The sequence below is a fragment of the Lepidochelys kempii genome, chromosome 13 (assembly GCF_965140265.1).
Source record: "Lepidochelys kempii isolate rLepKem1 chromosome 13, rLepKem1.hap2, whole genome shotgun sequence".
NCBI classification, from domain to species: domain Eukaryota; kingdom Metazoa; phylum Chordata; order Testudines; family Cheloniidae; genus Lepidochelys; species Lepidochelys kempii.
In genome coordinates this window covers 15,627,298-15,870,953 of record NC_133268.1, presented here as the reverse complement: position 1 = coordinate 15,870,953, position 243,656 = coordinate 15,627,298, and the positions used below count along the sequence as shown (strand labels likewise).

General features: G+C 41.2%; 6 protein-coding genes across 21 annotated transcripts in view; 3 read left to right on the top strand and 3 right to left on the bottom strand.

Annotated features, from left to right (window-relative positions):
* Positions 1 to 16,726: 16,726 nt before the first annotated feature.
* On the top strand, positions 16,727 to 49,111 carry PARD6B (par-6 family cell polarity regulator beta). Its single transcript, XM_073309416.1, has 3 exons — positions 16,727 to 16,989; positions 28,760 to 28,982; positions 44,132 to 49,111. Exons 1-3 carry the CDS (start codon positions 16,924 to 16,926, stop codon positions 44,956 to 44,958), a joined length of 1,116 nt encoding a protein of 371 aa, XP_073165517.1. The 5' UTR covers positions 16,727 to 16,923; the 3' UTR covers positions 44,959 to 49,111.
* Positions 49,112 to 57,305: 8,194 nt separating this feature from the next.
* Positions 57,306 to 145,401, top strand: BCAS4 (breast carcinoma amplified sequence 4). 3 transcript variants are annotated; one of them, XM_073309417.1, is made up of 8 exons: positions 57,328 to 58,204; positions 69,169 to 69,240; positions 79,191 to 79,292; positions 81,165 to 81,299; positions 97,708 to 97,757; positions 117,269 to 117,346; positions 140,021 to 140,064; positions 145,226 to 145,401. In XM_073309417.1, exons 1-8 carry the CDS (start codon positions 58,073 to 58,075, stop codon positions 145,303 to 145,305), a joined length of 693 nt encoding a protein of 230 aa, XP_073165518.1. In that variant the 5' UTR covers positions 57,328 to 58,072; the 3' UTR covers positions 145,306 to 145,401. The 3 variants fall into 3 exon arrangements, with proteins under 3 accessions (XP_073165520.1, XP_073165518.1, XP_073165519.1); XM_073309419.1 differs by lacking the exon at positions 79,191 to 79,292 and having other exon boundaries at positions 57,306 to 58,204; XM_073309418.1 differs by lacking the exons at positions 97,708 to 97,757; positions 140,021 to 140,064 and adding an exon at positions 135,069 to 135,150 and having other exon boundaries at positions 57,448 to 58,204; positions 145,226 to 145,396.
* On the bottom strand, positions 125,425 to 170,036 carry ADNP (activity dependent neuroprotector homeobox). Of its 9 annotated transcripts, none has more exons than XM_073309408.1 (6): positions 169,666 to 170,036; positions 155,683 to 155,841; positions 153,142 to 153,213; positions 133,363 to 133,475; positions 131,766 to 131,858; positions 125,425 to 129,264 (listed from the first exon to the last, which is right to left on the bottom strand). In XM_073309408.1, exons 2-6 carry the CDS (start codon positions 155,717 to 155,719, stop codon positions 126,124 to 126,126), a joined length of 3,456 nt encoding a protein of 1,151 aa, XP_073165509.1. In that variant the 5' UTR covers positions 155,720 to 155,841; positions 169,666 to 170,036; the 3' UTR covers positions 125,425 to 126,123. The 9 variants fall into 9 exon arrangements, with proteins under 9 accessions (XP_073165509.1, XP_073165513.1, XP_073165507.1 ...); XM_073309412.1 differs by having other exon boundaries at positions 155,683 to 155,838; XM_073309406.1 differs by having other exon boundaries at positions 169,670 to 170,036.
* Positions 170,037 to 183,144: 13,108 nt separating this feature from the next.
* On the bottom strand, positions 183,145 to 201,159 carry DPM1 (dolichyl-phosphate mannosyltransferase subunit 1, catalytic). Of its 4 annotated transcripts, none has more exons than XM_073309396.1 (9): positions 200,930 to 201,156; positions 199,711 to 199,810; positions 197,238 to 197,271; positions 194,865 to 194,941; positions 194,724 to 194,749; positions 193,073 to 193,168; positions 190,632 to 190,700; positions 190,248 to 190,362; positions 183,145 to 185,055 (listed from the first exon to the last, which is right to left on the bottom strand). In XM_073309396.1, exons 1-9 carry the CDS (start codon positions 201,046 to 201,048, stop codon positions 184,951 to 184,953), a joined length of 741 nt encoding a protein of 246 aa, XP_073165497.1. In that variant the 5' UTR covers positions 201,049 to 201,156; the 3' UTR covers positions 183,145 to 184,950. The 4 variants fall into 4 exon arrangements, with proteins under 4 accessions (XP_073165497.1, XP_073165495.1, XP_073165496.1 ...); XM_073309394.1 differs by lacking the exon at positions 183,145 to 185,055 and adding an exon at positions 185,062 to 185,647 and having other exon boundaries at positions 200,930 to 201,159; XM_073309395.1 differs by lacking the exon at positions 183,145 to 185,055 and adding an exon at positions 185,062 to 185,647 and having other exon boundaries at positions 200,950 to 201,036.
* MOCS3 (molybdenum cofactor synthesis 3) lies at positions 200,942 to 202,915 on the top strand. The gene has a single exon (XM_073309393.1). The coding sequence runs from the start codon at positions 201,284 to 201,286 to the stop codon at positions 202,658 to 202,660; it is 1,377 nt and encodes a 458-aa protein (XP_073165494.1). The 5' UTR covers positions 200,942 to 201,283; the 3' UTR covers positions 202,661 to 202,915.
* A 25,667-nt stretch (positions 202,916 to 228,582) lies between these two features.
* Positions 228,583 to 243,656, bottom strand: part of KCNG1 (potassium voltage-gated channel modifier subfamily G member 1) — a 16,362-nt gene continuing 1,288 nt past the window's right edge. For 2 of the 3 annotated variants that reach the window (XM_073309392.1, XM_073309391.1), the window contains exons 2-3: positions 235,493 to 236,297; positions 231,009 to 234,953 (exon numbers count right to left, since the gene is read on the bottom strand). In XM_073309392.1, coding sequence (XP_073165493.1) covers positions 234,183 to 234,953; positions 235,493 to 236,251 — 1,530 coding nt within the window. In that variant the 5' untranslated portion in view covers positions 236,252 to 236,297 and the 3' untranslated portion in view covers positions 231,009 to 234,182. Of the gene's footprint in view, positions 230,967 to 231,008; positions 234,954 to 235,492; positions 236,298 to 243,656 lie in introns of those variants that run through there. The other variant, XR_012154680.1, reaches the window with a different exon arrangement.

The window sequence follows — 243,656 nt, the reverse complement described above, 5'->3', positions numbered from 1 at the left end:
CTGGCGGACTCCCTGCCCGCCCGCACCCCGTTCCTGCCCCTCTTCCCACCTCGCCTTCTCCCCGGCCCCTGCCTTTCACTGCCCATTTCCTTCTTCTCCCAACTTTTCTTCCCCTTTCTCCCCCCATCCTTAGCCACTACCTCTCCCACCTCCTTCTCCCCTGTCCCTAGTCTCACACTCTTCCCCTCTCCTTGGCCCACCCCACTCCTTTCCCTCAGTTTTAATCCCCCCTTCTGAAAGGGTGCTGAACCTGGTTTGCCCTGCACTACCCTTGCAGCTAGCGCATGTTTGGGGCAGGTTCCACTGCACCCATTCCCTATACCAGGGGCCACATGCGGCTCTTCAGAAGTTAATTTGCAGCTCCTTGTATAGGCACCGACTCCGGGGCTGGAGCCAACTTTCCCATGTGCCGGAGGGTGCTCACTGCTCAACCCTTGGCTCTGCCACAGGCCCTGCCCCCACTCCACCCCTTCCTGCCCCCTCCCCTGAGCCTGCAGTGCCCTCACTCCTTCCCCCCCCCCCCCGCCCCAAGCCTCCTGCATGCCAGGAAAGTGCTGAGGTGTAAGGAGGGAGTGTGAGGCGCTGATCCGCAGGGCTGCCGGTGGGTGGGAGGCACTGGGAGCAGGGTGGGTGAGCTGATGCGGGGGCTGCTGATGTATTACTGTGGCTCTTTGGCAACGTACGTTGGTAAATTCTGGCTTCTTCTCAGGCTCAGGTTGGCCACTCCTGGCCTATACCCATTGTCAGTAACAGGCACCTTTGCTTCTGCAGACAGGCCAGTTTCCTTCTGCAGACAGGCCAGTTTTGCTCAGTTTTCACTCTTTCTTGTCTTTTGTCATGTCACACTTTCATAGCTCTCATAGAGACTTCGCCGGTTAAAAGCCTGCATTTATAACATACAATACCAACAGCATATCTCCCATCCCCATCCCTTTCTCCCCAGACCACTCCCACACAAACACACACCCCTTTTCTTTTTAACAAAACCCTATAAATAACAGATCCAAACACACAAACCAATATTTCCCTCTTTGCAGGTCGCCTCCCAATCTAAATCCAGGCTTTGGAGCTGCAATTTTGCTTTCACCTTGGTTTTCTGCACCATTTTTACAATGAAGCCAAGTAACAGGCCTTTCACTGTCACCACAGAAGTCTGGTCCTGGTCCTGTGAGATAACTGAGTTGCCTTTCATGGGAGATGTGGCTGCTCAGTACCTGCCAAGTTTGGGCCTTCTCGATTTGTTCAGCCCTGCTGGTGGGCTCAGCACCATTCAGAACAAACAGGAGATGTTTCATCCTGTCTCCCAGAGTTTAAAACCTTAAAAAAATAAAAATCCACCAAGGAAGACTCTCAAAGCACCTAGTGAGGACAGGCCCAGTAAAAAGAACCTAGTAGGACAACGTTATTTGTTTTCTTACAAGCTTCCCTGAGGAGAAGATTAATACTCTCTTCATGTCAATCTTTATGGCAGAGAGATGTGTGTTTTGAGGAAGGAATTGAAATAGGAGAGGGGTGGTTCTTCTTGTGAAGTTGGCTATGGAGGGCATTTCAGGCACAAGGAAATGCATGAGGGAAGCCATGGAAATAAGAGTGGGAAGAGAAAGCAGAAAGGCAGGAGGTTCTGGTTGAGAAAAGAGCTCAAGGGCTGAAGGGGTATGGAAAGTAGGAGGAAGATATTTGTGCTGAAATGTAGGCAGAAGGGGAGATGGTACCAAATCTTAAACATAAAGACAGGGATCCTGACTTTCAGATCCAGGAAGGTAGTTAAGCACATCCAGAACTACATGAAAAATCCCACTTGCTTATGTACCTTCCTGAATCGGAGCCTTTGTATGCTCATGTCTTTTCTTGGGAGTTGGACTATATGGAAAGGGATGAGTTGGAGCAGAGGGAAGGTCAGGATATCTTTTGAAAGCCCAAGGGGGCTGCAACAATGGCTGAACTCCCATAAACCAAATGTGTCTTAAAAGTGACCTGCAGGGGAAAATGGGATTGTGTTTTGTATGAGATAGATATAGATACATATGGAGAAAAAGAGAGAATTTATTGTGGTTACAAAGTGGTTAGTAAATAGTAAAAGTTTATTACAGTGTAAAAATGTGTATTCCCACATTTAAATTCACTTGTTTCAAAATGGGTATGACCTTTGATGTATATTTATAAATTACACTGAGAAATAAACTCTTCACAGATCTGAACTAAAAATTTATAATCCATGGTTTTATGTAGTCTTTTTAAAAGTTATTAGCTTCCTTGGCTTATGATTTAAATAACAAGCAGATAAATTATTAAACAATCTTAATTATAAGGTTAGTTATTGTACAATGAAACAATTGTTTTTATAGACATAGGCTAATGCTATCATTACAAAGTAAAATTATATTTAACATCAATCATAATAACTACTCACATAATCCAAATATGTTTAACATTCATTCTGAATAGATTACATGTATGATTTCATCCTAGTAAATCTATTTGAAAATACCAGATGTACAAGTAATGTGCATATTGCCCTCTACTGGATATTTTTTGAATTCCCTGTACAATTCAATGTAATACATTATTGGAGGCTGAGGGGGACATTGTTTAAGTAATGTTAAACAGACCTGCCAAATTTAATCTGGAGGGAGACTCCTTTGTTTTGCATTAATTTAAAGGGAGTTTAAAAGCATATCCCTCTTATGCAGAAGGATTTTTCTTTGTGTTTGCAGTGAGACATTACAAATCTCAGACCTATGGCTTATATGAGATTTATTATGTTCCATCCTTAATCTTGTGTGAAAGCTCATATATCACATATGCACTGTAATACCTTAGACACATAAGACTGTGTTAAGGATACAGGGTCAGATTCTGAACTCAGTTACACCAACGACATTTGAGTTTTGCAGCGTCTTCAATGTGACGGAAATTTAATGGAACCATTATTTTTCTTAATATGTATATTATTAATGGATCCTGGGGGCCATAAAATGTCAGTGAAAGTGTATGAAGAATTTGCAGATGGACACAGTAACCCACACTATTTCCTTTTGAGCTGAACAGTGGAGCCTTGAATCCATATTTCATTGACAACATACTCTGGATCCCTTGGAACCAGTACTGAGGACAGTGTCTACTGGAGCTTGCGTATATCTTGTGTATACCTTGGCAGCAGCCATGTCACTTTGTGTTGTGATACTATTAGAATACACATGCTGTGCTGGGTCAGTACTTGGATAGACCTCAAACAAATAACTGAGGCTACATCTACACTGCCAGTGGGGGTGTAATTTGCAGCTTCTGTAGACATAGCCAGGCTAGCTTTAATATCTAGCTCACTAAAAATAGGAGTGAGGACGCAGCAGCATTGGCTTAAGTGCAGGTTAGCAATGCGCATATGTAACCAGGGGGCCAGGTGGGCTTTGACAACCCATGGTAACACTTCCCTATTGCTATTTGCAGCAAGCTAACTAGGGCCATGTCTACACTACACATCTGTGTAGACAAAAATGACGTTGACACCCAAAAGTCAACATGTTAAAAATCACGATTTTGTGTTCACACTTGCTCCCTCTGTCAGCAGATCGCATTCACAGTGGGGACACCACTATCAACAGTGTGAGCAATGCACTGTGGGTACCTATCCCACAGTTCTTCTGTCACTAGGAGTTATGGGACGACGGAGCAGAACACAGCACATCTTGGTACAGTGCTAAATGTCCCGTGATGCATTGCTTTCTGTCCCAGCACTCCATGGGCTTCTGGCTTTCTTTCACGGCATTTTTTCAATGGCCCTTCTTTGCTGTGCACCCCGGCATATCTGTGAGAAGGGATTGATCCTGCACGGCTCTCCTATGCTCTGTTAACTGTCATGAAGACATCGCGGATGGTAGTGTAGTTTATTGTGAAGTTCCTAACTGAAGAAGACTTGCAGGCGCCTGACGTTCTGCATGACATGGATAGGAGCAACTTGAGATTGCTTTGGGCATTCACAGAGCAGGTGCACAGGGTAGACTGTCGCTTTGGGGTTCAGGAAACAAGCGCTGAAAGGTGGGATCTTACCGTCACGCAGGTGTGGACTGATGAGCAGTGACTACAGAACTTGCGAACTTGCGGAAAGCCACCTTCCTGTAACTGTGTGTGGAGCTTGCCTCAGACCTGCGGCACAAGGACACCAGAATGAGAGCTGCCCTCTCAGTAGAGAAGCGTGTGGCAATTGCTGTGTGGAAGCTGGCAACTCCAGACTACTACCAGTCGGTCGCAAATCAATCTGGAGTGGGGAAGTCGACTGTTGTGGCTGCGTCAATGCAAGTGTGCAGGGCAATAAATCGCATCCTGCTACAAAGGACTCTGGGAAATGTGTGTGAAATAGTGGATGGCTTTGCAGAAATGGGTTTCCCTAACTGTGATGGGGCGATAGATGACACACATATTCCAATTTTGGCACCAGACCACCTTGCGACAGAGTACATCAATAGGAAGGGGTACTTCTCCATGGTGCAGGCACTTGTGGATCACCATGGGCATTTCACTGACATCAAAGCAGGTGGTCTGGGAAGGTGCATGATGCACACATCTTCAGGAACACTGGCCTGTATAGAAAGCTGCAAGGGGGGACTTTCTTTCCTAACCAGAAGATTACAGTGTGGGGTGTTGAAATGCCAATAATGATCCTGGGGGACCGTGTGTATCCCTTACAGCCCTGGCTCATGAAACCTTACACGAGACACCTGGACAGCACTAAGGAGCAGTTCAACAACAGGCTCAGTAGGAGCCAGATGACAATTGAATGTGCCTTTGGCAGATTAAAGGTGCGCTGGTGATGCCCTTATGGCAGGTTGGACCTCACTGAGGATAATATTCCTATGGTCTTAGCCGCCTGCTGTACGTTGCATAATCTCTGTGAAGCTAAGGGTGAAAGGTTTGCTCAGGAGTGGAGTGCTGAGGCAGACCACTTGGTTACTGATTTTGAGCAGCCAGATACCAGGGCTGTCAGAGGAGCCCAGAAGGGAGCTATTCCAATCAGGGACGCTTTGAGGCAGCACTTTGACAATGACCACCAGTAACATATATCTCTGTCTGAGTTGGTTCAATGTTACATTACATGTAGCTTTCCTAGGGGGCAATGGTGACATTTGTGGCCTTATATTCCTGTAATAAAGTGATTTAAATGCCTGGGCATGTATTGGCGGTGCCTGCAATCTCACCTTGTAGAAAAAAATTAAAGATGATTTACCATTATAAAAGTTTGCTTTTATTGCACAGGAAATAGCACACACAAACACACAGATGCTTGGTGGGAAAGGAAGAACCAGTAAAGGGCAGACTTTCACAGCTGTGTGTAGGTCCAGCTGTCATTGTGAAAGTTGTCTGAGGGGGTGAAGTGAAGCGGAAACCGAGAAGTCCCAGAAGGTGGAAAGGAATGTGTGGGCGGAGTTGGGGGGGGGGTGTTGACTGGATTTAGAATGGCCGGAGACCAGTCAAGAGATTCGTCTCCCTACCCACCTCTATCATCGGCGTTTTAAGATTGCCCAAAGTAAAAACTAACAAGGAAGTGCAGGAGTAAAACTCAGGTATGTTTATTAGACTAACAACAGTTCAACAAGGTAAGAAAACTGGGTATACTTTAAGGGACTCCCAAAACAGGTAAGTAAAACAAACTGGTAAAAGTGACATTATAACTATACTGACTGTGTCCAAAAGGGTTTACTCCCTCCCCAAGACGGATGTCAGGTAAGGGATATGAAGGACTTAAAAGGTCTCTACCATTTCTTACAGCTTATCTGGAGCATCCTGACCTCATGGCACAAAGCGGGTCTGGAACTGACCAGATGACTCGGCAGGGTGAGAAGTGGACCCCAGGCAACTGATAAGTGGTAACTGTGATTTTTCTTCCTTCTTCCCTGCAGCATCATGGGTGCAAGTAAGATCTGGATGAGATCTTCTGCATGCAAGTATGTTAAACCCTCCCACAACCCTAAGGCACGGTGCTCTGGCATACACACCTGAGTACAGCACTCTGCCACTTAGACGGGCAGCACCCTCCCTCAGACATGCTAGCCCTTATATGCCCTACTGTTACTGGACAGATTGCATGTCACATGGTTGCCCAGTTTCCGGCCTTTTGGCAAAAAAGGGCGGGAAACTAACCCTGAGGAGGAGGAAGAAAGGCAGCAAAGATGGATTCCTAGTTGTTGTTGTTGTCAGGAATTCAAAATGGTGTATGGATATTAACAACAAAAACAGAAATATGGAAATTCTCCCCCTACAAGGGGGCATGGAAAAGAGTTCTGAATGTGCTGCAGTGGAGGTCGAGCACTGATCTCCTCAGTCTGCAGCATTATTAAGGACTTCAGCATCTGCGTTTGCTCCTCCATGACTTTAAGCATCCACTTAGTAGCATCCTTAACAAATGCGTGATTCTCTTTTCTGTCCTGCCGTTCGGCTTCCCAGCACTCCTTTCACAACCTTTTTTCTGCATTGCAGCACTGCAGGACCTCCTGGAACATATCTTCTTTGCTGCGTCTTGGGCGCTTTCTTATCTGGTGGAGACGCTCAGCCGGGGTGCGTGGGGTGTTCCTGAAGGCTACATCTGGTGAAACACAGGGGACAATGCACAGAAGTGGGATTGTTAAATTCACGCACTGCATTGAAACATTTCTGTTAAATACACCTTTTGCAACATTGCCATCACTTTCTCACTGACCCTAGCAAGGCACACATCTCTGCGAACACTCAAAGCCTGGTGAGTGTTGGCGGCGGTGGGGGCGCTCTACATGGGGAAAAGAGCACACACTTTTTGAAAGGGTTGTGGCGCAGCACTCTGCGGAACAAATTCTAAAATTCTCCCACACTTTTCCACAGGCAGGGGTAATTCTAGCAGACATCTCACTGCTAAGGGTAAGCAGGGAAACACGGATACATCTACTCCATGCTTGTGGCTTCCACCCTGTTCCCTATGCTGCTCGCCTATGTGCCACTTTGGTCCCTGCACAAGTGATTGCTGAATGGCGTGGGAAAGTTTCCTACAGTGGGGGAAGGAACAAAGCTGCTCTGCCACGGAACCCTTGGCAGAGGATTGCCCAGTACTCCCAGGAAACTTTCCTGGAGATCTCTCTCGATCTCGGCGTGCATCAACACCCTGTTCTGCCGCACCAATTAGCTACACAGGGAAATGTCCACCTCACAGAAACACAGCCAGCCTCCCACATTTCTATACCCCAAACCCACCTTTGCACTAGACAAGCCACAGCCACTTACCAGGAGTTTCATCTCCTGCTTCTTGTTCGCTTGAGAGCAACTGCTGAGACTGGCTAGACACCTCTGGAGTGGAGAACAGTTCCTGGCTGCCTGCCCCATCAGGTGACCCCGCTGGGAGCTGCACATCCTTATCTAACTCCACCTCTTGATCAATAACTTTGTCCTCCGGGTTAGGTCCTCTTTCTGCTGCCTCCGTGCGCGCTGAAGTATCCATAGGGCTCTTGGCGATGGAGGTGGGGTCGCCACCAAGGATAGCATCCAGCTCCTTATAGAACTGGCTGGTCTTAGGTAAAGCAACTGAGCGACAGTTTGCCTCCCTCGCCTTATGGTACTCCTGCCTCAGCTCCTTTATCTTTGCTCTGCACTGCAGTGTGTCCCAATCATAGCCCTTTTCGCACAAGCTTCAAGAAATCTCCCCATCGGTATCCCAATTCCTATGGCTCAAGCGCAGCTGGGACTGCACAGCCTCCTCTCCCCATATACTGAGCAGATCCAACATAGAATATCAGGGTTGGAAGGGACCTCAGGAGGTCATCTAGTCTAACCCCCTGCTCAAAAGCAGGGCTCATCCCCAATTAAATCATCCCAGCCAGGACTTTGTCAAGCCTGACCTTAAAAACTTCTAAGGAAGGAGATTCCACCACCTCCCTAGGCAACGCATTCCAGTGTTTCACCACCCTCCTAGTGAAAAAGTTTTTCCTAATATCCAACCTAAACCTCCCCCACTGCAACTTGAGACCATTACTCCTTGTCCTGTCCTCTTCCACCACTGAGAATAGTCTAGAACCATCCTCTCTGGAACCACCTTTCAGGTAGTTGAAAGCAGCTATCAAATCCCCCCTCTTTCTTCTCTTCCGCAGACTAAACAATCCCAGTTCCCTCAGCCTCTCCTCATGAGTCATGTGTTCCAGACCCCTAATCATTTTTGTTGCCCTTCGCTGGACTCTTTCCAATTTATCCACATCCTTCTTGTAGTGTGGGGCCCAAAACTGGACACAGTACTCCAGATGAGGCCTCACCAATGTCGAATAGAGGGGGACGATCACGTCCCTCGATCTGCTCACTATGCCCCTACTTATACATCCCAAAATGCCATTGGCCTTCTTGGCAACAAGGGCACACTGCTGACTCATATCCAGCTTCTCGTCCACTGTCACCCCTAGGTCCTTTTCCGCAGAACTGCTGCCCAGCTATTCGGTCCCTAGTCTGTAGCTGTGCATTGGGTTCTTCCGTCCTAAGTGCAGGACCCTGCACTTATCCTTATTGAACCTCATCAGATTTCTTTTGGCCCCATCCTCCAATTTGTCTAGGTCCCTCTGTATCCTATCCCTGCCCTCCAGCGTATCTACCACTCCTCCCAGTTTAGTATCATCCGCAAATTTGCTGAGAGTGCAATCCACACCATCGTCCAGATCATTTATGAAGATATTGAACAAAACCGGCCCCAGGACCGACCCCTGGGGCACTCCACTTGACACCGGCTGCCAACTAGACATGGAGCCATTGATCACTACCCGTTGAGCCTGACAATCTAGCCAACTTTCTACCCACCTTATAGTGCATTCATCCAGCCCATACTTCTTTAACTTGCTGACAAGAATACTGTGGGAGACAGTGTCAAAAGCTTTGCTAAAGTCAAGATACAATACATCCACTGCTTTCCCTTCATCCACAGAACCAGTAATCTCATCATAGAAGGCGATCATCATAGAACAGCTCTGCAGTGGTCCAAGCGGGAGAGTGTTTGCTGCGTTAACCCGCCATGGTCATCTGGGAAGATGCAATGAGACCTCTCCAGGCCAAGCAAACAGGAAATGGAATTTCAAAAATTCCCAGGGCTTCTAAGGGGGAGGGAGAGAGGATGGATGGTTGTTTACCTGGCTGCAGGGCAGTGGATTCAAACTGCTGACCAGAGCGGTCAGGATGGGCATTGTGGGACACCTCCTGGAGGCCAATTAAAGCAATGAAATGAAGCGTGGTGTCTACACTTGCACTTTGTCGACCAAAATATAGAGGAAAAAGATGTAAATCTTTCATGAGGGTGGATGTATTCTGTTGCCAAAACCGGGCCTTTTTCCCAACAAAAGTTGCCTAGCAGTGTGTATGCACTCACTGTTTGGGTCGACAACCGGCAGTTTTGGTGACAAAAATTGGTAGTGTAGACAAGGCCTAGGTTAAAACTAGTGCAGGTACATCTACACAAGCTGTAAATTACACCATCAGTTGCAGTGTGGACACAGTCTGAGAGTTGCAAGAAGTGTTGATGACTCAGTAGCTAACAGTCTTTCCTCTGGATTAATGCTGTTCTATAGAAGAGTCAAAAAGGCTCTCCTGGAGTGAGTATTATTATTTATATACTGCTATCAATGTGCAAGGTGCTTTTCCCCATCAGGTACGAAGAAAAAGTCATCAAACAACTTACTGTGGAGTTTTCAGTCTAAATTCTGTCGCTGGGAATGAGACAAACTGAAGTTCTGACCAATGAACAGACTACACTAGCACTACTGCGGGTGGACCTGCAGCAATGGGAAATGGTAAGAGAAAAAGTCTTGTACAGATACAGCCTTAATCCCCCTGGGTCTCAATTTTTCCACCTGTAAAATTGGGATAATAGTACACACCCACCTGTGAGGATTAAGTAATTAATGTTTGTAAAGTACTCTGAAGATGGAAAGGATTAAATATTATCTACTGTTTTCTTCAAGCCAATTTAGAAATAAAAAGAAATAATAAATCATTAAGCTATAAACATAGCTGGGACGAGAGCACTGTGATTAGCACTACTTTGTTCAGTTAATTACTTTCCTTTTAAACAAATCCAGAGTTGTTTTATGCAAGGGGGAGTCCAAGGTTAAAAAGGATAAAAACCGTTTTTAAAAAAGACAAATCGGATTACTTAGTTGCAACACCCCCCAATAGAACAAATCAATAAATTAGGGCCATCGCTCAGTTTTAGGCTCATAATAAAGATGCATCCAAAACAAGCACACATAGATGCAAAAGCCTGTATTCTAGCCAACAGCAGCCCGTGCCCAGGAATAATCACAGAAGTATGTTTCGGACCCACCACTGCCAGGCCAGACACACACTCACATAAACATGTGCATCACATCTGTCCTATAGGCCCTACCACAAAACGGCTGTTCTCAATTCTCCCTCCTGAGTCCTCTGACAAATACATATGTGCAAGAATTTGACTTGGGCCCCAATCCTGCAAACAGTTCTGCATGTGCTTAATCTTAACTCAATGTGACTGCTCATGTGATTAAATTTAAGCATGTGTGCAAGTATTTGCAAAATCAAGGTCATAATTCATACAGCATCATAAGCAGATATTTATTCATTAGCTGGCATGATGTCAAGACAATTTTACACTTTTAAAAAGCTGGACAAAATCAATGTTACAAAAAAAATCACCTCACTGGCAAATTAGCATATTTTATTACAGAAAATAACACATATATAAAACATTATAAATCACTGAATAAACATTTACTAATCAATTAATCTTCACAACATCCCAAGTAGGTAGATAAATATTGTTATCCTCATATTATAGTGAGGGTAGCCAAAGCAGAGATTAAATGATTTGCTGGAGTGGAGACCATACAGTGAGTCAGTGGTAGAACCAGGATTGGAATTCTTGTGTCCCATCCCTCTGGTCCAGGGGTGGGCAAACTTTTTGGCCCAAGGGCCACATCGGGGTGCGAAACTGTATGGAGGACCAGGTAAGGAAGACTGTGCCTCCCCAAACAGCTTGGTCCCTGCCCCTTCCCACTTCCTGCCCCCGACTGCCCCCCTCAGAATCCCCCCCTCCTTGTCCCTTGACTGCCCCCTTCCAGGTCCCCCCACCCCTAACTGCCCCCTGGGAGCCCACCCCCTACCCCCGTCCCCTGACCGCCCCTCCCCTGAACGTCCGCCCCATCCAACTGCCCCCTGACTGCCCCCCCAGGATCCCCTGCTCCATATCCAACCCCCCAGCCCCTTTACCATGCTGCTCAGAGCAGCATGTCTGGAGCTGTGCCACCCAGCCAGAGCCAGACACGCTGCCCTGCACGAGCGTGCAGCCCCGCCACCCAGAGCGCTGCCAGCACAGCAGCATGGCTGCAGGGGAGGGGGAACAGCAGGGGAGGGGCTGGGGGCTAGCCTCCCCGGCAGAGAGCTCAGGGGTCGGGCAGGATGGTCCCGTGGGCAGGATGTGGCCCATGGGCCATAGTTTGCGCACCTCTGCTCTGGTCACTCCTCCAAACTATGCCATCTTTCCATACGTGAGATAATAGGCGTTCTTAAGAAAAGTAGACAAGACAGATAATGTACAATACCGGCTTACTGAACCAATGAATAGTTTTAAATACATCATCTTTGGATCCATACATTTCTTCTTCTATATTTTATAAACAAGCTGGTAAATTCCCTTTTCAATTTTTTACAGATATGGAAATACATTTGTTAAGCCTTCCCAGTTACCTATAGAAAAACACTGTAAAAACCTAATTGGCAGAGGAGTAGTGCTCATGAGTTGACGGAGTAAGGTCATTTAGGGATTAGCTATGCACAGAAGTTGTACTGCTTTAAATATAGAGATATAGTTATATCTGTACAACCTTCAAGTGTGGACACAATTATACTTATTTCTGTACAGAAAGACAATAAGGTATTCTAGTATAAGATACCTTTATACCCCTATAGCTGCATCCCCACCAGGAGTTGTATTGGTATAACTATTTTGGTAAAAAAAATCACACCCCTTAACTGAAAAAATCTGTATAAAAACCATGTAAAGCAGCCTGGGCTTGCAGGTCTGATGCAGGAAAAGCCTTCCACAGCAGCTGGCACTGCATGATCGGAACTTTAACTTTTAGCTTTGATGGAAAACTGTTTGGATCTGATTTAGGACATTAAGAAATGTGATTTATCATCTCAGCCCATTCCACAGCAAATATTTGCCCTTGTTATTTGCTTTAATATTATTATTATTAGCACATAAACCAAATCATCAGGCAATTGGGGTTAATTGGCAGGCTTTGCTTAGGACAAACCCAGTGTGGCATATTATTATTTATATATTACCACAGGTGTGCCTGATACTTTACATATATAAAATAAAACAAAGTCCTTGCCCTAAAGAATCTAATGTGTGGTATATAGGTTTATATATCATGGACAGCATCAGGAATGTTATGGAAGGAATGAAGTGCATGTACAGGACTATGAGTGGACCTTGAGCTAGAGCTATACATTTTTCACATTCATGAACATTAAATGCCATAGAAAATGTGTTGTTTATCTGTATGATCACTGTACTATGTGTGCAAGAGGGAAGCAATCTGGTCACACAAGCTTATGTAGCGTTCTGACAAAGCTGCATTTATCTGAGGCAGAGAGAAAGAGAGTGTTAAATTCCTTTTATTTTTTTCTCTGTAAGAGTAATGAATAACTACATTGCATTTTTGGAAGGGAGAAGCTTCAGTACGAAGTAGGGTGAATGGGTGATGTGTCAAATAAAAGCTGTTAATGATGCCAAACATGATGGTTTACAAACTTCAAATCCTTTTATGAAAAGAAAGTGTAAGAACCTATGTTATGACCTTCCTATGTCTATCTTTCTCTTTTCTATACAACTCCCACTGATATTTTTTTCCACTTATTTGCTAATATTGAACAAAACTACCATTGGTTTCAATGGGTTCCTGATTAAACCAAATCTATCTAATCTACTGGGCCCTATTCTGATCTGACACTTTAAATGAAGAGTAACTTAATTGAAATGTAAAAACAGTGCCAGCCCTGGTCTACAATAGAACATTTTACCACTTCTGAACCACACTGTTGTCAACAAAACCAACGAGGAGACCGGTGGCACCTTAAAGACTAACAGATTTATTTGGGCATAAGCTTTCATGGGTAAAACCCCCCACTTCAGATGCAATCACCAACATGGTGCTAAATACAGGCCTAGTTCTACACTACAAACATTTGCTGTTATTGTAATGTCAGTTAAGAGGATGATTATTTATGAGATTTCTATTCGAGCTAAAGCCATAGTGTAACTGCAGTTTTAATGGCATAAAAGTGTTTTTGCTGGTATGGCTTATTTCACTTGGGGAATCAATATAAACTATACCAGTAAAAGCATTTCTTTTCTGGTATAAACTGTGTATTGTAGTTACACAAGGAAAGTTTGCCAGTACAACTATACCAATATAGCTATATCAGCAAATCTTTTCTAATGTAGACCTGGCCTATAAGTGTGATCAGAATCAAGATCTACATATAGTATAGATGCAGTGCCAATCACCACAGTAACTAAGCATTGAGTGTATGAGCCAAACCTTCCTCCTGCCCTTCAATCTGAATTTTATCCCTCAATGCAACCTTTCAGCTACTGGGTGTGTGGAATAACACACTATTTAAAAAGTAGTAACTCGTGGGATGAGAAAGCTACATTATGGGGGAATACTTGATGGTATTGGAGTTCTGACCTTGGTGGTAAATGTGGGTGAGAGGGAGTTAAAAAACAACGAAAAATTAACAACCATTTCTTCCGGCTATAAATAGGTCAGTAGAAACTAAACATTCCTTTCTTTGGGGGCAGTGAATAGTTTGAGTAAGTCTGAATCACAGGTTTTATGGAATTTGTGACTAAAATAGCTCTGTAATCTTGTGCTCCGCCTGGCATGGAAGTCCTTCCCCTCTCCTTACCTTTATCTGAAATCAAACTGTTCCTCACATTCCTTCCTTACACAACACTAGTTCATTGTGATGCAAGCTAGCTAGTGATTAATACCTTTTTATGAGGTTGGTTCCAGTGACTTGAGATTATATCACCATGGCTGTCTCAGAAAGCATGAGACCACACCCCATTGTGAGGAACTCCAACGACTCCTGGAATGCAAGAGAAGAAAAAAAAAGTCCTTAAAAGAATCCTAATAAATATGTAGCAATAATATCACCTGCATGGTTGTTTCAAGTGCTGGGACCTTCCTCCAGGCTTTTTCACATCAGAAGAAGGCCAATTCAATTGCTCTGCAAATCCTTGGGAAGGCTGTGTTCTCCTCTGCACCTTCCCACCATGGTCTGGCAGAGCTGAGCAACTTGCTTGTAGAAGATGGCAGGCTTAGAAAAACAAGTTGAGCCGCTGCCCATCTCTAGTTTTTGGTAATTAGTAAACTGATAGAATTAGAGGTTTGATTCCACCCTGCTCACACAATGTAATTTCACTGACTTCTATTTACATCAATGTGAGAAAAGAAAAAGGCTCCAGACATAGATAAGAACTAGCAAGTCATGTAAGCATTCTCTTTTGCCAGTGTAAAGAAAACATAGACCAGAGAAGGCATAAGACTTGAACTGGATACCAACTGATTTGCTGGCAAATACTCACTGGACAACAACCTCTGTCTGTACTAATCAGCACTTGTCTGGCTGAGTTGAACCAGAGTGAGAGTTGCAGTTTCTTTGCCTTTGGTAGGGCTGGACTTGGACCTACATGATCTACTACATGCAAAATTGCGCTGGTTTAACTAAAGGTGTGATTTTGAACTGATTTAGTTAAATTAGTGCAACTTTGTGTGTGGATGCTCTTTTATTGGTTTAATCCTGATTTATATCCAAATATAAATACAAACCAGGAGTAAACCAATATATAGCCATCACACTTACAAAGTTCATTCTATTACTGGTTTTAATAGAATTCCCCCTTTTAAGTATAGGGAATATTGCTGGATCTGGTAATATCTCTAAAACCAAATGAACTTTTTAAATGTGCCCAGTGAGTTGCACCAGTTACACTAAATAATTTTAAACCAATTTAAATCAAACTGGTGCAACTTCTTTGAGTATACAAAGCTTTAGAACTTGCATGACGCTGAGATGTTTGAGAGATGGATCAGTCTGTGAGTTGGTTCCTTTTCTGGGCCTGCCGCTGACAGAGAAGATAGGTTTCAGAGTAGCAGCTGTGTTAGTCTGTATTCGCAAAAAGGAGTACTTGTGGCACTTTAGAGACTAACAAATTTATTAGGGCATAAGCATCCGTGAGCTACAGCTCACTGCATCCGATGAAGTGAGCTGTAGCTCATGAAAGGTTATGCTCAGATAAATTTGTTAGTCTCTAAGGTGACAGAGAAGAGTGGCCCATAAATTCCAAATATGTAGCTCTGTTCTGTAATAATGACTATAAACTAATCTCATGCTCCATGGCTTCAGCTGGTTGCCTGAAGGGGATGAGAAGGATTTTTTCCTCCCAATGTACAATTATAATCTGGGAGAGGAAGGATACTGGTTGGGGTAGATCAGTGATCATCTGAGGTGGTATCAGGAATTGTGTTTTAGATGCCTGGCTGGTTTGCCCCGCTCACATGCTCAGGTGATCCTCAGATTTGGGGCTCGGAAGAAATTTACCCCCGGTCACATTGGCAGGGATCTTGGGAGTTCTTCACCTTCCTCTGCAGCATGGGGCATGGATCACTTCCCAGGATCATCTTGGCATGTCTCACCTAATCAATTCCCAGCATTGGATGGGCCTCTCAGGGCATTGGCAGCAGTCTGTCCTCTGCCTGTGGCACAAGACAGTCTATTTTTCTGAGGACTGAAAGGCTTTAGTTTGACTGAAGTAATTGGGCCCAACAGGGCTATCTGAGAGAAATTTGATGGCTTCTGATGTGCAGGATTTAATGGTTATGATTTAATGGTCCTTTCTGGACATAAACTCCAGAAAACTATGTGCAGGAATCCCTAAAAGTGAAGGGCCTCACAAAGCTGATTATGTTTATTTGTAGTTGAAGCCAATCCTGATCTTTGGTGCGATACTACCGCCCTTATTTCCTTGAACACAGTCTCACAGCACCAAGAGGAGGCGTATTCTGTCCCCGTCCACATATTCCCAGCCTCACAGGGGTACTTTCACCCCCCCCCCCCCATGATCCCACTATAGGTGATGCACTGTGGCCCTCATAATCCCAGAATTGTGGGGATGAGTGCTTCTTTAATCCCCGTACCGGGTGGGGTACTATGCCCCCACAATCCCAGTACCGGGTGGGGTACTATGCCCCCCACAATCCCAGCACCGGAGGTTACTGTGCCCCCCACAATCCCAGCACCGGGGGGTTATTGTGCTCCCTGCAATCTAAGCACCGGGAGTTACTGTGCCCCCCACAATCCCAGCACTGGCAGTTACTGCGCCGCTGCAATGCCAGGATTAATCGGGCGGTGTGCCGAGTCCCCCACACAATCCCAGTTCTGAGCGTGGGTCTTTACCCACAATAACCTCAGTAGCAGGAGGGGACTGACACCTCCCAACCCCCGCCTCGCGTGCGCCCTCCACTTTGGAAAGCAGGCGAGCGGGGCTCACGTTGGACGCACGCGCACTGGCTGCAGGTGCGCCAACGCGCTCTTTCCCTCTCGTTCGCCGGGCGACAGGTGCGCATGCGCGCTCGCTGCAGGTGCACCGAGACTCCCCCTCCCTTTTGTGAGTGTCAGGCGCGCATGCGCTACCTGCCCCTAGCCCTCTCCTGGGAGCGGCAGGTGCTAGGCGCAGCTAGGCGTTCTGTGGGGCGGCTCTTCCCCCGGCCTGGGTGCGTGTGAGGAGGCGGCTCGGCGGCAGGTTGTGGCTGGGCTCGGAGCTGCCCGGGTTCTCCCCCTTCCCCACAGCGCGCCCGGGGACACGGACCGTCTGGCGGAATGAACCGGACCCACCGCAGCGCTGGGGGTAGCCGGGGCCTGTGCACCATGGAAGTGAAGAGCAAGGTGGGTAGCGGGCCTAGGGCGACGATCCGTGAGGGGCCGCAGAGGGCGGACCGACCCTTTGGAGGGCGAGACCCCAGGAGAAGGGGCAGGGCGGGGGCGTCCGCTCCGTGAGGGGCCGCCGGGGGCAGGGCGAGCCCCAGTGGAGGCTGTGGGGGGGGGGCGTCCGCTCCGTGAGGGGCCGCCGGGGGCAGGGCGAGCCCCAGTGGAGGCTGTGGGGGGGGGCGTCCGCTCCGTGAGGGGCCGCCGGGGGCAGGGCGAGCCCCAGTGGAGGCTGTGGGGGGGGCGTCCGCTCCGTGAGGGGCCGCCGGGGGCAGGGCGAGCCCCAGTGGAGGCTGTGGGGGGGGGGGCGTCCGCTCCGTGAGGGGCCGCCGGGGGCAGGGCGAGCCCCAGTGGAGGCTGTGGGGGGGGGCGTCCGCTCCGTGAGGGGCCGCCGGGGGCAGGGCGAGCCCCAGTGGAGGCTGTGGGGGGGGGGCGTCCGCTCCGTGAGGGGCCGCCGGGGGCAGGGCGAGCCCCAGTGGAGGCTGTGGGGGGGGGCGTCCGCTCCGTGAGGGGCCGCCGGGGGCAGGGCGAGCCCCAGTGGAGGCTGTGGGGGGGGGCGTCCGCTCCGTGAGGGGCCGCCGGGGGCAGGGCGAGCCCTAGCCCCAGTGAAAATTGGGGCCCCAGCAGGAGGGGATCGTTGAGGAAGGGGGCCATCTGGGCTCAGGGAATCTCTTGTGGGAGCACACCCAGGGCTGCCTGTGAGTTGTCCCGGCATGGGGCTGGGCTGGTTCTGCACTGGGTGGATACTGTATGGGGTGAGGGGGAGCTGGGAGAGCTGCTGACTCACCTGCAGATGGCACCTTGCCAGGGTGGGGAGTGTGTCTGCAAGGAAGATCCAGGTTGCCTAAGGGTAGAGGGGTGCATCTCCATGTTTTCAAGGGATCTAGGGCTGTTCCTTTTGCTTGGTCCCTGTGCCATGGCCTAGGAGCAAGATGTGGTATTAGTCAAACAGCTATCACCATAGGGGTGACACTAGTAATAATTAATGCTGGGTATTGTCCCTGTAGCCTTCTCTCAGCACTAGCCCCCTTGTCAGATCACTCTTCACTTTTTCCCCCCCTCTATCCCCAACAGGGTTGTAGATGATTATCCACTGCAAAACTTGATATTCTTTAACAAAAGTTACAGTAGGACTTTACTAATTGGGCAGGCACACTGCTTTCCCTACAAAAAGAAAAGGAGTACTTGTGGCACCTTAGAGACTAACCAATTTATTAGAGCATAAGCTTTCGTGAGCTACAGCTCACTTCATCAGATGCATATCGTGGAAACTGCAGCAGACTTTATATATACACAGAGAATATGAACCAATACCTCCTCCCACCCCACTGTCCTGCTGTAAAACAAGACTGAAAAGGTTCCCCCTGAAACTGAATGCAGACTAACAGAATGCAAACTATATAAAAAAAACAAATGGAGACTATATAAGAAAGTTACTAGGAAAAAAAGGTGCTCAAAAATCAGTTTAGCTAACATGTTTTGAAATGCCCCTGATACTATGCTTTTTGACTAGACTAGGATAAGTGTATTTTTAAATACATGCTAGCTAACATGTTAACATGATTTAAGGATCTTGTGTGAACAGAACAAAAATAAGTTGCCTTCCTAACATGTTTTTTGGGGGGAAAAAAAATCTTTTATCCTAGTCTATACAAGATCCTAATTTAGATGCAGTACAACAGCTCTGGAATCTTATCTGCTCATATAACCCACAATTGTCAAGGTGTTGAACTGTGTCTAAACGGGGTGTTAAGGAGTGTTTCATGTCATTTTAACTAAATTGACTTAGAGACAAGGTGGATGAGGTAATATCTTTTATTGGACCAGTTTTCAGAGTAACAGCTGTGTTAGTCTGTATTCGTAAAAAGAAAGGGAGGACTTGTGGCACCTTAGAGACTAACCAATTTATTTGAGCATAAGCTTTCGTGAGCTACAGCTCACTTCATCGGATGCAACATTAAATGACATTAAATCCCAGTGTGAATGCTGTTGTTCAGAATTAATATGGCTGTAATTTGGTTTAGTTTAATTCATGCTGATCTAAAAAGCATATTTTCCCCTTGTCTAGGCAAGGCTTAAGAGTGCACATACACTGAGGAAACTTGTGTGTTTCTCCACTAGTGGAAGCTGTAATGCAGACTGGTTATAAACATTTTTACCAGTGTGAAGCCTAATCCTTAAATCCTGCGTCCTGTCTATTCTATAGATTCCATTTTAGTTTACAATAACTGGTAGCTTTAGTGTGGACAGGGAATATGCATTTTTAAGGGTTGTGACATGGTGGTAAAAATATACCAGTATCTTCTGCTGTAGGTTGTATTGGTGCTAGAGCAAGTGAGGAACCATGGGAGAATTTCAGAAGATTTGTGTGAACAGAAGCTAAAGGATGGTGGCACCTGCTGACCATGACTCCAAGTAGTAGTTAAGCATGAGTGAAACTATAGTTGCTCTGAAGTTTTATTCTAACTCTCTTCATTGTAAATAGCTAAAGCAACACATGAGTATATATTTAAAAACAAACCCTATTTCATCCCAGACTTCTAGGTCTCAAAAATCCCCAGACAAATGTGGGTGTTCGAAAACAGGCTGAAAGTATATCATGGAACCAGAGATTTTTATAGGTTCATGCCTGTTTGATATCAACATAGATAGAAGAGGCTGTAAGTTCTTAGTGAGAAGGACAGTCTTTTTTGTAAAGTGTTTGTACAAGCTAGCATAGTGGGATGGTTCCTGGACCATGATTGGAGCGCCTTTATGCTACTGCAGTAGAAATGCTTTGATTCAGCACATCTTTTGTCATAATGATCATCTTCCCTGGTTGGGGTTGAGGAGAGAGATATACTTATGGTAAAGCTTTACTCTTTACCACACCCTGGAATTCTTTGCAACAAATGTTGTAGGTAGGTCTTTTTTTTAAAGACTGGATAATTTTATCACTAAGATATGTTTGTAGTTTGTATTTGCTGAAATAAGGGTAACAACTTATATCCCAAATCATGATATTTAAATTGCTGTTTAGGTCATGGGGACATTTCCCCCTTTAATACAGAGCTGCACAATAAGCAGTGTATTGAGGTTCCTCTTCCTAGAGGCATGGGGTTCAATCTGGTATGACAAATTCTGTGTCAAACTGGTTCTAGTATTCTAGACACATGGATAGGTATGTCTGCATTACTTCAGATCATTACTCCAAGAAGTTATCAAGTAATAGAGGCAGGATGCTACAGCCAGCACAAGACCAGTCAGCATTAGTCTGTTCTCTGTAACAATGCATGCTGAAAATCAGGGTTATCTTTTCTCAAAACAGTAACTATCAGTGTAGATCTGACAATTTCCTAGCATAGAGAAGAGATTTGTGCTTTTTGAAGTGCTACAGGGCACATCTTCACTGGCAATGTTAAAGTGCTGCCATGGCAGCGCTTTAACTTGGCTTGTGTAGTCATGGGAGAGCGCTCTTCCTCTTAAAAAAAAACCCACCTCCATGAGGGGCATAGCTACCAGTGCTGGGGGCGCAGTCTATACTGGCATGTTACAGCACTGAAACTCGCAGCGCTCAGGGGTGTGTTTTTTCACACCCCTGAGCGAGAAAGTTGCAGCACTGTAAAGTGCCAGTGTAGACCAGCCCACTGTTGGATAAATATTCTACTCTATTCTGAAATCCACCTCTTCAAGCACTCTCTGCTGTCTGAATAATCCCCCATAACTTTCTTGTTCTGTGTTTTGCATAGTGCAGCTTGTCTCTTTAAGAGTAAATACGTGATGTACAATTGCAAAAATTATGTTTTGGGAAAGAACACAAACTACAATGAAAGTAGAATATTTGTTTTGAAGTGGAAACAACAAGCACTACATTGGAAAAAATATGGGCCAGATTGAGACTCTCACTTGCATGATTGCAGTACCTGCACAAGCATGCAGACACAATAAATATGCTTGTAGCATATGCATGAAACTGTGCAATTATTTCTGAAAAGCTGGCCCTGTTACAATATTGTAACTTCAAACATGCTGTCCTTTTTAGCTCATGTCAAATTTTATTTGATGTCTGTCACATTAAACTACAGCACTACTGGAAAATTATAAGTAATATACAAAAAGTTGCAATATACATATGTGGGAAATTCCTTGGATGTTGCATATTTCAAGTTCTTGGGGAAACAGTTAATGGGAACAAAGGAGAAGTTCTTTTATTGATGTCATAATAAAGCACACTGCTCTTGACTAAAGGGAGTTCCTCCTGCAGGTTTTATTTACTTATGCACAGGTGTGACTGAAATCAGTATGTGAGTCATTCATTCTACCTTATTGTTGACTAATGTTACAGTACTTAGAGTATCTATAGAAGAGTATTTGCAGTGAATCCTTTATTTAAAAATCTTTAGGGGAGGGAGGAGTGTTGGAGTTCAGAAGGTATAGAATTCTTAATTTGTGTGCTAACTGGATGACTTGGTGTCATTACTAATGAGCAAACGATAGGGTCCTTGTCTCTACTGGGTTTTCAGACTCCCAAGTTGAATGCAAATAAAACTTCTGATATTATTTTTGAAAGTAATATGAGGAAGACACAGAATTGGTCACAACAATAGCAAAGGCCCCATTTCCTAATTGGCACATTAGACCTAAACTATGCAACATGAACCCAAGAAATGTGGTGCTGTCTCTTTAATCCTTCCCTGATCCACTCAAACTGTTTTATACAATTTATTACATTTATGGCTCCCAAAATCTTAAATTGTACAATTCTTGCTTTGCTAAGTGACTGTATTATAGAAATTGCTGGAAACTTTTGGGTGTCATCTCATTGTGATGTTCATTTTAAGGGATATTTATTTTGATCTATTTGACAGCTTTCAAACTATTTGGAATATAGCAGTCAGTTTGGACTCCCTATCTTGATTATGAAAAATCCAGTTCAACCTCATGTTCATTACTGATCAGCTACAGAATATACAAAAATATTTCCAACAATCAACTAATGACTAGGCAGGTGGCAAATTGATGACTTATTACACCTACAAATTGTATACCCAGACTATGCAAAAACAGGCTAGTTTTATTGCTGACTTTTTCTCCCCTGCATCCCCTGAACCTGCCTTCTTGTTTCATGTAAGGGATTATGTTAGCTATCACATTTTAAAAACATACCTTTTTCCTCGTGTATACTTCAGTCTCTGCCCCCAAAGCTTACATTCACTCATACAGTCTGAACAGTGCTTAGCACAGTGGGGCACTTTGCTGGTTATGGTCTCTAGGTACTGTTGTAATATAAATAGTATAATGTAGGAGGGAGAGAAGTCTTGAAGTTTGGGGAACTGAGTAAGGGACAGTCTGCTTTGAAACAGGACTACTGCAAAGTGCATTAGTGAACTGTTAACGCACATCAGTAGGGTCCATACAGGAGGAGTGGCGCAAGCTGGTACAAGGTAGATTCACTATCAGTAGAGCTGCACTGTAGAGCAGTGGTTCTCAACCAGGGGTCTGCAAGCAGGTTTCAGGGGGTCTGCCAAGCAGGGCCAGTGTTAGACTTGCTGAGGCCCAGGCCAGAAAGCTGAAGCCCAGGACCCTGAGCCCTTCCACCTGGGACTGAAGCCGAAGCCTGAGCAACTTCGCTTCACGGGTGTCCCTGTGGCCTGGGGCCCCAGACAGTTGTCCTGATTGCTAGCCCCTAATGCCATTCCTGGCGTTATGCAGAAAACTAGTTGTTTTGGCAAAGGTGTGCTATGGAGTTTTTATAGCATGTTGTGGGGGGGAGACTCAGAAAGAAAAAGGTTGAGAACTACTGCTGTAAAGCATTTCTGTCATTAGGGCTGAACTGGTGGTGAAATAAAAATCTGAATCTTGCTAGCGTGAACAGGCCTATGAAGTTTTTGAGGAATGGGGTTGTATCCCCTCTTTGCCTCTCCTTTTTAGGTAGGAGCAGAAGGGACTTAAAATTAGGGAGGGCAGAAATATGAATTCATTTCCTTCATGCCAACAACCCTTGAAAGTAACTAACTTCACCCTGGCACCCCACCACAATATCTGCCACTGCATCCAAAACCAGAATCATTAACTATATGATTAACTTGATGGTTCTGCTTTAATAATATTGATACGTGTCCTCTGCTCTGATTTTAGTATTGCCCTTTTCAGATGAATGGGTCGGTTCATACCTCTGAGGTATTATTTCAAGGTTGCATACAGACTTGCAGCATACAGTCACTGCATGGTTTTAAGTTTTCTTCATATATTGATGAGTTTCTTCTCAACCATTAGGATGAAATGGAGTTTTTTAAAGCTAAAGCTTGGTCTTAGACTGGTAATGGGTTGCTGGCCTTTTTGTGACTGTATTGGGTCCTGAAAGCAAAATCTTGGATACCAGCAAAATTTTTTAAACCTAGATTAAGATGAGACAAAACCAGTTTCAATAATACAGATAAATGGTGTGAAAAATCTCACTCTGTAATAGCTTTGAAATTTTAAGTTTTGCCTTCAAGTACAGAAGTTTAAGAAACATGAGTTGGCAGTATCTAACGTTTTTGTTGCTTAGATTCTTATACATATATAAAATCGGATGTCATATTCTGGAGTGACCCAGATCCTAAATGACTGATGCTTTTAATTGCTCATCTTAGCTATTCATATATAGTTGCCAGTCAGTCTTTCAGATTGTTTGGTGTCATCTCAGGGTACATCTACACTACAGTGGCACATCTATGGCACTGCAGCTGTAGCATGGACACTTCCTATATCAAGGGAAGGGTTTTTTTTTGTTGGTGTAGGAAAATCACCTCTGACAGATGGTAGCTAGGTTGTCATAAATATAAAGGGAAGGGTAAACCCCTTTGAAATCCCTCCTGGCCAGGGGAAAGCTTCTCTCACCTGTAAAGGGTTAAGAAGCTAAAGGTAACCTCGCTGGCACCTGACCAAAATGACCAATGAGGAGACAAGATACTTTCAAAAGCTGGGAGGAGGGAGAGAAACAAAGGGTCTGTGTGTCTGTCTATATGCTGATCTTTACCGGGGATAGACCAGGGATGGAGTCTTAGAACTTTTAGTAAGTAATCTAGCTAGGTATGTGTTAGGTTATGATTTCTTTAAATGGCTGAGAAAAGAATTGTGCTGAATAGAATAACTATTTCTGTCTGTGTATCTTTTTTGTAACTTAAGGTTTTGCCTAGAGGGGTTCTCTATGTTTTGAAGCTAATTACCCTGTAAGATATCTACCATCCTGATTTTACAGGGGGGATTTCTTTATTTCTATTTACTCCTATTTTTATTAAAAGTCGTCTTGTAAGAAAACTGAATGCTTTTTCATTGTTCTCAGATCCAAGGGTTTGGGTCTGTGGTCACCTATGCAAATTGGTGAGGCTTTTTATCCAACATTTCCCAGGAAATGGGGGGTGCAAGTGTTGGGAGGATTGTTCATTGTTCTTAAGATCCAAGGGTCTGGGTCTGTAGTCACCTAGGCAAATTGGTGAGACTTTTTACCAAACCTTGTCCAGGAAGTGGGGTGCAAGGTTTTGGGAAGTATTTTGGGGGGAAGGACGCGTCCAAACAGCTCTTCCCCAGTAACCAGTATTAGTTTGGTGGAGGTAGCGGCCAGTCCAAGGACAACGGGTGGAATATTTTGTACCTTGGGGAAGTTTTGACCTAAGCTGGTAAAGATAAGCTTAGGAGGTTTTTCATGCAGGTCCCCACATCTGTACCCTAGAGTTCAGAGTGGGGGAGGAACCTAGACATAGGTAAATGGAAGAATTCTTCTGTCAACTAGCTGCATCTAGAATCATAGGACTGGAAGGGACCACAAGAGGTCATCTAGTCCAGTCCCCTGCATCCATGGCAGGACTAAGTATTCTGTAGACCGGGGTGGCCAACATGTGGCTCTGGAGCTACATGCAGCTCTTCAGAAGTTAATATGCAGCTCCTTGTATAGGCACCAACTCTGGGGCTGGAGCTACAGGTGCCAACTTTCCAGTGTGCCAGAGGGTGCTCACTACTCAACCCCTGACTCTGCCACAGGCCGTGCTCCCACTCCACCCCTTCCCGCCCCCTCCCCTGAGCCTGCAGTGGCCTTGCTCCTCTCTTCGTCACCCCTAGCTCCCAAGCCTCCTGCATGCCACAAAATAGGTGACTGAGAGGTGTGGGAAGGGAGTGGGAAGTGCTGATCAGCAGGGCTGCTGGTGCATGGGAGGCACTGGGAGTGGGGTTGGGGAGCTGATGGTGGGCTGCTGACGTATTATTGTGGCTCTTTGGCAATGTACATTGGTAAATTCTGGCTCCTTCAGAGGCTCAGGTTGGCCGCCCTGATCTAGACCATCCCTGAAAGGTTTGTCTAACCTGCTCTTAAAAATCTCCAATGATGAAGATTCCACAACCTCCCTAGGCAATTTATTCCAGTGCTTAACCATCCTGACAGGAATTTTGTGGTAATGTCCATCCTGAACCTCCCTTACTGCAATTTAAGCCTATTGCTTCTTATCCTATCCTCAGACGTTAAGAATTTTTCTCCTCCTTGTAGCAACCTTTTATGTACTTGAAAACAGTTATCACGTTCCCTCTCCATCTTCTCTTTTCCAAACTAAACAAGCCCAAATTTTTCAATCTTCCTTCATAGGTCATGTTTTCTAGATCTTTAATCATTTGTTGCTTTTCTGTGGACTTTCTCCAATTTGTCCATCTTTCCTGAAATGTGGCTCCCAGAACTGGACACACTACTGCAGTTGAGACCTAATCAGCGTGGAGTAGAGCAGAAGAATTACTACTTATGTCTTGCTTACACCACTCCTGCTAATACATCCCAGAATGATATTCGCCTTTTTTTTTGCAATAGTGTTACACTGTTGACTCATATTTAGCTTGTAGTCCACTATGACCCCCAGATCCCTTTCCGCATTACTCCTTCCTAGTCAGTCATTTCCCATTTTGTATGTATGCAACTGGTTGTTCCTTCCTAAGTGGAATACTTTGCATTTGTCCTTATTGAATTTCATCCTATTTACTTCAGACCATTTCTCCAGTTTGTCCAGATCATTTTGAATTTTAATCCTATTCTCCAAAGCACTTGCAACCCTTCCCAGCTTGGCATCATCCTCAAACTTTATAAGTGTACTCTATGCCATTATCTAAAATATTGATGAAGATATTGAACAGAACTGGACCCAGAACTGATCCCTGCAGGACCCCCCTTGTTATGCCCTTCCAGCATGACTGTGAACCACTGATAACTATTCTCTGGGAATGGTTTTCCAACCAGTTATGTCCCCACTAGTAACTCCATCTAGGTTGCATTTCCCTAGTTTATGAGATGGTCATGGGAGACAGTACCAAAAGCTTTACTAAAGTCAAGATATACCATGTCTACCACTTCCCCCCCCCCCATCCACAAGGCTTGTTACCCTGTGTGACAAAGTTCCTCCTCTGCCTTAGTGGGTCCTGCGCTTATTGACGGATTTGCTCGCCTCAGAGGTTCACAGCAGCCCTCAGTTTGGCCACTTTCATGGCTCAAATCTGCTGTTCGCTCAGTTAGCCTCATCACTGGCGAGCATGTGGAAAGGAAGAACAATCCCCACAGTCTCTGCTGATCCACCTAGTGGATCGGGGAACAGGCTGGAGACCTTCCCCTCTAGTGAAACCCACAGTCCGGTTCAACTCCTCCGGTATCGAGTTGGGGGAATGGAGGGAACCTGGGCCCTGTGGATTGCAGCTGTCTACAGTGGCTCCTGTAACAGCTGCGTGACAGCTACAACTCCCTGGGCTACTTCCCTATGGCCTCCTCCCAACACCTTCTTTATTCTTACCAGAGGACCTTCCTCCTGATGTCTGATAATGCTTGTACTTCTCACTCTCAGCTTCTTATGCCTCTTGCTCCCAGCTCCTTGCATGTGTGCTGCAAACTGAAGTGAGAGCCTTTTTAAACCCAGGTGCTCTGATTAGCCTGCCTGTCTTAATTGATTCTGGCAGCTTCTTGATTGGTTGCAGGTGTTCTAATCAGCCAGTCTGCCTTAATTGTTTCCAGAAATTTCCTGATTGTTCTGGAACCTTCCCTGTTACCTTACCCAGGGAAAAGGGACCTAATTAACCTGTGACTAATATATCTGCCTTGGGGGGGTGGCGTGTCCTGCGGAGAGCCCCCCCAGGCCAGGTCGTGATCTGTGTCCCTTTGTGTCTAGTCTGGAATTGGTTCCTGCCCAATAAAACACATTGGACCCCCCCCCCCCCCAATCACTCTCCTGTCATCTGGCCTGACGCTGTCACAGAAAGTTTTGACAAGTTTTGTTCTTGATAAATCCACCCTGACTGTTCATAGAATATCTAGTCCAACCCCCTGCTCAAAGCAGAACCAATCCCCAACTAAATCATCCCAGCCGGGGCTTTGTCAAGCCTGACCTTAAAAACTTCAAAGGAAGGAGATTCCACAACCTCCCTAGGTAACACATTCCAGTGCTTCACCACCCTCTTAGTGAAAAAGTTTTTCCTAATATCCAACCTAAACCTCCCCCACTGCAACTTGAGACCATTACTCCTCGTTCTGTCATCTGCTACCATTGAGAACAGTCTAGATCCATCCTCTTTGGAACGCCCTTTCAGGTAGTTGAAAGCAGCTATCAAATCCCCCCCTCATTCTTCTCTTCTGCAGACTAAACAATCCCAGTTCCCTCAGCCTCTCCTCATAAGTCATGTGTTCCAGTCCCCTGATCATTTTTGTTGCCCTCCGCTGGATGTTTTCCAATTTTTCCACATCCTTCTTGTAGTGTGGGGCCCAAAACTGGACACAGTACTCCAGATGAGGGCTCACCAATGTTGAAGAGAGGGGAACGATCACGTCCCTCGATCGGCTAGCAATGCCCCTACTTATACAGCCCAAAATGCCATTTGGACTGTTAATCACCTTATGTTCTAGATGTTTGCAATTGATTGTTTAATTATTTGCTCCATTATCTTTCCTGGTACAGAAGTTAAGCTGATTGGTCTGTAATTCCCTGGGTTGTCCTTATTTCCCTTTTTGTAGATTCTCACTATATTTGCCCTTTTCCAGTCTTCTGGAAGCTCTCCAGTCTTCCATTAATTTTCCAAGATAATCGCTAATGGCTCAGTTATCTCCTCAGTCAGCTCCTTGAGTATTCTAGGTTGCATTTCATCAGGCTCTGACTTGAAAACATTTAACTTGTCTAAGTAATTTTTAACTTGTTCTTTTCCTATTTTAGCCTCTGATCTTACCTCATTTTCACTGGCATTCACTGTTAGACGTGCAATCACTACCAACTTAATGTACAGTTGGGGCATATGTTTATATAGCTACATCGCACAGGGTGCAGAATTTTTCAGAGCCCTGAGCAGTGTAGCTAGGTTGATCTGATTTTTTAGGTGTAGAGCAGGCTTTAACTTTACATGTGGTTATTTGGGCTCTGAGTGAAATATAACAGTAAAAACAAAAATATTTGCACAGAATCAAAAGTAAACACATTCTGATCAAGACTTCGCATTGGAGCAGATTACTTCAAGACAGAAATAATTGTATACATATTCTGAACTATGTGGCATGGCCTCTGATATTAGTACATCTAAAAGGTCACCTTTTCACTCAAATCTTTAGAACCTTTTGGCTATGCAATAAGTTTATCATATTTATCATATTTTTGTAAATTAAATTTTTGATCTGGTGAGCACTTACTGTAACTTTCAAGTTGTCCTGTTGTCTTGGGGTACATGGTGATTTCTGTCTTACTAAAATCAGATGTCTGTCTTGTAGTTTGGAGCTGAATTTCGACGGTTTTCTCTGGAAAGATCCAAACCTGGAAAGTTTGAGGAGTTCTATGGATTATTGCAGCATGTGCACAAGATCCCCAATGTTGAAGTTTTAGTTGGGTATATAGACATTCATGGAGATCTGCTGCCTATCAACAATGATGACAATTATCATAAAGCAGTTTCCACAGCCAATCCTCTGCTCAGGATTTTTATTCAAAGAAAAGGTAAGTTCACTAATTTTGTGCGTTGGTCGTGTCTACTATGTATAAAGCAGTATCCATGCACACGGTCACATATTTGCACTAGTCTAATTTTTTTTTTAAAAGTCCCAATTAGACATTATCCTGTTTCTCCATGTTGACATGTACTGACTTCTTACTGATCTTCACTGGGAACTCCCAACTATCCTTTGCAGCAAGCTGTTTGGAAACATATTGTGCACCATTGCTGTAGGGCTTGAGATTCCCCTCTGTCCTATACCTCTGCTACTAAGCTACTTTTCTCTTTTTTCTTTTTACATTTGGGAATGTCTGTAATACATTGATTTAAACCCCATTCGCTCCATCAAAAATCCATCCTCACTTCAGTAGAAATACTGCTTTTATATGAAGTCTTCATTTATGAACATATTCAATGCTTAGTTTACTCAAATTGGATAGAAACATTAAAGCTGAATCAGCATTCTCCAGTGAACTTTTTGTATATTGTTTAAAGGCAGTTGCTCATGTCTCCCTTTGTTTCCACTGAAAGCTTAACAGTATCATGCATTCGTCAGGAAAACAGGTGGCCTGGTCACACGTTAACCAACATGAGGTTAAGTTCAAATGAAGGCAAGGCAGTTTGTAGTTTTAACACTATTAGCAGGTCGAGGTAAACATTGCATTCCTGCTAGTGTTTACCTCAACTTGTGAACAGGTGAAAACTAGAGACTGCCTTGTCTTCACTGGAATTTTATGATGTGGTAAGAGAACACTTTTTCTCCTACTGTGGACACACCCTAGCAGGGTGGTGATTATTTTTACTTCTTTCTAATTTGTTAGCTTTATAAAGAGTTCATTATACTATGGCTGTGCTAGAATAAAAGTTAAATTTCCCCAGAGATGAATATTGTCTAGGTTAAGTATAACATTATCACCTAGATTAAGAGACAGTAGCTCACTCCTGTCTGCATCCTGAAGTTCCTTTCATAACAGATTAACAGGTATTGTTGATGTGTTGGAAGGGGTAAAAGGGAATTCAAAGGCTGAACTAACATGGCTTTAATTCAGTCAAGATATATGGGAGTCTGTCTGCAAGAGAAACCTGACCTAGGGGTGAAACAAATGTGAAGGCCAGCTGGGCATATCTTTTTGCCCTCTTCCACAATATAAGAACACAGGGTACTCAATGAAACAAAAGATACAGGGAAATACTGGGTTTTTTAATACTACTTTACTTAACTTGTAGAACTCACTGTCACAGAATATTAAAGCAGCAAAGTGAAAATAATAAATTTGACATCTAAAGGTGAAGAGAGACTTAGGAAATCACTTAATTCTTCCTCGCTAATGTAAGCTTGTTCACTGCAGCACTTTCTGGCATTTGTGTCCTGCAGTATGGGGCTTTCTTTTTTTACCTGTGGATGACTATTCCATAGCATAATAAAGGTAGCCTGCAGTTACACTGGCTATAAGATTTTACAGGTGTAATCAATCTTCATGCTTCAGGACATAGACTAATAGGCAGCTAATGTCATGAACAAATTACCCCACAACAAAGCTGGACTGTGTGATTCTAATCACTTCCATTATGTGACCAGCTGCAAGTGTAATACTACTTTGCTTCAGCTTAATGCTTCCCTGTAGAGGTAGATACAGGGTGGCTGAGAGAGAGATTCTGAGGATAGACAAAAGCAGTAACAGTCCTAATGCTCACCATTGCTTTTTAAAACGAGAACTGTTTAGTCACTAGTTTGCAGAAAAACCATCTAATTGTTTCTGGCACCCCATTAATCCTCTATGCAATTAATTTTGGTCCTGCTTGATAACTGGTGGAATGAAAGAAGAGCTGGGTCTGAAGAATGTCTCTAGATGTTTTCCCATGCTTCCAGTCTTTTAAAACACCTGTAGAAGTTTTCCCAATTGAGTTTTGAAATGCCTCTAATCAATATTTAGATCTCCATTCTTTTCATAAATGTTAAATACTAATGTTAGGTTCAATGTGACCTTTTTTATTTATTTTTTTTAATCTCATTAAATTACAGTTTTCCCCCCAGTATTGTGGTACTCTTATCAAATGTCTTCAGATGGTTCTGTTTATCTCTGGAAACTTGATGCTTGAAGGATAATTTTACCAATAAGTCCATTCCTTTGGAAGCATATCAGAGGGCTTGTCAACAAATTGTGCAATTCCAGGTGTTGAAGAATATCGGGTTGAAACTAAGTTTCAACAGTTGAACACTTTCTTTTTTTTAAATGATACATCACATACACATAAAATTAGTATAACCAGTGAGTTTGAGACCATTAAAACAGGAAGTTTTTATACCAAGTTGACATTCACCTTTACATCTTTGTTGTTAACACCTTGTTCTTTGGCGTTCTGCCAAAATATTTGTCACTGTAACTATAAACTGATTAGCTTGATGTCGGTACAAAGGTGTCTTTATACTCAAGGATATTGTTTTAGAAAATTTGTTCGGGGATCTAGAAGAGGTTAAACAGAATCTTGCTGCCTGGCAGAGTTATGGGAATTAATTTTCTTGAAGCTTTCCCTACTTCTCCAAATTATGTAACTCTAATTTTCTACCTTAAATTTTGTGCTATTTTAGAATCTTTAGACAACATCCAAAGCTAATTAGTATCCCAAAAAACCCTAATGGTTTGTATAGTCTGTTGATCTGGAAATGTGGTAGCATTCTGACTTGTAAGTTCATGAATACTGTTTTGTGTGTGTGTGTGTCCCGCACTGTGCATCATTGAGCTTTAAGAAATGGATTTTAAAAAGTAAAACACCAGCTCAGTAATAGAGATTTCTGAGAGAGTTACATTTACTGTGTTTTGAGGTTTTCTTTTGGTGGGGGAGGGGGCTGTTTTGTGTTGTAGGATAGGGTACTCTTGAAGTTCAGATCTTTTCTAACAGAGGCAGTTTCCAAAATCTTAATTTTCTTTTAAATGGCCCTTTCTTGCATTTTCAGGCATGTGTTCAAATGGAGGTGTCTTCTGTGGTATTCTTTAAGTTCTAGTTGCAAAAATGAGTTTAAGAAACCTGCTTTTGTAACTGGCGTTTAGGTTCCTATGGTGACTTCAATAAGTCTGACTTAAACTGGGGGAAAAAAATCTTAGTTCTGCTAAACTCTATTTGCAAACCCCATTATGTCAAGATTACAGATCTTAAAACAATTAATGTTGCAAGTACACAATTTGCATGCAAGTTGCAGCTTAAATGTAAAATCAGAAAATGCAAAAGTTAACGTTAACTTGGTTCTGTGGTGTACATTTTACAAGGAAAGAATGAACAAAGGAGTGCATACTACAGTTGTGCTATGTTACTGTTAGAGTCCTAACTCTTGCATTTTCTGTTTAATGTATACTGTACATTCTTGAATGTTGCAATACATGCTTCTTATGTACTGTAGCATTTAATTTCAGAAAGGGGAACTATACAAAAATGAGGAGGTTAGTTAAACAGAAATTAAAAGATACAGCACCAAAAGTAAAATCCCTGCAAGCTGCATGGAAACTTTTTAAAAACACCATAATAGAGGCTCAACTTAAATGTATACCCCAAATTAAAAAACATAGTAAGAGAACCAAAAAAGAGCCACCATGGCTAAACAACAAAGTAAAAGAAGCAGTGAGAGGCAAAAAGGCATCCTTTAAAAAGTGGAAGTTAAATGCTAGTGAGGAAAATTGAAAGGAGCATAAATTCTGGTGAATGAAGTGTAAAAATAATTAGGAGGGCCAAAAAAGAATTTGAAGAACAGCTAGCCAAAGACTTAAAAAGTAATAGCAAAGTTTTTTTTAAGTACATCAGAAGCAGGAAGCCTGCTAAACAACCAGTGGGGCCACTGGACGATCGAGATGCTAAAGGAGCACTGAAGGATAAGGCCATTGCGGAGAAACTAAATGAATTTTTTTGCATTGGTCTTAACGGTTGAGGATGTGAGGGAGATTCCCAAACCTGAGGCATTCTTTTTAGGTGACAAATCTGAGGAACTGTCCCAGATTGAGGTGTCGTCAGAGGAGGTTTTGGAACAAATTGATAAACTAAGTAATAAGACACCAGGACCAGATGGTATTCACCCAAGAGTTCTGAAGGAAGTCACATATGAAACGGCAGGACTACTAACTGTCGTCTGTAACCTATCATTTAAATCAGCTTCTGTACCAAATGACTGGAGGATAGCTAATGTGACACCAGTTTTTAACAAGGGCTCCAGAGGTGACTCTGGCAATTACTTCAGTACTGGGCAAACTGGTTGAAACTATAGTAAAGGATAAAATTGTCAGACACATAGATGAACATAATTTGTTGGGGAATAGTCAATATGGTTTTTGTAAAGGGAAATCATGCCTCCCCAATGTACTAGAATTCTTTGAGGGGGTCGACAAGCATGTGGACAAGGGGGATCCAGTGGATATAGTGTATTTAGATGTTCAGAAAGCCTTTGACAAGGTCCCTCACCAAAGGCTCTTAAGCAAAGTAAGCAGTCATGGAATAAGAGGGAAGGTTCTCTCATGGATTGGTAACTGGTTAAAAGATAAGAAACAAAGGGTAGGAATAAATGGTCAGTTCTCAGAATGGAGAGAGGTAAATAGTGGTGTCCCCCAGGGGTCTGTACCGGGCCCAGTCCTATTCAACATATTATAAATGATCTGGACAAAGGGGTAAATAGTGAAGCTGCAAAATTTGCAGATGATGCAAAACTACTCAAGATAGTTAAATCCCAGGCAGATTGCGAAGAGCTACAAAAGGATCTCTCAAAACTGGGTGACTGGGCAACAAAATGGCAGATGGAATTCAATGTTGATAAATGCAAAGTAATGCACAGTGGAAAACATAATCCCAACTATACATATAAAATGATGGGGTCTAAATTAAGTGTTACCACTCAAGAAAGATCTTGGAGTCATTGTGGATAGTTCTCTGAAAACATCTACTCAATATGCAGCAGCAGTCTAAGTGAACAGAATGTTGGGAATCATTCAGAAAGGGATAGATAATAAGACCGAAAGTATCATATTGCCTCTATATAAATCCATGGGTCACTTCTTGAATACTGTGTGCAGATGTGGTCACCCCATCTCAGAAAAGATATACTGGACTTGGGAAAAGGTTCAGAAAAGGGCAACAAAAATAATTAGAGGTATGGAACGGCTGTCATATGAGCAGAGATTAATAAGACGGACTTTTCAGCTTTGAAAAGAAACTACTAAGGGGGGATATGATAGAGGTCTATAAAATCATGACTGGTGTGGAGAAAGTAAATAAGGAAGTGTTGTTTACTCCTCATAACACAAGGACTAGGGGCCACCAAATGAAATTAATAGGCATCAGGTTTAAAACAAACAAAAGGAATTTTCACATAACATACAGTCAACCTGTGAAACTCCTTGCCAGAGGATGTTGTGAAGGCCAAGACTATAACAGGGTTCACGAATTTATCTAGTTTTTTTTTTTAGAGGATAGGTCCATCAATGGCTATTATCCAGGATGGGAGGGATGGTGTCCCTAGCCTCTGTTTGCCAGAAGCTGGGAATGGGTGACGGGGGATGGATCACTTGATGATGACCTGTTCTGTTCATTCCCTCTGGGGCACCTGGCATTGGCCATTGTTGGCAGACAGGATACTAGGCTAAATGGACCTTTGGTCTGACCCAATATGGCCGTTCTTATGTTCTTATCTACCCCTCAGTTTTTAATGAAAAAACAAACAAACATAACCCTGAAGTCCACAATCAACAGTTACGCTAAGGCTAAGCAATATAATTCTCAGCCTGTCTTATTTTCACACCTAAAGGGCACTGGTAAGCCAAAGACTAGCTGATGCCTGTTAATACTGGGTAACACTCCATGGTCTGATAGCTGGATGTGCAATTTCTCCCCTGAGGCTTCTTAAAGCTAATTTTCTTCAGTCTCAAGAACAAAGTTTATTTCTGTAGTTTTAACTTCAAAACAGCTCATCATAAATGGCTCAGATTTTCCTAGAAAATTTACCTTTTGATGAGACAAAGTAAGGAAAACTGTTTCAGCTGAAGAGATTTCCTTTGGAAAGTGATGAGCATCTGGAAACAGAGTTGTAACTGACAGCATTTTACTCTCAACCATATTTACTACCAATGCTATAATAAACAGGTGATTTTTCCACATCTTTTTTATTAAAATACCAAGTTACAACTACTTCGACAGTAAAAGTTACCAGGCTATTTTAAAAGGAAAACATGAGCATTGGAGTGAGAACTGCATAAAATGAGCACTCTAGATATGTTATCAGCAATCCAAATTTTATCATTAATAAGTAATGAAGCAAAAATACAGTGCATGTGCAACTCACCTCTGATGCTTGCTTTAAAATGGGTCTACTCTACAGAAAATAGAATAAATATTATGAAAACTGAAGTCTGTGTTTAGGTTTGACAGAGGAGGGGCCCATTCAAACAGTATACATCCTGACAGATTTACATAGCGCATTCAGTGACTCTTAAAAAAAAAAAAAATCCTCCACTAATTGACCTTTTGAGCAACAGTGAGTTAAACCTTCTTGCATACCCAGTAGTAAACTCATGAAGGGTGGTGGCACTGCCTCACCTCTGCAAGGGTGGACTTTCCAAGGGGCAGAGGAACTCGTGGGGAGACGCATACTGCCTTTCACCAGCTTAGCTGAATTTGGCCTTGATTGTACAATCTTAAAACTAGACTTCTAAAATCTTAGGTATTTAGATAATTTCTAAATTTCTATTTATATGTAACAGTAAGCCCTGTAAATATTTCTACATCATTACAAGGCCTTTTCTGCATAAACAATCAGTGAGAGAGGCAGAAATTAAAGATCCCATGACTAAAACTAAATCCCTTGCCTCAGCTAACATTTTCTTAATAAAACAGGTTCTAATGTCCAAGGCTGTGTAACCTATTGTTTATACCTACAATAGTTTCTCCCTTTACCTACAGTAATTGTGCAGCTATCACTTAAATCAGTATCAGTTGAAAATCAACACGTGAACTTTCAGCCTAAAATTAAACTCCAGAAAAATCGCATTTATAATCACAGATTTTTAACTAGAAGGGTTACAAATTCTCTGACCTGTTTTGAGAGCTTTTCATAGTTTGTGTTTCTTTCAGTAGTTAAATTTCACATTCAGCTTACAGTACCTTTGGTGCTGTAGCGAATTCTTGTGGTGCTATGTGGTGCTCTTGTTTGGATTAACCATCTCTGGAAAAAGATAGACACTTCTCCAGGTATTTATTCTAGGGGTATGATTTTTTTAAAAAATGGTCTTAATTGATGTCAAAGCTTCAGAAAAAATACATGGTGATATTTAAAAGTTTACAAACTTCTGGTTTACAACCATGTATGCAGAGTGGATAAAATCTATTTTAAAAAATGTTTAAATGATTTTCTTTTTAAAAATAAACCTGTTTTAAAATGAAATTTGAATTTAATACAAAATATAAGGCCTAAACTTATTGTAATCTCTTTCATTTAAATAAAAATAAATATGCGGAATCCATGAGCCTGTATCAAAAACCAAGTGAATTAAAGGCTGTGTTTCTATATAAAGATCTTTTCCTATGTAAAGAAAGATTATTCTAACTTTTGAGGTCAAGCTTTGTAAATATGGCATGATAGGTCAGCTGAAGTAACTTGTCTTAGGGTACATCTAAACTAGAAACACTACAGTGGCACAGCCGTAGTACTACAACTGAGCCTCTGTAGCACTGTGTAGTAGAGACACTTACTACAGCAACAGAAGTAGTTCTTAGAGGTGTAGCTAGGGTCAACAGAAGTTTTCCATTGACCTAGCAAAGTCTACACATTGGGGTTTAAGTTGGCTTAACTACGTCGCACAGGGAGTGCAATTTTTGGTAGCCCTGAGCATTGTAGTTAAGCCAACTTAACTTTGTAGGGTAGACGATCCCTTTAGGAGACTCTCATTTTTAAGAGACTTAGATGAGTAGGAACTTAAACTCTAGTCACTTTCACTTACACATATTTGATATTCCTGGGGGACTTCTGCATAACTGTGTTATACCAATAAAATAAAAACCAGCAGGATCTTATTAAAGGGAAAAAGGCAAAATACCACGTTTATTGTGAATACAGAAAGAATCATAGTAAGCAGTTAGTTCTAGTTATAACATTCCATTCAATCTCCTATTTATTCACACATTCACACACACACATTCACACACACACACACGTTCTGTAAGGTTGTTATCATAGTTACCAGCCTTAGAGTTGCTCATGCCAAGCCACTGGCCAGGTGGCCTGGACATGAGGAGGGAGCAGGGCCTTGTCAGATGCTCATCTGATGCTCCTGGAAGTTGGTTTGCAGAATCAGACCCCAAAGTTCTCACTTTTTAGAGACTATTTTTATAGGAATTTCTTCCTATGCCAGTCTATGGGAATTGCTTCATCATGCTGTTGCTGAATCAATCGCAGATAGCACATTCCTGACGGCTCCAAGATGTTATCTTGTTCTTTGGTTCTCCCATTCTTGAGGCTGTTGGGTGGATTCCAGTCTGCCCTCCGGGGGGTCCTCTGGTTAATTCCACTTGACGCCTTCTTCAGCCGATGGACACTGGATTCTTAGGCTGGCACCTCCCTGATCATTCACTTATTATCCACACCAAGCATCCATCCACATACATCCTCTATCTCTATTTTAATCACAATTGTTAATACAACAAAAGGGCGGGGAGTCTCTGGGTGCTGTTTCTGTTCTTAGAGTATTGCTTTGAGTCTCTCTCTCTGTGAATTGCTTTGAGAACAGACTCTGTCTTAGAATGTACTAACACAGTTAGCAGCTTGCAAGTTTCACACATAGAGGGAGAGAAACAGTACCAAAAACCAAGAGACCTCTTAATTAGTAATACCCTGGAATTTGAACTATGGGGAATCAAACTCATTTGTGATTTTAATACAGAACGTCTTTAATATGATCCAACAACTGCGCATGCGCAGAATTCATGGCCCCCCACGGATTTCTTTGCTTCTCCACAGAAAAATGACTTCTGATGGGGGGAAGCAAAGGAAAGCTGCAAAAGCGGTCACACGGCCCTCCCTGTGGCGCAGGCAGGTCGGTTCAGGCGCCTGGGGCAGCCGGTAGAGACATAAACTACTGCATGGACAGGAGGGGCAGTCATGCGTTTGAGGCAGAGAGAGACACTCTGTCCTCTCCTGCTATTGCGGCATGCTTGGCATGAAGGGGCGTGGCTTTGGGGTGTTTCTGGGGAGGTAGGTGTGTCCCCTCAGGTAGAGCAGAATGTAGCAGCCTGCCTGACTTTTTTTGGAGATGGTAGCCCATATAAATTGTGAGTTTGAGTCCCCAGCCCTCGCTTACTCTTCAGTTGCCTATGATGTAACACTGAGCATATGGCTGCATATATTTGTTGACTAATAACCGAAGTAAAGGGTCAATACTCGTTACATTACTATTAAACAGAGCGTGTTTGGGGGATTTTCTCCAGTGCTCCCCACACCCATTCTTCACCCATTGTATTGTAGTTTAAATAAATTACCAAAATAATTGAAACCAGTGTGATTATATTGCATTATTTTAACAAATAAAATATGCAGAATTTTAAAATATTGTGCATAGAATTTTTTATTTTTTGGTGCAGAATTCCTCCAGGAGTAATTTGAAAGTTTTCCCAGGCAGACCTGAAATCAGTTTAATTCAGTTAATCAGTTTAAATCATTTTGTATTAAATGTGAAACGTTTTGATAAGAGGTGTTTAGGAATCCAAAACACTTAAGGTTGTTTTGTTTAATAATAAAAACTGCTTATTGTTTTGTTTTAATTTAATTCCATTTACTATCCTAATGCAGCTTGACAATCATGAGCAAAAGTTAATTATCTAGTAAATAAGTAATGTATTAACCATTTTCTAACCTACTAAAATATGCAATTGAGAATCTAAAAACATTAAGCTATATAATTGCTTAAATATATGTAGTTATAGAACTCCTTCCTAAATAGCAAAAAGATATACCAAATTTAATGTAAGTCAACATGTTTTTTAATGGTTATATCAACAGAGTGCACTTTTTTTTTTAGAAAATAACTGAAGCAGAAATGGAGGCCTATGGAAGTTCTTGCCTCTACTGTCCTGGAAGGTAGTCGTTCTAGTGGACGTTACCTGGTTCAGGAAAGAGGCCAAGCTTGTTGCTCTGTCCTTTCTCCCTATTTAACTTTCACCAAGATACAGTGCTATTTAGAACATGCCCAGTCTCCTTCCGAAGGACCTGTCAGTTTTGTGTGTGATGTTTGCTGGCCTCTTAATTTAATGGGGACCTTTCTATTCAAGAAAACTGGCAACCTAACGTGTAGGCTCTCCATAAGGATTGGGAGCACCTAAGTTTGTAATAATCTGATGATTCAGAGCTTGCTAGTTTTTTAGATGATCAAGGCTCATGCTCCCTGAGTGACCAATGTCCAGAAGGATAAGTAAAATTGATTATAGATTTTTTTTGTAACATTCAGAATGATTACTTAAGGCCAGAATTTTCAAAACCTTAAGACCACAATTGCTGTGATTGTGTGCAAATGGCCACTTTTAATCAATTGTTCAAGTATGTAAATTCACAGTATTGTGAGCCCAAACCCTAAAAATCCAAACCTTGATTTTACCCCCTTTCCTTTTTTGGGCTGAAAATAGTCAGCATTTTATCCATTATTTACTGATTTTCAACTAACACATGCTCGTATTCCAGATGAATATTGTTGATTTTATGCTACAGCTGTTTGACGTTATAAAGCTGAAGATCTCTGTGTAGCTCACAAGGTTCTCTTTCCCCAGTAGAAGTTGGTCCAGTAAAAGATACTGCTTTACCTACCTTATCTCTCTAATATCCTGGAGCCAACAGAGCTACAATAATGCTGCAAATGAGTTTATAACATTTTATTTAATGAAAACTTAAAATTCTTGATTCCTAGGACTGCGCAATACCAAATTGAGTTCTCAAGGATGTCTGATATGGTGGATGGACAAATTGGACTGAGACTGACAAGCCCATCTTAACTTTGATCTCTGTGGACCTTCCCATCACCTCTCTGTCCCTGTTGAATGTGTAATCATTGGCTTACACATTCAGTTTAAAGTTACACGCTTTGCACCTTGCACCCTGAACTTAAAAGTGCAGTTGTGGACTTTGAATGTACTGTCCCTAGATTACATTTTCCAATATATAACACATTTAATTTTCCAATATATAACACATTTAATTTTCCTAACTTTGCATCAATTTTTTGCATAATTTTTTTCTTACTCTGAGCAGAAGAAATTAAGTATCCACAGCAATCTGAACTCTGCCATGTTGCATATTTATTATTTAAGGTGCATATACAATGCTTAATTTGTGCCAGGGCTGAGCCCCAGCACCTCTAGACTTGGCAGTTCATAGCCCCAACACCTCTGGGCTTGTTGCATCAGTTATAAATATATTAAAAAAAAAAAAAATGCTTGAGCCTCAGCACCTCTTTCATGACAAATTAAGCACTGTGCATATTTAACATAGTAATTTGAAGTATTGGAAGTGACTCCATAGTTAGTGTTGCTTTTGAGGTTTGTATTTACAGTGAACTAAAATCATCTTTCACATTTGAGCAGTTGAATTTAGTCACCAAATTTCATGCAAACTCTTCAGGAAGCAAATGGATTTTCTGTAACTTTTTTTGTCAAAGGTTACAACAAAGATTTAGCACAGGGAACACTTAAAAATGAGCCCTTATTGATATACAACCTAAGTTTTTTAAAAATTTGGCCCCAATTCTTGCTTTTTTTTTTTTTTTTTCGTTCTCTAAGTAAAGAACCACAATAGCTCCAAACTTCTCTAACAGGCTGCTTTTTAAATTTTAAATAAAACAAAGTGAATCTTGTTATAACCTAACTAAACTCCCTGAAATGTAGCCAATGGAATTATTCCACTGAATGCATCCGAGGAAGTGAGCTGTAGCTCACGAAAGCTTATGCTCAAATAAATTTGTTAGTCTAAGGTGCCACAAGTCCTCCTTTTCTTTTTGCGAATACAGACTAACACGGCTGCTACTCTGAAACCTGGAATTGTCAAGTTCTTCTAGTTCCTTCCCATTTTTTACACTTCCCAGTTTTTTTTCTTGCTGTGTTAGCTGTGTTGCTTTAACTCTTACCACTCCTGATCTTGGGAAGTTGGGGAGGCAGTGAGGGGGGGAGGGAGAGGAAGAGGCCATAGCATGGGAGGACACTCCCCAGAGCATTGCTGATTTAAATTCTTGGCATACCTCAAGCAGCAGCACCACAAAAATATTTTCTTTGCACTTGAAGCAGTGGCATATGTGGGACTATCCATGGTGGTCCTACCATAGCTCCCTCAGCTCTTCAGGGAGCAATAGCATGGAGGCTGGCATTGGCAGGGTTGAGTAAGTGGTGATCAGAGGGGTGAGTGGATATTTTGGGGAGACACCATGGCCTTCCCAGTGGGAGTTATATAGGAGTCCAGATAAAGGCAAGAAGTAGTATTGGATGTAGTATGGAAGTATTGATTTAACTAGAGACTTCCTTAGATTTGTAGTGTCTCGATTGATTGAAAATGCTCTTGAGCAGCCTTAATGTAAATTAGTTTTCTTTGTGTAGTATAAAATAGTGCATGTTTAAGGGGGTATATTAGTTACCATAGCAGCTAACTTTAAATTTCCTAGCTCTCTTGTTCACTTAAATTCTCAACCTTACATTGCATTGACCAGTTATTGTTAAATATTTAACATTTATATTACCTTGACTCTATATGAAGCCATGGTATACCAGATAATCAACTGGTAAGATTTATATATTTCTTTTCCCTTGTCTAAAACATGCACTGTTAAATTTCATTGCATTATTTCACAAAACTATAGGCCACAGATTTACTGTGTCTCCAATAGGCCTGCAGTAGAGGGCTTTAAATGGGATGCATAGTATTTATGGGTAACCAAGAGGATACTTCAGGTCTTGTCTCACTTAATTTAAAGGCATTTTGTCGATAATTTTTGAATGTGCAAAGCTTGTGACATTGTAAACCATTTTGTTTAGTACACTGAAGGTCCATCTGTGCCTTTGATATTTCTTTGTCTGGGGCACTTAGTATTTTCCAACTGTTACATTCCAGAACCCCTTTTTTCAGACCATCATTATTATGTTTTGTATTTCCCGCTTTCAAACAACCACTTTAATGTTTACATTTTTTAGTATTTAAATTTGAAAGAAATTAGTTAGGTTAACTATTTAGAATTTGCCATCTTGGTTACTGAACTCGGTATTTAGATTTCCAAAGCACATTGTAGTATCTTGCACTACTGTGGTTCCTTTGCAGCTATTAATGTTCTAAGTAAACACAATCAGTACAGTTCACTTTTTAAGGGGTGAGGAAGATGTTTGCTAGTTTACTCTGACATGTTTTTCTGGTACGTGTATCTTATGAATCCCATATATGGAGCATTGCAGTGCACTACATATTTTTTTAGTTCATCCAATTTACTTTCAAAGTCCCATGCAGAAACTTCATAAAGTTTGCTCAAATTTTACCGAAATTATGGAAATACTCTTTTCATGTACCGTTTGGATTAATATTTATCCTTTGAACCCTTCTGAGTATATGGCATAATTGATAATTAGGGCACCAACAGCGTGTACAAAGAAATTCTAGCTCCCTGGATCAAAGGGCTAGTTAGTCCCAGAAGGTCATATGCTAAGTGGAAAAGCAATGTAGTGGTGTCAGTTTTTCTATAAAGGGAATACAATGTTTGTATTTAAGATGAGGCAAAACTATAGCATAACATTGAAGAAGTCCTAATGTTAATTCAAGTAAGCCTAGTGAAATAAGATTGTTGTGAAATATCAAAACATTTATTGAGAATTATGCTGCGCAAAGATATAACCATAGAAGTTGTCTTTGAAATGCATATTTAGCAACGTTTAAAGTTGGAGGAAAATGGGTGAGGCAATATGTTTCACTTCATTCACCTTGTGTGTCTAATATCCTGGGACCAACATGGCTATAAGAACACTGCATTTGTATTTCTGAACTAACAAGTAATTTTAGAGTGTTCTATAGCTAGCTAATTTTCTTTTCCATAAAAAACAGTTGGTGCATCTTATGCTTTGTAGGCTTCCCCCATCCAAAAAACCAACAAGAACAACAAACAAAAAGAAAAGGAGTACTTGTGGCACCTTAGAGACTAACCAATTTATTTGAGCATAAGCTTTCATAAGTTGCATCCAATGAAGTGAGCTGTAGCTCATGAAAGCTTATGCTCAAATAAATTGGTTAGTCTCTAAGGTGCCACAAGTACTCTGGGAAAAAAACAAAAAAAACCTCTTGAGCAAATATAAACTATTCAGACACTTTTGTCACTCCAAATTATGGAAAAACAACTAGGAGTCCTTGTGGTACCTTAGAGATTAAGTCGTTGTTTTTACTGATACAGACTAACACGGCTACCCCTCTGAAACCAAATTATGGAAGTTATAGTATTGGCTACATCACTTGCCTTAAGTATTTCCTGCTGTGCAGGGTCTGTTTTTAGTTTATTACCAGCGATTTTTACCTACACCATGTAGGAGCAGGGGACAATATTGTGTGGAATGAACTAAACTTTCTGGAGATTGAATCCAGGTCAATTGGCTAACATCCAGATACTTGACAATAAAAGGGAAAGCAGCCAGTGAACCCTTTTCATGCTTTCTGTTCCACTGAACTGAAACTTAGGGGGAAGGGAGAAATTTTAATAAATTGAATCACTTTCTGTATAAGAATTTTGGGTGTGTGTGTGTGTGTGTGTGTGTGTGGAGAGAGAGAGAGAGAGAGACTCTGACTATTTTTGATAAACATCTTGTTTTAAAACAGCTGGATTCTCATTCTTGCCTCCTCCAATACACTATTAATTTTGCTTAATTTTTTTGAAATACTTACAATAGCTTTTTTCTTTGGTGATTGTAAAGTGAAGTGACTTTAAATCAAGATAGTTTATTTTGTTAATGTTAGAAATAATTACCTCCCTGACAGAGAAAATTGTTGCTGGTACAGAATGCTGAGAACTTTTTACTAGACATTTTGCACCTTGTCAGCCTAAAACTTTCTTTACTGACAGCCATGCTATGCAGAACAGAGTGGTTCACACTGTACTAATTACCAACATATGCTGTCTTTTTACAGAAGATGCAGACTACAGTGCCTTTGGTACAGATACTATGACAAGGAAGAAAAATGTCTTATCAAATGTGTTGCGTCCGGATAACCACAGAAAGAAACCACATATTGTCATTAGCATGCCGCAAGACTTCAGACCAGTGTCATCTATTATTGATGTGGACATTCTCCCAGAAACCCATCGCAGGGTGCGACTTTACAAATATGGAACTGACAAACCACTTGGATTCTATATACGGGATGGCTCTAGTGTCAGAGTAACACCACATGGATTGGAGAAAGTACCTGGGATTTTCATATCCAGGCTTGTTCCTGGAGGCCTGGCTCAAAGCACAGGCTTACTGGCAGTTAATGATGAAGTACTGGAGGTAAATGGCATAGAAGTCTCAGGGAAGAGCCTTGATCAAGTTACAGACATGATGATTGCAAATAGCCGTAACCTGATCATTACAGTGAGACCAGCAAATCAGAGAAACAATGTTGTTAGGAACAGTAGGACTTCTGGGAGCTCAGGTCAATCTACTGATACTAGTCTTCCAGGTTACACACCACATAGTGTGCAGAACTTCCATCCAGAAGAAGATGACAGTGATGAAGAAGACATCATTATTGAGGATAATGGTGAGCCACAGCAGATTCTAAAAGCTGTCCCTACCAGTGAGAGTCTGGAATCATTAACACAAATTGAACTCCTTCATGAGTCAACACAAAATGGTTTCATTCCTTTTAGTGAAGTAAACTTATGCCATTCAGCAGGCAACATTAACATGGAGTATGAAATACACGATCCAGACAAAAAGTCCTTAGAAGATGGGACAATTATAACATTATGAAACTGCCTCAATGGTGTATTTTACATTAACTGAAGATGCCATACAACTTTTAATTTTGCTTGATGTATAATGCAATTTATACCTCTCAACCTACCAGTCTTTAAGACCTGCAAACAAATGTAAGGAAAAACAGTACATGCAGGAAACTTAAAATTATGTGGGCTGATTAATGTCAGTTTTATAATTCTGTAATTCCATGTAAATATTTTGTAAGGATAGAAGGTAGATGACCCTGGCTGTGATGGGATGGCGGTAAAATGAAGGATAGTTGAGAGGTATTGACCGCATGTTTACTTCCAGAGGTACTTATACTACTGGTTTTAAAGAGTAAATTTCCATTACCATGTGAGGTGGATCAGATAGTGAAGCTGCATGTCTAATCTGAATTTATGGTCATGTGAGTTTACCCCTTAATGACACAATTAACAATGATCTTAAAATTCTAATGTGAAAGTCTTACTACTCCTCCTCTTGTACCTTGAGGACCAGTTCTCTTCTCTTCTCTTAGTTTACAGTATTGTATAAGGTTGTTGTTTTATGCTAGGCTTAGACACTAATTGTAGTAAATTACATTAGATAAATGTCTAAAGAAATCAAATACAAAATTAATAGGATGAAAATAACATTTTACCTGATTACCATTTCATGCTCCAAAAATGGTCACGTTAAAAGATATAAAGATTCTTACAAATGGGAGGAGAGTTATTTGAAGTTGATGATAATGAACAGTTCTGTCTTAACTATAAAAAAAAAAATTATCCAGCACAACTTATATCACTTGATTTTTTTAAAAAAATCCACAACTTTAGGCTTTGTAAAACTAACTTGCAAACTTATGCTGTTACCACTTCAGAATTTATAATGAACTAAATTATAAATGCTGGGTTTTTTTTAATATACCACCCTTGGTAGGGTATCTTCTTTGAATATTACAAAACTGCTATAGGCAAAAAACAAAAATATTGAAAACTAAAATCCTGATGCTACAAACTCTTAAGCAGGAGTGTAAATTGACTCTCATGAATAGCTGAATAGTTCATTGACTTCAGTAGAACTACTCATGTGGTTTGCTTGCAGCATCAAGGGCTAAAATTGTGTTTGTATTTAAGAAATAAATTTAAGACATAAAATTGTCTTCAAAACAAAATTAGTTCACTGCTAATAATGAAAATCTATTAACTTTTAATACATTAACACAGTTAACTTTTTATACATACAAGCTAAAATTTTGAAAAATAGCCTTCTAAAGGTGGAATTTTCAGGTGTTCCAAAGTTCCTTCATACTGCAAGCCCAGATAGAAATAGCCTGGTTAAAGTATTTCAGCCTTCCTGACTTGTGAAAATTCAGTCTAATGGAAAGTGGTGTTAGCCCAGGCTACATTTGCAATTTCCTTATCAATTTTGTATTTATCTCAGTAAGGATGTAGCTTCTTAGTAGAACAAATTTCTGTAAGATGTGAAATTTACAGTTAGGAAACGAACCTCTTGAGGTTCTTTCCAGCCCTTATTTCTATGATTTCTAAAGAAAAAAAACAAAACATGCACTTAACAGTTTGACTTTAAATGGGAATAAAAGTAAGAATTAGCAACAGGTACTCCTGCAGAAATTCTCCACCAAAAAAATAAAAATTCTGCATATTTTACTTATCAAAATAACATACTATCATGCCAGTTTCAGTTATTTTGGTAATTTATTTCAAAATACTTGTCAGCAAGTATGTCTAACAATATAGACAACAAAAAAGGGTTCAGGAAATGTTTTTTTGACAGATTCCTTACCATGAGTATTAATACAGAACTTTGAGTAATTGATTTAAAGTACAATATGAAAGTGTATTTCAATGCCCCCAGGCCTCTGCACTGTTGCTGAGGGATGTCAGGGGTAATGGAGGAGCTATGGCAAGGGAGTAATTGCTGGGAAGGAGTCTGGGAACAAACCTGGAGGGTTGTTAAGTGTGGGTGGGAGAAGTATGGAACAGATTGTTTTGCAGGGAGGGGGGCGTGATTGTTAGGGAGTTGGGGAGTCTCCCTCATGCAGATGCTGGCTGACTCCTCGCCTCTCCCATTTAATCAGACACATCTGCCCGGGTGTGTCCCTGCACCCCGATTCCCCATTCAGTCAGGCATATCTGCACATCCCCGTGTGTCCTGGCACCCTCCATCAGCCCGGCCTAGCTCACCTGTCTCCATGTGTCCCTACATGCCCACTCCCCCATCCGGCCTTGCATCCCCACTCCCCATTCAGCCAGGCATAGCTGCCCTGTCTCCTTGTGTCCTGTCACCCTCGCTCAGCCACCCCGCATCCGCATGTGGCCCTGCATCCCCACTTCCATTCAGCCCCTGGTTCAGTGCGGTCACCCCACTAGCTCCACTCCTCCTCCCTCTCCCCTATCCCATGCCTCTTCACATGGCCCTGCCAGCAGGAGCCTGTGAGGAAAACAGTTTCCCTCTCCATGGCTGGCTGCTCTAGCCTGTGAGCCTGCTGCCCTCTCCTTTTGCCACCTGGTGAGTGAAAGGTGTAATTGCAGCTTCCCTTTGCCTCCCTGTTAAAATCTGCTGGGGACATCAAGTGCAGAATTCCCCCAGGAGTAAACATATTCTTTTTTTAAACTTATTTTTTATCCATGCTGCTCCCTTTTTATTTAGGGCATGTGTCTTACTTTAAAATTGGGTTTGGTTTTTATTCCTTCAGCAATGGGACGACTTTCCTGTATCGTGTTAGTGTGCATTCACATGCCTTTTTATTTACTTGAATGTATTGTGAATAATCAAAGTGGTAAAATGCACTTGGATTAAGAGAAGAGAATGAGATCCACGGATACAGATGAAGATAAACTAGTACCACACTTTTTTTTATGTAGAGGTGTAACGCTTTCGTTCAGTGGAATTGTTTTATGGATCTAATATGGTACATTAGTAGTGTTGCAGCTTGGATGTAGAATAAGCTATTAACTTACACATGAGCCTGGCACCTGAAAACAAGTTACAAGATACTAATTTATTGCTTAAACACAAACACTTCAAGGTAGTATGCTGCTAAACTTTTGTCCATTACCTAATTTTGAAGGTTTTTTTACTCATAGCATATGCATTTTGGGTATATATGCTGATAATAACTTAAATCTTAAAAAGGGCATATAGTATGTAAGTGCTCATGAATTTCCATCATGAAGGATTAACAAAAGTTTTTGTAATTAAAATGACAGACTGCACAATATGCAGTTGCATAACACTGCAGTTACCATAAGAGAGATTTTCTAAATATCTTCTATCTGCATCATACCACTCGACAAATTATTACTAAACATTTTAAAAATCACTATTCCAGGATAATCAACTTTTGAAATAAATGGTTACATTTAACTTTATATATAAAATGGTACTCGGTTCAGTATATTATTTTTAAAAGATGATACATATATTAGCCTTTTATACACTACCTCTTAAAGTTAGTTTTTTTAACAGTTAACATCTTTCAAAATTTCTCCCTGTGGGGAGAAGAAAATTCAAGGCTTGACTATTTTGTACTGATTTTAACTGTAAAATCTAAAATTATGCATGACTTAAAATATCAAGCTGCTGTCAATGCACATTCTTTATGTATTCAGTATCCTAATGCACATAAATTATATTTTAATCCAGATTTTATAAACTAATTTATATCCAAATTATTGCAAAATGCATTGGAATACCAAAATTCCTTTGAATAGTGTTTATATGGATGTGTACATGCACAATAAAAGCAATCTGTCCCTCTTCTCTGCTGGCAGTCTGAAAACAGATTAACCTTTTAAGTGCACCTTATGAGAAGAGAGCAAATGTTGCTGGAATTAAGGTACATTCACTTTGGATCTCTGTTATGGTATCAGTAAAAGTCAAGCTTAACTGTGAATCATGTTCTTCCACAGCCTCAATAAATTTAGGACAATGTCCTCGTGAGCTGTCTGCAACATGTACTTTTGTGAATATTCTGTATTTTCTAATTAAATTTTACTTGCAACTTGATTTTTACGCAAATGAAAATTTGTTTAAAATGTCAAATATCAGTATTTTTCTTACAACTTTAATGTATAATGTACATTGATATCTCACTAAATGAACTTTGATTTTACAAAATCAAACTAGCTTTAGCTGTATATTAGTCTTATATTTTTACAGACTGGAATAATAAATAGATATAGAAATATATATAATTGCTTTTTTAATTACTTTGGCAAGTCAGAGAATCAAGAGAATTTGTATTGTTCTAAAACATGAAAACATGGATACATTTCAGGCACAGTTCTCAAAGGACTCTTACTGTGTACATGCTTTTCTTTACCACCAGAATATCAAGTACTTCTATAACCCTGTTAGGATGGAGAAAACTGACCAAGGTGCAAGAAGATGTCCACATTCACTTGTTCCCTCACCTGGGCTGCTATTCCCCTCACACCTGTACAGCCCTTTAATGTGAAGACAGGGTTTCACAAGCATAACTGATGGTGAAATTTGGCTGATGGTATCTATTATTATTGATGTACAGGCTGGAAAAAACGCAATTTAACTCTTGGATTCCAGATCAAGTTTGTAGACCTGGTAGTGGGAAAATACATTTCTTTACTTGGCATGGGACCTGTCTATGCAGACCCCCTTTGTTTCCAAGAGCCGTGCTAACCCAACTGCCTGGAACAAGAATTATGATGAAGACATTAAGCTTAGAATTCACTACATACCTAAATTAACCTTATTTTTTAAGCTTCAGAATGTTGCAATTCCTATGTACCTGAAAATTTTGGAGAATGTTTGAATTGTCAAAGTGATGGGTTTGGAGATTTTTGGGGGATGGGGTCTCTAGAGGAGGAGGTTTTTCTCATTATTGGCTGTTTATGTTTAATTGTAATTGGGATGAGTTATTTTCTGAACACCACTGAAGACACAATAACTAAGATAAGGCTTTGCGGTGTGGCTGTTCTCACGTGAGCTAGGCTAACCTGGGTGCTAGTCTCCTGGGCTAACTAGTGATGACATTTTAGATTCTTGTCAGAGGCACTTGCCAGGAGAGAAAAACATCCACTCCCCCAGAATGTGATAGATAGAAGCAGCTGAATTGTACACAGACATATAGCAGAACTGACTAAACAAAAATTGTACTTTTTCCAATAGTGGAATCTCATTTAGTTTGAGAAGGGAAGGTAAAAGCATGTGTCTCATCACTAAAGCCACTTCTAGGGTGGAACACAGCTGTTGAGTACATAGCAACACTGTGCAACAGTTAAGAAAAGAGGGGCAGGGGAAGTATCCAACCAAAACTGCAGAGGGAATTTAAGCCTCTATGCTTATAAAACAGTACAAGGATATTTCCAATGACAGTGGTCAATATCTCTTTTATATATATGCTGAGATTAGTCTCTCAGGCCCCTGTTTTCCTAGACCATACAGCCATCCATCTACAAAGAGCCCTTAACTGTTATGATGCCCAAATCTACATCCTTCTGATGACTCCATGTGGATGTGAAGATTCTGCACCTACAGTGGATTTTACATCTTGCATGACAAACTTCCATTCAAGGGAAAAGTGCCATGTATTGTATCATCAATATCCATTACTACTTATTCTTTCCTCCAAATAGCAATTGAACTCACCCATGCTTAGCGTGAGATGACATGATCACACTGAGATACAGGATTCAAAGTTTTATATGGTAACTCCGCAGATATGCAAACTTATTAGGATTTTCAGAACTTGCCAGTGTTGGCCTAATTCTATTCCTATTTGAAGTCAATGGAAGATCTATTAACTTCAGTCGGAGATATTTGTGTTAGCCTATAATTATTAGCATAAAGAAATACATTATGTAATAAAGATGTTATGTTCTTGGCTAGTAGTTGGATTAGATTAATAACCAGGTATATGAGGTAGCATAGTTGAGTGCTTGATATGCTAGCCAAGACCTCAGAACTCTAATCCCTTATTGTGCAGCCCTGGGCAAGTAATTTATTTTGACAGGTTTCAGAGTGGTAGCAGTGTTAGTCTGTATCAGCAAAAACAACAAGGAGTCCTTGTGGCACCTTAGAGACGAACAAATTTATTTGGGCATAAACTTTTGTGGGCTAGAACCCACTTCATCGGGTGCATGGAGTGAAAATATAGAAACAGGTATAAATACATGAAAGGATGGGGGGGTTCCTTTACCAAGTGTTCTGTTACTTTCTTTATTGGGCCTGTCTTGTAGTAGGTGACTTCTCAGTACCCTTCTGGCTCTGTCAATTTGTTTCTTCACTTCACCAGGTGGGTATTACAGTTTTAAGAACGCTTGATAGAGATTCTGTAGGTGTTTGTCTCTGTCTGAGGGATCGGAGCAAATGCAGTTGTATCTTAGAACTTGGCTGTAGACAACGGATTGTGTGATACGGTCTGGATGAAAGCTGGAGGCATGTAGGTAAGTATAGCGGTCAGTAGGTTTCTGGTATAGAGTGGGGTTTACAAAGAAAGTAACAGAACGCCACTAGCTGTCACTTACAGCCCCCAACTAAAACCTCTCCAGCGCATCATCAAAGATCTACAACCTATCCTGAAGGATGATCCCTCACTTTCACAGACCTTGGGAGACAGGCCAGTCCTCGCTTACAGACAGTCCCCCAACCTGAAGCAAATACTCACCAGCAACTACGCACCACACAACAAAACACCAACCTGGAAACCAAACCCTGCTACAACCCCCAGTGCCAACTCTGTCCACATATCTATTCAAGGGACACCATCATAGGACCTAACAACATCAGCCACACCATCAATGGCTCATTCACCTGAACATCTACCAATGTGATATGTGCCAGCAATGCCCCTCTGCCATTTACATTGGCCAAACCGGACAGTCTTTACGCAAAAGAATAAATGGACACAAATCTGACATCAGGAATCATAACATTCAAAAACCGGTAGGAGAACACTTCAATCTCTCTGGTCATTCAGTAACAGACCTAAAAGTGGCAATTCTTCAACCAAAAAACTTCAAAAACAGACTCCAAGGTGAAGCTGCAGAACTGGCATTAAGAACTGGCATTAATTTGCAAACTGGATACCATCAGATTAGGCCTGAATAGAGACTGGGAGTGGTTGAGTCATTACAAAACCTAAACTTAATTTCCCCAATACTAATTTCTCCCTACTGTTACTGACACCTTTTTGTCAACTGTCTGTAATGGGGCCACTCTCTTACCACTTCAAAAGTTATTTTTCTTCCCTTGGTATCCTGCTGTTAATTGATTTATCTCGTTAGACTGACCTCAAACTTGGTAAAGCAACCCCCCAACCTTTCATGTATTTATACCTGCTCCTGTATTTTCACTCCATACATCCGATAAAGTGGCTTCTAGCCCACAAAAGCTTATGCCCCAATAAATTTGTTAGTCTCTAAGGTGCCACAAGGACTCCTCGTTGTTTTTGCTAATTTATTTTGTGAAATGGGAGATAAAAATCTGTCTCACAGGGGGTTGAGCAGAGATTGTACAGTGTTTTGGAAATGTGAAGTGCTGAGATTTAGAAAAGTGGTGTATTATCTCATTAGCCTAATATAGTTATAACATACTACATTAGAAACTTTACTTATACCATATAACCTCCAGATCCTATGCAGTTACCTCAATGCCTGAAGAACAAGGAAATAGCATATATTTCTTCAGGAGCTTGGATAATGACTAATGCCTGGAGCATGTTCTACATAACCGTAAGTACAAAGCTTATATAACAGTGTATACACTGCACCCATGTTTGATTTCCACATGAAAACACTTGCTGTCCTTTCCCTTGCACTGTGTAATGACATTTTCTTTTGAACACCCAGCTGCTGCTATGAAAACTGTTTTGTTTTGCTTCATTTACATAGTCACAAACTTCTGACTCATATGCAAACAACTGAAATTCCTCTCCTCTCCAGTCACTTTGAGAATAGGGTGTGTGGGAAGGAGCTGGGGATGGTAGGTGAAAATGGAGAGAAAAGAAAAGGCCGTAGTACCAGCAAATAGAGGGATGTTGCCTCACAGAAAATAGAGGGCCATATCAATCAAAGGTTTTTACCTAGGAGGCAAATCTTGTGTAGCCACCAGGCAGAAATGCCAAGCAAAGCTAAATCTGCAGGTGTCCTTTCAGATCTCCAGAGAGGCTGGCCAGTTGTGGGGGCATGAGAGAAATTAAGCGAACAGAAGGTAAATGTGGAACCGTGAAAGAAGTGAGACAGAAACAGAATAGTGGAAAGGATGATAATGGGGGACACAATGGACCCATTAGGGCTGACACTGAGAAACTACCGAATCTATTATTGACCATTCCTGTCCCTACTGTCCTAATAAAACCTGCACACCTATATCCTTTCCTTCAGCTGGGGATCACAAAGCGCTTGACTATCCAACCTTACTATATCTCTGCAAATTATATACTAACCATTGCACAGGCAGGTAGACTGATCTGATTTGTCCAAGGTCACACAATGAGTGCATGGGAGAGTTGATACTAGAACCAAGTAGTTCTAACTCCTAGTCCCCTGTTCTAGACATTAGACTACATTTCTTCCTTCTCTTCCATGATGTAAGGTAAAAATGCAAAGGATCCAAGCAAATAACCTTTTGCATGTTTAAATGTAATTTAGTTTCTAAAAGTCTAGTGCTAAAACTATTAAAGACTAATTTGGACTTATTCTGTAAGGGAGGAAAAATCTCATCCAGTTGTATTCTTAAAATTCTGCCATCTTTTTTCAAACTAACAATTGAAACTTTTTTGAAACTAACAATTTTTCAGGTAGTCATTGCATGAGACCAATGTATGATCGAAAACAACAGATGGTTTAGGTCCCATATGCAAAATAAAATTATGCTAAGTCAGTTACTGAACTAAAATGACACTGCACTTCTGCTGCATAGGGTTCTTCTTTCTAGGATTTGATCATGCTTTATAGACACTAAAAATATTACTCGTGATAGCGATGGTAGAAGTATATCCCAGTTTTACAGAATGGGAAATTGAGACACAGGGAGGTTGTGACTTGCCCAAAATCTTAAAGCCAGTCAGTAATGTACATGGGAACAGAACTCAGATCTCCTGGCTCCCAGGGGGTTCACATGGTTATTTTAAGGGGGTTGTGGTATTGCTACCCTTATTTCTGTGCTGCCTTCAAAGCCAGACAGCCGAATAGCAACGGCTGTTAACGGGGCGCCCAGCTCTGAAGACAGTGTCCCACCAGCAGCAGTGCAGAACTAAGGGTAGCAGTACTGCCCCCCGCAACTCCTTTTTGGGTCAGGGCCCCTAAAATTACAACACCATGACATTTCAGATTTAAATAGCTGAAATCATGAAATTTGTTTTTTAAAATCCTATGACCATGAAATTGACCAAAATGGACCATGAATTTAGGAGGACCCTACATATGGTGAACTTGAAGTACAATGCAGAGATGAATTCTGGGGGTGGGGGTATTCTCCCCTTGGTACTAAGTTTGACATTTGGATTTTTAAATATTGTAAAAGCATACAAAGCAATGTGGATGGTCACTTATTGTATGCTTCTAATCTAAATTAGTGGTGATCCCTGGTTGCCAGAATGGTTGGTTAGTGTGCTGACTCAGTCAATATTTCTTCTTATATGCATAAAACTGAACTTAAAGCTAGGCCAGTTAGGTGTTGTTTTCTTTCATTAAAAGTAAAGTTCCTGGAAGTTATAAATGAAGATCTGTTAGGTAAACTGATTAGATGATCTTATCAATGCATGACTGTTTCCTACAGTTGACTGTCAAGTGTGTTTGTTCAGTGTGGCTTCAATTTCCCTTGGGGGACTACTCCACAATCTAATAGATGTCACTATTAATAACCTTTTTCTTATACTCGGCCTAACTGTTTTTCTTTTTAATTTCCTTCCTATTTTCCCTCTAAGCACTTCCTCCTCCTCCTCCTATCTTATATATGCGCCTATGACACAAAGCTACTTAAAGACTGAATCTGTGAGATTCACAGGAGAGGGGGAAAAAAGGTATTTCCTTCGGTGTTTTTTAAAGCTTCTCACTTAACAGTTCCAAATCTCAGCCAAAGTTGACAGAATCAGGCTTGGACAAGTACACGCACAAGTAACTGCTGCCCATAGTTTCCCCATTTCACAGAGCTGCTGCCTTTATAAAAGGGATCTTTTCTTGTTTTTTGTGTGTGTGTGTGTGTGCAACAATGCAAGTTAACTGCAGGCTTAAAAGAAATTCTCTTATACTGGTCCTCACTGTGATGTAAGAGTGAAGAATGGGTGCTTTGGGACTTAAAACACAGGTCTGAGACTCAGGAGATATGGGTTCTAGTTTGGTTCTATCATTGACTTTCTGTGACCTTTGACAACTCACTTACCTATGAAGTGCCTCAGTTTCCCTATCTGTATATTTAGCTTAATATTGCTCTACTTTGGAGGGTTTTATTAGGCAGCCCACCTGCATACGCTGTCTGCACAATCTTTTGAGATCCTGGAAGGGATCATACTATAAATGTGTGTTAGTGTTCAATTTAGTTTCCTGTTATATTGCTTTATGCCAGTTTATAGTGTGTGCATGTTAAATTTGATCAGACAGTATATCTGTAGGGGGTCATGGAATTCATAGCCTTATGTTGGCATTTTAATAATTACACCTCACAAAGTGTTACAAATATTAACTGAATGCTGATAGTACTCCTCTGTGGTAGACAACATCCCCTTTTCTCAGGTGAGGAAACTGAAACAACAGGTTAAGGAGCAGCTGTAAAGAAGGGCTGCTTTTGAAAATGACTTGCTTAAGGGCATGCAGAGATGGTGGTGGGGCAGGGATTAGAGTGTGGACTATTTTAACTCCTCCGTACTCCAGGCCACATTATACTATTAAAAAGCAGAGATACTATTAGAAAAATAGGATTACATTTTGAAGAAAAATACTAGGAAGGAAATGGTGTTTGTGCCTTGTGCTAACACAAGAAATACTGTAAAAAGAAGAGTACTTGTGGCACCTTAGAGACTAACAAATGTATTTGAGTGTGAGCTACAGCTCGCTTCATCGGATGCATCCGATGAAGTGAGCTGTAGCTCACACTCAAATACATTTGTTAGTCTCTAAGGTGCCATAAGTACTCCTTTTCTTTTTACGGATACAGACTAAAAGGGCTGCTATTCTGAAATGAGAAATACTGTGTTAGTTATCCACATTCCACTAGAGCAAGAAATTCTGCAACAAAGTTATGTGGCAACTTCTTTAGTCTTAAGAATCAAATTACTTTGAAGAAAGCAGTTTAACTCTTATCAGAAGAAGGGTTTTCTGTATGATGCCCAATTAAATGTCTTGTTCTATGAGTCATGGGTTGGATAGCCTTGCAAAGAAGTAGTGGATTTTCACCTTCTCCCCGGCAAACACCATTAGAGCTGGCTGAACGTTTTCTATTGAAATATTTTTGACAAAAAATTATTCTTTCTACACAACAGAAATGTTAATGAAATGTCCCTTGCTGGGGGGGGGGGTTGGTTGCTAAAACAGCCTTTAACACATATTTTATACCTCTCCATACTCTAATCATCTTTAACATAAAGCCAGCCAGCCTATACCTTAGATGTATCAGGTATGTTGAGTCTGGTCTTTCCAGATGTGTGCGTCGTCTTAACTGGAAAGTTGGGAGTGAATCTTTAGGAAGGCTGTCCTGTCTCCTGCGGGGTTGCTACGCCTTGGAGTTAAAGAAGGGTGAATCCTCCCCCACACTCAAACTGGCTGAGCCCAGGGCCTTCCCCTAGCTCAAAAAGAAAAGGAGTACTTGTGGCACCTTAGAGACTAACCAATTTATTTGAGCATGAGCTTTCATGAGCTACAGCTCACTTCATCAGATGTTTACCGTGGAAACTGCAGCAGACTTTATATACACACAGAAATCATGAAACAATACCTCCTCCCACCCCACTGTCCTGCTGGTAATAGCTTATCTAAAGTGATCATCAGGTGGGCCATTTCCAGCACAAATCCAGGTTTTCTCACCCTCCACCCCCCCACACAAATTCACTCTCCTGCTGGTGCTAGCCCATCCAAAGTGACAACTCTTTACATAATCAAGTCGGGCTATTTCCTGCATAGATCAAGGTTTTCTCACATCCCCCCCACCCCCATACACACACAAACTCCTAGCTCAGTTTTCCTGAAGTTGTAATTTCACTGCTTCTCCAGCCCGCGGCCGCAGCGCCTTCTCCCAGGTGGACGAGCGCTGAATGTCTAACGTAACCAGGCAAGGAGAAGAGCCAACCTCCCTCCGCTGCCGCGTCATGCTTTTACACGGCAACAGATCTGCCAGCGGGGCAGCCCCAGCTCCGAAAGCGGCTGGTCCCCGCTCTCCCTCCGAACGAGCCGGGCTCGGAGACGCTCGGCTCCAGGGCAAGGCCCATTCTTGCTGTAGCAACGGGCGGGGCAGATGCCCCCGGGTCTGTTGCAGGGGACTGGGTGATAGCTAGGGGCGGGCTGGGCACCGGGGGCTCCCCGGCGGGGTGGGGGGAGCTCCCCTTTATAGGAACAATTAACCAAGGTTTCCAACCCCCAGCCTGGGGGTGGGGGGGGAGCGCTCCCGGGGCTGCAGCAGGAGGGCGGCGGCGGCAAAGCACCACCCCACCCCCTGTGCCGGAGGCTGCCGCGTGGGCGGCCCCCCTCAGCCACGCGCGGCTGCACGGAACGAGCTGCCCCGCCACGGGAGAGGGGCGGGCGTCGGCTGCGGCTGCTGCCGCCAGGGCTGCCCTAGGAGCAGAGCCGCGGCCCAGCCGGGGGGTCCCCACCGAGCCCCCGCGCGGGGCGGGAAGCGCCCCCCAGCGGCCGGCAAGGCGGGAGGGCGGCGCGTTCGCGTTCGCCGGGGCCCAGCTCCAGGCCTGAGGGCAGTCGGCCTCCTGCCCCCGGGGGCAGCGCAGCGCAGCCGGCGGCCCCCGTTCCCGCTTCGCCCCGCTAGGTGGCGCCCCGAGCTCGGTTGCCGGGCGCCAGAGCGGCCGCAGCGGGAGGCTGCCCCGTTAGCTCGGCTGTAGCTGCCGGGCGCATCCGGGCAGCCGGGCTGGGGGAAGCGCTCGGGCGGCGCTCGCTGGGCAGCCGCCGGGCCTGGGCCGGGAGGAGCCGGGGCTGCCATGAGCGCAGGCGGGGGCCGGGAGGAGGGAGCCGCCGCGATGCTGCAGCTGCTCCGCGAGCAACCGGAGCCCCAGGCGGAGGAGAGCGGGGCTGAGCGCTTCGCCCTCTGCCTGCCCCCTGGGGAGGAGGAGGTAGGCGCGGGCCGGCCGGTCTCAGCGGGGCGCGGAGGCAGTGGGGGCGTTAGCTTGCGGGGGTCCCTGGCAGCCTGGGGGCACTAGGGGGCTGGGTAGCGTGTGTGGGGCGTGGGGGGGGAAGGTTCCCCTGGTGCTCGGGGAGGATGTTGCGGGCACGTCCCTGCCTTTTCTTTGCCCCCCACTTTCAGCGGAGGGAGGGGAATAGCTCGCTCTGCGGCAGGCGTGGGAGGAGCGGAGGTGACTGAGGGTCGCTCCCCTCTGACCTGTAGCTCGCTCCCGCCCGATAGCGGGTGTGGATGTGATAAGGGGTGACTCTCTTCTGTGCCTTGGCGCCGGACCTTGTCCCCAGGCCAGGCAAGATGGTTAAACTTGTCCCCTGACGTGGGAAAATTCCCCCTGGATCATTGCTGCTCCTCCTATGCCAGCTCCTCTTCCTCGCCCCTTTGTTGGCAGTACAGTTCCCTGCTTATTTATTATCTAGGTCAGAGGTAGTGGTGTGGAGCCAGGTGATTCTTTAGGCTGCTCTAATTGTTCAAACGCTTCCCAAGCCAGAAAGTGTAGTATCCCCTGTCACCTCCCCTGTGTGCGTTTGTTTCAACCCCTGCCTTCCCCTCCCCTCCTCCTGCTCATCCCCTTTCATCTCCCCATGTGTTTTTCTCTGTACTGTGCATTTAACCAGGCTACTTAGCTGAGCCCACAGCTTTGAGATCTTTCCCCCCTGTACCTACTCAAGGTGTAAATCCATGCAGTTTCCCTGTCACCAAGATCCCCAAAGAATTTCCACACTCATTGTACCATTGAGACCAGTTATCAGATCCAGAATTTGATTAGCTGAATTCTTCAAAGCTGTTTAAGTGGACCAGGGGCAAGCATATTTTTAATAATACAACCTATAAACAAGAGTGGAGGGAATTTTGCCTAAAATGCAAAATGAGAAGTTCTGAAACTTGACTAGCTATCCACTTTTGGTGTTTTGTGCTATCAGACTCAGATTTAGAGCCATTTGTTATAGAAATAAGTTTTATTGCAGTGTTACTTAGAGTGTAAACTCTTTGGAGCAGGAACTCCATCTTTATCTGTCTTGCAACATAAGTAAATATATACATAATATAATAAATATAAACATAAACAACATAAGTAATACATAATAATATGTAAGACTAGAACAGGGGTTCTCAAATGTCATTGCGCCGTGATCCCCTTCTGACAACAAAAATTGTTACATGACCCCAGGAGGGGGAACTGAAGCCTGAGCCTGCCCAAGCCCTGCCACCCTGGGGGGAGGGGGCAGGGTGTCAAAGCCAAAGCCCCACTGCTCTGGGGGAGAAGGAGCCAAAGCCTAAGGGCTTCAGCCTCTGGCAGGGGCCTATAATCTGGGCCCCACTGCCCAAGGCTGAAGCCCTTAGGCTTCAGCCCAGACAGTGGGGCTCAGGCTTTGGCCTCGGTCCCTGGCCCCAGCAAGTCTAAACCAGCCCTGGTGACCCCATTAAAACAGGGTTGTGACCCACTTTGGGGTCCCAATCCACACTCTGAGAACCGCTGGACTATAATATTCACTATCCCACATTGAAATTGGCTACATCTTCCAAGTTGCAGCTGAGCACCCAGCCTGTTTGATCCTATAGGAATATTAAAAAACAACATATGAACTTTGTTATTTGTAACTTTCCGTCCTGCCTCTCCATGTGAAATTAACCACTTTTTTTAACACTGTTCTCTGTTTGCTCTTGCACACCCTTGTATCCTGTTCAATATAGATGATATGACAGAATAATCCAATCTCTATTTACAAATTAACTATGGCATGTGTGGGATATTCTTAAATGTTTCTTTCCAGGGGGCCTGCCCTTGCTAGCTCAGCTCTATGCTCTATCATCATCAGCAGCAAGAATTGAATTTAAACTTAAAACACCCAGTAAACACCAGCAACCATCTAAAACTCATGCTACTACTTATTAAAAAAATTAGAAGGAAAAGTTAATGTACAACATATGCAATCTTCTTCATGGAGAAGATATCTTTAAATTATGTTCATTGACTGGTCATGATAATTGAAACATCTGAGGCTGGATGAAGAACGAACCTATAGAAGCATGACAAAGGCATTGTGGAGTCCAGAAGAACATTTAACAAACTCAAAGTTACATCACAGTCTAAGTTGTGACTGCTAGGCCCATGCTCCATGGGAGTAAATAACTTTATCTGGTCCAAATATATCCTCTAGAGTTGCAAGAGACTCTGATTTATTTTTTGTTTTGATCTAAAGATATCTATTTGTCTCATTTACAAAATTCCGTGCTCTTGTTTCCTGTTATGTTTTGAATGTTTCCCCTCTCCCTCTCTACTGTTTTCTTCTTGTAATATCCTGAACCTGACATTGGAGGGCATCTTACTGAAGAATCAGTTAATTTCAAGAAATATTGGAATGTTTCTGTGTGCACTTGCAGTATTTTTTAGAGATGTGTAGTTCTTCAGTTCAATTATTTTGAAGAGTCATCTGTTTCATTTGGTCTCCATTAACTTCCCAGGGAGTCCTTCAGGTTCTGACAAAGGAAGTTTAACTTTTGAGTGGGAGATAAGAACTTGGAGGAAAACCTTGTAGAAGAAACTTGATATTGTTTCTTAATATTCCCTATTGTAAATTAATATTAGTGATATTGCCTGCTGTAACAAATTAACATGGCACTTTACTTACATTCCCTGCCCTGAAATGGTTACAGGCTAAGATACACCAGATCCAGGACAGCAGTTTGTGTAAAGGAGGGAGTGGTTACTGGTGTGGAGAGTAAGGAAGGTAGGTTTCCTGAAGAGGAGTGTTTTAAAGAAGAGATAGAGAGGACTCTTGAAGCACAAGAACTAGAAAATGGCGCAGGGATGAATAGGGGCATAATGTTGAACCTGGGAGTAAATGAATGATGCTAAGGCAGGTCTGAGATTATATAGGACTTTGAAGGAGAGGAGGAGGAGTTTGAACTTGGTGTGGTGAGAAACAGGAAGCCAGTGCAGGGGTTCACAGGGGAGTGGTAAGAGAGGAAAGTGGCTTTAAATAGGTGGGAGAAGGGCAGAGAAGAGAGAACCAAGTTGCAGAAAATGTGGCAGGCCTTGTGTTGTGGTCAGTGGTTTTGCATGAAGGAATAAACAGAAAGGAAAACTCTCAAGGCCAGACCCCACATGTATTTTTTTCATCTTAAGTTGAGAAGTGAAATAGTGATTGTTTTCATTTCACTTTTATTTCTTTACAACAAAAAGCATTGAGAACTTCAGAGGTCTTTATTAATTAAACACTTCAAGTTAAATATGACTGCAGTCCCAAAAGGGGACAGAGGCGGACTAATGCCAACCTGAACTGGTGCTCTTGGTGCCTTAAAGGATCAAATGCCACCCTGTGTTGTTTTCATAGCTCTGAAATTTTCTGAGTGGGTTTTCTCTCAGACCCTTAATGCTGAGATGCTTCAGGTGTCTGTCATATAAATGTGATAATTTCTGTAATCACCTGAAAGGAGCTTGTTGCAGTCTGCTCAGTAAGTGCTTAATTACAGGTGATTGAAAACGAGTGTGATTTATGCTGCAGTTTGTTATAGGCCCCTCTGAGCCTTTACAGAAAGTGCAGTAAATACATAATTAGGGGCTCAGTCTACTTTTCCCTGTTTTCACAATTGCTATGAAACAGTTGAACACATGCAGCTGAGTCCAGTGTAAAAACAGGATGTTGGCTTTGTCTAAGCCTGCTTTGCCATCCCATTGGGGTATTTTAAAAAGACAGTGTCAAGTAATCTCTTAGAGTTTTTATCTCTTCTCTTTTTTTTATTTTTATTATGCCCTCATATGGAGTGCACAATGGTAACTAATGCTTCCAACAGTAAAGCATTAAATAATGTCAGTCTGGCTGGAATTGGCTTAAGCTATTTTTTAATGAACATAAACATCACTCCTGTCCTGTATCCTTTCTTATTCCAGTCCTTGTGACCAAAGACTGCCGATCATGGGAGGGTTAGTGATGTTGACAAATGCCCTCTCCTTGTGTGCCTGGTAGACTTTGGGCTGGTCTACATGACCTCTTAAGTCGATGTAATTTACGTTGCTCAGGGGGTGGGAAAAGACACCACCCTGAGCAACGTAAATTCCATTGACTTAAGCGCTGTCCAAACCATGCTAGGTCGGCGGGAGACGCTTTCCCGCCGACATAGCTTCTGTTTCTCGCAGAGGTGGAGTCATTCTTCAACAGATGCGCTACAGCGGTGCAGAGGCGCCTGTGTAGCACGGTAGTGTAGACATGCCCTTAGTCAAAGCAGGACAGGAGCCAAATGCAGTTTCAGTCCATGGATGCAGCTTCCACTGAAGTTGGTGGAATGACACATACTTTGCTTTCGCTGTGTCTCAGTTGCTAGTGTGTTAATCATTACTGCTTATACTGTAAAATGTACTGTTTGCAAAAAGGCTAGAAATTGTGTGGCCCCATCATTCCTGGTAAGCTATAACTTGATGCATGCTGGGAAAAATAGCTGAGTGTGACTTTTTTGAATCCCTTACAGGGCTTCAGTACAAGAAACAAAAATTCTCAGGAATTAAACGCACACACATATCCACATGCTAAACGTGTCCTTTAGTAGTGTGAGCTCACGGGGAACAGTTGTAGTCTTTATTTGAAGAAAGTAAATTGTGTTTTTTTCCCCCAGCAGTGGTCTTCTCCAGTGCTATCATGTACAGTGCCTGCCAAGGGGGAACATTTCTCCCCTCTCTTCTGGAATAGGGAGTAGGGACTCAGGTTCCACCTCATTGTGGTAAAAGTTATAAGTATGCTAGGGAATTGCACTTACCTTCTGATGGACATGATGGGCCAGATCATCAGCAGGTGTAAATTGACATAGCTCCCCTGACATAATTATGCCAGTTTACAACAGCTGAAAATCTGTTCTGGTAAGTCTTAGAGAGATAAGATGGGTGGGGTAATATTTTTTATTGGACCAATTTCTGTTGGGGTGAGAAACAAGCTTTCAAGCCACACACAGAGCTCTTTTTCAGGGCTACACTGCATACTGATAAGTCTTGTTAAGTTGGAATCTTCACCATGATTCTTCAAAGAGTCCACAGGGCTGTGACGACTCTTGGAGAGTCTCCTCCTATCGAAAAGGGAAGGAGACAGAGGGTGTAGTATATTAATATTTTTAATCTCTGTCTGCAGCTGGACAGAAGATCCTTCTGATTGAGACAACTACCATTTAGACATTTAGGGCCAGGTTTTAGCATTCTGTGGGCAAAACTTGTATGTGCAAATAGCGTGATAGCCTATGCTATCAGAGACTTCACACACAGTTCAGGAAATCTAGGCCTTGATGCGTGACTATAATTAAATGGCTACTTGATGTTACGTGACTGTGTCACAGATTTACAAGTAGTAACTATAAGCGCACACTCGGTAATTGCTCAAACAGATGATTTATCTATTTGCATGTGCAATTGTCATCCACAACCATGCAAATCACATTAGGAAATAAAGTGTACAAATCTGCAAGTGCATTTCTGAGACTTCCTGCCCATATTTATGTGTGCATGTAGATAGGGCCATGTGATATTAATGGGAGTTATGCACTTAAATCTTTCCTACTGTGCTTTGAAAATGCAGGGTGCCTCTCTCATGAATCAAGTTATTAGCTTATGAGGAGAGAGAGCTTTTGCTGCTGGCAGTGCTGCAAGGCTGTGGAATGGTAAAGCTCCATTCTGTAATCTTGTATATCTTCCTCAAAATTCCCTCCTGAATTTGGATTCCATGATCTTTATTACTGGTGGCACTTTCTCAAGTGGATAAAAAACAGCTTGGTTTCCAGACACCAGGTGAAGCCTGTAAGTGCTGAGACTTAGAAAATTTCTGCCCTGACTTGTAAACTGAGCAAATCTGATCATTAAATAAATTGGTGAGGAAAAAGTATTTAGAGCATTCAAGATGCTGTTGTTATTGTATTATTTTATATATTATATGTTTATATTGCAGTAATACCTAGAGGCCTTGATCAGAATCAGGACCCCTTTGTCCTAGGTGCTGTACAAGCACAGAAGACGACATCGTTTCAGGCCCAAAGTAAAGTGTTTGCCACCTAAGAAGGCAAGCAATATACAGAGGGTGAAGGAGGGATGCAATCAAACATACGGGCTTATGTGTACATTTGCTTTTTATATATAAATACGTAAATATTGTTTGTCTCCAACTGCCTCTAGATGTCATTAGCCAGCTGGCTACTTGTCTCCTTTGTACAGGCACTCTTCTGACTGTTGCTGAGGCTTTCTAAAGATAGCCAAATTTCCTTCCATTCTTCCTTCCTGTTACAGTGCTTGGTCTATGAAGGAGGTGGAAACTCTAGGGACAAGGTTAAGCATATCAAAGACCTATAAAAAAAATGGGGATATTTGCATCTCATTTATTGTGGCCTTTAAACTTTAGCCTTCCCTTCAAAGCAGTAACATCTTAAGAATAAAGCAATTGTAGAACCTACAAGATGCATCTAACAAAAGAAACACGTGATCTTATTAGTAGCACGAGTCCTGCTTGTTTTCCCTGGCCTTGCTTGCCAAATGCTTATCTTCTGTTGTCATGCAATCTGGTCTTCTTCCTGTTGAAGTCCTTGGCAAAACTTCCACTGATGCCAATGGGAGGGGAATCAGAGCCCTTAGAAAGTAAGCTAAAGTAGGGATTCTGTCTCTCCTTTGCCAGGCCTGTTTATGGTGTTGTATGAGCAATACACTTATTTCATAGAATTGTGGAAACGTAAGGCTGGAAGAGACCTAACAAGTCATTATGTCCAGCCTATGCTGAGGCAGGACCAGATAAACCTAGATCATGCCTGACGGATGTTTGTCCAACCTGTTCTTAAAAACCTACAATGATGAGGATTCCGCAACCTCCCTTGAAAGTCTATTCCAGAACTTAACTATCCCTACAGTTAGAAAGTTTTTCCTAATATCTAACCTAAATCTCCCTTGCTGCAGATTAAGCCCATTACTTCTTGTCCTACCTTCAATTGTTCTCCATGTCTACTGATCACAGTCTTCTTTATAATAGCCCTTAACATATCTGAAGATTGTTATCAGGTCCTCTCTCAGTTGTCTTTTCTCAGACTAAACATGCTCAGGTTTTTTTTTTTTTAAACCTTGCCTCATTGGTTAGTGAAATAAAACTAATAAGTTTTTGGCGGAACTTCATATACAATATCTGACCAAGAATCCACACCACTCAGTAAATGGTACATATATATTTCCTGTGCAAACACACACTGCATCCAGTCCCCCCTCTGGTAATATTGCCATGGCTGAGTTCTTTTGCCAAAGCTTTGGTCTCACCAGCTAGGTAGATGTATGAGTCTTAGATTCCTTTCATAAACTTGAGCAGGTGCCTGAGATGTCTCCTGCTGGTTTAGTACCACAGACTCACTGCGTGCTCTAAGGCAAGTCATTCTGCTACTCTGTGGCTCAGTTTAACCATCTGTAAAATGGAGGTGGTGTTTGAAGCTTAGTTTCTTAATGTTTGCAAAGAGTGAAATGTCACTGAGGTGCAAAATATTAGCACTATTAATACGTGTGTTTGCAGGTTAAATTGATCTTGTTCCATTTGTGCAGTTTATTGTGGTGTTGCTGCTCTTGTGAAAACAGATGTCCGGTAACGGATTATGTCCTGCCTCCATGTGTTTGGTGCCTTGTTCTGCTCCTCCCCTCCACCCATTTTGTGATTTCATGGTTTTCCCTTCCTGGCCTCTGAGTGTTGCTCTCCTGAACTTTCCCCCTCCTACTCCTCCTTAGCTGCAGTTGCTGCCCTTGCATTCCATCCAGACTGCGTTCTCTTTCCTTAGCCACTGATCTGCTCCTGCCTTCTGTAGTAATCTTGCTGTAGCTGCGTAAAGACATCTCATTAGTTCACGGGTTCTCAGATGGGGGGGGGGAGGGTCGGGTCATGACACCCTATCCTTTCCTTGTTGCTAAATTGGAGGGGTCCTGCTATAGAATAGGTTGAGAAATACTGCAATAGTATTTATTTGCTTTATTAATTATGTCTTTTGCAATAGTGCCTAGGAGCCCCAGTCATGGGAAGTGAATTTACCTTACACACTTTTAGTTTTTAGTGTGAATGGGGTCAAAATCTTTAATCCAGAGTGTGTTGTAATTTTCTGCTGCTAAGATTATACAGTTGACCTTTTCTCTTTGGCTCATCCACATGTGCAACGAGCGAGCTGGTGCTGCCTAAATATCATCCTCACTACATAAGAAGCAAGTTTCCTATCCATGTCTGGATATCACTCAAACTATTCATTCACAAGTATTTTAAACAATGTGAATCTTTGTTCACTGGGGTGAAATGCAGATACCCCCTTCCTTCCCAACCCTTGGGGTTTAGGAGGCGATAGAATCCAGTCCCTACAACCTGCAAGAAGGCTGTAGTCTGGAATAGTGTCCACAGTTTACAAGGAGGGTTGTTCCACTGAATGCATGTAGTCCTGTGGTCTCTCCTTGGGCTACTTCCAGTGGCAGCCCTTCCCCGAGTACTGAGAATGCAGAGTTGATGTTTGTGCAGTGCTTGTCTTTCCTTTCTTCCTCTCCCCCACGCTTCTGGCATTAGGCTTTCCCCCTTCCTTCCATGTAATCTTATCACTGTTGGTGCAGGACTTGTCTCCTCTGCAACTCCTGACATCTGGAACAGACTCCCTGCCTCACTGTGCTGCTGTGACTGTTTCACTATCAATCTCAACTGCAAATTGCTTTTATGCTTCTGAAGTCCTTTGACCCTTTGCTGGGATATTGAGTCTAACTATGTGAAGTATTTCGATTGTATTGTTTGTACAAATGACACTTTGCAAAGTAAAACTGGATGATGAATTGCATGGCATGGAACCCACCTTCAGTCCATTCAAAACATAACCTCCAAGATCATCTTCCTTGCCTATTTCCTTGACCACATCACACCCTTTCATTGGCACCTGCTCCTCCACTGTATCAAGTTCAAGCTACTGTATTTTATTCTATTAATAAAAACAAAGTTTGTACTCCACCAAGCTGTGCATAAGCCCTCACTAAGAAACGTCATTGTTATTACCCCATCCCTCCTCCTCCAACCCCCTCTCTTCCATCTTGTACCTTTCCTTTATTATGTAACATCTGATATTAGCATGTAAGCTCCCTGGGACAGGGATTTTCTTATCTGTATTGGGAGGCACTGGTACCCTGCTGAGTGCTGTATTGATATCTACCCAATCTAAAGCGCATTTTGGCAACTTAGATTCATCTTCTTTTATCCAGGCAAAATAATAGTAAATTTAGGATAAAAGCTGAAGAAATCATTGTTAGTATGAGTTGGAATGATGAAGGACCTTACTTAGACACCTTTACTCTTGTTTCTCTCTTTAGTTGGCTTTCTCAATGAACATTTAAGCAAACTAACCTTAACAAATGGGATAATTTCCCTTTGATCTGTAAAACTTTCTTCAGTTGCAGTATTTTCATGCTGTGGATTGTGTGGGGAGAGCTGAGGCCAAGTTAGAAATCACGTGTTCACTGCATGTCCCAGTCAGAGGCAGAAGGTTGGATCCAGGATTCAAAAACTGATTAAAGTTGAGGGACAAATTATACTGTAAATATACCTTTTCTGTTTACAATCTCTCTATTTTTAATATCCCAATGATTTAATTTATTTTTGAAAATATGACCAGAATGAATTTTCAGGCTATGGATAGTTCTGTCTGCCTTATAGGTCACACCACTTTACTGAGATCTTCTATTATCACAGCTTTTTACTGCCAGATTTCCTATAAATAGCAACAATTCGGCAGGTTTCCTGTCTCTCTGCAGACAGAGGGTATGTTGAAGGTCTTTGCTTCAGACAGCCACACGTGCAACTCTTCTGTTGAGATCTGCAGTATTTCTGAATTTTTGCTTCATCCTTGATAAATTTATGAGAAAACAGTAAAGCGACCCTCCCGAAAAATTTATTCCAAGAATTTTTGGCTTTTCTTCAAGTGAGTTGTGCATTAATATATTCAAAGTGTTTTTTTCTAGGTATGTTGTAGGTCTTTTAATGGATTTAAAAAAAAATTCTGTCAGTAAAAATAACATGGGCTATAACAGGTGTTTTGAGTTTTAAATCACACTTTGGTATTATTTGTATCCAAGTGTTAGTGGTGGTTTTGGAATGGAATGATTTATTCTCTCTTTGAAACACAGGCAGAGCTTTTAAACAGTAAGGGCTGTTCCTGCAACGAGCCATCTCTGGGTGAACTGCCATTAAAATCAAGTGGGGTGATACAGAGAACTTATTGCAGGTTCAGGACCTTAAAACACCTATTACATGTGCAATGGAGACATCTTAGATAGTGGTGTACCCAGAAGATGCCAGGCTTGGAAGAGAATCTGGCTGATTGCAGTGTTGCCAGCTCTTATGTCATTATCTCAAGTCTTTTTATTTTTGGAGCTTTTCATGAAGCCCCAGTTCCTGGAATCTTGTTATATAAGAGATCTTACTTTTTTTTTTATAAATGAAAGTCAAGGTAAGTATCAGGCCCTCCTGACTGAGGAAGTAAGTTTTTGAAAACATGAAACCCAAAAGCTCAAAAAGTGGATTATAAAAAGAACCTAAAATTATTTAAAATCTCATGATTTTTAGAACAATCCCATGATTTTGGGCACCCAACTCATGATTTTTGAACTCTTGGATTTGGCTATACTGTGGTTGCTTGAAAATTCCTCAGGTTGACCTAGATTCTGTATTTCCGAGCAGGAAAGAACGATGTACCATATCTTATGGATAACCTGAAATCAAAACACTTCCTTCCATTCCCAGACTTAGCTTTTGACAAATAAACATACTTTTGATCAAAACAGGATTTGGCTCACATTGTTGTTCATTCTGAGAAGGCTGCGCTGCCTTTAATTCACAGAAGCAACTAAATACATACGTATGTACATATAATATATTTGTTTTTCAGGTAAAAGAAGTGGAAGAAACCATAGAAGAGATGTTAATACGGCTGGATGAGTTCTGTGGCATGACTGATGTGGTATGTGTTTAGCTTATAACTCTGATTCATCCCTACTGACACTATTATCAGCTCTCTCCAGTAGGTTTCTGAGGAGGCCATGTTGGTAGTGATTTGAAACCATGCAGTTCAAACAGGGCAGCAGTCAGCAGTGGGGAGGGGAAAAAAACACACACAAGTATTTCCTGAGGCAGCCATCTTGATAACTCTTCCATCCCCTGAGATGGTTTTATTACACAAAGCAGTGACGGTTGAGCCACAAGGTGGCAGTCTCGTGCATTAATATTTAAGACCCTAGAATGGAGCACTATATTTAACTTTCACAAGCTCCATACAGTTCACTGTACAGGCATCTAGGAGATCTCCTGATCTGCTGTTCTTTGTACACGTGAAAGCACAACACGCATAACTTTTACTTTTTGCTTTTTTTTTTTTTAGTCCTTTCCCCAGCTTGGTTAGTATCATGCTATATTTTCCCCTCTAGATATAGTAAAATAAACCCTAATGACATACCGGAGAATTGAATGGGTTTTTTTCAGAAGACTTTATTTCTCTTGGGAAGCTTCCCTTTATTTAAGAGGAGTTTTATGGAAAATTCTTCAAAGACTCCATGCTCTAGTAGTGTCTCAATATTTGGATCACTTCCAGGGCGTGGTACCAGGCTGGCTCATGTGGGCATCATTTATTTAATATTATTACTTTTTGCATTGTGGTAGCAGCTAGAGGCCCTGGAGGCCTGGTTTTGTGCTAGGTGCTGCACAGACATAACAAAACCAATCCCTGCTCCAAAGAGCTTGCCGTCCACGTGTAAGGTGAGAGACAACAGGGATGGGTGCAACAGACAAACTGGGGGAGCGCAAAGTAACACAGGGGTGATTATGCTTGTGTGATGAGCAGCAGTTGTACCATACAAGCTCCCCAGTGATTGTCAGTCCCTAATCATTTGTGATGAACTTGAGAACAGCAGGAGAATGGATGAGATACAGTTGGACCAAGGAACGATATTGCTTTGCTGCTCTGTGGTCTCCTACACAGAGAGATCCAGCTGCATGCAGGCTAATTGGAGGTGGTGTTCACGATAAAGAAAATGTCATTTTTCAGACAACTTTACCTCTTCCTTCCTCCCCCTAATGTGGAAGAGTTCAAACTGGCTAGGGCAATCCAAAGCTACAGCGTGCGTCTTCCTTACACATTAGAGGGTAGGACACTATTTCAGGGGTTCTCTTACAGTTTCATAGTGTGGACCATGTCTGAATAGAGGGATTGTCTTCCTTCCTGTTCCCTAATATGCATACCATCTCCCCATCTGTTAGCAGCCACACACATTCCTCCTCCCTACTCACTTGCACTACTGCATACATCCCTGTGGCAATTACATCAGTTGTTTACATGGGAAAGCGATATTGAGTAAGTATTAAATGTACCTGCTGGTGTTTTTATATCAAATGAAATGAAGGACAACCAAAGAAATAGTCCATCTCTCATCTGGATTTGTCCTATGGGGGATTTTCATTAAAGCTTCTGTAAGCATTGGGTCCTTCTGCCTGTTGGTCAGGAGCACACCTGACGCTGTTGGCTGCATCCTGTAGGAAATCATAGCTTCCTCAGGTGAGGGGTCTGTGAGCTTTCAGAGCTCCCATGAGACTTTCTGTCTTTCCAACCTCCTCTACAGCAAACACTAACCTAGTTTCCATGTTTCATCTTTGCTTTACTCATGAAAACATTTTTCCACAACCTGCAGGCTATGAATAATTAGCTTGTATACAGATGATTGACCTTATCTGGGAATATCAAAGAGCACTTCATGTGCTGGTTTTGTGCCTTGCAATGCAGTACCTGCAGTGACAGGTTCCTTGCAACTGCACATTAAACGGTGTCTGAGAATCTGATATCATGTAATCTTTGGATTGACTCCAATTTTTGTATTTAACAATAATTTGGCCTTTTGACATGCCAACAAGAGGCAAGGGGAATTTTTTGTGTGTTTCAATCAGGTGTTCCATAAAGCATTTACATAAGGGTAATTTTTTTTTCTGCTTTGAGCATGCTGCTTGTCCTCACCAGTAAGTGCTCTTGACACACAGGTTCTAATAGTAAAGTAGTACGAGGCGTGGATCCAGCCATAGGAAGACGTAGTGTATGAGAGCTTCCATGTTCGGACCACAGATGGTGTACCTTGGGAGGTATAGTACTTTAACCAAGAAAATGGAACTCTTCTGTTTATCTGTAGAACAGGTAACATGGGCAGAGCAGCGTTCTCATAACAACATTTTTGGTGGCCTGAGAGTGTGGCCAGTCTCTCTATCCTTGCCTCCTGTGGCCCTTCAGCGAGAACCTGCCTCAGGGATGGTGGGTCGGGAACTCGCCGGACACCTGTGGAGTCCCAGGCTCCCGGTGCCCTGGCCAAGCAGGAGCGGGAGAGCTGCCCTGGGGAGCATCCCAACAACCAAATACCATCGCCGCCTCCGGCGCTGTGCACACTAGCCCCACGTGTCTCCAGAGGTGCTACCTGGAGCCCCCGAGGAGGCTGCGTGGTACAGGGCACCGATCCCTGCTGGCAGTGACAGCACAAACACCAATGCAGCACATCTCGCTGCCCTTGGTAACAGCTATTTAAGAGCAACAGCTGGGTGCTGCAGGGAGAGGCTGCCACTTTGTGGCCCCCCCCGCTCCCCCACCAATCTCCACCCATGCTTCGGAGGCTGTCGTGGCAGCAAAAACAATCTGCTGGTGGCCGCAGTTGAGAAACGCACGTTTCATTGTTCTTCAGCTCTGCCTTGAACACATCGCGGTGGAGGGTTAGACAGTGTTTGGCCTCCCTCGGAGACTGCCAGCATGGGTGCCAATTGTGGAGCTGTTTTTTCAAATGTAGCACATGGACTTGGACCTAGCAAATTAATTTCACAAAAGCCACTAATTTCACAGCAAGCCAAGTATAATTAACAAGTTCTGAGCTGGTCCAGATTTGAATTAGTGAAATGTTGATATCCTATAAACAATCTAATTCTACTCTTTTCATTTTCTTCTTCTCATTGCTGGGGTCTTTATACTTGCTGCTCTTCTCTCCTCTTAAAAACAACCCCTCTGCCCCACTACCTACTAGCTTAGTCAGATGTGAAAATTCACAACTTTGCTCTGATTTCTAATCCGTGAAGGGAATGCATGGACATCTGGACATCTCTGCTGGTGTAATCTCTTGTAATGGGATATTTCCCATCAAGTAGAATATCTATTACGGTCCTCCAGAGCTGGATAATCTTTCCTAGAAATAAAGTACAGACACTGAGATGTCAGCACATGGGAGGCTCTGAAAGCAGAATACCCCAAAAGGGATGTGAGATGTTATAGCTGTATCTTTTCTCTATTTTATTGCACCCACTTGTCTTTTTAGACCAGTGATACTCAGACTGAGGCTCAGGAGCTACAAGTGGCTCTTCAGTGTGTCTTCTGCAGCACGTGATATTAAAACACTGTGTGATATAATTATTAACCAGTCTAAACTATTAACCAATCAGGATGCTTTTACTATGTTATTAACCAATGGTAGAACACTTGGTCAGTCATTTTGCTGTGAGAATAATATATGTAAGTATATATAAAAAAAATAAATGAAACGAATTCACACGACTGTGGCTCTTTTGGGTAATGATGATTGCTAATTTGGCTGCGGAACCACTGAGATCTGAGTATCACTGGTTTAGACAGCTCTGTGCTGTGTTTAACCCTTCGTACATGACAATGGCCACATAAAGTGTTATATTAAAAAATAAAGTGAATAAATCATGAATGGCATGATGCACTTGAAGATTTTTGGATCAGGCTTAGGCTTAGAGGAGATTTCAGTGCTGTCTTAGCTTATGTGCTACTGAAGGTAGTTTTGTCCCTCATTGGGTACAAATCCTGAGTTCTTCACAGAGCTCTTCTTGCAGACAGCTTTGCATTTTGTTCAAATTTCATTTGACTTTGTTCTCCACCCCACCCATTTCTAAGGATGCAGACTCCCGTCGTTAATTCTTTTGTCTTTCTCATTGTGTGCATTGGTTCAGTATTGCATTACAGTCCACAGCAAACATTATCTTTAGGTGTATTTGTCTAACTGTATACCAGATCCATCTAGCTAATAAATATCAAGAGTTCTATAATATGTTTTCAGTTGAGGTAAGAGGTTTTGTTTATTGTGTGTAATCTCTGAGGATCTTGGCTTCTGTTTTTCAATAAATGACACCACAGTAAAGCATGTGCTAAAATTCTATAACTAAAGATTCGTAAGACAGAAATCTTATTTTGCCATTTCAATTGTGTTTTCATTGTTGAATTGTGATGAATTTGTTTTTTAATGAGCATATTAGGCACACAACTGTGCACTCACAATTTGTGTCTAAAGTGCTCAGGCCATTACCATGATGTTACCCAAAATTTTGTGAGATCGTGTGCAATTGGCTAATTGTGCATAGCTGCACACAATCACCTGGTTTAGCAGCACAGCAGTGGTAACTCTGCATGCAAATTAGGTGTGTGATTCAAAGACTCTAGGCATGAATTTGAGGTAGGCTTGAATTCCAGCTAGAATCTTGCTGGCATGGTGTTGGTTTTTAACCTATAAAACCTAGATGTTTTGGAACCTTGTTATGTGACAGATTCCCCGCTCCAACAACATCCTGCCGTCTCCCCCCCCCCCCCCCCGCCCTACTGCCATATTTGAAATGTCAGGCTGGAATGTCCTTGATCTAAAAGAAAGGAAGTCCATTCTTTCTGTGTTTCTTTGTTAGGGTGGGGGCAACTTCTTTCAGAACTCACTCCCCTCATTGATCTTTCCAAACCTGCATTTGCTAACCTTTGCGGCAACATTTCCAAGCCCACCTTTGCTCTCTGTTTTTTCCAGCAATTTGGGAGAAAGTAAACTGAGGGCTGAAGTGGCTATGTTTATGGACAGTCCGTTTTGTGTTATTTTGTGTGTTTTAACCCACGGGTTGGGTGCCCAGAGCAGAGGACGGCAACCTACAGATATATCTTCTAATTTCAAATAAATACATCTCTGGGATTACCAGATTTTGGACATATTCTTTGACTTCCAGTTACTGTTCCAGCCACACACATGGATTCTGTTGTGTTGAATATCACTTCGTTTATTAACTCTAAGTTTGTTTAAAAATATTAATATATCAAAAATCTATCCATGTTTAATTGGCACCATTTAAATTCCAGTGTGTGCTTTGGTTCTAAGGTTCTGCCATTGGCACCGTTCTTATTTAACTGATGCTGCTAGAACTCTACTGCATGTTTTGGTTCTAAGGGTTTGACCTTGATACATAAGGCTCTTCCCTTCAAGGATGCCATTTGATGTGCAGCATTAGGTTTTGCTGTGTCTGGATATCTGTCCTACTTGGAGCTTGCATGCCATTTCTGGCTTGTGTTTTAGGTCTCCGTTATTACTCGGTTTACTCTCTATGTTAGGCTTTTGCTCTCAGTCTGTTCCCTCCCTGAGATTAGTCTTGCTGACTCGAATCGTTGTTAAACAAAGCTCAAAATGTTTTAATCTTCCAAGTTAACATAGCAAAGCTCAGTAATGGGAATGCAGATTTTCCCCAGGGACCATTGTGCTCTGGTACTTGTGCTGAGCACCCAGTTTAATCTTCAATAAGGTAAAGTATAACAAATTGCATGAAGGGGAAATTAATCTTGTTTTATCATGTGGAATTTCCAAACCACTCATGCTTTCTCTGGTTGGAAAAAGGTTACTATACCAAGAGAAGTACTTCCCTTCTTTGTTATGGGCTGACTCCTCTTGAACTCTTCTGTCGCTGTGGTTCTGCAGACTGCTGCAGAATGACTCTTCTTGAATCATATTTGCATATCATTTCCTTTCATCACTGACTGCTTGCTGGAAAATTTGCTCTCCTGCATCTTGTACTAGTGGTTTGTTTTTGCCCTCAGAGACAATTTAGATTTTATTCCATGGCTGCTTTGACCTTGCTGTAGCGATAATTTTTACCCTCACTGTACATGGTCTGAATAACTTCTTAGTTGTTTTGGCTACCTCCCCAAACTGTGTTTGTGTGTATTGTAGTTATCTAGTGGTAGGCTCTCTGAGTGGTTTCTCCCCAGCTCCTTTTTAACCAACACTGGAAAGCACTGTTTGCTGCCTTATCTTGGATAATACGAGGGTCAAGCAAATTAAATGACTTACCCCAAACTTGTCACCAATCAGTGTTTTGTAAATATTGTGTAGCAGAGTGTTCTATCTGCCCCTGGCCTAAAGGGCACTAACCAAACGATTCCCAGGCTCCTCTGTATTAACTGTCTCATTCTGTATTTTTGTTTAACAGAAATACCTTTCTTTTAAAAAGGGAAATGAGAGAATCTGGTTCCCTTTTGAGGGGATCTCACTGTCTGAGCTGGTTTTCTGTCAGATATAATGTGCACAATATGTTGTTCTTATCCAAGTGTGTACATATGGGTGCGTGTGTGGATGCATACCATCATACCAGACCAAATGGTAAGACATCGCACGCATAAGTGTTTATCCATACAAGGAAACGTCTTGATTTTAATTTGTCCACGTTACAAGTTGTGCCAGTATAACTATTTTGTTAAATCACACCCTTCACCAAAATAGTTACACTTAAAAGTTTTTCCAGTGTCCATCACCTCAGAAAGCACTGTGTAAGTTCCTTTCCTGTAGGCACGTTTAAATTGGGTTCTCAAGGAAAAGGGAAAATCTCAAAATGCACAGCAAACCCAGGGTCTGCCAGCACAGCTTCATTCCCTTTTCACCTCAGCTGAAAGACCCCAATTCCAATCTAGTCAGTTCCAATAAAACCTTGTTTGCCAGTGGTCTGAAAAGGGCCTGGGGGAGGAAAATATCCTCAGCCTCTGGGACAAAACGGCTGCCAGAAAATGCCTCTGGGGAAGGCTTCCCTGAGCTCCCAGAGCGAGGCAATTATAATTCTTGGCAGAGCCGTGACAGCCCACGGGTTATGTAAACCCTCCTCTGCTCCATCCCACTTAGGCCCAACAAGATTCCTTATATAAGTAGATCCAGACGCCCTCTTTGTTCCTTTGGTTCACGTGTTGCCACTGTGCGCCATTTATCTAATCTCATTGTTTGCTTGGGTGCTTTGCTGTTTTGTTTTTGTTAAATTAAGGCCTGAAGTTAACTGGAATTTCTTTAACACTCATATTCACTTAAAAGAAGCCACTTCTTTGCTGGATAGAAGTTAAAGCCTGTTGGAGAGAGTCCCATCAGGAGCCCTCTTCCACAGCACTGTTTCCTTTTGAATGAATGGCTTTGCAGCAGTTGTTTGGGGTGTCACTTGTTGTGTAAGGGCCCCTTATTTTTTGGTTCCTTTGCTGCTACCTTTGATGCTTCCATTGTTAATAATTTAGGAGGGGAGAAGTCAGCAGAAGCAGAGAAGCACTAATTACAGCCTCTTCACTGCTACTGTACAGTCTTTCTGGAAGTGCTTGCAATCTTTTTTATGGCAGAACCCGTTAGCACACAGAGAGGGGCAGGTTTGCTCGGATACTTTAAAATGAAACAAGCATCATACTTTTAAGAATATGCTGCTGCCTATACAAACCTCCACACTCTACTGGCTCAATCCAGCAGTCCTTACTTAGGCAAAACTCCCACTGATGACAGTTCGAGGTGCGGGGGGGCTCTGCCTGAGTAAGGATGCAGGGTCAGGTCCCTAATCTGCATAATAATAAAAGTGATTTGGCGCAGTGTACAATTTTGTAGAGTCATGTTCTAATATACTAGTCAGAAGTCATCATACATTAGATCTTAGAAGTGGAGAGCAGTAGGAATAGCTAAAGGAGTACTTGTGGCACCTTAGAGACTAACCAATTTATTTGAGCATGAGCTTTCGTGAGCTACAGCTCACTGCATCCGATGAAGTGAGCTGTAGCTCACGAAAGCTCATGCTCAAATAAATTGGTTAGTCTCTAAGGTGCCACAAGTACTCCTTTTCTTTTTGCAAAGACAGACTAACACGGCTGTTACTCTGAAACCTGTAGGAATAGCTGTTTCTCAATTCCTTCCTTATCCCTCACTTTATTTTGTATTCTCTGTTCTGCTTGCGGGCCCAAAATTGGAGGACAGGTATGGTATCTGACTAGTTCTCAATAAGCTAATCGCTTAAGGCTGTTTATATACCACTAACTTCACAGAACTCCAAATAAGGATCAGACATTTATATAGATGACGCCTCCAAAAAACTTGAAAATGGTTAGGCCGCTGGTGTGCTGATATCACTGCTGATCATGATGGCCAATATGACGTCGTTTTCTTGTACTCCCCATCTCTCTGTATCCAGTTGCTGTCTCTTATCTTTCATACTTAGACAGTAAGGTCTTTGTAACCAGGGTCTGTCTCTTGCGTTTGTACAGCACCTAGCACAATGGGGTCCTGATCTCTGGCTGAGTCTCCTCAGCCCTACAGTAATACAAATAATGTTAATACAAACACCCACAGTTCCCATTAGATAATATAAAAATGTATGTAAGGGGTATAAACCCTCCTGCTTCAGGGCACAAATTACCACTAACTTGACAGGAGTTAGGAAGGAACTTCCTCTGTGCAGATTATGCCATCATTGTGCATGATGGATATTCTCACTTCTTTAAAACATCTGATACAGCTAGTGTGACTAGATGTCCCGTTTTTAAAGGGACGGTCCCGGTTTTTGGGACTTTTTCTTATATAGGTGCCTATTACCCCCTACTCCCTGTCCCGTTTTATCGCAGTTGCTATCTGGTAACCCTAGATATAGCCCACTGTTACAGACAAAATACTGTACTAGATGGACCACAGGTCTGATTCAGGATGACAGTTCCTACATTTCTGTGCTTTGTGCCTGTCTACAGCACAAATCGAACAATGTTAGTTAAGTGTAAACTGTCTCTGCCTTTCTTATTGGATTTGATGACAGCTACGGTATGGTCTACACTAGAAAATTAGGTCAGTTTACGTTTGTCAGGGGTGTGACAAATCCACCCCCCTGAGCGGTTTAGATAAACTGACCTAACTCCCTGTGTACACAGCGCTAGGTCAGTGGAAGACCTACCGCCTCTCAGGAAGGTGGATTACCTACACCAGTTGGAGAACTCCTCCTGTCAGCGTAGGTAGTGTCTGCACTGAAGCAATGCAGTGGCACAGTGTTTTAATTGTACACAAGCTCTAAAAATCAACCTTTTTTTTTTTTCCCCATCGGCTACCAGGGCTGATAGCTGTAGGCTAAACTACAGGCTATCCTTATCAAAAACTGTTTGAAATTGTATTCCTCCCAATATGAATCAATTCCTCTCTGATCAAATCAAAGTCAGGGGATGGAAGGAAAATAAATAAATTTTTAACCATTGTTAGTTGTATTGACAGCAGAACTGCTGAACGGAAAATGAAAAGCTCTTTTGAGAAAAGATTTGTGGGGAAGTAGTTTGGGTCTAGTTGTTAGACTGGGAGGAGGCAAGGGCTTGCACTCAGGATCATGGGTTCTACTCCTGGCTCTTCCACTGACTCCCTGAATGACTTAGGAAAGTCATATAACTTCAGTTTCCTCATTTGTATCCTGGGTAGAACACTAGCTGTTTCAATGGGGTGTTTTGTAATTTGCCTAATTAATCACAGAATCATAGAAATGTTGGGCTGGAACAATCGCCAATCAAGCCCAGCACCCTGCGGAGAACCAGGACCAAATAAACCTAGAGTTCCAGACTATCCCTGACAGGTGTTTGTCCAACCTATTCTTAAAAACCTCCCTTGGAAGCCTATTCTAAAACTTAACTACCCTTAGAGGTAGAAAGTTTTTCCTAATATCTAACCTAAATCTCCCTTGCTGCAGATTAAGCCCATTATGTCTTGGCCTACTAATGCTTGTGCTTTGAAACGGTCAGGTGAAAGTTGCTGTTGAGGTGCTGTGTATTTATCACGATGATGCTTTCTGCTGTGAGATACTTTGTTTTCTGTGCAGATTAGAAGCGATACATCCCAGATCCTGGACGAGACCATTCCACTCATTAAAGCCAAGGTGGTAGAAATGAACAACATCTATGCCAAAGTTGATAAATTAGAGGTTTGTTACATTGAATTTTGCGTTCCTGGGGGGGGAAATGTGCTTCTGAGGTTGCCCTCTCTCTGGATTTGTGCAGAGTGCTCACATATTTGCAACTAATTTTGTTCCCTTTGGCTGTATGTTTTTTGTTTGCTTGTTTGTTTTAAAACAGTGGGACTCTTGCCTAAAATATAGCACTTGTGTAAGTGCTTGTGGGATTGGGGCCTTAAAGAATAATTTATTTTTCTGATTCACCAACTCCGAGTATTAGATTTAAGGTATTCATAATGATCAGGGTCTTGGTGACTTGTAGGGAGATTTATGCCACGGTGTTTACTGTTTTAAAAAAAAGAAAGTCAGGTCTCATGTCCATCAGTTTCAGCTTGTTGATAATAGTCTTGTGTAACTGTGTAAAAGGTATCTCTGTGCTCCCCTCTTCAGCAGCATTTTAGTGTTTGCTGTATCCTGAATGAGGGAAGCCAGTACGACTCACTAAAATGATGTCCTCACCATATTTAGTAAGCAGTATATTAAAATTACAGTGTCAGCTCAGGGCAAGGTTGCCTCTGGGATGAATATAATTAAAACATGACAAGATAAATCACATAATGTTTAATATCACTTTTAACTGACTCGGAGAAGTGGAAGAAGCTAAATGTTCATGGCATCAATTCCAGGTGGGCATTTCTCAAGCTTTGAGCTCAGCCCCTTTACAAAGTAGCAAAATAACTCTCCCTGTCCCTGATACCGATCTGTTGAATAAGGTGGTGTCGTTTGTACAAGATTTATTTTCAGACTAGAGCTACTCTTCAAAGCCTTGATTCAGCAAAGTACAAAGTGGGTTCTGTAGAAAGATAAAGTAAGAGAGTACCTGCTGCAGAGAGCTCACAATTAAGACAGTCCTATAAACTCTGCCTTGTAGCAATTTGTGTGTACATGGGAGAGTATTACAGTGGAATCTGGGTTTTAGTGATCACTCTATTGTGAACATTTGGATTCATGGATCAGTTTTTTTCCAAAAGCCAGTTCCAGTGTGTGTCTGAAGCTTGTGCTGACCAGTGAGGGGCATTCAGCTGAAAGGATCATATGGGAAGTGATGTATTATTTTATTTGATGTTTACAAAGGTAGAAAAGAATTTCGCACCTTTGAGTGTCACTCGGCTGCAGGTAAAAAAAAAAAAAAGTTAGTGGGAGCTATTTTTATCCTGGCTGCCCTGACTTGGCATTCTAGGATGTCTAGCGGGACTCGTGCCGTCCTTGCGAGATGGAGACTCCGTTTCTCTGCTTGTGATTGATTTGGCGTGTCACTGTTCTGTGGATCTGAACCTGGTGATCGTTCAGCTAGAACACTCCAGTGTCCAACTCTTCTTACAACAGGGCTCAACAAGAAGTCAGAGGATGTCATAGGCCAGAAGTTCAGAGACCTCTGTCTAGTCATTAAGACTAATAATAATTTTGCTTCTGCTGTTTTCTACCCACAACCAATTATGAGTGCAAATGAGTTTAGTCTTCTAGCCACCCAGTTTTTAGGTGTAAGCAAATAGTGTAGTTGGATGTCTGTGGTCAGATTTTCAGCCAGTGTGCAAGTGCTCATCTAGTCTGTGTGCAAACAAGGAGCAAAATTGTGCATTTGAGGTGTATTGAAAAAAATGGCACTAAATCATTTGCCCCCGTGAGTAATTACTCATCTTACTGGTTATAGGTGGAAAATTAGAGTCCAGGTTTGAAAATGCATCCCGTTTGCGACTCCTATTAATAATAGTGCATTCTGGTATCTTGCTGAAGCCATTGATTTGACTCTGGATCAGTAGCCAGGATAGTATTGAAAACCAGTGTGCAGATGCTGGTAATTCTCATTAGATTTTTTTCTGTCCCCCCCCCCCCCCCCCACAGGCATTTGTTAAAATGGTTGGACGCCATGTCTCTTTTCTAGAAGAACAAGTGCTTCAAGCTGAGGGGAACCACAACACTGTGTCTCACGCTGTTCGCAAACTACTTCAGTCTGCAGCTATACCTTCTTTTAAAAATGTAAGTGTTTGAAAGCTATTTATAGCACATGGGGAAAGTGATGTAACAAATACTCCTCCCTCCTACTACCAGCATGGGCCTAGACAATAGGCTTGATATTTCTGGGAAGTGTTGTAAACATTACACTGGATAATTGATTGTAACTAACCAGTGCAAGAGAAGAATATTATTTCTTGTAGTGAAAGTGAGTAGCTAAGAAGTCCTTTTCTAAGCTGTTATGTGGTGTTGCTGTGAGTTAAATAGCTTTTGTGTTAAATCTGAGAGATGTCCACATTTGGTGGGGGGATGAATGGAACAATTCCCCTGTGTGTGTGCGCACACACATATATTGTTTGTAGAATCCGTACATCATCTTGGGATGAAAGATGCTCTATAAGCATCTTGTGTTGAAATTACATCCTCTCCATAGACTTGTCATCTTCTGTGAACCAGCACTACAGGGGGATGAGGCACATGCTCTTTGCCGGTGGATTTCAGTGATATTTACTGACAACAGAGGAATGTTGAGACTCAGGACGCTGGATTTCCTTTCCAGGTTCTGGAAGGAATTGTGCTGTAGTGGGCACCCTCTTCTCTCCTCCCCTCCAAACCTGTCTCTGGGCCAGTGCTGTCTTGTTCCTCTCTTTTCCTCTTCCCCCTCCAGCTCCTCATCCCAGTCTCCTCCCCTAGCTAATTCCAGTCTTCATCCTTCTCCCCCAGCTCGTTATCCAATTCTCACTTCCCACCCCGCACCACCGCCACCACTCTAGCGCCCAGTCTCTTTCCCCTGGGTCTATATCACAGTCTCCTTGCCCAGCTAGTTCCAGTCTCCATCCTCTCTGGCTCCTCATTTGATCTGTCCTCCCATGCCCCGCACGCTCTCAGTCCCTCCCTATCCCAGTTCCCTCCCTCCAGCATCCAGTCTCCTTGTCAGCCTGTCCCAGTATCCCCTGCCCTCCCAGTCTTCCTCCATCAGGCTCCTTGTCCTAATCTGCTCAATCTACCTCTCCTTGTGGTCCAGTTTGTATCCTCAGCAGAAAGGCTGCTTCCTCCTCCTTTTCCATGCTGCCTGTGTGTCAGCCAGGTCAGCACTGAGAGCACAAGAGGGACAATCTGCCGGCTTTCAGTTTCTGGGCTCAGTGCCGCAGCAGCCCCTGGCAGCTGCAGTAACAGGGAAAGTCCTGCTTACCCCCTGCCATGTTGGGATGGAGCATGCCCAATCGTGCTGTGGGAATGGCATGTACCCAGTCCGGTCAGCACATAGGAGCTCTCAGGGGACAGAGCATGCCAAATTCTAACGACTGAACTGTGATTGTTCAGAGGATTATAACTTGATCAGATTCTCACGGGAACATCCCTGACACCAGCATGACCCCCCAGCCAAATTTCAAATCCCTCCTCCAAAGCATGGAGGCACAAGAGCTTCTCAATGGTTCTAAGCATTTTTTTTTTAACATGGGCAAAGCAACATCTTTTGCTTTGATTTCATTTGCTGAAATGGCCAAACCGTTTTTGCTATTATTTTCCACACAAAAAATAATTTCAGCCTGATGCAGATAACCAGCCTGGAAAATTTCTGTCCGAATGGTTAAAATTTGGTAAAGTTTTAAGCAACTGGCAACAGGTTCTTATAATGGGAAGTGTTGGGCAACCTTAACTATAGGTGACGCTATCAGCTCCACCTATAACAATAATAATGATGATGATGATATTAGTGGTAGGGAAACATGAACTTTCAGCACAATATACATAGCTGGGAAAACATTGAGGTTCTCTCTTTCTGCATCCAGAAGTCGAACTGGGCTGGGTCATGGCGAACTTGTTCTTTTATCTGGGCACATTTTAAAAAAATGAAAGCATACACTAAATGAAAAGTCCCTAGCTCTCTTGTGGTTGCAAAGACTTTCAAAATATGAAGTGAGTGTAACTGATATAGTGATACCTGCTTGAGTTTGCAGACAGCGTGGAACAACAGCTTTGAGAACCGCCCGGTTTATTTCAGATGGGTTGTTAACTCTGAATCCTAATGTCAGTAATTGACATCTGTATAAAATAAATAACTTTGATTGAAGCATGCAGGAAAGGATAGGGACCGTCTTACTATGAAGATGAGCTGTCAGTGGAGTCTTGTTTTGGTGTCTCAAGTGGGAATTTCAGAGAGTACCACTTTTTTTTCCATTTCGACCCTTGTCTGAAACGCAAGGCTCCAAACTGCCACTTCCCTTTTCCTGCACTTCGGCAGCTTCCCGTATCACCCCCCACCTTCCAATGGTTCATCACTCCCTCTCCTTCATTCTGAAAGATCCCATTGCAGTGCCTCAGCAAATTTGGCAGTTCTCTGTGCTGGGGGGCCTGTTGCCACTAAATGACAACTGTGCATGGTCTGGGATTACCACCTCCCCCTTCCCCCCCATGCCCACACTGAGTGAGACTTGAATCTTGAGCAGCTAAGGCACAAGAGGGGAGCATCCTGAGTGGCTGAATCCTGTGATGAGACTTTCAAGGATAGCAAAGGTGGGATCCTGCAACGTGGGTGGGTGTCACAGGCAGGTTTAACATGTTTGGCTGGTTCTGAAATGGCAGGCTGCCTAGACTTTGACCCAGGAAGAAAAAGAGCGGGAGTTGCACTGACTACATTTCTCTAAAATGAAATCAGGCTTTTCCTCTTTCTCTGGGCTGGAATAGACGGTGCTTTCCACCTATTGTTTCCCTGCTTTTAAATTAAATATACACACTGAAAAGTGCAAGGAAAATCTCATTCTCGTTCTTTGTTACTATATCCCAACGTGCAGCTGCAGAAACAGAGTTTTGGTTCCTCCATGCATACTATTAGTTTAGGCTCTCCCATCCAGGACTGGTACCATTCGCTGCATGGCAACTTGTTAAGTTGTTGGTCTTTTGCATCTGTGGTTCTGCATTTTGGGCATTGAGTGGTTAGTTTCATAGTTGTCTATTCAGGGCCTTGTTGAGCAAAGTGTAAAATCTGTGGTAGAAATGGGCACTGATACAGTTCTCTCCTCATGTTAGGAACATGTAGGGGGTTGTTGGAGAGGAAGGGCAGCATGGCTAGCCAGGAAATGGATGGAGACTTGCTGACGTATTCTGCGCCCGCCCTCCCCCCGAAATGTGATAGAACTTCTTAATTTCATGCATATTATTGTCAGCACTTTACAATGTAACTTGCACTGCACCAGGGTGATGCTAGTAACTGTGGGAAAACAGAGCTTCTGTATAGGTAGTAGGAGAGTGGGAGATAGAGATTCCTCTCCATTTTTATAGGGATTTTATGGGCCCCATCACCATATTATTTGAGCCCTTCACAAATATTAATGAATTTATCCTCTCAGCATCAGTGTTGCATAGAGAGGTCTCACTTTCCCTATTTCATAGGCTAGGAACTGATGCATAGAGAGGTTAAGTAATTTTCCCAAGAATATACTGGCACAGCTGGAAATTGAGCCCAGGTGTTTGGCGTTCCAGTCTAGTGCCTTAAGCATAAGATTATCCTCCTCCTTCAGGAACAGGAACCTGTGTCTGGGTTGGAGCTGGAGGATGAAAGTAACAGCTGGGAGATAAGAATTTGTACCCAAGTTCTTTATAGGTGGGAAGTATGGGCAATCTGGGTTCTTGCCTGTATGGCATGTAAGAACTCTTCAGGTGTGTCGCTCTGGCCCCGCTCAACCGTAAAGCATCTGTATCACCATAATGACAGATTTCAGAGTAACAGCCGTGTTAGTCTGTATTCGCAAAAAGAAAAGGAGTACTTGTGGCACCTTAGAGACTAACCAATTTATTTGAGCATGAGCTTTCGTGAGCTACAGCTCACTTCATCGGATGCATACCGTGGAAACTACAGCAGACTTTATATACACACAGAGATCATGGTATTGTTTCATGATCTCTGTGTGTATATAAAGTCTGCTGCAGTTTCCACGGTATGCATCCGATGAAGTGAGCTGTAGCTCACGAAAGCTCATGCTCAAATAAATTGGTTAGTTTCTAAGGTGCCACAAGTACTCCTTCTATCACCATAAGCTGAAAAGCTCTACAAGGACAGAGCTCTGGTCATACGGTTAGGAGCAGTAGGTGTTTGACTGCATACTAGTTTTTGTTACTGTTTTACAGGATTTATTATAATCCTTCCCTCTAAGTAGGATGAATATAGAAGCTGCTTCTTTATTTTTGCTTTATGAACCTTCAGAAAAACAATCTGAAGCCATTTGTTTGTGACCCTAAGTATTTGTATGGAGTATTGAAATCCTATTGAATTTTCAGAATTGCTAAAGCAGAGATCAGTTGTTCCTTGCAGACTTCTGTAGCTTCAGAGCTTTTTATTACTCTAAATTTCAGTCCTATATGTGCAGGTTCTTCTCAGTGAATAGCAGTATAGTATCTCCGATGGCTATGTCAAAAATGGAGTTAAATTTGCTCCATTTTCTTTTCTTCTTCTATCATGTTATCTGGGTGTATATGTGCAATATCTCTCTCTCTCACAGTGTAGGAAATAGTTTTGCTAGTGATTTCAGAGAGTGTTAAAACACTCCCAAAATTTTGAGCACTCTTATCTGAACAGTACTCTTAGTTCTTTGTGTTTTCCATTCCTTTTTTTTCCCTGCTTCTTTAAACTGTCCATTACGTATAATTTTCAATAGTTCTCCATTTAGCAATTTATAGAACATATCTTGCAGGCAACCGTGTAAACAATTTTACACCAATTGTAAATATGCATTGCTGTACAAAACTGACAGATTACAAAATATAATGTCACACCGAAAGAGATCACTCGGAAATTGCAAAGCAAAAGAAATGCCTTCTCCTGTGAAGTCCATATACTCTGCAGAAGAAAAATAGAGTTTGGGCTGTAAGGGAGAAGCTGGCTGGTTTTTGATACATTTCATACCTTTTATCTAAAGATTTCACCTGTGCCCTTGGCTGAATGGGGCTCTTCCACCATCCAGAGGAGACTGGAGAATTGTATTTTAGAAAATATCAGAGTTCTGGTTATAAAGAATCAATACCATCTCTTTCTTTCAGTGGATCAAAACCCTGTATTGCCAACTCTCACACTTTTATCAAGGATCTCGTGGTATTTGATGTCTTTCTAAAAGCCCTTGCTCCTGAATTCATGTGATTATGTGAGAATTACTTTTTTTTTTTTGATGAAAGCTGTAAGTTTTGAGACTTTATGGTTGTAGAGAAAAGTTTGAAATTGTTACCCTAAAGGTCCCCAAACCTCAGTAGTCAAATATAAAGAAGCCAACACTTACTATTTTTTAAAATCTTAGGTTTTTAAGCCAATATTATTCTGGGGGGCCTGACTCATTATTTTTGAATGTTTGGGGTTGGCAATACTGAAAACCCTCTCCAGCCTGTGATTCCATTAGTATCTGGCCTGCCAGAGCAATACTGTGGAAATTCAAAACCACACTACAGCCGCTAGAGCTTTGATACCAAATATATTCCTTCTCTCACAACCAAAACCACATTCAGCATGTGGAAACAAGGATAAAAGTAATTTTGCAAATATATTGAAGGAAAGAAAAAGCCATTGGCTACAATATTTGCATTTGATGCAATTCCTTATCACTCTGACTTTAAAAAACCAAAACTCACCTTTTTAAAGGGAAACTTCAGTTCAGATTCAGCTTAATTGTAAAACAATTAAGAACATAAGAATAGCTATTCTGGATCAGACCAGTGGTCCATCCAGTCCAGTATCCTGTCTTCCGGGAGTCGCCAATGCCAGATGCTTCAGAGGGAATGAACAAAACACGGCAATTTATTGAGCGATCCATTCTCTTCCATCCATGCCCAGCTTCTAGCAGTCTGAGGGTTAGGGCTAATAGCCATTGGTGGACCTACCCTCCATGAACATATCTAATTCTTTTTTTAACCCAGTTATTCTTTTGGCCTTCACAATATCCCCTGTTCTCTGTAAGATCTAAAACCAATAGAAATGTTTCCATGACTTTTTATTAAATTCATGGAGATAATTGCTTTTTAAAAAAAACAGTAAATGCTCTCTTGTGTCCAAATATTGCAGCATTGGGAATCTGAAAGTGAAACCAACTATATATTTTTTAAAAGTTAAATGAATTTGATCAATGTGTATAGTCAAAGCTGAGACAAATGCAGAAAAGGAAAAAAGCATAAAATATTAGAAAGTATATTGGATTTTAAAACTTCTTTCAATAGAATTGTGTGTTGTGTTAAGACCTACTAAACTCCAGTGTCTAACATTTTAAATAAATAAAGCTCTTGTTAAAGATCTGAGGCCGCCAGCCCTTTAGGGTGTGAGATCTCTCCATTAACATCCCAGAGGTCCTCAGGTAAAACCTGGGAAGACTGGAGTTGACATTCATAATATTTCTAAAGTTAAAAAAAATAATTAAGAACTCCTTTCAAGATTTTATTATCCATCATAAAGAAGCAAAACAGGCACAAACCCATTTAAAAATAATCCTTTACAGGTCTCAGAGTAGCAGCCGTGTTAGTTTGTATCTGCAAAAAGAAAAGGAGGACTTCTGGCACCTTAGAGACTAACAAATTTATTTGAGCATAAGCTTTTGTGAGCTACAGCTCACTTCATCGGATGCATCATGAAAGCTCACGAAAGCTTATGCTGAAATAAATTTGTTAGTCTCTAAGGTGCCACAAGTCCTCCTTCCCTTTACAGGTCATCTTTCGTAATATACGGTTATGTTAATGACATTGTAAGCAAACATGTTTACCTGATTTAGTTGATAGTGTCCCTTTAAAATATAGAGAGAGGAACATTCCCACTTTTCCTTTCTTCTCACTTACTCATAACTCCATGCCTACAACATCATTAGTATTTCGCTTTGCATTCCATTTGCAGGAATGAATGCTCTTTCATTTTCTTTGTAATAACAGCTTTCAAGTTAATATTAAAGATACATTTATGCCAATTGTCAGGAGCATGATAATTATTGACGATGCTTTCCTTCTATGAATTATCAGAATTTCTTATTAGACTGGGTAGGATAAAATAGGCAGTTTCCTTTCCATTAAAATTGTAATGTTAGCTCTTGAGCAGCAGCTGCTTAACTTAGTCTTCATTCATCTGCTTCAACTGATGGCTAACCAACTTTTTTCTGATGCCTAAGGGAGAGAATGGTTTTCTAAATGCCATTGTTGGAAAAGTGGCTCGGGGGATTGATAATGGGAGATGAAGCTTACTTTGTGCTACATCATTAGGTCAAGCTCAGCCCACCTTGCTAGTGCGTACAAGTCATTGCCACTGCAATTATTTAAGTGTCTAAGATAGAGATCCCAGGGATACAGTTCTTTTTGTGGTTGCCTGTGTGACGTGGGTTGGTGGGCTCAGTCCAGATTCTGGCTGGCAAGTATCCACAAAGGTAGTTACCAGTGGCAGTAATATGCTCCTTTGAACAGAAAGGCCACTGCTCAAATGGATCAGGAGATTGAACTCTTCTGTCTGTCAAGGAGAGTTTTCTCCCCATGTCAGGGTTGAAGTTCTGATTGATTTCCTGGGGAATTAATATTAACAAAAACAAGGTTATAAACTGCCTGAATAAGTAGCCCTTCCCCTTTCAGTTGCTCACATTTCACCCCCTTGGTACTTGTTATGTCATAATCTCTGTAGATCACCTTTAAAATGTAACTGGATGGTGTGTATTTAATATATGTCAGGATCACATTTTCCAGTGTCCTTTCCCCTCATACTAGACTCACAGGAGGTATGGTTTAAGTTAAGACTGGGAGTCAAGAGGCTTGTGTTCTACCCCTGCTTTTGCCACTGACTCTCTGTGTATCCTGGGGTAAGACACTTCACTTCTTGTGCCCTGGTTTAATTTCTGAAGATAATGATCCGGATCTCCTGGGATATTGCAAGGCATAATTATTTGTCTGTAAAGGGCTGAGAGATCCTTGGGTGGAAAGGGCAAAGTATTTATTAATCTTTTTCCTTCATTTGTATTACATAGCACAGGGGAAAGGGGCACAGAGAGAGCAAGTAAGGCCAAGATTTTCTAAACTAGAACCCTAAAGTTAAGCTCCTGTGTCCATATTTAGGTAGCTGCCCGACTTTCAAAAATGCTAAGCACCTGTCAGCTCTTACTGAACCCACTGGAGGTGTTGGGTGCTCAGCACTTTTGAAAATCAGACAGATGCCTAAATATGGATTTAGAAATTTAGCTTTAGGCTCCTAGTTCTGAAAATCTTAACCTAAAGGCCTAGACAGTTACTGCAGCAAAATGCAGGCACTGAAATATAATGAATAAATAAAAACTGGTAAAAAAATTCTTAGTCTAGGTGAATGCTGTCTAGGTTAGCACCCTGCTCTGCTCTGTATATGTGTATTACCTAAGAAAGTCCTGAACTTCTGGCTACATATATAGCTTTTATGAGACTGATTAAAACAAATAAACAAGTATGATCTGTACCAGAAGGTGGAAACCCCACTTCTGCACTTACTGAGTTCTGAAGGTGCTCTGTATCAGTTAATCTATTGGTGTTTATTGTTGAGCTTTAAATAGGCTTCACAGTGAGTGGTTCACTAGGCTTTGATGATGATTTTTTGTGGGTTTATAAATTCCACTTAGAACATTGCTCTGTGTAGAATTAAATTGAATTAGCTGCTGCTGCAGAGAAGAGACATAGCTGGTTCCAGGGAAAGTAAGAGGTGGATATTCCCCCTTGCCTTGGGTTCCTATTGGCTGCTGCTGTGAGGAATGCAGCAAGCAGTGGCTACTGCTGCACTATTGACTAAGCATCTGCGTGTTATACATTTCAGCTGTGCACATGCGTGCCTTCTGGGGGAAATAGAAGGTGGTGCCTTGAACTATATCTGATTCCTCTTCTCCTATCAGTTACGTTTCCTCTCTTCATCTGGGGATCTAACCTCTATTTCTATTGTTAAATAGGCTAGCTACTCTCTACGTTCTAAAACTACAGGTATAAAATACTCCCTTAGCTCTTGCTTCTCTAATGGTTAGGCCCTGACTCATGAAACCTGTGCTGCCCTACTTACTTAAAAAAACCCAAACAAACAAACCCAACCAAAACCGGACTGCTGTGTCTTCAGTTTGAGCTCCCTCAGAGCAGAGAGCAGCATGTTGAGAAGAGGTGCCGTTAAGTTAGGCTATGGCTACGCTACAGAGCTTGCAGGGCTGCTTGTGCAGATGCCGTAAGCTGACAGGAGAGAGCTCTTCCGTCTACTTAATTATGCCAACCCCCGCAAGCGGCGATAGCTATGTTGTTGGGAGAAGCTCTCCCGCTGACATAGCACTGTCCACACTGGTGCTTAGGTCAGTGCAACTTATTTCGCTTAGGGGGTGACTTATTGACCCCCCTGAGTAACATAACTTACACTATACTAATTTATTTGAGCATGAGCTTTCGTGAGCTACAGCTCACTTCATCGGATGCATACCGTGGAAACTGCAGAAGACATTATATACACACAGAGACCATGAAACAATACCTCCTCCCACCCCACTGTCCTGCTGGTAATAGCTTATCTAAAGTGATCATCAAGTTGGGCCATTTCCAGCACAAATCCAGGTTTTCTCACCCTCCACCCCCACACACACAAACTCACTCTCCTGCTGGTAATAGCCCATCCAAAGTGACAACTCTCTTCACAATGTGTATGATAATCAAGTTGGGCCATTTCCTGCACAAATCCAGGTTCTCTCACTCCCTCACCCCCCTCCAAAAACCACACACACAAACTCACTCTCCTGCTGGTAATAGCTCATCCAAAGTGACCATTCTCCCTACAATGTGCATGATAATCAAGGTGGGCCATTTCCAGCACAAATTCATGTTTTCTCACCCCCCCACCCCCATACACACACAAACTCACTCTCCTGCTGGTAATAGCTCATCCAAAGTGACCACTCTCCCTACAATGTGCATAGTAATCAAGGTGGGCCATTTCCAGCACAAATCCAGGCTTTCTCACCCTCCCTCTCTTTCCGGGACACACACACACACACACTCTCACTCTCACTCTCCTGCTGGCAACAGCTCATCCAAACTGACCACTATCCAAGTTTAACCAGAATGTCTGGGGGGAGGGGGAGGTGTAGGAAAAAACAAGGGGAAATAGGCTACCTTGCAAGTACTCCTTTTCTTTTTGCGAATACAGACTAACACGGCTGTAACTCTGAAACCTTACACTATACTGACATCAGCTAGAGTGTGTACATATTCATTACCTGTCGTAGTAATCAACAGAATCCCATTTTAGTTATTCCCAGAAATAATTATGGGTATTTTTGCTGTACTAGAAATGGGATGTGTATATCCACTATTTGGGTTATTTCATTTTCCTTCATTAATTTCCACTTTTTTCCCTGGAGCCAGCTAGTAAAGTCCTGTTGATATGCATAAACGTGCTGCAAATCGCACCTGAGATTTTTCATCCCAACATATTGTGTTATAGTTCACTGAGAGAACTTTCTTGCTAGTGGTGAACTTGTATGGAAACTTTGCTTTACCATATTTCTGTGGCTTATTTTCTTCCCAGCATGGAATATTCCACAAGCTCCTGTTACATTTTATAATGGAGTTTTCTCAGAGAACTGTGCATAGAAATTGGGGTCTCTATCTTACAAAGGCATAATTTTAAGTGTGCCCAATTGATGTATTTGCATAAATTTGAATGGGCACAAAATTTTCACTTTTGAATAGATTCTATATCTTTAGATATTTCTAGATTATTATTATTAATAATTTTATTTTATTAATACTCTAGGGCCTAAAGGCCCCAACCAAGATAGGGGCCCTATTTTGTTAGACACTGTATTTATTAACCCATAGTAAGGGATAGTCCCTGCCCCAAAGAGCATACAATATAAATAGACCAAAGAGACAAAAGATGAGAGAAGAGAAGTGTTATCCACCATGCAGATGAGGAATTGAGGCACAGAAAGATTTAGCGATTTGCCCCAGGTCACAAAAAAATCTATGGCAAAGCCTGGAATTAAACATGTATATCCTAAATCTCAGTCTAGTACGTTAGCTTCAAGATTCTCCTTTGATGAGGCTTGTTGTCTGCTTGGCCCAATATATTGCACTTTTCATCTGAGGATCTCTTACATTTTACAAACAATAAACAAGCTAAATACAGGAGCTGGGTGAAATAGGTGAATGTTCTACCCATTTTATAAATGAACTGAGATTAAGCCCTAGAAAACACTGAGTTAGTGGCAAAGCTGAGAATAAAATTGGGGAATCCTAACTCTCAATATTCCATTTACAATAGTTTCTATATTCAGACTTGGCATGATGCATTGAAGTAATGTTGAAATGGAACTTCTAGTTTTATGTAACTATCCTAAAGGCGTAGTTTGACTTCTGTAGTTGCGTGGGGGGGCAGCTCCAGTCAGGCAAATGGCGCCGTGTGTGGGGTTGGAAGTGGAGGGCAAATTCCGCACCTGCCTGAGACTTGCAGTTTGGGTGGGCAATGCCCGCCTGCCCCTTCCAAATTACACCCATGCCTATAATATCATTCTAAAGTAATGTGCAAACAGAAGTGACTTCCTTTGTAAATCAGTTTATTTTCCATGGCCACTTGCTGGAAGTGTGGTTTTTGTTTTTGTTTTGTTAGGAAGAATCATATGTGAGGGAAGCCTGAGAAAATAACTCTCACCCTGCGTAAACACTTTCAAATGAAAGTAACTTTAAGCATATGTATAGCTGGGACAGTGAAGTTACTCGTAAGGTCTTATTATTTTCAGTATCAGGCCCTAAATTTGAGCTCTCACAGTAGTAATTGATTTGGATATTTTTATAGTTAAATATCATAAACATAAGATATAGTGGATAGTCAGAGGGCATAGTTGTAATTAAGTACTGTACAAATCATGTGTAGGCTGGTCCCCATAAAGAATGTAACTGAAATCCATAATTAATGCTGTGTGATTATCGTCTTATGTTTGCTAATAATGTTACCCTCCAAAATGATTATTGGATTTATAAAGCATACTCTCTCAAAAATGGGCGTATCACAAGACCAAAAAGACAAACAATGATAGATATAACAAAACACAGACAACACTGAGTTCAGCCACTTCCAGGGTTTCTTGTACTTTAGGCTAAGGAGGGCAGCTATGGCAATAGAAGGATAATATAATCTCAGCACAGGTATGTTCTGGAGAATGTGGATTCTATAGTTTTGCTCCTAGTAAAGCTGGGCTCTTTCTTTACCCTGTGGCATGATCTGGTTTATGGAGTTTTACAACCTTCCTGTCTCCCCCCCCCCTACCTCACACACATGTTCAATTAACTCCCCACACACTATTTCCTCCATTTCCCAGTGGCTTAGCGCTGCCACTTAGACATTCTGACTTTTCTTGGGCACACACCACCTTCTAAAGGCATTTTGTCAGTTTATTTCTGATGTCACTGGCTCTCAGTGGGAGACTCTGGTGTAGACAAACAGACTCCTTTTCAGGTCCAGTCATCTCCTCTGTTGCTGAATTACTTGAATAATTGCTCCTGGTTTTCTGTATTTGTTCACACCTCCATCACTTTTAATTTTTGTTCAGGACCCAGATTTGGAAAATTATTGTGTTCTTGTGTGTGAATGTAAGATTATATATATATAATCTGTGTGTGTGTATTTTAAAGGAAAAAGATACAAAAGTGCATGGATAGATAAGTAAACAAACAGGAAATCCATTTAAAAATTGATTTTACAATATTGTGGTGTCTGCCTTCTGAAGAGGAGTATCATGTGGTGGTGAAACTTTCCTGCAGAAGTTGTTTAAAGAAAAACCAAAAAACCAGCCCCCCCCCACCCCCCCAGTATACATGTACACACTATTTGAATGCTGTTCTTTTCAGTAATTGGTATGTGTTTGTTGCAGTTTAGATCCTAACAGTGGCTTTCCACCTTGTGTTCCATAGAGATTGTTTCTTTGAGTCAGTTTGTCTGGTAAAGGCTATAGGCTTGTTAAGAATGAAACATGAAATTACTCTAAAAGCAAAGAAAGATTATAGGTAAGTGAATGGTTTAGTTTACCTTATAACCTGGGCCAAAATCATCCTTGTTGTAACTCCTTTAATATCAGTAGAGTTATACCTGGGATGAATTTGGCCCATTGTACTTCTGAAAATAGGTCTTTTCTCTTTGTAATATGAAAAATATCCCGATTGGCTTTTCTCATTTCTCCTAGAATCAAAATTGTCTCCTGCTGAACAATCAATTTGCGTACTAAATTTTCAAAATTATGAAAGGGGTAACAAAATCAATGAGACTCCGCCCCCCCACCCCCATTACTGGCAGAGGGGTTCAGAAAAATATGCCAGTCAAAAATTAGGAAGAGGACAATAAAGAGGAGACTGAAATAAGACGACTTCTCTCCAGATCATAAACACCTGGAATCCCCCAACAGTGAGGGTGATTGAAATGGTGGAAACTCTAAACGAGTTCAAGAGACACCAAATTTATTTGTGGAGAAGAAAGGTTATTGAGTGATCTGGTGTAGAAATAGGAAGCCTCTTCTACTTCCAAAAATGTCCTTACCTTTTAGCAATTGTAACATGAATAACATTCTGAAATTGTCCTCTTCTCTTTTTAGTCATTAGCATAGGCTGGCTTTTGCTTCCTTATTTTGGTGAGTACTATGTTGTTTTGTTTGCAAGATGTTATTTTGATTAACTTTTCCAGTAGTTCAGAGTAAGATCACAGATAAATGACATTTTATCAACATCTCATTTTGTGGTGGATAATATTTGGAATTATCATGTCTGTGGAACACCACAGAAATTAAGTTACTTTGCAGTCTTATGGAGACCAGTAGGGTCCTGAGGACTGGTAATGGGATATAGAGCTTTTCAGCCATAGGTCACGGGTTCAAGTTCCCTGCTGTGACTTTGTCACTACTGTCACAGTTTCAAGATAATGGCTATATCCTATATTTCCTCCTCCTTGGTCCCTTGAGAGCACCCACTTAAAGGTTTCTGGTTCCTAGCCATCACCTCTGCTGAGTGGAGACCCCCATCTCACTTCCTTGTGACTGGGGGTTTTAAGTCTTTACAGCTCCCTTTTCTACCCTGTGATATTCCCAGCAAGCCAGTCTGCTGAAAAGGTCTGTGCCTGTGCTTTGCTCTCTTGCCAAAGGCTATGACCAACGTGTTGCCAGCAGTTACAATTATCACACAGCTCTCTCTAAGCAAGCACATTTTTTCTGAAGGTAAAAAGCATTAACACAGAGAAAGCATATAAAACCAAAAGAACCTACAAGCATGCTAAAAAGCTTACCACCCATTTCCCTCAACTCCAACACAGGGCTATGGTAGGTGCCAGTCCTTCAAACCCCACAGTTGGGTTTTCCCTGTGGTTAGAAGCCCATATCAGGAACCAGAACAAAGGCCCCCAGTCAGTTTAAGCTTGGGCTGTTTATCCAAAAATCCCTTTTCTGTCTTTTTTGGTTTCTGGAGAACCTGTTCTGAATCAAAACATATAAGCCTCCCCAGGAAGTGTTAACTCTCTGGAAGTGCTATAACCTGAGTGATTTGCCTTAATCATCCCCTTTTATTTTCAGAGTGCATATAATCCCTGCCCACAATGATACATAAACCATTTATACTCTTAATACAATATGGTCTCCCATAGATTTTGCAGGAAGCTGCCCTGTCTGTCACAATTACCAACCAGGGGAGCGTGTGGGACATAGGCGCTGACATATCAGCTGTTCCATGGCGGGCAGGAGGCACTGGGAGGGAGGAGCAGGCACAGGGTGTGTTTGGGGGAGAGGGTGGAACTGGGCAGGAAGAGGCGTGGTGGAGTGAGGGTGAGAAGAGGTGGGGCAGAGGTGGGGGTGGGAGCAGAGCGGGGCGGGGAGGGGGTTGAGCACCCCCAGGGCCCTGGAGGAAGCCCTCTGGTGTGGGAGCCAGGGTTGGGGTCCAGTGGTCATTTGGTGATCTGCATGAAAGGAGCTTGTTGGGTCATAATCCAGTTTCCAGTGGATGAGCATCCACATCACAGAAACCACCACCATATATTGTGCTCGTTGTCCTCCTCGTTGGCAGCCAGCCACAGCAGAGAGGCATGTTTTAGAGGTGATCTCTTCGGGTCAGGGTTATGGCCCATTGATAAGGGGAAGTTTACCCTGCTGCTGCCCATAATGCACCTGGCCTGCTGATGGAGAACTTCAGACTCCAGAACTGTCAGTCTAGAACTTTCATGAGCCGCTCTTTAGTATAGACAGATTTTAGAAGGAGTCAGAGTGTTTCGAAGGATTTTGTTGCTGGTAAAACATTTTGAGAATCTCTCCATGTGGCAGATAACTTTAGGAATGTTTACTCCTTGATGAGCTCTGTATCTGATCTATCATTTTTCTATAGAGCCTATCACTGTGTCACCTAACTGCCTAAGTGTTTTAGCAGGAGATCACCCTTGCAGAGTGTTGATGATACTACACTCCATTTAGGTTTTGAAGGCCACATAAAGTATGCTAAGCGTCAAAGGACATTTTTTGTTGAGATTAAAACAAGATTCACTGTTACCCTAATACCTTCCACGTCCTTGCCCAGGCTACAGAGAGCAAGGTCCCCAAGCACCTTGATGTGCCATAGGGATAAGAAGTTTGACTGATATATTTCTTAAAAAAGAAAACAGTTTCCCTTTGTAGGAGTTGAAAAATTATTTAAAGTCTCCAGGCACCCAGAGACGAGGAATGTTGTGTCTGTTGGAATCTGCTCTTGGCTGGGAATTATGGCCATTTTCTGTGGTCTGCAAGCAGTTCTGCCTATGATGTAATGTTGTTGCAGGAAAGGTGCTTGCTCTGCTTCAGCCTGTAGGAGTCGTAATGCCTAGCAGTTCTCTCCCCCGCCTCCAACGTGCGCACATACATACGCTCTCTCTCTCCCAGAAAGTTGCCCTTCCCCCACCCCTTTTCACAGTGCTTCTCCCTGAGGCAAATTTCTTGCTGTCTGGAGTATCAAGCATGCACGGGTGCTTTCCTTTTTCTTTCTCCTCTTTTGAATTTTCCTGTGTAGTTATTATAAAGCAGCAATAGCTGAAAAGACAGTTTCACCCTGGTTCTTTTCTCCAGTTATGTGTCTGCGTGTGTGTGTAAAATAAATAAATGAACCCCACAGCTTATAGATGAGAAGCCAAGCTTGGGTTTTTTTAAGTGCCTTTCCTCAACATTCATCATTTTTTCTTGTGGTAGAGATACAACATAAGCAGATGGCAAATATTAACATACAATACAGTGCCTGCTAGAAGTGATTTAACAATGCTCTAGGTTTCTGTGCCTTTCAGTTAGTTAAGTCGTGTTTACAAGTTAATGAATTTGTTCCACTTGAAATATTTGATGGTATGTACAGAGGTTCAGTGGTAAAGGGATCCTTTAGGAGTAATCGAGGAATGTTGTGTGTTTCTAGGCATTGTGGTTATGGGTGACGTATTTTTTTCTTCGAATTTTAGCATTTTCACGATGGTGCTGAAAAGAGGATCAGAATGAGCAGTCTTATTAGGTAATAATACACAGCTTTTCTTTAACCTCAGTGATGTTGCTTGTAGGACCTTATGAACCTGGAAGTGATACCATGGATAATTGCAACCCCATCCTATGCTATAGAGTTTGCTCTTATATTTGTATTGGATCTCCATAAGCCTTAGGCAAGGATTTGAAGAACAAATGCAAATTTGGGTAGCAAATTGGACAACATACTGTTTTTTTTGAGTAGCCCGTTTTCTTGTTTTGGAACTATGAATGCAAAATATTAAATAGGCTGTCTCATATAAGTTAACTTGCATTTTGCAGCAAAGGTGCTTGGAAGGGCGTGATATAACTCAATATATTCTAGACCCTGTGTAAGGTTTCTTGCTAACATGCTCCCTGCTATGTACTTAGCACAAAAATCTAAGCCTTCTTCTGCAGTTGTACTCATGCTGGGAAACAAAAAAAATCTGTTTATATCTGGAAGCTGAGGGTCGTGTAATGTAGAAAGAAGACTAGCTGCAAGCTATGGCGCAAACCTTGTGCGATTAATATTTTACACGGAATTCTCCAGTCATGCAGTAATCATGTAAATGAGCTTGCACTTGGAATATGCAATGTAGTTGTAGCTGTGTCAGTCCCAGGATATTAGAGAGACCTGAAGAAGAGTTCTGTGTGGCTCAAAAGCTTGTGTCTCTCACCCACAGAAATTGGTCCAATAAAAGATATTACCTCACCCACCTTGTCTCTACTTGGAATATGGAGTCTATCAAAACTACTGAAGCTGCAATTGCAGACAGTCCTCTTAAACAGTCCATTGGCTGACAACCTGTAAGCCTCACTGAATTTAAAGAGTTAATGCCATTCACTATTATTTGACCACTTGGGACCAAAAAAAAAGTTTTTAGAAGGATTTAATTGATGGCTCTGGTATAAGCCCTTTCTATGTGTAGGATTCTCAAACTGTAGGTTTGTCTTTTCATAGGGCTCTTTTTTAAAAAATGCATTGATCAGTTTAATAATACCTTTATTCAATAAGAAGTGAAAATGCACGGAATCTGTTTCCCATTTGAAGAGGTACAATACCTAGCTCATCATTGACTTCACACAGGATGCCATACCAGACAAAGCTAAGTAGCTTAAGATGTGCCTGTGTATATCTTTCATAACTTAAATTTGACAATGATTTACCATATCCTTAAATAAGGCTTCCCTCAGCAGAAACAAACAGTGAATAAGCAATAAGACAGTCCAGTGTGAGTGACAATAGTAAGCTTGCATGGCGTTGAGGTCTGAGGTCCAATGACTTTAACTACCTGAGAAGCACTATAATTAATCTGCAATATGTTTCCTGGAGTGTCATGGATACTCTTATTACCTGGAATTTATATGCAGAAATCAGACTCGTTAACCTATGTGTTTTACCAGGCATTATAGATGTCTTACATCATTGGGAACCAATCAGAAAGCTCTCTCTAGGGCAGAGTTTTAAAAGCCATTTCATAATATATTTATATTCAGTGCATATACACTTTTTTTTTTTTTGTAACATTCATTTTGCCGCAGAGTCCAAGTGTCAATGTGGTCTGAAAATGCATGAAAAATAATTTATTCGCCCTGGGTTTTTAATTCAGTTGTGTACCTAAGTGCTCTAGGAAGCATAGCTGGTACACTTGGGGGGGAAAAGTTATTGTGTAGTGATTGTATTTCTGTAATAGCAGTATTGCTGCAAGATCATCTTTGGTGGTGGTTAATCCCTCTTCGCCACATTGCTCCTTTTCAGAGGCACCCTAACCTGCAAATATTTCTAAAGCTGATTCTGAAACAGTCTGGTTTGCCAACAACAAAAATACCAAGACAGTCTCCAGAAAAAGAGAGGAGTGAGTGTGTGTGTGTGTGTATTTGTGCGTGCGCGCAGTCCTCTAGCCAATAGAAATAAAGGATTCTTCCTGGCCTGCCTGGAAAATTCTAGTCCTTTCTCTCTGGTTTAGCTGATTGCAGTTGCTGTGTCTCTGGCAGTTGCTGTTACATAGCGTTTCAGTGCAGTTTACCCAGTAGAGCTCAGCCTGCAGGAGTCGCCGCGATTACTGCAGCTTCTCTTCTAGCTGCCCATCCCCCAACCATACTGCAGTGCCAGTTCCATTGGGGGGGGGGGTGTGGGTGTGTGTGTGTGTTTTCTTTCACATAGGCATACACAGACTATTTTTATCCTTCATTAGCAGGCAGAACTTTGCCATATTGAATAGGAACTTTCAGGCACTATTCACTAATATTGAATGTTCCAAAAAAGTCTAGTTAACACCTCCCCAATCCCCAGGTTTTGTGTAACTCTTTCATTGCCAGAGTGCACCTTCCATCCTGTAAGCATATGGATGTGTTTGGAGCTTTTTAACCATGGTAATTTTCAGGCCACATTAATGACCCTTTGGTATCAGTTTTTATCAGGCAATACCTGTATTTCTTTTTGTAGCAACGCCTCTGTGATGGGACCACCCATCTCATTGCAGCTGGGCAGGCATGAGTACCTAAGCACTGCATCTGGGCCTCTGCTCCACAGTTAACAGGCTACGTTCCCGAATGGATGGGATATGGGGGCCTGGCTGGAGAATGAGTGGTGAGAACTGGCTCCATTAGTCTGTTACTATTGCAAAGAGGTACCTCTAAAGTCTCCCTGCCACAGGAGGGGTCTGGAGGAGGGTTTCATCTTTATGCCAGCTGATTCCAGCAGGGCCAGAGATCCAGGTGCTCAAAACCTGCCACATCTCCCCTCAGGCTACCATGGGACAGGCCACAGCCACTGACTTGAAGTTTACATTTGTGCCAAATCTCAACTCACTTTATTTCCTGCCACTAGAAGCTCATACACAGTTTACTGTCTGCTCTTGCCTCGGCGCACTCTCTCTCTCTCTCAATCTGAGTACTGCTCTCACAGAACCTCCCTCCCATTGACCATCAGTGTTCAGAGTATTGTTGGATGTTTTCCCAGGCTGAATCTTATTTTTCACATTTTGACCTATAATTTCTGATCAGTGTGGGGGCTTGATCCTGCAAGGTGCATGAGTGACCCCTACCCTCATTGCCTTTGGTGGGAATTGAGGGCACCTATGCCCCTTTATGTTATTTCTTAGCCAATGCTGTTTTTTGGCAGCCTCTCCCAGTTTAGTATAATTATTAATATTTTTGGAACCCTGATCATCAGAAATTCATATGAAAACCAAAAATGTTCCTAAGAAATCCTGATTTTTTACAAAGTTCTGGCATGTCCCTGGGGCTGGAATCAAATCCTGGTACAATCTGTACACAGTTTTTTTTAAAAGTATGTTTTTGAACTAGTTTTTAAGTTGTACTATGCACATGTGGTCTTGTGCTGTAGCATGCCTTAATATAACATTACTAAAAATAAACTCTGTACACTTCCTCTTTTCTTAGTTTATCAAGAGAAAAATTAGGTTATATATAAGCATGACATAATCTACTCATCTGTCTGAATACTGTATATCTTCTTAAATGTACCAGAATACTATTTTGGGGTGTTTGCAAGGAGCATCTATTTTACTTTTACACATACACACATTCTTCACAGATGGCCGCTAGAAAATGTAGATGGTAAATTGACAGGCAGGACACAATCCATATTTTCCATATTCTGTGAAATGTCACAGGAGCTCCCTTCACTTTACTAATAAAATCATAGCATTTTATACTAACGGCTTTTCCAAAGTGCTTTATGAATGTGGATGAGCATCACTGTTCCCATTTTACAGCTGGCAAACTTGAGACACAGAGAAGTGAAGGGTCTTGCTCAAGGTCATAAAGTGAATCCCTGGCAGAGCCAGAACTAGAACCCAGGAATCCTGTCTTGTTATGCTGGGCCCTGTCCACGGGGCTACACTTACTTATTAGCGAGCTGATCCAACTCCCATTAAGTCAGTGTGAGTCTTTCCATATTTAACATGAGTTTTATTATTTTGTTTAGCTTTTCATTGTGACGCTGCTCCAGAATGAATAAGGGGGAAGAGGCTAAGGGGGCTTCCACAGGTTTCATATGTGAGAGGCTCCAAATGTTTAAATGCAGACAAGAAAGTGTAGCTGAGTGACTTTGCCTGTAATTGGAGCCTATTGCTATACTGATATGCCTGATACGATTCACTTTACTCTCGCCCATGCTTTGTGATGTCGACTAGGCTGACCATCCCATCCCCATGTTCTCCCTCTCCCCACTAAAAAGCCAATAAGCCCCATTTTGCCATGACCCCACCTGCATTGAGAATCCTGGCAAGAGGATTTTTGCCTTGTAAAATGACTATAATTATAACACTTCTTAATGAACCAAAAGATGCTGACCCTTTTGAGTATGGGGTAAAGCGTTACAGAAAAGGGAACAAGACAGGCTGAAAAATGAATCCTTTACTCAGTATTTGTGTGATATAGTGCTTAGGAGCCATGGACCAGGCCTCCATTGTGCTAGGCTCTGTACAAATGCAGAACAAAAAGATGACCCCCTGCAAAACATAGTCTACAAGCACAAATGGGAACAGTAGAGGAGGATAGCTACTGACTGATGTAGCATCACAGCTGTGGGTGTTGCTTTAGAGAAAGTTGGAATGACAGTGTCCTTGCTCTGAAGTGCTTACAATAAAAATGTAGAAGAGGAAGAGACAGCAACACAGGGGTAGTTGTAGAGGAGCGTGAAGCAATATGATCATGATGTCACTGAGGAGAGTAATGCATGTGCCTTGAGGGTTGCAAATCAGGATGGTGACAGGTGGAAAACAGGGTTTTTTTAAACTAAGAATTGCATCCTTTCATCTGTAGCTCACGAAAGCTTATGCTCTAATAAATTGGTTAGTCTCTAAGGTGCCACAAGTCCTCCTTTTCTTTTTGCGAATACAGACTAACACGGCTGTTACTCTGAATCCTTTCCTTTGTGTGTCATTTATTTACTTTGTAAACTCTTTAAAGACAGGGACCCGTCTTGACTATGTATAAAACACCTGTCACACTTTCGGGCACTGTATAAATAATGCTAGAAAGCAATGTATTCACAGTGTGTTTGGAAGGGGTATTAAACCTTGTGCTTCAGAGTTTACACTAATCTCTATAAGAGACCAGTTTCATGTCTGCCTGCTGTCTGGGATGCTTACACATTCCTCTGAAGCATCTTGTTCTGGCCACAGTTAGAGACCAGATACTGAGGTCTGATCCAGTCTGGCAGTTCCTATGTTCACAAAGCAGAGTGCACATCTTACAGCTTGAATGCTTTCAGAAGTTTGGATCTTCTTATTTTTTGTGAAGGAGGGGGAGGGTACATGGAAAACATCCATGGGGAAGTTTTTTTCAAGCATAATTGTAATCTGTAGCTCACTTTTATGCTACTTTTATATGTAACTCTCAAAGCATTTAGCAAAAGAGGGTCAGCATCGTTGTCTATATTTTACAGGTGGGGAAACTGAGGCACGGGAATGTGACTTGTCCACATTCACACAGTAATTCAGTGGCAGAGCTGTGAGTAGAACCCAGATCAACTGACTGAGTCCAGTGCTTGAATGTGGGAAGCAAAGGAAGCTTATACAAAGTATTGAGCAGGTGGCCTTCTAGAGCAGGGGTGGGCAAACTTTTTGGCCCAAGGGCCACATTGGGGTTGCAAAACTTTATGGAGGGCCAGGTAGGGAAGGCTGTGCCTCCCCGAACAGCCTGGACCCTGCCCCCTATCCGTCCCCTCCCAGTTTCCGCCCCCTGACTGCCCCCCTCAGAACTCCCCCACCTATCCAACACCTCCCTCCCCCCCCGCTCCTTGTCCCCTGACTGCCCCCCTCCCGGGACCCCACCCCCTATCCAACCCCCCTGCTCTCAGTCTCCCGTGTGTCCCAACCCCTATCCAGACCCCCACGCCCTGACTGCCCCCCAGGACCCCACCCCCTATCCACCCCCCCTGCTCCCCATACCCTGACGCCCCCCCGAACCTCTGCCCCATCCAAATGCCCCCTGTCTGCCCCCTGGGACTCCTGGCTCCTTATCCAACCCCTCCCCGCCCCCTTACCATGCTGCTCAGAGCGGCAGGAGCTCGCAGTCACTCCGCCGCCCTGCCTGGTAGGAGCAGCGGGCCAGAGCGGCAGGTGCAGCGTGCTGAGGCTGCGGGGGAGGAGGACAGCAGGGGAGGAGCCTGGGGCTAGCCTCCCCGGATGCGAGCTATGGGGCTGGCAGGACGGTCCTGTGGGCTAGATGTGGCCCACGGGCCGTAGTTTGCCCACCTCTGTTCTAGAGAGATTACAAAAGGTTAGAGTTATGTACAGACTTGAAAGTGAAGCTATATTAGAATCTATTACTTTGGCTTAAAGTCCAAATGCTCAATCATTTGTCTTCCTTGCTCCCACTAAAGGAGAAATGAGGTTGGTTGTTCCTTGTTTCAGTATATCTGTGGGCATGTGGTCCTAAGTGAGCATGTAAGCCAGGTGTCGTCTTCTGCATAACTCTTTAGGCATATGGGCCTTCTGCTTCTTTCAAATGCAAAGCTGTGGGTCTGTAACTCAAACAAGGTTATCAGAAAAATTGCCCTGATGTAATAAACGTTGCTTTGCTTTTCATCTCCCATGTCTTGAGTATATGTATAAAAAAGTGTGCTCCGTTGGTGCAAATGATAGACTTCATTGGAGGTCAGAGGTAAGGGTGCGTAGTCTCTGGTCACAGTTCTGCAAATCCACCCATGAAATGTTCATTATGCCAAGATAAAAAATGCAAGCACAACCCCATTTTATCCCATAATCCAGGGACCGTCTGGATTGACAGCTGCTCATCTTTGAATTTCTATGGCTGCAAATATTAGACAAAGCCACCTGTTGTCACGCCTGTTTTCAAACCTCTTGGCTGGCTACTCATTACATTCAAGCTTATTGTTCTTACCATGCACATCTCTGCTCCTGCCTATACCTCAGCGCTCAGACCTTCCTTCATGCATTAACTTAAGCCATGCTCCTGCTGAAACATCTCTTCATTCCTCATTGTGGTCTTTGCAGTTTGCCCCATAGCTGTGATAGTGTCTGTTTCCTCATTCAGAGCTTTGAACTCACTTTTCCTGCTGTGCCTCTTAACCTATAGTTTTCCTCTGAAACTTCACTACAGAAATATAAGAAGCCACCTACGATGTCACCAGATCTATTCCCTCTTTCTCTTCACCCTGCAAGGGTTGTATCCCCTTCCTTTTATTTGCCTTTGTGCTTTCTGTGTTAGTCTTTCATTGTTTCCTCAGTCTGAATTGTAAGTGTCTGGGGGTAGGGAACCTCCTCTTTATATTTACCTGCAAAGTGCTGTGTGTGCCTGTAGCACCCTAAAAAAATAATTTGAAAGAGGCATGAGTTCTGATTCTAATCTTGGCTCTGCCACTGACTTGCTTGTGTCTGGGATAAGCCGCTTAACCCTTTTGCCTCAGTTTCCTCAGCTGTGAAATGGGGGCTGTAGTACTTACCTACCTGCAGAGGTGGTGTTGGGATCAATCTTCAAAGTGCTTTGCAGATATTAACTCATGAAAAGGCAGATCCATGTCCTTGGTTAAATTCCTTTTGTGCTGCTCCAGAAGCACAAAGGAGAGTAAAGTTTCCTTACTCAGGCAGCTCAGGACTCTCTCCCACATGCTAGGAGACATTCCGAGCCATGTCTTCAGGGGAGGGGGGAGCTGGAGCCTTCCACACACAAGCCCTATGGTGCCACTAGCCTCTATCAGGGAGAAAGGTACTGGGCATAGTTGAGGAGCCAGCTCCATAACTGTGACATGAAAATTACTGTCCGAGCAAACTTAAGGAGAAGTGTTTCTAGATATGGTGCTGCTGCATTTAGGACCCCTTTGTACGCTTCTCAAAGGAGCCATATTAACTGAATTCCTTGGCATATACTAGCAGTTTGTCTGATGAAAGATGGTAGGTCTCAAAGCTTTAGATGGGCTGCAGACAAGACTCACTGTCTCAGGATTCCATTTGTGGGGTTTTTCTTGTTTTGTTTGGTTTTTTTTAAAGTGAGAGACTGTCCCTGGGAGGTTGCAGAATCTTGGTATTGGTGTGTTTGGTGTTGAGAATAATGTGTTGTGGGTAGAGGGGACAGCTGAGAGAAAAATCAAATTATTTCAGGCAGGGTGGAAGATCATGAGAATTCCTGTTATCCAGAACCTGTCAGTGGTGAAGTGTGTGTGTGAGAGACCATGGAAATCTGGACAACAGAAGTATTCCCCTACTTTAAAAAAAAAAAAAAAAAAAATCCGGTGTGTTGAAGACAAATTTAGATGTGCTGAAGATTCATACCATAGAGTCCTTGTTGCTTTATGAAGGCAATTGGACCGAATGTCTTTAGGTTCCCTCAGACTCTGACCTGTAGTCAGGTACTTACTGACCCTCTGAGTCACACACAACAATCTTCAGAAGTTTGAGAGCTGAGGCATGCCTGCTGAGGCTTGAGCTCTGTGGGGAAGGAGGGCTCAGGGCCCTCCTCCCCACTAGACAGAAGCAGAGGTGATGAGTGTGTGGGGTCATATGCCCTCAGATTTTTGCCAGGGTTTGCTGACCCTCACTCTCAGCAGGCACCGGTCATCTCTGGTAGAAGCTCCTAGCCTCACCACCCTACTGCAGGGCAGAAGCCCTGAGCTGCTCTCTCCCCAGTCTGGTATGAGGAGAAAGGAGAGGGTGTTGGAGATGCTGTGAGTCGCACTTTAAAGAGCCACATGTAGCTTGTGAGCCATGATTTGGCTACCCCTGTGCTATAGCAATGCCTATTGTCATCCAGCCACTGGTCTAATATTCAATACGACAGCAACCAGAACCAGATGCTTCAGGGGAAGGTGCAAACAGCCCTATGGAGGATAATTACAAAATCTCTCTCCATAAGGAAATTGTATTTCAATGTTATCTAAATGAAATATTTTAGTGGTCTGAATTAAAAATTTTCACTTGTGTGGGAAATTTAGAAATTTCAGCATTTCATTCCAATTCAAAACAATTGTTTAAAAAAATTAGCATTTCCTGTGGAACAAAAACTCCCGTTTTTGACCAGCTCTACTCAGAGTTGTACTCCATTAAATACATGTGAAAACGATCAAGTGCTGGGAATAATTAGTCCTACCAAATATCACTTACCCATCCCTCCTTAGTGCTGACCCTGTCCTCTTACCAGACTATCAGATTCCTCTTTTTCCTAATTGGGTCACCTCCAGTCCCTCATGTCCTTGGAGTTCAAACCTCTGTGGTGCACGTGTCTCTGGGGGTGGATCTAAGTTACGCAACTTCAGCTACGTGAATAATGTAGCTGAAGTCGATGTACTTAGATCTGCTTACTGTGGTGTCTTCTCTGCAGTAAGTCGATGGCTGACGCTCTTCTGTCGACTCTGCCTGTGCCTCTTGCCCTGGTGGAGTGCCAGAATGGACAGGAGTGCACTCAGCGGTCCATTTATCGCATCTAGATGCAATAAATCGACCCCTGCTGGATTGATTGCTGCCCGTCAATCCAGCGGGTAAAGTATACAAACCTTTAGTGTAATAGGCAGGAGCAAAACCTTCAATGGGGACTGAGGGGAAGGTGCATTATTGCTAGTTTAGGTGGGTGGGCTCACAGCAGATGAAAAGTAAATGGATTCAGGAGCTCTGGGAACATGAGCAGAGCTGCAGGCCGAGGCAGCAGCAGGATCTAGTATGGATCTGCATTAGGGACAAGATATTTATTACTACTACTTTTTTAGTTTTGAAATTGTTGTGTGGGTCAGGAACTTTAAGTCTGAGGGATAATTGACTCAATATAGTTCCTGACAGGTTTCAGAGTAGCAGCTGGGTTAGTCTGTATTCGCAAAAAGAAAAGGAGTACTTGTGGCACCTTAGAGACTAACAAATTTATTTGAGTATAAGCTTTCGTGAGCTACTTCAAAAACAGACTCCAATGAGAGACTGCTGAATTGGAATTAATTTGCAAACTGGATACAATTAACTTAGGCTTGAATAGAGACTGGGAGTGGATGGGTCATTACACAAAGTAAAACTATTTCCCCATGTTTATTCCACCCCCCACCGTTCCTCAGACATTCTTGTCAACTGCTGGAAATGGCCCACCTTGATTATCACTACAAAAGGTCCCCCGCTCCCCGCTCTCCCGCTGGTAATATCTCACCTTAAGTGATCACTCTCGTTACAGTGTGTATGGTAACACCCATTGTTTCATGTTCTCTGTGTATATAAATCTCCCCACTGTATTTTCCACTGAATGCATCCGATGAACTGAGCTGTAGCTCACGAAAGCTTATGCTCAAATAAATTTGTTAGTCTCTAAGGTGCCACAAGTACTCCTTTTCTTTTTGCGAATATAGTTCCTGTTAATACATCTGAGTTGAGGCACAAAATCCTGAAATTGGCTAGGCTCACAGGGAACCTACTTTGCAAGAGTCCAGATCTGGGGGTCGTGGTTGATAGTTTTCTTTCTTGGTTCAGAGAAAGAAAACTGTCTGGTGGCTGCAAGGCTTTGGTTTGAGTTTCACTTGTGTACTGGGAAACTCGGTTCCACTGGGGAGGAGCTTACATGGTTAATTTCCATTCCCTGTATGAGGTATGTTCTTCCTCCCTCTTTGCTCAGGGCCTACCTGTTCTTTCAGCCTTTGGAAGTAGTTACCATTATGTGACACTGATAAATAGCCATACTGCAAGTTACTTATGAAAACCAATAGTTTGGAATTGGACAGGAAGGCCTTATAGTAACAGCAGATCCCTGGTCTGTGCGTGGGGAAAGAGTGAGTTATTGGGTGGAAGGAAAATAACTTTTGTCCACACCAATACTGCATGGTATTTTCTATAGCACCCACCATAAATGTGATGTTGCTATGCAGTAACTAATACAGGCTGGCTTACGTTTACTATGTGCAGTGTGGCTTTGGAACGTGCCCGCACTCCTCCCCCCTCCCCCTTTGATGAAAAGTAAAGTCTGAGTGATTGTGGATTAAGCTGCCCTGAGGGGATGGTTTCCTGAGCAGAACACACAACCAACAAGTGCTCACCTTGTGACTGAGTTATACTGTTCTAGTGCTGAGTTGCAGTTGTCAAGAATAATACTACTGTATTCACATCTGTGGGTCACACTCATGTTACTTTCACGTTTCCTTTAGCTCTCTAGGACAGTATTTGGGGTACATTTCTCAAGTAGAGGCCCCAGTGCTTCAAAAACACAGAACCACAGAGCTCCTCTCCCTAGATAACTTGGCCTCCTGATAAGGTTTAACTTACTGAAGTCTCTAAAGCTGCCACCAGAGGTTTTAATCCTTCAGGCATGATTCTACATGCCATTCCTTTGAATTTTCCTGTAAGTACAGAATGCTGCATGTGCTTCACTTTGCAAAAGGTTGCCTCAAATTCTAATGGTTTTGTTTCAAATCATAAATATCCTGTCTAGTTTTATCAAGGCCCATGTTTCCTGCTACAGAATGTTGAGTTCCCCTTATTTTTTTATCCTTCACTTCCTCAGCTAATCACTGTTTATGGGATCTTTCAACTGAAAGGTGTAAGTTACAGTTCCCTAAATTGAGAGTGGAGTGGGGGGTGGATCCCACTTCAGATCTGTCTACAGGTGGATCGAGTAGTTTCTTCACTTCCAGTGTTCCCCTTCAGGAACTCCGGAGCAACTCTGTCTCTCTCTCTTTTCTTTACGTGTATCACACATGATAACTAGTTTCAGAGGAACAGCCGTGTTAGTCTGTATTCGCAAAAAGAAAAGGAAAATTTCTGTGTGTATATAAAGTCTGCTGCAGTTTCCACGGTAAACATCTGATGAAGTGAGCTGTAGCTCACGAAAGCTCATGCTCAAATAAATTGGTTAGTCTCTAAGGTGCCACAAGTACTCCTTTTCTTTTTGCGAATACAGACTAACACGGCTGTTCCTCTGGTACATAGTCTTAAATTTTCAGTTTTGAGATTTGGTGTGGAGGGATTTGTTTTAAGTGCTCTCAGTACTGGTGAAAGGTGTCAGACTGAGAGGCTGAAATCCTCTGTCAACAATTCTCATACAGTACAGGCAGAAACAGTACAAGCTACTGTCCTACCCCATGCCCTGTCTAAGAAAGCACTAATAGAAGTGACAAGGAGTTAGTTACTTATGAAGTGCTATAGGTCTGCATAGAACTGTAGAAACCTTGCCTTGAGGACCTTATAGTCTAGATTAGACATAAACAGAATTCATTCGTCTGGCTGACTTGGTCTTTGGCTCGCTGCTTATACTCACTGACAGGGCCAGCGCCACTTGTGGTATCTTTTGTGGCATGGATGCCATCCCGCAGGGAATTGGACTGAAGGCTCCTATTTTGAAAGACATCAAACCACCATGATACAACAACATCCTTTGCACTTTACTAATTTGCCCCAGATGTGAACCAAGTGATCTAGGGCAAAAGAATCCTGTTACTTGAACCTTTTTCCCTTTTGATTTCTCCTGTAGTTTTGGATATTCAGATTCTCCCAGGGTTTTTTTCTTGGCATGGAGCTATTGCTTTTCCTTTGGGTTTCACTGTAGCTTGACCACAGAAGAGCCATATCATCCCTTGAGTGCGTGACATGAATAGAGATTCCTCATATCCTGGTATCTGTGTTACCTCCGTATCTTACTTGTACAGTTGTTCAAGATCCTTTCCTGTGAACTGCTCCTCCTGAAGCACTGTCCTCTGGATAGTTATCTTTGTCTCAGCAGTTGGCATGGATTCAGCAGCTGCGCCAGAAGATTCTGAACAGACTAGAGCAATCCTTTTTTAACATCATCTGAGACCTAGAGGGGAGCCTTAATGAAAGTTAATTGCAGGTATATTTGAAACAGACATTAAATTTTTTTTAATTATTTAAAATAATTTTAGTTATTCACAGCATGATTACACAACATGTAGTCAGCCAGAAGAATTCATTGCATCAGGAGATCATAAGAAACATAGATTAATAGGGATTAGGATGGGATGGGATAACTTTATGTAGTTGTAGTTTAGCATGGTAAGGGGAAGACAGGTATACAGATCTTTATACTTCAAGGCATCAGATGATCACTGCAGGGGTTAGGAAGGAATTCTTCTCTCACTCTAGTGTACAGCATTGTATAACTAACTTGCTATATCATAAATTATTATTATTAATAATAATCTTTCTTTTAAGTATCTAGTATTGGCCACTGTTGGATACTGAACTAAGTTGGCCAATGATGTGATCTGGTATGGCAAATCCTCTGTTCAGGCCCTTTGTCAGTTTCATTACTTAAGTTTCACTGCTGTCATTTATGGTAGTATTGTTGCTTTTAAGAGGTTTTAAATCAGTGTTATCAGCCACTGGCAGTGATTTCTCTGAAGTGAAGGGCAGATGATTTTACTTTGAAAAGCCAGAGTGTTTTCTGTCTCCTTTTATTTCCGACTTTTATCCACGTTCTCTGTAAAACCACCAAAACTCTCAACTTTCCACTACGACTGCATTCTTCATCTACTGCTTTCACATCTCTGCACTGTTACTGCACCTTGTCACTGGCAACTGTTTCCAAGGGCTACCTGGCTTGCTGGTTTAGTGTCTGCCTGGCCTTGTGCAGAGCTGGAACTGATGACCAGCTGCTTCTGCTGTCACTATTTATTTTTTCTAATACTACTACTTTTATATTTCATTTTTTGCAACTTTCTGTTGTGTTAAAGATGCCTATCCCTCCTTCCCCCTCAGGTCCGTATACACACAGGTGCTCTAAAACAACATGATCATTGATGTGAGTGGCTTACTGGTCCAGTATTCCTATAACCACCCTCCTCCAGCCTGTGTACATTAGTGGCTTAGAGCAGGGGTCTCCAAACTTTTTGAATCGCGCACCTCCAGGGCCAGCTCTGGGGAGGCAAAAAAAAAGCTGCCGCCGGCCTGCCGCCAAAGACGGAGCAGGGAGAGCCGAGCTGCCGCCGGCCTGCTGCCAAAGAATCCAAGGTCCAGGAGCGCTCCTCCTGCCGGGCACCCCCACAGCTGGTCTTGCGCACCCCACTTTGGAGATCACTGGCTTAGAGGGCAGTTCACTGAGAATGTGCTGCCACTTATCCCAGATGTGCAAACCAGGGGAGTGTCAGCAGAACCATCCCAACTCATCTCATCTGCTGTGGTGAAGAGGAGGGATTGGCATCTTAGGAAGAGAGTACCTAGGCCATAGTGGGCTTTATAAATCAATACAACACACTGAATTGCCCCAAGAAGCAGATAGAGAGTCAGGGTACTCTGGGGAATTATGTAGTAAGTTCCCCATACTCCACACTGCTAAACAAGCACACAGCTACCTTCAGAGAGCTACTGCAATTAACTGTAAGTAAACAGATTAATCAAGAGCATGCTAGTTGTGAAATGATCTCATCTAACCAACAGTCTATATCTTTGAATTGAGGGCCTGACGTTGTGAGTTGCTAAGAGCACTCAATCCCATGGAGGATAGTTTCTTAATTTCCCTTTGGGTATGTCTACACTGCACACTAAACCCACCTCTGACTCAGCTTATTCCCCAAGCTGCCCTTCCATCCACATGCACACACACTAGTTTGATTCAGGTCAGCAAGCATTCAGGACCCAGTCCTAGAACCCTGGTAAGGGGGTGGGTCAGAGCCCAAGTCCCTCTGTGACTTGGGTCCAAGCCCTGTCATTCTGCAATGTGGCTGCAGCTCAAGCTGTAGACCCAACTCGGAAAATCTCTTTAGTGCAGCATCACTATGTTAGCATGGCTGAGGCACCTGGGTTCAGCAATTGTAAATTCAGGTTCACAGTGCAGTGTGGATGCTCAAGCATGGGCTTGGAAACACTGCGTCCACAAGCCTTTGTCCCACAGACCTGGGTTTACTACACATTATAGACATACCCTGAGAGACCTTGTTTTTTGGGGTGGGGTTAAGGTCTTCACCATGGCAGAGAAGCAAGTGTGGTCTCCTGCGTGTTACCTTGCAGAATGGGTAGCTCATCTTATTCTTACGTTATCTGAATTAAGTTACTTTTTCAGCCAGACAGTTTCTTCTCTACTTGGACATTTTCTGCAATGTTACTACCTCTGTTTGCAATTCCTTTCTGTTAACTTTCCCCCACACCTCTCTCTGTTTTCTGCTGCTGAGCATAAATTAGGGTGCTCTCCAAAGACATAAGCATAGGGGACTCCAGGTAGATTTAACTTTCCTCACTGTATAAGAGTGGCAGTTTGCACCCTTAATTAGTTCTAGTGTAAGATTTTTAAAAGCCTAAGACCCATTGCCTTTCAAAGAGATTTAGGCACCCAATTCCCATTGATTTCTGAGAGTTAAATACTTTGAAAAAATGGATACAAGTGCTTAAGATACTCTGGAGAATGGGACTTTAACATCTAAATCACATTGGTGCTTTTGAAAAATTTATCCCTGGTCAATTTTGTTGTCTTGAACTGGTTAGAATGTGAATGTAAATCTGTTTAAGAAACCAAACAATTTTTAAAAAGCAGAGTAGATACTATTGTCATGATATGAGCAACATCCATGAAGTCAGACGGCTATGGTATTGTCTTAGACTCTGAGCAATTTGGGGCAGCAGCTGTCTATTATTGGGCTCTGCACTGTCCCTAGTAGTATGGGCCCAACTTGGTTGTAGCCTTTAGGTGTTAACTGCAGTACATTTATCTGTGACTCACCACTTAATGGTGATTATAAAGTAGACTCTAGATGATTTTTCCCAGTTAGACTGATTATGTCTAAATGCATCTTTCCTCCTACCCCATTGCCTTTCTGGTGGATGACCTCACTACCCCTTCCCTCACTCTAGCCTCTAATCAAAGCATCTCCCTTGCCCCACACTGAATCCTAATCCTCATAATACTGAATTGTCCCTAACTCTTCTAAACTCCAGCTTTCCTTTCTATGCAGTCTCCTAAACTGTCCAAGCCCTCAACATCTCCTGTCCTGAGTACTGCAGCTTCCCCTCTGACCTTCACCACCCCCATTGCTTTCCTCTGGTCTATCGAAACTGCAGCTACTAAGGTGATATTCCTTGACCAATTTCTTTAACCACACCCATATGTGCCTTTTTTTCCTCTGGATCCCTGTTTTCTACTGAATCAAGTTTAAGCTTCCCACCCTCACTGTCAGGGCCCCTCCCTCCTCATTTCTCTGATATCCTTGGCCAAAAAAGAGAACTCTTATGAAAAGTGTCAGGGAATCTTTAGCATTTATGCAAAGCACTGTTTTATAAGGGCTTGGTCAAAAGGCAACCACATGCAGTAATTCCTAAGGAAGTAATTTTATCTACTTTTTAAGCACTAAGAGCTGAACCTGTCCTGCTGGGATGCTAAATTTTGCACATCTGAGTTTAGACCAGTTAGCTAATCCCCATGGCATCTACTAGAAGAGGGGTGCACAACTGATTGAAAAACAGCATTTGGAGTAGTTGTCAGTGGTTCACAGTCAAACTGGAAGGGCAGATTAAGTGGCAACCCGCAGGGATCTGTCCTGGATCTGGTTCTATTCAATATTGTTAAATGTTTTTGGTAATGGCATAGACTTAGAAAGTTTGCAGACAATACCAAGCTGAAAGGGGTTGGCAAGCACTTTGGAGGACAAGATTACAATTCAAAATGATCTTGACAAACTGGAGAAATGGTCTAAAAATAAATAGAATGAAATTCAATAAAGGCAAATGCAAAATACTACACTTAGGAACTAAGTAACTTTTCCACTTGCTACAGCACTGTGTCCATTCTGGACACCACACTTTGGGAAAGATGTGGACAAACTGGAGAAAGTGTAGAGGAGATCAACAAAAATGACTGAAGGTCTAGAAACCATGAACTGCAAGGAAAGATAGAAAATAACGAAGTAACTTTTCCACTTGCTACAGCACTGTGTCCATTCTGGACACCACACTTTGGGAAAGATGTGGACAAACTGGAGAAAGTGTAGAGGAGATCAACAAAAATGACTGAAGGTCTAGAAACCATGAACTGCAAGGAAAATAGAAAAAATTGTGTTTAATCTGGAGAAGAAGACAGAGGTGGGATATAAGTCTTCAAATATGTAAAAGACTTATAAACAGGAGGCTGATAAATTGTTCTCCTTATCCACTAAGGACTGGACAAGAAGTAATGTGCTTAAATTGCAGTAAGGGAGATTTATGTTACAATTAAGTTTTTCCTAATGTCTAAGGATAGTTAAGCACTGAAACAAATTACCTAGGGAGGTTGTGAAATCTCCATCATTGGAGGTTTTTAAGAACAGGTTAGACAAACAACTCTCAGGGATGGGTCTAGATCAGTGATACTCAGGCCTCAGTCATTCAGCAGCCAAATTAGCAATCAACATTACCCGAAAGAGCCAAAGTAGCATGAATTTGTTGTTTCATTTACTATAGTACTATATATACATATTTTAAGAGTATGACGGGGGAAATCTATATATCTATCTCACAGCAAAATGACAGACCAAGTCTTATTATTTTAACATAGTAAAAGCATCCTGATTGGTTAGTAACTTAGATTGATAAATAATTAACTCATGCAGTGTTTTAATATGTGCTGCAAAGAGCTGCAGGAGACACATTAAAGAGGCACATGCAGCTCATGAACCTCCATCTAAGTTTCACTGGTCTAGATATGATTTAGTCCTGTCTCAGTGCAGGGGACTGGACTAGATGACTTCTCAAGGTCCCTTCCAGTCCTACATCTCCGTGATTCTAAATACGCAGCACTGAAAAAATGTTCACAGCAGGCTTTTAGTTGCAGGCAAAAGAGCTTAACATGTAAAGAGAAAAAGAAGCAGGGGAAGTGGTCTAGATTGAAGTAGGATTACTAGAGAGAGAACAACCCCCAGGAGTGAATAGTTACAAGACCAGACCTATGAGGAAGCCTGCTGGATGAGTGGACAGAAGGTAAGTTGGTGTAAGTGGAGTAAGTGCATGGATGGGTTGGGTTGGGACTTCAATTTGGTAGTAGGTAAGGAACATGCAAAGAAGGTAATATAAGAATATATATGGGAATATAATTCCCATAATATAAGAACTAGGGGCCACCAAATGAAATTAATGGGCAGCAGGTTTAAAACAAATAAAAGGAAGTTCTTCACACAGTGCACACTCAACCTGTGGAACTCCTTGCCTGAGGAGGTTGTGAAGGCTAGGACTATAACAGGGTTTAAAAGAGAACTGGATAAATTCATGGAGGCTAAGTCCATTAATGGCTATTAGCCAGGATGGGTAAGGAATGGTATCCCTAGCCTCTGTTTATCAGAGGGTGGAGATGGATGGCAGGAGAGAGATCACTGATCATTACCTGTTAGGTTCACTCCCTCTGGGGCACCTGGCATTGGCCACTGTCGGTAGACAGGATACTGGGCTGGATGGACCTTTGGTCTGACCCAGTATGATCTTATGAGGTGATATGGTATAGCTACCACAGCTTTTTAGAGCCTTGGAAGTTAGTCTGGATGGCAAGAGAGGGAATTTCAATAGTCAAGATAATACCACAGTTCTCTACTGCTGCTTAACTATTGCTGCATATTAGTTCCAGATGCTTTTGACTATTTTTGAATGGCTTGTTTGGCACAACAATGAAAAGAGGAATAATGAAAATACAAATCACTGCAAGAGAATAGCTTTGTATAAAGGAGCAAATTCACTAAAAATGGCAATTTGGGGAAGATAGGAACCCTGCATGCGGTTTTAAGACCAGGAGACTCTACGTGAAATAAATTGCATTAATGGCACATTAACTCCTAACACTGAGACATGAAGGCTAGGAAATTTGACTAAAAACTGCACGGACGATGATTTGCCCAAATCACCAGAAAAAGAATAAAGTCTCCAAGTCTTAAGAGCTTTCTAATGCTGGGCATCAGTGTCCACCATGATCTGGAATGGAATGTGAAGTGAGAATTCCTAGCGGCAGAGCCTAAAAGGATTGTCTTAAAGGTTTGAGATTCAATGTGGTGATAGAAAATGACCTGTATCCTGATGCACTTTCTGTTTCAGTACTCAAAGTAACAAAAGATGATGCAGGATCAAATTCAAATGTGGTTTAGTAGGGTAGAGCTGCACTGGCCTGGGTCAGCTGACTGGGGCTCATGGGACTAAAAAATTGCACTGTAGATGTTTGGACTTGGGCTGGAGCCTAAGCTCTGAGGTGCCTCTTTGAGACCCGGCTCCAAGCCCTAGCCCAGAAGCCTACACTGCAATTTTATATCACTGTGAGCCTGCGTCAGCTGACCTGTGCTCTGAGACTCAGTGCTGAGTTGTTTATCACCACCTAGACATACCCAAGATGTACAACTTCACTGGGAGCTGCATCAGCTCAGGCCATGCCTTCTCATTTTTCCCTGATCAAGGGGGACAGACACTCCTGGAAACCACTTAAGTTCTAGTCTTTCCCCAGCCATTGTGTGTTGGAGGGGGAATGTTCTCCCCTTGTTTGGTACATAATATATACTCTGAGGTATGTGAGAGATCATGTTGACAAATTGCAGCATCCCACATATGCCCAGGTAAACATATTACCAATTAAATTCTTTTCAGTGGTAAAGTTAATTTTTCTCCCATTTTCTCATTTCAGAAGCACACTCCCTCAGCACAGCATACATATGACCTGCCTAAACTCTACAGAACTGAAGATTATTTTCCTACGAACTACGTAGGTACAAAGTATCAAAGCCACTAGTAGCTGACTTCATCTTATAAGCAGCTTTTTGGGGAGATGTTGCTTGAAATTTTTTCATGATTCATGCTTTGTCCTGACGAATAACATCTCGAGAATTCTGCTAAGAGCTAAACGTATAGCAGTGATGGGGTAAGAGTAGCTTACGGATTTATTATATATACAGTTAGCTCCCTTATTTTAAGGGGAGCCTAAACGGTATGCATGGGGAAGAAATGTACGTATAGTTCAGAATAGATTTGTTCATAATGGTTTTAAGCATGGAGGTGTTTATGCTATTGCTGAAAAAAATATATAAAAACTCATTTTGTTTGCAGTGACATTTTGGAAACCAATTTGTTTACATATTTGAACATAAGGTTGCAGATTGCAGTGTGGATAGCATATTAAAACTATTTCATGTTATGGGATTTTCCTTCCACGTTTGATATAATTGTTAATTATAGATATTAACCACAGTTTTTAGGTGATATTTCGTATCAATAGCCTCCCACTGTTTTGAATTTACAAGATAAATCTCAAACCTCTAAAATCAATGTGGTACAATTTTGGAAATTCAGTAAGTTACACATGGCTGAGACTTTCATTGAAAATAGGATCAGCTTCAAAAGCTGTTGTGTAATGTAACTTGAATGGTGTAAATAAATTTCTGCAAAGCTACTATGGACCCTTTGATGTGAAGTTTTATCATGAAGCTTCTACTAAGCTAGGGCCAAAGGTTTGCCATCTTCTCACAAAGTTTTGTTTTTCTTCCCACCCAACATAAGTCTATTGAAACAAAATATAAGCATTTGGCTAGGAAGAGGATTTGTGACTAGTGTATGCTAGAAGAGGTCAAATTTAGGCTAGCCAGGTATATAGAAAGTCTCACAGTTGCAGAAAGGGGGGAGGACAAGGAATGTATCAAATCAGATGTCACTTCTGATTATTTGCAAGTTACTTATCTGTAAGGTGCAGTACATGTGAAGAAATAATGCAATACAGGCATCTAGGTATAGCAACTTTATCAGATCTGGTATATGAACACAACTATTAGTGAAATACTAAAGATGGAAGGTACAATTGTATGTAAATATGGACTTATATTCTAAGTGAAGCTACATGCATCTGACCATCAATGCCTCTGCTTTTGGGTGGCAGTAGGTGTTTAAGTCACCTCACTGCTCCATATTGGTTAGTGGGAACTAGTGATGAGATGTTACAGTACTGCAGCACATATCCAAAAGGAATGTGTGTCATGCAATCAAAGCCTGTTGTAGAGGATGTATCAAGTTCTTACACTGGTACTACCAAGAAGCAGAGTACCATATTTGTAATAGGGCTGTCAAGCAATTAAAAAAAACACAATTAATCAGGCTGTTACATAATAGAATACCATTTATTTAAATATCTTTGGATGTTCTCTACATTTTGATATATATTCATTTCAGTTATAACAATACAAAGTGTACAGTGCTTACTTTATATTTCTTTCTTACAAATATTTGTACTGTAAAAAACTAGATAGTATTTTTCAATTCACCTAATACAAGTACTGTAGTGTAATCTCTATCATGAAAGTTGAACTTACAAATGTAGAATTATGTACAGAAACTTTAGAGCCTACAAGTCCACTCAGTGCTACTTGTTGTTCAGCCTGTTGCTCAGATAAACAAGTTTGTTTACATTTACAGGAGATAATGGTGCCTTGCTGCTGCTTTACAATGTCACCTGAAAGTGAGAATTTGCTGATGGTTCTGCTCAATAACGGACCGAAGCATGTTCATTTTCATCATGAGTCAGATGCCACCAGCAGAAGGTTGATTTTCTTTTTTGGGGGTTCAGGTTCTGTAGTTTCTGCATTGGAATGTTTAACAAATTTAATTAACACATTTTTTACCGAGTTTCATCAGCATAAAAGCATGTCCTCTGGAATGGTGGCCAAAGCATGAAGGAGCATACAAATGTTTAGGAGATCTGGCACATAAATACATTGCAGTGCCAGCTATAGAAGTGCCATGCAAATGCCTGTTCTCACTTTCAGGTGACACTGTAAATAAGAAGCGGGCAACATTATCTCCTGCAAATGTAAACAAACTTGTTTGTTAGCGACTGGCTGAACAAGAAGTAGGATTGAGTGCACTTGGAGGCACTAAAGTTTTACATTGTTTTGTTTTTGAGTGCAGTATGTAACAGAAAAAGATTGCACTACAGTACTTGTACGAGGTGAACTGAAAAATACCCTTTTTTAACATTTTTACAGTGCAAGTATTTGTAATCAAAATAATAAGATAAAGTGAACACTGTACACTTTGGTATTCTGTGTTGTAACTGAAATTTATATTTGAACATGCAGAAAAACATTTAATAAATTTGAATTGATATTCTATTGCCTAACAGTGCGATTAAGCACGATTAATCAAGAGCCCTAAGTAACAAGACTGCTTTTGACAGGCTTTTATCCAAACATCAATGTTCAATACACCCCAAAGCCTGTCACTTTTTTAAAATTGAGGTATCAGCTTTGACTAAGTTTGGTCTAATAGTTCTTTGAAATATTAGCATTATAAAATGCCTGTTGTAGCCTTTGACATACCTAAATGTTGAAACACTGGTCTAGTTAGGGTATGAAAAAATTCACATTACCGTAAACGTATTGCCTATTAAATCTGATAACAAGGAGTAATTTTTTTAGATGCTTGCTACAAGAAGATATTCAGATACCTATGCTCTGTTTCAAAGATGAGTTAAAGGGTCAAACAATTTAATTCACAATTAGAGTATTACAGTTACACACTAATTGTATGAGCTAAGTCCCAACATCCACAATATACAAAATTATGTTCCAAATGCCAATCATAGCTGTATTTACTGCTGTAATAGCAAAAGCCTGACTTGAAATAAGATACCGGATCGCTAGAGTTTAGCCTATTTTATAGGCCATCATAGGTAACATCTTTTGTAGAGAGAAGACGGTAGAAGTTCAAGTTTTCACATAGTTTTTCATTTTAGCGCACACTTGTTAATAAGATTATGTTGGCAGGTCATAAAGACCTCTTTCAGGAAATGTCCTGTCACCCACCGTAAGGGCCTGTGATTTGTGGATTAAGCCAAATTGCACAAAGGCCCTCTTAGTGGGCAATAAGTGACCCACACACAGGGAGTTAGTAGAGAATAGTTATTGTACTTTAAGTTCACACGCTAGTTTATTCTGCACTAAAAGACAAGCCCAAAATCTGAAGATAAGTAATTATTTCTCACCTACCCACCCCTGTAGTGACTGCATCCTTATGTAGTGCCTCCTGTCAAGTAACAGCTTAATATTAAGGCTGCTCTAGTCCTATTTTCATCAGGCCAAATCCTTGTCTCCTACTCTCCAATCAAGGGCAAGCTTTCCACTAATATAATGGGACTAAGATTTGGTCCTTCTACTTTAAAGGGAAACATTCAATTTACCAAACATCATTTAGTAGTTTCAAGTACTGCATGTGCCTTAAGTTTGCCACTCTCTTTAAAAAGAAAATAATCACTCTCCTACTGTTTTTTTGTTTAAAAAAAAAACAACCTGCCCAGCTGCTGTATGCAAGACCTGTATGAACTGGGAAAACAGTCACCGTTCATCCTGTCCAGTTAGCACTTTAGTCTGTTTAAGCTATCAAGTGTACACTAAATAAATGAGAGATTTCTCTCTAATCTGTTAGAAGATTTGGATGTTACAAATAAATAGTAGGTAAAATATTTAAAATAACTTTCCAATGACCTCTGGTATATGCTGCCCTTTGAACAAGAGTAGGGCTCTAGAATACTTCCATGCCCAAAGTTCAACTTTCTGCAGTTGCAAGTGAGTTTTGCTTTAGCCATGCTACCCTACTATATACACCATCAGCAAGTCAGTACAGTTTCCAGCATGAACAAGCAAATACTGGGGTGAATGGGTGGGTGTTATGGTACATCACATTGCTAGGAAGCTATTATGCATACTATAGCAATTCCTCTCAAAGTTAATTTAGCACAAATGAAATCTTAAATCTCCAAATATGCACCTATAACCTCACTGGTCTATGATTAAGTGAAAAGCCAAGAATCACAATGAATGTGAGCATTAAATCTTGTCTAAGCTTTCAGTGGTATTAATAGCCTGTTAAAGAAGTTAAACTTCAGTTCATACATTTCTGAAACAGCATATTAAAAAAAGTGTTCAGTTTGCACTTGTGAAACTAGAGAGGTACTTAAAAAGTTTAATGCACAACATTCAAAGGAACAAAATGTATGAAGACTGGCAAATGTGCCATTAATGGAAGACACTTAAGTGTAGCCCAGTAGCCCACACTTCTCTGCTGGAAAAGAATGGTTCAGTTCCGGTCAACAAACTTTCATCCAAACCCCACTCCAGGGAGAGGGAGTTAAAAAACTAACTTTTATAGCCCCTCTTCAATACATTTTTAATGTGGGCTCAATGTAGATCAGTGCCCCATGTAGAGATCTTCAAAAAAAATGAGAGATATTACACACATACATGAACACAAATACAAGTGGAATATTAAGGGGCCATACAAATTGCTAGTGGCCCCAAAGTCACTGGTTTCTATTTCATTACTAATTATTCAACCACAAATAGGACAAGTACTGGTCAAAAGTAAACTTAGGAGTTGTACCTGCTCTTACTAGATTCCAAGTTATGCAGCCTTGTATCAGACATCTTCTGTTTGCACTCATTAACATACTACATCAGCGCAGACATTTCGTAAAATTGCATCTAAACAGTGAGTTGTTTTAGGGGAAAAATATATGTAACCTGTTTAAGAATCAAAACCAGAAATCGTTAGGTTGACCCTTTGGAGAAGTGTCTTAGTGATCTTTCCAAACCCCACTGGTGGGGATAAAGCTTGGGCAGATTCATGGACAGATTGAGGTGGTACTAAGATAGTCACGGAGCTGTCTCTTCCCCTTTCCTTCCTGGGATCCCAGTCGGCAGAGTTCACTTTCAAGTGTCAGCCTCCCAACATGGCTGCTCTGCAAGCAAAGCTGTAATGTTAGTAAGTAACATTCTGCCACACTGTGACAGCATTTTTTATTTTTTTTAAATATAATTTGCTAGCTCCAGTAGAATTAACTTACGTCCATTTTGAACATTGCTCTCTAATATTAATTTTATTGGTCCATTCCCCCTGCCTGTAGATTTCTCAAAGATGAGTAAAACCTTGTAAAGAACAAAAATCTTGAAATCAGCTTCAGCTGTCTCCTAATGTCTTAAGAGTTGCCTTTAGGTTTCCCCCTCCTCTCTGACCGGTCAAACAAATACAATTTTTTACAGAGCATTGGAATGACAATCATTAAGAGGTAAGTATCATAATGTCCCGCTCTCTGCTAAAGCTAACAAATCATTACTATACCTTTTGATAAGTCAAGTCATACAGTTTTGAATAAAGTGGTTTTATCTAATCACTACAAACAGTTAGCTATACTACAGAATTGCAAATGGAGCCATTCTAAATATTTCATATTTATAGTCACCCTTGGATGGCTAGAAATGGCAACTCAGATGAGGAGGCTGCCTCCGATCTTCAAGCCTGCTACCTATAAATTCTTATTTAAATGGACATCAGCTTAGACTCACACATTAAAGATGAATCAGTTAAAGTGACTGCATCACTCAGGGCTGGTCTACACTACCGCGTGGCGTCAATCTAAGACACGCAACTTCAGCTACATGAATAGCATAGCTGAAGTTGACATACTTAGATCTACTTACAGTGCTACGTGAACAGCTGACGCTCTCCCGTCGGCTCTGCTTGCACTCCTCGTTCTGGTGGAGTACCCAAGTTGACAGGAGAGCGCTCAGCGGTCGATTTATCACATCTATACGAGACGCGATAAATTGACCCCTGCTGGATCGATCGCTGCCCGCTGATGCGGCGGGCAGTGTAGAAAGCCCTCAGTGTGGTGAATACGTTCAGAAGATACGTATCGTAGAACCTGTCTGAAACCAACTGAAGAGAATATGAAACTCAAAAGAGGTACGGTCAACCTGTTTAAAAATAAACAAAATATCCAGTCTACTAATCATCTTTAAAAATATCTATCCTGCCTGTTTGTTCCTGCTGGAGCCAATGGGAACAAACTTAACAGCAGCCTCTTGTGCACAGTGGTACCTTGGAAGGGAAAGAGAAAATGAGAAAACCTGCACCACCCATTATCCAATCAAAAGTCTTTGCTTTGAAACAGTCATCACTTCCACTTCTATTGATCGACCAGTCATCCATGTGAAAGCTCACTCTGTGAAGCTAAGAGGATGTCTACATAGCAATAAAAATACAGCTGACTCAGGGTTGTGGTGCTTGGGCTGTAGGGTTACAAAACTGCAGTGCAGACACCTGGGCACCAGGTCCCAGAGCCAAACTTCAGCCCAACCATCTATACTGTAATGGTATACTTCTGCAAGCCTGGGTCAGCTGACCCTATGTTAGCCACAGGTGTTTTATTGTAGTGTAGACATCCCCTAAGAAGTCAGTGTGACCAAAAATTGGGGAAGGGGTATAATACATTTTCAATACATAGACCATATTAATAAATTTCAGCGTAGGCTTGCATGGCTCACTTATTTGTTACACCAGTCCTTTTCTAGACCTACCTGTTTATTATGTAGATATACTCAAATTTCTGCCCAAGATGGTTTCAAACATCAGATCCATTTCGTAATGGGGATTTAAAAATATTTCCTTTAGTTACACTACTGTGAAAAGCTTCCGCACAGAAAAACTGTGGATAGGTTAAGCTATTAGTAAAACAGTGATGACTTTTGTTTCCTAGGCACATCATATCATACCCTAACTAACTTCCATCTGCTATCTATCACTGGTTGTAAAGTCTGCCAATATATCCTGATCATACCCTTTCTGGGTTAACATATAAAACCCTGAAAAGGTACAAGAAATTCAAAACCACAATATTTTAGGATGTATACTTTCAGCAAATCAAGCTTTCATTTGCTCTGATATGCAAACGTCTTGCTCTAAGCACATCTGGATTTTTCAAGGAAAGATTACATGAATGCATTCTGAGGACAAGAGGCAAATCTTTGTTACAGTATGTTCTTGCCATACTACTGGAAGACTGGTTTGACCCCCACCAATCAAAATGACTAACATTAACTACTAAACTGTGCCATTTGTATATGGGATTTATTCAGTTTCTGAAAAACTAAACAATTGCATTTTTCCAAGGGAGTATTCCATATGACACAAAAATCTGTGTTTTAAGTAGTCAGTACCTTCCCCACTACCCACACTTACAAATATATAAAAAGCTTGAAAGATTCTAGGTAGAAAAGATTCTTCCAGTATGCTTGAACTTTAACTTAATTGATTACTAAGAACAAGAAATGAAAAAAACATGACTATGGTGGTGCCTTTAGATCCTGAAGCTTATGGAACTAGTGAAGCAATACGAGTCTATTTATATGCTCCTGTTCCTAGTAATAAGTAAAGGAGGAAGGTGAAAGCTATTAACTTACTGGTTAAGTTGATCTTAAATAGAAAATGTTTTAAATTTTCCCATAAGCAATCAGTAGATCTGAAACAACAGCACCACACAAACTTGCCATAGCAAATCCCCAGAGCTTCTTTCTACAGGGGTCCATGTAATGAAGCACAATTTAACAAACAGCGATATGGCACTAGTAATAAAGCAAATGTTTACATTAAGCACAATACAGCAATTTATTTAGATGCTTAAATGAAGAATACAAAGGGAAATAAAGATCACAAAATTATACATACTACAACAGTGTGTCATATATTAGATGGTATAAATGAATACAACACCTTGTTGGTGTTAACTAAAGATAAAACTAAATATCCAAAATGCAGCATTTTTATTTCTGTATGCTGCTTCAACACAATACACTTTTATACAGATCTAAAAGGTGTCAAAATTAGTAGCTGCAAACTTGTTTCTTGCATGTGATTTTTTCTTTTTTAGCTTAAAAGATTTCAGAAAATGGCTCTGAAATACATTTGTCATCAGTTGTAATGTCAAGGATATTCAGAACAAGAAAATTCTATAATACAATAGAGTCCAGATATAATTTTTTATGTTGCTGGCCTCAGTTTTGAGATTGTACAAGGTTATGTGCAAAAACTAAGTTTGTCAAAATTCATACTATAGCAGTTTCAAGCTTTTGCTAGGTAAACTAGATACAGCATTTATTACACAGCAGGGCAACACTAAAAAAGAGAAACAAATCTATGATGGGTACACAAGAACAATTTCATAAGCTTCACTTGAATAGGTCTAAAAGACTGTACAAATATACATTTCAACTATTCAGAATGATACATGAAAAAAAATCAATTTCCCCATAGTCTACTATACACATTGAACTGGTAGCTCATGTTGGCCCTATACTACCATGTGAAAAAGGGTAATGTTTAAAAAGACATACAACTGAACATATCGAAGAGTGAAATAAATGTTGAAAATGCAGATAAAGAAAACCTCTGCTTTTCTTTGTGTGCATTCTGGAGCCACCAGCTTATCTGTTTTCACATTAAGTTACTGTGCTCATCACAGTAGGTATTCTCAAGCAAATTTAGCCAACAGCATACTTAGGAATAACCACTGGAATAATAGTGGCCACATCAACCACTAGCCAGATGACCTAGCACTCAAAAGGCAGTACCAGTTAGAATTAAGCTCAGCAGTCATATTGAAATGAAAGTATTTAGACAGTTGTAGATTGAAGCATATTTACTCATGCTTCTGAATTGAGCAGCTTATGCTTGCTGGCTACTCAACTCTACACCAGTTAAGCTGCTATGCATTGGTTCTGCTACACCATCAGTCACATTGTCAAACTGATCTCCATCTTCGCTGTCAATTGTGCTATTCTGCCATTCCATCTGCTGATTTGACAAACTCTCCTCAATTTCTGATGCATTTTTCCATTGTGACTGGTCCTTAGACCAAAACTCTTCTACTTTTCCATAGGAACTAGTCTTCCATTTTGATTGCTCCTCATCACTTTCAGATGCAACCCCTTTTATTTCTGCAGCTGGTTTACTACTACCAGCATCTTCACTCTGGGATGATTCATCTGTCCAAACTTCTGGTTTCACCTCTGATGTATTGTCTTCAAAGTCAGAAACTTGCTGAGAGCCAGGTCCACTTTCAGACTGCGAAGCTCCATCTTTCCATTCAGCAGCATCATCTTGATCTTCTTGATCACCTTCACTATCTGAGGCATCACCTACCAGTTTAATTGGTTCCTTGGCAGAGTGAATCTCTTCATATTTTGAGCCTTCCTCCTGTTTTTGGTCTGATTTCTCTGGAGACTGTAAGGGATTTTCATCAGCTGTCTCCTTGGATATGCTGTCTTCAGGATTCTCTATTATGCTATCAATAGAGGTTTTACGACCAACATCTGAAATTGGTTGACCAAATGGACTATTGCTTTCATTAGATTCCTCTTCTATATTTTCGTAACTGTCTGAAGAACTTTCCTCATCTTTTTCTAGGTTTATTTTTTTATCAACAGTTTTACTAGCATTGACTCTGGAATTCTTTTCATCATGATTTTCAAACAGCCATTCAGCATCAAAATCCATTTCGTGTTTAACTTTGTTTAATTCTTTCATGTTAAAACCAAGTAGCACACCAGGCTTGTACTTTTCACAATCTCTAACACATTTCTTTCTTTTGTTGCTAAAATGTGAAGCAATATCTGATTTCCATAGCCATAAACTGGCAGCCAACTTTTCAATTTCTCTCCTACTGGGATACGGTTGCTTATTGAAATATTTTGTAAGAAATGTTTTTCTGGCTTCATAAGAATCATCTTCATGACCTTTAGGGTCTAAAGCTAAAACTACAGGTTCTTCAGGCTTCTCTTCAAAGGCAGATGGTGAGTCATCATCATCCATTTTTCTTTTCTTCATCAGAGAGAATTCCATGTGTTCATAAGTACGTTTCACAGGTGCTACAGCTGGAGACTGATTTAGTCGAGATGGCGCATTAGCTTTGTCTTGGCCATTTTGGGTCTTCCCAACCCCTCTGCAATGAACAAGGTGTAGCGTTATAGTTGAAGCAGTCATATTACTGGTATACACACCAAGACAATGAATGCATTTATATGTTAGCTTTTTCTCAACTGGATGAACTGTTTGAATAACTTGATGCCTCTCCCTTAAGTGATGTGCGAGTGCATCAGATATAGGTCCTTTTAGGATTGAAAAGCAGAGAGGGCAGAGTGTTTTACCCACATCTTTTTTGTAGGGGACTGCTGCTTGAGGAGAACTTTTCACAGGTATATCTGCCTTCTCCTGGATTTTCGGCTGTGGTTTTGGAGGAACAGGAGGAGTATTCTGAGCATGATAAGCTACAGATTCAGCAGGGGCATCTCTCAGATTGTAGGTGGTTACAAGTAGATGTATATTAGTGTGACTACCCTGCTGCAATGTCAAATCAAAGGTTAAAGTGGAATCAGTTTTAGGTCCCATTTCTTCATCAACATGAACCATTCGCATATGAGCAGCCATCTTTTCAACATCATTGAAAGTTGAACGGCAGTATGGACAAGACAGTCCATGGATTAACATATGATTAAGCAACGTATCAGTGGGTAAATAGCGATTACAGTATAAACATTTGCTAGTGAAATTGTGTATTTTCATTATATAGTTAGCTACTGCAGGCACCTTTTCAGCCTTGTGCTCCTTTTCAAAGTGAACACTGTACACGTTTTCAGGAAACAGCTCATTACAGATTGTACAAATTTTCCATTTTTGTGTCGATGAAGTATTGACAGCAGAAGGACCTGTAGCAGCCACAGGAGGCTTTGAGCCAGACTGACCTAATACTCTTGATGCTGCCTGAGACTGAGATAATGACGTTTGTTTCAACTGGGCTGATGAAAGAGAAGATGAATTGGCAGACTGAAGAGAGTACCTTGCTGGAGTCTGAGATCTCTGCTCCCCTCCAAGGGTATAAGGCCTTCCATTTCCACTAGGTGAAAACTGTTTCATTGTTTGAGACTGTTGTGGAATAGAAACTGGTGCATTACCACTTAAGTTTAGCCTTCCCCCCGGCTGTCCAACGTAACTTGGTGGTACTGATTTGACTCCATAATTGTTCTGTTGTAGGTGAACATTTGACATCATATTCACTCCTGCGGAATTTAATGTAGGCTTTGGTATAGTAAGTCGATTCATCATCTGCTGTGATGGAAGAGATCGGACATTCCCAGGGGAAAGGGGACCCATCCTTTGAGGCAGTCCCATAGGCTTTTTATCCTGTGGTTTGGGAGCTATTAGCATCAAAGGTTTGGATCTTGGAACCACTACATTAGTGTGCCCTATCATTGCTGTAACCTGATATCCTATACGTTCATGGTCTTCAATAACATGCTGTACTAAAGCTTCATATGACTTCGGCATAAAAAGGCATCGTTTGCAGTGAATACTACCCTCCTCTCGGGTACTGGAACTTAAGGGAACTGCACCGTTGAGTGACTTTTCACCTGCCTTTGCTACGTAAGGTGCAGCAACATGCTGAAAATGTTCCCTGTAAATGTGCTTTCTAACTATTTCATATAGAGGATCTCGGTAAGTGCACTTCTTACAATAATAAACAGCTTGTTCTACACTGTCAGCCTGCTTAGGTTTAAGGCTATCATGTTTGTTTTTATCTTTAAAAGTGCTGATGCCTCCACTCGGTGTATTGGCATTTGGAGCATGAAATATTTTAATGTGCGTTTCCAAAGTCTTTTTGTCTGCATTGAAAGTACAGTAGGGACAATTAAGAAGAATCCTATTTTCAAAATCTTCACTATGAACATTCCGGAAGTGACTTTTATAGGCTGAAAAGAACTTCGACGAAAATGGACATGCACTGCAGCAAAAGGGTTTTGTCCGATAGTCCTTAAAACAAAGAACAAAACAAAAACTAGATATCAAAAAACACATTTTTTTTAACAAGACATTTTGCACTAGCAACATGGACAATGTGGAATTTCAGCTCATCTCAGAGACCATTACAATGGGTCAGACCAGCTTCAAATCTGCCATTAATTTGGCATTCACATTTTTTGGCCTATAAATCAGGTAATTAGAAGTTTAATTACCAGACTGCACATGTAAAATGAAAAGTGCCAATTTAGAGGTCACTTTGAAATCATAGCCCAGTGTGTCATGTTTATGGTTAATTCATAAAGATATCACTCTTTCTTAGTAAGGGAATGGAAACAATGCTGCCTGTCAGGTTGCATGGAACAGAGACTTTACCAGCATCTTTTGCCAGAAGATGTGAGCTTGGCTGTTAAAAACTGTAATGTACTATTAGTTGGCAAGCTCACAGAATGAGGCTTTCAGGCCAAAAAAGGTCACTTCAGATCAAAGTATTTCACAAAATGATATTTTTAGATATTTCAATGTGCTTTAATCCAGTCATTAGCAACAATTAACAATTTTCTTTTAATACTGTCCTTAAAAGCTTTCTAAATTGGTGCAGTATTTTGAAATAGGTATTTTTAACTGCCACTTCTAGTGTCATAGCCACACAAGCCTAGTGCCTCTTTTTGTATTATAGTATCTTACTCACTTTTGAGAATGGAGCAGAACTGAGCAGTTTAGCTCCTCAGTCCTGTTGCTTCCACACAGATTAAAGCAACATTAATCAGGGCACAATTGAAACAATGTAACATAGGCGGTGGGGGATGAACATGCAAACTATGATGCAGAAGTTATTTTGCAAATTTGGAATGAAGCAGAAGGAATACTCTTCATGAAACATAAATCAGATCCCAAAAGGCATTATTTAACTGTAATGTTTAATTTAGATAATATAATCATCCTATCAGCGATACTTGAGAAGTAGAGCTACAAGCAACCAACTTTTTCTACTGACCAAAGCTAAATTGTAAATTTTTCAAAACTCACCATGGATCAGGGGGAAAAAAAAAAAAGAAAAAAAACAAGGCTTTTGAAAAATTCTACTCTTTTATATAATACCACCTAGCTCTTTCATAGTGCTTTTCATAGACCCCTTGCTCCCTCTAAATTGTAGCAGCTTTGAAAGGGTTTCTGATGCAGTGTCAACTGTTACACTTCAAACTGAAATTAAACTGTATGTGATTCGTGTCTATCTTTGAAGTCAGCCTGGCATTTCAAAATAATTTAACATTAAATATAAAACATGACCAATTGAAATAACTATGAACAACATTCATAGCTATACAAGTGAAGTTATGCAAGTGAAGCTTCAAGGTGCAAGTGCATCCCCTGAAGTTAAGGAATGAATTATTCTCCCCCTCTGTACAAGTGAGTAGTGAGCTATGTGTATTTCTGGCCACCTTCTGAAGCCTCACATATTGGCCATTGCTGGAAACAGGCCACAGAATTAAGAGTTGTCTGCTTTGATGTGACAAATCTTTTTGTTGAATTTATTAGAAGCAGGAAGAACATACTGATGCACATCAGGCGCATAGCAATAAAGGAAGTCTGGTTTTACAAATACCAGACCAGTGATCCATCAAATATAAGCATCCTGTTTCCAGAGGTGAGCAATACCTGATACTTATACCACCTGATTTCATAAGTGAAATGTTCACCTGTCAGTTTCACTGCTTATTTTATTAAATATTATACTAAAAGTAGAGGCTATCATAGAACCAAAGTGAAGGGCTTCTGTTAAATTTGTTTAGTCAGTGGAATAAGACAGAAGTCACTATCACAGTTACATTTCTTTTCCTCCATTTCTCCTAGCTCAGTTCAAACCTCCTTAGCTTTACAGTCAATTCAGAAACATCTAGAAAAGAATAAATAAGATATCCAACAACACTGCCACTCCATTCTGCTGTATTTAACTGTGTGCCTAAACTGAACAGGCTCTGACACAGATGGGTTATCACCAAGTCCTCAGAGATGTAGCAGACAGCTGAAAGCTATGACTGGATAAAGCAGCAGTTGGATTTATTCTACTTAATATTTTTCTGAATTCATCATGAAAACAGATGGCGGAACTGAATTAGGGAGAGGTGAAGCAAATCTTGTAGAAACAGTCTGTACAAATAGTTATACTTTTAACTAGAGGGATGGTGAGTTTGTGCTGAGCTGGAAAACAAGGATGGCAACTTTTTTTTCTTCTTCTTCTTAAACTAAAGAATAGAACAGGTGCTTAAAATTTCTCAACAGTGAAGTTCCTCATTCAAATAACTGGCCCTTAGCATGTTTAACCCAATCAAGACTAGGATTATTACTTGTACAACAAAAGCATCCTTCTAATAATCCTTTAAGTAGATTATAAAAGCCACCATTAAAACTGGTAAAATACAACAAAAGAAATTGGTATAATTGTGCAAAACACCATTTGAAAGTTACTGCCTTCAGGATCTGAGGTGAGATTCTGTGGAACCATTACTAACCTGATTTTTTGTAAGCGAGGGATCCCACAATCCTACATCTTCCCATGTAGTGTTTTTCAAATAAAAGTCATTAGGTTCAAACTGCTTAAAATCCTGGAAAAGGGTGGATGGGAAGACAGAGAAACATCAAAAACAAAAACTGATTGCTCCCCATTAATTACTCATGAAGACACCCACACAGCCCTGTGTCCACCAAGAACTACCCACAAGTAGTACAAGAGATTAACCAAGGGAAAATTTCCCCTCATGAAAATTGTAAAAATGCATCTTATACATTTATTTCAACTAAAGTTTCCCTTGACCAAAAAAGGTGGGTTCCCAAAGAATTAGCAGTTCCAAATAAGCAATTCTGAAAAGTACAGGCTCAAAGACACTAAATAACCGAGGGCCAAGATTTTCAAAAATAAAATCCTGAAGTCAGTCCAAGTCCGACTTTCAAGATTTTCAAAAGTGTTCAGCACCTGACAGCTCCCACTGAGATCAATGTTGAGTATTTTTTAAAATCAGATGCGTGTTTAAAGATGGACAACCGCTTCTATTTTTAAAAATTTTGGCATAGGGACTTAGGTGAAGTTCTTAAAAGCACCTTAAATCCCAAGTTTTGAAAGCACCTAAGGTACTCTTAATCCCAAAGTGTGACTGAAAGCCAATGGGACTCAGGCCTAAATCACTTTTGAAATTTGGATTCAAACTCCTTTGGAAATTTTACCCTGAAGCCCATTATTCAACCCATACTTATTCAAAGTAACTGACCCCAAACAAAAAGGGATGAATACTCATTTTATCTGGAACAACAACATGAAGAAGAGGAGCTAGTTTAAAACTAGAACAAAACGCAGAAGGCTACTACCTATAGGGTGCTGAAGAGCCATAGAGCAGATGAGTGGAAAGGTGATCATACAGGGTATTCATTTCAGGAAAAAGGTTTTTGATAAGCAATATCTTAAAGTTTGTCAGTAAGATGAATAGCAGAATATCTCTTAAATATCAACTTAAGCCATTATAGAAGGCAGTCCTTAACATGGTAACCCATTGTTCTGCACTGAAATACCTGTAAAAATCTCAGTTCATCTCTTGGCCCCTAGGACAGCAGGCTCTAAGGCCTTGTCTAGGCTAGGATTTAAAGGTGTCATTTTACTACAACAGCTAGCACCTGCTAACACATTTTAAAAGTCTAGCACAGACAAAGCCCACTGCCTTCAACACATGCCAAACCAGACAGTTAAAGCCTAAACACGTTAGCTAACACTACACCTTTACATCCCAGTTTAGATGAGGCTTAAAAGTGTGTGACTTGCTTCAGCAGCAACTCCTAGTAACCATTTAAGAATGACTCTTCTAGATGGCAGTAATTCTGTAACAGAACCCCACATAACTCATTCTCATCTGGAGGTCACAACCCCTGAGGTAAAGTGAAGGGCTAAAACTGAAGGTCCTTAAAGGTCTATCAGAAACGTATAGGGACCCCGAAAAAAATCTGATGTGGTGGTAGCTAATACAATGTTTTTATGAAATCTCTATAATAAATATTTCAGCAGAAAATTGAATCCAAGTGCCTCAATTCAAACCAGAAAGCTAAGTCAGATGTCATACTTACTTCTATATGTTCTTTACAGTATTCCAAACCAATATCACTAAGTATTTTTTTCACAGTTTTCCGGGCTTTTCTTAAACTGCCAAGGTTGTTGACAGGAAGTTGGAACATAGTTTCTATTGAAAAAGAAAGTAATAAGGGGAAAAGAAGTTTAAGTCAAAATATGTTTGGTCTCATGAAGAGCTGCATTTTTAATTCTCAGTAATATATTCTTACTTCACCCACATCACGGAACATAAAGAGCTGTCACCATTTCTTAAGAAAAACTAGTACATTTTCTCTCCGGTTTGTTCTTAAAATGAGGTGGGCTGTGAAAACTAGATGTTGTCAAACTTTAAAGGGAACACTCAACAGAAGAGTTGATGCAATGACTGCTGAAAAGAAAAAAGTCGAACCAAGCAGCACCTGGGGACAACTTTAAAAAATATTTCCATTTAGTGTAAAATTTACCTACTGTGTCAAAGCTCTTACAAATTCAGTCCACTCTTTTGTGCATATGGATACTAGCTCATCTGGAAGTTGAGAAATCAGGGCTCCAAAGAATTTTGTTTTTTTGAGAGACTTCTTTTAAATCAACCTATAGCAGGTTTCTTAGCTATATATCCAACAGCAGGAAAGTGAACTGGTTACATGTTCAATGACATTTCGCTCAAGATTTTGGGTAGCCCACGCTGTGCTCTTAGATACACTTAACATTTTTAAAATAACCCTATCACATCACCACCACATTGTGATACGGAGTCAGGGAAAGAACCTCTGTTCTCACAGAGAAGTTTCTGGTGCAGAACATTGAGCACATTGGGTTCAGTGCTACTCCATTTTCCATAAAGAAAAGGAGTACTTGTGGCACCTTAGAGACTAACCAATTTATTTGAGCATGAGCTTTCGTGAGCTACAGCTCACTTCATCGGATGCATGCCGTGGAAACTGCAGCAGGCTTTATTTATACACAGAGAATATGAAAAAATACCTCCTCTCACCCCACTGTCCTGCTGGTAATAGCTTATCTAAAGTGATCATCAGGTGGGCCATTTCCAGCACAAATCCAGGTTTTTTCACCCTCCACCCCCCCACACAAATTCACTCTCCTGCTGGTGATAGCCCATCCAAAGTGACAACTCTTTACACAATGTGCATGATAATAAAGTTTGGCCATTTCCTGCACAAATCCAGGTTCTCTCACCCCCTCACCCCCCTCCCAAAAACCACACACACAAACTCACTCTCCTGCTGGTAATAGCTCATCCAAAGTGACCATTCTCCCTACAATGTGCATAATTAAGGTGGGCCATTTCCAGCACAAATCCAGGTTTTCTCATATCCCCCCCACCCCCATACACACACAAACTCACTCTCCTGCTGGTAATAACTCATCCAAACTGACCACTCTCCAAGTTTAAATCCAAGTTAAACCAGAACATCGGGGGGGGGGGGGGGGGAAGGAAAAAACAAGAGGAAATAGGCTACCTTGCATAATGACTTAGCCACTCCCAGTCTCTATTTAAGCCTAAATTAATAGTATCCAATTTGCAAATGAATTCCAATTCAGCAGTTTCTCGCTGGAGTCTGGATTTGAAGTTTTTTTGTTTTAAGACAGCGACCTTCATGTCTGTGATTGTGTGACCAGAGAGATTGAAGTGTTCTCCGACTGGTTTATGAATGTTATAATTCTTGACATCTGATTTGTGTCCATTTATTCTTTTACGTAGAGACTGTCCAGTTTGACCAACGTACATGGCAGAGGGGCATTGCTGGCACATGATGGCATATATCACATTGGTGGATGTGCAGGTATACGAGCCTCTGATAGTGTGGCTGATGTTATTAGGCCCTGTGATGGTGTCCCCTGAATAGATATGTTTTTCTGAATAGAGTATTTTTTCGTATTTTTTCATATTCTCTGTGTATAAATAAAGCCTGCTGCAGTTTCCACGGCATGCATCCGATGAAGTGAGCTGTAGCTCACGAAAGCTCATGCTCAAATAAATTGGTTAGTCTCTAAGGTGCCACAAGTACTCCTTTTCTTTTTGCGAATACAGACTAACACGGCTGTTACTCTGAAACCTCCATTTTCCATATATCTGGATTTGATTTGAGTGGTTGACAAGCAATTAAAGATATCAGTAAAGACTGTAGTCAGCAGACTTCTTTACCATTAAAATGTGCACTGAAGACTTTACTTAGAGTCCATTTCAGGGTTCTATGTTTCTCTTTCAACAATTGCTGAGATCACCAATCACCTAGAGTAATGTAGTTTGAGGCAATCAAACACTGAGGGGGAGACAGAGCACCCTACACTGAGGTTGTCACAGGTAAATAAGGGAGAAACTATTTGTAAATTAATTCTAACTCCATTGTCTGTTACTGACTGGGAAAGTTTATGAACTGATTTTCAGATCAACTGTAAAGGAAAGGCTAAATTTGGTACTTTTGAAGCTACAGAGATTCCTGAATTCCCTAACAACCAGAATTAAGAGCTCATCCAACCCACAAGGCAACAGTTAGATCCACAGCCTCAGCAGGTTTGTGGATACTGGAATCCTCAGTTTATGTGTTGTTCCTATCACTGTAACAGCAAAGGACTGCACAACCATTAAGTCATATCCTGAAGTACAACAATGGGGCATTTGCACTGGAGGATGGTAGTGGTACAAGTGGTAGAAATCTGAAAAATGTCTCTTTTCTTCAGACATTATAGATACCTTTTCTGGGTACTAGAGATTAAAGGAAGTGTATCCTCACCCTTTTCTTTTTTTCAAGAAAAGTGAATTTCATTTTTTTTAAGAACTAAGGAATTATCAGAGGCGAAGAGCTTGTTTCAGTGAACTGTAACAGTAATGTTTGTTGTGACTGGAATACTTTAGAGGGCTAGCAGGTTTCACTGTTGGTAGCTATTATCTAGATATGCTGTGTGATTAAGTGGAAAACAATTCAATAAAATATTATTTTGTTTGAATGATACACATTTCTGCTCTTGTAAACTAATAACCCCATCACAGGGCCAAAATCTATCCCAGCTCCACTAAAAAAAAGTAGTGTCATTTTTAACCATGTCACTTGGCTTTTGATACATCTGTAGATACAGTTTTAACTCTTGCTCATCTTTACTTAAGTGTCATCTCTGGAATTTGAGATGATTAATAAGTAAGGCTAAGTTTTTGTCATGCATATTTTTAGTAAAAAATTCATGGAAGTCCGTGACCTGTCCCTAACATTTACTAAAAATACCAGTGACAAAATGGGTAGCCTGGGCAGCTGGGGATGTGCTGGAAGGAGGGCTGGGAGCTCCAAGGTCCTCCTCAGCTGGCAGTTCCAAACTGCATGGGTTCCCACTGCTGCCCACAGGGGACCAGTGGGGATTCCCCCTGTTGCCAGGTCCTGCCTGCTGCCCCCGGGGGTGTGTGGGGGGGCACGGCAAGGGAGCAGCATCGGGAAGCTGCGGGGCTCCCCACTGCCACCCACAGAGGCCGGGCAGCTGCCTGCCTCCACAGGTGGCAGGGACCCTGCAGCTCCCCACCAGTGCTGGCTGAGGTCATGGAGATCTTTCGAAGTTATGGATTCCGTGATGAAATCGCAGCCTTATTAATAAGACATCTACAAAAATACTATTTAAAAAATAGGTTCTCTTTTAATTCTATCATAAGATCAGTACCAATTTCTATTAAGTTATAACAAGACTGACAATGACATTTTCGTAAACTACAAATGTGTGTGGACTGTGATTACAGAACTATAGTTAGGTATCTGACAAACCCTCTTCCCCCCAAACCCTCACCACACACTCCTTCCAAAGTTTGCTTCTTTTGACTATCTACATACTGGCCTTTTCAGAAAAATGTCCTGGTATTTACACTGGTGCACCAGCTGTTAAATCAAAGTCCAGACAGCCTCTAGCATCTTGCCTACACTAGGGCTCCCACTGTTAACAACACTGCTGGTGGAGCTGAATTTGGCATTAGCAACGGTGTGAAGTTTTTCAGAAAATAAACCTAGAATAGACAAGGTTTCCAAATATATAAGTGCTAGTGCAGGTCACTGAAATCAATTTCACAAGCTGCAAACATTACTGGCAGCAAGTGCTGCTAGCCAATAACTGCCTCATTCTTAATTAATTCAAAAATGGCTCCCAAAAAAAAGCTGTGGATTGTCACAATATGGAAGTTTCCTATTAATACAATTTACAGATTATGTGGGAACCAGACCCAATTTGCAGAAAACTCTATGGTAAAATTTCAAAAGTGTCTAAACCATGGGAAGTGGAAACATTTTCATTCAAAAACTAATATAAATAACCCACTATATTAAAAGGTAAAAAAGCAAGGACATTTAGTGTAAAGATAGGTTTCAGAGTAGCAGCTGTGTTAGTCTGTATCTGCAAAAAGAAAAAGAGGACTTGTGGCACCTTAGAGACTAACAAATTTATTTGAGCATAAGCTTTCGTGAGCTACAGCTCACTTCATCAGATGCATTCAGTGGAAAATACAGTGGGGAGATTTATATACACAGAACATGAAACAATGGGTGTTACCATACACACTGTAAGGAGAGTGATCAGGTAAGGTGAGTTATTACCAGCAGGAGAGCGGGGTGGGGGTGGGGGTGGGGGGGACACACACATTTGTAGTGATAATCAAGGTGGGCCATTTCCAGCAGTTGACAAGAACGTCTGAAGAACCTATCCTTGCAACAAAGCCCGTTGCAAACTGTGTCCACAAACTATTCAGGGGACACCATCATAGGGCCTAATCACATCAGCCACACTATCAGAGATTCGTTCACCTGCACATCTACCAATGTGATATATGCCATCATGTGCCAGCAATGCCCCTCTGCCATGTACATTGGCCAAACTGGACAGTCTCTACATAAAAGAATAAATGGTCGCAAATCAGACATCAAGAATTATAACATTCAAAAACCAGTCGGAGAACACTTTAATCTCTTTGGTCACTCGATTACAGACCTAAAAGTGGCAATTCTTCAACAAAAATCTTCAAAAATAGACTTCAACGAGAGAATGCTGAATTGGAATTAATTTGCAAACTGGATACAATTAACTTAGGCTTGAATAAAGACTGGGAGTGGATGGGTCATTACACAAAGTAAAACTATTTCCCCATGTTTATCCCCCCCCCGTCAACTGCTGGAAATGGCCCACCTTGATATCCCCCCCCGCTGGTAATAGCTCACCTTACCTGATCACTCTCCTTACAGTGTGTATGGTAACACCCATTGTTTCATGTTCTCTGTGTATATAAATCTCCCCACTGTATTTTCCACTGAATGCATCTGATGAAGTGAGCTGTAGCTCACAAAAGCTTATGCTCAAATAAATTTGTTAGTCTCTAAGGTGCCACAAGTCCTCCTTTTCTTTTAGTGTAAAGATGTTTGCCTGTCTATAAATATTTCTACTGTGTTTAAAGTGTTTCAGGGATGACAGAGTTAACTCACTTGTAAAGAGTATTAGCAACAATGGAATGACAAGGACAGAATGAAAACATAATACTAATGGTCTATTTTCAAACCACAAACAAGGAAATTCAAAGATATTTCAATAGACTTTTGTATTTAATTTCCTCTAAGTAACACGTTTAAAGAAAACCCTAGTAATAATACTACCACAAACATCACGACTTGTTTGACATAGATACTGTGTAAATTCAAGTGGATCAACTGAATGCTATACAAGTTAAAATTACTGATGTAGCTTTAGAAGATTTAAATTTGAATGAGACTGAAGTACTAAAACAATTTCACTAAAGTACTTATGTATGCACAGCTACTTTTCAGAAGGTACATTTATTTTTAAAAAACAACACTAAAACTTCACCCTTACATAGCACTTTAATTTTAAGATCTCAAAACACTTTACAAACATTTAGTGACAGCATCCTGAAGTATATCTATTTTACAACTGAGGAAAATAGAGACCAAGAGGTTAAGTGACATATCGATGGTTTCAACAATTTAGTTACCAAGTTGGGAATGGAAGACGGGTGCCCTAACCAACCTATAACAACTAGGCAATATTGCCTCCCATTAAAATCAAAACCTTTCCCATTATAATTACCCAGTTAGATTATCCTAGTCCATTTCTCATAGAACAAGATGCAGACCAAAATAACTGCATTGCTACTGACATCTTTGATTAGAAGCCAAGGACTGAGTGGACCATGTTTCCTAGTCCTTCACTACAGTGCTGTGACACTCCGGGGGAGGAGGGGCAGAGGAGAGTGAGAGCCCGGAGAGAATCCTGAATTATTGCCTGTACTGTACCTGTTCTGAACAGGGGATTTCAGTTGCCCACTGTTGTGAATCCAGCATCTTTCATGAGCAATGAATTTACTTGTAATTTAAAGTAACAAATCTTTTTCAGTGAAGTGTATCTGTTACTAAGAGGGAGTCTGACCATTCAAAAATTAATTGCTCAAATAATTGAAGTCAGCCTTAGTGAATCCTATTCACCCTTTTGCAATTTTTTTTTAATTATGGTAAAGGTGAGGAAAATAATTTTGTGCCTCAGCTGGTAAATTTTCATTACTATTTTACAAGACTGATTCAAACTAACTAGTTATTGTACAGAAGTCTGCATTCAAACCCTTGATTTATTACTTGTTAAAGTAAATTCCAAGTTGGTCCACAAGGCCCTTTCCTCTTTCAGATCCCTCCTTAAGACCCACTTCTACAAAGACGCACACAAGAAAGGTAACCATAACATTCAGCTATTTTTAAAAATACAAGAGTATCTTGAACCATTATGCTGTGCATTAGGCTCTTCTGAATAGCCACATAATATTTTGATAGTCTCCCATCTCTGCCACCCCCCACCCACCTCCCAACGTACAGGTTGCCCTCTTTTTGTAGCATCGTGTCCCAGTTTTTAAAACTCTTCTGGTCAGAGACTATGTCCTCTTATTTGTATTGTGAAATGCTTAGCACATTTTTGGGTGCTGTAAGATTATGCAACTTAGGCCAAGATATAAACCCATAAAAAGAATGGTAAATGTTTCATAGTGGAAATAGGTATTTGCCCTCTAGGTAGAGCTCTGTGAATGAAACATCGTAATAGTATACATATTTGAGAACTCATGCAATATATTTAATATTAAAAAGAGCATTACATGTAATTACTTCCACAGATGAAACAGAAGTAAAGTCATAACTAAAAGTCCTAGGTGTTTAAGATACGTAATGTGACAATAACTATATTTTTTATATCATTGAAGCAAAATTCCTAATATGGCTCAGCTTTGAACCAGATATATTAAAAAATAAATATTTTCCAAGAGCTATTCAAATTGCAGACTTTTAATTTATACCAATAGGGCCAAGAAATGAAGTGACACTCAGTTAAGAACTGTAAAGTGTGAGAATTAGCAAAGTTCTACAGTAATTGTTTTCAAAGAAGACTAAGACTGATAGCTTATTTTTTCCACTTGGAAAAATTGCCGTTACGCAAGAATTTCAACTAGATCAGTGGTTTTCAATCTTTTTTCATTTGCGGACCCCTTTGGAAATCTTAGACCATCTGTGGACTCCCAGAGGTCCACAGACTACAGGTTGAAAACCAGTTAAGTAGTTGGTTGACTAAAGCCAATGGTTAGTAGGGTCATGTCTCATTTCTAATTTCCCAATTACCTTCATTTCCCCCCTTATTTTTAGTCTTTGGTTGAGTGAATTAAGTGACCCTAACATTCCTAAAAAGAAATGGAAACTCTGATTTGCAATGCATTCTCTTGGTAGAGTTGCTAGGAAACACCTATAGGCAAAGCCTTTACACATAACCTGGCTCGTAATGGACCTTAGATTTGTGATTCTAAAGAAATACCATTAGCTGGAATGCAAGGAGGCATTTCATTTATTTTTCAAAAATTAAATATGGCTAGAGAGATCACCACTAACATTTTTGAGGAGGTCAAATTGGATGGGACAGAGAAGAGAAGCTGTACCTTCAGAACAGGAATGCACTAAAAAAATGGGTTCTACAAAGTCCGAAGTTCCTTTCCCTCCCACACTCTGCCAAAGAAGTCAGAAAACATGATTTGCAATACTAATATTCTGCAATAAAAAAAAATGAAGACCAGACTTACAATGCTATTTCATACAATAGTGAGAACAGATTATTGTTCTTATAATGCATGTATATTTGCAAAGCAAAGTTATCCTTTACTTAAACTGAAGAAATTGTTCTCTCTCTGTACCCCGAGTTCTCATTAACTGCACTTGTATTAAGGCAAAAAATGATGAAAGAGCAGTCTCCGAATTTGACCAAGAAATTACACATGGCTCCAACAGCTTTTTCCCATAAAAAGAATCAAAAGAAATAAAGCAATATTGTTCTTGACAGAGTCACTAGATATGGTGCACATATCTACTTTACAGCAACTTCTTCATACAGTTAGATGTCTGCACAGTCTGCATCATACACACCAAAGACTAAACGAAGTAACATATAGTAGGACATGGGTAGAATCTGACTGACCAAAACTGACAATGAATTTTGAATCCAGACAGATGAAATCTTAGTAGTCACTTTACACCGTGATTCTAACAAAATCAATGAGTATCTGAGTTACATCTGTAAGGACAGCAGACGCTTGAGGGTATTAAATTTTCTGCAAATTTTGTTATATTCTCTAGAATCTAAGATTTCATTTAAAGAGCAGATCTAGTCCTGACTGCAAAGAATTTTTTTTTCACACCGTAAAACAACTGCTGTAGAGTCTGCTGTCAGGCAGCGAGACAAACGTCAACAAGGAGTAAGTTTTATTTGTTAATAGGGCATTTATTTTGAAGTTTAATTACAATCATTTGAATGCCAAGCATTGTTAACTGCTTCATTTCTAAGGAGATCAGCTATACTAAATTAGTCTGCGAATGCCAATTAACAGAAAGTATATCCTGCTCCAAGAGCATGAAGTAAAGAAAACTTGTACTAGTTATGGGTGGGAGGAACAATTAAGAGATCTTCATACCACTTGAACCCTCTTTCTGTCAAGGTTACTAGTGAAATCTAGTGGATATAAAAAAACCTGTTCTCTCAGAATTCTACCACCCATCTCCAAGAATACAGAAATCTCATCAGGTCTCTCAGATCTGAACTGACTTCCTTTTACAAGGAAGACCAAATGTGCCCAAAACAGAGAAGTCCACCTCTAGTACCTGAAAAACCAAAATCTGTTAATAGTCATATTTGCCAGGAAAACGTTCCCCTCTTGGAAAAGGATGTAGAAACTCTTCTGCCAGAAAGCCTGCTTTGCTCAGCGAACTGCCTTAGAAAGCTGAATCCACCTGATCCTTAAAAAAAAAATCCTCCTTAAAAATGGAAAGCCACTGCAGATTGAAAAATCTCCTGGCTCTGGTCTACACTACAAAGTTTTGATAGCAAAAGGCAGCTTTTGTCGACAAAACAATGAAGGTGTACACAGTACAATGCTCCTCCCGCTGACAAAACTGCCCTGCTTTGCCAACAAAATAAAACCACCTTGACGAGAGGTATAGAGCTTTTTGCGGCAAAGTTAGATCGACAAAGCATCAATGTAGACACATTTGTTTCATCGTAGTAACCGGCTTTCAGGAGGTATCCCACAATGCCCACTGTGACCTCCCTGCTGTTTTGAACTCCACTGCCCTGCATCAAGCTATATGGGCATGCACCCCTCCCCTTTCAAAGCCCCAGGAATTTCTGAAACTGCTCAGCATGGAGAACTCACACAGCTACTGCCCAGCTGAGCATGCCAATTCCCAGCAGCAAACACACTCCTGCCTGGACTACAAGGGAGGGGGTGGATCTCCTTGGTCAGTGGGGAGAGGAGACTGTGGGAGAACTTGGAGGGAATCACGGAATCAAAACATTAATGCAGAATCCTGCTCTCCCCGGCACTAGGCAGCGACAGGCAGGCAGGGCAGGCTGCTGCTTGGGGGTGGGGGGAAGAGACTTCTGTTCAGAGCCAAGGAGGAAGGCAGACTGTCCACCTCCCCCTGCTGCTGTACCTGTCTACCCTGAGCTGGGTGAGAAGGGGACACCAGTTGTCTGTGCACCAGCTTCTGCCACATGATTGGTTGCTTCCAGTTGGTGTTTGAACTTAAAGAGACAGTGTGCCAACACACTCACTGTCCCCCGTCCCCCACACAGTGTCTCTCACATACACATACCTCCAACCCCAACACACACACAGACACTCTCCCAACACACCCTTCCCCCCACTCACTCCCACTTCAATTGAAAAGCCGCTGCCAATCTAGTACCCATGGAATGATGGGATTGAGAAACCATCACATGATGCTGTACCTGCCCCCATGAGGCATTGCAAACCCTTCCCAAAACACCCTGCAGCCAGGTGCACAGTGGGATAGCTACCCACAGTACACTGCTCTCTGGGTCGATGCAAGAGCTGCTGTTGTGGATGCGCTCCACCAACACAAGGAGCATAGTGTGGACATGCAACAGCGATTAAATTACAGTGGTGGCTGTATGTTGGCGTAACTTGTGAGCACTGAATCACCAACATTAGCTGAGAGCCACAAGGAACCTCATACTGTTAAGGCCCATGATGGCAGAGAAAATGTACTCAAGCAGCTTCAGTGACTACATCACTACATTACTTCGCGCTCTTCTTGCACAGCTTTGAGATGAGAAGGCATAAATGGTGAGGGTTCAGAATGAATCTTACCAAATAGCTGTTTAAGCATGAAATTATTCCAGGACCTGGATACTCCTTGCCCAACCTAAAGCTCCTGGAAAGGAAAGGTCTTGGAAATTGTCTGCACCTGGGATGTGGGTGGTAGAAACTGTCCTCTACTGCCCTTGTAGATCCTAGATCTAATGACTCTTACCAGGAAGCTCTACTATAGGCCGCATTGACTGGTAATGGTGAAGCAGCCTGGTACTTTGATCTGCCAACAGAAGTCAGCACTGTATCTTGACATTCTGGGCTGTTATCCCAGTAAGAGCAGAAGATACCCATAATGAAGGCTCATATTGTGCCACAGCAGCTGTTGCACTTGGGCAACACCCCCCCTTGTCCCCGCTTATCATTTTAGAAGTTAGAAGAACTGGAGGAAAAAAGAACATTAAAAAACTGCACTGAAAAGCCAAAAATGAGAGACATTGCCTTTGCTGTTTTCCTCGTCAGCAAAGGCGGAGCAGGACTGAGAAGACAAATAAGGAGGAGTGCTGACGGGATAGAAGTAGTGTAGACTTTACACATTCATTGGATTGCCAATCCCTACTGGTTAAGAAGGAAAACTATTTATCTGATTAATAAATAAATAATAAGTTATAAATAATAATAATAATAAAATATGCTTGTATAGAGAACTCCCCATCTGTAGAACTCAAAGTGATTTACAAAGATAAGTAACATTACTCCTCCCATTTTTAAGATGGGGAAATTAAGTAGAGAGAGGTGAAGTGATTTACCCAAGGTCACAGAACAGCTGAGAACAGAACCTCTAGTCCACATTTGATAGACCATACTGCTTCTTCATTTTATCCTGTTTTAGTGGCAAGCAGGATACAGAATAGATTCTGCCAGTCTCCTGCATATTTTCACACTGATCCTAGTTATTCATGCACAATAATTTACAATGTGGTAAGTAAATATTTAATTCAGTGACTATCCTCTTTGTATTGAAATACCATGTACCCCTTATGCACACACACAAAATGTGTGGGGTGCAGGAGAGCCGGTAAAAATCTGCTGAAACAATTCTACTGAAAGATTCCCTAAACATTTCTATCATCCCTAGTCGTCAGCCACAACAGTTAGATCGGCCCATAGGCCAACCTATTTAAGTTTATATTCATGATTTAACTTGCAATTTGTGCCAGCTCCTCCATTTCTTTTTTCTCTGCCTGTTCTAGATTTCTGTCCCACCGACAAGCACATTGAGAAATCCAATGAATTTGAATCCAATGAAGGTGATGAATTCCAGTTCCCCTAAGTTTTCCTTGAAGGAACCAAGTTACACTAAAATCCACATTTAAAGGCTGTGCAGAACACTCCAGACTGAAAAAAAAAAAAGGATGCTTAAACAGAAGTATGATTTTACTTTCCTTCTGGTAGTAACTTTATTTATATCTCTTTGTAAAACCTGTATTACCCCCAAAAAGATCCTGAGAACCCTATCTCTACAAAATCCTGAATATTAATGAAACTAAGTGGTTTGGTGACAAACACATATTGATCTGGATTGAGTTTCATAAACACGTAGGGTTGCCAACTTTGACAAGCTATTCCGGGGGATTATTTTTTTCCAACATGACATAATGTCATTTTCATAAAATATCCTATTAAAATCTCCCAAATTGCTTTCAACAGTCATCGGGAGATCGATGCTGATTCTGGGAGACTCCACGCCAATCCTGGAGGGCTGGCAACCCTATACAACGGTCACAGGTCTACTATACAGTTTTGCTAGTATAACTTTCAAGTTACTCTTCCATGGTCAAACAACAGGCTGTGACAGAATTGGATGTGTCTACCAAACTGTGAACTCCATTTTCTATTCCAACCTTCATTTAATAATGTACCCTCCATTTTGGATTAGAACATCCATTTTGTATTAGGGACAATGGCTGACGAGCCATCACAGGGCAATCTAGGGCCATCAACTTTCATGGTTTTGCACTAGTAGTTGAAAGACTATATGACAATGACTACTTGTGGCACCTTAGAGACTAACCAATTTATTTGAGCGTAAGTTTTCATGAACTACAGCTCACTTCATCGGACGCACTCTTATGCTCAAATAAATTGGTTAGTCTCTAAGGTGCCACAAGTACTCTCCTTTTCTTTTTGCGAATACAGACTAACACGGCTGCTACTCTGAAACCTGTCATATATGACAATGGACTCTCTGCACTGAAGCCTGACTGAGGGCTGGTCTACACTGGGAGCTAACATCAGCATAGCTATCTCTCTCAGGGGTGTGAAAAATCCACAACACTAAGATGTAGCTATGCTGATCTAACCTACAGTGTCTACAGCTTATAGAATAATTCTTTTGTCGACCTAACTACCACCTCTCGGGGAGGTGAACTGCCTATGCAGACAGCAAAACCCCTCCCTTCGGTGCAGGTAGTATCTACATTGAAGCACTACAGCAGTGTGGCTGGAATGCTGCAACTGTGCATCTGTAGCAGTTTAAGGGTAGACATACCCTGGAGGAAGGCTGGAATTTCCCAGCTGGAGCACACAGGCAAAAAAGGGCAGTGGCTACTGCAGCGAGAGGGCTCTCCCTGAGCAAGAGGGTCATTCACCACAACATGCTGGAAGACCAGGCTCGAGAGAGAAGAGGATGCAGAATGATCAGTCTTTCAGGCTAGGCAGACCTGACTGGACTCAGAAAGGGTTACATCATATTTTTATTGGGGGGAGGGGAAGGAGTATCTCAGGGCTAGTTGGGATTTTGCAACGATCACTAACTCTCTAGTACTTTAAGAGCGATTATGGCTAATAAATTCCTTTGATAAGCCTGTATTCCTTACTTACCTGACACATTGTCCCTGAAGGAGTTAATCAAGAAGCTGAGCATGCCTACAATGAAATGGAACTCAGAGAGCATGTATTATCAACTGGAGTTGCTGGTTTTGGAATTTATAGCAGCCGGGCTGGGGAGCCCCACGTCCCAAGGAAGGGTGGCAGAGACAGGGTCTGAACCTGGAAGTGTCCCATAAGAGACCTAGAGCTAAGAATAGTGATTCTGAGGGCTTAGTCTATTCACAACAATCTGGTGTCTGTCCAGCAAGGGGAACTGGGCCAGCCTGTGACATGGGGTGAATTGTTCAGCTATAAATTAGTTACTTCTCCTTTTGAAGGTGTCACCCAAACTCCTGAGTACTTAGCTAATGTAATGTAATGCAATAAGGTCAACTGATATTGGGGCTAATACAAAGCCTGTTGTCCTCAATGGGAGCCTTTCCAGTGCCTTCAAAGGGTTTTAGACCAGACCTGTTGTAACTCTGAACAGACCTCAACGGAGGATTACTTTTGCTTCACTGCAAAGTGACCTTAAATATAAATTTCACACAATGCAGCATTTGGGGTACAATTCCTAGCTATCTGCTCTTACAGTTTTATAAGCTTGTCAACCAAACTATATCAGAAAAATTATTAAAATGGTGTGAAAAATATTGCATAACATCTTTAATTACTTTCTGGATCACAGGGAGGTGTGTACACCAGGGCTCTGAACAAAAACAGAATTATAAAAATTGTGGAAGAATTTTGCTTCATTGCCAGAGGAATTAACAGTATGAATACCCTAGATGCAGAAGACCACAAAGTTACTCCACTTTCTACGGACACATGACAAGAGCAAAAAAGATAAAAAAAGAGCTCTTAGTAGGCAAACTGAGTTTACTCATAAGAGGAATTTTAAACCAGTCCTGTACTCTTCATGATACTGGCAGCTCAAATTCCTCATTTAAGTATTCTAGTATTTAGATCTACTCACTCTTCTGCAAACAGACCCCAAGTGACCTTCAGCTCCTCTTCCTGGCTCTTTAAATTCCAGATGAAGAGGCAGCTGCAGACATATAGTGGCCATTTTAAAACAATCTAAACTGTTGCAGATTGCACAGCCTCCTCTATTAAGTTAATTTACTTTTCTTTGCCCGGTAACTTTTAAACCATATGTTAGCCTTTAACAAGAATAATCACCTTCACTGTATGGTATAAAACTGTGAATTTCACACCTCCAAACTAAGGTAGCTATGTAATCCAATCCCCTTAGCAAACCAGGTACCATGTGACAGTTAGCAACCCAGACAATCACTTCAAAGCAATGGAAAAATAGAGGGTTTTTGCAAGACTACTAGGAAAAATACTAAGTATTAGAAAATGTTAACTAACACTATGTGTTAACACTCAGTATAGACAAGGACTGAAAAGTCAATGTTTTACACAGTATTAGAAAACGCTAATGGTTTTCCTTGGAAGGTAAAAGTCCCTTGCTTCATACCTAGAGCCCCATTTTCCACAAATTCAGAACAAAACAAAACATACAAAACCAAAAATGAAAAAAACTCATCCATCAGCAGTAGCTCCTGGTGCTTCTTTCCCCCAGGGCTTTGTCCGGCTCCCCACTCAAGGTGTGGCAACGTGGAGCACAGGGTCACAGCAGTACTCAGGTCTGGTCCAGCTGCCTGCCTCTCTGTCATGACAAGGGGTAGTCAGACAAAATTTAAGTGATTGGCATTGCAACCTGGTGACAGAGGGACAGCTGGGCCAAACCTGAGCACAGCTGCGATTCATGCGTCAGGCTGCAACACCCAGAGCAGGGACCAACCCCAAAGAACTGCTGCTGCTGTGGAGTGAGTGTGGGTCATGTTCACTCTGCAACAGCCCCCGGGGCCTCCCAACCCTCTTGGGTGTCAGCACTCCCCCCCCCCCTTGAATAAAAGAAAGTAACAAAATTCCCAAAATTCTGAGAGAGAGAGAGAGAGAGAGAGAGAGAGAGAGAGAGAGGGGCAGGCTATTTTCAGAGCCTCATGACACTTTCTTTTATATATACATATATTACACCCTGACATTTTATATCTATATATCTATTGATAAATAACTAAATAACTAAATAAATAAAAGAGTGTCACAAGGCTCTAAAAATAACCAATATTCACAACCAGAAAGGTAAGAACCCACAGGAATGCATGTGTCCAGGGAATGTACTCCAACTTGCCACAGGTGCTTCTTTCTCACACAAAGGAGAAGAGGAAAGAGGAAGCTTCATCACATACCCTCTTGCTAAGAAGCTTCCCTCTTAATTTAATCCCGGAATGAACTAGTTTCTACTCCAGAATGAGAAAAGCCCCACTTTCCAGCTAGTCTACAATGACCAGGCCTTTTACAGAGAAGAATCTCTGAGTCCATCATCTCTGTTACTCCTGTACAGTCATTTTATAGACTCTGAATATAATCAAACTGAACAGTTTCTCTATTTCATAAGAAAAATTGCCCCTTGAGGTTGAAAAGTGACTATTCAGAGAATACTACACTTCTGACACTGAGCAAATTTTGTCACTTTTTAAAAGAGGACAATATTTCCTCTGACTTGAGAACGTCACCCAATCAGGTGTCCCTGAAAAACAGAAGAATCAGAGACTGACATTTTTGAAAGTTATTCAGAAGATTAACTTAATAGTGGTTTGATGATCCAAGCTTCATTGCCCTTAAAGGAGGAGACATTTTATATGACTACTGTTCTATACCAATAAACACAGTAAATTATTAGTGTCCATAATTCCACGATCTTTTCAGAAATGTTGTGGTAAGACCTATAAACAATCACAAAGGAATAATTTTACAAGAAGCCATTCCTGCACAAAGGAACCAAGATAACCCAAGCTTTTCCTCATGGTGAAACTTTATCACTTCATCAAAGCATTACTAATCCAAAATTTTACCATCTCCTCATTAATAAGAGGTCAGTTTATGCCACTTGGAAGACTACAATTACCAGCATATTTGGAATTGCCAGATAAGCTTCTACATGTATGAACCTAGACATTCCAGCAAGTTATCTGCACATCCAGAACTTAATTTGCAAGGAGCTACTTCGCGAAAGTGCACTTTTCCAAACAAAAAGTCCTTTAAAGCACTATACAAAAATTGAATCTAAGAATATTTTACTTCTATTTAAAAATCTCAAATTTTGAAATACCGAAGCGTTAGATACCCCAATGCTTTTTAAAATGGACACTGAAGTATTTGCCCAGTACGGAACCAAACATGCTTTTTAAAATAAAATAAAATAAAATAAAATAAAATAAAATAAAATAAAATAAATAAATAAATAAATAAATAAATAATATGTAAAGTCAAAATCACAGATAAGTTTTCACTCCTTTCTTATGCACCTCTCTTTGGCTGTCTCAATCCCTTTGTGATTTCTGTGCACCATAATTCTAAATTTCACTACACAGCTGCCAGTGGAGCACAGACTAGACTGACTGGAAAACAGAATTAATCAAGAAAAGGAAGATAACAAGGAAGTGCTCTTCTGGCATCAGAAACCAAAATTAGGAAGGAAGAATGAGAAAGAAATAAAAAGAGAGCAAAGGGAAGCAACAGAATGTAAAGCAAATGCATGAAAATAAATGTAGCTTGAGTACATTTGTTAATTCATAGTGGTACTGAGTTTTCCTGGCAGATGGCTCCCAGAGCTGTGCATTTGTTGTGCAGGGAAAGCCTTCAGAGTGGGGGTTGGCAAGGTGTCAGAGAAAAGTAGTGTTAGGGCAGAATACTGCCAACTAATTAAAGAAACAAGTATTTTTCAAGTCAGTTGTCACAGCAAGCAACTTTCCTTACCCTACCCCTACAACTCAAAAAAATTCAAGCCCTCTAACTTAGCTCAGGGGTGGGCAAACTACAGCCTGCAAGCCGTTTTAAGCCGGCCCGCAAGCTCTCACTGGGGAGCGGGGTCTGGGGCTTGCCCCGCTTCGGCGATCCAGCCAGGGTGCCAGGTCAGGAGCCGCACCATGTGGCTTGGCGCCGGGTTGGGGTCCGCACCACACAGCTCCCGGAAGCAGCTGCATGGCCCTGCACCTAGGGTTGGGGGCCACTCCACATGTAGGGGCTGGAGAAGGGACATGCCACTGCTTCCGGGAGCTGCTTGAGGTAAGCGCTGCTCAGAGTCTGCACTCCTGAGCCTCTCCCCACGCCCCAACACTGATCCCCCTCCCACTCTCCAAACCCCTTGATCCCAGCCTGGAGCACCCTCCTGCACCCCAAACCTCTCATCCCCAGCCCCACCCCAGAGCCCGCACCCCCAACCAGAGCCCTCACCCCCTCCTACACCCCAACCCCAATTTTGTGAGCTTTCATGTCCCACCATACAATTTCTATTCCCTGATGTGGCCCTCAGGCCAAAAGTTTGCCCACCCAGGCCTCAGCTAGTTTATCTGGAAATAGCTAATGCTATAATAAAATGTTTTGTACAAGTTAAAATTAGTATGATGCCATATTTAAGGAAAAACACAAAATGCAACATAATAGCAGCAATACTAGGGTTTCTCACCTACTTACGACTTAATCTCAAATGTTAAAGCACAAATAAAAATTAAAGGCAATCACTGATTTGGACATTAGGGCTGAGGTTTTCAAAGCTGCCTAGACAATCTGGATGCCTAGCCAGTGGCTTTGAAAATCTGAGCCTAAATCTTCGGCCCTAAGTCAATTACTGGGAAGACAGAAACTGGTAGATAATGAGATGGAATTTAATTCATTTCTGACTTCCTGTCTTTCCAAACTATCACTGCTGTGTTACTATTTACAATCAGTTGAGAAGGAGTATTGTTCCATGGGTGACACGTTAACATGAGCTCTCCTGAAAAGTGTTTACTGTTGTCAGTATCCCCTAGATAGCACAGAAGCCCACCAGTCCTGCAAGAATAAACACAGCAACATCCAAAGCTGTAAAGATGAGAGCAAATAAACATCCAACTTACACATGATACCATCCCTTTATCAAAGGGCTCTATATTTTGAAACAGCAGAGGATTTAAACTGATTGAGTATCAAACTGAGCACTCCAGAGGGCCAGATTCTCCTCAAGCTCAATTCCTTTGCCAGCTTACAAGTGCAGAGTTGGGATTTTATTAACGTTGCAAGTCATTTTTATAATACTGGATAGAAAGGAAAATCACATGAGACTTAAAAAATGTGATTTTAAACAAGAGGGAAGCAATTTCTTGCTTATCTACTGTGCACTGCTATTTATTTCTACCAATTAAATGGATATTTTATGAGACACTGCAACACTTCTTAGACTCACCATTTAAAAATACTGAGCCTGTTAGATAATTTTTTAAAGTGTACACTGGTAACTTCACACTAATTTTTATAAGGACAACTTCCCTAAAATGCTATTTTCCCTCCCCAAAATTGAGGCTGCAACAGGAAAACCAATAACTATGCTTCTGGGTGACATTACAAATTATATGTATATAATTTTGACTCTTTCCATAAACATATTTGGGTGATCCTTCCTCTCTATGCTGTGACTATTTTACTCTTGTACAAAAGTATGGAAACTTTTGAGCACTTCAGTGACTTGGATTAGTGTGATGAACTGCAAAAGAAAGTGTCAGATCTGTGTACACACAAGAGATGGGCAAGTTTGCAAATACTTGTATGCCCTAATAGTCGTCTCTGCCACTGCGCTTTTTGGAAATAATGCAAAGCGTAATCTGTATGCACCTGCACTCAAACAGCCAATCTTGTACACCCTATTAATGTAAAGACGACTTAGTCGGAGTTGGAATAAGTCCCATCTTATTTACCTAAGAAAACATGTTTTTACAAGCAAGTTACTGTGTTACACAGGAAAAACAAATCTGACATTTCCCTGGGATGCACCATGACATCAAGCTGTTTTTGACAATAAGAGGCACCACTACAACCAAACTTTTTGAACAGATGGATTTTTATTTGGAAGCTTGTCTCCCAGCTTCACATCTAACATATTCGCAAATATTTTAACACCTGCATTTTAAAAGGTCAGAACAGCAAGAGAGACCACAGAGAGAATTTATACTACTACAGCTATACTAAAAAGACCTTGCTCTAAATCTTTACACATTTTGAAAAAAGTCTCAGTTTTGCTTTTCTAGTTGCAACTCTTCAGCTCCATAATCCAGCTGTGGCCTAAATACTCAGTGAAGACATTCTAGCAGGTAAAACAGGTGAATTATTAGGTTCAACACTGGATGCCCAAAGTTAAGGCCCAAAACTAAGTGCAACTCAAGCAGTTTAAAATATAGTCTCTATGACCCCTCACCTTTAATATGGAGGTGCAGCCCATGGACACTATTTGTTTCATGCAATGTTCCATCTTGTTCCACAACCACTCCTACAGAGAAAACTTGACAACAGTCTATTATTTCATAACAGACCCTAATCTTGGAACACCTCCCTTTTCCTGTGCAAAAGTATATTCCCTCTACTTGAAGTCCATTTTCACTTATCCTTCTAGATGACTGAATTGTATTTAGTTAAATCAGTTGTAAACTACTCAGGGCAGGAGCTTTTGCTGTGTCTGCAAAGTGCAATGCAGACTATACGATTGCAATGCAAACATTCAAAAGGTTATATACCCCAGCTGATCTACGTTAGAGGGGAAAGACCTCCAGATTTTTATAGTGAATTTGAAAAAAGCCTACCACTCTCTCACATATTAGGTATTTCACATTATGTAGTCTTTTCCTGTCATCTCTACAACAGCAGACACATACTAATCCAGAGTCGGTGGGGGTTAATCAAAAATGCTAGTGACAAAGGTTTAGCATAACAAATCAAGCATAACTGAAATGGACTAGCCAATACACTATCTATATAGAGTCTACTGTGTTTGTAGGATGTCTGTCTTGATGATCTACATAAAGCAGAGGTAGGCAAACTACAGCCCGTGGGACCGTCCTGCCCAGTCCGAGCTCCCGGCCAGGGAGGCTAGCCCCCGGCCACTCCCACGCTGTTCCCCCTCCCCTGCAGCTATGCGGCAGCGCGGCTTGCACCCGCCCAGCTCCCAGGCTTTCAAATAAGCCTGTTCTGCCACTCTGAGTGGCAGGTGGTGGGGGGAACGGGTTGGATAAGGGGTAGGAGGTCCCGGGGGGCAGTCAGGGGACAGTTGGATGGGGCGCAGGTTCGGGGCAGGGGGCGCCTGTCAGGGGCGGGGGTGAGGATAGGGGTTGGGATAGTCAGGGGACAAGGAGCGGGGGGATTGGAAGGGTTGAGGGTTCTGAGGGGGGCAGTCAGGAGGTGGACAGGGGGTGGGGGCCACGCTGTTTGCGGAGGCACAGCCTTCCCTACCCGGCCCTCCATACCGTTTTGCAACCACGATGTGGCCCTCAGACCAAAAAGTTTGCCCACCCCGACAAAGTCTGATCTACATAAAAACTGGTTTGTTGGGGCTTGTCTACACTACGCAGCTTTTAGCAACAAGACTGTATCGACACAGTGTAAATGCTCTGTTGGTATTTTGTCAGCACTTTTGCCAACAAAATACTTCCAGCCCCAGGAGTGGCATTACCTTTGTCGGCAGGAGCGCCACATTCACACTGCCACTTGCGTCGGTAAAACTTTTGTCTTTCTTGGGGGGGCTTTTTAAAGTATCCGTGAAAGACAAAAGTTTTGTGGACAGTGTCGCAGCGTAGACAAGCCCTTGTTAACATATATAACAACTTCCAACTTCACTCAATCAAGACGTGGAGAGAGGTAATCTCTGTTTACCAAATTATGTGCATTTTTCTATTAATTGATTGTGCTACATTTCACTTTGCAGCACCCTCTCCTTTTAGTAGTTTCTCTATTAGGTAGTTATTTCTCAAAAAATACTTAACAGCACAACCAGGATTCAATCAGCATACAGGACAAGCATTGGTGCAATTCTCAAATTGCAAATCTTTAAAACAGATTTAATTTCTCCATTGGTTGTAAACCAGCACTACATTATTGTTGTTTACTAATCCAAACTTTATTTATTCAATACAATTTTCAGTGTACTTTATCTTTAGCATTTCATCAGTACTTTGATTTTATTCCAACAGATATTATGAAGAAACCTTAGACTAATCTAAATATCACATGAAACTGAATAAGGCTGCTGTAAAGGTTGGTAGAGTTAAAATTTTACTTTTTTCCTTCTATCCATTTGGAAAGTAATTTTTTTCCCCCTTTTAAATAAGTGACCTTCTCTCTTCCCCCTACGTTCCTCCCATTATACAGAGCCCAGCTACTCAGCATACTTTTCAGAGTAATTTATGTGGAAATGATTGAAAATTGTTTTTAAACATTTCATTTACAAGCTTCCAATGAGTTATAAACAATGAAGTTGTCATTTAAAAGTAACATATACCTTGTAAAACTAAGGAATAACTTCACTTAAAGGGACACTCAATCACATTTTTCTCAGGATTATTTTATCTACGCATTACAAGTGACAGCTAAGTTTACTATACAATTGAGATGAATATATTTCTTCCAGTTTTTTTACTTTGTGCATGACAGTACTTTGACAATCAGTTTCATCATTTACCCATATAATCAGCTTCCCCTTCTGTGTGTGTTTTTATACATAAGAAGAAGGGAAAACATTTTGTAAAGAGCCAGTAAATTAACTGTAAAACCAAGAAGACAGTCAGGGTGACTCAAACAGGTATGGTACCTGAAAATTTACTTTTTTAAAATGTATCTAGATTTCAAGTTGGTGTTCCTTTAAGTGTAAAATTGCCAAATTCTACACATTCAGCCCATTTCCTCAATTTTTTTGCCCATACTTCAAACTCTTCCCATTTTTATTCAGTACATATTATGAGGCATTTACCTCCAAAATTAATGGTGCTTGGGTGTCTCAGACTCATTGGGCAAGTTTCATGCAAAAGCCTCCAAAAATAATTCTCCTTGCAGAACGCCCACCTCAGCGATTATATTACACCTACTGTGTGAGGCCAAAGCCCGGACATAGGAGAAGGCTCATATCCTGCTGTACAAAACAAAGTGTTAAAGACAAGAGATAAGAATGTAATAAGGGTAAGTCTTACATTTATAAATTATGTTTCATCATGAAGGACTAATGCCCATTGTGAATCATACATACAGGTATCACGACTGAAATAGAGGTACTGCTAGAGTTTAACCCAGCAGCCTTCCTTCATTGGCAAAGTTTCAAAACATTTTAGCAGGTTTTAAATTTTAAGCAAAAAATTCCTCTATAGTACACTATATGACACTATAGTAGAATATTTTGATATTCAGAACTCAATTACCCAAACTGGAATTCCACCAGGATACCACAACTAACACTGCTATTCACATGCCATCTTTTGATCTCACAAGCAGTTATGGCTTCCAGTTTTACATCTCATCTGAAATACAGCACCTTCAGCATGACAGTGCCTCCACAGCCATGATTCATTCCTGATGAAGAGGTGAAGTGCCACCTACTGAGTCACCAACTGTACCTGTTTTCTCCTTGGAGGGTTTCCATCCAAATACAGACCCATCTTGCAATCTAGGGTTTTAGGAGATCATATAGCCCAGGGTAATACGGCTGTCAACCACAACCATGAGGAAATATATTCAGTAGGGCAAGATTCAGATGAGCAGTCTCATTCAGGTTCGTATCTGCTGGCACTAAGATGTGAAGTAGATTATCCTGGGTGTTGGAATGTATTAGACTATGTTCTATAACCCACTTGCTGCACTTTAATTCATCTCACTCATTCATGTTAATAAATGAATCAATGTACTTCTATTTTAGGCAGGTTTTGAAGCAGAACAAGACAGGTAACTTCAGTGTAGGGAACCAGGAGTGAACAAATCCATCAAAGCTTCCAAAATATCTTTTAGTTGACCATTAACTTATTAGAGCTTTTCAGACAGAGGAGAAAAAGTTTACCAGATTTTCCCCATGAGTTGTTTGATTCAAGTGATAGTCTCATGGATTTCAAAAATTTCTGACAACATCCACACCCTAATAAAGTATTGGCACCACTACAGGTACTGGATTAAGTTTCTGGAAATTTGTGGACTAAGTTTATTATGGAAATAAAACTTTAATGGGCTGATATGACACAATATAATATATTAAATACATAAGTTTAAAGCAAAGACTTAAAATGTAACTATTGTTTTAAAAACCTCAGAATTTACATTCTAAAGAAGAGATTTACATTACATACTAGTAAACTGGGCTATTGACTAAGATTGGGGGAACTGAGTTATTTTATTTGAAAAATATTTTTACTATAAACAATAAATTTATTTCCCTGCCATACTGGATTACTTTTCTGACAGAGGACTGGACAGAATGAATAGTCAGTCCTTTGCATTTCTGTCAAGTCCCGATCACTTCATATTCCTCTCTTCCACCTGAAGACCAATTATATAAACTACCTGCCTGGCTGAGGCCTGTTTGGAGCACATCAGTTACAATTACTACATCAACCTGAAGATGTGATCACTGAGCAAAGCAAGGCACTTCATTCTGTACCAGGGTCAAACAAGTCCACCCCCAAAGACTGAAACTAGTTACTCTACATGGTACAAATCATGATCATCAAGCCTCTGGCATTTTTCTGAATTTTAAAAATCGTGAAAAGTTTTCTCCAATAGCAGAGTCTCATTTTACTGACACTTTATTACGAGTTAAAGGGAATTATTGGTTGAGATATAAAAAGTACAACACAATACATGTATCAGAACTGGCTGCAGCTGCATGCTTCTTATTCAAAGAAGTAAAACATGTTAGTTTCCTATGAGACTCCACTTTTTTCTCTGGCTTCACTAGTCAATGTACATTTTAAATGTGGTCTATTTCCAAAGACCCCCTTAGTTAATTATATGCAGTAGCATGCTCTGAGAAGCCAGCCATGAAAGTAGAATGAATAAAAGACTGTTAATACAACATTATAGTTGAGATTTTTGAACATACTATTCTGAAAATATTAAATTATGGCTCCCCCAGTAAGAGAAATGCAACCTCCTTGTGCCTATGAACTATTCAGCCATGTATCCTATTGTGCTCTGCACACCACAAGGTGAATGATGGGAGATGCCTGTTTACCAGGAGGGGGCTGGAACACTGGCACCTGAACATTCCACAGCAGTTGAGCCAAGCGGATTTGACCAGCAGGCAGAAACAGCACCAAGAGCCTGGGGGACAGAATAGAGAGAGATGGGAGAGAAAGCCAAGATAAAATAAGGAAAAAACACAGCAGGGTCAGGGACATCACAGAGAGAAAAAAAAAACAGTGACAAAAGCCAGAGAGAGAAGTGGCAGAGAAAGAAAAGCTGACACAGAAACCTCCCTGAAAAGGTAAGTGTGGCTTCTGGATAGCTTTGTTCCTGCACTGAGAGGAATAAATGGTTTGAATCCTGACACAGCCATTTGTTTACATTAAATACTTCATTTTCCCTCTGTCAGACTACTCCTCACATGGTAGTAAAACAGCTCCAGCCGACTTTCAGAGGTGCTGAGCACCCACAGCTCCCTGTGAAACCAATGGGATTTACTGGTGCACACCACTTCTAGAGAGTCACCACTGATGTTTCACTCTTCCAGTAACAGCTATAAACCTATGAAGGAGATTGGTTTTCAATATAAAACACATTACACTCGTGGTAATTTCTTTATGGACAACAAAAACACCTATTTCACCCCCACTCTGTCACAAACAACAGATACTGTACTCAGCTTGTCAGCTGGTAGGAGTTCACTCATGGTAGATCGATCCTTAAACAAGGGCTTGCTTTCACTGCTACAGTTAAGGAGTTACTCTACTCAAGCTAACCTAGCTCAGGAGTGGACACACTGTGAACCACACTGCACTCAAACTACACAGAGCAAATAGATTTGCAGAATGAGGGGATTAGCAGATAATGAATTATACTAACTCCAGCTGTAGCCTGTAGCTGCATCCTCACTGCATTACTAGCTCTAACAGCAGCAGCACTTGAGTATCAACCCTGATGAGCCAGTAAAGCTCAACTTAACTCAAACTAAAGATTTGGGCGTGTGGAGGGGAGTCAGGTTAAGGGTGACTGGAGTTATACCTTGAGTTAACACCGTAGTGAAGCCCTGAGATTAGTCTGATGGTCCTAACTACATGTATATCTATGGTGCAATCAAAGTTGTAATTGCAGCACATTCAGACATACCTGCCTACCTTTAATCTAGCTAGCCCTGACACCAATAGCAGTGAATACGCAGCACAGACTTCAGTGTGGGCTAGACTCCCAAGTGCATACCCAGACTTGTACTTGGGCAGGTAGGCCTCACTGAATCCCATGCTGCCATGGCTTCACTGCTATTGGCAACTGCAAACTACAAAAAGCTAGCATGGTATGTCTAACCACACAATCCGAATGCAGTGTAGACATATCCTATGTGCTCATAGGTTGTGTCCACAGTTGGACTGAGACTATGCTAGCTGCTTTTATAGGATGAAAACTTGAAAAAGACATCACATACCTTCTGAAAATTTTGTATGTGCTAGTTTCAATACCAATATCACTATAACTTAAAGTAAGAAACAATTATTTCTTTATTTGTTCAGTTTGTTTACTTTGTACAGTTTACTTCATTATGTACAGTCAAGTCCCACCTCCTCCCACCCAACTAAATCAGTTTCTCCACTACTGGAAAGTCCAACTCCTAAAAAAAAATTTTTTTTTTTAAATATTCAGAATATACTATTTAAGAAATGCTGTATCAGAAACTGGATATTTTAAATTAGCTAATCACAAAAATTCAGGTTGTCTGGCTCTCTAAACAAAGTGATTGTTAGCACTGCTTCCCTGACCAATGTGAAGTTGTTCAGTTTCCCATTTTAACTGTTTATATAACCAAGTATATATTCCCCGGGGGGCTGGGGGGCAGGAGAAGTGATGGAGAGTTCATCTACAGCATGGTTTTACAACACACCTATAAAAATCCCTGTGCAGGAAATTCTTATGCATACTACATTTCCCTGCCTAAGACCACAGGAACAGCAATAATGAGCCAATGCTCGAGAAGTTCACTGTCTCTGATCTCTTTGGGCTTACAGTCCAGCTTCATGTTGGCTGTTCTTGCATAAGGGTCTCCAGCTTCCCATCATACATAAAGAACTCTAATGAAAGGCAGCCAAGGTTCTAATGACAGAAGTATCAACCGTACAGCTGAGATTTCTTCCTCTTCATTCCTCTTTTTAGGTTAAAAATCTCTCTCTCATCCCCTGCCCATCAGACAGGGATATTCTAACTCAGTGGTTCTCAATCAGGGGTCCAGGGCACACTGGGGGGCCACGAGCACGTTTCAGGGGGTCCACCAAGCAGGGCTGGCATTAGACTTGCTAGGGCCCAGGGCAGAAAGCCGAAGCCCCACTGCCTGGGGCTGAAGCCAAAGCCTGAGCAACTTAGCCTCACAGGGCCCCGGGCAATTGCCCTGCCTGCTACCCCCTAATGCTGGCTCTGGCTTTTATATGCAGAAAAACAGCTGTTGTGGCACAGATGGGCCATGGAATTCTTATAGCATGTTGGGGGGGGCCTCAGAAAGAAATAGGTTGAGAACCCCTGTTCTAACTCACACTTTTCATTCTTTCTTGATTTCTGGAATTTTCCACTGGTACCAGAAGCTCCACCTAGTGGATGTGTATACTAACTGCACAGTTTGAACAGGAATTATCTATTTCCTTACCAACTGCTAATAAGCATATGTAATGTTAATAATGTTTTTGTTTTAATTTACTGTGCAACATGGCCAAATTTTCATTTATTTGGGAACTGTAACTTTGAATTTCCTGAATTGTGTTTAGAACAGAGGTGGGCAAACTACGGCCCGCAGGCCACATCCGGCCAGTGGGACCGGCCTGCCCGGCCCCTGAGCCCCTGGCCCGAGAGGCTAGCCCCACGCCCCTCCCCGCAGCCACACAGGCAGCGCTCTGGGCGGCAGGGCTGTGCGCTCATTCAGGGCAGCGCATCTAGCTCCAGCCAGGCAGCGTGGCTGTCAGACATGCTGCTCTGAGCTGCATGGTAAGGGGGCTGGGGCGGGGCCAGGGCCGGGGGGGTTGGATAAGGGGCATGGAGTGGTTGGATGGGGGTCAGAGGACGGGGAACAAGGGGGGTTGGATAAGCATGGGAGTCCCAGGGGGCCTGTCAGGGGGCAAGGGTGTGGATAAGGGTCGGGGCAGCCAGGGGGCAGGGAGCAAGGGGGTTTGGATAGCAGGTGGGGTCCCGGGGGGGGTGTGTGTGGGAAAGTTAGGGGACAAGGAGCAGGGGAGGTTGGAGGTTCTGAGGGGGGCAGTCAGGGGGCAGAAAGTGGGAGAGGGCGGGGCCCAGGCTGTTTGGGGAGGCACAGCCTTCCTACCCGGCCCTCCATACAGTTTTGGAACCCCAATGTGGCCCTCGGGCCAAAAAATTTGCCCACCCCTAGTTTAGAACCTGAACTAAGATGTCACAATAATTTAGGTTTGTGATTTTAAAAAAAGTTGCTCATTTATTTGACCATGCAAACATTTAAATACACAAAGCAGGAATCGACCTTTCTGATGTGCCCTAGAAACTAATATCAAAAGTTGTTCCGTCTGTATGGCACAATATAATTAAGTGTACAGGAAGTCTAAAACTGGAGGCACCAATGGCCGAGAAGGCAGGCCATCATACATAGTAGCCCCTTTAATACCTCCTTTAAATAAGCATTTGAAATAGCCAAGGATATGTTATATATATATATATATATATATATACACACACACATACACACACACACACATATACACCAATAGCTGCAGTGAAATCAATATGTACTGCACATGCTCAGTATGCCATTCTCACTTGTCCATAGCTATTTCTTAAAGACTTTTGTGTTGAATGTAATAAAGCCTCAAAAGAGGTCATGATTTTCTTATACCATGATATATAGTTCAATGAGTGGAAACAAAGGCTAAATGAATATTCCTCAAATTTCAAAAATAATTCTCCTCTGGAATGAAACTAAATATGAAAAATTCCAAAGCAAAATTTTTTGCTGGAAGCTTAATCATGTGTAGGGCTCTACCAAATTCATGGTCTATTTTGGTCCATTTCATGGTCATAGGATTTTTTTTTACAAACCATAGATTTCATTATTTCAGATATTTAAAGCTGAAATTTCACAGTTTTGTATTTGTAGGGATCCTGACCCAAAGAGGAGTTGTGGGGGGTTGCAAGGTTATTGTAGGGGGAGTTGCAGTAGCCTTACTTCTGTGCTGCTGCTCGTGCTGGCGCTACCTTCCAAGCTGGGCGGCTGGAGAGCAGCAGCTGCTGGACAGAAGCCCAGCTCTGAAGACAGAGCAGCGCAGAGAAGGATGGCATAGTATGGTATTGCCACCCTTACTTCTGTGCTGCTGCCGGCAGAGCTGGGCCCTCAGTCAGCAATCACCACTGTCCAGCAGCAGCACAGAACTAAGAGTTGTATGGTATGGTATTGCCACGCTTACTTCTGCGCTGCTACTGGAGGGGCATTGCCTTCAGAGCTGGGCGCCTGGCCAACAGCCGCCACACTCACAGAATCATAGAATATCAAGGTTGGAAAGGACCTCAGGAGGTCATCTAGTCCAATCCCCTGCTCAAAGCAGGATCAATCCCCAATCAATCAATGCCCAGCTCTGAAGTCAGCGCAGAAGTAAGGGTAGCAATACCATGATCCTCCTAAAATAACCCTGTCACCCCCCTGCAACTCCCTTTTGGGTCAGAACCGTGAATTTGAGAAACGTTGGTCTCCCCCATGAAATCTGTATAGTACAGGGTAAAAGCACACAGAAGACCAGATTTCATGGTCCATGACACGTTTTTCATCGCTGTGAATTTGGTAGGGCCCCAATCATGTGGAATCCTGAAGTACTCGCACTTGCTGTTTGGAGCATTCCAAGAAGCATTCTGACACTTTGTAAGCTCTTTAGATTCTTACCAAGAGACATTTATTAAGTCTTTCTAAATTTAAAACACAGAAACAAAACATGTAAGCTGCATACAGGTGATTTGATGTGCCAAAACCAGTAATACATATTGCTGGGGTGTGCTGGTGAATGATGAGTAGCAAAGCTCTGCAAAAGTGTGCATATACGGACATGCACTCCGGAACATGTTACAATCTACTCCAGCAGTTCTCAAACTGGACATGACTCCATTTTAATGGGGTCACAAGAGCTGGCATTAGATTTGCTGAGGCCCGGGCTCAAAGTTGAAGCTCCACCGCCTGGGGCCAAAGCCAGAGGGCTTCAGCCCTGCGTGGCGGGGCTCAGGTTACAGGTCCCGGGCCTGAGGCTGAAGACCTTGGATTTTGACTTTGGCCCCTCCGCCCGGGGCAGGTTTTGGTTTTGCTCCGGCCGACTCAAGGTTCAGTCCTCCCATCCTGGGGTCATGTAGTAATTTTTGTTGTCAGAAGAGGGTCACAATGCAATGAAGTTTGAGAATCCCTGATCTAGTCAATTCCCCAGCCAATGTGTGATGTACTCCTCAGATAGTGGATGTATTATATATTAAATTGATAAAACACTAGCCAATTGGCTAGATCTTAACTAACAGGCTATATGTACATTTTAACTAGTTAAATAAGTAACGACCATTCAGCTTTTTCTCCCCCCACAATCCCCATATGTATCCCAAACAAAAATGTAACTAGTCTGTGGGGTTGGACAAGACCTTATATACAGACTTCTCTCTCCACATATTCCTACCTTCCTTCCCTTTTTTGCCTAGACAATTCCCAAGCACTCCAACTCCCTGACTAGATTCCAGCACTAATCCACCTCAGCTGCTGTCTTTGGGCTGGCTCATGGACCTTTGATATTCAAAAGACTTCATAGTTTGAGCAGTGGGAATCAAAAACCATACAACACAGTTCTTAGAAATTTAGAGAAAAGTATTTTAAACTCTTTTCTAAGTAACCAAGAGACTTGTTTTAAGGAACTTTTTGTCTCTCGCTGCCACTGATCCACATCAATACCAAAAAATGTTTTTTAGCTCCACTGCATCAGCACAAAGAACTGCTAGCTCTGGAATCATGTCAGGAATCAGGCAGAACAGGACAGGTAAAATTGGGTAAAGGCAAGAGAACAGATGAAAGTCAGGGGACTGGAGAACAGCTGAGACAGAACTGAAAGGCCCTGGCTAAAAGCATCCCCCCCATATGTTAAAATGATTGGCTGAATGAGGCAAAACCATCCACCCACAGTACTTGTGGCACCTTAGAGACTAACAAATTTATTTGAGCATAAGCTTTCGTGAGCTACAGCTTATGCTCAAATAAATTTGTTAGTCTCCAAGGTGCCACAAGTACTCCTTTTCTTTTTGCGAATACAGACTAACACGGCTGCTACTCTGAAACCACCCAGAGTGTTAACTTTCAATGGCTGAGGAGGTTGGGGTTTTTTAAATTATTGAAGTTTTAAACATTACCTTAGTAGTATTTTATTTTACAAATACATATTTTGCCAGCTGACCTGTTCAATCAAGAACGTGTAAGTCTGTTGTGCGCACTGGGACACAATTACACAAGTTTAGAACCCAACAGCCAACATCAGTTTTCTTCCAAACCATTTTTAAATGCCAAGTTTTTTAAAACTAAGGATATAAATGGTTTAACTGACAGTGACTCACTGCAGACGAATATGGCATTTGTTCCACTCTTATTTAAAACCAAAAAATGTCACACACATTCAAAAAATACCAATGTATGTGAGATTAAAGTGATGCCCTCCAAATGTGGGCCTCACATTTGGGCTTCCAATCTCAACTGCAATGAAGGTGTCAAAAGCATACATTTTTTTCTTAAAACATATGGCCTTTGGGCAGGTAAATAAAACAAACTAGTTTCCTTAATCTGATCTCAAGTACATCTTTAGATATTTTATGTCAAGCTGAAGATTCTCTTGAAAGTCCGGAATGAACAATTCCATTTCCCCCAAAAGGGTGTGTTTTTTATATCGTGTTAGTCCAGTCAAGTTAGACTTTGTCTAAACACAAAAATTGTACTACTTTACCTTTACTGATATAGTTAAAGTGGTACAACCCTCCATGCTAGTGTGGACAGTTAGGTTATGTCTACGCTGCAGAGCCTGTGTTGGTATAGTCCCCTAGTGCAGACACAGTATACACTGACAGGAGTTTTTCTGTTAGTGTAGGAACACCATCTCCGCAGACAACATCAGGTATATCAACAGAAGCACTCTTCCACTGACACACCTGTGTCCATGCTGGGGATTTTGTAAGCATAATTATGTTGATTGAGGTCATGGTTCTCTCACACCCCTGACCAATATAGCTGTGCTGATATAATGTAAGTGTGGACCATGCCTTAGGCCTTGTCCACTCATAAAACTTAGGTCAACACAGCTATGGCCATCCACTCCCCTGACTGACATAGTTATGCCAGTCTGACACACATAGGTCAGCAGAAGAATGCGTCTGTCAACCTAGCTACCGTCACTCAGGAAGGTGGAGCTCCTAAAGGAGCAGAAAAATCCCTTCTGTCACTGTAGCCTACATCCGCTGGGTCACAGCAGCATACCTATGGCACTGTGGCTATGCCACTGTAGTACATACAGGCTATATACCTGTATAAAACGTGCTTATATTCATATAGCTTATAACCTTTCCTGAACAGGAAAAAGTTATACCAATATAAATACACATACCGGTATAACTGTGTCCACGCTAGGGGTTGTACTGTACCAGTCCTTAGTTTAATATGATTGAAAAGCCCTAATGCTTGTTAAGATGTAGGCTAAAAGCTGAAAGCCCAACTAACATGCCTTCAAACATATTAGCCTCCATCTTAACGAGCATTAAGAGGGCTCAACACAACTGAAAAGCCAACTGGACTGAGCTAAAAAAACAGGGTACAAGTATCCTAAGGGGCCAGTGACTACCAAAGGACATATCTGGGTAGAGCACATAATAGGTGAACAATTTAAATCAAATAGCTATTCACTATTGCTCTTTTGGGGATTTGATTTAAAATATACGTCCTAAAGACTTCAGATCCTGATGAGGATGATCGTAGTCTAATCTTGATTTTTTTCTCTCTCTCTCAACCTTTGTGCACAAATATTAAAGTGAAGATAATTTTCTATTTTATAAATTGCTAATCTGACTGCTACAGCTTGTTCATTTAGAGCTTCTCCAAAATAAGTAAATTAGAGTCTTTAGTTCTCGTGTCTTTTCTCTTACCCAAATATTTATTCCAATTTTTTCCTTTACACTAATATAGCTAGATGTCACCTTCCCCATTAAAAACAAGTCATATAAAATTTACAGTTTAGACTGTGTACATGTCTTAATTCTGCCAATGCACATGTCACTGAGATACAGCCATGCATGTCAGAAGTGCTGCTTTATAACATTTTTAATAATCATTTTCAAAGGTTGCAGTTATTCTCATGTACCAAAGCTGGGGGAATAGCCATCCCTTATTCATGCTGGTGTATGTTGGAAGCACAACTTACCTTGCACAGAGAGGGCTTGTATATGCACTTATTTAGAAATCTAGTTGGCATTCCCCTTCTAATTTAGGAGTCAGTTAATGAAGTGGAGAGCCTAGTACAGTATAATATCACTGAATTACTTCTATGCTCAATTAAAATGCTTTTTTAAGGCACCATTGTAAGTTAATGCAAAATAATATATGAGAGTTGGCATCTTCTGACAATTGGTACCTTCAATCCTGCATACAATGAAAAGCTTCTCAGTTTAATGCTGCAGAGCATGCGTTTCACAAGCAATCTAGAAGTTCTTCTGAAATAGGGCTCTCAGCCCCAAACATATTGAATACCACCACATTCTGTTCTTAACCTACATGCCCTTTTTCTTAGAGCAAATACAAGCCACCTTTCATATTTTCTCACACACATTCAAAACACTATTTACCTCCCAACATTTAAAACTAATGCTCTTACATTAATGTTTTTTTAAACTCTAGTAGCTTTACCCAATACACATTTAGGCGTTAAAGGCAAATTTAAGCATTATGGGGGGAAAAAATGAAGTTGTTTTCTATAGTTCATTCTCATGTCACCAGGACTTGGAGTTATAAATATAAGCCAGTATTTGAAACACTGGGTACTAAACAGTTAACTGTTTCAGACATAAAAGCAAGATTGCATTAGCTTCTTAAAGCTGACTGCAAACTTTGAACAGGTTAAATATGCCAATCACTGTTAAGTGCTGAAAAGCCAAATATAAAATAAATAAAAACTACTGTGGACAGGTCAAAATCACTTTTAGCAAAGAGAAGTTAAAACCTGTATAAAGCATAATAAATTCACAAGTATAAACAAGCTTAATATTCTGCTTAAATATTTCTATGTTGGGACATGTTATCAACTGTATGTCAAAAAGACATCTCCATTCTAAGGCTTATCTTTGTGTAAACTGGAAGCATCTTCAGCAAAGATTTAACCACCAAGTTACAATGAATCAGCCTCAAGTGGCAATTTTTAGTAGCAACAGAATATGTTTCTTTTCATTTCTGTATAATACTCCAACTTCACTACATATTGTAAGGAAGATATTGGTTGGATTTGGTTGATACTAAATCGCTACCCAACATCTGTAAATATATATTACAAACAGTACAAGGCATTAATTAATCTGTGTTGTTTTAAAAGCAACTGATTTTAAGGGGATGGTTCATTTTCCACATCCAGAGGGATGGTAACTGTGATATGAAGCATTGGTAAATCTTTATAGCTGCTACAGTTACCATTCTCCCCAAGTGAAAGTTCAGTTTTTCCAGATGGTCCAGCTGAAACCCACGTTACTTGAATGGCACTGCTGCTACCAGGGAGCCAGGCAATTCAATCTGAATGTATTTAAGTAAGCCATTCTGTGCTGCACAAGTAGTGACAATACTTCTTCATCTAAACACGTCCTCCCGCCTCATCAGTGTTCAAATATGAACAAAGTTAGTGGAAACATCATGGCATAAACTAAGGAAAGCTCTGTCCTATTTTTCTAAAAGATACCAAAGCTCTTAAGCCTGTCAAATATTTTCATTAAAACCAAAATCATGAATCAAAATTATGGAGGAATCCCAGTTGTCCAAGCAAAGCACAGCTTAACTCAGTCTACAGATAAAGCACTCAATGCTTTAGTAAGGCACCATAACACTGAAGTTTCTACATCACTACTGCCATGCATTCAGAATGTGTGAAAAAGCCATGCAAGTTTATAAAGCAGATGGCACCACAAGCCACAATCAAGTTTTCATACAATTACTACATTCTCCATGGAGGTCCATGTACAGCCGTGCAAAAGAGACAGAAGTCATCCAAGTGCTCTATTTCTCTCATTTTTCCATTTAATCAGTATGATCTCTGAATACAAGTATTCTGTCAACTTCAAAAGTGATCTCAGATGATTATAGTGGCACAGAGTTGATCAACCCCTATGAACTGAACGAAAGTACATAGTAGTAGTATCGGGAATGGCACTGAGAATTTGATGCCAAGAACACAATTTGGTCACTGTAGTTCCAAAAAACATATTGAAGTGATCAGATTCTTCTCTAAATCACTGCTCTATTCACTAAATCCTTTACTATGCTGCTGTCAGCTCATAAGAGCAAGTGAGCACTTAGTGATAGACCCATTTTCCCAGGTCTGTAGAAGGCGCTGTGTGGCAGCTCCTCTCTATGCATCTGGGGCCCTTCCCCCTCTCTGCAGCAACCTTACCCAGTGCAGAGAATGCGCCCCCTACTGACTTGAACACTCATCTCTCCTTTCCACCGAATTGGCTGCGGTGCATTTTGGGTGGGAGCTGGTATTTTTCTTCCATGGCCATAAACCAGATGCAACAATATAGCTTTAATCCAGCCTCAACGCATACAAAAAAAGGAGTCACATTCACGTTGGTGCTTTTAAAAAAATCCACTTAGACTGCAAACAAGAACGAAAAGCAACATGATGGAGTGGGTGAGGAGGGTGCAACCTTCAAACGACAGAGGCAGAATGCAACATTTTAGGGCTTAATTTCTCCTGCCTTTGTCTGAGAAATGGGTTACAGTAGCTATGACCCGGGATAGAGAGAGCAAGGGGAGGATGAGTGGCTGGGTGAATGTTACTCCAGCCTGTAGCCACTGTTCTGCTCAGGGAACCAGTCATGAATCGCGCCTTTTCCAGCAGACACACACCCCGGCTAGTGGGGGGAGACTGCTCTGGTCTCCATTCATTGCACCGCAGCCACCACTGCTTTCCGGCCACTCTCCAGCGCCAACTCTGCCATTAGGGACCTTCACCGGGCAGGCGGCATGTTAAAGACAGCTCTGAGATGCTAGAGGTGATGGATCCATACATTCACTGATCCATCTCAGCCGCTTCACCTCCCATCCACCGCCGCCAGCGCAGACCATGCAATGAAAGCCACCCTCGAGGCACATCCATGTGCAGCCTCCGCCGCCGGGGGTGAGGAGGGACTGAGGGAGGAGGCTGGGGCTGCATCTGCCTGCCGTACGGGCCCCGGGAAGGGAGAGGGGAAGCCGGTAGCGGTCCCTGCAGGCGGGAGAACGGGCCAGAGCACCGAGGAAGAACTGGCCTCTTCAGTGCACGCAAGTCTTTTCCACATGTGTGCAGCTGCGGAGAGGGGTGGGAGCTGCCCGCAAACTCCGCAGCCCCCGCCTGCAGCGGGCATCGCGGTGGACACTGCACTGTGCGGGGCCGGCATGGGGCTCCTGCCCAGCGGCTGAGGAGAGGGCTGCACGGGGCTCTGCCCCGATGCTTGCGGGTGGAAGGCAGCTGCACAAATCGGGAGGTGGCGGCTGCCCGCTCCCAGCTCGGACCCGCGGACTCACCTACCTGCCTGGGCTCTCCTCAGCGGAGGAGGGCGGGCGCTCCCCCGGCACCTCTGGCTGGGGGTGGGGGTGCGCGGAGCTGCCTCCCTGGCGCCGCCCGGGTCCCTGGGCGGGCGGGCGGGCGGAGCGGAGCCGGCGGCGGCGCGGGGGAGACAAAGGGGGCTGGATGGCGGGGGGGTGAGTGTGTGTGGGGGTGGCCTATGGTGAGCAGGTCCCGGGGGGAGGGGGCGGTGGCGGCTCCACTGCGCTCGGTCCCCGGAGGGGGGGGTGTCAGGCTCCGGGCCGGGGGGGGCTCCCTGGGCGCCCTGCAGACAATACAGCCGGGTCCCTCCTGCCCAGAACCTGCCCTGGCCAAGATGGCGGCCGAGAAAGAGCGGAAGTGACGCGAGACTCTCATTAGCATACGGGACTCATTGTCCAGCGGGAGGGGAGGGGGCCGCGCCCCGGGGGGGAGGGGGCCTGAGCCCCGATGGGGTCCTGTTCGCCTAGACCCCATCCCACTTCGGGGTGCGGGTCCTTTAAGGGAAGGGGGAGGGGAAGCAGGTTACATAACCCTGCCGATGGGGGGGGCTCTCGCGAGAGGGGGAGCCGGCGGCGGGATCTACCCCGGGCCCGCTAGGAGGCGCCGCGCCCTGCGGCTGGGGCCTCAGCGGGGTTTGGCGCCGCCTGCTTATCCTTCCGCCACCCCCCAGCCGGAACTACATCCTGCCCGGAGGGGAGGAGAGGGGCCTAGGCGCTGTGTCTGGAGCGGGGGTACAAGCATAGGGAGCATACGCCCACGTGACACAGAAGTGACAACATCACGTGACCTCATAATAGTGAGCACACCACCTCGTGCCCTAGCGATGGTGTGCACACCTTGCACCAGGGACACTCCAGGAGTGGGAGCATCAGGCACAGGGGTTGGCCCCACAAAGACAGAAGCAGGGGAGGCCAGAGATGGCTTTTGGGTATAGGGAGATGGGCCTCCTGTTTGCATCTCTGGCACATCATAGTGTTCTGAAGCACATCTGAAGCAAGCATTGCACTGAGCAGCAGCAATAGAGGCCAGGTTGTACAGCATGCATAGGACAGTAATGTACAGCATACACCGAGTAGTAGTTATCACAAGTGAGCTGTGGTGACCACTTACAGAAGTAGCAATCACACCATGGACAGTGCAAGAGTGACCATACACATCCATAGCATTCACACCTCACACCATGGACAGCGCAATAGTGATCACACTGTGCACAGAGCAGTAGTGACCACACCCTTTGGCTTTAAACGGTACAGAATAGAGAAAGATGAGTAGCTAAAATCTTTTGAGAGAGTTGGGTGGTTTTGATGTTTCTTTTATTGTACTGCAACAGTTACCCATATTTTATCTGGCTTTCGAAAATAGCAACAACACCTTCTTGTAAACTATTCATTTGCCTTGACAAAACTTCCTTTTACACAGTTTGGACTTCTAGGAGTAGGTCATACTTTATATTTGGATAATAAACCTCCCTACTTAAAATTGTCCCTCATGGAAAAAGCTCAGGGTTGACTCATCCTAAGACTTAAGGTTAAATCATAAGACTGGTTCAAACTGGGACAACTGGAATTAGGAAGATTTAAAATTAAATTAAGGAAATTGTAAATGTCTTATTACCTACGTATATTGCAATATCTTTCATTCTAAAAGAGAGAGACACTTTAAATATTGCTCTCTTTTTTTGCCACCACTTTCCAAAACTAATTGAGATTTGGCAGGTTTTGATCTAACATACAGAAAAGAAAGGGTTCTCTGAAACTAGAGTAATATTATATATCATTTATTACTTAGCAGCTTTTACACACACAAAAGTAAATAAATTGTATCTTAACAATTTTTAGGTTATATTTCAAAACCATAGTTTCTGAATTAAAACAAGTGTAATCTCACAAACTAAGGCCCCAGTTGGGCTACTCATGGTGCATAAACTTAAAGTAAACTAAGGATATGCAAGGTCCCTTTGCAGGATCGAGGTCTAATTCAATAACAGTGCACAAAGTATCTTTAAATGAGATGGGCTGGGAACTTTTATTACACCAAAATACTGGGATATTTTATGGATACAATGTAGCTCAATTCATTCAGTTCTCAGTATTTCAAAACTTGTTGATTAAGGATGAGGTGTATAACAGTTAGGTCACTAGTACTGAACAAACAAAAGTCTAACAAGTTTTTCAAACCATGGCCTGCAGTTTAAGAGCAAGGAAAACTTGTAATACATTACTTAAACTTAACAAAAGTTAAATCCCATATTTTCAAATGGCTCTAATCTGAAACACACCCACCCTTTTTTTGGTAGAATTTTGTGATATTTTGTAGAATTTTCAATTTTTTTCTCGCTTAAGACTTTTACTTGTTCCTCAGATTTTAGAATTTATTCTTTGATTCCAAATGACTATATGCATTTTCACAGTAAATTCACTTTAGTGGCATAAGAAACAGTAAGCCACGAAAACAATCCTTCATTTACAATGTCACTGAAATACACAAAACTTATTGAACCCTACAAAAAACAAAAACAAATTAGCCAGTGCTATTTACTGTAAGAGGAACTTCTAGAAAGGTGATATCTAATTGTTCTTTATGTGCCTTCTAGAAAACCTGACAATAATTGTGCAACTTTAAGCAAAGCAAAAAACTATTTTAAGTTCTTATATAACTTTCATTTGCTTTACGAGGGTAGATATTTTCATTTTATAGTGCAATATAGGAAAAAATGCTGGAAAGCATTTGCAAAGCATAGATAAATGGGAACCATATTCTTAAGCTAACCAGTTAAAAGAAACATTCTACAACGTTTGCATCCCTACAGAGCCCATGGAGAAAGACACCCTTTCCTGAGATACTGCTAAATTGACTATACCACAGAGTGAAATATAGTAATATGTACTCCACATCCAATTAAATCAATTTGATGGCTCTATGTGAAAACAAAAACACCCCCAAACAAGCCTTATGACCTTTAAATTTGCTAGATTTGATTTTTTCCCACTCTATCTCTTTTTAGCTATTGCTTATTAATATTGCAGTATAACAGATGCTATTATTTCCTAAACTTGGCTCTATCTGGTCAGAATTTTGGTTTTTCTTTTTACAGTCAATTATGATCTGAGTAGTGGCTTGCCATTTGCAACACATTTAATAGAGAATTGCTAGTCACAACCTTTTTGCTGAAATTAAAAACAGGACAAACTAAGATGATCTAGAGAGGGAAGAACACTGATAGGTTAGCGTCAAGGAGGGAAGCACACCAATGGAAGAAAAAAGTACTCTCCGCACTATTGCAGCTAATTGTTTTGAGCTGAAACACATATATAACTGAGATGCTTTACATTGTGCAGACTTAACTGAGAAAAATGAATAGTAGTTACAGATAAGTAAAATAGAAGTCACCAAGAATTAATTTAGATTTGTGGTGGCAAAATAGTCCTAAAGTGTATTTGTATGTACTTAGAAGCTGTGGAAGGCAAGGAGGAGTATATCAGTAAAGTGATTGCTTAACTATTTACCACTATACTGAGGAGCTATGGAATGAGTTTATGATGTGTAGCATAGAAATTTCTGTTTTTATATTTGTCAGTTTAAGTCAGTGGTCAAGTCCAAATACTAAAATTTATTTTTCCAGGAATTTTGAGTAGTATTCCTACCACTTGAAAAAACAGACTGTAAAAATATTGACTGCACAAAAGGAGGATAGTACTGTAAATTCTAATATTCAGAAAGTCTGTTAGAAATCAGTATTATTATTTATGTAGCACTGTCAATGGACACAGCTTTTACAGCAAATAAAATATATAATAAAAAAGAAAAAGAAATTCCTTGGTCATTTTTCAGTCTGAAGGCATTAATATTTGTTGTAGAAAAGCACACAGGGAGAGAGATGCAATCCTTAGAGAAGCCAGGCATTATAGAACAAGAGATGAGCAGTTTGAAGGAGAGGTAAGATTTGACAAACCTGCACATAGAAGGTGACATGAAAATGTGGGCATGTGAAGGAAGCAGGTGTCTCAGTTCTGAGCCGTTCACTTAGGAGAGGGAGTGATGGGGGATTCAAGCCACGTTTGCGTCACCGGGTTCTGTGCTCAGCTAGCAGCATCAGAGCAGCCTCTGAGCCTGCTCTAAGTTTTGGTGGCTTCCCACAGGCATCTAGAGGCCTCTCTGCCAGCCCCGAATAGCTGGAGTGCAGAATGCTCTGAGCACATCCTTCCTGCCCACAACACCTGTGCTACGGAATTCTTGGTTGGAGACTGCTTTCCAGTCCCTTTGTGCGGCTGGCTCACAAACCAGAACTGGGGCCAAAGGGATCAGTGTAGAGAAAAACTTGGGAAGAGTTTAGGAAAGGGGATTAGGTATGAGAGGAAACTTAGTTAGATATGGGCAGAACAGAGCAGCAAAGCAAGAGGAAGCTCACAGTCCGTGCACCAGATGGGAAACCCATGCAGAGATTTGTGAAGGCAGGGAACACAGAGTCTAAACAACAGGAGAAGAAGATAAATTTAGCAGCTGCATTTTGCATAGAATAATGCAGGGATGAATGGGAGTTCATGGGCTATGACCAGTTCTTGGGCTAAAGTTTTGGCAGTAGGAATAGATGGATTTTATGCAATGCTGTCTAGAAAGCAACAGCAATATCCAGGGCCTGCTCTTGCTCCTATTAATTCAATGAGGGTTTTGACTATAGGCTTCAATAGTATAACACTGGGTCAAACAGTTGCAAGACATAAGAGCACAAGGAAAGAGGAGTCAATGAGGACACTAAGGTTGCATGCCTTGGTGTCAGGGTGTATACTGGTGTTAAAAGTTACCTGCAAAGTGGGGGGGAAATGTTGTGCCTATATTTTGCTTCTTTGTGATGTGTATAAAACTGCAGGAAAATTTATTTAAAAAAAAAATCCTGTCTGCTCTTTACATCCGAAATACAGATTTTTTTCTACTATGAAAGTCTGTGGCACATGGAGAATTAGTGAAATTATGGCATCACAAGAAATAAGAGACTTAAAGTTGAGCAACTGAGAGGGAAAGGGATGTAGTCATGGCTTGCCTACACACAAAAGATACATAGGTTTAACTGAAGGTATGTTGTTGTACTGATTTAGTCAAACGTTGGTCTGGGGCAAGTTAAACCAATATAAGTGTCCTTATACAAAGTTGCACCACTTTAACAACATCGGTGCCATATATTTATGCTTATTTATTTAGTTTTAAAATAATAAGGATGCATATCTAAGGTTCTAGGCACCCCAAAATAATTAATTACACAATACATACAATTACATTAAATCTTTGCAGCATTAATCATCAGTTCCACAGGAACTCAGCCAGCCAGCCACCGACCCTCCTTCATCATCTAGGAAGCATATTCAGACATCTCCAAAAACCTAAACAAGTAGTTGGCTTTCCAGTGTGCCCAGCAAGTCATCAAATTTGGGCTATTTTAGACCAAGGGAAGCAAATTCCAGAGTCTCAGCACCCACAAAGAGAATGCCCTGCCAACAGCCCCCTCTCTTTTATAACGAGGTGGATCCAGCTCAAGTGCCTCTGCTGACCACAATTGTGGCAGTATGGCCTAGGAAGAAAGGTAATTCCTTAGGTGGGTTGGTCCCAGGCCATTCAGGGCCTTTACAGGTCATAATCAACACCTTAAACTCCACCCACAGACCAAGGAGCATTCAGTGCAGACCAGTGACCACAAATGTCATATACTTCCAATATGTTGCTCCACTCAGTAAGTGAGCTGCTGCATTCTGCACCAGTTTTCATCTCTCAGTGGTTTTTAGGTGTAGCCTCATGTAGACTGACAAAAAGAGAGGTCAGGTCTCAGCCCTCATAAAAGATATACCTGAAAGTCCAAAATGGCAAACTTCAGTACTTTTATGGCGTTTAAACCAATGGAAAATAATTATTCCTAGGTGAGGAACTAATACATCATGTACCAGGTCAAACAAGCTTGACACTATAGAACTTGGGGTAAAATTCAGGAAGACTTGTGCTCCTACATGCCTATATCACTTTTGAAAATGGGACATAAATCACTTAGGTGCTTTTGCAAAAAGAACAAGGAGCACTTGTGGCACCTTAGAGACTAACAAATTTATCTGACCATAAGCTTTCGTGGGCTAAAGCCCACTTCATCAGATGCATGCAGTGGAAAATACTATAGGAAGATATATATATAAAGAGAACATGAAAAAATGGGGGTTGCCATACCAACGCTAAAGAGCCTATCGATTTAAGGAGGGCTATTATCAGCAGGAGAAAAAAAACTTTTGTAGTGATAATCAGGCTGGCCCATTTCAAACAGTTGACAAGAAGGTGTGAGTAACAGTAGGGGGAAAATTAGCATGGGGAAATAGTTTTTAGTTTGTGTAATGACTCATCCACTCCCAGTCTTTATTCAAGCCTAATTTAATGCTGTCCAGTTTGCAAATTAATTCCAGTTCTGCAGTTTCTCGTTGGAGTCTGTTTTTGAAGTTTTGTTGTTGAATAATTGCAACTTTTAGGTCTGTAACTGAGTGTCCAGGGAGGTTGAAGTGTTCTCCGACTGGTTTTTGAATGTTATAATTCTTGACTTCTGATTTGTGTCCATTTATTCTTTTGCGTACAAACTGTCTGGTTTGGCCAATGTACATGGCAGAGGGGCATTGCTGGCACATGATGGCATATATCACATTGGTAGATGTGCAGGTGAATGAGCCTCTGATTAGGTGCTTTTGATAATTTTACCTTTTGTCATTGGGGGATTGGATGAATAATGGGACTGGTAATGGAATAATGAGTCATTTCTAGATCACTTCATCTTAAGATGGTAGTAAAATCCCCTAATGGCTGTTTGGTGGCCTCAGTCTTCATCCATTTCCTTGTGGACATCACAACTCATAGTCTCAAAACAGGGACCATGGATTAAATGGGCATAGAAATCTAAGTGTCCTCCTAGAGATAGGTATCTCTGACCTGGAGATAAGGCGTACCAGTAGGGAAGCTTGTACAGCCATTAATTGAGATAAATCACTTCTGTATATGCTGCTGAAGTTTCCTCTGTTGTCAATCCAGCACCTTTCATAAACACAACATTTACTTAGTGAGAAACTTGAATTTAAAAAGTATAATTTAAATCCTAACTTCAGTGATTTCATAATTTATCATTTTTTTCATAAATGGATTTTCTCTTTCACCTATCATCTGGATCCTTTCTTGCAAATTGCTTTGATCAGGAAAAAAAAAGCACAAAAGATTTTTGGAAACATTGAAATTAACCAAAACAACATGCTTCAATTTTTCAACCTGGAGTCACAAGGGGAACTAGGTGCTATTCACAAAATGGAGGTGGAGTTTTGCCATTGAGTTCAATCAGACCAGTATTTCACTCTATTATTGACCAGGCATGACTAATTTTGTATTGTTATTTAAAAATTTGTACAATCTTGCATTGAATTTTCTAGGTACTTCATTGGACGAGCCAATGTCTGTATGTTGGCAACTAGATATGGTCTGAAGTCTGTGTGTTTTAGACACAGATTAAAGCTATTCTGAAACACCTATTTTTACTAATATGTGGTTATATTATAGGTGCAAGAATATAATGCACAAAGGTCAACATTTGGCATTTGAGACTTATGCAAAGGAAACCAAAATAGAAAGGGAATTAATCACACCTGTGTACACTGTCCACTGAAAGGGATGCTCCCATGGAATCTTTTTGCTGCAGTAAGGCATTAAATAATTCTAATTTTCATAGGAATTTGAAGAATTGAAATAAGAAATTTTATTTTTTGTTAAACAGATTGTTACCTTTTGTGTTTTGAATTGGAGTAAAGTTAACAAGACTTTTAAAAAAAAACCTTTATTGTTAAAATGGCATCAGCAATGTCAGCACAGCTTAAGGACTTGGAGGGACAGCAGAGGGAGCAAAGACCATTTTATTTTTGCAAAACCTAGAAGTAGTAAGATTTGTATAGTACTTTCTTAAAAATAATTTAGATTTAGGGTCTGATTTTAAGACATAATTGTATGTCTAATTTCCCATGCAGTCAGGCATGCAAATCAGGTAGCTGTATGTGCAAATGACCTTAGCCAATTTGTGTGTGTAATTATGTGCCCTACCTATTAAAAAAAAACAAAAAACAAGGACCTTGTAATCCACAGGATTTTCCACATCTATAAAATGAATACAACTAATATTTTTAGGTCCAAACTTTTACCTGCTTCTATGTTCCTTTCAAATGCTATTCCAAGAAAATATTCCAATAAATATTCCAAGAAAAAAATTGTTCTGGATAGTTATTCCATAATTTTGGTACTGTGATTTTATATAATTCAATAAGCTTTATTTATATATTTAACCATAATTGGTAAGCTATTATTGTTTGGAATCATGTACAAACAACTTTCCAGTACATAAAGAATTAGAAATTTGAGGAAGCATCAGCTTAGTTACATTGATTAAAAAACAAGTCATGGAGTTGTGTAATGGAGTGAAGTGATTTGTTTTAGGACAGTGGAAGAGGCATGAGGCCTCGTGGAAGAACTGCTCAAAGAACAGATCTAATTTTCATACCAAAATTTAGGGAATTTGAATTTCAGGAAGTGGACAGCCCCCAAACCGCTAAATATTCTACCACAAATATGTAACTTTGCTTATTTGAGCTAAATACCCCAGTGCTAGGGTTGTACTGGGCTCAATGCAGCAAGGTGCTGAGCACCCAGCCCCAATCCAGCAACATACTTAAGCATGTGGGTTAACTTCAGGCACAAGTATTTCTGTAATTTCATTAGAACTACTCATATGCTTGAAGTTAAGCACATGCTTAAGTGGTTCAGTGGATTTGCAGGACAGCCTTCTGTGAAAGCCCTAAGGAGAATCCATTTATTTCCCCTACCCACAGTCAACACGTCTCCATTCTGCAGTTGCACAGATCTAGAGGCCCTGCATTATACCTATGAGCTCCCAGTCCACAAGGACTGACTGCCTCCTGCCTGCTTCTGGAGCTAGCCAATCAGCTGTTTGGGGAAGGGGAGCGTCACTGATACAAAGTACAAGGCACTTCCTTTCCTTCTTACCCATTAAGCATGCTGAGCCAAATTCATTCCTACTGTAACATCCCTGACTTCAATGAATTTACACCAGGACTTAACATGGCCTGCTATCCTCACAGGGCACATGGATTTCTGAGAGCAGCGCAGTGCGTCTACTCTAACATAATGTTCATGACTTTGTGGTATATAAATATAGGCAATGTAATAACCCTCCCCAGAAAAGCTAAAATGTATGAAATTATGATAAAACAGGCATTGATATCAACACTTCCAGTAGGTTTTAGTAAATTTTACCCATCTTCCCTCTCAGGATTTTCAACATAAACCCCGCTGAAAATAATAGCCTTTGCAGGAGTCAATGCATGACTGTAAAGCAGTTCACATTATAAGCCCCTTATACGTATGCAGTTTTTTTTTTTTAAATCTCCTTTTTGTCTGCAATTTTCAATGACTGGTTTCTACCCAAAAGAGAATTATTTATTTTTAAAAAGTTAAAAGACAAACCATTCAAGTGTATGACTTATGTAAAGTTTGGGAGGGGTGGGGGGAGCATTTTCCCCATTATAGAAGAAATTACATCTTTATCATTTTGGTCTGTCTACCTCAAAAACAGAATAAATTTGTAACATTGTTAGTGGCCCTTAATGAAGACTATTAATGGCACTAAAGTTGAAAAATATTAGCCTTTTTTTAAAAAGCATGTCCATTAAAGTTCTGACCAGCTGATGACAACACTGCGCTATTTATTATTGACATATTGGCTTTAGCATGCACATCAGTGGCACTTCTAGTCCTATCCCCCAGCAGTGCAACCAGTATTTCACTGCACAAAATGGTGAATTTGGGGTTGGTTGCAGATCTTGTATTCATGGGGGCTTCCTATGCTGCACAATACAGTGTTTGTGAGCTAAGGAGGGTCAGGAGCAGAGGATCTATTGTTGTACAAGTCTCTCAGTCCCATGAACAGGGGGTATACTAAAATTGTGAAGGCTACTCTAGCCCCTAAGCTGGAGAAGCCTGATTGGAGAAAAAATGCTCCACAGTCCAAGAGGAAGAGAGAAGGTGAGCAGCTGTTCTCCCAAAGACTCTCTTAGGCCAGTTCTAGGACGTGGATTTGGGCATACATTCACAGTAGACAATTCTGTTGAGCCCATGTGTTAGGGTCAAACACCCTTGCCCCACCCCTTCTCTGAGGCTCCGCCCCTTCTCAGAGGCCTGCCCTCACTCACTCCATCCCCTCTTCCTCCATCACTCGCTCTCCCCCACCCTCACTTACTTTCACCAGGCTGGGGCAACGGGTTGAGGTGTGGGAGAGGGATGAGGGCTCTGGCTGGGGGTGCAGGCTCTGGGGCGGGGCTAGGGATTAGGTGTCTGGGGTGGGGGAGAGGGCTCCAGGCTGGGGCAGGAAGTTGGGATGTGGGGAGAGTATGGGCTCCGGGCTGGGGGTGTAGGCTCTGGGTGGGACCAGAAATGCGGGGTTCAGGGTGCAGGAGAGGGCTCTGGGCTGGGGCGTGGAGGGGTGAGGACTCCAACTGGGGGTACAGGCTCTTGGGTGTGGCCAAGGATTTTGGGTGCAGGAGGGGCTTTGTGCTGGGGCCAAGGGGTTTGGAGTGTGGTCTCCACCTGGGGGTGTGGACTCTGGGGTGGGGCTGGGGATGAGGGGTTTGGAGTGGAGGAGGGGGCTCCAGGCCTTGGCAGGGGGTTGGGGTCATGTGGGCTCCGTGAGGGAGTTTGGGTGCCGGAGGGGACTCCGGGCTGGGGCAGGAGGTTGGGGTGCAGAAAAGGGTTCAGGGTCCTGGTGGTGCTTACCGCGGCTCCTGGGAAGTGGCCACCAGGTCCCTGCAGCCCCTAGATCAGGGGTTCTCAAACTGGGGATCATGACCCCTCAGAGGGTCACAAGGTTATTATGTGTCGGGGGGGGGGGTCCACAGCCTGTCAGCCTCCACCCCCAAACGCTGCTTTACCTCTAGCATTTATAATAGTGTTAAATATTTTTAAATGTGTTTTTAATTTATGGGGGTGGAGTCGCAGTCAGAGGCTTGCTGTGTGAAAGGGGTCATCAGTACAAAAGTTTGAGAACCACTGCCCTAGATGCATGGGCAGTCAGGGAGGTGTTGCCCCCACACGTCACAGTTCCTAGCCAATGGGAGTTGCAGAGCCATCCCTCAGGGTCAGAGCAGCATGCAGAGCCTCCCTAGCCGTCCATGCACCTAGGGGCTGCAGGGAACTGCGTGGAGCTAGGGCAGGCAGGGAGTCTGCTTTAGCCTCAACCCCCTGCTGTGCTGCTGATTGGACTTTTAACGGCCTGGTCGGCACCGCTGTCATGGTCCCTTTTCGACCAGGTGTTCCGGTCAAAAACTAGATGCCTGGCAACTCTAGCACATGTATCCACTTCCAGAGAGACTCCAAGAACAAACATGAGCTGCTTCTTCAGAGGTGCAGGCTTTTAAGACCAGGTTAAAAGGGACCTAATTTTTTTTTTTCCCAACAAAATGAGCTTTTGCTGCCTAATTCCCCTCCCACCCACCCCCACTTGTTTTTTTTAGAATCTTAGAAATATCAACAATGGTCATTCCTGTTTTTTATGGAGAACATACTGGATAGCTACAACAACTCTGAGCTGTCGCTCTTTTAGAGGAGCAGTGGTGTCCAAACATTAACAAAAATTCTCTCTTTCCAAATTGTTATTCACAGAAGTTTTATATAAATGTGTTAACACACACAACCACCACACCATTGTTTTGAATAGTGACTTTTCCCCCTCAATTGCTCCACTTTCACTCTCTTGATTCTGTAATTTGACAAGTTTTGAGTTAACAGAGTGACTTTTATACTAGACAAAAATCAATATTGCTAATGTAAAAGCAGTGTAAAATATTTATTTTTAACAGTGTTCAGGCCTGTGTTATAAGACATGAAGAAATTTTTTCGTTGCTTTGCATGTTGCCTCTAAGAGATAGCAGAAGGGGGCTCTCTCACACAAACTGGTATTCTTTCCTCACTTCTCAAAAATTTAGTAGCAGGGCATTGAAAGGATTTTATTACTTAAATAAAAAGTTGTCTGTTCACAAATCTCACTAATCTGCATTGGGTCTTCTGGTCAACAGTGGGTGACATTCACTCAATACACAAAGAATGAGTAAACAGGCTTCATACAGGGTACTCCATTGTGGTTGGGAGTGGAAGGAATTCATTTCCCAATTTGAAAACAGGGTGCATAGTTGCAGCCACTATTTCAGCCCATGACTTAAATGGGGACCACTACCCCTTGATCCAGGGTTCCTGGCCACTAGATCCATGTAAATATGGATCTACTTGTCCCTCCCAACACTCCATTTTAGAGGGGCCTGTTCACATTCAGCAAAGAAGCAACCTCTCTAGCACAGGGATGGTGCAGAGGGCCCCCAGACCCTCACTGAGGGACAGCATGGAACTTCAGGAGTGTAGGACCCTGGTGCACATCCCTTCACCAAGAGGTGAATTTCACACTGGTGAAGTTCTATTGTCATTTCAAAAAGGTCATTATCTGCCCACCCACCCACTGATAGCATGGGGCAAGTATTATAGTTTTTCATTTGAGGTTTTCTACTGGTTCATGCTATTCAATACCACTCTTTGTAAAAAGAGTAAGAAAAGTTAATTTACACTTAATATGCAAAGTAAGAAAAGTTCTCTATATAGATGAATGTTGCTTTTATGCACCAGTATTAGAGATTTTGTTCCAAATTTTCACATCTCTGCAAACAAAAACGTGTAGGCACCTGTGAGCCTAATTTGCACACACAATTACCACACTTGCATTGATAATCAAGTAAACTGGACAAAGACACGTTAGACACCTACCTTTCACAAGCAAACTGCAGTAACTGTATGCACAAGTCAGGTGCACACATTTTTAAAAAATCCAATTAAACACAAATTTAGAATCTAGGCCACACTGTGTTGCAGTTGTATTACAAATAACTGACAATAGTGACCTTCAGGACCTATTGCATACCTTCATCACCAGTGGGCTATAAAACTACCTAGAGAAAAAATGTGATCTCACTGTACCCCCATTATACGTTTTAGCTCATTTTAAAGCTTTACGGTGACATGGAAACAACTGTAATATTTTGGAGTGTAAGGTAAAAAGACCTATAATTTAATATAAAAGTAGTTACAAACATTTTATGTTTTGGGCCCTGATCCTGCAAATAAGATGTCCATAGGTGGACCCTATTCATTTCAGACTTCATTGGGCTTACCCACCTTTGCAGGATCAGGGCCTTAGAGTGCACCAAATGAAAATATATAAATATGGATATAATTTGTTAGAAGTGTGATATACAAACAGACAAGATATTATAAGGTGGATGGCTAAGTCAAATCCAACTGCAATTAAATTAAAAAAGTTGTGACCACAAATGGTTTGGTTTTTTTTTAAATAACTGATTATTAATATTATTTCCTCTGAACTCTTACAAAACTTTTAAACTAAGTAAAATTTTGGAATATATACAACTTTAAGGAGGCTATGACACCAATATATGGTAGACTTCCCAGTGATAAAATGCTGCTTAGAAATTATTTATATTGTAAATATCCCAAGTGTGAATTAATCTAACATTCCTTCTGGTGTTCCATTTTGTTAACTAGAACCATAGATCAGATGTTTATATCTACCAAGATAAAATGCAAACAATTAAATAAAAATAATTATATTTAATGAAGTTTTATTTCATTCTTTGGCTGCTTTGTCTACCCCCACTCTAATTTTTCTAATGAATGTATTTTTTATTGGTACCAATTATACACTCTATTACAATTCACAACTAGATAGTACTCTATTTTACATATAATTTGGTATTTGTACTTTACAGCCAATTCTTTTCAGAGGCTGAGACATACTTGTCTTAATTATATTTAACATTCTTAGAACAGCAGTATCCTCTGCTTTCCTCCTCCCCCATGAATGTTTGATTGCACTCCACAAAATAGGATTTTGAAGTTTCCACCACCTAAAAGTCATCAGTGAAACATCGAAAAAATATAGAACTATGCTCTCATTCAACAGGTTCAACAAATTCATTAAACAGCTTCTAGAACAAATACAACTTCTGCATGGAGAACTATTGGCTAGAGCCTTCCCACATGAAGTCAACAGGAGGGGTCTTTATTGATTTCAGAGATAAGTGAATTGGGGCCTGTGTCACCATGGGTTCAGGTGGGATGGGTCTCTCTTTTTAAAAAATAAAAGTTCAAAGAGTATCAGATCGTTAAAGAAAAAATTATCTATAATCACAAAAAACTAGAGTAGTCCACATTTGTATATCTTCATATTTCTGTTTTAAAGAGGCTTCTGTTTCTATCACTCCTGTCTAATAGCATGTTTACAAAAAACAAGTCCCTGTAAGCATTTGTATTAGGAAATTCCTAAGCAACTCAATATTGTGTCATTTTACATAGTCTTACTTTTCTCCAGCTCCCCTGTAAGTTTTGTAGAAATGGTCTTTCTGACATTCTATGTAGACTTTTGTTGGGAAAAAGAGGGACAGCTATTGGTACAAGTATGTATAAAACCCCAATTATCTACAAACCACAAGGCAAAGATAAGATAAATCCTGTTTTTTCTGTTGTTACTTTCCTCTTCTTTTAAAGCCATCTTTAACTTCAACATGAATAAGATGATAAATTAATAATGTAAGCATGCAACCAAGCTTTATGCAAAAGATCATTTGGATTTATTTGTGTATTATTCTTAACACAGTATGTCTGACTGAAATTTTCAGTATTAGTCTGGAATAAAGAAAAAATATTTTGTCAGAATACAATTTAGAAAAACTGCATCTTTCTGTATACAGCAGGCTCTTGCTAATTTGCACACTTTATAATTTTCATGCACGTAATAGGAAGAGGTATCATGACACTTTTCAACAAAAATGTACAGCACAGAACTGAAGTGTGGTCTAATTTATTAACACTTCATTATTCGTACGAAAAACAGTACTGCGTGGGTTTTCATTATTATACATTGTTCATAAATACACTAGTTCATCTAATTTGAAAATAATATTCTGTGATACAGTTTATTTGCTTTATTATGGTTGGTTCACTTAATCACAAATAGGTGATGGGTTTCCTGGTCACTAGGCAAAGCAGCAAGCTTGCACAATTGAATATATTTTAAAAATTAAATTTAACTCATGAGAATGTTGCATTTTAAATAAGAATTAACTTAGGGTAAGCTCTTATCATGTAGTTGCAAACAAAGTTAACAGTCCTTTTAAGAAAGACACTATTTCATTGCCTCCCAGTTTAGATTCACCATAGACACGGTCCACAAATGATATAGGAACCTGTTTAAAAAACAAAAACCACAAGAACAATTTATTCTAATTATTTTAGGAATTTAACTTCATTAATATAAAGAAAACACAGCTTGAAATCTATTATGCATTTTATATTACATTTAGCACAATCAGTATGTTCAGAACACAGCACATCATCATTTAAAAAGTGAAACTATTACAGATTTAAATATGTAGTGTGCTGGTTGTGTTAGCAAAGCCACTGTGCTTTTCCACACGGAGACCAGAATAGAAGACTCAGGTTGACAAGAGACTTAGCAACAACACCTGAAGTCTCCAAAGATGGGTAGAATCTGCATTGGTGGTTCCTAACTTTTGTTGTTGAAGCCTCTCCTAGCAATTGATTTGTGGATGAATGCCATCTTCTGATGTCCCTGAATGCTGTGCCAGGTATAGTTGTGTCTGGTCTCACTGTGCTGTTTTTTTGTCTTCCATTTTTCCCCCCTTTAGTGTGGATTTGTCGTTTGTTTTTTTTAATCCCTTTCTGATCCGTCACCAGAAGGCTACATGTTGCATAGGATTGATGTCCATTAACAGTCTCATACACATCTGGGCTGCCTGTGTTCTCATTGTTTAGTGCCTCAGGAGTAAAAGGAGAAGAAAAGAGCAACTTAGGTTTGCAAGCTGCTGCCTGAGCTCACGGCCCTGATTAAGTGAGCTTCCATCCTGGATAACTACATTAAGAGCTGCCACAGAAACAGAGAAAAAGGCTTAGAGGAATGCCCAGCACTTTACCTACAGTTGTGAGAACACACTTGTAAGGGAAATGGGGCAAATATCTGGGATCATGCTGCTTTCTTTATCATCACTGTTCTACCATCAGTCTTAACTATGTCTCACGGTTGAGATACTAGAGTGTATTGTGGATCACACCTAGGGACAAGTCTAAAGATATTACTCTATCATTAGCCACTGAGTTTTCTGAACAAACTGTTCTCAAAGACAGGATCAGTGAACTGGACACCCAAGGGCTCACAACATGCTGTGAAGTTCCAACCAACCTCCTTATCTAAATTTCCTCTGGGTCAGTGAGGCAAATGTCCTTTGAGGTGGTTTAGGCAGAGATTGCCACAACTGGAAGTGGCAGAATTAAACAAGTACTTGCTTGATGCTCCAACATCAATTCCTCATCATTGGCAAGAGGGGGGATCATGAAGTGGCCTTCTGCTCAACTTCACTGACATAACAGAGCTGTATACAGTACTTGTAATCAATGCACATTTGGTATACAACATCCACTTGGGTCTATGGATCTTCAACAAGCTGTTATATTATTTTTAGAAAAAAAGTTGCTTAAAGTACATAATTTTTAGTTCCTTCAGTTATACAAACATTGTCCAAATTCACTTGCCGTTCATGAAAGGTTATAAACATATTGCTTCACCCAAGTACTTCTGTCCATTATTTTGCCAGAATGATATAAATACATTAGAGAAAGAGGAAGACCAAGGACTAAGCAGGCCTATTATTCAATGAGGAGGGAACCCCAATAACAGAAAAAAATGGAGCAATGGCAGAAGTGTTAAATGCTTTTTTGTTTCAGTTTTCTCTAAAAAGATTAGCAGCAATGGAATGACTAACATAGTGAACATCTGCGCAACTGGGATAGGATCTGAAGCTAAAGTAGAGAAAGGACAAGTTAAGAATTATTTAGACAAGTCAGATGTCTTTAAGTCAGCAGGGTCTAATGAAATACATCCTAGAATACTTAAGGAACTAGCTGAAGAGATTCTGAGCCATTTTCTTTGAGAACTCATGGAGGATGCGGGAGATCCCAGAGAACTGGAAAAGAGCAAATATAAAAAGGGGAATAAACACAACCCAGGGAATTATAGACAAGCCAGCTTAACTTTGGTATCCATAAAGATAATGGAACAAATAATCAGTCTGTAAGCAGCTAGAAGATAACAAGAACAAATCATCAAACCAACCTAACATCCTTCTTTGACAGGGTAAGAACCCTTGTGGACGGGGCAAGCAGTATATGATATACATCTTGACTTTAGTAAGGCTTTTGATATTGATTCACATGACCTTCTCATAAGCACAGTAGGGAAATATAGCATAGAGGAAGCTATCAAAGTGGTTGCACAACTGGTTGGAAAACAGTGAGAGTAGTTATCAATGACTGACAGTCAAGTTGGAAGGGCATATTGAGTAAGGTCTCATAGGGATCTGTCCTGGGTGTGGTTCTATTCAATATCTTCATAAATAATTTGGATAATGGTATAGAGTACACTTTAAAAGTTTGCGGATGATACCAAGCTGGAAGGGGTTACAAGCGCTTTGGAGGACACGTTTACTATTCAAAATGATCTTGACAAATTGGAGACATGGTCTGAAATAAACAGGATGAAATTCAGTAAGCACATATGCAAAGTACTACACTTAGGAAGGAATACTCAATGGGAAACGACTGCCTAGGAAGAAGCATGGCAAAAAATAATCTGGGGGTTATGGTAGATCACAAACTAAATGAGAGTCAAAATGTAATACATACTGTTTCAAAAAAAGCAAACATCGTTCTAGGATGTACTATCAAGAGTGTTGTAAACAAGACAAGAAGTAATTCTTCCACTCTATTCAGCACAGATAAGTCCTTAGCTGGAGTCCTGTGTCCAGTTCTGGGAACCACACTTTGGGAAAGATATGGACAAATAGGAGAAAATCCAGAGGAGAGCAACAAAACAGATTAAAGGTCTAGAAAACATGACCTATGAGGAAAGACTGAAAAAAATAGGGTTTGTTTAGTCTGTAAAAGAGAAGACTGAAAGAGGACATAGACTTCAAGGTACGTAAAAGTATGTTGTAAAGATGATGGTGATAAATTATTCTCCTTATCCACAGAGGACAGGACAAGAAGCAATGGGCTTAAATTGCAGCAAGGGAGACATAGGTTAGACATTAGGAAAAGCTTCCTAACTGTCAGGGTAGTTAAGCACTGGAACAAATTACCTAGGGAGGTTGTGGAATTTCCATCATTGGAGATTTTTAAGAACAGGTTAAACAAACACCAGTCAGGGATGGTCTAGATAATACTTAGTCCTGCCTCAGTTCAGGCGACTGGACTAGATGACCTATTAAGGTTCCTTCCTGTCCTACAATTCTATAAGAATTCTTAATATTCGAATAGAAAAGCATGTGTAAAATAAGAATACTCCAGGGCCCAAATTCAACAAAATTATCTCTGCAGAAGCATATAAAATAAAAAATTTGGATCTGCACTCAACTGGCAGTTTCAATCAGAAATCAGCTGGCATGTGTAATATAAATACACACCACGCCCTTGTTATTGTGCCAGAACTGAGTATGTCTCATCTCCAGGCACAGCTGCCTATGCCAAGAGAGAGGCCAAGGCAATCATCTGGTAGATACAGTTCTACTTCTCACAACAAGAACAGCTAGCCAAAGAAGAACATAAACTAAGACATCCAACAAACTCCCCTAGCTTTCTCACTAGGATCCCTTTGACAACATTGACAAGCACCTCAACAGTTATATTTAGCTGGGATAGGAAGGAAAAAAAATATCAGTAACTCCATGCTGGAGAGGAAGTCAGTGCAGGATGCTTAAAGTGGCATGGCATTCTATGAACAGTGAAAAGAGAACATTTTGTAGTCACAAGCCATCCAACATCATGTATCTTAGGGCACAATTTCCTCCACAGAATTAGAATTTACCTCTTAAACTGTTGCTGGACTCCACCTTCTTGTTCAAGAGTATGTCATATTTTTAAATGGTGATGATTTACATAGTGCAAAGGCTGTAACCCTGATACCACCAGAGTAAGCATCCTGTGCACTGAAGTGAATTTCACACCTGGTACAAGAGAGCAGCAAAATAAAACAGAGAAGCATAGGAGACCATCCAGGTACGGCATATGCCAACTCTGCTACACACCACACAACTGTTCTCTTTTGAGTTGGTAGATCTCAACTATCTTTTTCTTTTCATGGCCAAGTTATGTCATATTAAACTTTGACTACTATTGAATTTTAAAGTATGCACAGAACTGAAATCCTAATCTTCACATGCAGATTTTGAAATGGTGTGAGCATACACATACACACAAACGTGCCTAATTTAGATCCTAGCACCTGCAATTACCCAATCTGCATGCACATTTATGTGCCCGATTTTTCTGAAAATCAGGGCCTTAAAGATCTGTATCTAGATAAGCATTTCCAGGAAGAATCTGTCAGAAACAACAAATATTTGTACGGTTCTAATATATATGATTTAAACTACATTTATACATTTTAAAATGTGTCATGAGTGCCTAGAGCTTGAGGATTTATCATCATTAATTTTTGCATTACCATAGCATCTAGGAGCCTCAACCATGGACCAGGACCCAATTGTGTTAGGCACTATACAAACTCAGAACATAAGACTGTCACTGCCCCAATCTAAGTATAAGACAGGAGGCAGACAGACAGAAGGGGGAAGTACAAGCAAACAATAAGACATTGTTGGTCAGCATAATCAGCAGTTATATCAGTGTACCAGCAGCCTAACTGTTGTCAAGTATTTTTTAGGCATCCTGGCAAAAGAGAGTTTTAAGGAGATTTTAAAAGAGGATAATGAGGTATCTTTGCGGATGTTTTCAGAGAGCTCCTTCCAATTGTGAGAAACTACAAAGAGATTTGACAATTTAGCAAGTGGACAATGGAAGCTAAGAGTAGGTGCAAGGGAGATCAAGAGTTGGGATGGGTTGGGGACCCTGGGACAAGTGGAGAGGTTAGCGGAAGAGAGCAGATGAGAAACTTCTGCATCTGACAGGAGAAAAGGAGGAAAGAGAGTTACAGGAGGGGATGGAAAAGCAAACCAAGGGGACAGAGAAGGTCATATTATATTTTGTCAATTTTCTCTTAGAAGAAATATGCAAGATCCTGCACAGAGAGACAAGTGGAAGAAGGAGGGGAAGGTCTGAAGAGTGAGTCAAAGGTGGCAAAAAAAAAAAAAAAAAAAAATCAGCTATGATTGCAAGTGTGGGATTTAATTATGTTGGAGAAGTAGAGTTGTGATCATAACCCCCTTAGGGTCATTTGAAAATCCCAGCCCATAGCTGCAATGACACTTCCTAGGAGTTCTTGCTCGGCAGTTTCTTTGCTTCTAATAGCCCATACCCACATTTACAGTATAAAATTGAAATGTGATTTTCTATGCTTTTACTGTACCTCTCCAATAGTGTATCCTAACTGTCTAGCTCGAACAATCATCTCCATCTGGAAGACATATCCTTTAGAAACACATTTTTCCATTAGTTTCTGCAAGACCTCCTTTCTGTATAACCTGTAAATTGAAATGAAATTGAAACCTGTGGCAAAACTTTGGATTTCAGATACAAAAACAACATGTACAGGCATTGTACTAGCAGCCTACCCACATAAATACTGTTTAAAAATAGTCACTAGAAAGTTTTATAACTCCAATCCATCTTTCTTTACTCAAATAGATGTCATAGTTCCCACTACATATTCTTGGATAACAATTGAGAAAATTTTAATACAACCTCATAGTTACAAAAAAAAAAACAAAAAAAAAACAAATGAGCCATGTACCTGAAACTTCCTGTTAAATCTGACGCACCTGGTCTCAACAAAACCTGAGTGACAAAGTTGGCACCACGACTGTCAAAGAAGATATGCATGTCAATAACCACTCAAAACAAAGTTTAGAAAGTACAAGCAGGGTTTCCATAAAAGAATTTACCATTTTAACATAAAAAAGGCAAGATTTTATTGCTTTATATGGAAAGTTATATAGCTAAATAGGTTTTCACTGCACTAGACTGGATTAATAAATGTGGAATTTGAAGTAAAAAACATTTAGATCAGTAAATACACATTTTGCTTTTCAACTGGAAGTGAATATACAGATAACAATGTTCTTTAAAAAACAAAACACTGTTTTTAAAAGCCAGATTTACTATCCTTTTACATGTTTATAGTAAAATTATCATATACAACCACACATTATACTGCTCTGTAAAGCAAACTGCAATTAAAATTATATTGCAATATAATTTTAGACAGATTAGTCTTCTGCTTGGATAATGTTCGCCTGTAAGAGGAGGAGAATGATGGCCTAGCAGACAGGACTCTGAACTTAGATGTAGAAGATCTGTGTTCAGTTCCTGGCTTAGGAAGATTTCCTCTGTGACTGTGGGCAAGTCATTCCTAAAGTCTCACAACTGTAAGGGGGCATGACTTCATGTATAACTCTGTAGCTCCAAGCACACTTTGGACACTAGACAGTAATTATATATAGCCAATATATGAATGGAATCAGTACATTCCACTTCCTCCAGGCTTTTGCTCTAGTCAGTTTGGTTTGGTTGGCAGGAAGATGAGAATAACTCATCCTGCCATTTCTGATTGTTTTTAATTATCAGAAACTTATTAATAAGTTAAGAGACTGATGTGAATTGTTTGAAGTGTACAAAAAAAGCATTTCCATTTATTCTGAGGTATCCAACTCTTGGTTTGGGGTTCCCATTTAATTTTTAACTTATCCAATCAGCTAGCAAACAAGTAGTCCCTCTCAAAGAATGCAGCTCTTCTCTTCAGATTTAACCTGGCTGCAATATTATATCGTTCTAAACTCTACCACAGTTTCCAATCTAAGAACGATTGTTCTATCTCCATCAGTTCCTGTGGGGTCTGACTTAAATCCAAGAGGAAAAAGCACCCACATCAGCTGAAGCTTATACAGAGCTCTGTGTAAGCTCAAAAACTTGTCACTCTCATCAACAGAAGTTAGTCCAATAAGAGATATTACCTCCCCACCTTTGTCTCTCATAAAAAGATGAGTAGTTATTCTAGCCATTAAAATAAAAAAACCATAAACATAATAGGTGTGGTGCCAACTCCTTTTCAAAATGACACCAGGGCTTCTGCTCCCAATTCTTTTGAGGGCCAACTGAGTCAGACTTGTTTTGAGTGAACAGACCTCAGACACATTCAAGAAGAGCAAGATTTTATGGGGGGGGGAGGGAGGAGGGGAGAAATCTACCCCTGCTGATTCAGCCCTCAGTGATTACAAGTCCACCACAGAATTCAGAAGCTGATCTCATGTTCATATGTGACTTATAGCATTTTTATTTTGTCTTCTCCTTAGGAAAAAAAGATTTCCAACTGTCTATGGTTAGAACTGTATTAGACTTTCTGGCAAGATCTAAGGAATGGTTTATATAGGCTGGTAATAAATTTTCACATGAAAGCTTATGTTAGATAATGCTTAATAAATGAAAGACAATATTATAACCAAAAAGAGAGCAAGTGGTTTACTGTCCGGGGGAAAGGCCAGCACAACCTTTCAATACAAAGGTACACACCTATGAACTTTGAAGAAATGTAGCAGTAGAAGCTAGTGTTCTATAGGTGGCTAGACCAAAAACTGTCCCAAATTGATACAGTGAAGATTTACCCACAGTAGTGTTCCAACTCTGACCTAAGTAGTCCAATTTCCCCAAAAAGATCACATGGTTAAGTTCTTTCTTGATGTTCTCTTATCCAGAAAATATCAAAGCATATAAGTTTCTATTCTATTATTAAATAGGATTTTGTGATGAGAAATACTGTTCTGTTTAAACTACTTATACCTCCCCTCATCACTGTTTTATTTTAGTGCTTCACAAATTTTATTCTCAACATCTTTGGGATGTAGGGAAGTACTATTATCCTAATTTTACGAATGGGGAATAGAGAGGCTAAGTAACTTTTGTGTGTATGATCTTGGGCAAGTCTCTGGTGGAGCAAGGAATTAAGGCTGGGTTTCCCAAGTCTGATGTTATAATGCCTTAACCACTGGACATTCTTTCCTAGTCATTTGAGATCTAATCCAGTTCACGCAGAACTGCAATTTGAACTCCCAGGAAGGGGGAGTCCCAGAGATGAAAGGCATGATGATTTATCGGTTGAGTGTGCTTTTCTTTGAAATTCTTGAAAAAAATTTGAGCAGTAATTTTCTTATCCGCAAATATATAGGTAAAAATACTAACCTGATTATTTTTCTTTTCAAATCCCAGCCGTGCACACCTCCATTTCCTTTATACCGAGTTCCAGACACAATGTCAAAGTTACCTTCTTTTTGCTTTCTTCAAGAAATATAATTTATTTCAAACATGAAAAGTCACTGTATTAGTTTAAAGCAAATTTATATTGTATAGACCTTCAAACAAGGTAGGATAGAAATTGGCATGAAGGCGATAATTATGTTGGGTACATTTATATACCTTTTTAAACTACTCTCTTTACATTCTTAAAAAGCAGAACTATTTCAGAACATCTCATAGAACTTCAAAGACTGCTTCATGAATAATTTATCTAGACCTACTTATTTTAAAAAGGAAAAAGAAAAATTAGACTCCAATGTAAAATGGAGATTTAAAAAAAACAACATATTAAAATATTTAACCACCACCACAAACCGACAGTAACAAGGAAATTAAAAGATAAGTCTGATGTTATCCTGCGCCCCTCACTGTACCTAGCTCTTCAGAATATTATATAGAATCCTTTGTTTGAGATCTTCTGCATTACATCCCAGAAAGAGGAAAATTATAAACAGAGTGACACCCTTAACTTTGAAGATACTTGCTCTCGATTATTTTTGATACAACTTTTAACGTTAAGGAAAAAAAACTTCCATAATTAGTGAGAGTTAACTCTATTTTGTAACTGGGTACTGCAACTTTTAACAGATCACTGAGTCATTGTGGAAAACAAAACTTTTGTTCAGGGACTGTTCTTGTAAAATAAAATCTAGTTTTAGTCTTTAAATTTTTTTGACTGATCTTTTAACTACACATATACTTCTACTCTCAAAATAATAAATAATAGTTGTAACTGTTCTATCTAGCTATCTCACAAAATTTAAAGTCTGGTTCTACTCTGAAAATTAATAATTCCAATTGTGGAGTTTCATGGTTATTGTTTATCAGTGACTCAATATCAGATATCCTCAGTGTGCAAGTACAAAAGATATTTTTTCTTTGAACTGGAAGCCCTGCAAAAATTAAGCTAGGATCTCTCCTTCTTGTGCATCGTCACTTGTAAACTGAATTCCACCTCAATTACACCTGTGTAACCCCATCACCTTTAACTAGTTTGCAAAGGTGTAACTTATTAAACACCTCTACTGATGATGCACTAGCAGGACTAGAATCCAGCTCTCTCTCCACTATCCTAGCCCCTGCAAGGACAACAGGAGTAAAAAACTTTATTTAGTCATTCAACTCAGCATCTTTAATGCTAACTGCACACTTGAAGCAGAACTGTAGAGTAAGAAGATACCATTTTTACTAAGTTACTTTTCAAAGTAAAACCAGTTAAAAATAAAAATAAGTGCTTAGTAACACATTCTTTCTTCCTTTAAAGACATGTTCTTGTAGTCCTTAAGCAAATAAAACTTCCATTGAAGTCTATGGGAATTTTGCTGGAGTTAATATCTGCGGTACTGGTACTTTAGAAATATTTGGGTCTTATCAGAGCCACCCAAATCCTTGCCCTGACTACAGTTGCAGTTGGTGCTAAGCCTTGAAACAGTTTTTTCTGATGCAACAGCCATACAGTAATGGAAGGTATTCAAATATTAACATGCAACTTCAACAGCTTAAAAGTTATACTCCAAATATTAAAAATGGTACCCACCTGATGAACTCTGGAATAAATTTTGGCTGAAAACAGGCAGATGGGTGGGAAAAGAAGAAAAAGAAAAAACAAACAATCAGTAACAATTAATTAAAAACACCTACAAAAAAAAAAAAGACCACACAAGATATAAAAACTTACATGGTGGGAGAGGTCCGCATCCATAATAATAATGAAATTCCCTGTGGCATGCTGCATTCCATGAATATAAGCAGTGCCTGATAAAGACATCATAGAAATAATTTCATCACTATCTTAACATGCACACAGGTCTCTAACCAAATTCAATCTTTCTACAAAGTCTCAAAATTATATTACAAACGTGGATTAAGTAAATACCCCTGAGGTTTTTGTTTTAAAAAATAGGATATAAAAATCATCTTAATGTTTGAAGATTGCCGTTTCTCCAATAATTTCAGTACTAGATTCCAAAAACGTAAAACTTTGCAGGACAAACTTCACTGCAGTAGAAATAACCAGAAAAACATGACTTCGTAAATGGATAGCCACTACCGGTAAGATTTTCCACAGTGCCTAAACTACTTGAAAATAGACTTACTCACCTAACTAACTCATGTGCTTTTGAAAATTTTACCATTGACCTTAAACATACTTCTTATTAACTTCTACTTTGTTCAGTCAGTCAACATTTACGAAAATGCTCCATCTGATGCCTAAGCTTAAAATCTTTCCTTCCTCAATTTAAATTTTTTTGTTTTAACCACATTATGTGAATCAGTTCATCTATATCAATAAGAGACAGAACAAGCTAAGGTATCCAAGTTTTTCCTCAAGCAGGCCACTTTCTGATCTCAGTGATGCTGTTTTAAGTCCACATTTTTTCCAATAAAGCTACAATGGCATAACTGAAATCAAAATCTGGCACCCGCTCTTCATTACCTCAGATTAACTTTGCTGTCCTCCTAGAAATTTTCCAAAAGGTAGATGTCAGTTTTTGAAAAGCATGCATCCAGATGTGGACCTTGGTGCCCATATCAAGCATTTACACAGGGAATTCTACTTCTAGTTAATGAACAGCTCATCTCTTGTCTCTTTCTCATGATGTTTGCAAAATTACAAGCCAGGAACGTAGCTGATCCATGCAGTGTATATAATTAGTAAATATATTTATTACAGGAAAGACAGGGTGCATTAAAAACCCAGAACCAAGCCAATTTTAATAAATATAAATAAATATAGGATTTTGTTCTTTGAAACACGGAACAGAGGATTACAACCAAGGTAAAGATAAATATTAGATAGAAAATAAAAGATACTTAGGCTTTTTAAGGGCTCATATCTAAATGAGAAATGCAATCTGATATAAAAGGTGAATTTAAATACAGACAATTCAGTATCAAGACTTAGAACTTTGTTCTCCTTTTGAGTATTGGCACATGCCATAGTTAAACATTTCCTGTGGGATAAGTAGATTAATTGCACAATACTTCACCAGCTTGTGGGAGAGGGAGGTGTCAAGAGATTCAATAAGAAACAAATACTGATTTTCATTAAGTCAAGTAGGTAAGTTGTGTTCCCTTGCTTTTTCCATTTCAATTACTGGAGGTGAAGAAATCTGGCATGACTAACCTTCCCCCAGTATGTTTTGTGATAAATGTTTTCATTTGAGTAAGAAAATTATGAAATGCTTAATTTTTGCCTTTTTTTAAAAATAACAGTGAAAAACAGACATGTTCTGCATATTCCTCGAGTAGTAGTAATGAGGCAATGGTGGAGCTACAGAAGATCCAATCTTGATCATTTAAATTCACAGCAATCTTAGAATTGATTACAGTGGTTCAGGATTGGCCTCAAAATTAGGACTACATCCTGGTATGAGATAAGGAACTCTTGTAATGTGCCTAAAAGACTTCAAATTCACACCGAACTTAACAGGGGAGGATGGTGCTCCCTTGCATGACTGGCCCATTCAGGGAAATGTATGATTTGAATTACAGTAGTACCAGCATGTCCCAATAAATTGATTCAAGCCACAATGAGCACTGTACAAACCACACAGTAGGAAAGAGTTCCTGCTCTGAAGACCTTAACAAATTAAGATCCCAGTTCTGCACTTTGCTGCATGAGTAGACTGTTACACTTGCGCAGAACCCTAGTGATTTCACTGAGTCAATGGGGTACCATGTGGGCACAGCAGTCTGCCCATCTACAAGTGGCAACTTGTTTAAATTTAGGATCTGACCGCGTAAAAAGTAGGTGAGGCAGGGGAAGGAGGACGAGCATAGTAACTGTTTTCCTGCTACTATGTAGACTGGCCAAGACCACAATTTGCAGGTTTGAGGTTGTGGGGAACTTGCTGTAAGTTCACTATAATATAACGTGTGTGGTTTTTTAATCACTGCACATTTATTTGCTTATAATTACTTGATGAAAACGTTTATTTCTGTCTGAGGGTTCCACTATGACTCCTCCTATGGAATGTTAAAACTAAAAACCAAACAAAACAGATAGCAGAAAGTTTTACTCTAAACCAGAAGCTTAATGAGTACTTACCCAATCCCAGCTTTTTTGCTCTGGGCCTTAGAAGCTGCAAGATATTTGGGGAAATTAGGTCATAAATTAATAAAGTTCTATTAGCTTAGACTACAGTTTCTCACACTTTCTGTGACATCCCACCATTACATAGTTCAAGATGCTGAACCAATACCGAAAGAGTGATTCTTTTCCTTTAAATATCTAGATACTACACAGAATCAAATTCACCTAAGGAAAGACAGGTTCAACAGAAACATATTAACTGGATATATAAACTAGATTAAAAGCCAATCTATTTTAAATTGTACTGAAGAACTTCTGTGTAACATTCTGGTTGTTTTCTTAAGCCTCTCCTCCCACAATACCCACTTTTTGAAATACCCTCTTACAAAGCTGAACACACAATTTCCGCCCCACCAATTTTGTGGGGCGACAAACATTAAGAGGTAATATCTGAGCAAACTCTTGGAGTGACTTAAAATAGTCAGTACTGAATATACACTTTTACACACAAGTGTAATTCAGCTTAATAGTCGGTCACCTTACTGAGGTATTTTTTCATATTCTCTGTGTATAAATAAAGTCTGCTGCAGTTTCCACGGCATGCATCCGATGAAGTGAGCTGTAGCTCACGAAAGCTCATGCTCAAATAAATTGGTTAGTCTCTAAGGTGCCACAAGTACTCCTTTTCTTTTTGAAAATCATCAGTAAGTCGTCAGAGGGAGCTCAGCACCTCATAGGTCTAGGTTCCTAGACCAAGGTTCCTAGGCCAAGGTTTTCTTTTTTTAAAAAAAAAAGAGTCTAACATTAGACATTCAAGTCCATATTTAGATTCCCGTCTGATTTTCAAGAATGCTGAGCCCCTCAAAATTCCCACTGACATTAATAAGAGTTGGTGGGTGCTCACTGAATAGGGTGAACCAAGTATGGACTTTGAAGTGAACCAAATATGGACTATGGGCTAACTTTAGACTCCTTGATTTAAAAATCTTGGCTTCTTTTGATCCATTATAAGTGCCTGTGAGATTATAAACATTAGTGTGAAAACCAAAGGAGAACAAGGATAGACCTCCTGTAAAAAGTCAGTTGCCATTAGAACTTCTGTAGAATGGTTATTTTATTCTCTTTTCTTTTTCCCAAAAATCTTTGCACAACTCTGTGTAGGAATCTCAGTTCCTCTGTTTCTCAGCCAGTTTTAGAAAACCAAAAGTAAACTTCTTGACCTTCAGTAATGGAGTTTCCTCAGACCAGGATACAGTTACTACCTAGTAAACAGGAAGCACCATCAAATTTTTTAAATATAGACCTTTGTGCATCAGTCAGAACTGATTTTGCTCACTACCTACAATTAATTTCAGGAAACAAAGAAAACTGGACTACAAAGAAATCATAACTGATTTTTACTGATGCTCTCTTATTTTCCTGACATTAGATCAGGGTAAGCAGATGTCTATGCCTGCATGGAGTTCCACTGAATTATATGGGACTCCACGCAATATCAAGGGTCAGCTCATGTGGATCCGACTGCAAGATCGGGGGCCTTCGAGACAAGTACTGTAGTGATCTGCATTTGGTATTACTGTTTTATACAAAGTAGCAAAAGAAAATACAACAAAAAACTCCAAACTCCATATACACACTTATCCTTACACAATCTTTAAAAATATTATTTTAATTCACAAACACAATCTTAAACTTCAGTCCCAGAAAATGAAACTTTACAACTGTCAATTAATGGACCCAGGAGGTGGGGGAAAGAGGGAGATAAAACATATTACATTTTTTGTTGCTCAGAACACTATGAAATTGAACTTTTAGTTCTCAGACCATATTATGGTTATGTGCTTTTATCACTGAAAGGAAGCATCTGTAAATACTCAAAGTCTGAATGAATTAAAGTGATATTTACCCCATCATATATACTTCACTTTATTCCAAGATATTGTTCTGGAGTAGTACAGAGAACAGAAACCCCTAACAATCCTGTTAGAAGGTTCTTCATATTAATTAGTATATTTACTTAGTCTGTTCTTCATAATTTACTTCTAATATACATCTGCCTAGTTACTCACACCTGCAGCCAAAGAAAGTAAAATTCAGCTTTATCTACTCCTCATCTTCCCTTTTAAATATGCCCAGGCCAAGTACAATCATCATAATTTCTTTGACCAGGTGCATGTGCACAAAATACTGAAAACATTTTGTAAACATTAATTCATGGGGCTTCACAATATTCCCTGTGAGGCTGCTATTATTACTATCCTCATCATTTATCATCATGGCCTCTTAAGAGCTCTTTTAGTAAAACACTTCTATGAGTCTATGATTTTATTGTAGGCTAAACTGGGTCACAAAAGTTAAAACAGATTGCCCAGGGATATAAAGAAAGCCAGGTCTTGCACCCAGAAGCCCCAACTTTAACCCCCATTCTAACCACTTTAAATACTTCTCTATCCAACAAAAAAGAAAAGCAAAGAAAAAAAACACTCACAATTTTATCTGAACCATATATCTTTTCCAACTGTTCAGCAACTTCCCATGTCCCATCTGGGCTTCCATCATCTATGACTATAATTTCAAAGTTGCTTCCACTGAAATGACAATTATTTTGAAATGAACACGTGGGAAGCCAATTTCAGCAGCTATGTTGTTTCAAAAGGCTTGAAACAGAAGAAAAAAAATGCAGAGTGGTCCACTAGCAGCAAAAATACAAAAAGTTGCAGCTTTTAGAGACATATTTTAATGTACTCCTGTTTCACTTGCATCTTAAGATACAGTTGCTTCACAGCAAATTGAAACAGTACCAGCCTGTCCATCATCTTACTACAAGACTCATTTCTAGTCCCAAGCCTGTTAGACTCTGGATATTAAAAGGATCACTGATCCCTTGATCTAGTAATTTTTCCTCATAGTGGTGCAGGGCTGATTACAAATGCCAGATTCGTACTGTGTTTACAGTAATTTTGTTTCCCTAAATAAAGAGTGGGGAAAAAAGGAACTCTTCACTGTTAGATGCACTTTCCACTGCTAACAGAAAGAATGTAGACGTTTTCACACCCCGAATGACTTTATTATCCCTCTAGGCTATTGCTAGTACTTTATAAATTCTTATGGACAGGGACCAACTAGTTATATGAATACTTATGCTCAGATTTTCAAAAATGTGTTTGTGTGCGCGCGTGTAACTGTGCGAAAAGCCAAAGAGCTCCAAAAAGCAGGCCCAGAAGAAGTTAAGAGCACTTAATTTGTAAGCTTCCTGGGGCAGGCACCGCAGTTGCTGCTCTACAGGTGTGACCCCGGACGCAATGGGGGCCCGGGTTAGGCTCTACCACAACCCGAACAGCCATGCTAAAACCTGGCCTCCCACTGCTGTGACGCGGGAGAGGTTACTAATGCGGAGCGCTCGCACGGCAGCAGCCGTCCCGGCGGCCGGAGCCTGGCGAGCTACCACGGCAGCCGACCCGCGGCCAACTCGGCTGGACGGGCCCGTCCCCGCCGGCGGCCGCGCTCGCCCGGCGTACGTTCAGCCCCCGCAGGGATCCCCGCACAGAGGCGCCGGGTCCGGCAGGCTCCCGGGGACAGGGACCGCGGGGCTGCGCGGCGAGCACGCAGCACCGTGCTGGGGAGGGGGCGACGGCGCGGCCCGGCAGGCCCCGGGAGGGGGCGCGGAGTCAGGCACGGGTGGGCGGGGGAAGCCGGGCCCCGGGTACCTCTCGTGGAAGCTTCGCACCAGCAGCCAGACGATGAGCGGCAGGTTCTCGCGCTCGTTGTAGGTGGGCAGCAGCACCGAGTACTTATCCCGAGCTCGGTTCAGGCTGGCCGCGGCCATGGCGGGGCCAGAAAGCACCCGGAACTAGCGGAGCGGTTACTACGCTCGGGGACTGAGGCAGCCAAGGCCCAGCGAGCCCGGCGCGTGGCACCGACGTGTGCGGAACGGGCGGGGCTCAGCAGCCCCGCGGTCGGCGGACCGGTTAAGGTGTTGGGCCGGAAGCGGAAGTGTCCCTCACCTCGTGGCGCTTTGCGGGCCGGGCTAGGCGCGGGCTGCTTGGGCCTTCTCTCCGGTCATGGCGCTCAGCGAGGCGGCCCGGCTCCGGGCCGAGATAGACCGGAAGGAGCAGGAGCTGCGCGCCCTGCAGGGGCAGCTGGCCGGCGTCCTGGTGAGAGAGGCCGCTGAGGAGCCGGCGGCGGGGCCGGAGCTGCCCCCCTTGGAGGCTCGGGCCGCCCTCAGCCCGGCGGAGATCCTGCGCTACAGCCGGCAGTTGGTGCTTCCCGAGCTGGGCGTGCGAGGGCAGCTGCGCCTGTCCCGCTGCGCCGTGCTGGTGGTTGGCTGCGGCGGGCTGGGCTGCCCCCTGGCCCAGTATTTGGCGGCCGCCGGCATCGGCCGCTTGGGGCTGCTGGATCACGATGTGGTGGAGATGAGCAACCTGCACCGGCAGGTCCTGCACGGGGAGGCTAGGGAAGGGCTGCCTAAGGCCCTGTCTGCAGCGGCCACCCTGCGGCAGCTGAACTCCACGGGGCAGTATGTGCCCTACCACCTGGCCCTGAGCCCCAGCACTGCCCTGGAGCTGGTCCGGCAGTACGACGTGGTGGCCGACTGCTCAGACAACGTCCCCACCAGGTACCTGGTGAGTGATGCTTGTGTCCTCGCTGGGAAGCCGCTTGTATCAGCCAGTGCCCTCCGGCTGGAGGGGCAGCTGGTTGTGTACAACTACCAAGGGGGACCCTGCTACCGCTGTCTCTTCCCAAAGCCTCCTCCAGCAGAGACCGTGACCAACTGTGCAGATGGGGGAGTCCTGGGCGTTGTGCCAGGCATCATGGGGTGCATCCAGGCCTTGGAGGTGCTGAAGATAGCTTCAGGAATAGGTTCTACTTTCAACCAGTTCATGCTGATGTTCGATGCCCTTGAAGGCAGATTTCGCAACATCAAGTTAAGACCCAAGAAACCAGACTGTGCCATTTGTGGTGACAAGCCAACTATGACCAGCCTACAGGATTATGAAGCATTTTGTGGTTCATCAGCAACAGACAAGTGTAGAACTTTACGCCTACTGCCAGGTGAAGAAAGGATATCTGTAGAGGAGTACAAAAAGTTACTAGATGAGCAAGTCCCTCATATACTGGTAGATGTTCGTCCACAGGTAGAAGTGGACATCTGTTGTCTTGTACACTCTGTCCATATTCCTTTAAGTAAACTAGAGGGAAAAAATGAAGAATGTTTGAAATTTTTAGAAAAGAGAATATGTGAAGCAAAGCAAAGAACTAATGGCAAAACAGCTTTCCCAGTGTATGTTATTTGCAAACTAGGAAATGACTCCCAGAAAGCTGTGCGAGTTTTACAGGAGTTGCCTGACAAAGGACTTGGCTCGATATTGGCTAAGGATATCAGAGGGGGGCTTATGGCTTGGGCTAGCAAAATCGATCCATCATTTCCCCAGTACTAACATTCTAAATATTAGAATAGACATTACAATAAATTTCTACTGCTAAATGGTCTAGTGTCACACCTACTCTGTTGAGTAAGTACTATGGTGCATGTACAAAATGGGGAGAAGATACCACAAAGTTATGTATTAAGTGCTTTCCATGTTCACTTCTAAAAAATCTGTATATGTTTGAAATTCATTAACATTGAAATTTGTTAACATTCTACATGTTTGTATAAAAGAAATAATACACTTGGGTTTTTTGTGTTTGAATTGTGGATGTTGGGTGTAATGAATTGAACGTGGATGTGGGAACTACTGAGTAGCAATTCTGGTCCTGACAGTGACTCACTTGTTGCACTTCCTTTGAAAATCTTTACCTGTTGCTGGGCTAGCACCATTTCAGCTCCCTTGATACCAACGATGGAGAAAGCTTTAAGGGTGCAGTGGTAAAAATTGCACTAGCACTTCCACCGTTGATAACATTCAGGGTTGATGCATCAGTGTTAGACCAGTGGGATGATACCAAGCTGAAAGGGTTGCAAGCACTTCAGAGAACAGAACTAGAATTCAAAATGATCTTGATAAACTGGAGAATTGGTCTGAAACAATAAGATGAAATTCAATAAAGACAAGTTGAAAGTACTACACTTAAGAAGGAAAAATCAAATGTATTTGTACAAAAGGGGAAATAACTGGCTAGGCAGCAGAAAAAGATCTGGGTTCAGAGTGGATCACAAATTAAATGAGTCAACACTGTGATGCTGTTTCAAAAAAAGCAATTGTCATTCTGGGATGTATCAAAAGGAATGTCGTATGTAAAACATGGGACATAACTGTTCTGCTGTGCTCTTTAGTGGTGAGGGCTCAGTGAGAGTATAGTGTCCAGTTTGGGGTGCCAAACTTCTAAGAACAATGGACACACTGGAGAGAGTCCAGAGGAGCACAACAAGATGTTTAGAAACCATTACATATGAAGAAAGTTTGAAAGAACTGGGCATGGTTAGCCTAGAGCAGAGAAGGCTGAGGGGGAACATAAGTCTTCAAACATGTGTAAAAGATAGTTGTGAAGAGGATGGTGATCAGTTGATCTCAGTGTCCACTTAGAATAGGATAAGAAGTAATAGGCTTAGTTTGCAACAAGGAGGATTTATGTTGGATATGGAGAAAAACTTTCTATAAGGCTAGTTAAGCACTGGAACAGGTTACCTAGGGAGACTGTGGAATCCATGTCCTTGGAGATTTTTAAGAACAAGGTTAGCCAAAGCAGCTGTCGGGGATGGTCTAAGTATACTTAATCCTGCCTCAGTGTAGGGGGGATGTACTAGATGATGTCTTGATGTCCCTTCTAGCTCTACATTTCTATGATTATATGAAGGCCACTTTAGACAAGTCACTTAATTTTTTATTTTATTTTTACTTTTCATGTCTATAATATTGCTTCACAGCTGCTGCTCTTTCTAGTGCTGTCTGAGAATGAAAAGTGTGATGTAAATGTTGAGTGTTATGAAAGACAAATTATCATTGCACCAGGACAAGGACAGTAGAGTTACCACACTCACAGTAACAAAACCACAGAGGATCACTTCCTTGTTCAGCGACTGTTCCTGGAATGCAGCCAAGTATAAAGCTAAACTCCAGGTCTCATGACATTTCTATAGTGCCAACTATATAAGAACCTTTGTAGACTGCTCTAGAAGCAGCTTTTAAAAAATAAACAAATTTGCAATTAAATTTAATAATATAATTAAATAGTAGTAGTTTTGAAAATTTGTGTAAAGGAAGTGTAAAAATATAAAATAGTTTGTACACTGATCTAAAAATATTAAGCACTATAAAAGTGCTACATATTGGGGGGTTTGGTCAGTTTAGTTTATACGGCGTTCTTTACTGTATTCAGATTTCATTCATACATTTGATGATGGATGTTGTTGCCTCTGTATGAATTTGCAGCTGGGGGTATACCTTGAAACTCCCTTGGGCAGCACTGGTCTTGTTTCTCTGGGCAGGGAAGATGAATGGAGTGTTATGAAGGGTAAGCATTGAAAAGACAAAAAGCTCTAGTTCAGAAAGGGGGCTGGTAGAAGATGTAAGGAAAGGACCATAGTGAAGGATGGGCAGCGCTTTCAAAGATTGATAGTGTAGGGTATAGAGAAGATAAGACATAAAACACCTTTTCCAAGTCCTAGGGCCTCATATTTATTAACATTGAAAATCTCAATAATCTGTTAGCTGTAACAGTAGGTTGTATGTTCCCCGGAGTGCTGAAAAACTTTAATTGCATGGACAGATATTTGCGTCTGAATAGCTATTCCTGTCTGACAGGAAGAAAGAAATAACCAACTCTAATAGGGAAGCAGGATGAACCCTCTTCCCTTGCACATAGAAATTATCTTTTAAAGATTTTAATTAAGGTATGGATTTCTTTTACATTCTGGGGAGAAAAAAGCCTATCTGTGGTGACTAATCTTTCACTGCACAAAGGGAAAGAAAAGGAGTATTACCAATATTATAGTTGAAAAGGCATAATGTAATAGCACAAATTGTAGTATACCCATACCCTATCTACTTTATTATAAGATGCCATAGGTCCTAGCACTACAAATCTATATACTCTGTTGTGAAGGAAACGGTGTAATGAATGTATAAATACAGGGCTAAACCTCTTTCAATTTAAAGTACAATGAAAACATCTAAGGCCAAGATTTTCAACTGGATTAGTGAGTTTTAGGTTCCCATCATGAGATATATTAATGGGGTTTAATTTTTCAGAGGCTGGATGGATTCCTGAAAATCAGGCCTCCCTGGGGTGTCAATTGTTGGGAATCTGAAAACAGAGACAGCTAAAATTATTAGTCACTGTAGTAGCAAGAAGGAAAACCTAATCCAAACACAAATGTAGAAGAGGAGGATAGAGCTTCATCAGTACCCCCAAGGTCCCTCTGCATATCAATCAATTGATTGTGTGTCTGGATGCCTACTTGATGTGAGCAAACAATTGCTCTTCAGTTATCCAAAGGCAATGAAAATCCACTACTCACAAGGTTCTCACTGCTATTCTTTGGTGGAAAATTCCTCTCTGATCCTAAATCTGGTGGTATATTAATTCCAGTGCATGGGAATAAGGATCACTATTATAAAGCATTTTATTACATTTTTACTTCAATCTGCCATTGCTAGCAGAAATTATACATAAACTGAAAGAAATACAAGGCAAAATCAACCAAATGAAGCCTACCCAATTTGATACAGGAGATCTCTGTAACCAGAGTCTTTGCATCAAATCAGCAAATAGGAAACAAAATGTAAACATTCATCCTGTTTTATAGCAAACAATATTCTACTTGTGTGCCAAGGCCTGAAGGGCTCCACGTGAAAAAGCAAGGCTTCAGATGTGTAAGAGCCAACCAAAAAATATTGGAACTATCCAAAAACTTAATGCATCAAATCGGCCAAATGGGAAATATTGTAAGATACATCATGAAAAGTGGGAATCTTTGCTCCCAAAGACTCATTCAAAGGCCCCTGAATTCCCCTTGATTTTGTGTAGCTTTAACTGAAGAATCTTGAATCAGAAGAATCCTTTATTCCACAATACAAAAATTAAAAACAAATAAGTATGTAGATTAGCAAGTGATATCATTATAGGAAGGCTTCAAGCCTTCAAGATGTTGTAGCCTACTCCATGTAGCTTTTTCCCTTAATGGGGGGAACATACTCCATATCTTCTGAAAGGCCAATCAATATCATATCAGCCCACTGACCTCCAGTTTTTCATGGGATTATCTGAATTCCGTATTCTGCTCTTGGATGATATTTCATCCTCTTAAGTGTGAGGTGTGACTCCAGCTTCAGTCAGGCAGCAGTGATTAAAGAAGCAACTGCTGAAGATGATCTGAAAACGTAGGCACTTTTTAGACACACAAAAAAGATACAGTCCCTTGCTCTGATGAGTGTACAATCCAAATTTTACACCAAGAACAGTCTGAGCTTTTTTGAATGCATTTTATTGACTATTAGAATGCTGATATTTTCTAGACTGCCAACCAAGAGCTGATTTAACAAAACACTTAAAGACGTGCAACTTCAAGCCCTAGTAGTCCCAGCTGAATTCAATTAAACAACTCATATGCTTAAAATTACAGCCATACTTAACTGGTTTTCTGAATTATGGCCTAAGTGAATGCTTAGGATAACACAAATGCATTTTCAGTCTCCAAAAAGTGAATGGCACTCTCTCAAGTTTCATGTGTCTGTTTGAACTTTACAATATTTTCCAGTAATCTGAGAAGAATTTGACATAAGCAAAGCCAGACCTTTGTTATAGGTAAAGAGTGAGGGAACTAAGCAATATTGCCAAGTAAACTAGACAAGGACTTATGGGACTATAACTTACAAAAAATAGAAGAAAATATACTGCAAAGGTCAAATTTTTCAACTGCAGTTACTTAAGGTGCTCTTGCAAATTCTCCATACAGGAACAGGATTTATGTGAATTATCCAGGCGATTGCATGTAGAAAAAGGTTATTATAACAGCATCCACTATGAAGTTTGACTTGCATCCTCTTCATTATTATGTCGGAATATTCGCCACATGAAAATCCATGGAATGCTGAGCTTCCCAAATCACACATGGGCCTAGAAGCAAAATTCCTATGTTGCAAAGACAAAACAAGTTTATTAGGTATTTTAGTGCCATGGCAAGTCAAAGGAATCTTTCTATTGTCTTCAGGTAAGGTACTAATGCTATTGTGCCTTGATAGTGTAGGTTTAATCAATTAAGAATTTCCTTGGTTTGGGGGTTTTTATATCATAAAATTACAATAATAGGATAAATTCTGCCTTGGTTTTATCCATACAATACAATTTCATTGAATTTAATGATGTTATGCTGCATAAAAGTCAGTGGAGAATTTGGCCTAGCGCTTTCAAAATGTGAACGCTAGAATTTCAGAATCTCTCTGAGAACTTTATTATTCCACTCATCAATGTAATGTCTGTTCAAAGCTGATTTTAAAAATAAATCTTGCACTGGGTGCTTAAAATACATGCTTTCAATATTTTCATTCTCTCTTTTTATTTAGTATACCATTGTAGGCTGCCCCCTTTAAAAATGGATGTTTGTTTTTGCTAGGTGGCACTATAGGTTAATAAACTATTCTTTTATAGAGATTACAATTTAGCAGAGCTCAACAAGGGATTAGATTAGTCTGGTTCCTTGTAAAAAATAGTTCTGGTCACATTTTTTTCAAATATGTGTTGAGAGAACTTAAAATGCAATGCTGCAATTTGACATTAAATGCAACAATCCAAGAAAATACAATGAAAACCACCAATTTTAAAAAGCACTACATTTGTTTTAGATACCTAACCTGAGACTTTGTGTGGTAAACTTAATCTCTCAGGAAATTTTGTAGTCAAGGTAGAAAATCCTATAAAGGAGAGTTTATTGGAATTACTAGCACAATTTTACCTTTAGAAATTTTAGGCCTTAATTCTGCAGAGCAACACTACCAGCAGATGTTTAACACATGAAAGGATTGTTTTCAGCTTTAATTGTGTTAGGTCAGCACTAATTTGTGTGTTAAAATAATCCAGAATTGGCATTGTAGTTTTTTAAAGCATTACAGGAACAGTTTCTTAAAAATTACAGTTTTCCTACTTGAGTGATAATCTGCTTCTCATAAATGGAAAACATAAGGAAATATTTATCTAACGAGCTACTGAGAGTTCAGGATTTTCAGCCCTGGTTAAGACAGTTTTCTATCCATTTGGAAATGCAAGAAGATTTTCTTTTTCTGTTCCTTGCTTTTGTAAACCTGGAACTGAAATATTTATTGTAGCCGTCATGCCATATTTGTTTTTTAAATTAAAAAACCCTCAAAAATGGATATCACTGAACCTGCCCCACCAAACACAACAGAAGCAAAACACAAAACTAGCAACAGCCCAATGTATGTAAGTAACCCTACAAAGTATCACAGCCCAAAATTCATGAGCAATCCTACAGTAACAAGGTAGTTTTTGATTCCCCCAACATTGACATGCATCCTAAAAATAACAGACCTCTGTGCTCAGACAGGTACTGAGGAAAAACTCTACAGAAGCAAACCAGGGTGCTCAGTCTAGAAATCACGAGCAACTTGATAACAATACATCAGCGCAGAATTCTCAAGAAACTGCAATAAAGCAGTGTGCTCAGTCCAGCACTCCATGGAAACGCTAGAGTAACAAGACACTCTGCATATGCAATGAAGCAACAGGGAAAGGACAGCAATATTGATTTCATTTTCAACTGTCCAAAATATCATTAAGAGGAAAGTTGGTCATTATTTTAGTACACTATTATTATTTATTAAATACAAATTTAATGACAATCCTTTGACAATATTTTTAAAATCTTTACATCTGTTCAGACCGTTAGGTTAATGGATGGCTACCTTTCCAAGCTTTGGATACACCATTAATGCTAAAAGAAAAGGAGTACTTGTGGCACCTTAGAGACTAACCAATTTATTTGAGCATAAGCTTTCGTGAGCTACAGCTCACTTCATCGGACGAGGTGAGCTGTAGCTCACAAAAGCTTATGCTCAAATAAATTGGTTAGTCTCTAAGGTGCCACAAGTACTCCTTTTCTTTTTGCGAATACAGACTAACACGGCTGTTACTCTGAAACTATTAATGCTGTGATTAAACATTCACATTACAAAGGCTTAATGTGTAACATTCACATTACACATTACACATAAACATTACACATAAACAAAGCCCTGGCTGGGATGATTTAATTGGGGATTGGTCCTGCTTTGAGCAGGGGGTTGGACTAGATGACCACCTGAGGTCCCTTCCAACCCTGATATTCTATGATTGATTACACTGGAGGTAGAGCCTGACTCACTTCTTGCTTACCCTGGTATAAATCAGAACTCCATTGCAGTTACACTGAAGCAAAACAGTTGTAATTGGATTCCAGATGTCACTGACTACAGAAATGAAAAAGATGTCACCTATATATGCTACTTCCAACAATAGACTATCATGAAACTGTTTAAACTGCACATATGCTTAAATCTTGTTTTAGGTGACTCAGCTTTTTGTTCCTGAAACTGAATTATTCTATCACTAAAGATGATAGGTTCACTTATCACTCTGTATTTTACAAAAAGTTGAGTCATTACAAACTCAGCTAGAACTTCACTGGTGACATCTGGTTTATAAATGTCTCTGAGACTAACTGTTTCAATAGCTTTTAAACAGAACTGAGAAATCTGAGAGCATGTAGAGTAGCAGGGATGCAACAATGCTTTCATAAAGTTACCAGCTGGGTTCAGATAACCTGTGCAGACTGCTCTAGAGGTTAAAGAGGGGAACTTGGCATGGGCAAGTCACTTGACATATGCTTGATATAGTTTCTCCACTTGAAAAAATGATATAATTGCCTGTCTCACAGACTGTAAAATGTTTCTAAGGACTTTGAACAACTATGAGAAGATGTGTACTGTGCCAGTAGGTCTGTGTAAAATATTATGGAACAGTGGTTGTCATTCCGTAGTTAAGCTTGAAACTAGCTTCCTGATTTTCAGAACTCCTCCTCCATGAGAAACAGATCCCTATGAAATTTAACATGTCTCATCTTATGCCTGGGTGGGATTGTGACTGGGGGGAGGGGAGGGGAAGAAGCGACAGGAGCCCATGAACTCTATAGTAGCCCTGATCTACAACTACAACTTAGGTCTATCGTAGCTTGCTTTAGGGGGTGTGAAAAATTCACATCCCTGAGAGTCATAGTTAAAACAATCTGTGCCCTGGAATAGACACTGCTAGGTCAACAGAAGAATTATTATTCTGTAGTATCTGGCTGGTGAATCTTGCCCATATGCTCAGGGTTCAGCTGATCGCCATATTTGGGGTCAGGAAGGAATTTTCCTCCAGGGCAGATTGGAAGAGGCCCTGGAGGTTTTTCACCTTCCTCTGTAACATGGGGCTCGGGTCACTTGCTGGAGGATTCTCTGCTCCTTGAAGTCTTTAAACCACGATTTGAGGACTTCAATAGCTCAGACATAGGTGAGAGGTTTTCCACAGCAGTGGGTGGGTGAGATTCTGTGGCCTGCGTTGTGCAGGAGGTTGGACTAGATGATCATAAGGTCCCTTCTGACCTTAGTATCTATGAAACTATGAAACTATTCCTCCATTCCTACCACCTTCTGATGGGGTGGATTTACTACAGAAGTGGAAAAAACCCTGCTGTTGCTGTAGCGTCTATTCTACAGTGAAGTAGCTGCTCTGCTTCAGCTGTGCCACTGGAACACTTGTAGTGTTAACACAGAGTAAAGATTCTGTTTCATACAAATGTCCTTTGTAAGTAAGAATGCAGTACTACATGATATCAAAAGGGAGTTAGTTCTAAATGGAAAGTGTTTCAGAGTGTTCTGCGAGGTGTCAATAAATCTTTAAAAAGAAAAGGAGTACTTGTGGCATGGCTGCTACTCTGAAATAAATCTTTAGACGATTCAATTAAAATTCGTATTGATAACAGATGGCTATTCATTTATAAAAGCGTAGTTATTACAAAGCTATGACTATTCTAATTCAGCTTTAACAGCATTTATAGCTAGCATATCATATATGCATTTATAGCCAACATGGCTCCTGATAATACTCTTATAATGCCCAGTTCTGCAAGACCATTGAAGTCAATAAGGTTTCTGGGAGTGCTTGACTTGCAGGCACTGCCCACTGAAGTCAGTGGAAATATTCTCATTGATTTGAAGGAGCATGGGCTCAGACCTATAATGAGGTTAGCAGTTGCCTGATGCTGCAATAGGTATACACTCAGGACAGGAATTCCTTTCCACTGTAGACTATGAAGGTAATGTTTGTGTATGCTAATTGAAGTGTGTTGAAATGCAAGTAGGGAGCAGGACTTTAGGCCTAAAGTTTAGGCTGCATATTAGCTAAAGTTAAGCTGTTAGCATAAGTGAATAAGAGTTATTAATAGAAGTGACTCAAGGCATATCCTGTGGTCATGGAGTAAACATGCTTTTGTTTTAAATGTTTTTAACCAGTGTTGTTGGGGAATTGTTGGATGTTTTGGAATATTGGTAACTGAAGGATTTGCATTGATGCAAATGATAATTAGAATGATGTTTGATATTAATAGCCAGTAAGGAAGTAGAAGATATTTGGATTTTGGAGTATGGAAGAGTAAATATGGTAATGGATGAATAAATATGATACAAAGGGGGATTTATTGTTAATTAGCTTATTATAATTTACTATAAATAGGGTTGCTCCCAAATTATGAGGCACTCCATACACCATCATCCACAGCTTAAAGGAAGGACCCTACACCCATTTTTTCATCTAGGAACTGACTACCCCTTGGTGTTATTTCATTTTAGAACTATGAGTATAAATGTAGAATTAAATTGTTATGCTGTAATTCTTTTATGCATGCTTGCTTTAGTTTTATCATATAATAAAATTCTGAATTTCATCACTCATTGTGGCACTCAAGGTTCTTTGACCAAATTAAATAAATTACCTGTAACCGAATCAAGGACCGAACCTTGGGCTTATATTATTTTTAAATTTTGCATCGAAACATATTAATGGCAATATCTGAATCAAAGATTACACCCTGTGAAACTGAAAGCATCTGTCTTTTGCTCCTCTGTGATCACTCAATGCTAATGAAATGTGGCAGCTGTTTGCTGTGGAAGAAGGCAAATGGTTTAACCTAAGCAGGTCACATTTATCTAAGATCATCTGAGAAATGCTCCCTCTGAATGAGAAGAGACTAATAGGGGGATAATCCAGTACCATCATCCTTTCATTCACAAATCCTAGTCAGTAAATTGCAGGACAGAAAATTTACCTGTCAAGATTGTATTATATGCAGCGTTGTTGTAGCCTTGCTAGTTCCAGGATATTAGAGAGGCAAGGTGGGTGAGGTAATATCTTTATTCTGGGACCAACTTCGGTTGGTGAGAGAGACAAGCTTTCAAGCTTACATAGTGCTCTTCACATCTGGTAAATATACTGAGTGTCACAGCTAAATACAAGGTGAAACAGACTGTTTAGCATAAGTAGTTAACACATATTTCAAGGGTCCATTCAAGATGAAGTGGCTCATTCACATCCCTCCAGTCATGGGGGGGAAAGAAGAGGGAGGAAGGCAGCTGGGGGCATTGTTAGTGGGTTATAGATTGTTGTAATAAGCCATAAATCCAGTGTCTCTAGTCAGTCCATGATTTTTAGTGTCTAGCAAAATTATGAATTTAAGCTCCCACGTTCATCTTTTGAAAGTGTTGTGCAGATTTCCTTTGAGGATTAGGATTGGTAGGTCAGATACAGAGTGATGGCTTTGTGAAAAGCAAAAATGGAGAATGCAGATTCATCCTCTCTGTTCCACGGCTGTGTGGGCTTTCAAGCAAAATTGAGTTTGCAGGACACAATCCCGCAATCGTAACTCCCCCCTGACACAATGGGAGTTTTGCCTATATAAGGCCTGTTAGATATATTTTGGGTGCAGTAACTATGACAAACTCAGCAGAGGCATGAACATGGCTAATCTCCCATGGTTAATGAGGCCTTTAGAGGAAGGGAAGCCACGCAAAGCTGTGGACAGAGATAAATAGCAAGGCCGGATTTAGGGCCTTTCTTGTGTTGGCCAGGCTCTTCCCCTTTAGCTTCTTTCCTCACCTTTCAGTGGGATGATGTGTCCGCATAAGTTTCCTCCTCCATTTCCCACCGGGGGGGATGATCCGTCTAGTTGAGCAGTCCCGGGATGACCATCAGAGCAAAGTACTGCCCAATATGAGTAAGGTATGGTAGGATTTGCAACATATTTATCGGGTGCTAATGCAAACCACAGAAAAGTTATATATACTCTGTGGTTTGTGGTATAAACCTTCTGTGTTTTTCATTAACATTAGTTAAATGTATCAGGCCACACTGTTTACCTCAGGCTATAGCTTTGAAAACTTTGTGGTGGGAAATAAATATCATAGTATCATAAAAATGGGCAAGAAGTGACCTCAAGAAGTCATCAAGTCCAGCCCCCTGCACTGAGGCATGGCCAATAAATCTAGACCATCCCTGACAGGTGTTTGTCCAACCTGTTCTTAAAAACCTCCAATTATGGGGATTCCATAACCTCCTTTGGAAGCCTAATAAAGAGTTTATCTACCCTTATAGTTAGGAACTTTTCCTACTATGTAACCTAAATCTCCCTTGCTGCAGATTAAACTCTTACTTCTTGTCCTACCATCTGTGGATATGGAGAACAATTGATCACTATCCTCTTTATAACAGCCCTTAAAATATTTGAAGACTGTTATCAGTTCCCCCTTCAGTCTTCTTTTCTCAAGTCTAAACATGCCCAGATTTGTTAACCGTTTCTCATAGATCAAGTTTCCTAAACCTTTTATCATTTTTGTTGCTCTCCTCTGGGCTCTCTCCAACTTGTCCACATCTCTCCTAAAGTGTGGGAAGAGATTTCCATAGCTTCCTGCTATAAGTAAAGCAGAGTTGCATAAAGGAAGGATAGTTTTGTGGTTAAGGAAATAGACTGAGACAAAAGAGATCTAGGTTCTCTTAAGCTGTGGCACAGACTTCCCATGTAACCTGGGGCAGTTCACTTATCTCCTCTATCTGTTATGTTGTAAAGATACATTCATCAGTGCCTGTGTGGTGGTCAGATACTATGGTGATGGGACCCCAGAGAAGCCTGATTATAAGTGTTATTCTGGAACAGCTCTTAGAACTTGAACATGTAATATGACTCACATACTGCACACTGGGGTCAGATGATAGGATATTGCTGTGACTCTGTTGGAAACAGAGATAAGTTGTTGGTGACTTCTAGTACAGCTGTATTATATCCTTTTATTATACAGTCAGTAAATCTAGTTGCACATTTGTGTGCTCTTCTTGTCCGTACAGCAACAGAAGAGAGTGCCTTACATTCCAGTCCTGAAATCAGGAAGAAGAATGGATTTTGTTTGCATCATTTTCAAAATCCTTTATCATCCGGTGGATTAATTTTCTTTACAGTGTTTTTCATGTGATTTGGTTCAGCTGATTGTTAAAACCCACTGAAATCTGTCCATGTCATGGTGCTGCTCTGACCTCTTGGTTCTCTCTATTTTTATTGTAAAGCATTTGCAATTCTAATATTTCATTCTCATGCCAAAGACTGCAGTGAAGAACAGAAAAATAACTCAGTGTCAAAGTCTATATCTGTCCTATGAATTTAATAAGAAAGGGCAAATGGTGTAAATTTAGCCTATTCCCTTTTTAGTGTTTTAGATTATAAGTATTTGCATTTCTCTAAATGCTGGCTATTTCAATATAAGGTTTCAAGCCAACAGTGAGGCTATTTTTATGTCTTAACAAGCTTGCTTAAAATTAAAGTATCTAATTAAGTCTAGACACAAGCCATAGCTAAATCTATAGAATCACAAAAGCAAGATATGGAAAGGACCTATCCGATCATCCAAGCCTTGCCCTGGGGCCCAAGATTGCTCCATACAGAGAATTCTCCAGTCCTCTATCCTCTGTCCAGTCCAATTTTAAATATCTCAGTCATATCTCTCAAAGTGAGACTACTGCACACTCCTTTCTTCTCCTACTCCTCCTTCTCCTTCCCCACCCTGCATCTCTGGGGTTGGGTCATCATGCAAGCATCCACCATCTTTGTCTGTCTGAGGCAGTACTAACGTCTATCTGCTTACCATCTTTTTTGATGCAATACATCCATTGCTTCCTATGCTTTCTTTGGGGTCCCTTTCCTACTACCCTCTCCTGCCATCTTACCTTCACCAGGTCCTCTTCATTCATCCTCTGTAGGTGTCCAAACTAGCGAAGTTGGATTTTGTCAGCCACATTACAAATTGTGACGTCCATCCTAATGCTTTCATTTCACAATCTTACAGATTAATCCAAGTCATGGAATATCTTTCCCCCTTCCCTTTCACAAAATACAGACTCTGTAAGTGCTGGAAAGGAAAGCTACACTTGAAATTACCCACTTTCTCTTGGTGAAGTAGTTTAATAAAATTCCAACATTATGGGTTGTGTAAAAGAAGAGCTGTTATACTTTTAAGGCGGGATTTTATGAACTCTCATCATAGGTTTTACTCTGCTCTCTTTGGAGTCAGTAGTAAAACTTGGACTTCAGTTGGAACAGAATTCAACGGGAGCAGATAGGCCAGCACTGAGTGCTTTTGAAAATCTCACCTTTAATTAATGAGGTAGGTTCCTTGGGTAGCTTGTGGATTCAAGATACTGCGATGGTGGGTGCATTATAATTTCTTAAATTAGTTAGGTAGATTAGACAGACTGTGCATCCTATGAGACTTTGCAGAATTATCTCTGCAGTTCCCATATACTTAAATAGGTTTATGGTCAGAAAAGTGAATTTGTATAAATGAGCCCTGGTACTATGCCTATTGGCTGTTATGGATATGGTCAGCCTTAGAGCTGAGTGCAATAAAAGCAACTGTGATGCTGTAACAACATGTTCAAATTATGCATCCAGTTGCACTTTCCTTTTGTATGCACATGTGTTCAATTAATACACTAGATCTACCCCTTTGATTCTTTATCTCTGTCAACAAAGAGAGAAAGCATATATGTTTTCCCTAAAGCATAGAAAGAAATTATTTTCTTTCTAAACAAAATTCATTCCATCTGTGGTGCTTGCTGTCAGTAGTGCAGGATGTCCTAGGAGTTTTCTCTGGAATAACTCTTCCATTCTCACCTGTAACATTTGGTATTCACCCTAGTGTTCTGATCTCTAAACTTGCTCCTTGTGGTGGGGTGTTCCGCCCCTTTAAGAATCAATCTAGAGTTTAAGCCAAGACACTCTGGGCACAGTCCAGAAGCATCCTGCCCTGTCCTTGGGCCAGGGTATATAAACAGGAAAAGGAAGTTGAGCAAGGAAAGGGTGTGTGTGTGATGGGCGTGGGGTGGACCAGAAGTCACGCTGATGGCTACAGGTTGCAGGCCTGCTCAAGCACTAGGACACTAGCCTAGGGCCTATAGACTTTTGTTTTCTGACTTTAAGGGCTTGTCTACATAATGTGTAGTCTGCACTACAGGGGAGTAAATTCTAGTGCACACTAGTTTTTGTATAGTAACAGATACATGTGGATCTACTGGTGTGTACTAAAAATTCCCTAGTGTGTAATGTAACGTACTAGTCATGTAGTATGCTACATGAGACTACTACATTAATGTGCATTAGGGAACTTTTAGTGTGCGCCAGCAGGGTCCATGCAGGCCAGTGAGTGTACAGAATAGTGCACCATGTATACAAGCCCTATGTTTGGTTGCTCTGGTTCAAGGCTGTGAGTTAAGGGCTTCATGAACTTCATTAAGCTGCTTCTTCCCTGACCTGCTGCCTAAGGGAAAGGGAGAAAATCTGCCTGCTTCCTAGAACAATAAGGGCACTGGGAACTCTGCAGCCATGGTTGGTTTGGAGGCCTTCTTAAAGGGGCTTGCATTTATTTATTTTTTAAATTTATGAGTTTGGTTTTGGCCTTCCCAGTCTCAGATCCCATACACTCCCCACTAAGTAAGGAATCCTGCTCAAAGTCTCCAAACCAACATGTGCGATGCAGAGCTTTTTGTGGGATCTACTGTAGTAGAGAGATCACATCTCCTTGCATGACCATTACTCCCATTGTGGCTGCCTTCCTCTGGAACAATGAAACTATTAAGTAGTAGGGGGAGGCTCATTATGAGTTCCGGGGACAGAATTTGCTAAGGAGTTGGACCTAGTCTATGGCACTCACTCCTGCAAGAGACAAGTATGTCCTTGGAACAAAATACAAAACTAATTTCTTCAACTTATTTTTCCCTTGATAAATTCACAAACACAATACACTTATAAAAATACATACTCCCTTCCCCACAACCCCTCTGCCCCCCAAACTAATCAAACTATTTTTCCTACAGGCTAGGAAGGAAGGAAAGGAGAGTTGTTACTGACTGTCTATAACTGCATGGGAGGTGCTCAGATACTATGGTGATAGAGGCCATGTAGGTACTTAGAGATAGATCCCTTCCTTCCTTTTTTCAGTGCGGCCCTGAGGTGTGCATCTGCAACAGATTTTGCTGACAGAATCATTCATAATGGATCACCGAAGGAAGAAACTGACAATTGAACATTCTTGTGGCTCTCCCTACCCCTGGCATGAAGCCCTTCTGTGCAAACCACTGTTGTTTTATTCACAAGGTGTTCCTGCCGTTGCTAGGAGACTGACTCTCTTCTTGGGAAGAAAGATTATTTCCAAATTTAAATTGGCTCATCTCCCATCTTTAACTTGGAAATTAATTCTCTTACACAAAGGGGAATTCACCTGCCCATGAATATTGAACAGAAGCCCAGATCTTGTGATAAAAGTATTTGCCCCCACCAGCTAAGGAATGGTTAGTTCTCTGTAAGGCAGATAAGGGTTTTAACTTTTTAAAGGACAATAAGGGATTTAATTTTTTTCTCATACAAACACAAACATACTTAAGGTAACATATGATGGCATCATTGGTAGTTTTTCAGGTGTAAGATGAATGTACAGGAAGCACTCCCAAAGATGTACGCTGTGTATTATAGGTTTCAAATATATTTTTGGAGCCATCTGATCTAGACTACAATTCTGTTACTGAACCTGTGGGTGACCAAAGATGTAATAATAATCAGGCCCAATTCAAGCACATATGCGTGCCTCTCTGTCCTGCTGCCCCGCATCACTGACTCTTAGAACTGAGCTCCTCACTTTCTCTCTTTCTGCTTTTCTCTGTCACTGTTGATCACACCACCATTCTCCTTGTCACTCAGGCCTTAAACCTAGGGCTCATTTTTGACTCCCTTTCTCTGCAGATCCAGGCTATATCCAAAGCTTGGCACTTCTTCCTTCATAATATTTCTAAACTTTTGACATTTTCTTTCTGGTCATACAGTCAAAGCTCACCAAGCCCATACCATCTCCTCCCCTGTTTATTGTGACAAGCTTCTCCTCTCCCACATAGCCCCCTCCAGTCCATACAGTATAGCTACTAGGATGGACTTTCTTCGTGGTCACTCTGATCCCATCACCTCCTCTTTGAATCCATATACCCCTTGCTTCATCACATCAAGTTCAAACTTCACATCTTCACCTTGCAGGCCCTTCAAAACTCTGCCCTTCCTTATTGTGTCTGCTCTTGTCTCTTATCACAAGCCCCCTCCTTTTACCTCTTTTCCCTAGCTCCTGTTGCTGCAGCCTCCGTGTCCCAGACTTTTAGAGATCAATCATATTGCATGAGAAATATTTATGCTATTCGTGGGAATCTTTTGCAACAGGTGGGCGTTGATGGGAATAATAATGCTTTGCACTTTTCACTCCAGGATCTCAAAATGTAAACATTGACTGAAGCAGCATCACAACATCCCTGGGAAGAAAAATATTACCTGTAAGGGGGTGTCAGCCCTACACAAGACCTGATGGGTAAGTTAGGCCAATTAACCTTAGGCTGTACCTAGGGAGTGGTAGGGCCTAATTGCAGATGAAGTCCAGCCGGGGGAGGAGCTGGGCAGGGTTTATAAAGAGAGGAAGTTGGTAGGCTGTAATAAGGGAGGAAAACCTGCAGTTGCACTCCCTGATACAAGGATGAAGAGCAGGAAGCTGCCCAGGGAAGGGGCAGAGAGAGAAAAAGCCAAGAGCTTCTGGGTTGAGGGTCCTGGGTCTGGAACCTGGTATACAGTGTGAGCCCAGGTTCCCAACTGGCCACTGGGGGAGTGGCCTGTCTGCGACAGTTTGTCTCAAAGGACTTGTGATGCCCTGGAAGGGGGGAGAACTTTAATATGACTTAGCCAAAGGGCTAAGCTATGAAGAGGACAGTGTCACACAACACAGGAGGGTTGATATTGGGACTAGAACCCAAAAGTTGTGCCTCCTAGTTCTAGAATCACTAGATTCACTCCGACCGTAGTAATGGTTCCATTGATACAGACCGGTTCTACATGAGTGGTGGACTTGATACGGCATCAAAGGAACATGCTTTTTGTTCACAAGCAACTCATACCTTTGTATTTACACACAGCAGTTCTGGAGAAGCTATTGCTGGGTCACTGGATGTGCTATTCTAGAGCTCCAGGAATTTTTGTTTGCGTGACAGTTTTTTATTTTCCTTTTTTCCTCTCTGAAGGTGTCAGTAATAGGAAGAGGTTAACAACATATCTCTTTACTGATGTTGCAATGGCCTTGTGCAAGCATGGGCGCCAGGTTTGTATAATTTTTGGTGGAGCCCAGAACGGGTCCAAGCAGAGCCATCCTGTCCATAGGATGGAACAGGGCAATCGCCCTGTGCTTCAGGGGATGCGGGGTCCAGGGTGGCCTGGGAGGTTAGCAAGGGGCCTGGTGCTGGTAGCAGTGAGTGACCCGGCCCCAGCCCACCCTGCTGTGTCCCACTAGATCCCAGCATTGCTTGGGGGAGGTGGTGGAAGCTAGAAAGAGGCAGGGGCAGGGGATTGAGAGAAGGGGTGGAAGGGTGGTGGGGAGGGGGCAGAGCAGGGGCAGGCTGGGGCCAGGTCGCTTGCTGCTGCCAGTGCCAGGCCCTCCACTAATCCCTCAGGCTTCCCTGGACCCAGAGCCGTCCTGTCCATAGGACGGACTGGGGCAACAGGCCTGGGCCCTGCACTTTGGGGGTCCCTGTGCTTCAGGGGGATGCGGGGTCCAGGGTGGCCTGGGGGGTTAGCAGGAGGCCTGGCACTGACAGCAGCGAGCAACCCAGTCTGCCTCTGCTCTGCTCCCTCCCTGCCCCCATTCCACCGCTCCCCCCAATCGCCCGCCCCACCTCTTTCCAGCTTCCACCCTCTTCCCTGAGCAACACCGGGAGCTGGTGGGGCAGAGCGGGCGTGCTGGGGCCGGGTCGCTCGCTAACCCCCCAGGCTTCCCTGGACTCTGCATCTTCCTGAAGCACAGGGACCCCCAAAGCACAGTAAGCCCAAACATTGATGGAACCGGGCCCACATTCCTAAATATTGGTGGCGCATGGGCACCCTGAACCTGTATAACTCACTGCATATGTGTGCAAGTGCTGCTCGCATCACCCACAAACTTCCACTTTACCCCCAAAATTCATTAATCTGCTCCCTTCTCCTCCTCCAGATCTCACTTCTGATGCGATGCCTACAGGGCAATACCTATCGATTAGGCAGGTGGCAAAGCAGCACTGTGTGCCCAGCTAGTCTATAGGAAAAATGCTCTTATTAATTGTTACCTTTTTCTTTTTACCCCTCAGTCCCACCTGTTTGTTCCATTTATCTGTTGTGTCTTGTGATTATCAGCTCTTTGGGGGGTAGGGACTGTTTTTAATCCATGTTTGTACAACACCAAAACAATTGGGCCACTTAAATCATAAATCAACTATTAACTTCCCAAAGCCTTGCAAATCTTAGGCACAAATAAAAAAGAGGGTGAGATTTTACCAATTGCTCCTTATTGGGCCTAACTCTGCTCCACCTGAGATCAGAGTGGATTTGACTATTGATACCAGAGGGAACAAAGCTAAGGCCACGCTAAGCGCAGCCCTTTTGAAAATCTCATCCAGGAAGCCTCTCTAAACTCTGAATTTCTGTACTCCTACTAACGATTCAGAGGGTCACATTTTCAACAGGCCGACAAAAATACTCCTGCAGAATGGAGTGATGGAGATATCACTGTGGGTGCATGGCACACACTACATAAAGCAAATGTAGGATTTCTGTGTGCAGCTAGACATATCCACAAATATTGTGGGTGTTTTGGGGGGGATCCATTGAAAATGTGCCCCATTGGCCCAAGTTTTCACAATTACACAACAAATTTGCATATGCGATTACCACAACTGGCTCAATCAATTGGGTGCACAGTTTGTGTGTGCTATTGCATGCCAAACTTTTCTGAAAAATTGAGGCCAGAATGTTGTTTTCAGCATGGCTTCTTGTATGTTTGTTTTCTGACCTTCTTCCCTGACAAAGCAGCCAACCCTCAGTGCTTTGGTTCTCATTGAAGAGAACACAATAAAGGTTTCCTCTAAACTGCAGATTTATGGATTAGCCCAGTAGGGGGTGCCTTGCTTTCAAGAAGGTAATTTATTGAGGTTTATGATAGGGAAGTTTTGGATACTTTACCTGTTTGGAAAGGTTAAGAGATTGTTGAAGCCTGTCATTGGATCAGCTCCACAAGTGGTTGAGATTCATGTGTTCCTCACAAAGAGAAGGGGCCTCATACACAAAAAGCTGTGTTACAAATTTGTTAATTCCTTCCTCAAAACCCATGCATTTTCCCCCTGCTGCACTTTGAGATTTATTGAATGCTGTTGCTGACAGGGCTCTCAGCTCCGAAGGCATCGGCAGGCCCTCCCCTCCTCCCCCTTTGAAATCTGCCACTTCACAGGTGCACCTTCAGAATGAATAAAGTGCTTGACCTAAGCCTGCTTTATACAAAGCTGGGCTAATCGGGACGAAAAGTCCTGTTTTCATTTTTCCTCTTACAGTGTTTTAGTTTATTTTGCGTCTGGCTCAGACTGTTCTGTAGCTGTGTGACATTTCTCTGCCAGTATATGTGTACCACTATAACCATTCAAATTGACTTCAGGGATCCTATACTTATGACAGTGCCATTTTTGCTTCCTTCTTCACTTATTTTAATGCTCTACCTTGGCTTTTGGTGGTATTAATAATGAGTTTTGCAATGGATTTTTGCGGTGTCTAGCTATATAGGCTGCATTTGTGGTCTTTTTCAGTTATGTTAATTGTTTAGTTATTTACATCCGTAGGTCAGTTTAGAACCTGTAATGCCTATATTTCAGTTTATGTTGACTACATTTCCAAACACACTTCCCAAAACAATAAGCATTCAGTGCACAGGATATAGTTTTGTTTGTATGGTGGAATTGTTCAGTTTCTCAGTTCATTTACGGCAGTGAGATCCTGATGCTATAAACACTTGTGCACTTGCTTAACTTTTGTCCCCTGGAACTACTCACATGGTTAAACTTAAGCACACGTGTAATAAGTGTTTTTAGGATCTGGGCCTAACTACTTAAATGCATACATTCACTCTACTATGCAATTATTAAAATATCTTGTAAATGAAGAAGTGTAAGATGGTCCCTAAAACAAGTGTGGCCCAGAATATTCAAATTTCAGGTGTCCAGGGGACTGAGTGAGTTTTTGTGTGTGCAAATTTTTTTGTGTAGGGGGAGCCTCTTCTAGAGGGCACACCTAAACATATATAAACCATATATAGTGCAACAGGAGGTAGCCGTTTCTCTAGCAACATACAATTTATCTGAGAAAGTTAAAAGCTAAAGTATTACCATGTGATTAAAACATTTATCAATTTACAGAGAAACAGATTTATTTATTTATTTTTTTGCTCAGGAGTGATGGGAAGCAGCTAAACAGGTATTGCTCCTTTGGTCAAAACAGTTCACCAGAATTCGGGACCTGGCAGGGATGTTTCCATTTGGGTGAGAAATGATAGGTCAGATATATCCTCAGTGTAATCTTGTTTTATTTACAAAAGTGTATATAAAGTCCTTGTTCTCTGAACACAATAGAAACAAACAGCATCAAGCAGTTTCCTTGCTCAGAAATCCCCAAGTCTGCCACTCCAGAGAGCTCTCTGTTTTTATAGAGCATCTTTAGTTTTTACATTTTGTGCAAAAATGAAAATATATACTAACAAGTAACTAAATTTTAATGAAAGTACCAGTGTCATTTTTTCAATGTGCGCAATCTGTCCCTCTTGGGTTGATTTCTGAATGTGCTTTAAATTTACATAGCTAAACATACTCCAATAAACTCTTTCTGGCATACAGAGGTTACTTAATGGAATATAGGGGTTTGTGTGTAAATGCATCTCAAATTTCACTTCAGCCTCCATATGTGAATAAATAAAGTTATGAAAAGATGCTGAAAACTTTAAAAATCATCCTGAAAGACTGAGTCACTGAGTTTGGCAAGGATAAATTTCATATTGATGGTAAAAAGAACAAGAGTACTTGTGGCACCTTAGAGACTAACAAATTTATTAGAGCATAAGCTTTCGTGAGCTACAGCTCACTTCATCGGATGCATAGAATGGAACATATATATACATACACAAACATACAGATAAACAATGCCCCTTTGCCATGTACATTGGTCAAACTGGACAGTCTCTACGTAAAAGAATAAATGGACACAAATCAGATGTCAAGAATTATAACATTCATAAACCATAAACTTGTTTATGTGTGGGGGGGTGGGGAGAAAACCAGGATTTGTGCTGGAAATGGCCCACCTTGATTATCATACACATTGTAAGGAGAGTGATCACTTTACATAAGCTATTACCAGCAGGAGAGTGGGGTGGGGGGAGAGAAAACCTTTTGTAGTGATAATCACCCATTTTTTCATGGTTTGTGTGTATAAAAACGTCTTCGGTATTTTCCACAGTATGCATCCGATGAAGTGAGCTGTAGCTCACGAAAGCTTATGCTCAAATAAATTGGTTAGTCTCTAAGGTGCCACAAGTACTCCTTTTCTTTTTGCAAATACAGACTAACATGGCTGTTACTCTGAAACCATTCATAAACCAGTCGGAGAACACTTCTATCTCTCTGGTCACGCAATTACAGACATGAAAGTTGCGATATTACAACAGAAAAACTTCAAAACCAGAGTCCAGGGAGAGACTGCTGAATTGGAATTCATTTGCAAATTGGATACAATTAACTTAGGCTTGAATAGAGACTGGGAGTGGCTAAGTCATTATGGAAGGTAACCTATTTCCCCTTGTTTTTTCCTACCCCCCCCATTCCTCAGACATCCTTGTTAAATCTTGGATTTGTGCTGGAAATGGCCCACCTTGATTATCATACACATTGCAAGGAGAGTGATCACTTTAGATAAGCTATTACCAACAGGAGAGTGGGTTTGTGTGGGGAGAAAACCTTTTGAAGTGATAAAAACCCATTTTTTCATGGTCTGTGTGTATAAAAACATCCTCACTGCATTTTCCACTTTTATGCATCCGATGAAGTGAGCTGTAGCTCACGAAAGCTTATGCTCAAATAAATTGGTTAGTCTTTAAGGTGCCACAAGTACTCCTTTTCTTTTTGCCAATGCAGACTAACACGGCTGCTACTCTGAAACCATACAAACTGTGAGAAGCTAATTAGTTAAGATGAGTTATTATCAACAGGAGAAAAAAAACTTTTGTAGTGATAATCAAGATGGTCCATTTAGACAGTTGACAAGAAGGTGTGAGGATACTTAACATGGGGAAATAGATTCAATATGTGCAATGACCCCGCCACTCCCAGTCTCTGTTCAAACCCAAGTTAATGTTATCTAGTTTGCATATTAATTCAAGCTAGATACCATTAACTTGGGTTTGAATAGAGACTGGGAGTGGCGGGGTCATTGCACATATTGAATCTATTTCCCTATGTTAAGTATCCTCACACCTTCTTGTCAACTGTCTAAATGGGCCATCTTGATTATCACTGCAAAAGTTTTTTTTCTCCTGCTGATAATAGCTCATAACTAATTAGCCTCTCACAGTTTGTATGGCAACTTCCAACTTATCTATCTATCTATCTATCTAAATCTTACTATATGTTCCATTCTATGCATCCGATGAAGTGAGCTGTAGCTCATGAAAGCTTATGCTTTAATAAATTGGTTAGTCGCTAAAGTGCCACAAGTACTCCTGTTCTTTTTGCGGATACAGACTAACACGGCTGCTACTCTGAAACTCCCTAACCCTAATCCTAACCCTAACCCTAACCCTAACCTTGATGGTAGGCTTCAAACTTGCTTAAAAACTTTAAATATATCAATAAAACATTGTATTCAACTGATACTTATTGTAGCCAGGGAAACTAAAGTTCAGTGATTCATTTTAATAGCAGAAAAACATGGATTTTTTTTTTTAATTCTCTGATTAATCACGGAAAACTAGGATCCCTGTTTATCACTAGGTTACAAGCCTCTGGAGTGAAATACCATGAATGGGCTGTAGATGGCAATGTAGGATGCATAAATCTGAATCCTGAATTTGACTCATTCTTTAACTCTCCACTGATGAAAATCATTATCTATGTATCTCGTAGACTGAAGCACTGTTGCAGTGTATATTTTACAAATCACAGAACCTCTAGCTTTTAGCAGGACTGAACACAGCTGCTCCTGTGGTTTATCATGGATCTTCTGAGGCTGGACCTTTTTAAAATGAGCAGTATAAACCTCTACAAAGTTTACAAACACTGACTAGAATTTTGGCTTACAGTGGAAAATTGCCCATTGGCATTGGATATCAGTTGCATCCACTAAGCCTGTGTGAGCAGCATGGCCTTGTGAGTGTTTATGAGTTGCCTTGGTTTTGAACCAAGCGGCATCTATAAATGGAAGGCCAGGGAACCAGTAATGGGAGAAGATGTGTGTATGGACTCATGGTAGTCCCCAGTGCAGAAAAGTGATATCAGTGCAATTTTTGTGTACAGACAAGGCCTATGGTGGGGCAAGGTGCTAACCTTAATTTATACTTCTTTTCTTTAGGTGCTCTTTCCATGCTTATACCATGCCCTCTTTTACTGTCATGTCCATTTTTTAGTTTATTCGCCCTATTTCCACCACTCCCTAGAAGTAAAATAATTTATGACCCATTTACTTTGCCACACAATGCCTCACTCTAGTGCTCCTCTAAAATGTACCTGCCTAGTTTCTTAAAATACCCTTTATACTAGCACAGCATTTGGCCTATTTTGCTTTGGGTTAATGCTGCTTTTACACTCCACAGGGTATGGCAATTGGTGACTCTTGCAGTGAGTCATCTTTCCCTGGGATGACCTGATAGATTTCACTGTAAAAGCTGTAGGATGAAATACATCAGACTCTTTTATTAAGTATTTAGCTAATGAAAATATGTATGTACTGCTTAGATTCATAGCTCAGCAGCTGTATGTCTTAATGTAAGACATAAACATGTCTTAAACACTGTATGTCTCAAAACACAATATCCAGCTACCATCCCAATATAATTAACTGTGCAGGAAATACGTGCATGTCCATATACTTAGTGAAGTGCTTATTGCAGAAACATATACTGAGCTGTGGAGCAGAAAGTGATATACATCTAAATATGGAAATACTTGCTGACCCGCTGTACTTTACAGAAGTTTCAAAAATTGACAACTCTGTAGCCTGGGAAGCAAACAACCTTGGCTTTTAACTCAGATCCCCAGATGATAGTATGGAGTAATACTGTGTATTCCAAGTTCGCCACTTGAGCATCAGATTTGATGCATGCTAATGACCAAATTTTCCAGCTGTTTTTTGGACTCAAAAATAAAAGTAGGAACAAAATGATTACCAGAAAAAGAGGCTTGGGTAAGGAGAAGCTGAAAATTTGGCCTTAAGGTGCTAAGATTTTACAGTGCCAGAACTAACTTCAGAGAGTCACATGGGTATACAAAGCCTATCAGCAGGGCTACAGGGTAACAATGTGGTTGTGGTAGCTTGTATACATGTAACACACATTCTGTAATTAGTCTGTTTGGGTCTCTGTGCTTCTAGCTAGGACAGAACTTTATTTCTGTTCAGGTGACATTCATTTCTGGATTAGGTGTTTGAGGCAGAGAGGAGGCAAAATAGCTATTGGACAGAGAATGAGGAAAGATCTGCCAATATCATGTGAGCTTGCTAGCTTTCCTCATCAGTAAGGGCTGTAGCTTATCAGCTGTGCTTTCAGCATGGTTAATGGTGTCCATGGTGATTTCTGTGGAGGATTTCAGAGAATATGAGATAATGGAGCATTCCAAAGAAAGGCAAAAGAAACAGACACAATAGTAGGAAGTTGTCATTTTATTAATTATTTTGGGTCAGATTCTGAACTCCTTCTTTAATCAATACACAGACAAAATGCCCATTAACTTTACTGATGATGGTTAAACTTGCATACACTGGTGGGTCAGTGCCAAACAGATAACCAATATTGTCCCAAAGGGACAGTAACAGTACAAGTCAATACAGAACATGCACAGAGCCTGCATGCTGCAGTGAACTAGGTTGAATTTTAGAAGGATCTCATCTAGTCTCTGTTGCACTCCAGGTTTTCAGACTGCTCATTACCATAGCATCTCAGAAGGCAATGAAGGAACAATGATAAGTAAATGAGCTGGTGGGTCTAGCGTTAGGCATTTTAAGCATTAGTATAGAAATATGCCCTTACAGGCTTTTTTCCCAGTGTGGGGCAGGATTTATAAAACATGACTCCAGTTTCATGCCCTGTGACACTACCTGATCTCTGGGAATGGCTCTCTTTGGGTATGTCTACACTGCAATTACACACCTGCAGCTGGTACATGCCAGCTGACTCAAGATGTTTTAATTGTGGTGTAGATGTTGGGGCTTAGGCTGCATCCCAAGTTCTGGGATGCTCCCACCTTGCAGAGTCCTAGAGTCCGGGCTGCAGCCTGAGCCCAAATGTCTAAACCGCAATTAAACAGCCCCTTAGCCGGAGCCCCTTAGCGCAAGTCAGCTGGCATGGACCAGCTGTGGGTTTTTAATTGCAGAGTAGCCAGACCCTTTGTGATCTCATGTTGGAGATCTTCTGTTGGAGACTTCAAACTCACTGTTCCATAATACACTCTACATCCTAGTTTTAAACACTGATGGTTTGTATTTCTGAGACACGAGGCCTAATTCATCTCTGGGATAACTGGATGCTGCAGCCCTGCAAAATCCTCCATGGGATAAGCAATTGAAAAGGGCTGTTAAAATGCAGCAGCTGGGACATCTGTTAATTCAGTCAGTTCCAGGCTGCTGATTAATAGTATAGCTGATTGATTGATTGATTGACTACATTTATAGTTCATTATGAAAAATGTTCAGAACACCAAATAAAAAAGCTTAGCCAAAGTTTATTGTTTAAGACATAGTAGTACAATATGAAACAGACATACATACCTCTCCTTTTGGAAAGAAATGTTTATTTCACAGCATTTTCACCTTACACAGTAGGTGGTCTTCAAAATATACCCCCAAAGTCACTTATATTTATACTACTGTTGCTTGCAAGTTAGAATGCACTTTGTGTCACCTGAGATCCAACCCACCAGTTTGCCGAGTTCCTTGTGGTTCTGTACCTTCCCTTATCTCTCTTTTGGATACTACATTTTAAACCAGTTGCCCATGAAGTTACCAGGACAAGGACATAGAATGAATGTATCTTGCCTTTGACAGCCTTTATATTTGCTAATGGCAAAAGCTACATTTAGCTTTGCAGAGTATGGTGGGGTATATATCTTGACATAAGTGAGCAGTGGAAAACATTGTGGGAAAGATGTAATACAAATTGGTTAACATAACTGCCCACATGCTGGGTATAATACAGTATTAATCTGGTATGCTCTACGCCTAACATATATGTGTTCGCTAACAAGGTGTAAATTAAAATGGCCATGTGGACAGTCCCTTCCACGACCCTAGAGTAAACAGTTCAGGTTCTAGTTAATACCATTGGCTGATCTGTTCTCAGAGATTCCTCCTCCCATCTTCTAATTTGTATTTGACACTCTTTAAATTTCGTTTTTGATTGAATATGTTCATTTCAATCTGCACAGATTTGGGAGTATGCTGTCCAGTTTTCAGTCTGTTCTGCTGTGCTAACTTCTACTGGCAAATCTGTGAGTGGGATTTGGTGTTTCTTAGCTTTATCAGAAATATTTATCAGTTTCTTTGTTTTTTAACTCATTAACTTTTTTTTTTTAATTCCTCTCCTATAATATAGGGTATAGTTAATCAGTGGTCAGTCCTGAATCTCTTAGTATCTGTTATCTGCTACTGTGTTATTTAGCTGCTCTGAGTTGATAGAGGCCAGCTCCTTTCTGGGCACTACATCTGGATTTAATGGGCACTATGTAATGAATAGGATGTTCAGTAAGCAATTGAATGGGGGATGAGGGATGGAATTGGTGGTACTGTACAACTGAAGACTTAAACTGTTGTTCAAGGGTTAGTACCTCCTCACCTATGATAGGGTATTTTTATTGAAGTATCCTGTAAAGACTAACTCTTATCAAGAGACAAGAAAAGCAGTGGAAAAGAGGTACTGTTCCACCACAGCAATTTTTAGTTTTACATCAATCTGAACACTCAGCTAAACTCTGCCCACACGTCATGAATGTGCAGGATGTGCCAGTTTTCCTTCTCAGACACGTGTACTAGATGATGCATGAATCCATGACTCAGCCCTGCACAAAAGGTTTTTGTTTAATAGGACATAGCCAAAGGCATTGAATATTCATATAGGAAAGACTGAGAGTACAATGGAATGACATTACAGTGGGACCCAATTCCTACATCTGCCACAAAGGGAGATTTCCCTGAGTAAGAATTGCAGGACACGGTTCATGGTGAAGTGGCATTGAGTAAACCTCTAGTAAGGGAAGTATAATGCAAGTCTCCCATTCTTCCAAATGCATGGCAGTGTGCAGATTGCCACTGCAGTCAACGATCCACATCAAATGATGTTCAGTGAGGGAAAATCAAAGAGAACCTCACTGTATCTCTATTTTTTTGCTATAGAAATGTGTTTAAATGATTTTAAATATATATTACACTGATCTGCTGAATTTTATTTTTTGCCACTTTTGAGAAAAGTGGGAAAAAAGAAGAGATTTTCAGGAGTGTAATTTAATGAGTTGTCATCCTAATTGGAAATGCAGGTCTCTGCGGGGATTCTTCTCTTCACTTGAACTCCCCATCTATTTCCTATTCATTCCTTCAATTTCTCTCCCTGATTTCTTCTCTTCTCATTCTTACTTAGTTTTACAAACAATTTTAAAGTTATGTTCTGACTGGCAGGGGGAATGCGTAAGTTTCTGGCTCTCAGAAACACATGAGAGAGAGAGTTCCTGTACTCAAGCTGGTGAATTGGCACTTAGAGCCTAAGGGTGCACTAGAAGTACATAGGCAGATAGAGAGATTTTGACTCCTGACTAATGCTCTCTTCTGTAGCCAACCTGCTTCAGCTAGTGATGTTCATTGCCCAAATCCTCTCTCCCAACTGGTAGTCACTTCCTACGTGGGACCTCAGAACGTCAATCACCCATGTAAGTTCTCCCACTTTTGCTTTCTTTGCACCCTCTTCCATCCCTCCCTTCTTGCAGCCAGGCATGAGAAATGTGTCACCAACAGAGGATAAAGGTGAATGAAAGTCTTCGTCCGCTCTGAGATTTACTCCACTATTGCATCATCATCTTGCTCCACTGATGACACTTCAGCTGCTTGTAGTAGCCAGCCTGCATTATAAGCAAGCACATGAAAATATAAAGAAAGCCCAACTCTTTATTCATCAAAATTAATATAGCTACTACCATTCAATTTGAAAATATACATACTATTGCTGTATATACAGGATAATACAAATAGCAAAGCGAATCCAGCTCTAGTAGGATATTTGACAAGTACCACTTTTTATCAGTGGCAATTTAAACAATTCCTTTGTACTTCATGAAAGCACAGAGTGTTTTTAAAGGAACTTTTTGTTAACTTCACATGCTGTTAAAAAGCAAGAAAGGAAAGCTATCAGACTCAGTAGCTGTCAGCTGTGTGGCTGGAAACATTTCAGAGTCAGCTTTTGAATCAATCTACAATTTCATAAATTTGTCTACAAATTGAGATAATACACTGTAAAGAGTTATAATAATTTAAAATCTTCAGGCTTCACAGTAGAAACTGGAATTCAGCATGTGGGATTCATGCTAATGTTGTATTCCTAAGACATATAGCTGTATTAATTTAGCATAAGAACTACAGTATGTATCACTTTGCTGTAAAACATAAGCAATTTGTTACAATGATTCATAGTACAACATGTTGATTCTCGTACAAGTTATTTGTTGCCAAGTGCAAAATTACAATGGGCTACATCCTGAAATCCTTACTTGTTTCCTACTCAGGCAAATACCCCTCCGGCTTGGTGCTTAGTACCCACCCTTAAGGATTTGACTCAAGTCATGACTTCAGGATCTGGCCATAATTTTACAACAGAAAAAACAATATCTGAAATACACTTACTTAACGCTGATTTAAACTTACTTAACGCTGATTTAAACATAAATTGATGAAATTAGGCCAAATCCTCAGCTGGTGTAAACTGGCATAGCATGGAGCTCAGCAGAGGATGTGGCCCATAATCTCTTGATTCATGTTTATTTTGACATACAGCTTCTCCTTTAGGGCCCAGTCCTGCAAACACATACAAGTAATTTTACTCTTTCAAATAGTCCCATTAACAAATCCTTTTATAATGGATGCTAATACAAAGGAATAAAGACCTCGAGTGCTTGTGTTGTGGTTAAAGTTACAGCTGGTCAAAACATTTGGAATTTTTTTTGATGGAGAAGGGACTATTTTTTCATGAAAAAATAGTCCCTGTTTTTTTCAACTCTAATTAAAGCACAAGAATGGGGGTCAGCTAGGACTATAACCCACTTCTTCTAGGTCACACAATTGCTGTGACCTTGGGCTACTCATTTGACTCATCATGTCTCAGTTTCATTGGAATATTTACCTGTATCACAGCAATTTTGTGAAGCTTCATTCATTAATATTTGTAAAGTGCTCTGAGAACTCTGGTTAAAAAGTGGTAAGGAGGTTTGAACTATTATTTCTTAGTAGGAAAACATAAGATGTCTATTATGATAATTGTATACATCTAATATTATTTTATTATTATTTATAACTTAAGTCAAGTCACTGTAACATGGAGACTTGGCCATTCAGTGTAGGCCAATACACTAGGTTTCACCTTTCACAGACAAAAATTCAAGTGAAGATGAGTTTTGCATTTCATCCCCAACCTCTTTGATATAAATGACAAAACCATCATACAGTTTAACACAATTGAAAGTCCCTGTTTGAGAGAGATCAGAGACCAGAACAGGGATTCTGAAAAATAGGTTTAAGGTGAGATGGCAGAGATGCTGGGAACTTTCATATTTCTTGGCTCATGACAGTTAATGAACAGGAAATTGACATTGTTCTTTTAAACTGGGAAACTTCACCTAAAGTTAAGATTTTCAACACAATACACACTCTCTAAGAGACAAATCAACCAATTTGATTTCTTTGTTAAAGTTCTGGACTTTGTCTCTTGAGCTGCCATATAGCCCAAACCTGCTCTGATTGAAATGAATGGGAAGTTTGTCATTGACTTCTGGGGGAGCCAGATTAGGACCCAATCCTGAAAGCCTTATTCACCCATGTGGTCCCATTGACTTCAAGAGAACAACTTGTTTTTGGACTAGTAAAGTAAAAGATGCAGGATCGCGCTTCTTTAGTTGTCTTTAAGTTTCCCAAAACAATTTTTCTTCAGTGCTATGATGCCTGCTACAAGTAACAGTGAAGGAAGAGCTAATTAGCTGAAGGCTTTCCACCTTATAGTCTTGAGTCACTGGAGACTGACTTAGTCTCCCATGACTCAATTGGTATTATTTCCTTTTTACATCACTGGCAACTTGTTGTAATACTCCTTGATTTTTTTTAAAAGAAGCCAGATGCCATACAGTCAATGCACAGCACCAGAATCAACCTGATTAGTAATGCTGCAGCTTCATCTAGAAACAGAGTCTTTTTAATTTCTGTTTTCTATCTGGTTTAAAGGGATAACATTGAAACAGACATCATTACTATGATGTTATCATGCACATTTGGTTTAATTTGCAGCTAGCTACCTCCTTGTCATCTGTACTGGATGTCACAAAACGCAAGACCCTCTCACCCATCACTGGGAATATTTTGTTGAACTATATCAGAGCTACAGTATAAGCCCATTTAAGTTTTGGAGCTGCTGAGCTATAAGTAATTACATCTTCAGCACATGCCTGTCCCAAAGCACGCACAAACCAATAGCTCCTCTTCATTGTTATTGTTATTTTCAGGAAAGGCTCACAAGGAAAATACTATGTTTGCCTGCCCTAAATGACACACACCTGGTTTAATCCTCTCCAAGGGCACAATGGGTAATTTACATACTTGGTTAATTCTACTACAGTCAATGGAGGTACACTGGGGATGAATTTAGACTTGAACTTGTTATCTTTATAGTATTTATATACATGAAGAAACTAAAGAAAAACTTATTTAATTATCAAAATTAATACCTACATAATGTCTTGGTTGGAAAAGGGTACATCACTTTATATTACAAATACAACACAGCCTGTGTCAAGTATGTATTTTACATTGTTCTCATTTCAGTCAGAGAACTCAAATTCCTAATATCCCACTGCATGATCTCATGGGGAAAAACTGTCTTAACTGTACATTTTGTTGAAAAGAAAAGAAAAAGCCTTTAATAATAGGCTTTTAAAACCACATCAGCTTGATGGCTAAAACCCCCTTTCTTGCTATTTGTATAAAGATTTCTTTAAATGCTTCCAAAGCAAATGGTAAGATGGGATCTCTGACTGCATAACTTTGCCCAATATCAGACAATTATGGCAACTTAAATTTCAGTTGTTGTCCCTAGTCTCAGAAGAGATACTGGGAAATAAAATGTCACTCCTTTGTGATTCATTACTTAGCTGAGACTTAGTTTTTAATAAGAATTGTGCTTTCCTGAACATGAGTCTTTCCTGCTCTTGCTTCAGCTCAATGTAGGAGCGTGAAAACGTGTGGAAGATGGAGGTGACTGGAAATGCCATGAGGAGAATGCCACTCAGAATGCTGCTTAAAGCCACCACCTGGCCTGGAATGCTTCTGGGAACCATGTCGCCATAGCCTACTGTTGTCATGGTGATTACTGCCCACCAGTAGCACGCAGGGATGCTGGTAAACTCCTGTGAGTCCGCCATCTCATTCTCAATGACATACAAGAGCGGCGCAAAAAGTGCAATGGCCACGCAGAGGAAGAGCAGCAAGAGTCCAAACTCCCGGGTACACCTGCGAGCGGTGAGTCCTAAAGTCTGCAGGCCGAGAGAGTGCCTGGCCAGCCGCATGACATATAGAATCCTCAAGGCACGGAGTATGCGGAGCACCAGACCTACTTTGTCCAGATAGATGTTGCCAGAGGTTGGCTTTTTAAAGCCCACCGAAGTGGTATCTACTAGTAAAGTGATATAATAGGGCAGAATGGCAATAATGTCAATCAGGGTTAACGGTCTCCTCAGAAATACAAACTTGCTCTTTGCCTGAATGAATCTCAACATGAATTCCAAGGAAAACCATGCCACACAGACAGATTCCACGATGAAAATATTGTAGCACATCTGGGAGCATTCACCCTAGAAGAAAGAGAAGGAGTTTATACTAAGTAAATGAACAGTCACTGTTTTAGTTGGTAAAGTGACAGGAATGATATTTTTTTGGTCTTTAAAGCCATAATATTAAATGAATTGAAGCTGTATTAAGGGGTAACCAGTTTGGCAAATCCGCTGAATTACAAGCTAAATACAAAACTTACCAGACCCCCAATACTTCTTCCACTGAAGTCAATGGCAAAACTCCCCTTGACTTCAGAGGCAGTGAGGTCTGGCTCTAACTTCCCTAGTTTCTATCAGTAATTATGGTGTTCTTAAGCAGCACAAACAAAGCTTCAAAAATTCATGATATGGCTGTCCAGAAGAATGCATATTTACAAAATGTTTTTGTCAGAGAAAAGTGTCATTTACAACTTTCAGTATCTTTATCTACAGGCCTTATCCTGCTTGCCCTGAAGACAATTACAAAACTCCCACTTGCTTCAATGGGAGCAGAACTAGGCCCTGTATTTGCTTTACTTTTTCCAAAGAGTGATGTTTTACCATCCTGAAAGTCAACTTACTCTCTCCTCCTCCTCTCTTAAGTCGGGCATGGTGCTGATGGATAGGTTCACTGCAGTAATGGTCACAAACAATACAGACAAACATGCAAATACTTTCCCAGGAAGCCCCGACTGAGGCCTCTCCACCATGTCTTGTAACTTTTTCATGCACAGGCTGGCTCTTGTCTCTTCCACTGTTTCACCTGGGTTTTCATTCTCTATGAGGTCGTCCTCCCTTTCGTTCATTTCTGTAAACTCCTCCATTTTTTGCAGATACCTCCTCTTGCAGCACCATTCCAGACTGTCCTCCTCAATGCCCCAGTAGAGCAGCTCCTCTTGGAAAGAAAGAGCGCACATCTCTCGCATGAGCCGAAGCTTCCCAACCCGCAAAAATGTCAGGATTGTCCTAAATGCCCCCGGGTTGCGGTCGAAAAAGAATTCATTGCACGTCACATCGTAATCATCGCAAATGTTTAAAATGTCATCAAAATTATTACAAAATTTCAGTTGGCCCAAGCGTGTCAGGGGAAACTCATCAAGTGTGGTCCAGGGCAGCAAGTATTTAATGCCCCCTACATTTATGATGATATGATGCTTCCGGTCCTCAGGTTGAATGCTTTTAAAGAGATCCTCTTTAGGGTGAATTAGCTTGGCTCTTTGGTAAAAAACTCCCTTGAGGGTTTCTGTTTCTGGAAAGAACGTGTGGTTGAAGGAGGTATCTGAAGCACAGCTCAGGGCGCTATAGTCATAATCAGAATTTTCTCCTGTTAAAAGAGTCATTTTGGAAGCTAACTTCACATCCCTTAGACACTCCAGCAAGAGTATTCTGCAACAAAGAAAATACAGATGTTTGGTGTTAATGTATATGTTTGCCCTCTGGATCTGAAACAAAGATGGTGATTGAAACTTGACTATCTATAGGGCTGCTAAAGAAATCACAGAGAAAATGTATGCCTGCAAGTGGCTCTGTATATTTAGCAGAATGCGAATGTAAAAAAGAAGTTATCGCACAGACATGTAGAGTTCAAGTGTGTGGTGCAGAAAAGGAATTGGAAAAAAGCATTCCTGTTTGTTTACTATATGTAAAAATCTTCTTAAATATTTTAGTAACAATTACGTACATATAAAAGAATCCGAAGTTGATTATGATGAACTTCACTAAGTATCCTTGTCTGTTCAAGCAGTCTTAGACTGCTTTCAAGGAAGTCAAATGGAAACAATGTTGACAAAACATTTGCACTGCTATTCATATATAATGCTTGCCAGTTATGTGTAACTGGACATATAAATAGCATGACAGCTTGCTCTCTGGAGCCTCAAACCTTATTCAGAGAAGATAGTTTAATAACTTTATATGAATTTCATACAAATCATATACTATTCTTTGGATTCAATAATTTTGTTTAATAGACATTGTTCTCACTGTACTGCTAATATATTTAATATAGTTGGAGCAAAGGTACCTTTCTCTGTCATTCTAAGAGTCTTCAAAAGGTTCTTATGATATGGTTCTGAAAATATGAAGGAGCAAATTCTGCTCTCAGTTACACTAGTGTAAATTTGGAGTGACTTCACACAAGGAATGGAGTGATCTTGGGTTCATGCCCATATAAAAATTTGGCCCTGAAACTGCTAAACTCTCTCTGCCTAACTTGCTGCACTGCAACATTCACTTGAATTACTTTGGAAGGTGGCTGTCACATAAGAAAGGAATATGCCACGCTGGCTCTAGATTTCTCATCTGTATATTCAGCCACATTTAACATGAGTAGCTATTTAATTTTATTGGGTGGGGGGGGGAAGTGTTTTCACTGAAAAACAATTGAGTGCAATAAATAACTAGTAATCACACTTGCTAGTCACAGGCTCACAGAGGGGCAGCAAATATTCCATGCTCCAGCCTTCCACAACAATATATTTTTGCTGCATGTGCTTGGGACACTTACTCTGTCTCCTTTAATGGGTGGGGAGGGAGACAGCAGCGACAGTAGGCTCCATTAGACACAGAACTACTCTTCTCTGGTGTTAAAGATTATGAATGAAGCCATTTATTTTAAAAGCTTGTATACTTATAGCCAGAAGCACCACAAGTATCACGCTGCAGAACAGCTGCATTTCAATCTCAGCATGATGGGCTGCTCATGCATGTCCAAATTCTCTGTACATGGCAGACTTTAATGTTACCATTATCTCAGCTATTCTCTACGCTGAAGTTTAATCCCCCTTCCGGAGCTAACCTTTTCCTGTTTCCTCATGGCAGATGGACTCATGTTCTTGGTGGAGTGATACCTTCATGCCTCTGACACCTCTCAGTATAAAAGGAATTCAATAATCACCTGCCCTTAAAGAGAAGATGGAGGATCCTGGGTAAGGAAAACCTATGTAGAATACACAAGTATAGCCAAAGCTTCATTCAGATCCTGCTAGAGCCACAGCACTCTTTCCTGGCCTGAGGTAAGCAAAGAGGGCTTTGTCGTCTTGTTTGTATCATGGAGTAGGATCTCCACTGCTGCTCCCCCGTGCTCCATGAACACAACTCACAGGAAAGGTGCCAAAAACTCCTATACGTTCAACTTTCCCTGCCTTATTACACAAACTCTCATTCACAAAACTGAGCTCTAAGTTGTTCTGTCTTGGCCAGGAACATACACGTATGGCAATGCCCAAGGCAAGAGAAATACAATTCTAAAAAACCTTTGGAACTGAAAGGTGGAGAGCAAACAAAGGGGCAAATCCACTGGTTGTTAGGCAAGGTTCAGTAAGTGTCTTGCCTGAATAAAGACTGAGTAATGGGCTATTGATTGACATGTCATATTTTCTGCAGAAACATTAACACAAAATGTAATCCTATGTAAAAAGACACTGTCAAGGTTCCTTCCCCACTCTGAACTCTAGGGTACAGATGTGTGGACCTGCATGAAAACCTCCTAAGCTTACTTTTACCAGCTGAGGTTAAAACTTCCCCAAGGTACAAATTAATTTTACCCTTTGCCCTTGGATTTCCACTGCCACCACCAAACTTTATCTGGGTTTACTGGGAAACATAGTTTGGACACGTCTTTCCCCCCCAAAATCCTCCCAACCCTTGCACCCCACTTCCTGGGGAAGGTTTGGTAAAAATCCTCACCAATTTGTATAGGTGACCACAGACCCAAACCCTTGGATCTTAGGACAATGAAAAAGCATTCAGTTTTCTTACAAGAAGACTTTTAATAGAAGTAAAGGAATTACCTCTGTAAAATCAGGATGGTAGATACCTTACAGGGTAATTAGATTCAAAACATAGAGAATCCCTCTAGGCAAAATCTTAAGTTACAAAAAAGACACACAGACAGGAATAGTCATTCTATTCAGCACAGTTCTTTTCTCAGCCATTTAAAGAAATCATAATCTAACACATACCTAGCTAGATTACTTACTAAAAGTTCTAAGACTCCATTCCTGTTCTGTCCGCGGCAAAAGCAGCATAACGACAGACACAGACCCTCTGTTTTTCTCCCTCCTCCCAGCTTTTGAAAGTATCTTGTCTCCTCATTGGTCATTTTGGTCAGGTGCCAGCGAGGTTACCTTTAGCTTCTTAACCCTTTACAGATAAGAGGATTTTTCCTCTGGCCAGGAGGGATTTTAAAGGGGTTTACCCTTCCCTTTATATTTATGACAGACACGCTCTGGGAAATTCCAGCCAATAGTGAGATTATTAGTGAAGCTTCATGACAAGTGACGGTTCTCTGCCATTACCTACTGGTAAAGCTGCAGAGTTCAGATAAGCTAATAAATCCTGTATAGAATGACAGCTGCACTGCAAAAGTTTGCACCTGCAAAGAACAGAGGTCAAGAGGTGCAAATTTAGAGGTCATTTTTCAAAGATTGGCTCCAAGGGTAGGTTGGTGTTAGCTTCTACTTCTCAGAGAATGCTTTTACTAACAACCAAACTTGCAGTTACCCTGAGATATAGTCCTACCATATAAAGCATTCCCATTGACTTTACAGCTAGTCTACTAGTAAAGTACTCCTGAGATGATGTTCTCTGTGAGAATGATGCCCTGGGGAATTCAGGCTATAACTCCTGCTGAGATGTGGGAGACCCTGTCAGATGCTGAACTGACACCCACACCCCCTCCTTCAGTGTTCCCCAGTGTTCTGTTTCAAAAAAATGTTTTATTCTTACCAACTTGACTGTGTCTATTGTGGGGTTGGGCCAAAGGGAACGCTGATACGTTTACAGTTCCTGGAAATTGTGAATAACCAGAAGAGGAGTTATATTAACCGTTTTCCCTTCTGAGGTAAGCAAAGAGGGCTTCTGCTATATCAGATGATGTGGGTTAATAACAGCTTATGCCCTTAATTGCAGCCAGAAAAAAAATGAGGAGGCAGCTAATCTCTGTGATTGGTTTGCTCTCCCAGTACATCCACTGATACAACGTGAGGAAATGGGAGAAAAAATGTAAATGTTATGCGTGTGTCAGGCTTGCACTGTAACCCACAGGCACCAACTGTGAAATCATTAAGCCATAAAAATGCGTTTTCATTGCCTTCCCACCTCTGTCTCTGTATGTGTGCAAGACAACAGGCCAAATTAATCCGTGATGTAACCCACTGAATGGCTGGGACTATAAAACTTGGCCATTGGCTACCCTTTTCCTGTAACGAGAGGTTGAGAAGCCTAGATAGTACAACTAGATGCTACAATGGTGGATGCCTAGTAGATATCCATCTCTACATCTCATTTACCTCACATGCAAAAAGCACAACCTCCCAACCATCCCTATGTCTGGCTGAAGCTGAACACAGGCAAGCCACAGGTGGTAACATTTGGAAGGTGGGAAACACTTTGAACAGCTAGCTATCACTTTTTGTTTACCCTCCATGGAAGAAGTCTACCCCAAAATGGCCAAACTGGTCCACAACATAAGGTCTTCTCAATGCTGCTGGACTCATGGAGAGTGATGAGCCACAAAAATTATTTTATTTAGGACTAGCCAGAAAACTGAACCCTACCCTCCACACTAGGCTATTACCACTGGATCTAGGTATGAACACTCCATCATCAGCAATGCTTCAATAACTCCAGAACACAGCCGCTTTCTCTTCAGCAACACCAAATTCGCCAGGAGCACTTTGTTGCATCCATCCATCCCCGTTCCACTCACTACCCTGATTTCCTGTGGAATACTGTGCCAAAACTCAGAGCTAAGCTTTATGGCCTTACAGGGGATTGTCCCAAGGTACCTCAGAGAGCGCTGTGACAACACCACCCTCCACAGCTGCTTTTCTCAGGAAATGTGGAACTGTCAACGTCCAGGATGGATCTCGTGAAAGCAGAAGACAGGACATTCTTGGCAACAGGGCCAAGTCTCTGGCACTCCTTACTGGGGAAGACCAGAATGGCCACATATTCCATAATCTTCAAAATGAGGTTTAAAACTCACTCCTTCAACTTGGCATTCCTGGAAATGTGGCAGAATATGACAAAGAAGGGGGAAAAAAAGGGAGGAGAAGGAGGCAAGAGAGTAGAAGAAAATCAAAGATAATAAAAAACAAGCCCACAGTCCCTGACTGTGTGAAGCAGGAAGGAAAATGAAACAGTACAGTGTTAGTATGTGCTGTTTGTATTATTCCTTGGGAGGCACGCCTATGCTATGGTTATAGGTGTTGCCAGAAGACCAAGATGGTCAGGAGAAACATGACCAACTGCAGATTTCTGTTGCTGAAAAGCTCATCAGCAATGAGCAAATTCTATTCACCTCTCAAGGAACACTATACTATAAGCAAATATTACGAGTGTGCTTTTTCTTTAAAAGATAGGTAAATTCAGCCCTTGTATTTGTGTAAAGTTTCCATTCAGCAATTTGACTTCTATGCCCTTTTCAAAGAAAATGTCAGTTTGAAAATTAAAAATGTTCTGTGGTTACAAGGAAGCTACAACAAAGCTCGATAACAACCAAGTCCATCCTTGGGGTAACTCTACTGGCTGCAGTGGATTTATACCAGGAATGAACTTATCCCATTTCAGCCCAACCCAAATAGTGTATAAAAGCAATAAGCTACAACCATATTTTCATGACACACAACAGACCAAGAACCAAGCAACACTACCATGATAGCAAATCAGCCTTGTACCAGTTCCACAAAAGCACCGTAAAACATCAATTTCAATTAAGAGATGTTTTAAGTCAGACACTGCATCTGAACATTAACGCATTAGACAAACTAGTCAGCCCAGATCAGTAATTATTCTGCGTGATGAGACAGGTCAAGCTCTAAACAGGTCCTCTTGTATTAGCCTGCTCTACAGAAACAGCTCTGGGTAATGCCCAGTGATAAAAATCCACTGGCTCCTTTCATTGCCTTTGAGACAACACTCTCTCTGTTCTGAGTGGACTGGGACTTGGGAAATGTGGGTCCTGTTCCTGGCTGTGCTGCTGGCCTTTTGTGTTACCCTGGGCAAGTCACTTGTCTCTGTGGCTCTCTTCCCTCTCACCCTTTTCTGTCATGTCTATTTAGCTTGCAAGCTCACTGGGGCAGGGGCTGTCTCTCACTGTGTTTGTACAGTGCTTAGCACAATGAAAGCTGTGATCTTGTTTGTGACCTCTACGTGCTACTGTTATACAAGTAATACATAATAACAAATATTCGTGTGTGTGTGTGTGGGAAATATCCTTGGTTAACTTTGTTAGGTTGCAGTTGTGTGTGTGTGTGTGAGAGAGAGAGACAGACACAACCTCTTCAGAAATATCTCATGCTCAGTTTGTATGTTCTTATCAATTATGTTCAGTAAGTAAACCAAGTTAGAAATCCATTTGATTGCTCTGATTATCCCCACAATTGAGGGAGACTATCAGACTAATTAAGTTAGGGGGAAGGGATTATTAAGGATGCCCTTCTAAAGCAAACAGAAACAACTAGTCACTTGTTAAAACTCCAGTTCCAAATTTTTCTGAATGTCCTCTGCAGCATTTTGATTTCTGCAGTGCATCTCTGATGTAATCAGAAATCCTGCAAGAAGCCTTGTTACTGTTCTGTTGCAGAGACAAGTCAAAGTTGTGCCTGGATAAATAACAACAGTGCTAGGGGGACATGGGTCCTATAAAGCCTATAAAGTATCTGAATAGTTCCCCAGACTTCTGTCCCAAGTCTGGTTCCTAGTACTTCTTACATTTGCTGCTGTTTACCACTTCCTCTTGTAAAACATGTTCCAATGCAGTACGACTACTTATATAATTACCTCTCCAAAAAAGGCTCTGCCATAAAAAGCTTTCCTGCCATTTAAAAATTATCCCTGTGTTATACTTCTCCAAATGAAAAAAAAAGGAAAAGTTCCATATGCTTCTCAGGCTGTATTGGAAATCCAGCTTGTTATTCTCCAGGACCTGAAGCTCATCGATCCACCATATGGCGCTCACACTAGAACACCTGTCTGAGGCTACCATTCTGAAATACTCCAGACTGCAGGGACACAACAACTTATGTAGTGACAGGGTACTCAAACTTCTACTCTACTTACAAACACACCCTAAACATTGCAACCTAAGGAAGTTCCTCAGCGATATGTTTCCCCCACTAGATTAACTGTTATTACTTCTCATCAAAACAAGACTTGGAAAAGTTAGTTTCTGACATTAAAATCATATTAATAAATATATCCTATGAAAATAAATAAGCACATATCTGCTGCTCTGTTTGATCTGGTGCAAGCAGTTATACTTAAGGCCAGGGCATGTTATGTTGTGCTAACCCACAAACTAAATGCTGACTTTCCTTTTATTTGAGCATGTTACTGAGACTAATGCTTCTGTCAAAAAACAATCAAAAGAGTAGCAACTTTGCCAAAAAAGAATCCCTATCTTCCTCAGAGATTACTTCAGTATTGATTATAACTGATAACTTGCTTTCTTACTTCCAAATAGTTTTTTCATTGTAAGGAATTTTAAATGAGATATTATAGTAAATTTTAAGCAGGGTTTTAATAAGTAAATGAGATTTGTAGTGTGTTTATATAGATATAAACAATTAGTTCACCTTTTGCCATCGAAATGAAAAGTGAACACTGGGTACTCATAGTACATATAGTAGCTTTCCCCCCCAGTATAACCCTTTCTGATGGATAAATAAGACTGAAGCACACTACTACTTGTTAAAAACAGCTTTTAAGACAATAAACACAAAACAAACAAAAAGTCATGAA

Coding starts and splice junctions, on each gene's coding strand:
- DPM1 (XM_073309394.1), bottom strand. CDS start 201,048: ATGGCCGCGGCCAGCCTGAACCGAGCTCGGGATAAGTACTCGGTGCTG. Junction 194,942..197,237: donor AGCAAAAAAGCTGGGATTGG/GTAAGTACTCAT, acceptor TGTCTTTATCAG/GCACTGCTTATATTCATGGA. Junction 185,648..190,247: donor TAGGATACACTATTGGAGAG/GTACAGTAAAAG, acceptor TTTACTCCTGAG/GCACTAAACAATGAGAACAC.
- BCAS4 (XM_073309417.1), top strand. CDS start 58,073: ATGAGCGCAGGCGGGGGCCGGGAGGAGGGAGCCGCCGCGATGCTGCAG. Junction 81,300..97,707: donor CTATACCTTCTTTTAAAAAT/GTAAGTGTTTGA, acceptor TTCGAATTTTAG/CATTTTCACGATGGTGCTGA. Junction 97,758..117,268: donor AGAATGAGCAGTCTTATTAG/GTAATAATACAC, acceptor TTCTCATTTCAG/AAGCACACTCCCTCAGCACA.
- ADNP (XM_073309408.1), bottom strand. CDS start 155,719: ATGAGTCTGAGACACCCAAGCACCATTAATTTTGGAG. Junction 133,476..153,141: donor GCTGCACCTCCATATTAAAG/GTGAGGGGTCAT, acceptor CTTTTTCAATAG/AAACTATGTTCCAACTTCCT. Junction 131,859..133,362: donor ACTGTAAAGAACATATAGAA/GTAAGTATGACA, acceptor ACCCTTTTCCAG/GATTTTAAGCAGTTTGAACC.
- PARD6B (XM_073309416.1), top strand. CDS start 16,924: ATGAACCGGACCCACCGCAGCGCTGGGGGTAGCCGGGGCCTGTGCACC. Junction 16,990..28,759: donor CCATGGAAGTGAAGAGCAAG/GTGGGTAGCGGG, acceptor TCTGTCTTGTAG/TTTGGAGCTGAATTTCGACG. Junction 28,983..44,131: donor GATTTTTATTCAAAGAAAAG/GTAAGTTCACTA, acceptor GTCTTTTTACAG/AAGATGCAGACTACAGTGCC.
- MOCS3 (XM_073309393.1), top strand. CDS start 201,284: ATGGCGCTCAGCGAGGCGGCCCGGCTCCGGGCCGAGATAGACCGGAAG.